Source organism: Hoplias malabaricus, chromosome 3 (assembly GCF_029633855.1).
Source record: "Hoplias malabaricus isolate fHopMal1 chromosome 3, fHopMal1.hap1, whole genome shotgun sequence".
NCBI classification, from domain to species: Eukaryota; Metazoa; Chordata; class Actinopteri; order Characiformes; family Erythrinidae; genus Hoplias; species Hoplias malabaricus.
This window is the reverse complement of record NC_089802.1, coordinates 33421794-33654009: the sequence shown is the minus strand read 5'-3', so window position 1 is coordinate 33654009 and position 232216 is coordinate 33421794. Positions and strand designations below refer to the sequence as shown.

General features: G+C 38.8%; 13 protein-coding genes and 1 pseudogene across 31 annotated transcripts; 8 read left to right on the top strand and 6 right to left on the bottom strand.

The window, feature by feature from the left end:
* Positions 1 to 8154: 8154 nt before the first annotated feature.
* adam8b (ADAM metallopeptidase domain 8b) lies at positions 8155 to 22516 on the bottom strand. 2 transcript variants are annotated; one of them, XM_066665600.1, is made up of 23 exons: positions 22382 to 22516; positions 21064 to 21167; positions 20797 to 20903; positions 20598 to 20676; positions 19525 to 19601; positions 19143 to 19317; positions 18161 to 18226; positions 17965 to 18036; positions 17696 to 17865; positions 17522 to 17603; positions 16810 to 16946; positions 16429 to 16609; positions 16128 to 16217; positions 13566 to 13761; positions 12417 to 12519; positions 11923 to 12094; positions 11749 to 11829; positions 10934 to 11018; positions 10716 to 10830; positions 10427 to 10601; positions 9688 to 9789; positions 9347 to 9418; positions 8155 to 8630 (listed from the first exon to the last, which is right to left on the bottom strand). In XM_066665600.1, the coding sequence occupies exons 1-23, from the start codon at positions 22431 to 22433 to the stop codon at positions 8574 to 8576; spliced, it is 2550 nt and encodes an 849-aa protein (XP_066521697.1). In that variant the 5' UTR covers positions 22434 to 22516; the 3' UTR covers positions 8155 to 8573. The 2 variants fall into 2 exon arrangements, with proteins under 2 accessions (XP_066521697.1, XP_066521698.1); XM_066665601.1 differs by lacking the exon at positions 22382 to 22516 and adding an exon at positions 21302 to 21434.
* Positions 22517 to 38067: 15551 nt separating this feature from the next.
* On the bottom strand, positions 38068 to 39276 carry LOC136691414 (neuropeptide FF receptor 1). Its single transcript, XM_066663976.1, has one exon. It carries the CDS (start codon positions 39274 to 39276, stop codon positions 38068 to 38070), a length of 1209 nt encoding a protein of 402 aa, XP_066520073.1.
* An 11903-nt stretch (positions 39277 to 51179) lies between these two features.
* Positions 51180 to 63995, top strand: tubgcp2 (tubulin gamma complex component 2). Of its 4 annotated transcripts, none has more exons than XM_066664715.1 (18): positions 51180 to 51242; positions 55369 to 55535; positions 55670 to 55798; positions 56008 to 56184; positions 56282 to 56441; positions 56955 to 57162; positions 58839 to 59038; positions 59132 to 59321; positions 59434 to 59579; positions 59690 to 59870; positions 60099 to 60279; positions 60510 to 60682; positions 60813 to 60941; positions 61355 to 61475; positions 61592 to 61735; positions 61897 to 62025; positions 62247 to 62410; positions 62846 to 63995. In XM_066664715.1, the coding sequence occupies exons 2-18, from the start codon at positions 55386 to 55388 to the stop codon at positions 62925 to 62927; spliced, it is 2664 nt and encodes an 887-aa protein (XP_066520812.1). In that variant the 5' UTR covers positions 51180 to 51242; positions 55369 to 55385; the 3' UTR covers positions 62928 to 63995. The 4 variants fall into 4 exon arrangements, with proteins under 4 accessions (XP_066520812.1, XP_066520813.1, XP_066520811.1 ...); XM_066664716.1 differs by having other exon boundaries at positions 51220 to 51234; XM_066664714.1 differs by lacking the exon at positions 51180 to 51242 and adding an exon at positions 54436 to 54530.
* A 789-nt stretch (positions 63996 to 64784) lies between these two features.
* myof (myoferlin) lies at positions 64785 to 104703 on the top strand. Its single transcript, XM_066663540.1, has 55 exons — positions 64785 to 64956; positions 65918 to 65973; positions 66482 to 66573; positions 73299 to 73404; positions 73857 to 73947; positions 74422 to 74549; positions 74703 to 74831; positions 75336 to 75398; positions 75590 to 75640; positions 75730 to 75760; positions 75869 to 75984; positions 76357 to 76483; positions 77664 to 77767; positions 77860 to 77928; positions 78624 to 78667; positions 79334 to 79416; positions 79954 to 79989; positions 81159 to 81283; positions 81511 to 81624; positions 81789 to 81966; positions 82758 to 82882; positions 83058 to 83167; positions 83322 to 83514; positions 83947 to 84102; positions 84338 to 84469; positions 84561 to 84724; positions 85022 to 85136; positions 85451 to 85553; positions 85680 to 85816; positions 86617 to 86787; positions 86906 to 87005; positions 87225 to 87302; positions 87400 to 87581; positions 89240 to 89398; positions 89649 to 89750; positions 90032 to 90193; positions 91971 to 92136; positions 93386 to 93456; positions 93591 to 93647; positions 94737 to 94745; positions 95079 to 95177; positions 95386 to 95514; positions 96291 to 96446; positions 97559 to 97650; positions 99018 to 99188; positions 99585 to 99733; positions 99828 to 99967; positions 100370 to 100458; positions 100542 to 100637; positions 100741 to 100882; positions 101566 to 101665; positions 101757 to 101950; positions 102126 to 102235; positions 102514 to 102661; positions 103126 to 104703. The coding sequence occupies exons 1-55, from the start codon at positions 64869 to 64871 to the stop codon at positions 103162 to 103164; spliced, it is 6177 nt and encodes a 2058-aa protein (XP_066519637.1). The 5' UTR covers positions 64785 to 64868; the 3' UTR covers positions 103165 to 104703.
* Positions 104704 to 105498: 795 nt separating this feature from the next.
* sun1a (Sad1 and UNC84 domain containing 1a) lies at positions 105499 to 133828 on the top strand. Of its 9 annotated transcripts, none has more exons than XM_066663042.1 (24): positions 107177 to 107545; positions 108879 to 108975; positions 116345 to 116542; positions 117723 to 117925; positions 118026 to 118052; positions 119004 to 119291; positions 119893 to 120015; positions 121259 to 121489; positions 122302 to 122382; positions 123932 to 124039; positions 124235 to 124333; positions 125660 to 125753; positions 126457 to 126515; positions 126665 to 126822; positions 127326 to 127592; positions 127710 to 127802; positions 127965 to 128008; positions 128100 to 128244; positions 128791 to 129057; positions 129134 to 129218; positions 130397 to 130512; positions 130624 to 130791; positions 132341 to 132433; positions 133081 to 133828. In XM_066663042.1, exons 2-24 carry the CDS (start codon positions 108881 to 108883, stop codon positions 133195 to 133197), a joined length of 3159 nt encoding a protein of 1052 aa, XP_066519139.1. In that variant the 5' UTR covers positions 107177 to 107545; positions 108879 to 108880; the 3' UTR covers positions 133198 to 133828. The 9 variants fall into 9 exon arrangements, with proteins under 9 accessions (XP_066519142.1, XP_066519139.1, XP_066519141.1 ...); XM_066663044.1 differs by having other exon boundaries at positions 107179 to 107545; positions 121259 to 121390; XM_066663045.1 differs by lacking the exons at positions 107177 to 107545; positions 108879 to 108975 and adding an exon at positions 105499 to 105643.
* A 2604-nt stretch (positions 133829 to 136432) lies between these two features.
* On the top strand, positions 136433 to 142629 carry rac1a (Rac family small GTPase 1a). The gene is made up of 6 exons (XM_066666624.1): positions 136433 to 136476; positions 138091 to 138162; positions 138319 to 138436; positions 138966 to 139028; positions 140080 to 140239; positions 141592 to 142629. The coding sequence occupies exons 1-6, from the start codon at positions 136442 to 136444 to the stop codon at positions 141720 to 141722; spliced, it is 579 nt and encodes a 192-aa protein (XP_066522721.1). The 5' UTR covers positions 136433 to 136441; the 3' UTR covers positions 141723 to 142629.
* On the bottom strand, positions 142616 to 148021 carry LOC136692898 (ketimine reductase mu-crystallin-like). Its single transcript, XM_066666623.1, has 8 exons — positions 147834 to 148021; positions 147603 to 147753; positions 146605 to 146667; positions 146411 to 146512; positions 145499 to 145682; positions 144829 to 144950; positions 144340 to 144424; positions 142616 to 142905 (listed from the first exon to the last, which is right to left on the bottom strand). The coding sequence occupies exons 1-8, from the start codon at positions 147998 to 148000 to the stop codon at positions 142841 to 142843; spliced, it is 939 nt and encodes a 312-aa protein (XP_066522720.1). The 5' UTR covers positions 148001 to 148021; the 3' UTR covers positions 142616 to 142840.
* Positions 148022 to 151392: 3371 nt separating this feature from the next.
* Positions 151393 to 158993, bottom strand: LOC136692103 (ketimine reductase mu-crystallin-like). Its single transcript, XM_066665209.1, has 8 exons — positions 158785 to 158993; positions 158555 to 158705; positions 155417 to 155479; positions 155228 to 155329; positions 154721 to 154904; positions 153473 to 153594; positions 152987 to 153071; positions 151393 to 151750 (listed from the first exon to the last, which is right to left on the bottom strand). The coding sequence occupies exons 1-8, from the start codon at positions 158949 to 158951 to the stop codon at positions 151686 to 151688; spliced, it is 939 nt and encodes a 312-aa protein (XP_066521306.1). The 5' UTR covers positions 158952 to 158993; the 3' UTR covers positions 151393 to 151685.
* A 3260-nt stretch (positions 158994 to 162253) lies between these two features.
* snu13b (SNU13 homolog, small nuclear ribonucleoprotein b (U4/U6.U5)) lies at positions 162254 to 164125 on the bottom strand. The gene is made up of 3 exons (XM_066666123.1): positions 163940 to 164125; positions 163485 to 163605; positions 162254 to 162648 (listed from the first exon to the last, which is right to left on the bottom strand). Exons 1-3 carry the CDS (start codon positions 163940 to 163942, stop codon positions 162386 to 162388), a joined length of 387 nt encoding a protein of 128 aa, XP_066522220.1. The 5' UTR covers positions 163943 to 164125; the 3' UTR covers positions 162254 to 162385.
* Positions 164126 to 165074: 949 nt separating this feature from the next.
* On the top strand, positions 165075 to 173247 carry uqcrc2b (ubiquinol-cytochrome c reductase core protein 2b). 2 transcript variants are annotated; one of them, XM_066664429.1, is made up of 14 exons: positions 165075 to 165241; positions 166360 to 166461; positions 168265 to 168414; positions 168512 to 168576; positions 169193 to 169249; positions 169338 to 169462; positions 169582 to 169679; positions 169755 to 169812; positions 170049 to 170144; positions 170860 to 171059; positions 171446 to 171526; positions 171659 to 171735; positions 172362 to 172515; positions 172947 to 173247. In XM_066664429.1, exons 1-14 carry the CDS (start codon positions 165209 to 165211, stop codon positions 173028 to 173030), a joined length of 1380 nt encoding a protein of 459 aa, XP_066520526.1. In that variant the 5' UTR covers positions 165075 to 165208; the 3' UTR covers positions 173031 to 173247. The 2 variants fall into 2 exon arrangements, with proteins under 2 accessions (XP_066520526.1, XP_066520527.1); XM_066664430.1 differs by lacking the exon at positions 166360 to 166461 and adding an exon at positions 166251 to 166325.
* A 1178-nt stretch (positions 173248 to 174425) lies between these two features.
* On the top strand, positions 174426 to 186277 carry LOC136692805 (uncharacterized protein C16orf52 homolog A-like). The gene is made up of 3 exons (XM_066666485.1): positions 174426 to 175054; positions 181979 to 182191; positions 182519 to 186277. The coding sequence occupies exons 1-3, from the start codon at positions 174949 to 174951 to the stop codon at positions 182701 to 182703; spliced, it is 504 nt and encodes a 167-aa protein (XP_066522582.1). The 5' UTR covers positions 174426 to 174948; the 3' UTR covers positions 182704 to 186277.
* An 11121-nt stretch (positions 186278 to 197398) lies between these two features.
* Positions 197399 to 197468, top strand: LOC136692999 (U6 spliceosomal RNA; annotated as a pseudogene).
* A 477-nt stretch (positions 197469 to 197945) lies between these two features.
* On the bottom strand, positions 197946 to 202770 carry LOC136692517 (uncharacterized). 3 transcript variants are annotated; one of them, XM_066665995.1, is made up of 12 exons: positions 202725 to 202770; positions 202587 to 202637; positions 202456 to 202485; positions 202176 to 202315; positions 201626 to 202089; positions 201211 to 201535; positions 200314 to 201109; positions 200011 to 200220; positions 199599 to 199900; positions 199259 to 199515; positions 198906 to 199154; positions 197946 to 198797 (listed from the first exon to the last, which is right to left on the bottom strand). In XM_066665995.1, the coding sequence occupies exons 4-12, from the start codon at positions 202293 to 202295 to the stop codon at positions 198152 to 198154; spliced, it is 3369 nt and encodes a 1122-aa protein (XP_066522092.1). In that variant the 5' UTR covers positions 202296 to 202315; positions 202456 to 202485; positions 202587 to 202637; positions 202725 to 202770; the 3' UTR covers positions 197946 to 198151. The 3 variants fall into 3 exon arrangements, with proteins under 3 accessions (XP_066522092.1, XP_066522094.1, XP_066522093.1); XM_066665997.1 differs by lacking the exons at positions 202587 to 202637; positions 202725 to 202770 and having other exon boundaries at positions 202456 to 202513; XM_066665996.1 differs by lacking the exons at positions 202587 to 202637; positions 202725 to 202770 and having other exon boundaries at positions 202176 to 202544.
* Positions 202771 to 211995: 9225 nt separating this feature from the next.
* Positions 211996 to 228656, top strand: eef2k (eukaryotic elongation factor 2 kinase). Of its 4 annotated transcripts, XR_010801893.1 has the most exons (21): positions 211996 to 212210; positions 213963 to 214254; positions 215023 to 215088; positions 216762 to 216862; positions 218994 to 219054; positions 219394 to 219431; positions 219969 to 220140; positions 220245 to 220394; positions 220967 to 221099; positions 221277 to 221404; positions 221701 to 221899; positions 222306 to 222361; positions 222471 to 222548; positions 222694 to 222750; positions 222943 to 223002; positions 223874 to 224008; positions 224262 to 224450; positions 224563 to 224687; positions 224900 to 225078; positions 225766 to 225929; positions 228032 to 228656. XR_010801893.1 is itself a non-coding variant. In XM_066664389.1 (20 exons), exons 2-20 carry the CDS (start codon positions 214012 to 214014, stop codon positions 225873 to 225875), a joined length of 2280 nt encoding a protein of 759 aa, XP_066520486.1. In that variant the 5' UTR covers positions 211996 to 212210; positions 213963 to 214011; the 3' UTR covers positions 225876 to 228656. The 4 variants fall into 4 exon arrangements, 3 of the variants coding, with proteins under 3 accessions (XP_066520486.1, XP_066520488.1, XP_066520487.1); XM_066664389.1 differs by having other exon boundaries at positions 225766 to 228656; XM_066664391.1 differs by lacking the exon at positions 215023 to 215088 and having other exon boundaries at positions 225766 to 228656.
* Positions 228657 to 232216: the final 3560 nt, after the last annotated feature.

Here is a 232216-nt window from a genome sequence, read left to right as displayed (position 1 = left end):
AATTTCCACCAAATTCCATGAATGTAAAACGATTCTTTAGATAAGGGATTTCCAAAAGAATCACCAGAATATCCCAGTTAAATAAAAGTGACTGTTCATAATCAGGATTATTTTTTTCCGTCCGTAGACCACTGTGGTCAGACCGCCTTGGTTCTTTGCAGTCCACTTAGAGGAAATTTGCAAAACTTTTATCCAGCACAAGAAAAAAAAGGTTCAGACAAAGAACATTATTAATGGTATATATAATCTTTCTACTGAGATGTTTTTTTTACATAGTCCAGACAAAAGTCAAAATAATAAGAAAAGAAAAAAGATTAAAGAAAGTATTATTGCTAAGAATAAGTATTATAAGACATTAAAATATGAATTAGTATTGTTCATTATTGTTTTGTTATTTTGATAATGTTTGTTATTGTTACCAACAATATAACAACATAAATATGATAAAAAGTAATTATATTAATATAACACATTTGGGAGTTTATGTGTTATGTTTTACAGTAGTAGCAACAGTACATCACAACAATTAAATAATAAAAATGTCATAACAGTCTGTCAATAATGCCATCAGAGTTTTTAGTACTGTTATTAGTAAGAGGCTACCAGTTCTTAAGTTCTTTAAGTTTCTACTTCTAGTTTATAGCACCATTTGTGTGTAATTTAAACCTAAATATTGTTGTGTTTTATTGTCATATATGTATGATCCGAATTACTTTTATAACACCTATCCCCATGAAATTTACCCCGAGTAACAAAGAATAAACCTCAGACAGCATAACTCTAGACCACAACCCAAAAAAATAAAATGTAAATAATTGATGATATCCAGCTTTTTAACAGTACTGAAAGAGTGTGAGTCTCTTTCTGTACATCAATCTTCTTTTTTTATATATTATTATGTAGGAACTTAATGACTGAACGAACAAATGAATGAATAAATGAATGAATAACTAACTAAATAAACAAGATACTACCAATAAATAAATAAATAAACGTGCTGTGCATTGAAATTCCCAAGAACCACGCTCTTCTCAAAGAGAAGATGTTAACAAGTGTAACTCTACCTTAAGGTGGTTCCCAAAGGCAGGTCTACAGATTCAAGTTCTGCGAAGACGTTGCCATAGATCTTGCCCTCTTTGAGGTCCTGCTGTGGGGGGTTCGGTGGGAGAGCCCTAGCTCTGCTGAGGTCCATGTCGAGGTCCACTTTTCTGTGTCGAGTGTGTTCAACACATGAGAGTAATAGCAGGACATTACATAGACTAAAACCAGAGTGAAAAGTGCAACCTTTGCAGAAGTGCACACCCTCGTGATCTGCAGTACTTTGAATCCTACAATGTAGACAAGACTGCTCTTTTGTTAAATATTTTTTTTTCAGGTTATGGCTTACGTCTCACTGTTTACGCTTAAAAAAAAAGAGTACAGTGTACCTTCATAGGTTCAACAGTGGTCCACTTACAATCCCTAAGTAAAGGCACAGGAGACAGACCCACATTGCACTTGATTTGAAGAACATTCTTCCTTCATTTCAAATAATTCATTATCTGTTTAAAATAAATAGCATTTGTCAGGCCTTTCTGTTCAGATAATACACCATTTATTTCCCAATATATCCAGGCACACACAGTTTGTATAATACCTACAGAAAAGCACAAAACTAATTGGAATGCAATGGAGCAGCTGCACATGAAGCCAAGGTGACAATGCCCAATGCCAAATATAGGCTAGAAGGGTACGAATCCCACCAGCATCTGGCTAAGGGGCAGTGAAACTTTATGGAACTGGAGCTCCATCCATTACCTTTGGGATTTATAAGAGTTTTTAACCTTGTTTTTAACGACTCTAAGAGTGCATCTTTGCTTATAAATGATGAAATTAATTACAGTAATGATAAAAGACTTCTCTATTATTATTCTCTAGATTCAGAGAATGTCATAAGACATGGTACACATTCTAAAACTGCTATGTCCAAGCTGACGTGGTTTTTCCTCAGGATTTCCTGAAAAAAAAAAGAACTTTTCAGCAGAAATGTGAACCAAGAGGATAAACACGTCCCTGAATCATATTTTCAGCCAGAATTTATTTTCTCACTTTTTGATTGAAGAAGAGAAAGGTTTTTTATAAGGATTTTCACAGTCAATTTAGGCCTCGCGAAAATATCACTGTGTCAGTCTTGCAGTTGAATCATTTGAATACCTTCAATACTGAAGACAGAAAATGTTCATGTTTATTTTTATTGAATTGTCTTAATTCTTTGTGTCTCATTACGATTTTCTGTAGTAATTATTTACATTTTTAGTTAAAGTCTAACTACATCCGTTTTTACTGAACAAAACCAAAGTGACAAAGCATCTTTACAGTGGAATTATTAAATGTGACATGCATTACATACCTCTTTCATTTGCCTCTCTCCCTGAGATTTAATTTTTAAATAAAGACTGGAATATATTATTAATAAAAAAACAAATAATTTAGTTGTTTATTATAAACTAAGGAATGTCTTAGGGTGTAGTTACTCATTAAGCAACAAAGAAGACATTTTGTCTTTTACTCTTCCAAGCTCAGTCAACACGTTATCCTTGTGGAAATTGATAGGCCTTTCAAAAGCAGGATTTTAAATCATACAAAAAAGTAGTAATAATACGAGACGTTCATGAAAGGACGTTGTTACTTGATACCCTAGACATCTGTTGCCACCAGATGGAGACACAGGCCTGATCCCAAGCTAAACAGCTCGATCATTATGCTTCAAATAACTTGAATTTATTTCCTCATTTATTCATTGTATTTTCTTTCATTTTGTTTGGACACTCTTTTTAAAATAAAATTACATCATGGATTTGGCTTAATGTGTAATAAACGTCATTTGTCAGCTTAGAGCTGTAGAGCTTAGAACTGAAGGGCAGGATTGTATCCCTCAAACTGGTTTGACAGAGCTACAGTTTTTTTATGAAGTACTTTTCTATGTGCTTATTTACTTACTGCAATATGCATTTTATAAATACATCAAACTACCATTGGGAATCCTTGTGGTACTTACCGATCCTGTTTGCTAACCACCATATGAGCTTAAAACACTGTAGGTAGCAGTGAAATTACAGCTTTAGGATCATTGTGATGCTTCTTTGACCTGTACTAGGGAGGCCCTGTCGTTAACTGTGGGTTCAGAACTGCACACACACACACACACACACACACACACACTTTTCCTCAGAGGACTGAATCATACAGACACATTGTCTTCCACTCTATAATCTTTTGTGAAAAAAGTCATGTCTTTTTTTTCCCCTCTGTGTCATCTAATTACAATGAATCACTTAAGTATTATAGCACAAGGGCTGTACTAAATTCTTAACTACACTCAAGTTCTTCAAATTCATTTGCTTAATACTGCAAATGAATTTAAATAGTCAGCCAAAACTTCCTGTTTCCCTTTTGTTAAAATATAACGTGACGCATTCCCTTAATCATCTATCACTAAGAAAAACATCAGAGATTACAGTAAAATGTTTCACACAAAAGGATGTGACTACAGGAGAAATGGCAAACAATGATCACTTTGTGTGGACCACAAAGAATATAAACAGTTTTTATTTAGTTTACTGTTCAAACAATGTATTTATATATTGTCCCAATGCACAGTGTGTTAGCAGTATTAGCCTAGTATTAGCAGATATTATTTAACAACATAACCCCTTCAGCCAGAAAGCTTGAACCAGCCTTTGGTTGGATCTTCCAGCAGGACAATGATCCAAAGCACACCTCAAAATCTATACAAAAATAAAATATAAAATCTATGGGACGTGCTGAAGAGAGGAGTCCAAAGGTGTGGACTTTTGGCCTGTGTTTTATTGTCTCATTAATGTTAGTTACAAATATTAAAGGAACACCTGGTAGTATTGTTACCTTAAAATTACAGCTTCAAAAGTATTGTTGTGCTCCTCTGACGTGTAATAAAGAGAATAGAGCCTCTGTAATTTCTGCTCTGGCCTCAGCACTTCAGGAACTGGATAGGCGGTTACAAATAATGAATGAATGAATGAATTACACTACGTAGCTGTAGGGGGAGCCCAGGAGCAAAAAATACAAAATCTTTCCGAGTGTTTATTTAAATGTAGGGCTACCAACACCATGCTTTATAAGGGTGAAAAACATTTCTGGCAGGCACTTTGCAGCACTTAACCCAATTTTGTTTCACGACCTGAAAGCAGTGCTAGATGACTGCATCTGCTGCATTTTCATTTCAGGTGATTCATTAGTCATATGACAAATACACAGGCAAAGATAAAATAATTCGCATCAGTAGACCAGCAGAGGCAAGCCCTGTTTAATGGTCTACCCACCTACCTGAATGAATGAGTGCTTTTAAGCAGATTTTCACACACCTTAATAACTGTTCTGCCTCTGAATCAACATGAGTCATAATATGCCTGACTCCTGCACATTACCTACCCCTCATGAACCTAAGGGCTGTGGAATGTTGATAGATAGAATAAGAGGCCTTGACAAGACAAAACCATAGCTTGATGAAGGACATAACCTTAGAAAACAGTAAATCTCAGGTAAGAGCAGGATGTCTCTGAGGTAGTTATCTGCACTGTGAAAAAAATAAATGCCTGCATTGTTCATCCCAATACTCTATGCACCTTTCCTCTGGGGAAGAGGATATGGTGTATATTTAAAATTCATTTAGGTACCTTAAAGACTGCATTTTACCTTTACACTTTTTTTATTTTCTTCTCTTGTTTGTAAGAGTCGATTATGATCTGGAATTGTCTGCACTCAGAGAGAGCAAAGCAGTGCTGAGACCTTACAAAAAGAACACTAATTGGAAAGGGTAGCCAAATTTTTGTCACAATATGCATGAAAAATATAATTTTTTTTATATTTAACTGTATTAAAACATCAATAATATCTGTATGGAAAAAAATATATATTTCATTCATTCATTGTCTGTAACCTTATCCAGTTCAGGGTCGCCGTGGGTCTAGAGCCTACGCAGAATCATTGGGTGCAAGGCAGGAACACACCCTGGAGGGGGCGCCAGTCCTTCACAGGGCAACACAGACATAAATTCACACCTACGGACACTTTTGAGTCGCCAATCCACCTACCAACGTGTGTTTTTGGACTGTGGGAGGAAACCGGAGCATCCGGAGGAAACCCACGTGGACATGGGGAGAACACACCAACTCCTCACAGACAGTCACCCGGAGCGGGAATCGAACCCACAACCTCCAGGTTCCTGGAGCTGTGTGACTGCGACACTACCTGCTGCACCACCGTGCCGCCCCTACAGACACTTTTGAGTCAGCAATCCACCTACCAACATGTGTTTTTAGACTGTGGGAGGAAACCCACGCAGACAAGGAGAAAACACCAAACTCCTCACAGACAATTACTGGAGCGGGACCTGAACACACAACCTCTAGGTCCCTGGAGCTGTGTGACTGCAACATTACCTGCGACATTTATATTGTTTTTAGATGTATTCGATTCTTTACACATACAAAATTAACAACCCTTGAACACAGCTATATTAAGACGCTATATCGTCACTTAAAAAGGATCTGTCTTAAAGCCATAAATTAAATACTGGTTCACCCCTCCCTTTTATGACTTGCATCTCTCATTCTCTAAGGAAATTCTCTGGGGGGAAGTTGTGTTGCATAATGTATTTCTGATGAAATAATGGTTTTGTTTCTTTGTAACAGGTCATCTGTACAGCAATATATCTTCATTCCTTACTGCCATTCCACTGTGTCCATGCTTTATGATTCAGATCACAGGGCTTGCTTATTAACTAAGCCGTATTAGAAATGTTAGAGGTGGGAAACACTAAAATGTGAAATGTGAGAGAGTTCCAGGGTGATCATTTAGAAATATTGCAATAAAGTCCTAATCATCGACGATTGTTCAATGTGGGTATTTTAATGGTTATTTCATCATCACTTAATCAAGGGCATTGTCAACAAATAGAAATTGTTGATACATCTAGGCTTAATGATTCCATCTGTAATAGCATGCTTTCCTAGTCTAGTGACAAACAGACCCAGTCCATGCTACTACCACCACCAAGTTTCATAGTTGAGATGAGGTGTTTTCCATGGGGTCTGGGATTGTCAAACCCCTACCTTGGGTTTAGTGTATTCTCCCAGTGTGTGCAAGGGTTTCCAGCATGTGTTCCAGTTTCCTCCTACAGCCCAAAAAAACACACTGGTAGGTGGATTGGCTACTCAGAAAGTGTCCACAGGTGTAAACGTGTGAATGTATGAAGCCCTGTATTTACTGGTGCTCTATCCAGTGTGTCCCGTGCAAGAGGAGCTGCTGTTAGTTATCAAGTAGCTTTCAATGTACATCCACAGTATCCATATTTAATCTCATACCATAGTTTTTTTTATACTGACTAAGTCCATACCTTCCTACAGTGGCCTGCTGCGTCACATCCTAAATTTCATGCAGGTCTGCTCTATTCTGCTTAATGCTGGTCTGCCTCTGCTGTTTCTGGTCACACAGCAGAACCATGATAGTTGACCAACATCCATCCATCACCTGTCATGTAACCGCTTATCCAATTTAGGGTCACGGGGGGTCCAGAGCCTACCTGGAATCATTGGGCGCAAGGCGGGAATACACCCTGGAGGGGACGCCAGTCCTTCACAGGGCAACACAGACACACACACTCACACCTACGGACACTTTCGAGTCGCCAATGTGTATTTTTGGACTGTGGGAGGAAACCGGAGCACCTGGAGGAAACCCACGCGGACACGGGGAGAACACACCAACTCCTCACAGACAGTGACCCGGAGCGGGAATCGAACCCACAACCTCCAGGCCCCTGGAGCTGTGTGACTGCGACACTACCTGCTGCGCCACCGTGCCGCCCTAGTTGACCAACATAGGAACAAAGGCTGTGTTTTTTCTGTGCTCCGCCCCTCCTCCACCATCTTAGTTAATGGCTTAATTTTTTAGTTGTTTTTTTCTCTTAGGAAAAGTGCAGGACCCTAATGGATATTTAATGTAATGCGATGATTATACTTGATTACAAGAACTGCACTTTAACAGCAAACTTCTGTAGAGCTAAGATGCGCTAAGTAATATGACTAATGGCTTAGAGTACATGCTAATGTTACGATAGCATCTACAGAATGAGTGCTTTAATTAGAAGCTGCAAAAGCTGATTCGGGGAGAAAAAAATACCTGTACATGACGCAGGTTCACTAGTCATGTATTAGTCATGCTGCTCAGTGCGATTAAATTTCATGAACCCTACTTCTCTATCATTAATAAAGTGCAGTGCACTTCAGTAGATTTAATTAATACTAGAGATGTGTAGCGTCCTATTCCCACTCAAGTTTAAGTACATGGATGAAATAATGACACCAAAAGTAAGAATACCTTCCTAAAAACGTGAGCAAAAGTACAATAGTTGAAACTCAAAATAACTTACTAACTACTTAGTAAACTGTAAATGCAGTAGAGCTTCTCACAACATCTAACATCTATTATCACAGGAACTGAGGTGTGTGGCACTCAATCAAAGGCTAAAGCACAGACGTCATTGGTGTGATCCAATCAAACAGCAACAACATGCAAAGAAATTGAACACAAAGAGGAAGAGAAAGAAGTTTAATGCTAATATGAAATAAACACAGAATATTAAAAAATACAAAGGTGTAAAGTGCACAAAGACTATAAATATTTTTCCACCTGAGTATGGATACTCAAAAACACAGAAGTGCAGGCTTGGTCTTTAAAGTGTTCCCTGAATGTACAGACAGTACTTTTGTAACAGCCTGAGGGCGCTGTGGTCCAAAGCAGCAATCAGAACAAATTTAGTAAGAATGTACCAAAAAAGACGCTTATTTCTGTACAGTGGTTGCAGGAACATGTAGCTGGTGAAGTCAACTTGAAATTTTAGCTTCTTTTTAAAAATGTCCCTGGTCTAATTTAAACATTTAAATTTGTGTGGAAATTTTGTGAGTTTATAAAACAACTTCTCAGTTTCAAAAGCAAAATTGTGCACTACAGGGCAGGAAAAATAACATTAACCAATAACATCATGTTGTTGATTTATATATATATATATATATATATATATATATATATATATATATATATATATATATATATATATATATATATATCATGTCATTTGATTGGGTATATATTATAATTGCATTATTATTACCCAGTTAACACTGCCATAACGTTCTGTTTGTTCATCTATATGAACGCCAGAAACTGAAATACTGATACAGGACTGTGTTGACTGCACCTTAATGAACATAATACAAATTTTCGTTCACTGTGATAACATGAAAAGAAAAAAGGGAGGTGACAGTAAAAATTGTCTGCGGCTTTTTGTATTTATAATATATAAGAATTCAAGTGTAACTGAGTCTAACAAAACCATATTTCAAGAATATTTCAGCATAATTCAGCCCTCTGAATTGGAGGACAAGCTCATAGACCCTTCTTCTGTGTCATCAAAGATACATTCCCGTGCTGTCATTACTCATGCTGAGCCTCAGAAGTCTACTTGCTGATTTACACGATGATTCCTCCTCGAGTCATCTTCTTGGCATGGTGGGAGGCCTCAGTGCAATTTTCACTTCATCTCCCACAGTCTGCAAAGCACAGATACATTTTTCACTTCAACTATTGCATTTAAGCCCTGGCTTTCTTCTGAATGTGGATTTTATTTACACAGGAGTAAATAAAGTTGAAGTACATGAGAATTATTCTGAAGAAATGTAGTATTTAAGATCCATGATATCACTGAAGTCTGTTTTATTTGAGAGTTTTCTGAGCTAAGTCTTCAAAAACTCACCCTTGTTACACTTAACATGTACAAGGGCATTTGTCTGTGGAAGTCTAGATGTTATGCCATTCGCACTGTATATTTCAAGCCACATTACCTACTGTAGATTTGTGCTAGGGTTTAATACAGTACAGAAATAAAATGATAAATTCAAGTTGGTTGCTGTACTCTCCAGTTGAGAAACACAGATCATGAATAGTAATTAAAATGAAGAGCATACGGGAACCCTGGATTATATACTTCCTCCCAAGGTTACGTAGTGTGGACTAGCAATGACAGAGGCTCTATTTGAATTTTGAAATGAGCTGTAATTTTAAGGTAAAATACTACCCAGTGTTACTTTAAAACACAAACTAAATCTTGCAGTTCAAGAATATTCAAATGGAAGTTAACAACATGGAAAATAACAACAGCATGCAGTAGAGAACTTCATAATTTGCCTTCTTCTAAAATGTAAATTAATTCTGTATTCTCAGTATTTCATCACCAGACTGGAATGTACTGTAAATTAGAAGGTCTGACCTGTTGCTTCCTCCATGATTCTGCAACAGCTGGCTTCACTGGAGGAATGGGTGGATGAAGTGGTCGGTTCACCTGCAGTTTTGCAGAACAATAATAAGTATTTATAGTGACTATACAGTCAAAAGCTTTTCCCTCAAAAATATTAATAACAATATCTTTTTTATTATTTAATAATTCCCGTACTGTGCCGCAATTAAACAAGACAAATAATATTCAGAAAAGCCCAATTATGACAAAACAAAATATTTTCTTACTCCTAACTTCGATCCTTCAATCTTAGTTTAAATCTGAAAAGCACACAGTATATATAAATGTGGATGTTAAATACTGATATGTAGCACCTGTTTTACTTCAGTGGGATGACAAGGCTTGGCTGGGGGTACAGGCTTCATCAGTGTGGGAGAAGAAATAGACTGTGGCTGTGGTTCGACTTTTTTAGGAGGCTGCAAAAAGGAATATGATCACAGTCTAACACCAGTTAAGTAAAACACAAATGTCTCTTGTTTTGTGTGACACATGTCTTTTTCATACATGCAGGGAACCTAGAAATGTTTTGGAAATTTACTCGGAGGAGCTGTTTGTGTGCCCTAGTAAAAGCGCTGGGTAATGTCTGAGTCAGTACATGTATAAACACAGCCGCTTATGTCCTGGGGAATTCACTGATTGCCTTGGCGCTGCCCCATGCCTAAAGCATGCAGCACATTTCTTTATCTGACACAGTCTGAATCTGTGAGCTACACATGTGAAAGGACAACTCCGGGAGAACTCTGGACCTGATACTCCAGAGTTCATAAGTGAAAGGGTCTAGAGACACAACGTTGGTTTGAATGTCCACCAATTATTCTAACCTGTGTTATTCAGAAAACATATAGTTTTATTGTACACTCAACCAAAAAATTTGATATTTAAATATTATTGCAATTATTGATTAATAAAACATAATGAAATACTAACAGTATTCTAATAAGTGAACATCCATTACTAAACATTGTAATGCACAAAAACTCTTTATTTACTGAATTTATGAATCATATAAAAAATAAATCATAAAACATAACATGCTTTAATTTAGCTTTTCACCTGTGGGGGTGGGCGTGTGGGGACGACTCGAACTGTTAAGGGGCTGCAGGAACGGGTTGCAGTCGACTCAACGAAAGTAGGCTCGCTGATCTGAGGACGATCCTTCGAACAGCTTCCATTTGCTCGAGGCTTCTCAAACAGAGGATTTAACTGCCCACCACCAGATTGGGTCTTACTAGAAACCAGAAATCAAACAAACAAGCATCTGTTTAATGCCACTCTGACCTTGACGGCCAACAATATAACCCTCGTGATAGACACTGAAACCAAAATGATCAGCTGAACTCACATTTTAGGAGTGGAGATATTGTTCTTGGTCTTTTTACAGTAAATCCAACTTGCAAATGCTGCAAAAAACAGCAGGACTATAACCACTACTGAAGCAGCAATGATTGTCCCATTTCCTGTGAAAAAAAAGCATTTTAGCTAAAAAAAAAAATCCACTGGACTGTGTTTAAAGAACATGCCAAAGTACACGAACTCTAGATGAACAGTGAGTCAGATTACCAGAAGGCAGATCAGCATATTTGATATCACAGTGTGGTGGAGCCCATCCAGGGTCACAGTGGCACTGCTTTTTGTGATTGCAAATCTGCGAGCACATACAGAAAATGGGTTAGGCTTGTAATATTGCAGCACTTATTCTGTTTTTTATCACTAGGGATGGCAACATGTCGAGCAAGGAAGAAAGTCAAACACTCACTGTCAATTTTATCAGCTCCACTTACTATACAGATGTACGTTGTAGTTTACAATTACAGCCTGTAAGTGTTTCCCTGCATAATTTGTTTGCCCCCTTTTACCCTGTCCTTCAGTGGTCAGGACCCCCACAGGGAAACCAGAGAGCAGATATGATTGTGCTGGTGGATAATTCTCAGCACAGCAGGGACACTGATGTGGCGGTGTTAGTGTGTGTTGCTCTTGTATGATTGGAAAAGTCCATCAACCATAAATGTCAAGCCAACAGCATCCGCTTGCCGCTCATAAAAGACTAGAAAATGTCTAACACAAGCTGTGCAGCAACACAATTGTGGAGACCCTGACCACTGAAGAACAGGGTGAGGGTGAAAGGGAGCTTACAACATAACAACAGATGGGCGAATGAGAACAGTCTGTAATTACAGAACTTCACCGATGCGACTATTGTACTTTTGCTCAAGTTTTTAGGAAGGTATTCTTACTTTTGGTGTCATTATTTCATCCATGTACCTAAAATATTTTCCAGTATCCATAAGTGCCATTGGTATATTGTCAAATACTATTGGTAATACTATGGTTCCATGCCTAGTTACCAAAGTGCTTTATTATATTAAGAGTCTCACCCCGCGTCCGTTGCATTTTGTTGAGCAGTCTTCAATAACACCATAAACTTTGACATCTTGGCACTTGTAATCAAAGCACACCTGTGGTATCCAGATAAAGAGGTAACCATATTTATATTGTAGAGCCATAAATAGCTGTATTACACACTAAACACAATATTCTGGATTTCTTACTTTGTTCAGTCCACATTTCGCTCCAGTGGGCACCATGCTCAGGTTATCTTCCTCAGATCGCTCCACTACAATGTTGCAGCTTTCACCGTTTTTTAGGTAGATGGTGGTTTTCAGGCCATTGATTGGGCGTATGTTTCCTCCAGTGCAGTATATACTTCCACAGTGCCTATCCCTGAAAAATATTATTCACATCACTCAGAATAGATTCAACAGATTTGTTGTTTATTATTCAATGTGATGCACTGTTCTACAAGTGGATTTTAAACTGCATTTACTTAAATTGATCTCATGAGGCAAACTAAACTTAATAACTTGACATTTAAACATACTGCAATTTACGATGCAGTATAATTTTATGTAAGTATGATGTTAAAATATGATAAAAACATCATACAAAGAAGTACAACTTCCAACTGGAGTACATGGAATATTCTGCTGAAATGTTCACAATCACCATTCAAAAATGTATTTAAAATTTATCTTATTATACTTACTCGGTTTTACAAGGCATGTAGCCATTTTTGGTTCTTCCACAATGGGAATCATTTCTCCCTAAGGTATTTTGGTAAAAGCAGGTATCTGAAGCTACCTTGGCATCTGTGAAAACAAAAATAACAGGTTCCCATTTTAATAAAAAGCGTAGAAGTTCCCAAACACTCACACACTGTTGAATCAATAAAGCAATACTGGTCTGTTTGAAAATGCACTATCGCTAAGCAAGAGAAGGTGATTTAAAAGTCTAAAATCAAAATGAACCGTTTTAAAATTTTACTTCATGTTTGGTCATATTTGCATGAGTTATATGTCATTAGTACGTCGCGAATTAGTGTGTGTTGCATTGTAAAATTGGATCAGACACAGCAGTCCTGCTAAAATGTTTTGTTTCTGCAGTTTGTGTCTGTCATCCTCAAGTCCTCCACAGGAGGCTGTTGGTTGGATATATCTGGTTGGTGGACTATTCTCAGTCCAGCAGTGACACAACTCTAGTAGCGATGCTGTGTCTGATCCACATGTACAAGCTAAACACACACTAATAAACCACCACCAGTGTTACCACAGCCCTGAGAATGATCTACCTGTAGGGGTCCTGACCATTAAAGAGCAAGGTGAATGCAGAACAACTGATAGACAACAGTGTGTAATCATAGAACTACGATGTGTTCCAGTGGTCAGTGGAGCTAAGAGAATTGACAGTGAGTGTAGACGTAATGGCTATTCTGTGCATGTCCCATTCAATTATTTCTTGCTGATATAGCCTCAGAATTGCATCACACTACAGAATAATAATCCTTTCTGAATAGTGATTTACACTGGCATATATATTTATGGTTTTATTTATCATAAAGTTTGCTCAGAAATGCAAAAAAGTTAATGATAGGACCTACTTGATAACATTTCTATTCTGGATGCCTTGAGCATCACCAGCACAAAAACAAGGCACAAAACAGGGTGTATAAAAAAGAGAAGCACTCAGCACTCAAAAACAGCTTGCAAAACACTTCTCCTGCATTGAACACCATAGGAAAAAGAACACTGCTCTGCAAAAACATGACGGAGATAAAGCTGAGTATAATTCATATCTACTCTCCACAGCAAGTTACTGCAGATAGGGTGAGCGAATAATGTTCTGTTCTGCAAGTTACCTTCACCCCACAGCCTCTGGCAGTGCTGGAGTTGAGTTGGGCATTGGCCGTTATAGCAGTAGCTGTCACCAGACCTGCAGGGAATTCCGTTCATTTCAAAACTCTCTTCTGGACACTTCTCTGTCAGCCCTGTACAGTACTCAGGGAGATCACATTCACTAGCAGACACCCTGCACACACTTCCAGCTGGTTTTATCTGGAAAGAATAAAAAATAAAAAGGGTTTTGAGAGTAAAGTCAGTAACATATATATACATATAGTACATATAGCATAGCACTACAATGCAATTAACAGATTTCTGAAGGAACAATTCCACAGATTTTATAACATTTCTGTGTAATTACATGGTTACAATGCAAATATATCATTTTCAGTTCTAAAGAAACCGACTCAGAAATGGGTAGTTTTGCTCCTGGGCTCCCACTACAATTGCAGGTTTTAATATCCTTTTAAAGCACTGTCCTGAATTCAAGGGTGGTTTCCAACCCTGCTACAGAAGTTACACAGTGCTGTTTCCACCATGCTGAGCTCAGAGTAACAACAACAGAGGCTATATTCTCCCTATTACAGGTTAGTGAAACATCCAAATGCATTTGAAGCTGTAACTTAAAAGTAAAAATACTACCTAGTGTTACTTTAAATGTGTACATTTCAATGTAATAATATTTGTTAAAAAATAATCATGTTGCGAAGAGTGTATTGGTATTTAAAAGTCTATCCTTTACCATACTTTGTGCAAACAATTTGTCAGTGAACTAAACTAGTAATATGGCATTCTACCATCATAAAATAAGTGGTGGTGGGACTTATGCTTGGTAACTGACTGCGGTTGATTTTTAAGTCACTAATTATACATTATGTGTTTATTTGTTATTTGTTTATTATGTGTGAGTTGTGTACTACAAAGGTATATTTCATTCAGACATCAAGTCTTTTACAGGCAAATTTTATTCTGAAAGAGATTATAAAATTACATTAATAGGTGTATTTTAAATCAAGTCTTTCCTATTATATATTATCACTAATATATTAATTTATTCATACATTTTGAATTCAAATAATCTCCTCATAGATTTCAGTATGACTCACCGTTTCCTGTTTTGAAACTAAACGACAAATAATATAATTCTAGTGAATTAATGGTCAGGTAGATGTGGTTGTTATCACCATCCGCATTTAGTACCAGCCCTATTGTTGCTTCCCTGACAGCAAGATGACACAATTTCCTTGTTACCGTTTGAAAATGCAACACCAGTTACATTGTAGAAATCAACAATGGCAAAACTCGACCATGTTGTAAATAACAGACTCTTCACAAACAGTTCCAGATTAAATGGTTGGCTTTGTTCAGTGTCCCAGAACACATCCAGCGACCCCTCCCTCCCTCCCACAGAGGACGTGTCCTTCAAATAGAAATATATCATTTCCTTCCACAGGACTGACTCAATACCCACTGTGAGAGACTGTGGCTTACTATTGGCACTTAAAGCACTGAAGAAACTGTATTTTCATTCCATTTTTATTTAAACACTCTTGCCACACATATATTTCACTGCAGAATCCGTGAAGGCTATTCCTGACTAGGCAAGTGCATGAGTGTACATACACACTTAACTGTTTTGGTAATGCTAACAACACTAGAGTTTAGTTATCAGACTGGAATCAGCATATTTTTACTCGCAAATCAGCACAATTAATATTAATATATTCTCTGTATTTTACGCAGTAATTCATGTGAAGCAGCTATAAGTGCCCATGCTGCTACTACTCTATGCTTTGTATGAAATACCTAGATTCCTCATCTTTTGATGAAGCACATGTATTGAATGTAATTTAGAGAAGATATCGATATATGATTTTACTTGAATCTCCAAAATAGCACATTACGGATACCCTGAAGGTGAATAAAAAGTTTTATGTATGTTCCTGAGACTAAGTTCCACATTATTTTTTTTCCTGCCCTTTTTATACACCCCAAAAACAGTTGAAAAATTATTTCTAGCATCACTTTTAGTACAATTTTAGCCAACAAAAGCATTATAATTTGTTTTCCATCCACAATATGTTTCCTTCTAGTGAACATACATTAACTTTTTTATTCAACTGGACCTTCAGGGCTTTCATAGTACATTTATATGAGAAGGAAAAACATTCTTCCAACTTTCAGTGGCAGTCTATGTAAAAAGATTTTATTCCTAGTCATCTTGGAATTTTTCTATTGGCCAAATTCATCATGAAATTTTCACAAAATGTGCAGGACGGATACCGTGTTCATATGATTTGACAAAAAAACGGAGATACATATTTTCCTTTGGATATTGACAATATGATAGTAGAAAACAGTGAATTTTATCTGATCTATCTTGAAAGACATAGCTGAGTGTTTCTTCATATGTCTAGTGTTTGTGCAGTTGGAGCAGGATGAACTGCTTTTCAGTGAAGGTCTTCCACTTATTCTATAGCTTAGAAAATAAGCCAATATTTAGCGATCTTCAAGGTTTAAATATTGATTCCAGGATCAAAAAAGAAAACGTGGTACTCTGCCCCCTGTGAAACATGTACCTGGCACTTCTCACAGCACTCTCCCTCGGCACACTGAGAACCTTCCGTAAAGGTGCAGGTTTTGGCATCACAGCAGGGGTTCTCACACTCCTGGAAAAGGAACAGGACACGTTACACAAGGCGAGTCATCATAAGTAAAACAGATGAGTTCTTCAAACAAATGCATTACTCACACTAACAACACACTGTTTTAATAGACTGCACTGCATCCACTGAGTGGGCAGCAGAAACATGCTGATTAATATGGAAACAGGTGTGTTAAGAGGAAGTTTGGTGGAAATGATGACTTGTCTGTGCCCACCTCAACACTTCCACAGTCACACTCCTCTCCAGGGTCCAGGAAAGCATTGCCACAGACGGGACCCCCGTACAGCTTGTCTGAGTGGGGGCGATTAAGCAGGCAGCTCGGGTTAGCGTTCTGCAGAAACACGCTCAGCTCATCCAGACTGCAGTCACTGAAGAGCTGCGGAAACTTTGAAGTGCTGGGTTTAGACGGAAAAAGACAAACGTCAGTATTGACTCACACTGGATTGGACAGCCGTTCTCAAACTGGGAACCTTAGTTTTTTTGGGGTCTTAACAGGGTACAAAAATTCAACAATTCTATTCAATCTATGTTAAATTAGAATTAAGATATTAAAGGGTAAGGTATTGTTTCTCTCTTCTGTAAAAGATAATCTCACCCCACGCGTTCAGTCATGATGCAGTTGGTGTCAAACTGTCCGCAGATGCAGTGTGATGCATCGTGGGACATGCCCATGTTGTGGCCCATCTCATGTGCAATAGTTGCAGCCAAACCTAGAGGGTTGCTGTTATGATCCTAAGGAGTAAAAGAACCAGCATAAGATTTTTATGCCTTACATTAAATTTCACATCTTTCACCTTGAATAAAAGTTAACCTAACTTGATTCAAATGCATACATCGTTATAACCATGTGTGATTAAAACATATTATAACAACATGGATCTTGAGTCTTCTCTTAGTGTAATTCATGTCTACAGCACTGTACTGAAATTAGTGAAGAGGGGAAGGGAGGGGTGTGGTTTTCTACCCTCCTCCAAAAGTTACATAGCGTGGTTTCTGCAGTGCTGAGCCCAGAGTAGCAGAGGCTCTACTCTCCCTACTACAGCTCAGTATCTCAAGGATTTTGAAGGTGTAATTTTAAGTTGAAAATATTAGATAGTGTTCCTTTAATGCTTTGTCTTTATTTTATTCACACAACACACTTTAGTCTTATGTTTTATATTAAAATTCAGCTAATAAACATGATTGTGCATTATAATGTGCAGAAAGTTTTCTGTATAGTACGTGTTCTGTTTTTTTAACTTAGAAAGTCTACAAAGTGTTATATTTGACCATACTTTGCACTTGTTCAACTGGTGTGAGGTAAATACCTGATTAACGCCCCCAGAGCCAACAGCACACATTGCAAATTTGTTCGCTAGCCCCACAGTTTCGCCCAAAAAATCAATACCACTAAATAGAAAAAAAAAAACAAAGAGAAAACTATAGAGCTGTATTCTTACACAGTCATTACTATGATATGAACCAGTATGTGTAATACTCACGTTACAAACTGTGCATTGTCGTGCTTGACTCGTTTTAGCAGGTTGTTACGACGCCACTGAATGAATCTAGTGAGAGTGTCGTCAGAACTCACACTGACCTGAATCTGGTTCTCAACGCTCCACACCTCCAAACCCACCAGCATCACACGGATATTATGTGGACGATACAGCTGAAGAAAAATCATTCATCAATATTCATACACCAGTTTTTGTACTATTATCTGTAGCTGTTTATTACACTCCATTCACAGGCAGAAGGGTAATGATACCTTATCAACATGATTTATAACCTGCAGCATCTTTTTTCTGACAGCTTCAATATTTGAGCCAAAATATTGGAACTGCAAACGAGAAACACAAAGAATATTTTAATTCACGTCTTGTTGATTTGACATAACAATAGAGAAAATTAAAGCCTTTTTTGGATTTCAAAATAATCACATTCAAATATTCAAATGTCCTTACCTCAGCATTGTCCACCACAAGAAAAAGTTCCACGTATCTCGGCGTGTTAAACGCAGACTTGCTCTTCTAAAAAAGATGAGGAAATTTTTTCGTTTTTCATTCATTCTTCACCTGCTTGCTCCAAATTATTCAAACAGCTGATGCAAGTGACCTTTCATGCTTCACTTATAAATGCCTTAAAATATGACTACATTTATAAAGGGTTTTAACTGGCTTAAAAACCTGTTTATTAAACGGCTTTTAATTATTTTGTCAACACCTTAAAAGTCATTGATAACCATTTGTAACACAGAGAAATACAGGGCAACAGTGACCTCTTTTTGCCTAATACTGAATGTATCAGGTAACTAAAGAATAAGCTAAAAACTTAAAAAGTATGTAAATTTAGTCATTTCACAAGTTAAGGAAACCCCCACATTATCATTAATGTATAAAAAAAGACACTGTCGGTGGTTAAATAATTAAAAACTCTACTTAAACATGTTCTGAAGCTGAGAGGCTGAATGTTGACTGATGGAGAAGACAAAGTAAGGTCAGTATTATGCAAAATCTGAGGTTTAACAATGTAGAATGATGTGGGGTCACCATTTGGCAAAAAACGTCACTGTTGCCCTTTCTATTTAGGTGCTATAAATAGTTATTAATGACTTTAAATGCATTAACAACTTAAACAACTTAAAATTATTTATGAACCTTTATAAGTATAGTCTTATACTGGTACCAAATATATATATATATATATCCCAAAAAAAATCAACTACAAGATACAAGAAAAGGATCGCAGTCTACAGTATGACCTTAAAGATAAATACAAAATAAATTAAAAATAATCTGAAATCAGTAACTCATTCTAAAAGTACATTTTAAGTGAGTCGTGTGCTAAAAAGCTTGTCCAACCTAACGTTAGTCAAACGTAGTTCCAATCTGTGGGCAGAGCACAGACAGGTCAATTCCGCTAATGGAGGAATGTGGAAATTTTTACCAAGCTACTGTGTTTGAAAAGGCCTGCCACTCTTGGTTCATTGTCATAAATGGTGAAAGATGACTCTCTTGAATTCATCTTCAGGTCTTCTTGCTTATAGAAGGCATGGTCTCCTTCGGTGCTGTCACTCAAGGGCTCAATCAGGTACAACTGCTGCTCAGCTCGAACAAATCCTCTGTAGAATCCAAGAGCACACAGAGAGACAGCTAATGTTGCTGTCATGTCCAGCAACAAGTTCTTACTTACGACTTCAGGGGTCGTTAGTACAATGTGATCTGTATGGTGGCTCAGGTACTACTTTGGTTTAAAACAGATTTACAATACAACTATCAGCAATCTATAAGAATAAGAAGCAAAATATTTTATGGCAAGAGAAAAATACCTCATTCCAGCACAGACTCCAACACTGATGGATGAGTCCTCCACACCAACGATGTGGCCATGATAATAGCAGTGGTCCTACATAACAGAACTCATTGTTATCAAAACCGCTATCTTGTAAACATACCACACAGAAAAACAGAAATATGATGACCTTAATGGTAAAACTAAGCGTTTAATCCCTTAATCTCTTAAGTGCTTAAAAGCCAAACCCTAAGGTCTATCTCTTGTGTCTACATTCTCAGTTGCTCTCTCTCTCCAAACTTAGTTCCATAGTAGTTATTTATCCCAAATATTTTGACACCAACCAGCAGTTGTAGCCAATACAATACACACTGTAAATATGTATGGGTATTTATCTGTCATGGATATGAACTACACATTTTTAATACTGAATATTTTTATATTGTGCTTCACATTCACAACTTCAAAGTGAACCAAATGTTGTACCTCTATATAATCAATGAACAATTTAGAATAATTGTATATTTTTATCTGTCACCATACTGGCTTATTTTATTATAAACTTAACTGAAATCTCTGATTATATACAACATTATGAATGGTGGTGTATGTTCCAAAGTACGACGGAGTTTTAGGGCCATGGCATTAAAAAATAATAATAAGATTCTGAGAATAATGTCAGAATTCTGAGAATAATCTCAGAATAATTTGCTGCACCTATACGAACCCATGGCATGTAGTTTCACAGGATACAATTAATGATCATGAAAATGACGGATCCAGAGCGAGTGGAACTCCGGGGTGCCCACGAGGCTCCATCTCATTACAGCTCAGACTTATGCATTGCAGTCAGGGGTTGTACTGACGGTGGTTAGTCGTCTATAGTAGTAGAGTCGACTGTATTCTCGGAATCATACAGACCTTTTTTACTCAATTATTCCGAGATTTTTCTCAGAATTCTGACTTTATTCTCTGGATCATATATATATATTTTTTTTTTTCAATGCCGGGGCCCTAAAACTCAGTCGACCAAAGTGATTAACAGAGTAATAATATTAAAGTATTCAGATCACTTGAAAGCATGCCAGTAATATGAACATATAATCTCACCTGAAGATTCAGAGATGTGCTTACAATTGATCCATCCTCTTCATAATATATTTCAGTGTAATTATGTCCAACCAGGTGTCTAAAAAGTAAGAAACACATCTAAAACACAGTATAATAATCTATAATGTAGTAGAATACAGTAGAACACCAGCCTAGCCATATAGAGTCACACAGTGTTAGACAATTTAAAGAGTTGTACCTGTTCTTATTTAAATGAATTGTGCGATTTGTTCCATTAAAAACCAGCTCATACTGAAGTTCCTCGGGATACTTTTCTTGGCTGTCTGATCTCACAGCAAATGGCTCCTAATGGATTAAATTCACTGTTATTTGGCAGATCTGATTAATTTGGTTGAGGAAAACACACAATTGATTGAATATATATTAGTTAAATGAATAGTAACATTAAAAGGAGCTGCTATAAAACCCTATAATTACTCTATTTAAGGGAGGATAAGTGATCCACCTGGTTAGAGATGCTCCTTCGGCTCCTGGAGCTCAGTTTCTGAAGTCTCACTACATTATATCGCTCCACGTGGCTTAATGTGTGGACACTCTCAGTGAAGCATCCTGCAATTACAAAAATCTGAGATGAAGCTTTTCGAAAAATATATACACTTCCTGGAACCTACTGAAACTTGTCATTTTATATACATCATGGATAAACATATAAGCCAAATGAATGATACTGAAGACAGGCCTACGTTCATTCATTATCTGTAATGAGGTGGGACTGGAGCCTACCCGGAATCACTGGATGCAAGGCGGGAACACACCCTGGAGGGGGCACCAGTCCCTCACAGAGTGACACACACACACACACACACATTCTCCCACACCTACGGACACTTTTGAGCCGCCAATCCACCTACCAATGTGGTTTTTTTGGACTATGGGAGGAAACCCGAGCACCCAGAGGAAACTGCGCCACCATGCCACCCCTAAATCTGTTTTATATATTCTATAATTCTGCACATCATTAAAACATCCAGAGCTCTTTAAGCAACCTTTTAAAATAGGTTTGTACAACACAAAACAGTGGGTAGTGTCGCAGTCACACAGCTCCAGGGACCTGGAGGTTGTGGGTTCCAGTCCTGCTCACGGTGAAGAGTTTGTGAAGAGTTTGGTGTGTTCTCCCTGTGTCCTTGTGGGTTTCCTCCGGGTGCTCCAGTTTCCTCCCACGGTCCAAAAACTTACGTTGGTAGGTGGATTGGTGACTCAAAAGTGTCCCTAGGTGTGAGTGTGTGTCATCCTGTGAAAACACACTATATTATACTATATTAGGATTGAACAATTTGGGGGAAATATTTAATTGCTTTTTTTTACCAATATCCTGACTGTGATTTACACTGCAAATAGTTTCTATAAATTAATCTGAAAATCTGACTTTCATTTAAATGCTGAGTATATTAGCATTGACTAAATATCCTTGTTTTTACTCCTCCTTTAAAAGTAAATAATAAGTGGGAGCACATTAAACATGTTTAAGAACGACTTAAAATATATATATTTTAAGGGTGTCAGCAGAAGAGCTCTGTAAAACATTTACCCGTCTTTATTTGCATAAAAAACGGAATGGCCTTTTTCCTCAGTTCTGTTTTTTTCTGTTCTGAAAGTTTTACTCTGTCTCAAAACTCCTACATAGCGTGTTTTTTTTATATATAAAAACAAGAACATCGCCCAACAAAGTTCAGTTTATGTGCTGAGAGATGGGGATATACTAGCTAAGAAGTTCCTGGTTTTGTTTGTGGTAGCTACTTTTGAGAATATAAATACGTACTTACCCCAGTCGTATAGACAGTGGAGTATAAGAGCCGCTATAGTAATGTACCGCATGTCTCTCTTTATTCCTCAGCGCTGACAGTTTACATGTTTTAACACTGCCCTGAGAGAAGAAAAGAAAGTGCGGAAGCCCCGCCCATGAACACAGTATGGGCGGGGTCCAATTACATATATGCTGATATCCCGTAAAAGACGTCACTTCTGTGACTCAAGATAAGATTTTAAAGGAGCCGTGTTTCCTAAAGTCTATTCCTAAAACAGGGATTCGATCAGACATTAAGTAGAAATTTGTAAAACAGCATGGTCCAGACTAAGAATTCTGCATTAGAAAAAACAAAACAAAACATTGAAACAATATTGAATTTGTTTTCACATACACTACATATCAGTGATCCAACGGTCATTTAATTAAAATAAAACGTTTATTACTTGAAATAATATCTTTTTACACCATCTTCAATTTGAAGGTAAGAAGGTGTTTTTTTTTTTTTTACTTTTCCTGTAAAAGTATGATTTTTTTAGATCCCCCCCCCCCCCTCCCATTGGATAGCAATGATATGCAACGAGTCCCTGTCTCTAAACCCACTTATTTTTTCTGCTTGTCAGAACCTCAGAAGCCCCTCCCCTCAAGTTGACAGGATTGGTTCCTTAGGTTTATGACATAAGAAACCCTGTAGGTTTACATCTGCCTGTTTCAAAGCAAAAATGCTCAGACATGGCAATGACAGCTTATTTTCACTAATGATATGCATTCTATTTTTTTTAATACACTTGTGAGCTTAGGATCTGGTGCTGGATGATTAGTTCCTTCACTCCAGAGAATACAGGTCCATTGTTTCACTTCGCAATGCTGGAGGTTATTGTGAGAGCTGGCCATTTAATTTCATGATTTCCAAGGAGATCCTTTTTGATGTACGTCAGACAGTTTTAGAAATACCAGCTGACGCTGCTCTTTGTTTGTGGTTTGAAGCTAGTTTTTTTTTCTGCTAAAGCTGTGTTATATTTAGAATCTCTATTGTGATTCATGTTACAAACACTAGAGGGCAGTCTGGTTCAGGTTTGTATTTTCCAAACTTTGTGGACAATAAGTGAATTCAGTTATTTTAATCTGAACCCATTGCTGACGTAGACGATCATACAGTTTGTGTAATCTCCATAGCAAGGCATGAAATGGAGCCAGATGCTCTGGAAGAGCTGCCCATGCGCCTAAATACACACTCAATGTTAATGTGAGCTAGCAGGGTATAAATCACACCAATGTGGAGATGTAGAGCAGTGGAAATTTGGGTATTTTTGTTCTACATAACTGGTCCAAAGTTCTGGACAGTGAAATGGGTCTTTACACAGAAATATGCACTACTTCATAGGGGTCTCTACAAACTTTTAGAGACCCAGAGGCAATTGTAGAGGCATGGGTTAAACTGTGCAAACACAAAATGAAATGGGTTGCTCTGTAGCAGCTGCACATGAGCTTAAAGTCACCAAGCCCAGGTCCAAGCATTTGCTAAAGAGGTGCAACAGTGGAACTATGTTGTGTAGTGTGATGGAGCTCCATCCAATACATTTGAGGTGAGTCAAAGTGTTGTTTATGACCCTCGGCTAATCATCCAACATCAGTTCCTGACTTCCTGACTAATGCTGTTGTGTTGTTGTGGATGCCATCAGTTCCTCAGAGCAGCGCTCTATCATCTAGTGTTAAGTCTTATCTAAAGAGTGGAGGGAAAACAAACTATCTTTCAGAAAGTACCTTCACTAACCTACTTGCATTTTGAAGCTATTCTAAAAGTTAACAGGCTATTCCACTCAAGAATCTGTCACTATGTAAATCCTCAAATCCTTCCCTGCTGACTCTCTGATTTATAATAAGCAGAATGTTGTCCAGCACCTCTGCCTGTTTCTGTAACGCCATGTCCTATGACAGTGGTCTGAGAAAGTCTTACAGCACATTTGGTGTTTCCTCAGATTATCAGAGTCTTCTGTGTGCCTGTGTCTGATGGCCAGAAAAGTATCAGAGGAGCACTGTGCCTTCTAGGGGAATCTCTAAGGGGAAAATCCAAGGCCTTGTGCCAAAGTGTCAAAGTGAAAGCCAAAGACCAGGCAGTGGAAAAGGGGTGTTATATATTCTGTCTATCCATGTACTAACACAAGTCAGGATATGTAGGTTTTTAAAAGCTATTCATAATGAACAGGTATGTTCAGGGATGTACCAGGGTTTTGTAAGATCCACCACTTTTTTCCCATTATCAGCATTCCATTAAAATCTTGGAGTTCTCCCTGTGTCCGAATAACTTTCTGATTTGTAGAATGGAAAGAATGGTTTATTTTACTGTCCCACATTTTTATCCAGCAAGGATAAACATAGCTCAGCATTCATTTGATGGACAGTCATTCATTTGACCTTCATTTGACCAGCGGAATGGTGGTCTCATTGTCTGCCTAATTTAAATAGCAAAGAAACAATTTGTGGCACTGAATTGTTTCTGTGACTGACAGGTGGAATTGGTTTCGTCTGACGACTTCATCTGTCTTCCTGCAGCTCTTCTGCACTTGTCCCTATTTATATTCCACAAAACTGAGTCGTTATCTCCAAAACAGAGCACATTTCCCCCCTGTGTAATGGTTAAAACATTCACTAAGAACTAAATTACTACATTTTAACTGATTCCCTAGTAGCTTTAAATATAATAGACTTGTAATCTAGTCTTAATAAATACTTATGGCACATTTTAAATAATGAGCTAGAGCAATGTTTCTTGTAAATATTACAGTATTAATTAAAATACTTAATCTTCCTTGCACAGGAATAAAATCATGCCAGTGAAAGTTACATGATCTTTACTTTATACAGTGGAAATATGTTTGCAGGGTTTGAAAATGGAGTTCATTCTTTTATTAATTGTAACCACTTATCCAGTTCAGGGTCGCAGTGCATGCCTGGAGCATACCTGGCGTTACTGGGCGCAAGGCAGGAACACATCCTGGCGGGGGCGCCAGTCTTTTACAGGGTGACTCACACATTCATTCACACTCACACCTATTGAGAATTTTGAGTCGTCAACACACCTCCCAACATGTGACTCCTCACAGACAGTCATTTAGTTTCATACAGAGCGGGGCTTGAACCCACAACCCCAGGACCCTCGAGCCGTGTGACAGCGACACTACCTGTTCTTAAAAATAACTACTCAGATGTGGGTCTTTTGATACATTGATTCATTCATTATCTGTAACCGCTTATCCAGTTCAGGGCCGCGGTGGGTCCAGAGCCTACCTGGAATCATTGGGCGCAAGGCAGGAATACATCTTCACCAGTCTCTAAGCGTTCCTTTCTCAACAATCTCTAGAAACCTGCACTGAGAATCATGGCAACAAAGAAGGCATTATTTAAATGATATAGTTTAGTGTTAGTGATTTCTATGCACACTATCCTAATCACACGTTTGTTTTATTTAATTAAAAAATGACTGTAATAATTAATAAATATTTTATTATTTTTATTTAGCTGCTGCTGAGGCTAAACTGGACTCGTTAGCATTCATATCATTTAAACACTGTGTATAACATTTAATAATAATGCACTTTTAAACATTTTTTCTTTGTACTGTTTTATTTGAATTGGCTAAAATACATCATATAAAAAAAATAATTCCTACAGGGAAGCTAACAATGTGATTAGCCTCAGTGTTAGCTTTAGCATTAGCTCATATGAAGAGGAAGTTTTATGGCTCTCCTCCATAAAAAACTAAATGTTTTAAAAAACAGAGAGAGAGAGAGAGAGAGAGAGAGAGAGAGAGAGAGAGAGAGAGAGAGAGAGACTGTGCAACTGTGTGTTTTTCTGGCTCTACAGACAGATAGTATCACTGTAGGAAATAGCTTTGTGTTTGTGTGGGTGCAAAATCTATTATTCCCTGTATACATAAGCCCTGTGTAAATCTTGGTAGATTTGTGGCGCTGAAACTGACTCTGTGTGTGTGGAATATATCTCCTGTGAAAGTGTGTTTTGCCATGCTAGATCAGAAAGAACCCAGAGCCCTGCAGTTTCATGTATACTATAGTGAACTGGGCTTGAATCAGAAATGTGCATATTTACTAGTATTACGGTGAGGAATACGTGCTGATATTTCTACATTAACTGCACAGGTTTCTCTCTGAAGTGTGTAATCTGCTTGTTTCTTTGTGGCCATGTGCAGTTACAGCAAGATGTAACTAAATGAGATGCCCTGAATCAACTGCACATGAGTCTAAAGTTAATATTATCAATATCAAACCTAAACTAGAAGGTTATGAAGTGCCCTAGGACTGGTTTGTGGAGCAGTTGAGATGTGTACCCTCCAGTTCAAAGTACACTGCTGAAAAAAATATTACATTCTTCAACTCAAGGATCTCCTCCAAATAGGAAGATTTTGTTGAAAAAATTACAGATATTATTATTGTTACTAAACACATGGCAGGGGGAGTTAGAGAATGTAATAGTAGTTGCAGTATATATATATATATATATATATATATATATATATATATATATATATATATATATATATATATATATATTCTATTTACATATATTCACATACTCATTGAACTCTTGAACTCTTAGGGTTATTAGAATATGAACTGTCAGTATTTAACTATTACTATTTTAACACTAACAGTAACAGCATTGAACTTAAGACAGCTTGGGAACCATTTTAAACTTTTTAAATTTTTCGGTGTTCATAATTAAAAATATATATATTTTCCACATCTGTAGCTGCCATATCTGGAATCTATGGTTAAACTGATAGTATAGAAAATAATATCAGAAAAAAAAGGAGGGTTTCCCACCCTCCTCAAAAATACATAGTGCAGTTTCTGCAGTGCTGAGCTCAGTGTGGTAACAACAGAGGCTCTATTCTCCCTCTTACACCTCAGTGTAGCATCAAAAAGACTTTGAAGCTGTAATTTTTTATTCATTGTCTGTAAGCGCTTATTCAGTGCTTATTCAGTTCAGGGTCGCTGAGGGTCCAGAGCCTACCCAGAATCACTGGGCACAAGGCAGGAATACATCCTGGAGTGGGCGCCAGTCCTTCACAGGGTGACACACACTCACACACTCACACCTATGGACACATTTGAGTGTCCAATTCACCTACCAACATGTGTTTTTGGACAATGGAAGGAAACCGAAGCACCCAGAGGAAACCCACGCGGACACAGGGAGAACACACAAAACTCCTTACAGACAGTCACCCAGAGGAAACCCACACGGACACAGAGAGAACACACCACGCTCCTCACAGACAGTCACCCGAAGGAAACCCACGCAGACACAGGGAGAACACACCACACTCCTTACAGATAGCCACTCTGAGCAGGACTCGAATCCCCAACCTCCAGGTCCCTGGAGCTGTGTGACTGCGACACTACCTGCCAGCACCACCGTGCTGCCCAGCTGCAATTTTACGATAAAAAAAAAACTATATAATGTTACTTTAAGGCTGAAGGGATTGAGTAGGGGTTATTACCGATGCACCAAGACAATGCAGCTATCAGAATCAAGGGACAGCACATGCGTATTTGTGAACAAGGTTCAGTTTCATGAATAAAATCTGAAGCACAGATGGAGACGTATGTGATATGGCGTGTAATTCCTCTCGCCATGTCTTTACTAATAATAACATACCACTTTGTCCACCAAGAACCTAAGGCCAAAATTAAGCTAAGTAAAAACAATTAACACTCAATTGACTAAGTACAGCACACAAGAAGACGCTGTACTTCATGCTCCAGGACAGAAAGATAAAACAGCAATTGTTCCCAGAACTATGGAAGGAAATTATAAAGCGAATGAGAAAATGAGTCTAAACCCAGAGGACTGAATAATGTTTGGTGGGTTCAGAATATTCGGAACATGGCTTTAATTATGTTTTTAATTAAATGCTTTTTCTCAGAACAGGAAATGAGCATGATAAAATGTACACTGCACGGCCAAAAAGATGTGGACAACAGTCCATGACACCTGGACATTATTCAGTATATTGCATGGGTAGAGGTACAGATTTTGAATGATTGGTTTTGGCATTACACCATTATCCCAGAGGTTTTAGATGTTGCTTCATCACTCCAGAGAACACAGATCCTCTGCTCAACCGTCCAACGCTTGTCATGAGGCACTGAGCCTTATAACCTTGGTTGCATGTGTGGTTAATGTGCATAAAAAATGACAAAGCCTGAAGCTAAAGAACATGCTAAAAGCTTTAGATGTCATAGCTCAAAAGCCTTCCATAAAGCCAAAGGTATTTCATTTGATTTCTTTTGACCCCCTGATAATAGTCAGTCACTGGTCAGTATCAGACAGCAGCTTATTTCTTTTAACCCCAATTTCACCCCAATTTAGCCACTGCCAATTACCTGCTAGCAAGGTGCCCCTTTATCACACAATCCTACAAAGCTAAGAAGCTGAAGACAAGGAAATGTTCTGAGACACAGATCTTGGTGAACTCTTTGTGTCTCTTTTGAGGAAAACACTATCTGTCTAGATCTGTTAAATCAGAAAAGCGGCATTTTCATTTTTTCAATCAACAAAAAGCAAGGCAGCACAGTAGGACAACGGGTAGGTGTACTTTGAGGTGAGTTTGGACTCAACCAATTGCCCAACATCAGTGCCTGAGGCCATCAAATCCTCACAGCAATGTTCCAACATGTAGAATAAAGTTTTTAGAAAAGTGTGGAGTAGAACGTTTGCAATCTAAGAAATCCATTTGAGTTGGGTACCCAAACTTTACATATAACAGCATATTTTAGCTTTCAAAACTGTGATCAGGTGACGATGCAGAGGAATCTCTGGAGAGGGACCACAGTCATCGGAGAATAGATCAATAAACTAGATTTATTATTTGGCCTTAATTAAAGGCCAAATGGATGTAAGCTCTGGGGAAATGAAAGGGTAAACCAGAAGAGATTAGAGAAGTGCATGACTATGTTCACGTTTATCTCTCAGACAATAAATGACCCCTGGGGTAAAGTTGGACTTGTATAGCGCCATTTGGACAGGATTAAAAATAATGACAATGGGAGTGGCTATGCATTGCTGACGCAATAAAAATGCCCCATACATTAATTTACCCTGCTTACATTTGGTGTCTAAAGGTGGTTTGTTTACACAGATTCTAGCTATTGAACTCTGCTATACATTAAGCTGTACCCATGCACACAGTTTACGTGACCCACAAAGACCCATAGAAAATCCTTGACCAACAGAATGGGACCTTGCCTTGCCTTGCCTAAGATCACCCCCAGTTTCTCCCAGTCTCACAATGCTTTTTACACTTTCACCTATGCAACATCATTAGACAGCTCAAAACACTTACCATTAAAATGGCAGATAACGTCCTCAGATGATTTAATATTGAAAGAGGGACTATCCCCATCAGGGAGAGAGAAAGATAGAGAGAGAGACAGAGACAGTGTTCAGTCAACCTATTCAGTATTGGAAGTCGTTATAGTAATTTTACTGATGTGTCTGTATGTACTATTACCCACATTTTTGTTCAGTACAGTTTAGTGTTTTGTTACCTTCATGTCTTGCCGTTGTGTTAAAGAAAACCACATTCATGTCTGCAACCTCTCTCTTCGCTGCCATCTTCCCACTGCAATTACACTCTGTTGGATGCCCCAGCCTCAGAAAAACAATCATTCATTGATTATCTGTAACCGCTTATCCAGTTCAGGGTCGCGGTGGGTCCGGAGCCTACCCAGAATCACTGGACGCAAGGCAGGAACACAACCTGGAGGGGGCGCTAGTTCTTCAGGAAAATATAAAACATTTTTGTAATTTTTAAAACATAAAACAAATTTATGATGTGACGTAAAACATTTTATGTGTTAATTTGGCCCAATATGTAAATTAACAGGGTGCACAAATTTTGCACATTGAATGTATGCTGCTTGGGCATGAATATAATTTTACATTATATTTGTCTAGGTCTGAAAGTGTTGCAACACAATCTCTTTTCAAATGGGTGTGATGCAGTGAAGAGGTAGATAAAAACAATAAAACAAATGGGATATAATTACATTCTTAATCAATCAATTAAAGTGTTTGTCATACTGTTTTCTTTGCACAGTGCCGTTCATTTCCTGAAGTCATTTGTGAAGAACAAATGTTTGTAGTTTTAATCTTGTTGTCTAAGTACATATTATCCAGTGTTGCTTTTTTTAATTGTTTTATGATTCACTTTATTATGCTTGTGTATTCCATTGCATCCTCACTCTCCAGTCTTGAGTCTCAACCAAGTATCTCTGTTATATATGATATAGCGAAAAGTTTGTGTATATGTGATCAACAAAAATGGATTCTTTTCTGAAATGAAAGACTTTATGGTACATGTTAGAACATGGCTCTGATGCTTTGATGGCCATTTCATGAGCATTAGTGAGGGACAGGTGTTGGATGATCATTCCATATGTATTGGAAGGGGCTCTATAACTAGAGAAAAGCAGTCACACTGCTTTTAAACACATCCTGGGGTGGGGCATATACCTCCTCCGACTGACACTTATGCTATGTTCCAACTGAAATGTCTGAATTTCTGAGTTCCAAGAAGGAAATTACAACTGGAACATCCCCACAAATGGGATTTCCTACTTAGAAAGTAGGGGGAGCCTCGCCAACCCCGAGTTCGAAATCCAAGATGGCTGCCTACACTCATTACATCAGTCGTACACACAGTACAGTCCAAATGCTGTATGTAGATGCATTTCCATGGTGTTTGGATATGTAAAATGTCACATAATGTGCTTTTATCCATTGTTAAAGCTAAAAATGCTAACTGGGAACAAACTAAAAATGCTAACCTGGGGCAAAGGGTTTTCTGTGTGATAAACTGGAACACAGTCATTCCCAGTTCTGATGTGTGACTTTCGAGGTAAATAGAATGAGGTAAATCTTCATTCATAAGATTAAAAATTACTAAGTAGTTACAATACTTTTGAGATTTTTACAGCCCTCTTAGTGCCTATTTGGTGCCCCCTGTAACCTCCCAATGGGCAATTGGCCCCATTTTGGAAAGTACTGGCATAATGGACCGCATAACCATGGCTGGTAACAGTTTCCTATAACCTGTCATTTTCCAGTGAAGAGCCATCTGGCAGTGCCTGGGAATTGTAGGCTTGAAGGAGATGGAGGGAGAGATAAAGTGGTGAAGATGTGTGGTATGACAGGAGATTTATTTGTTCAGAAGGCTTCACATTTCTGCCTCTGAGGAATCGGTGGGCAGCAGCATAAAAACCACATGTCCATGCTGAGCGTCCTCAGCAGAACCGTTAATCCCTGACTTAGCCGCACACTCCCCTGCCAGTTGGCCTGTGATTTCCTGACCATTTTGTTCCATTTTCGCTTCTTTCACTTTGCATCCCGGAGCTGATATCATATTCACAGCCATCTGCCGCTGAAATTAGCTGAATGTTAAACAAAAAAAGAATTGCTTTTGTTTACTTTTGTTTACAAATGTTTCAGAGCCACTTTATAAAACTTTGACCTAGATAAGCAATGACCACAAATGATCACAGCTTTTATTTTACATTGATTTACACTGAAAGTAAGAAAAATATTTTTTTTATCTATAAAGTTACTATTTTGGCGATACTCCTAGATATCGCACATTCAGAAGCATTTAGGAACCCCAGGAACTCAGAATCTATATGGCAGGCCACTGAAAGATACAGAGTGGAGTGAGTGCTGAGGTGCACAGTATGAAAAGGTAGCTAGCGCTCTGCTTTCACATAAACTGCAGAGTTCCAAACCTCCTCTGGCAAAAAACTGTGTGCTTGAATTTATGTTGCCAAGCCACTGCATGCAAGCCTTACATTACTCACTACAACTCCAAATGTTGGGTGCACACTGCCTCTGTATTCTGGAGCAGTGGAAACATGTTGTATGGATTGATGACTAATGCTACTTTATCTGCCAGTAATATCTGCTAACGATATTCATGGGTTGGCCTAGGCCCCATAGTTTCAGTGAAGAGAAACCTTAACCAAGACAATTTGGACAATTGTATGTTTCTAGCTTTGTGGTATTAGAGGAAAGCCCTTTTCTGTTCCAGCATGACTGTGCCCCAGTGCGCAAAGCAAGGTCCATAAAGGTATGATTGGGTGGGTTTGGTGTGGAACAATTTGACTGGCCGGCACAGAGCCCTGACCTCAACCCCATCTGTGAAGAGTGTGGTGTGTTCTCCCTGTGTCTGCGTGGGTTTCCTCCAGGTGACTGACTGAGGAGTGTGGTGTGTTCTCCCTGTGTCAGCGTGGGTTTCCTCCAGGTGACTGTCTGTGAGGAGTGTGGTGTGTTCTCCCTGTGTCTGCGTGGGTTTCCTCCAGGTGACTGACTGAGGAGTGTGGTGTGTTCTCCCTGTGTCAGCGTGGGTTTCCTCCAGGTGACTGTCTGTGAGGAGTGTGGTGTGTTCTCCCTGTGTCTGCGTGGGTTTCGTCCGGGTGACTGTCTGTGAGAAGTGTGGTGTGTTCTCCCTGTGTCTGCGTGGGTTTCCTCCAGGTGACTGTCTGTGAGGAGTGTGGTGTGTTCTCCCTGTGCCTGCGTGGGTTTCCTCCAGGTGACTGACTGAGGAGTGTGGTGTGTTCTCCCTGTGTCAGCGTGGGTTTCCTCCAGGTGACTGTCTGTGAGGAGTGTGGTGTGTTCTCCCTGTGTCTGCGTGGGTTTCGTCCGGGTGACTGTCTGTGAGAAGTGTGGTGTGTTCTCCCTGTGTCTGCGTGGGTTTCCTCCAGGTGACTGTCTGTGAGGAGTGTGGTGTGTTCTCCCTGTGCCTGCGTGGGTTTCCTCCAGGTGACTGTCTGTGAGGAGTGTGGTGTGTTCTCTCTGTGTCTGCGTGGGTTTCCTCTGGGTGACTGTCTGTGAGGAGTGTGGTGTGTTCTCCCTGTGTCTGCGTGGGTTTCCTCCAGGTGACTGACTATGAGGAGTGTGGTGTGTTCTCCCTGTGTCTGCGTGGGTTTCCTCTGGGTGACTGTCTGTGAGGAGTGTGGTGTGTTCTCCCTGTGTCTGCGTGGATTTCCTCCGGATGCTCTAGTTTCCTACCACAGTCCAAAAACACACATTGGTAGGTGGATTGGCTACTCAAAAGTGTCCGTAGGTGTGTGTATTGCCCTGTGAAGGACTGGCGCTCCCTCCAGGGTGTGTTCCCGCCTTGTGCCCAATGATTCCAGGTAGGCTCTGGACCCACTGTGACCCTGAACTGGATAAGGGTTACAGATAATGAATGAATGAATGAATTTAACATCTCTCTGAGTGCAACAGACTGAAAAAGATGCCAGCCCGTCACAGGGTGTAACACACTCACCCAGTCACTCACAATTGTGGACACTTTTGCACTGCCAGTCTAATTTGTTTTTGAACTGTAGGAGAAAACAGGAGCACCTGGAGGAAACCTGCCCAGACACGTGGAGAACGCATTCCATAAGCTCCTCCCAGACAGTGAATTGAGACAGGGCTTGAACCCACAACACCAGGACCCTGGAGCTTTTTTGCAGTGACACCACCTGTATCTATAACTAATCTTGCTCAAGCTTCTGTTTACAGCAGATCTATTCACTTGTACTGAGTGGGCTTAACATAATCACAACCAACATTTCTTAAAGCTAAAAGCCTCCCTCAAATAAACTGCAGCTGCTCAGGCTTTCTGTAACTCTGCTGGATTTGTGGGTTGTGAATCATATAAAACTATAAACAAAATATGTTCTTTTGAGATGCATATTTACTCTTATCTAGATATATTCACTTTTTGGAAATAGTAGACTTTGTGGACATTTGTTATTTCTTCTTATATGAAAGGCATTAATACAGATTTTGGTATACATTTTTGAAAACTTTGCACTATCACCCAGCTCCATATACATTAGAGTCAGGTCATAAATAAGGTACTGATGTTAGATGATTGGTTCTGAATCACAAACACCAATCCAACTCATCCCAAAGGGATCGTACAATACTCCATCACTCCAGAGAACACATTTCCACTGCTCCACTAACCAATAATGATTGTATAATCCTTTACCCCATTCGTAGTGTGGAACATACTCTTCAAAGCTTGTGTGCATCTTCTCCAGAGCATCCCTTTTTTCTGATTTTCATTCATCCCAAAGCTTTTTTTTTTTTTTGCAAATTATCTCCTCAATTATTAGTCCTCACTAATTGCACCCATGAGCTAAATCTCCCAAAGTGGCACACAGATGCTATACACCCTGGGTGGGTAAAGGCTGCCATGTGCTTTCTCTGAGATCTCCTTGTAAATTCAGATCAGTAGAGATTTTCGTTCCTAGATGCACCATCCAGCTCTTGCTGCCGTCTTTCATTGGCCACCAATCCAAGAAAAATTTGAACCTCCTCAACAAACCATGTTGTCACTTTTCAAGCTGCCATTGTCAGTTGGATAAAAACAAATGTGATCAATACTGCAGTTTGGAGATTTTATAAATGGCTAGTTTGTGCAGACAGTCTGCATTTCATTCTCTCTGGCCTATCTGTAACGGGACGGCTATCTACAGGGGAGACTCTGTGATAGGAGTCCTGGTAGAGTTTACCAGGAGGAAAGGCTCAAGTGCAGATAAGAGTGCTTTGCACACGGTGGGAATCGAACCGGGGTCGTTTGGGTGCAAAAGCAGTGAGTGTACCAGTTTACTATGTAGGAGATAGTGATGCTTATGACAGTATGTTTTAATCCTGGAGAGGAGACAAACTCCAAAAATAATATACAAAATTCTTAGGAACGAAAATCAAAGGGAACAAACTGACAAAATGGGATATCAAAAAGATGAAAAGAGGTAAAGAAAGAATAAAACTCAAACCAAAAATATAAATTTCAGAACGGGAATCGATCACCCGCGAGTAACAATTACGTGAGGAGCAACTAACAAACTAAAAGGTGAGAAAAGAGTAGAAGTTCCAACAAAAAGTTTCTTTTCTTTTTTAACCGACAAAGGAGAGTTCAAAAGGAAACAGAAAGAGCCCTTTTGGAGGAAAAATACCAAATTACCAGCGTGGTCTGGTTCAGAACAAACTTAAAGAAACTGAGAGAGCAGTGAGGAGGGCTTATGAAGTGTCAGCACCAGCTGTTCTCTCTTGGGCTGATTACTAGGCATCATGGAGTGTGGTCTCCCTCTGGAGGTGGGATGACCACGGTGCAGGCGGTCCCTTACACTATCGGCACTCAGCAAAGTTTACCCGTCACATTTAGTTTCCATTCGGCTCACTTGGAAACATGAACCAGCAGGGACTAAAAAAGACCTTGTTCCAGGTTCCCAGTTACATTTTCCTAATGGAAAAGCAAAAATCTGAGTAGAGCCGAGCTGAGCTGAGTAGATAACATGCAATGGAAAAATGTCATATGTAACTGTCGGGACCCTGTCGTATTCTGGTCTGGTTATGTGTTTCCTTTTATGTTTTGATGTCCATGTAGTCTGTTTCACTGCTGATCTCTCTTAGCCACACAAACCCTGCCTATGAGCTCACAGGTGCATCCTATTGCATTTAGTAATTTAAGCCTTATGTTTGTTTGAGTGTTTGATCGCCTGTTTGAATCTTTCCAAGTATGCTTTTAGCATTTAGGTTTGCTTAGTCCAATAATGTTAGCATTCAGAGAGGAGAACACCACATGTCCAGATCTGTCATATCAGCAGACAGATGCCTGTGCTGTTGACAGTGTTAACCCAATGATGGGTACAAATGTGGGCCATCCTATACCCACCCAGAGACCAAGGTTCTTTCTGGGACACCTGGCCTTGGATTGAGCAATGATAAAATCAGCACTTAATCTGCTGTGCCACTCTGGAGCCCCCTAGAGCATCCATTCTATTGTCAATGTTTTCTAGAAATTCAGTCATTAGAATGTGTGTCTGCACAAACACACTCTTTTACGATGTTATATCTATTTAATAGAAACACACATTTACACTCACAAACATTTCATGTTTCACTATACTAAATGTCAAAATACATTTTGAGGAATCACAACATTATTAAGCACAGGGACTCTGATATGAGAGCTTTGACCAGACTCAATTCCCTTAAAAACAATCATGAGCCAAACATTACATTTAAGAGCACCGACTACATCGGTTACCTCCAACCTTAGCAAAACTTGATATTTGGAAACTGTTGTATCTTACACCATTTAATGTAAATATGAAAATAAAAATCGTATTTACATCCTAAATAAATAAAGTGCTCTAATTCCCACTGCACCCATTTATCACAGTAAAATCCTTTTGAGTGAACATCGAAGTCAAGTTATCAACAGCTGTATGAACATATGAATCTCTTTTACTGTTTGATTTACTGTATTTCTACAAATTGCACAGAATATAAATAAACATCATAGTTATAATGTTAATCCCCCATGGAGACTTGGCAAATGCATCAAAAATAGTACATTTTTAAGCATTCCTAAAAGTAAAACAAAATGATCTCAGTCATCAGGCAGTGTATTCAGAACAATTCTATGTGATAACTTGAATAAAACTCTTTAGGCGTCTGGTTCCATCCAGGTTTTCTGTGCATTTCATCTCAAACCACTTTGAATGCTTTAATTAGAAGCTGCTCCAAACTGACAACAGGATGCCTGTTTCTATTGTCCGAAAAAAACAGTACTTTCTCATATTTCTCATAATTACGACTTAATGGCTCAGTAATGGTAGAGGTTACTTTATAGTAACCTCCAATTAAGACTTAGCATAATAGTGATCATTTTTTCACGGTTTTGAATGATGGCCATTGATAGTAACAAAAATTTGGGTTAGCTGGCATGCCAACACGATAGCTCGTTGATACCTATTTCGAATTGGTCCTTGCTAGCTAGTTACGTATGAAAATCAATACATATTTAACATATTTTTTTGTGTAACATGTTCAGAAATGTATGGGCGGACAGAGTAATTTTGACCAAATATAACAGAAACCAGGCACGGTGGCGCAGCAGGTAGGTGTCGCAGTCACACAGCTCCAGGGGCCTGGAGGTTGTGGGTTCGATTCCCGCTCCAGTTGACTGTCTCCGGTTTCCTCCCACAGTCCAAAAAACACACGTTGCAGGTGGATTGGTGACTCAAAAGTGTTAGTAGGTGTGAGTGAATGTGTGTGTGTCTGTGTTGCCCTGTGAAGGACAGGTGCCCCCTCCAGGGTGTATTCCCGCCTTGTGCCCAATGATTCCAGGTAGGCTCTGGACCTCCCATGACCCTGAATTGGATAAGCGCTTACAGATAATGAATGAATGAATGAATAACAGAAACCAATGAAGAGCCGTATGAGTCCTATGGTTTGATTCCGATAAGTGGATTTGAGAAAATAGTTTTTAAAAAAAAGAGTGAAAAAATTGAGTAAAACGTATTCACATGTGAAATGTACCCCACAACCATGTGGTGCTCCTATGAGTTTTGTCCGCTGCTTAAATGTTGGCCCAACGGTTAGATGCTCACCTCCAGACGTTACATACTGCAGTTTCCCCGCATATAGCAGTGACAGGGGTTCGATTCTTTTTATTACACGTCGATGAGTTTGTAATTGTACGTTTAAGATAAAAATACTACACACAGTTGTTTTAAACTCTTCAGACCTCTGGTTCCATTCACCACCACTGTGAACAGATTTATTAGTTCAACGCCCTCAGAGATTTGTTTACATCTCCTCAACCATTTTATAGGCTGCGGTGAGTCACACGTGGTCCAGTTCCTGCTGCTGTTTCCTTTCCTGCGAGCTGCTGACCTTTGTGAAGAGGCCGGACACTCTGTGCCTGTAGCTGGTGGTCAGTCTGCGCGCGGAGCGTCTGATCTCGCCCACGAAGCAGTAGCAGAGCGGGTTGAGCGCGGAGTTGCTGAGTCCGAGCCACTGAGCGAACGGCCGGCCCTGCAGCAGCCACTCGTGCTCCGCGCGCTCGGGCACGCGCCGCCTGTCCTCGGGCGCGTGGAAGTCCAGCCACATGTCCACGACGTACAGCGGCAGCCAAGAGAATGTGAAGAGCAACACGAGCGCCAGCACCATCTTGGCGATCCTCTTGCGCGTCTCCAGCAAGCGCGCGCCCGAGCGCGGGCAACCGAATCGCTCGTCAGCGCGCGCCTCTTCGCCGTCACCCTCGGTGTCGTGGCGCCCGGGCGCGCGCCACAGCTTGCGCGCCGTCAGCGAGCAGATGACAAGGTTGAAGAGCACGGGGAAGGCGTAGAGCGCGCAGAAGAGCAGGAAGTTGTAGCCGTGACGCAGCCGGGGCTCCGACCAGCTCTCCACGCACAGCGTAACGGGGCGCGCGCCGTCCGGCAGCTCGAGCGCGCGCGTCTCGTTGGCGAAGAGCAGCGGCGCGCACAGCACGGACGAGGCGGCCCACACCACAGCGATCACGGCCCCCGCGCGCGCTCCCGTGAAGGCACGACGCGCGCGCAGCGGACTGTGCACGCCGCAGTAACGGCTGAGGCTCAGCGCGCTCACGCTCAGCACGCTCGCGGCCACCGACACGGCCTGCACGAAGGGCACCGCGCGGCACAGGGGCTCGCCGAAAGGCCACGCGCGGTGCACGTGGTGGCCCAGGTTCGCCGGCATGCAAACGCACACAACCAGCGTGTCGCACGCGGCCAGGTTGGCCAGCAGGCGCCGCGTGGCCGAAGACGCACTCCTCATCCTCATCATCCGCAGTCGGCTGCTGCTCCTTCTCCGGACGAGCACCAGGAGCGCGGTGACGTTACCGGCCAGGCCGATGACGAAGGAGGCCACGTACATGAGCGCGAGGAGGACGGTGCCGGGCTCGCGCCCGGAGTACAGAACATCCACAGGAGGAGGAAGAGGAGGAGGAGGAAGAAGAGGAGGACTGGTGTTGAAACTGCTCTGGAGAGACGAATTTACAAAAGCTGTGGAGATGATGCCCGAGAAATTCATCCTCAGAGTTCAAAAACAGGCCCCAGTTATAACATTATGGAAGAAAAAAAAATCCCGGCTTTATAATTTCTTAATTAAAACGTAATGTCCTTAAAGTCCATAAACAAGCTGTAGTTTTAACATGGTTGTTACTTACTGAAATAAAATCCATCATTTCTTTATACCACCAGTCTCGTTCTAAGATCCAATGAAAAAACAAGTCACAGTTATAACACAGTTTATAAAAAATAAAGTCGTTGTTATAACATTACTAGGATGTGAATTCCGTCTCATGTCCTTGGAGTCCATTGAAAATGCACGTTGTGTTTATAACACATTTATAGAATACTTGGAGGAAGGTCTTGAAAGGTTCTTTATGGTTCGTGTTCTGAAAAAAAATCATACTTCTGTTACAGCACTGATTATAACACGTTGTAAACATACTGCTGTGAATCTTGTGTCATCACTACTCAACAAATATATCAGAGTACAAGTAAAAGTAACGGGAAATAGTCCGAAAAGTACGGAGGCATCAATAAATGAAACAAGTGCATACACATTCATTAATTTATTGTCTGTAAACGCTTTAGTTACTACCCACCTTTGTAGCTGACAAATGTAGATATGCTCTATTTTCTCTGCACTGTAATAAGCAACATGTAAAGTTCCCAGGGCGTATCAAGAATAAACAGAAATATATCCCCTGAGTGCTGCTCGTGTCCTCCGTACAGTTCCGTTTTTAATCGAATGAAAGTCTGAGAGTGTTTTCCTCGTTGTTCTCCTCAGACCCGCGCACTGAACGCTCCTAAGATTCACTGTTGAACCACACACAGCAGCGTCGTTTTCATCTTTACACCAACATTCACCCAAGCCCCGCACCCTTTTTTACGATTGGCTTCTATCTGTATCTGGGCGGAGCCTAAGGCCTAACGTTAGCGCTTTATACCTGCGTCTCTCAGTCCAGTAAACTAGCTTTAGCAAAATAAACATGCCAGCTCGCTTCATAAATGTTGTAAACAAATTGTTGTTAGAACTGTGTTGCACCATTTAGGTGAAATCACAAATTCAGATACAAAAAAAAATATTAGTTCAACAGTATGCTTTAGTGCACAGTGCTTAACTGTTTGCTGCTTTTCAAAACCCTCAGATCGGTTATAATTATTTACAGCCACATACGTTTTTGTAAATGCAATAAAAACAAGAAGCTGCTATTTGTTCATTCTTTTGCACCTTTATTTAAAGGCTACATTCACGATTGAAATAAAAAAAAAAACACTTTTTATAAAATTCCAAAGATGTTTCCTCACCATTTGCTAGCACTCCTCTCTGTCTGTGTGCTCAAAACTGGTCAAATGTGTTTACGATACCCCTGTGTCTGTAAATGAATAAATAAATTGTCTCAGTCAGTAGCAGAGACATCATGAGTTTTTTAGACAATGGAGAGAACTCCAAACGCTGAAAAGTATGACACGAAATGAGGATATTGCTCTATTCCTGCTACAGTTACAAACAAGTTTCTGTGGTAATTCAAACACTGAATTAAAAGTTACAGAAAAGTTAAACTTCAGCCACATACAAACAACTGTCAGTTTTTTCCCTCAAACACTTAAAAACACAGCACTTAGAACTGGATATATATATATATATATATATCCATCCATCCATCCATCCATATATATATATATATATATATATATATCCATCCATCCATCCATCCATTATCCACCGCTTATCCGGATCCGGGTCGCGGGGGAAGCAGTCGGAGCAAAGAAACCCAGACCTCCCTCTCCCCAGCCACTGCCTCCAGCTCCTCCGAGGGTATACCGAGGCGTTCCCAGGCCAGTCGAAACATGTAGTCTCTCCAGCGTGTTCTTGGTCTGCCCCAGGGCCTCCTCCCCGTTGGACATGCTCGGAACACCTCACCAGGAAGACGTCCAGGAGGCATCCGAACCAGATGCCCGCCCAACCAGATGACTTACTGCCAGCCATACGAACCAGACTCCTGCTCTGTTTATACAGGGACTGGATGGCTTGTAGCAAAGAGCCCAGTACCCCATACTCCCTGAGCACCCCCCACAGAATACCCCGAGAGACACAAAACACATGTAGACTGGTTGAGCAAACTCCCATGCCCCCTCCAGGATCCTAGCGAGGTTAAAGAGCTGGTCCTGTGTTCCACGACCGGGGCAGAATCCGCATTTTTCCTCCTGGATCCGAGGTTCAACTATCAGTCGGACTCTCTTCTCCAGTACCCCCGCATAGACCTTACCGGGGAGGCTGAGGAGTGTGATCCCCCTATAGTTGGAACACACCCACAACATCCAGAGCCTTGAGGAACCCAGGGCGAACTTCATCCACCCCCGGAGCCCTACCCCCAAGGAGTTTCCCTACCACCTCGGCCACCTCAGCCCCAGTGATAGACGAGCCACCCCGGGGTCCCCAAACTCTGCTTCCTCGGCGGAAGACGTGCTGGTGTATATATATATAATATGACCCCTTCAACACACTCCAAAAAACAGTTGGGTCAGAGACATGTTTACCACCTTGTTGCATCACCTTGCCTTTTTAATGACACCTTCGATAAGTCTGGGAACTGAAGATACTAATTGCTGCAAATTTGAATGTGGAAATTTTGCTCACTTTTGCTTGATAAAAAACTTAAGCTGCACAATAGTTGTTCCATAGGAGACCAATCTGGACACTATCTTTGTCTTTGAAACCACATTGTTATTCCACATGCAGTATGAAGCCTGGCTTTGTCTTGCTAAAATAACCATATACTTCCCAGGAAATGCCATTGCCTTGATTTCAGCCTACGTCTCCCTAAAATCCCTATATACACCTCATCATCAGTGCTAACTTCACACACACCATGACAGATGCCGGCTTTGGCCAGAGCCTTGTCAATCACCACAAAATGCAGAGCTCATTCAAATCCAGCACAACCCACCGCTTGTAAAATCTCTTACATTACAGCAGTTTTCACATTTATTTTTAGAGCTGTGTTAACAGGACAAAGAAAACAAAACTATAATAAAGATAAAAGACAATATAAACACCCAGTATAACACCTAAAACCAAACAGTGCTAAGACAGGAACACCTGGGGAGGGGCAGAAAGGTGTGATAACAGACAAGACACAGGTGCAAGGTGGAGATAAGTGTGGGCCTGTGAAAGAGCACTGATCACAGACACAAGGGAGAATATTAATAAGTACATTAACCAGAACATATTGGCAGGGCAGGAGTGGTTAAAACGAACTTAAAAACTTAAATCAGGCTTTAATCTTGTGCATTTATCAGCTGATGGGGACAAATATGAAACAGCCTGCCCCTCCAAAATATCAGCTTGTTATTACTCAGAATTTCCACCAACCTTCAGGATGCATAATCAGAAGTGGATTATCTTAGTCTTTAAACCTGAAAATCTAATTTTTCAACAGTTTCAGCGGCATTGTAGGAGGTGTGTAGGCATGTTTACAATAGAGTGGTTACATTCTTCATTTTGGCTGGAGGATACCTTTAATATTGTTTTGGTTTTAATACAACTAGGATTTTGGGATGGGCTTTGTTTGTATCCAGATATGGATAAACAGTATTACATAATGTATTTGCATTTTCAGTATGCTGTTTGCCTTTAAATTGGCTGCTACTATAGCATTTACTAACAGTTCTATTATTGTGTAGCATGTATCTAACAACAATATTTACAGCAATAATCAAACGATGACCTGTGCTGGAGATGTATACATCATATATATGTATATATTATATATGCAGATGAAGTGTCCAGGATTTTTTGCTACTCAGACGAATGTCATGGTGGTAAAATTACTTTGCAAATACCTTGTTGTCAATATCATTTGCAATTTAATTTTTTCACTCAAGCATGGGTCAACATTGATGAAAAAAATCTACAGGGTGGGCCATTTATAAGGATACACCTTAATAAAATGGCAATGGTTGGTGATATTAACTTCCTGTTAGTGGCACATTAGTATATGGGAGGGGGGAAATTTTTCAAGATGGGTGGTGACCATGGTGGCCATTTTGAAGTCTGCAATTTTGGATCCAACTTTTGTTTTTTCAATGGAAAAATGGAAGAGGGTCATGTGACACATCAAACTTATTGGGAATTTCACAAGAAAAACAACAGTGTGCTTGTTTTAGTGTGTTTAGTGTGTTTAGTGTGTTTTTAATAGTGTGTTTTAACGTAACTTTATTCTTTCATGAGTTATTTACAAGTTTGTCTTTGTTTACAGCCAATGCCGTCGCAGAGGTTAACACGTGAGGAGTGGGTAGAAATTGTGTTGATGTCTGGTGAATACAGTAACTGGGTCATTGCAGCAGATTTCAATGCAAGACACCCTACGAGACCACCCATATACTAATGTGCCACAAACAGGAAGTTAATATCACCAACCATTCCCATTTTATTAAGGTGTATCCATATAAATGGCCCACTCTGTACATCATATATAAGTATATATTATATATGCAGATGTAGTGTCCAGGTTTTTTTGCTACTCAGACCAGTGTCATGGTGGTAAAATTACTTTGCAAATATCTTTTTGTCAATATCATTTGCAATTTAATTTTTCACCCAAGCATGGGTCAACAGTGATGAAAAAAACCTTATAATTAAAAAAGCTGTCTGTCATGCTGACATTTCATGCTCAAAATGAAAAAGCTAGTTGGAAAAAGAGAACTCAAACTTATTTTTAGCTTCATGGACTGTGTAAGTGTCAAAGGTAAAACAAAAATGGAATAGTATTCAGCTTTTCATTTTTCAATGCAATTTGCTAGAAAGGACAAAATCATCATCATCACCATCATCATGGTTGGGACAAAATGAAAATGAAAAAATAGATGAATAAAAGTCATAGTCACAGTATAAGATTCTATTTTGAATGCGCTTTCAATGCCAAAATGAAAATGAAAAGTGTCACCTACAAATTATTTAGTATTCATTTCATATTTTGCCTTAATTTTCAGGCTAAACACTTTGTAAATATATGTTCATTAGGCCTATCCTCCCTACTCTCTACGTTCCTAATTCTTCTGAAGGAGTTTATGTCTGATGATACACAGTTAAATTAATAATAACAGAGGTTCACATTAACCAGAGATGTCACTATACCATATTTTCTTTACTGATAACAATATTGATAATAAAACCATGAGTAGTTGTGGTACTAATACCAATCCAGTAACATTCTTTAACCCTATTAAACCATTCTTCTCATGTGTCCCCTCTAAAGCCCCTTTACTTTTTACATTTACACTGCATAGGTTCACATTGGCTCAGTTAACTGGTGTGTTTTATCAGTTTTATAAGTGTGTTATACTTGCAAAGGCTCCTTTTACTATTGGAAGCACAAGGGCACACTAATGAGCTCATTCCAACTGCTCATCTGATGATTAGCTTTGTGAGATATACTTTTACATATCAAGTATATGCAGCAACAGGTTCAGGAAATTACACTATTAGCAGAGAAGGACAGATTAAACCGCAGGAACAGGTTTTTAGTCAGACCATTTAAGATGATCATCTAACATAGGCAATCATGAGAATTACTCTGTTATTTTACTATACCACAGGAAGAAATAACTACATTAACTACATTAATACTACAACACACAGTGTAAGAGTGGAGGTTTGTTACAGAATTGGGTGTAGTGCATCCTTAATGATTTCTACCTATAGTTTTTTCTCAAAGTCATAGCCAATTCCAGCTGTAAACTAGCTGTAAACCTGGCCTCAAAAGACAGGTGTATAATATTAATGGAAATGTCATCTGTCTTTGTTCGGAAATGTTATTTGGCCCAGTGATTTTTAAAAGTAGGTCAGCAGACTATAGTCCCCTTAAGAAGCTGTCTATCAGAAATATAATATGCGCCGGGACAGACTGGACTGGACACATCCAGCAAATGACCCAGCTCATACAGTCTCAACTGTTTTCTGACAGAGAACATTCATAAACAGGTATGGAAATTTTTTTTCTTTTTTTTTCTTTTTTTTTTAGTTTTCAAGTGTGTGAAAGTGATACTGCTGCTGCAGTGATGCTGTTGTATGTCAGTGTTGAAAATGTACACTCCTGTTTAGTATTCGATTTCTGTCTATGTAGAGATAATAATAACAATACTTCTACTGCTACTACTACTACTAATAATAATAATAATAATAATAATGAATTTTAAGTGTTCGATTCCCGCTCCGGGTGACTGTCTGTGAGGAGTGTGGTGTGTTCTCTCTGTGTCTGTGTGGGTTTCCTCCGGGTGACTGTCTGTGAGGAGTGTGGTGTGTTTTCCCTGTGTCGGCGTGGGTTTCCTCCGGGTGACTGTCTGTGAGGAGTGTGGTGTGTTCTCTCTGTGTCTGTGTGGGTTTCCTCTGGGTGACTGTCTGTGAGGAGTGTGGTGTGTTCTCTCTGTGTCTGCGTGGGTTTCCTCCGGGTGACTGTCTGTGAGGAGTGTGGTGTGTTTTCCCTGTGTCGGCGTGGGTTTCCTCCGGGTGACTGTCTGTGAGGAGTGTGGTGTGTTCTCTCTGTGTCTGCGTGGGTTTCCTCCGGGTGACTGTCTGTGAGGAGTGTGGTGTGTTCTCCCTGTGTCTGCGTGGGTTTCCTCCGGGTGACTGTCTGTGAAGAGTGTGGTGTGTTCTCTCTGTGTCTGCGTGGGTTTCCTCCGGGTGACTGTCTGTGAGGAGTGTGGTGTGTTTTCCCTGTGTCGGCGTGGGTTTCCTCCGGGTGACTGTCTGTGAGGAGTGTGGTGTGTTTTCCCTGTGTCGGCGTGGGTTTCCTCCGGGTGACTGTCTGTGAGGAGTGTGGTGTGTTCTCTCTGTGTCTGCGTGGGTTTCCTCCGGGTGACTATCTGTGAGGAGTGTGGTGTGTTCTTCCTGTGTCCACGTGGGTTTCCTCTGGGTGCTCCGGTTTCCTCCCAAAAACACGTTGGTAGGTGGATTGGCTACTCAAAATTGTCCGTAGGTGTGAGTGTGTGTGTGAATGTGTGAGTGTGTGTGTTGCCCTGTGAAGGACTGGTGCCCCCTCCAGGGTGTATTCCTCCCTTGCTCCCAATGATTCCAAGTAGGCCCTGGACCCACCGTGACCCTGAACTGGATAAGCGCTTACAGAGAATGAATGAATGAATGAATGAATGAATGAATGAATATTAAAATAGTGCTTGCAAAGTAAAAAATGTGTTGAAGGAAGAAGAAAAAAGAAAGTTAATAATATGAAGTTATGGAAGGAAAGATTGATGGAAGACGGGGAAAAATACCTCTGTAATCCCCTTATTTTCTGAAAAAATGTTGTATGTTTTTGCGCAGCAAGCTTGCTGAAATTTGGAACTGGAATTTCCTTCAGGATCAATAAAATGTTATTTCATCTAACAGTAACACTAAACTTATCCTGGGGACCACAAGAAGGAGAATTCCCCACAGTGTGGGTGTGATATAGAAAATGTGATATAATACACACTCCCTCTCTTTCCTCCCTCATGCTCTCTGTCTCTTTCTCTCTCTCTCTCTCTCTCTCTCTCTCTCTCTCTCTCTCTCTCTCTCTCTATCTTTGAATTTGCATGCCCACACTGTTCTTCATATCTCAGAACTCAGATATCTCAGAACAGAGTCTCTCTTCGGATTTGACAAACACAATACACTTTTATCAGACTCTGCTGTATGACTGCACACAGTGTGTGTGTGTGTGTGGTGGGGGGGGGGGGGGGTGTTGCTCCTCGCACTTATTTCCCACCAGATGGGACTGCTCAGAGCAAACATTTGACTCCCATCAATGTGAGTTAAATGTAACATACTGTTATCTATGTGCTTCATGCAGTTATAACACTGACTGTAATATCATTCATTTCCTGTCAAATAAGACTACTTCACTGGGTCAGCTAAAGCGCGAGTTGAGTGAGGAATCAAATGCAGTGGACCAACTAGGACAGGATTCTTGTTTGAAGCTTTTTTTAAATTTAATATTATAATTAAATTAATGTGCAGCATTTGATTTTAATTTTAGAAATAAAAGCAGAAAACTCATTACAAAGAAAATTACATGGAAACTGTATTTCCTGTATTTACTGGGTCTGCCTTCATAGCTTTCATTCTTAATTTTGTTTCGAGAGTTTATCAGAGGGTGTCTGTTAAAAGGGGAGAGGCTTAGATGGTGATGGAGATGCAGTCAGTATATTTTGTTGGAGTTGGGGTGGTGTTTGGGATCTGTACCTGTTCTAATTAATGCTCTTATAGTTCAATGAAATCAGAGCATGTATCCACTTTTGACCATAGAGTGCATAAAACTTTGGCATTCTCTAGGGTCAAGGAGTGCGTTTGGGATGACCTGGAGTGGTGTTCATCTTCCCCTAGGCTATTCATTCAACATAAGTAGGGTATCTGAAATCAGTAATGATCTTATTGTTGTCATCAAATTCTCACAGCAGTTCCAGCCCTTCCAGGAGAGTAATGGTAACACCTACATGAATGGGAGAGCAAACTAGCCTATTTCCTTTCAGAATAAATGGAAGAGCAACTTTGGAAAATAACAAAATAATAGGTAATGACATATGTGCAGCTGTAATATTTATTTTAAGCTTTACATGTCTCTGTGTCCTGTGAGGACAGTGTTCCACTGCAGCTGTGTCAGGCATATGTTTTGCTTATTTATAATCACTTCAGTAGATTAATGTCCCCGGCACACAGTCTCCTTATATTATCTCTCACTGTGTGTGTGTGTGTGTACAAGGACTATATCATGTTGTGTACTTCTATTCCCTAGTAAAACATCAGTTTTGAAGAGGTTAGGTTAGGTTTGGGCTAGGGCTATGCTAGGTGTTATGCTAGCATACTTAGCAGTGGACAGGGTGAGGGTAAGTCTTCAAACTGAAGAGATGTCTATGTAAAGGCCCCAAAATGCATGAAAATAAGTGTGTGTGTGTGTGTGTGTGTGTGTGTGAGAGAGAGAGAGAGAGAGAGAGAGAGAGAGAGAGTAGAGGGGGGGGGGTAAATCACCATCAGCTCTTTACCTCACACTTTTCCTCCATTAGCACTAACGCTCTGAGTGCATGTGTGCTAGCTACCGTTTTCTGATCCCTCAGCTCTGAGGCATTAATTCTCTATGGCTCTGATGTGATACATTTATTTTCAGAGATAAGAATACACATTTCTGCTATTTCAAACAACACAATCAAAGGCCTGTAATACGTGATATTATGCCATGGTCATCCCTGGGGTAACACTATAGTCCCAGTGCTAATCCATAGAAGCAAAAAATGTCTCCATTCAAGGAAGGATTTGGGAAAGGTGAAGAAGGACTTTTCAACATGTCAGCATGTGAAGATCAAGTGATAATTAGCACAGTGTTAATTGGCTTCAATGCCCTTTCTTAACTAGGTACATTAGCCTCATAACTCCAGTGATAAACTAAAAAAGTATCCGATATTTTGACTGATGAAGAAATTTAGTGCAAATAAAATATATATATTTTTTAACAAAATGTTTTTTTAGTAGAAACACTGAATTGTATACCATCATTAATGTATAATTTAGGACTTTTAAAGCCATTTGCTGAAAGAAATAATTTTATACACATTTTCTTAATCTGAGCTTCTTTAGCTTGACAATAACTGGGCTAAAAATTTATGGAAATGTGTCCATGTAAAATAAACATCTTGCCAACTGTATTCCTAAATCTACAGCAGGTGTAGATTAAATCTTCTAGAAAGACAAATATTAGAACTGTGAGCAATTTATTGCATTCAACGAAAAGAACATTCATAGTCTGGAAGCCAAAGGAAGCAACAACTGTATCGCTATATAGCAGGCTAATAATCCTTTCATACATGAATTTCTAGGAAAAGTATGAAGGTTAGAGCAGACTGCTAAGCACTTCATATTTTATGGCGGATCTGGATGAATAGTTTCAAGTGCTGTTTCAAGTGACAATTTTCTTGGACCTGTTTCCTTCAACTCTACTCAATAACTGAATATCAGAGGTGCAAATACAATATCAGGACAAGACAAGGATAAACTGAAACAGAGAGAGAGAGAGAGAGAGAGAGAGAGAGAGAGAGAGAACGAGAGAGAGAGAGAGAGAGAGAGAGAGAGAGAACTGCGGTAATTATCAGAGGAGCAGGTTAAAGCCCTGAAGCCCTAGAGTGCTCTTAAATGTCAAACTAAAATGAAGAGAAGGACAGGCAGCTTCAATTGTACAATGTTGAATCTAATAATATTACTCTCAACAGTCAATACTCATATAGTTGCCTGGAAATGTTTGTGTGCCCCAGTTATGCTACATATTTTGTTGATTTTCTAAGTGAAAGTAACACTTTCCCTTAAAGAACAAACTTCAAATACATTAACATTTAATTTTTATGTGTAGCGTTGTCACAGAATATTTAAATGGGAAGCATGTTTTCAGTTGTACTGGCTGTTAATCTACTGACAAGTGCTATGTGGTCACTAACACAGCAAACTCTCAGCCTCACACAGGAAGAGAGTGATCATAGGGACATAAGAGAACTTAATGGTGGATAAAACAAAAAGGTGGAAATAAGCATAAACACAACTACTAGAACACACACACACACACACAACCCACAGTGCATCCAAACAGCTGTATACAACTACAAACTCATAGAAAACCCATTGTAGCTTGAAATCCTCTTTGTTCCATACACACACAGCTCATTGCATAATCATCTGACTCCACATAATATTTACTTAGAAAACCAAAAAACATGTCTTTTGGCCAGGGGGGTTCATCAATTTACACATGCCTGCACATAACGGCCAACACACATATATGAAAATGTGTAACCAAGAGTTTTCCTATTCCAAAAGTAGACAACTGCTGATCTCAGTGGCCTCAGAGTAGGTATCAATACTCTATGGCAGAGTAGTTAAGTCTGGAAAAGGTTGTGCGAAATTGCATGGCATTAGCAGTCTTTGCAGGGTATTCATTTCCTGCATCATCCATCTTGGGCCTTCGCTATAGCACAGGGTTGAGTGATTTTTTTTTTTTTTTGATGCTCTGCAGACATCATCAGTTCTCCAAACTCCACCAGCCTGCCAGCACATTAATATATAAACCTGATAAATCTGCATTCTGTGCTGAAGCTTCCTTTTAGGGTTGCCTAAACTATGGATATTCATTAGGAGCATACCTGGGGTGTAAGTAGAATTAGAACACTGCAGTGTAGCTTATTACTACTTATTACTACTAAGAATTTAATTAACCAAACAATTGCTTATAAATAAAATTACAGGAACGAGTTTGCTAAAAAAAAATTAACATGCAAAGACAAGGGTATCAGTTGGAAGGTTGTTTTTATTCACTTCTATAACAGCTTTTAATTATATGTGTAGTATTTTTACCTTTAAATTTACAGCTTCAATGTCCTAGCAATAGTAATAGACCTGTAATAGGGTGAACAGAGCCTTGCTATTGCTCCAGCACTGCAGCAACTGCACTCTGTATCTTCTGGGGGAGAGTAGGACACACCCCCGTCCCTCCCCAATCCCTCTTGATTTCACAATTGTTCTGTAAAACTGACTCACGCTGTCCAACTCTAGAGGGAGCCCAGGAGCAAAATTACCAAATCTTACCTAGTGTTCTTTTAACTAGATTTGAATTTATATCTTAGATGTAGGAACATGAGTGAGTATTTGCTGAGTAATTGTGAGTATTTGATGGCATTCAACATTAATGAAGTTAGATGCTGAAATTGGATAATTTGTTCTTTCCAGAGAACATAGATGTTACAAACTCTGGGTGCACAATTGATGCAGCTTAAAGAATCTATATTCAATATTTAGGAGTATCTACAAATGTTTGGTTTTGTTTCAGTTTAAAAATTAAACACTGAAAACACAACAAAGCCAACTCAGTTCTTCCACCATTGCTTTTGTTTTTCAGGAGTAACTTATAGTCAGGGGCTAAGAAGATCAGCTCATTTGGGGGTATCACATAGGGTTTGGAATGGATTGGTGAGATGGTACTTCATTTTCTTCTTTTTTAATGCAGGTATTTCAGGCAGTGTGTCATTAATCATACAGAGCCGTGTCCCTGGAGGTGGTGTGATGCATTGTGCTTTGGGGACACATTTTACCCTGTTCTCTATTCACAGCTCAGCATTGACATGCAGCTCAAAGCTCTGGTTCACAATTACAACAGAGACTCCACCAGATCCATATTTACTTATTTTTCAGAACTTAACAGTTGTCAGCAAGAGCGAGTGCTTTCATGTTTGAATGCCTTTAGAAATGTCTCTACCATTTGAAAAACACATAAAAGCATTCATCCTTCAGCAACTTGTGACGCACCTCATTGGGCAGCTTTTAACTGCAGTCTATTTGATGTTCACTTAAAAATATCTGCAATTTTGAGTCATGGTAAAAATAAATAAATAAATAAAAAGTTGTACTTGTATGGACAGTACAAAGATTAAAATTACTGCTTGTAACTTTAGGATAGTTCATTCTATGACAAGTTCATAGTATAGAGTTAATAGTGTATTAATAGTGAAGGTTTTGAATTTGTGAAGATATTATTGCTGGTGATGTAGATTATAACCACTTGCAAATTGCAGCTGCGATAAAAATCGTTGGATGAAAATATTCATAAGCATGTGTTCATAGTATTAAGGCAGTTTGTTGTATTACGTGAGGTTGTAGTACAAAGAGAGGTCATACCTGCCCTCCATTCCCAGTATTTTGCTCTACTCCATAGCTTCACACTGCATCTCTGGCACCTGTCTTCCCCAAGTAGCAGCTCCTGGATATTTGATAGGACTGATTCAGCAGACATTAACTAAAGACCTCCATTACCTATACAGACTCCATGGCTGATTCAACCTGCAGTTTTAAATAACTCCTTCCAAGGTTTCCTTGCCACTGTTGCCTTTGCCTTGCTAACCTGAGGTTATTAATTTCAATTTTGTTTTAATTTTCAATTTCTGTAAAACTTTGTGTGTAAAAAAAAGCATTATAAATATAAATTTGACTTGAATTGACATATTACACAAAGGGTTCATGGCATATAGAACTTTTATAATAATGAATATTAATTAATAAATATTATGACTTTATTGCATACATTTCATCACATAAAACGATTCAAAAATTAGATGGCATTATAGTTTTTTAAATTAGAAGAAAGCAAGACTGCTCATCAAGGTGCTCTTGAGAAAACTTAGCATGTAGTGTTAAAATACATATTGACAGCCAGTGTCACTAAACAGGTTTGAAACAAAATGTATAATCGATTGGAAGAATGATAGCTACACTATACCAATAAGAGTCTTTGGGCATGACTCCAAGTGCTGCCATTGATTACATCAGCAATATGATTGAAACTGTAAATCAACCTTGATAAGAGCATCTGTGAAAAGCCATAAAATGCAAAGGACCTAACAGGCCTCTCAAATCACTAGGTGCTGACCAGAAAGCAAATAGACTATAGTAAGATGAAACAAGTAAATTTAGCTCTTATGCTGCCTGTGCTTTGACATGTTCTGTCTAGACATTATACTTATTTTAATTATTTACATTTTTAATTAGTTTGCTGCTGTTTTTTCCTCAAGCAATTTTTTCAGAAGGTTAATCCAATGACTTGTGCATCTTAAGACTAATTAACTACCCTGAATTCCAGAACTTTAAGGCTAGCACTTTTATCCAGTAATAATACATGGTAGGTTGTGATTTGCATAAAATATAGTTAGACATTTTAGTAGCTGTTTTAAAATCTCTTTTTCATTTTTATACACATAATCACACAATGAATTCTTTCTCTATAAAACTATAGCGTTTGGAGTATAAAAACTGTTTAGAGCACAAAGAGATTTGTAATAATTTCATCCAAATAAGAAGCACATAAATAAAATAATTAGCATGCACTGATGGCTGATATCCCCAAAAGGATCAGAAGCATCATTATCATTTTGTTGGCTTTAATTACAGATGACTGCCAGAGATAAAGCTCAGTATTATTCATTATGCTCTTTACTCTAACATTATCCAGTCTACTGGGAATAAACATATTTTTGTATTTATTGTTTCGTTAAATTCAGTGTTCTGAATGTAGACCAACAGGCCTAAAGCAGGAAGAAATATGAGGAGTTCTCTGAAGGGATCTGCTTATGTAATGTCTTTTCATTTCATTATCTGTCTGTTGCAAATGTAATTACTTTATTCATTGCCGTCTCATCCCCTAATTTTCCCTCTTCTTTATACACATCCGCTGGTCATTCTCCCAGCTGCATTCAGCAAGTTTGGCAACATTCAGTGAAATTACTAATTAGTTTCTCAAATATTTCTGTACAGTGACTGAGGTATAAACAAAGTCATTCAGAGTGGCTTCATTTGAAATGGTTTATTGTACAGAAACTTGAGTTAATAGAGATCACATATTATATAATCTGGGCAGCATGGAGGCACAGTAGGTAGTGTCGTTGTCACACAGCTCCAGGGCCTGGGGTTGTGGGTTCAAGCCTCGCTCTTGGTGGTTGTCTGACTCACACACAGTGACCCCAGGAGAGAGGCTCTAAAGCAGCTCTCCTGGTAAATAGCCAACATTATCAATTAATCAATATTTCTTTATGTAGCGCTTTTTATAACTGATGTTGTCACAAAGCAACTTAACAGATTTGGTATCATAACTATAATAAAGCGCCGTGTTAGCAAGCTGAAGGTGACTGTGGCAAGGCAAAACTCCCTTGAGGCTAGAGGAAGAAACCTTGGGAGGAACCAAGACTCACAAGTGGGACCCATCCTTCTGTGGTCAAACTACTGATAGAAATCACCAGTTAAGTAAGTCATAATGCTACAGTGTAGCTAGTAGAGAATTGATGTAAGAGTGATTAAAATAGATCAGTTCATGATATTTAATATCTGTATTAATAATCAGTCTTTGGTAATGTATTCAGGCAATGTACTCAAAGCCATTAATGTTCTGCTTGGGGGAGATTTTAGAATCAGACATCTGGTTACTATCACCACCACTGTGAATATTTCTGACTCTGTAAACTCTAAAACTGACGATTTTACATCAAATTAATCCCAATTACTTTATTTATATATTAACTATAAGATTTTTAGACGAGTTTACATTTCGACGTCTTTCTTTTTTTTAATAACCGTCACTTTTATATTACTTTTATTTTGTAATTCTCATAGTTTTGGCGGGTCCTTCTGAAAGAAAAAAATCCCACCCTAGAGTCTGACGTCACGTTAGCGATGCCAGTGTTGTTAGCGCATTAGCTGGATTCTCCTGCAGGTGCAGAAAGGTTTGCCCCACTATATTGTGTTTATTTGAATCCTGTTAGACGGTAGATGTACATTGAGTGTTTCAGCTGGTTGAAAAGTATGGCTTTCTTAAGGAGCCCGGTTGTCTTCATTGATTCTAGCCTCAGCTAACGGGCTATAGCTAGCGTTCCTATAGCCTGCAGTAATGTAACAGTAAATGGTCGATAAAAACACAACATTGCTGCGTTTGCTTCCTGCATACATATAAATTCAGAACAGCGTCCTGACGAACTCCCCTGCTGTTATACCTTCTTGAATTTGATTTAGCAAATTAAGCTACAGCGTCTTTTTACCGCATTTTATTCCTGTAATACATTTTATAAATTTATGTGAAGACAGAGTTGTCAATTTTTTTCCAGTCATGTCTTCTACTTTAATAAACCATTGGCGCCTGATAATGTTAACTGCTACGCTATTTAAGGTGAAACAGAAAGAATGTGAAACCACTTTCATCTTCAGCAATCACAAATGACACTGAGACAGCATACATTTAGAGGATTGAAGCATTGCTGGAAGGAGATTTTAGCAACTGGACCTCAAAATTTAATAGAGTACCCCTGGCATATAGCTACATCTAAGTCACCTTTAAAGCATTGGGGGATTTTATTTAATTTAAATGAATTCTAAATGTGTTTTTTTCTTCTGATGAACATAGATAAGTTTTTAGATTTTAGACATGAACTCTTGAACCCCTACAAAATTTGGTGCACAATTTCTATTTGGTTTACACAATAAATTTACCACAATTTAGCACATGCCACAAATCTAAATCTCTCCACTGTAATCATAGCAGTGTGTATTCTTTTGTTTCTACTGCAGGTGGTTGGTGCCAAATCATGAGCGAATTCAGGATCCATCACGATGTGAACGAGTTGCTCAGTCTCCTTCATGTACGCGGAGGGGATGGAGCTGAGGTCTACATTGATTTACTTCAGAAGAACAGGACCCCATATGTCACCACAACAGTTTCTGCACACAGTGCTAAGGTTGGTATTGAAAAGTTCAATAAGAGAAGCACACACTGTGATAGAAAGTAGGATTGGAGGTGAATAAATTGGCATGTTTTACAGACCCTCTTTTTTTAGGTTTTTTGTTTATATAATATGTTTGTTTTTTACAGGTTAAGATTGCAGAGCACTCTAAAACACCGGAGGACTTCTTAAGGAAATATGAAGAGCTGAAGTCGAAAAATGCACGCAACTTAGACCCCCTCATTTACCTTCTTTCAAAGCTCACTGAAGATAAAGAGGTGCCTTAATTTAATCTTCTTAGTTTTACTATACTCCTAAGGAATATTCAGTAGTGGATATTAAAGCTTTGTTTAATCTCGCCATGTTTTTGCAGTTGTAAAACCCTACAGACCCCATACACTTCTTTTATATTTAGATATGGTGAAATTCAGAATCATCCTTTAGTGGACAAAGAGCTGCCGACCTGATTAATGTGCTTTTTCCCCAGACCCTGAAATGTCTGCAACAGAACGCAAAGGAGAGATCAGAGATGTCGGCAAATGCGACATCAAGCAGCACGACATCTTTCAATATCCCCGCAACCAGCACAAAGATGTCAATGCAGGAGCTGGAGGAACTGCGGAAGAAGCTGGGGAATGTCACAGCCAGTTCGAATGTTCCCCAGGTATTTATGCGTTTACAAAGAAGCCATCTGTGGTCTCTGCAGAACATGCCTTATGCTGAGCTCTTCATACTAATCTCACAATGGTTTTCTTTTTCAGTCTGCTGAAGTTATTCGCAAGATGCTAAGAGACAGACACAACAAGAAAAACCCCACACAGCCCATCCCTGTGTTTCCAAACTGGGTGTATGACAGGCCTGCACTGATTGGAGATTTCATCACAAGTCCTACACCCCTGGGGGATCCTGTTGTGGCTATTGGTACATCAGGAACTAAATCATTGTCTGTGGACCTGAGTCTACAAATGCTTAGAGCAATTCGCTAACAAAAAACATGCATGCTGGTGTTTCTTAGTTCTCTTTTCTGCAAACAAAATGATAAAAACTGTATAGATGTATGCATTTTTGAAGTGATGATGACTATTTTTTCTTGTACTTCTCAGGGAAACTATATACTACACATTGTGAAACAAGATAAACCAAATAAGATACAAAAACATAGATTACATTTCCTTAGTAGTTACCCCATTATTGTGACAACTGGCTTGTGTTAGTGGTCTAAATATCTGTTGCCTTATAGGCTAAGCAAAATCTCAATTCAAAATGGGACCTAAATTTGGGGGTTCTGTAAACAATGAAATAATAATTTGAGATGTTCAAGATAAATGCTAGGTGCTGTCTGTATTCTGAATAGTCTTATCATCACTATGTTGCTTGTTGTTCTGTAATGTTGTTTGAGATATTCACAATCTATTATTACTTGGGGGTTTACAGGGACAATGCCATTGCCTGTCCAGGAGCAGGCCTTGGTTGAAGATCTGCTGTATGTACTGATTGGTGTGGATGGAAGAGACATCACAGCTCAGCCTGTGCTTGGCAGACAGAGTCGCTCTTTTATAGTAGACCCTTCTCTGGACATGTCTGTTAAGGAGCTTGTGAGCCGGATATTACCTGTGGCCTCCTGTTACTCCACTATCACACGGTTAGTCTGCCTTCTTTAGTAAGTACAAACCGGATTCCAAAAAAGTTAAGACACTAAACAAATTGTGAATAAAAACTGAGTGCAATGATGTGGAGTTGGCAAATGTCAATATTTTATTCGTAATAGAACATAGATGACAGATCAAAAGTTTAATCTGAGTAAATGTAACATTTTAAAGGAAAAATATGTTGATTCAAAATTCCACAGTGTCAACAAATCCCAAAAAAGTTGGGACAAGTAGCAATAAGTGGCTGGAAAAAGGAAATTGAGCATATAACAAACAGCTGGAAGACCAATTAACACTAATTAGGTCAATTGACAACATGATTGGGTATAAAAAGAGCTTCTCAGAGTGTCAGTGTCTCTCTGAAGCCAAGATGGTAAGAAGATCACCATTGTTGTGTAGAAAGACAGAATGCAATAGCAGAATGGTGTTACCCAGCATAAATTAGCGAAGACTCATAAGTTATCATCATCAACCGTGCATAACGTCATTAAAAGATTCAGAGAATCTGGAACAATCGCTGTGCGTAAGGGTCAAGGCCGTAAAACTCTACTGGATGCTCGTGATCTCCGGACCCTTAAATGTCACTGCACCTCAAACAGGAATGCCACTGTCAAGGAAATAACAGAATGGGCTCAGGAATACTTCCAGAAAGCATTGTCAGTGAACACAATCCACCGTGCCATTCGCCGTTGCCAGCTGAAACTCTACAGTGCAAAAGAGGAAGCCATTTCTAAGCAAGCTCCACAAGCTCAGACGTTTGCACTGGGCCAGGGGTCTTTTAAAATGGAGTGTGACAAAATGGAAGACTGTTCTGTGGTCAGATGAGTCACGATTTGAAGTTCTTTATGGAACACTGGGATGCCATGTCATCCGGACCAGAGAGGACAAGGAATAACCCAAGTTGTTATCAACGCTCCATTCAGAAGCCTGCATCACTGATGGTATGGGGTTGCATGAGTGCTTGTGGCATGGGCAGCTTGCATGTCTGGAAAGACACCATTAATGCAGAGAACTGTGTTCAGGTTCTAGAACAACATATGCTCCCATCTAGACGTCATCTCTTTCAGGGAAGACCCTGCATTTTTCAACAAGATAATGCCAGACCACATTCTGCAGCAATCACAACATCATGGCTACGTAGGAGAAGGATCCGGGTACTGAAATGGCAGCCTGCAGTCCAGATCTTTCACCTGTAGAGAACATTTGGCGCATCATAAAGAGGAAGGTGCGACGAAGAAGGCCCAAGACGATTGAACAGTTAGAGGCCTGTATTAGACATGAATGGAAGAGCATTCCTATTTCTAAACTTGAGAAACTGGTCTCCTCTGTCACACAGTGGTAAAAAATGGCCTTGTCCCAACTTTTTTGGGATTTGTTGATGCCATGAAATTTTGAAACAACATATTTTTCCCTCAAAATGATATTCTCTCAGTTTAAACTTTTGATCTGTGATTTGTGTTCTGTTCTGAATAAAATATTAGATGTTGGCACCTCCTACATCATTGCATTCAGTTTTTATTCACAATTTGTTTAGTGTCTCAACTTTTTTGGAATCCGGTTTGTACTTTAAGTCTCACATAATTAATACATGTCAATGTGTGTTTTTTTTTTTGACATGCTCTTTTTTCTGTATTATGTCTGATCTATATTGTTTTCAATGGCCTTACAGCTTCACTGAGGAGAGATCTTCCTTTGAGTATGGTCAGGTGAACCACGCCCTCACAGCTGCAATGAGGACATTGATGAAGGAGTATCTCATTCTGGTGACCCAGCTGGAACACCTGCACAGACAGGGCATGCTCTCGCTGCAGAAGCTCTGGTTCTACATCCAGCCGACCATGCGCACCATTGAAGTGCTGGCCTCCATTGGTATGCTTGATAATAAGGCAATTGAACCCAGTTTACCCTTACCTGAAAAACATAGCTCTTTGACAAATAATCTCATGTCCTCTCCTCATGCAGCTACGTCTGTGGAAAAAGGGGAATGCATGGGTGGCTCAACGTTAAGTCTGCTTCATGATCGCACTTTCAACTACACTGGGGACAGCCAGGCCCAAGAGCTGTGCCTCTATCTCACCAAAGCAGCCAGCGTTCCATACTTTGAAATCCTTGAGAAGTGGGTCTACCGGGGAATCATTAAAGATCCATATGGGTACAAAAATTTTGAGCATTATTTTGGTTTATTTTAATCCTTTTCTGCACCTTTAAAACTGCTCATTGTATTTGTTTTATTATATTATTTGACAATGCTCTTCTTCTGGTAGTGAATTCATGGTTGAAGAACATGAGCTTCAGAAGGAAAAGATCCAGGAGGACTACAACGATAAATACTGGGATCAGAGATATACCATTGTGCAGCACAAAATCCCATCTTTCCTTCAAAAAATGGCAGATAAAATACTCAGCACAGGTGAGACCTGCAATTCTTAAAGGAGCTAAGTTGCGCTATTAGTAAACGTGTATTTTCTCAGCTAATAGTTTTAATCAGAATCGTCATGGATATTTTATTCTCTTTCTTAGGGAAGTATTTGAACGTTGTGAGGGAATGTGGACGTGATGTCACCTGTCCAGATGCAAAGGAGGTTCTCTACACTCTGAAAGAGAGAGCATACGTGGAGCAAATCGAAAAAGCCTATAACTACGCCAGTAAGGTCCTTCTGGACTTTCTGATGGAGGAAAAGGAATTAGTGTCACGACTGAGGTAAACAATCTTGATCTATTGTTAGTACGTCTATGGCCAGTGTCAGAAGCATGGATTAAGCCTTGTTTTGGACTGAATTTCAGTGCCAAAGATGAGTCACAATTAAAAATCCTTTTGCAGCTGAAGCTTAAGCCTAATGTTAATCTGTGAACTTATCCCTAGTTATTTCAGCTCAAACACAGACAGCTTTAGTTTTGTCTAAACTTTCTCTTTTTCGCTTGTGCTTAGGTCTATTAAGCATTACTTTTTAATGGACAAGGGAGACTTTTTTGTTCACTTCATGGACCTAACAGAGGAGGAGCTGAAGAAGCCTGTTGATGACATCATCCCTCCTCGGTTAGAGGCTTTGCTGGAGCTGGCTCTGAGAACGAGCACGGCCAACACAGACCCCTTCAAAGATGATTTAAAGGTGCCCTGCTTAAAGGATATTTGTCTCTGCCTTAAGATATGCCTAAACTCAATTTGTGTAATTTAATATCCCTTGCCGCGTCATAAGCTATTAGCTATAAATATATAGCTTCGCTATGCCATGGAAACAGTGTTTAAAATTCACAAAGTGTCATTAACAGTCTGTTTAACAGTTCATTTTGATACCTGTTGGAAGTAATAATGCTTGGAAATCTTCCTGTTTTTCTCCAGATCGACCTGATGCCCCATGATGTCATTACTCAGTTGTTGCGTGTTCTGGCTATAGAAACTAAGCAGGAAAAGGCCATCATCAATGCAGACCTCACTGACGTGGCTCTGAGTGGCCTGGAAGCTTTCTCTTTCGACTACATTGTGAAATGGCCGCTCTCACTTATTATCAATAGGTACAGTATATGGCTTTGTCATCTTTGTCCATCTAATATTGCGCTGTCTTTAAATATAATTGTGTGTGGCCTCCCTCATTTGAATATGAATAGAGTTGAGGATGCTTTTGTTTTTATTCTCTTCCCCCAGGAAAGCACTGACAAGATACCAGATGCTCTTCCGGCACATGTTTTACTGCAAACATGTCGAGAGGCTGCTATGCAATGTTTGGATCAGCAACAAGTCTGCTAAGCAGTACTCCTTACATAATGCCAAGTGGTGAGAAAGAAGTCTATCTTGGGCCTTTACAGAATGGCGCGAAATGATTATATAAATCAATTACAGCAAAATCCAATTTTATAAGATTGTCCGGGACACTGAGAACACTTTTAAAACAACAAACCACTGTATGGCATGAAAGATTACAGATTTAGGAGGATTACAGAGTCTGAACAATAACAATTCGTGTATATTAACTGATAGAGATGGCATATTTTCTATTTTGGGCTACTGTGGGTCTGTTTGCAGAAAAAAAAAATTCAGATATATTTGTTTCCTTTTTTAGTTCTTAAGTGTATTATTTGTCTATTCCTGTATATCATAAGATTATAATTCATCATGTACTAAAGTGTATAAAGTTTTAGTTTGTATCTGAATATATATTCTTGTTTTCTTCTATGTGTACAATGTAGGTTTGCTGGTGCCTTTGCTCTCAGGCAGCGCATGCTGAACTTTGTCCAGAACATCCAGTACTACATGATGTTTGAAGTCATGGAGCCCACATGGCACATCATGGAGAATAATCTGAAATCAGTGAGAACACGAGACATTAAATTCTGTTTATTATATTAATATTAGATGATGATTCTTCTTCGAGGTTGATTGAAGTAGAAAATGGTAATAGGTGGCTCATTTAATTGTTTTCGCAGGCCTCCAACATCGATGATGTGCTTTGTCATCACACAAGTTTCTTGGATAACTGTCTGAAAGACTGCATGCTGACCAACCCTGAGCTCCTGAAAATCTTCTCTAAGCTTATGTCTGTCTGTGTCATGTTCACCAACTGCATGCAGGTGTGTAAACAACGTACAGCAGGCCAAGGTCAGAAATGCATACAAGAATATATTTAAAATAAACTCCCTTTTGGAAGGGAGGTGCTGTTTTTGATCCTTGTGGTATTTTGAACAAACCAAGTCAGAGATTTTAATTTTTAATTGAGGTCGTTTTGTTGTAGCGGTTCACCCAGAGCATGAGGATGGACAGCGAGATGAACCGTTTAACTCTGGAACATGGAACAATGGAAGGCCCTCCCACTCAAAATGAGCGCACTGAGGAGGCTGAAAAGAAAAGGCTTACTTCTAAGGTAAGGACTACCTCATTGTGTTTCAAATAATTAGACCTAGACTATAGAGCTGGTTTGGAAGCTAGTAAAATGTCAGTATGCCTTATTATTATTATTATTTATATGGGTCCTGTCGGACAGATTAACAGAAAATGGTAATATTGCAGTTAATATTTACATTAAGTATAATATCTTGGTCAGAGAAGAGGAGTATTTATCCTACTCACTGTCCTCGTCTGCAGTTTTTAGCTGAGCATGTGGATTCACTGCAGTCTGACTCCAACATTGAGGCCACAATCAGTAAGTTTGACAGTAACTTCAGCACGTTGTTGTTGGATCTGCTTGACAAGCTGAGCATCTACAGCACCAACGACTGTGAACACAGCATGATCAACATCATCTACAGGTGAGTCAGCCCTTGAGAGTGATGGGAAATATTTTATAGTAAAAGAATTAGGGTGAGAATTAATTAAATACAATTTATCTCCTTGGTTAATCAACTCTGTGGTTTATCCTGCAATTCCAACAATAAACAGAGTATTCCCAAGTCATTAGCCAGCCACTGTTGGTGCTTTTTTCAATGAGCATTGCTGAGCAAAGAGGAATTAGCTGGAAACTGTAGATTGTGTAGGAATGTACAGAGGGGTTTTTTCCTAAATATTTTTTAGGGTCTTTAAATGTTTACTACGTTAATAAAAGATTTCTCATGTTTTATTGTAAGTGTATATATACAATTATTAATCTTAAAAATAATTACTGTACTTACTTGAATAGTTGAAGAGACCCTAAAAGTAATAAAATCAAATAAAAATCCATAAATCAAAGTTGTCCTTTTTCTCAGGTTGGACTTCAATGGTTTCTACACTGAGCGATTGGAGCGGATGGCTGTTGAAAGAAGTCAAAAGGCTGCTGCACAGCACTGAGGAGCTTTTAAAGTTCATGGACTTGATGATAACGACAATGATAATATTCACAAATACTATATACGAATTCAAAGATTTGTGAGAATTTTGTAAAACCCACTGTTCTCCTCTTTTTTTTTTTTTTTTTTTAAAACTGTACAGTAAAATTAATGCTGTGTAATTCTGTCTTTCCCCTGTGCAGCTGAAGTAGTTGTATTGTAACATAAGCAATTTACTTTGAGGAAAATATCATATAAATCTTAACTTTACCTCTTTCTATTTTTTTTTTCTAAATACATAATATTGTATTATTTAAGTGATATTCACTGTAAGGTAGAATATTGTGGCAATTGCTACTGAAGTAAATAAACTCTAGCTCCGTTTCTGCTCATCGATACAAGTTAAGGGCAAGGGGCAGGTTTTGGGATGTATATTAACTTTAAATGATCTGACTCTTATAGATTATAACTTCACTCCAATCTATAGTGAAGACTCCGATTTATGATTGTAACAAATCATATTCACAATGAAAAACTTGTATAATCTAGGTCAAATTTTAAGAGGCTAAAATGATTATCTCTGAGCTTGAATACAAAAGCCTAATCTGTATCAAGGAAATGGAAACATCTGAATAGACTAGTATAATAACATAGACTAACGTGTACCGTGCAGGAACCACTCTTCTGGTTAAGCCATGTAAAATTACACGTACCCAGTTAAGTCTCAGGAGTTTAACACAATAAACTAAATACAATTAATGAAGGAATCCAACATCAATCAAGAAAGAGATCATAAGAACAGGGGAGGGTCCCCCTCTTTGTATTCAGTGTTCACACCTCTATACACCTTGAGCAGTTTACCTTTTATGTTTCATGATGAGGTTAACCTCATCACATCGTTGTGTTTGCTAGGCCAAGGGTCAGCCTCATCACCTATCGACTATTTGAGTGTTTGTTAGTCCTAGGGTTAATCTAAAAGCCCCATGGAACCGCTCCTGCTGCCTTGCAGTTTTGGTTGGACGTCACAGCTTGACCTCCGCTGTAGCCGTACAGTACATAGAATCTTATTGTCTTTTGTGAACTCAATAAAAGCCTGTAAACATGCATTCTTTACCACTTTATTTTGACTACAAACCCCTCCCCCTTACAATACAGCAATGTATTGATTTGCTGTCAGGTGAAAAAATAGGAATAAACTGAAATAAAGTACTAAGCACACTTACTTTAAATTCTCTCAACGCTTTATAATAGAAGGTACCTTTTATGAATCGTAAGCACCTGGACAGTACTTGTCCTATTGAAGCAGACACAACTGTTTACTTTAGGATAGCAGTAAACCATGTCTACTGTTGTTAAACAAGTTCCACTATATATATAATTTTTTTATCTGTTTATTAAAATTTGATAAATCAGGTAAAATGTTTTGTAGTGAAGGGTTCATCAATACTCTATTATGAAATAAGAGAATTGTAGATATGCTGCTTCCATGTAGATTACCTCTGTGCTCTTGAAATGCATTAATGTGGACTTGAATGTTAATGTGACTCTGAAAACGTTGGTCACCAACAGAGGGCGCCACAGAGCCACCGATAAGGAGTGAAATTTGATCTACGTGTGTCGTTATTTATTAATTTACTTTTAATGCGATGCTCGTGGAACATATTAATCTCCTCTTATTTTGTAAATCTGAAATGTTTTTAAATGTGTTGATGTTTATTTTGTAATAAATTTAGACCCTGTGCAGGCCGCATTCCCTGTGTATTCCAGTGTGGAGGAGCAGTTAGTGCAGGTTGGCTGATTCTGTTTTAAAAAGGGGTGGAAATCCACACCCTCCCTTTCACTGCTAAATGAAACAGAAGTGCTCCACTTGGACTTACTTCAGCTGAGGAGAGAAACCTGGAGGATAAATCCCTGAACTCTTCAGTATGAGAACAGGGTAAAAAAGGAAAAAAAAAAATCAGTCATGTTGCGTGTTGTGGTTGAATGCGCTTCAGGACTTCCCAAAAAGAAGCTTGGAAGTCCGGACCCCATCACATCCATTGTGTTTAAAGGTAACTCATGTCAAATACTGTAAGAAAAAAATGGACTTTTCAGATTTGGAAGCCTGTAAAGCATGTCTCAGGGTGTATATCTAAACTTTGGGCACTTATGGGAATTTCAGAGGTGGTCAATCTGTATTGCCTTCTATTGACTGTATTGTGCATGTTGTCAGTTGTCAATTTTTATGGTAATAACGGTGTTGACTCATATATAGTACACATTTAGACTTTTTTATTTTATTTTTTTTTTTACTTTTTTTTTTTTTTTTTTTTTTTTTTTTGTAATGGAAGTATTATGTCACCTGTTTTGGGGCATAGAAATATCACCATGATCTTGTTGTATCTGTTAAGAGAAAGCTCTCTCCCTTAAAAAAATGTAATAATAGAAGCATCACTAGTCTTGCTTCAAATATTCTGGATGTGTATTCCCCTACTGTGAAATATCAGTACCAGTCATTTCTAATGGAAAGTAAACACATGGTTTCTGTTTGTGAGGTTTTTTTTTTTTTTTTTAATGAAATAGCATTTATTGGTTAAACAAGTGTAACCTACATTTAAGGCTAAATTGACAACTAAAACTACTTGATAATAATATATGCAGAAGAAAATAATGACTGTAATTCTAAGCTGTTTTTAGTTGATCTGGTGCTGGTCTGATGCTGGTTTTGTTGATCATCCTGTAGGGTAATGCTAGTTAGCAATTAGCATATCAGTTTCCAAAATAAAACAAGCAAATTTGACTGGTGACCAGATATATTTATCTATACTATACTAATTTATAGCAGTGGACACATTGAAAATTATGTATTTGGCAACTTAAATAAATACAAACCTAATCAAAATATTAGACTATATAGGAAATATAAACTATATTCAAATATTAAATATTTATCTGCTAAATCCTGTTGGGCCTGATTTGCAAGTTCTTAATGAAGACTTTTGCCAAATGTACATTTTATGTTCTTTTTTCTAGGGGAAGAAAAGAAAACACGCTCTGTTAACAGTGAAGTCAACCCTGTGTGGAAAGAGGTGAGCATAGCTTAAAAGTGCCATTTTGACAAAAGCCTAATTTTGGTACTTTTCCATAAAGCTCCCATGTGTTGTGTAGTCTAACAATGATGTCATCCAAGTTACAGGCTTTGTACTCTGTGCTAAATTGGTGAGAATTATGTTTCCATTGTATTTTTAAGCTACATTAGCCTCTTTATGATGTTATATTAGCTACTCATTGCAGTGGTGGAAAACACTGTAAAAGAAGCTAACTTGGGACACAAAACTTTAAACCTGTATATCTATGTACACAGCTGTTATCCTGGGAAATAAAAACCCTTCTAGATCAACAGATCTATGGGACTTTAACCAAATATTGAACTGAGGAATGTGGGATCCAAGGCAAAAAAAAATCACCACATCAGCTATTAAAAAAAATGAAACATGACAAATATCAAAAATAAAGATGCAACATCAATGTATTTTCAACAGCTAAATACTGAACAGATTTGTGAAATGTAATGTATTCTTTTTTTTCTTTCCCCAGACACTTGAATTTGATCTGAAAGGCTCTCCTCTCGATTCCTCCTCTTTTATTGATGTTATAGTAAAAGACTTTGAGACCATTGGAAAAGACAAGTAAGTCCCACACACTGGTGTTCATTTTTCAGTACTGGACAAACAGTGCTTCTTGTTTTTGTGGTGGTTTTGGAGCTGTTTTGGTGCCTAAATAATCAAATAAGCTAATGACGTTAGCTGCTTTAGCTGCAGTTTGGGCTGTCCTATTTTCTAAAGCCACTGAAGCTACTTTTGCGAACCTGAAGTATACAGAGGATTATTATTCTAAATTGAATAGCCTTCACAGGTTTACAGAGTTTATTTTTCTAAGAGAGAAGCTTATTAAACATTACTAAGATGTGTCATCAATGTGCAATGCGTAATGAAATTTAGCAGTTTTCTGCTACTGTAACACTGATGTGGTTGATACTTCATAGATGCTGAAGAAGGGTGTATCTTTTCCATTTGTAATCTAGGTGCATTTTCTAGTGCGCATTTACATTCTGAAGTTTTTAATATTTATCTTTGTCAATAGCATTTGATTATATCCCATGATGTCACAACCAGTATGCAGTGGCTTCCAATTTTGTACTTGGATATTACCTACTAACTTGTTTACGGTTTAAGTGTGTAAATCTGTGAAATGTCTGAGTGCAGGGTTTATTTACATTTTCAATAAGAATTGAGATTGCACTGTTCCAACAGCAAAGGTAAGCAGCCTTCATTTACCAGTATTTTTTCTCCTATTGAAGCATTCCATCATGGGATATCATATTGCAGCATTTAACACAATGCAATTGTACCATTTCTCCAATAAACAGAAACAAACTAAAATAAATTCTAAGAATATCCTTGACCACAGAATACCTCCAAAATGGCAGTAAAAATCAAGTTCTCCTCAGTTTTACATAATGGCTGCGTTCCTGCCTTGTACACAGTGATTCCAAATAGGCTCTGAACCCACCGCGACACTGACCTGAATACAGTAATTACAGACAATGGCTCTATAGGGCCACCATAATATTGCTGTTCTAATAATTAAATAATTCATTTATTCATTCATTATCTGTAACTGCTTATCCAGTTCAGGGTCGCGGTGGGTCCAATTTTCTGACACTTCACGTCAGAAGAGAAAGATTCTCAGCAATCATACCTTAATGTAGATGGGTATTAATGTTGAAAGGTATTAATATGGTTTTTGTACCATTTATGTGCCATATTTAATAGTTACAGTCTCTAATATTCTGAAAAGGCTTTCTGTGTCATACCGCTTTGTGCACTGTTGGACTATGTGTGTCCCTACAATTGGGGCATCTTAAAGTAGATGTGTAGGATATCTTCCTTCTGTATTGCTGTGTTTTTTAAAAACACCTGAACATTGGGAAACTGAAGGATTACTGAACAGACCCAGGTGTGTCTGAAAACTGCATTGTTGGCTCTGTGCAGTTGCTCCACACCCCCCTTCAAACCGCGTTCAGACTTGCTCATGAACATGTGAGCTGAAGAAAAACATTTGGCAACAGCGAATGAACAGCGAAGACATGTCATTGTAGTGACATGTCTTCATTATAATCCACCGTAGCTGCATTTGCACATGCAAATTGTGGTGCCCTGGTCATGCTGTTTTAAGACGATACTATAACTACAACTGCTGGCTACTGATAGCAGCTGAGTGCATTAAGAGAGGATAATAACTAGCCACACTCTATCCATTGAGGCAAGTTAGACTCTGTCTAAATATCATATGATAATGCGCATTCTGCAGACACATGCTATTCCATGGGGGGATTAATAACAAGATTCATTCTGAGCATCTGGTGTGGAAAAGGACTGCTCAGTCCAAACTTTTACACTCCACACTACTCCCAACATTAGACTCACAATGTTAACACTCAGAACACATTTGTTTACAGTCACTTAAAAGCCCAAGTTTGAAATGGTTCACAATTTAATCAAATAAACATTTTAATTTATATCGATTAAAGAAACACTAGGTAAGAACTGTATTTTTTTTACTCCTTTGTCTACCCTTTAGTGTCACTTATTTTTACAACGTTGTAATGAAATCTATGGGGAGGTTACATAGTGCGGTTTCTGCAGTGCTGAGCCCAGAGTTGTGACAACATATTTCAGGTCAGTAGAGCATCACAATTATGCTGAAGCTGTTATTGTTTAGGTAAAAAAATAATTTGTAGTGTTCTTTTAATTTTCTCATAATAAATAATCCAACATCTCTGTATGTGTTGCTGAGTATCTCTTAAATAAGTTTAAACAGGGCTTAAAATTCCTTAAGACCACCATTTTGTGGATCTCGGCAGTGCAGTATATTAGATAATAAATACATTCATTAAATGTGGAAAACTTGTGAATAATTTAAATGAGGTAAATCTCAAACAATCTTTTCCTCTGCGTAACGTCACTTACTCACTGAATATGTTTAAAGAGAACAGAGAAAGGGTTAACACCTTTAATAAAGCCTGAAATGTTTGGGCATGTAGGAAGAAGTGGTGAGGCACTCATTGCTGGTTTATGACTAGAAGAGAACTTTTTGTTCACCATGATGCCAGTGAACTGCAGAGGGTGGCTGAAGCGAACAATAAAGAATTGTTATATAAATGTTATATACGGGAAGTGTTTGTCCATCGAGTCAAACAGGGGGCAAACCACAGGGAAAAAAGAAAAGCTCCTGATAACGTTACAGGAACTGTGGCCAAAAACTGGTACATGAACATGGACCCCATAGTGTTTTATCTAAGTAAGGAGCTTGTCTTTGTTTCCTCTTTGCCAAACTATCCTTAACTGCATACACTTTCCTCAGTCAATCTATATGAACACCAAAAGTTCCACCCTGAGACTACACACTTCATGTGACTAATCCTGTTTCAGCTCAACACACACACACACACACACACACACACACACTAACAGTCTAAAGCAAACAGCAGCCTAGTTAACCTGAATTTTTAAGGCATACTGAACAAAGCAATGAGAACACATCCTAAGACATTGTAAAGGAGACATGCCAGTAACTTTGTCCGAGGAGTGGTGACATGATCTTATGTCACAATATCTGCAAAATGCATCTCAGAAGCATAAAATGCAAGGATCAGAGCTTACCTATGTCACCACATTTGCCTAATAGATTTCAATACTTTTACCTTTAAATGAACATTATGTAATATTTTCACTTTAAAAAAAGTACAGCTTCAAAATAACTGTGATTCTTCACTGACTGGGAGCAGGGAGAACCGAGCCTCTGTCATTGCTACTCTGGACTCAGCACTGCAGACACTGTACTGTGTAGCTTTCTAAGGAGGGTAGGATTAGCTGTGTGGCTTTTAGCATGCTAAACAATACATTAGCAAGATAAATGATCCAAATAACATCAATTGCTATGTAACGAGTTTGAAAAGAAAATCTTGTCCGAAAAAAAATCTTTTTTACATGGAAATGAAATATGTAAATGAAAATATGTCGGTGTCCACAAGAATTTGTGTTTAAGTGCCCAATTAGGAATCTCCTCAGAATATATGCCATGACCATGAACAAGGAAATCGAATGCTGTGAGGTGTTTGTGTTGGAGGGTGCAGTCATGACGTTTGCTTACTCTGAAATAGATCAGTGGTGGCTTGGGTTGGGCATAGCCAAAGTTATTATACTCAGACATACCAGTGTTATTGGCCTACAAAGTTATTATTTCCAAAAGCAAAAGTCAAATAAAATTCTTTATACCAGAATCCAGGCCATGTTGCAGAGAACATTTTCATAACGGTTACAGCAGTGTTTTTCCTGGAGATCTATCTATATTGTGCCATTTGTCCTTCCTCTGACACACCCTAGTCCGCTTCTGAAGGGTATTATCATTATTTAACCATGTGAATCAGGTGAATTATAACAACAAAAAACACAAAAGTGCACAATGCACATGGATCCGAGTCAATGGAGTATCTTAGGCTTAACGGAATATTTCAGCACTTGTCAACCTAGTAATATGCCTCAACTCTTACATATTCTCAGGTATGGATAGTTTTGATGATGGGTTTCCCTGTACTTCAAGACCCAGCAGCATAGGTTCTAGCACTATTTATCAGATAAGGCAAAAACAAAACATTCATGTAATGACCACTAGAGATGTATCAATATCTACAGTATATAATATACTGTGATTTTTTTCATTGTTCAATGGAGCTTAATAACACTAAGCCGAAGCACTGGATTTTGACAATATTCCCTTAACTATTCTTGCATTAGAATTATTTGTTTAGTTTTGAAAACTGTGCATTGGAGATTGTAATTGTATTAGTTGTTGGTTAAAACATTGTGGTGATCTCTCCCTGAGCAATATACATCAGGTTGTTCTTGTTCTGTAACGACCCTTCCCCCTATCAATCAGAATCATTTCTTTTTGTTCCTTCCACTGTGGACATAACCTTGGCAATTAATGTGCTCCTTTAAGCGGGGTGAATCTAATGGCCACAGTATCTGCTCTCACAGGAAGCATGTTCTAGCATTTACCTTCCTAAGACATTGTGTGATTGGTGAGTCTACTGAGTAGGCACTTTCATGTTTGCTTGGAGTTATATGAAAGGCAGTAGACTTAGAAATTGCTTTCAACCTGATTTAAAATCACACCCCACACCCCCCAACACAGCCCCAAAAAGGAAAAAGTACAGTGTACCTTTAAATGTTTTACTCAAGGATATGGAGAGTGGGGGTATATACAATGGCTGCCCTCCACATTCTTTGTTGTCCCCCGGGGTTTCAATCTGACTAGCAGCTAGCTTTCAGTTCAGCTGGCACATAGCTTTTTAACATTATGCCACTGTATATCAGATATTTAAAAGCACATCCTGATGATACTGTATAAATATTGGATCAAACTACACCAACAGTTTAATTAAAGTGTGTACTTAAGACAAACTGCCGTGTCTGTTTTCAGTGAGTGAAGAGCGATTAGCATAGCACAGTGTTTACCCCTCCGACACTCCCAGTCCACACAAATACACACAGACTGCCTAGCAAACATTTTTCTCTCCAAAAGAAAAAGAGAGTGAGGGAATATTTTGAAAGAGGTAAAGGTAAATGGTGAAGTCTGTGATTGTGGTGAACTGGAAGAGTGTGTGTTGTTTACATTGGGAGGAGGTTCCCCTTTAGCCTGACACATGAATAAAATCACAGAGCACACACAGGGCTTTTCTCTGCGAATGGTCAGCTCGCTTAAATTTCTCTGCTCTCTGTCATTCCACAGTTTATGAGAGTGCACTGAGAGTGCCAAATCTCAGCTCTTTCCCTTCATGTCCAGCCCTGCTGGGTGTTCCTCTCTACCTCATTAAACTGAGTCAGTGACAAACTGACCTTGGCTTTTCGGGCAACTTTTTTCTTGTGGGAGTTAAACAATGTACAACAGACTCAAAGAGACCAGAGAAATAACAGAACTGTGCAAAAAATTAGGATAATTGAGCAAACAACTCTCGATTCTGAATTCTGGATGCTCAGGGATGGGGTGAGCTGTGGCTCATTAGCAGTTACAAAAACAAGTGCTCAGACTGGTCATTTAAAATGGGTTGTTTACACATGGTCAGATTCTCAGGAAAACTGTGACTGTGGAGGTGTGTTTTACTGTCACTAAGATGGCTTTTGAAGTTCATTTTCATTGTCTGTACCTTTAGTGACAATAATGTACCTGTTCAGTTCCCTTTTTTCTGACAGTGTATGTCACCTTGCAGTAAATTAACTGATCAATTTCAAGTAAGTAAATTCTAAATCCAAATCTAAAATTAATTTGTACAGATTGATTTTGGTTTAAGTTCTTAAGCAGGACATCAGGACTGAAATTTAATATATTCATATTCCTTTTTAAAATATATTTATCTGTTTTATCCTAGTTTTCTCAGCTTTAATTAGTTAAAAAAACTGAGTGTTGGAGTAGAGGGGGCTTGAAAATATTCTTATCTAACAAAGGGGGCACAGCAGAAAAGGTTTGGGAGCCACTGAATTAATTGTCACCTTAGTAGGTCAAGGTAAGCACATGCTTCCTCCAAAACTTATGATGTCACACTGATTTTGGGGGAGCATCCTACCTACACAGAGAATGATGCCAATTGTGCACTCTTGTATTCCCAGCCTCAGATGGATGGTTGTCATCAAGTGGGTATTAAAAAGGTGGTGAACAACACTTAGGGCAGTACAGTGGTGCAGCGGGTAGTCGTGCAGTCACACAGCTCCATGGACCTGAAGGTTGTGGGTTCATGTCTGGCTCCGGGTGACTGTCTGTGAGGAGTGTATGGTGTGTTCTCCCTGTGGGTTTCCTCCGGGTGACTGTCTGTGAGGAGTGTGGTGTGTTCTCCCTGTTTCTGCATGGGTTTCCTCCGGGTGTCTGTCTGTGAGGAGTGTGGTGCATTCTCCCTGTTTCTGCGTGGGTTTCCTCCGGGTGACTGTCTGTGAGGAGTGTGGTGTGTTCTCCCTGTGTCTGCATGGCTTTCCTCCGGGTGACTGTCTGTGAGGAGTGTGGTGTGTTCTCCCTGTGGGTTTCCTCCGGGTGACTGTCTTTGAGGAGTGTGGTGTGTTCTCCCTATGTCTGCGTGGGTTTCCTCCGGGTGCTCCAGATTCCTCCCACGGTCCTCCTATTTATCCCCCTCTGCATTCAGAATTTGAAATAAAATAAAATAAAAAACACATTTGTACATGTGTATAGTTATTCAGCTGTGTTCTGCCATGGAATGACATGGTCAATATGGTTAAAAAGTAGCAGAATTATATTACACTTTAGATTTGCATCAAACAAACCCTTTAACATTGTGTTGCAGGTTGATTGGTTCAGCAAAAGTCTTTTTAAAGGATCTTGCAGCTGGACAACTGAAGTCGCTGTCATCAAAGAACCTCCCTTTAGCCAATGAAAGTGGACAGAACGTTGTAAGTGTGTCTTTCCAGTTTTGTTCTTATTTGGCATTTGGAAATTAGAGTTTTGAATGATAGAAAATTAGATCTGACTTCGCCCATGTCATTATTTAATTTAACACATATACATAGCAATAATATCTTTACAAAAGACAATAATAAGTAAAAGTTCTTTCATAAAACATTAGTAACACTTATAAATTTTACTGAAGCTGGAAGGTCCTTGTAATGCTACTGTGAAAATGTGTGAATAGAATGTGTCCAGAATGTCTCTTATCAAAAAGTGATGACTAACTTCCACTCATCAAACGTCCATAGCAAATATATTTTAATGCTGATAAAGAGTTTAAAAAATACATTTTATTGACAGTCTAAGGCTGGGTGGAGGAATTCAAGTAGCTTCGTATTTCAGTTTAGATTTATATTTATTTATTTCTAAAAGCTAAACTTTTGTGCACTGTTTGTAGGGCACTATTGACCTGGTGATTGGATATGAACCCCCAGCTAATGCTATTCCCAACCCAAATGACCAGCCAGATGGAGGGGCAGGGACTGCAGGTATGCACTCGTAAATTCTCTCAGGATTCAGCTCTGTATGTGGTTTTGTGAAACTGATTTTGCTGTGGAGTGCAGAGCTGAAGAATATTTCAGGAAGTGGTAAATATATGGATGTATCAGTAGGAAATCTAGCAAGTTTTTTTTTTTGTGCCCAACGCTGTGTTAATCCTCAGTGGAATGCGGTTATACAGGTTTCCAGTGATTTCTAGTTTTAAATTGGGCCAATTTGTTAATGTACCATTCGCAGCAGGGAGGGTTTTGTTGATTATAATTGCTTTAATCAAGCATTTGGAGAATTTGAAACCCCTAAGAATGACCCCTGAAAATGTATTTTGTTTTAATTGTAGAAAAATGTGGTCAGTCCAGATTGTTTTCCAATGCATTAAAGTTGTTATTTATCGTTAAATGTCCAGTGTAGACTTTCTGAAGGACAGTTTCTTTATCAATTTCCACTCTTACTTGTTGTTTGAGCAGGTGGTGGTGATGGAGGAGATGGAGAAGATGTTGCAGATGGCGGTGCACTGTCCCCCAATATGCAAAACCAGAGATTGTTTAGAACACGAAAACAACGGCCTTTATCTAATAAGCCTCAGGACTTCCAGGTGCAGTGGGTTTCGTATAATTCACATGGTTTAAAGTAATATATCTCAGACCTAACCACAATTAGAGTTAATTACAGTACTTCATAAATCCTTTATACACAATCATGTATGATATATATGAAATCCATGCTCTTTTTCTGGTTCCGAATCTAGATCCGGGTCCGGATAATCGAAGGTCGCCAGTTGCCAGGAAACAACATTAAGCCTGTGGTCAAAGTAAATGTGTGTGGAGAAACTCACAGAACTCGCATCAAGAGAGGAAATAACCCATTTTTTGATGAGGTATAACATTATTATTATTATTACTATTATTATTATTATTATTATTATTATTATTATTATTATTATTATTATCCCTAAGAAAACTGGGAAAATATATATGGCTCTTTCTTGGCTTATAAAGCCAGAAATAGATTTCAAGAATATATATACCATAAAATAAATGAAATTATCCACTTTAAAGGTGCACTAGGCAATTTCCCAAAGGGGCCTGTCTGTGTTATTGCAGTTCCCCGTTTTGGCCATAAGAGGTCACACATCCTTAATCCCTAACCATGCACTAGCACAATAGCCAAGACAATCCCCAGTGGTCAAACAGGCGACACAACACACAGCCACTCTGGACATGACTGCTGTTGCCATTGCTAAAATCTCTATTGACAGGTCACGTCCTTCATATTTCACAGTTCATTTGCAGTAGTTAGGAAATGAAATAAAATTGCAGAGTCCTTCTTATCAAAAATCATTGTTTAAAACTTATGATAATGGTCTTATAACTCTTTTCAGATGTTCTTTTTCAATGTCCACATGCTGCCCTCAGAGCTCTTCGATCAACATATCAGCATAAGGGTAAGCTACAGGCACTTTTTGTTCAGACTGTTGACCATTCAATATAATAAAGTTGTTGAAAATATATATTTTCTGATGGATAATCTATTCAAATATATTTGATTTGTGAATGATTCACATTGTCCTGTACTACCTCTTTATCTCTCTCTCTCATTGTCTTGCAATTTCTTTCCTTGTCTGTCTGTCTGCAGGTGTATAACTCATCATCCCTTAGGGCTGACTGTCTTATGGGAATGTTTAAGGTATTGTAATCTGTCATCAATTTGCATATTGCACATTTAGAGATGATGCACTACTGGTATTTTCATGTACTTCTTGCCTGTTTTCCAAGGTTGACACTGGCTACATCTACGATGAACCAGGTATGTTCCCGGAGTCCACTATAAAACTATTAACAACTTAATCTGCATAGTTTCCATATGTCTTGTAATGTTTTTTTGGTGTGTGTGTGTGGGTGTGTGTGCATACAGCTCACTGTGTGTTGAGGAAATGGCTGCTGCTAAATGATCCTGATGACTCAAGCTCGGGAGCGAAGGGCTACCTCAAAGTCAGCATGTTTATCGTGGGGACAGGGGATGATCCTCCGGTACCGTTTTTGTCCCATTCTGCCAGCACACTTCTTACTTAAAATCACATGTGATTATTGGACACAATATTTTTGATGTTCTTGTTGTTAATATTTATGAACCCACATATCTATTCTTCTTTTCTTTCCCCTAATATTAACTTAACGGATCTCACCCCTTAGAACTCATTAATTTTTATGACTGTCGTGTGCCTAGGGTTCAGAAATAGTTCCAGATGTGACTAGGTTCTAACTATACCAAAAAAAACATGAGCATACCCAATATATACATTTATTTATTATTGATATACATATTATTTGCATTATAAATAAATGCATTCAAGTATATCCTATGATCTTGCCCAGTGCCACATTGTTTGTTTCTTTGGCCAGGTGGAGAAAAGAGATCAAGATACTGACAATGATGACGTGGAGAGTAACCTGCTGCTGCCGGCTGGAGTTGCTCTGAGATGGGTCACCCTGCAGCTGAAAGTTTTCCGAGCTGAAGATATCCCCCAAAGTAAGACATCCACAGTTATTTAACCAGTATTTCTTTCTAAATTGCTCAGTGCTGTAGGTAAGTAGCTGTCTTTTGATCTCAAGGGTCCTATTGCTTGTATACAGCACTTAATGAAAATGAAGAAATTATCTTCACAAAATTGTCCTCTTTGTCAGGTACCTATAAAAATTGCCCTTCCAAACAGTTCTACCACTTCTTTAGGACCACGGCTAATTCCAGCTTGTTTAGATGAAGTTTCTTATTCCGATTTGACATTCCACATTAAATAGTGCAGCAACCGGGATTGACCGTCCACCTTGGGCACTAGGACAGAGTGCCAATCCATATCTGGGCATAAAGACAGCCATTCACATACCCAGGGACCTGGAGGTCATGGTTTCTAGTCCCACTCCGGGTCACTGTCTATGAGGAGTTTGGTGTGTTCTCCTCGTGTCTGCGTGGGTTTCCTCCGGGTGACTGTCTGTGAGGAGTGTGGTGTGTTCTCCCTGTGTCTGCGTGGGATTCCTCTGGGTGACTGTCTGTGAGGAGTGTGGTGTGTTCTCCCTGTGTCTGCGTGGGTTTCCTCCAGGTGTCTGTCTGTGAGGAGTGTGGTGTGTTCTCCCTGTGTCTGTGTGGATTTCCTCCAGGTGTCTGTCTGTGAGGAGTGTGGTGTGTTCTCCCTGTGTCTGCGTGGGATTCCTCCAGGTGACTGTCTGTGAGGAGTGTGGTGTGTTCTCCCTGTGTGGGTTTTCTCCAGTTGCTCTGGTTTCCTCCCACGGTCCAAAAACGTACATTGGTAGGTTGATGGGAAACTCAAAAGTGTCAGTGTGTGTGAGTGTTTGCATCACCCTGTGAAGGATTGGTGCCCCCTCCACGGTGTGTTTCTGCCTTGCGCCCAGTGATTCCGGACAGACTCCAGACCCACCATGACCCAGAACTGAATAAGCGGTTACAGATAATGAATGTAATGTAATAACCTTTTCTTATATTAAGCGATTTCTTACATTATCTTATATGTCTGAATGCACAAAACCAATTGCGGCAGACATAAACGAAGCTGCATGTGTGTGTTCTGCTTTATCCATGAAAGGAACCAAATATCAGTTATTTGGGTTTGTGTGAAGTCCTCCCTCATAGTTCACTGATAATTCTCTGCATTTTATTAGCATTCCATTCTGTAATATGTAAATTCTCCTTCCAGTGGATGACTCCATCGCCCAGTCTCTGAAAGCAGCATTTGGTGGAGAAAGTGATAAAAAGAATCTGGTGGATCCATTTCTCGAAGCCTGGTTTGCTGGCAGAAAGGTAATACATTCAGCTTAGTCACATTATTTAACATTTAAAACATTGCTATGGAACTGAGTTACATTACACTAATGGGTTTTCTCTCTCTTCAGCTGTGTACAAAAATAATTGAGAAGAATGCAAACCCTGAGTGGAACCAGTTGATCAATCTGCATGTAAAGGTAATATTAACATTAATTTCTTTAGCATGGCTTTAGAGTAATGTGCAAAAGGCAGATATGACACTTCATTTATTTCAGTTAATTATTTTCATTTACTCAGTTTCTGAAACAGATTTAAAGCTACAGAGAAAATAGCAACAGTGCAAGACCTAATGTCTTTCTAAAATGGTCTCAATTAGATAAACACTGCTGAAAGAGAGATGAGAAAGTTAAGCTCCAGCAGTGACAATAAGGGTGTTAAAAACTCCAGCAGCACTGCTGTGTCTGATCCACTCATACGAGCACAACACACACTAACACATCACCACAGAGCCAGTGTCAGTGTAGTGCTGAGAACAATCCAACACCTGAATCATACCTGCTCTGTGGTGTTCCTGTGTGGGTCCTGACCATCGAAGAATAGGGTGAAAGGGGCAACCAAAGTATGCAGAGCAACAAATGGACTACAGAATGCCCCTGTATTGTCAGGTGAACTTAGAAAATAGAGTGTAGGTGGAGGAAAAAGAGCTGGTCATAAAGTTATGGCTGATTGGTATAAGTTTTCTGGTTGTGTCTGATGCTGAGAAATTAATTAATATCTTGTACTTATGATGGGAAATTAAGTAAATGTAGTTCTCTAAATTTGCAAAGTACTATACATCTCATTCTTGTTGTATGTAAAAAAAATGAACCCAGATGTTTTTCTCTCTCCATAGTTTCCGTCCGTGTGTGAACGGCTCAAACTGACTGTGTTTGACTGGTGAGTTACTGCAGCAATTTTCTCACAACATTTTCATCTGCTCTTTACATTAATTTAATGTTAATAATTTTTTTTCAAATACATTTTATGGTTGTATGCAAATGTTTGGACACCATTGGTCACATTATATATTTTATTGGTTTTCTAAGTACAACAAAAGCAAACACATTTGCTTTTTTACATTTTAAAACACTGTATTGGCTACAATCAACATATTGTCGCTATTCCAAAGGAAAACATGTATTGCCATTTTTCTTGATTTTTAATTTACTACATTATTTGAACACAGCAGCTGTTCTTCACCTTGAGCACTGTACTCAAAGATTGTGTATAAGAAGAGCATGTTGGGCAGGTGCCTATGGTGGTAGAGGAGAAGGGAACAAAGCTCAATGGAATATCTTCGGGACTGTGTTGTGAAGTCTCCAAGGCAGTGTGTTATGAGGGAGTTTGGGCTGGTAATGGTCAGTGTTAGGTTTGGGAGTATCCCCAAGGACTGTATGAGTCAGAGCAGGGTCCCTCCCTCGCTCCCTCCCTCCACCGCAGAGCATTCCTCTGCTAAAGCCTGCCACAGTCCACAGAGAGAGCTGTGGAAAGTCTGAGCAGTTTAAACGTCATTTAAACCTCAGCGTGTCTCAATCCCTCCCTTTCACCCTCCCTCTCTCTTAGGGATCGCCTGACGAGGAACGATGCCGTCGGCACCACGTACTTGGACCTGACCAAAATAGCGTCCTCTGGTGGTGAAGTGGAAGGTATTTACTGCTGGATTGGGTTAAGAAACGTGCAATGTCCTGTTGTGTGCACAACATTTTTTGCACTTCCGGAAATAAGTCCTACGGTCCCTGCTGTTAACATGTTTGAGGAAAAATAAAAACTAAGACTTTTTTAATATTGTATATATTCGGTCTTATATTACCCCAGTAATATTTGCCGTTAAATTCTCTATTAAAGTTCCCTCAGTTGTATGGGTACGTATCTCCATTTCCAATCAGATAGTGTTAAGTAATCTGAAAATAGGAAAACATTGGCGCAAAATAATAAAAAAATAACATTCATCATTAATATGTAAAAATAGAGATATAAAATAGTATTATTATATTATGTTTTAGCGTGTAAATAAATGGTTCTATGTACTGTATTTCGTTCCGTTTTCATAGTTTTGATGTCATATCTTGAGATTTAAATACTATTAATTGTTTAAAAGTGCTATAATTTTCTGCTTAATGTACTGAACCAACTTCCTGTTTAATGTCCTAATGTTTTTCCCTCCTTTTTTTCTGCTGCACCAGAGGAACATCCTGCAAATGGGTTTCCAGAAACAAAAGGTTAAATAGGTTCACCTGCTGACAGTATCTCTGTAACCCTTTATGTGTTGCACATAATGATATACATTTCATTAAAACTGAAAGGCAAAACGAAATTATTTTTAGATGAACACCGCATGAATACAGTCATAACATATTTGTCCAAGATATTTTTATTTTTTAACAAAGAGGCTTTGTTGATATCTTAGATTTTTCAAATTCTGTTTCTATTATGATTATGATTACTGATGTACTTAAAGGGTTACAGTTATACTGTAATATACAGTACACCCATACTGTATATTACTGAATATTCTGGCTACCAGCATGCAAGCATGTTACACATATGATGAGTCATAGTGTGTTATTGGTCAAGTAGTCCTTAGTGCTTTGCATTCACTGCATTTTCTGTATCATTCCTTGTTGTCTGTTTGATTAACATAACAATTTCCACATCGTCCTTGCCATTTTCAGAAGTGTACAATAATGTAATGATAAAGCAAACACCTTCATTATTTTATAATAAAATAATATTACCATTAATGTGGCACTAACACCTCTGCACTGTGATAGAGCTCTGCCACCCTATGTAGAGGTTTGACAGAGGTATTGATTTTCACATGTGTACTGTATTATATATATCATTATTTGTTGAAAGGGCCCATGTGTGAACTGTGATGTATACAGTTTCTGTGTATGTTTAAGGTTAAAGCCTTTAAATGTCAGCAAGAGACAGTACAAATTGACTGTACCATACACTAAATTTGACCTACTACCTAAACCAATTATTAATTATTAATTATTATTAATATAATTAAGCATTACACGTACATCCTCAATTTCAGTTTTGCATCGACTGAGGAGTGAGTGCTTGAGAAGAAAAGTGTTTTTGAATATATGGGCCCTTTTTAATATTGTTACTAACTTTTTTAAATAGTTGATTGCATCTTTACACCATTGTCAGCTAACTCCCTTAACACTTAATCATCTTTGAACCTCTAATAAATCTGTGAACATTAATATTGTGCTTTAATTCAATAGTGCCTCAACTCCAGCTGTGCTGTTGTATTCTCGCTCTAACATCTCAGTCTAGACACTGTTCTCTGGAATGCAGCAACTCAGCTAACCCAATATCTGACAGTATTGTGAGAAGGCTCTTGGCATTAAAAAAATCTGTCTCCTTCTCGCAGGAGAGACGGGGGAATCAGAAGTTGGTTTCCTGCCTGCTTTTGGACCTAGCTATGTTAATCTGTATGGCAGTCCAAGGGAGTTCTCAGGCCTACCTGACCCCTACGAAGACCTTAACTTTGGAAAGGCAAGTTTGGGGAGACTGAATGTTTAAAGGGGTGTTACACTTAGAAAAAAATCAGTTCTATATTATGGTTAATACACAAGTTCTCACAAGAAATATCTTTCCACTCTGTGGCCATCTTGGTATCATAGCTAGGCAATTATTTCCACTTGTACATGACCAGGCTCCTGTCTTATACGTACAGTTTAAAATGTATTCACTTTTTTTATATTAATATGTCATTTTTACAGGGAGAAGGAGCAGCCTACCGTGGCAGAGTTCTCATTGAGCTTGCTACTAAACTTGATAGCAAGGCAGACAAAGACGTGGATGCGATATCAAATGATGATATCTTGGTTGCGCAGGTAAACTCTTTACCATTTATGAATCAGTCAGTGTAGATTCCATATATGAATGTATGGACTTGAGAGGGGATGATTTTAAAGTAAATGGGCCCTTGATGTTTTGTTCTCATGGTCTGTCTGGTATGTTGTATTTTTATGTTTCATTTGTGTTTCACGTCCTACAGAAATACCAGCGCAGGAGGAAGTACTGTCTGTGTGCTGTGTTCCACAGCGCCACCATGATACAGGTGCCTGGAGAGCCCATTCAGTTTGAAGTAAGCATTGGGAATTATGGAAATAAACTGGACTCCACATGCAAACCTCTGGCTTCTACCACCCAGTACAGCTGTGCAGTGTTCGACGGTGAGGCTCTAAATATACTGGCAATAAATAGGTGCACTGTAACTACAGGGTGGGCAATTTATATAGATACACCTTAATAAAATGGGAATGGTTGGTGATATTAACTTACTGTTTGTGGCACAGCATTTCTCCTGCAGTGTTGCTATCAGTGTGTGAAGAGTGGGAGAAGAGGGTTGCATTGACAATTCAACACAATGGGCAGCACTTTGAACACATTTTATAAGTGGTCAGAAACTTGTAAATAACTCATGAAAGAATAATGTTATGTTAAAACCAAACATATAATTGTTTTTCTTGTGAAATTCCCAATAAGTTTGATATGTCAAATGATCCTCTTTCCATTGAAAAAACAAAAGTTGGGTCCAAAATGGCTGACTTTAAAATGGCCACCATGGTCACCATCCATCTTGAAAAGCCCCCCCCCCTCCCATATACTAATGTGCCACAAACAGGAAGTTAATATCACCAAACATTCCCATTTTATTAAAGTGTATCGATATAAATGGCCCATCCTGTATATCACAGCATCAGAGCAGAGTCTAAATAGGGTTGGGCAATTATTAACCTTACATCTAGTTTTATTATTGTTATCTATTGGTTTTGTCTTTGTTCTGTGATTACCTGCTTACTACAACTTTGGTAAATTATAAAAGTACAATTTCAGCAAAATCGAAGATCCAGAATCTTTCTTAAATATCACAGTTTGCAGTTAAATAAATACGAACATTTATTTTGAACCTGCTGTGGTCCTTAATACGTGTCTTTAGTGACTCATTGGTGTTCTATCATAGGTAATCACTACTACTACTTGCCATGGGCTGTCACAAAGCCTGTTGTAGCCCTTACATCATTTTGGGAGGATATCAGCCATCGCCTAGATGCCGTTAATATCATTCTCTGCATTGCAAACCATTTGGTAAGCACATCAACAGTTAATTACATTTACATTGTTTTGGAAACACATTTACATAGTAATTAATAACCTGTATCACATTGCAGAGTGTAGATTAATGTAGTTAGAATTCACACATCAGTCTTCACACACAATATATATGAACTATTTTACATACTATTTTGCTTCCTAATTCCAGCAAACTAACATCACTGAGTTGAAGACAGCAGTGCAGGCTAAAGCCTCAGACACCAAAACAGCAGAGATCTGGCAAAAGCTTATTAGCCAACTGATGGAAGACTTCAGCAGGTGAGCATATTTTTATTTTATTACTTTTAACATTACTCTTACTTTTTAACATTACTGACACTTTACATTAATTTTCAAAAGTGCATTTGATTAATAATTAAATATTTATTTGTTTGTATAATCTACAAAAACATATACGCACCACTTTTAACAGTTTTCGACTTCCGGAGCTGGAGGCCAAGCCTAATCTCACAGCACTGGACTTCCAGATTAAGAAGCTGCGGGACAGTGCCCTGAAGAGCATCTTCACTGCAGCTGAGCGCTTGTTCCAGGAGCACATTGACCCTAAAGAGGGAATGGCCGTTGCTGAAGCGTGGCTAGACAAACTCAAACAACTTGCTGAGGAGGTTGGCATTATTTTTATTTTTAGCTTCTCACCACTCTGACTCATAATATCTTCCACTACTATTTCCTATGGGGAAAGCCTTCATGGTCTGTGCTGTTTTTTTTTCACTTACAGTTTAAAGTGGTATTACAAATGAAGCACTGTTTCATTTCAGATATCTATATCTATATTAAAGCTTTGAGCATTTGTTCATACCAATTCAGTCTGATATTGAAAACTTTTAAGAAAGAAGTCCTTCGCAGGGTGACACACACTCACACATTCACTCACACAGTCACACCTATAGACACTTTTTTAAGTCACCAATCCACCTACCAACGTCTGTTTTTGGATCATGGGAGAAAACCAGAGCACCTGGAAGAGCACAAAACATGCCATCTGTAATTCAAATGTATTAGATACATTTAACACATCTCATTGTGTATCTCCACAGCCCCAGAACAGCATGCCTGATGTGATTATCTGGATGCTGAGGGGAGAGAAGAGGGTTGCCTACACACGTATCCCTGCACATCTGGTTCTGTATTCATCCTACAGTGAGCAGGCCTGTGGTCAGTACTGTGGGAAAACCCAGAGCATCTTCCTGCAGGTATTGTTCTTATTAAAGCACATATAGCGAAGCAAGACTTCATTCTTTTAATTGGCTTCCAAGTCCTTTTTTTCATTCAAACCAACAGATTATTTGTAAGAAGATTTATATGGGGTAAAATATCTTTGTAAAAATGCTGTTCCCCAAATGGCAATTTCTGGGTTCGAGTAAAATAAATAAATCTCAGTAGATAAATCTATCTGCATGAGCTGTAACATGATGTTTTTCCATACAGTATCCCATGGACAAAAGCAAGGGATCCAAAATTCCAGCCCAAATCCGGGTGAATATGTGGCTGGGATTATCGACCCTCGAGCAGAAGTTCAACACTTATGCTGAGGGTTTATTCAGTGTCTCAGCAGAACTGGTAAAGTCCTTTTTCTTTACATTTTTGAAAGTTTATGTTGCCTTATAACCATCCTGTAATGGATTTGAAAAACCTTTGTGTTTCCTGACAGTATGAGAACCAGGCAAAGATGATGGGGAAATGGGGCACCACAGGTCTTTTGAATCGCCCCAAGTTCTCTGATGTTACTGGAAAAGTGAAGCTAAAGCAGGAGTATTTCTTGCCCCCTAAAGGCTGGCAGTGGGACGGGGACTGGGTGGTGGATCCAGAAAAAAGGTGAATGGCAGCGTGGCCATTGGCAAAGTTTGATCACACCAAGTCATTTGGCATTTGTAGATGTTCTAATGGTGCAATCTACAGAAATCCCTGAGAGAATGTTTTATTGTTTTATATTATTCCCAATATGTAAAGTTTAGCAACTGTAATTTTGCAATAAAATGTACACAACTGTGAGAACATGTTAATTAGTGTGATGATGGATGCCTAGACGTTTGCGCACACTTCTGTATGGCTCCCAAAATATAGCACACTTTATCTTGAGCCTAATTGCACTCTGCTTTGTTTATGTCTTAGTTTGTTAACAGAGGCTGATGCGGGACACAGTGAGTTTTTGGACGAGGTGTATGAGAATCAGGCTCGTTTTCCTGGGGGAGAATGGAAGGATGCGGCAGAACCTTATACAGATGTGGTGAGAACATTGATCACTGAACTATAGCACAGACAAAAACAAATTCTACTCGACAATGAAAAATAGACACTAATGAGGCTGAAGAGCAGTGTAGCAATAATATGACAAATAACATACTAAATGCTAGTTTTAGGGAGATTAACTCCTTTAATCCTTTGTTCTTAAATATAACATGACTTCAAGTCTGGCCCCAAACATCAAGAAATCCCCTTTTGTTCTCTGTTGTGTTATTATCTACAGAAATAATCAAATTGTTATATAACCAGCAAACGATTTAGAATATTGTAAGCATTATACTTGTCTGGGCTTTGCAGAATGGAGAGAAAGCCCGTCGACCTGAAGAGTTTGAGTGCCCTCCTGGATGGCAGTGGGTGGATGATTGGACCTTCGATGACAAAAGAGCCGTGGATGAGAGAGGTTGGCGTTCAACTTAAAGTTACAAAAGAGATTTGAGGGGGAAAATGTGAAAGTCTTGTTTCACATGTGGCTCGTCTTCAAAATCTCTGAATAAGTGTGTTAATTACTGCGAATAATTCATTCAAGGTTGGGAGTATGGCATCACCATTCCTCCAGACGATAAGCCCAAGTCCTGGGTGGCGGCTGAGAAGATGTACCACGTCCACCGTCGCAGGAGAAAGATCCGCAGGCGCACAAAGGTGGCTGGTAGCTCACCCACCGAGGTATGTGTATCTTGGCTTCTGTGTGTGTGTGTGTAATAATCCAATAATAGTAGATTAATCGGCTTTATTAAATCCTAATCTAAGTATTTTCCTCTTGAACCAGTTGATGTTAATCAGCTTGGATATATTTGTTGTCCTAAGTTCACTTCTTAATTTTGCCATGGAGTTGTGGCGCTAACAAAACCAACAAGTAATGGAAGCTTGTAACGACTAAGTAAATTACGCTGACTTAAGAAATCCCAGATGCACCTGCTTTATAACCTTCTGATAATGTATGAACTGTACATATACACTATCAGACACTTTATTAGGAACAATAATAATAATAAACAATAATAAATTTTCCACTCCTGCTGAGTCATGCAGTTACTCAATCAACCAAATGTCCCAAGCAATAATCATCCATCCATTTAAGACCAACCTAGTTTCCATTAAAAGATGAATCCTCAATCCTCTGAGGATAAATACTTTTTAAAGAATTAAAAAAACGTGTCCGTGTGGTTTGCCTCCGGGTGCTCCGGTTTTCTCCCACGGTCTAAAAACCACACGCTGGTAGGTGGATTGGCGACTCAAAAAGTGACCCTAGGTGTGAGGGTGTGAGTGAATGTGTGAGTGTGTGTCGCCCCCTCGTGTGAACAACTGGTTAAGTGGTTACAGATAATGAATGAATGAATGAATTATACCTAATATCTAGATCATTTTAAAACTTATTGGTACACCCATATTATATAGATGTCATATATAGACACTTCTCTTAAGTTCTATGTGTTTCACTCCTCTCTTGTTCTGTTTATTACCAGAAAAGAGACATAGGAGACCCAGATGGCTGGGAGTTCTCTTCTCTGGTTAGCTGGAAGTTCCACAGAAAGGAGCGATCCTCTGACAGTATACGCCGGCGACGCTGGACAAGGAAGATGGCTCCTGCTGATCAAGTTGGTGCATCAGCCATCTTTAAATTGGAAGGAGCACTGGTGAGCACTCATAAGAATCTTTACCTTACGCTAATGACTGCAGACTTCAGCCAATTCTGAAAAAGAGAAAGACAAGTCATTTTTGAAGGGGTTTTGTCTTTAATTATTTACCTAACAGGGAATTGATATGGAAGCAAAGGGTGATGAAAAAGGACAAAAAACAGATGCCACTAACTTGTTCGGAGCCAGCACACCCAATGTGTCCTGTACATTTGACCGTAAGTAACAAGAGTATTTATTCGTAAACCTGGATTTCTAAAGAACAAGAGCAAGATTTGATCAATACTTTCTCTCGAAATCTCCATTTCAAAGTATTGTGTACCAAACGATTAGAGTTGTATTTTTGATCATGGAATTAATTTAAAAATATCATTCAATTACATTTAAACATGTATTTAATTATTTAACTACATTTGAACATGTCATTTTCTTTGCAGGATGTTTTGAGTACCACCTACGGGTCTATGTTTACCAGGCTAAACACTTGACTGCCTTGGATAAAGACAGTTTCTCAGGTTAGTTTTACTGCTTTTCGGGTTCTTTTTAATTACAGATTAAATACAACACTATTTTCTAATTCTATTTTTGTTTTTATATTTGGTGTGATTACAGATCCATATGTACATGTGTCATTTTTACACATGAGCCAGACCACAGAAACTATCAAGTCTACCCTAAACCCAACGTGGGATCAAACACTCATATTCAACAGAGTAGAGATCTATGGAGACCCACAAGCAGTCGCCCGCAACCCACCCCGGATTGTGCTAGAGATTTTCGACAGTGACCAAGTGGTTGGTCTTCATCACTTTTTTTTGTCCTAAATGACTAGATTGATCTAGAGTGAATATGACAAATGCAGTTGATCTAAATACATTGTAATAGTCCTGTTCTAACACAACAGTATAGGTTTTATATTATTGAAAACCAAGTAAGCCGAACTATATATGATCCCTGTTCAAATGGAATTGAAATGAATTCTGTACTGTTTTAGTCTGGACTGGCGCTGGATAAGTACAATCTTTAAGTTAGTTAAATACGTTATTTAAAGTCATTTTGGACTATTTATCATTTCATTTCATTTCATTATCTGTAAGTGCTTATCCAGTTCAGGGTCGCGGTTTGTCCTGAGTCTACCTGGAATCACTGGGCACAAGGCAGGAATACACCCTGGAGGGGGCGCCAGTCCCTCACAGAGCGATATACACACACACACACACACACACACACACCTACGGACACTTTTTGAGTCGCCAAGCCACCTACCAACGTGTACTTTTAGACTGTGGGAGGAAACCGGAGCACCCGGAGGAAACCCACGTGGACACAGAGAGAACACACCAAACTCCTCACAGACAGTCACCCGGAAGAAACCCACGTGGACACAGAGAGAACACACCACACTCCTCACAGACAGTCACCCGGAGGAAACCCATGCAGACACAGGGAGAAAACACCACACTTCTCACAGACAGTCACCCGGAGGAAACCCATGCAGACACAGGGAGAACACACCACACTTCTCACAGACAGTCACCCGGAGGAAACCCACGCAGACACAGGGAGAACACACCACACTTCTCACAGACAGTCACCCGGAGGAAACCCATGCAGACACAGGGAGAACACACCACACTTCTCACAGACAGTCACCCGGAGGAAACCCATGCAGACACAGGGAGAACACACCACACTTCTCACAGACACTCACCTGGAGGAAACCCACACAGACACAGGGAGAACACGCCACACTCTTCACAGACAGTTACCGGAGGAAACGCACGCAGACACAGGGAGAACACACCACACTTCTCACAGACAGTCACCCAGAGGAAACCCACACAGACACAGGGAGAACACACCACACTCCTCACAGACAGTCACCTGGAGGAAACCCACACAGACACAGGGAGAACACACCACACTCCTCACAGACACTCACCTGGAGGAAACCCACACAGACACAGGGAGAACACGCCACACACTTCACAGACAGTTACCCGGAGGCAACCCACACAGACACAGGGAGAACACGCCACACTCTTCACAGACAGTTACCCGGAACGGGAATCGAACCCACAACCGTGCCGCCCTACCATTTATCATACATTGTGAAAATTTAAGCTAGCATTTTCAAAAAATATTAGAGTGTAAATTAGTGTACTGTAGTTAGTTGGCAGCCGTAGACTAATGGTTAGAGGCTGCCCTTGAGCAAGGCACCAGACACACAGTTGTCCGCTGGTGGATAACTGGCTGCCCGCCGCTCTGGATGTGTGTTCACAGCCCATAGTCCACTAGTGTGTGGATGTCTTCACTGCCACAGATGGGTTAAATGCAGAACACACATTTTGTTGTATGATGTAGTTACAAATTATTGCACATTTCAAAAGGTTACAATTTTTGTTCAGATACTGATACGCTGGTCTATGTTGTTTTTTCTTGTGTACTAAAGGGAAAAGATGAGCCTCTGGGAAGGAGTGAGTGTCTGCCTTTAGTAAAACTGAATCCATCCGTGGAGGGATCTCCTAAACTGCTGTGGTGCCCCATCATTCACAGGGAGAAACCTGCTGGATACATTCTGGTGTCTGCCGAGCTGATTTTGAGGAACAAGGTGGCTTTTATTCTGTTTTTTCCTCCCAATTTCATAAATCACACACTTTATCCATTTTCAAAGTGAATATAAACATATCTTCACAAGTTCAGCAAATAAACATGCCATTAAAATGTAAAGAGGTATTACCTTTGTAGAAGGTGTGTTAATTTGCTTTCACTTAGAAATCCACACATTAAGTTATTAGACCTCTCAAACCTATGCATATGACAGCATTATGTTCTAGTTCTGTTTCTTTCACTATCTGCAGGGCAGAGAGACTGAGCTTCCCATTATTCCCCCCAAAAGAGGGGACAAGCTCTACATGGTGCCTCAGGGGGTCCGTCCTGTGGTGCAACTCACAGCCATAGAGGTAAAATCAACTGAATATTTTAGAATTAAACATCTACAGCAATGTTTGTCGAGGGCAGCTGGTTTAATAATGTATGCAGAAATAAGATGACTGCCACCTGTAAATTTGCTCGTGTTTAATCACATCAGTATCTGATTAAAAAAACTGTCCTCATAATGATAATATAGTAACATTTTCTTAAATATAATTGCAGTGGTTTATAATCAGTAGAAACAGACCTCCCCAAAAAATTGCCTACATATTTATATGTCTTTTTTTAACTCTTGTTGTGATTTGTGCAGATTTTGGCCTGGGGTCTGCGCAACATGAAGACATATCAGTTGGCACCTGTGACTTCCCCCAACCTGGTGGTGGAGTGCGGAGAAGAGAGAATTCAGACTGCGGTCATCAAGAACATCAAGAAAAGCCCCAATTTTCCTGGAAACGTGCTCCTTATGAAAGTGGTAAGGAAACATCTCATTATACTATACAACCCGGATTCCAAAAAAGTTAAGACACTAAACAAATTGTGAATAAAAACTGAGTGCAATGATATGGAGTTGGCAAATGTCAATATTTTATTCGTAATAGAACATAGATGACAGATCAAAAGTTTAATCTGAGTAAATGTAGCATTTTAAAGGAAAAATATGTTGATTCAAAATTTCACAGTGTCAACAAATCCCAAAAAAGTTGGGACAAGTAGCAATAAGTGGCTGGAAAAAGGAAATTGAGCATATAACGAACAGCTGGAAGACCAAGTAACACTAATTAGGCCAATTGACAACATGATCGGGTGTAAAAAGAGCTTCTCAGAGTGTCAGTGTCTCTCTGAAGCCAAGATGGTAAGAGGATCACCAATTCCACCATTGTTGCGCAGAAAGGTAGTGCAGCAAAACCAGAATGGTGTTACCCAGCGTAAAATAGCAAAGACTTTTAAGTTATCATCATCAACCATGCATAACATCATCAAAAGATTCAGAGAATCTCGAACAGTTGCTGTGCGTAAGGGTCAAGGCCGTAAAACTCTACTGGATGCTCGTGATCTCCGGACCCTTAAATGTCACTGCACCTCAAACAGGAATGCCACTGTCAAGGAAATAACAGAATGGGCTCAGGAATACTTCCAGAAAGCATTGTCAGTGAACACAATCCACCGTGCCCTTCGCCGTTGCCAGCTGAAACTCTACAGTGCAAAAGAGGAAGCCATTTCTAAGCAAGCACTGGACCAGGGGTCTTTTAAAATGGAGTGTGGCAAAATGGAAGACTGTTCTGTGGTCAGATAAGTCACGATTTGAAGTTCTTTATGGAACACTGGTACGCCATGTCATCCGGACCAGAGAGGACAAGGATAACCCAAGTTGTTATCAACGCTCCGTTCAGAAGCCTGCATCACTGATGGTATGGGGTTGCATCAGTGCTTGTGGCATGGCCAGATTGCATGTCTGGAAAGACACCATTAATGCAGAGAACTGTGTTCAGGTTCTAGAACAACATATGCTCCCATCTAGACGTCATCTCTTTCAGGGAAGACCCTGCATTTTTCAACAAGATAATGCCAGACCACATTCTGCAGCAATCACAACATCATGGCTACGTAGGAGAAGGATCCGGGTACTGATATGGCCAGCCTGCAGTCCAGATCTTTCACCTGTAGAGAACATTTGGCGCATCATAAAGAGGAAGGTGCGACAAAGAAGGCCCAAGACGATTGAACAGTTAGAGGCCTGTATTAGACATGAATAGGAGAGCATTCCTATTTCTAAACTTGAGAAACTGGTCTCCTCTGTCCCCAGACATCTGTTGAGTGTTGTAAGAAGAAGGGGGGATGCCACACAGTGGTAAAAAATGGCCTTGTCCCAACTTTTTTGGGATTTGTTGATGCCATAAAATTTTGAAACAACATATTTTTCCCTTAAAATGATAAAATATTAGATGTTGGCACCTCCACATCTTTGCATTCAGTTTTTATTCACAATTTGTTTAGTGTCCCAACTTTTTTGGAATCCGGTTTGTATTTTGCAGGTCACAGTTTGATCTGTAATCAGTTAAACATCAATACATTTGCTCTCTTTCATTCTCTCATGTGAGTTTTATAAAAATATATATATTTTATAGAAAATATAAATAATTATAAATATTTCTGAATGTAAAATTCTGAATGTAAAAATTATACATATTCATTGAAAATGTTTAAAACATAGCAAAACATCAGTATATTATATGAATTTCTTCCTGAAGCTGCTACCCAAAGAGGAGATGTATACTCCTCCAATTGTACTGAAAGTTATTGATCACCGGCCTTTTGGGAGAAAGCCTGTAGTGGGGCAGTGCACCATTGACTCACTGGAGGAATATCGTTGTGACCCCTATGAAACAGTGGCTGAAATGGCCATGACTTCTAAAGGTGAGCTCCATTTCATCCACAATTATTTGATTCCCAACAGCGTATTTTTCAAGTCAAATGGTGCTTTTTATAGTTAGTTATTAAACGAGTGGGTAAAGTTTCCATATCTATACATATATATCAAAGCAAGTTAATCTAAAATTAATAATGTTCCTTAATTTAATGCTCTGAGTTTATATATTCTTTACATTGTGCAGAAATATCATAAACAGACCAAAAGACTGCCCAAACAGCGAGCATATATCGGTCCACTGCCGTAAAAAGGTTGGCACATCACTAACTGTAGACCACTCCGATTACTGTCCTGTGTATAGGATATAATTTTTAATCTCCTCAAACAGATTTTAAATTCACAAAGACTTTTATTCTGGAAAACAAACTAATACAAATCTTATATCAACAACTATGAGAGACATAATAATGAGTATACTTTCCTCCGGGTGCTCCAGTTTCCTCCCACAGTCCAAAAACCCACATTAGTAGGTGGATTGGCGACTCAAATGTGTCCATAGGTGTGAGTGTGTGAGTGAATGTGTGAGTGTGTGTTACCCTGTGAAGGACTGGCGCCCCCTCCAGATCTCCAGTGTTCCTGCCTTGTGGCCAGTGATTCCAAGTAGGCTCCAGACCCATCGTGACCCAGAACTGAATAAGTGGTTACTAATGAATGAATAATAAAGAATAATAACTTTGTAATCACTGGTGGTCTGTCCAGAAAACACTGTGCAAAACGCCACTGGACCTCTAACTTTGACCCACTGTTGACCAACCATGGTCCGCAATCTCCTTGCTATCATATGTGACTACATAAATATTTATGTGCACTATTAGTACAACATTGCTTCCACCTACTGGATGTATTTGGAACTGCAGTAATAAACCTGTCTAAAGTGAAGTTAATTATGCGATATTATTGTTCTTAGGGGTGGTTTTAGGAATGACTGTTCAGGTACAGAAACACCAGTGTGTATTTTATACATTTAAAATGCTGTTCAGATCAACCTTTGTTAGCTTTAACCAAGCATGCGCAGTTGCTAATGTGATATTTGAAAGTCCTTAGCTGCTGTATGCTAACAATGAGCAATGTATCACTATACAGAAGACTAGCTAAAAAAAAAAGCTAAATGCACCACGCAAGACCTAAAAGTGAATAATAAGGTTGATGGATGTTCTCTGAGTCAAGGTCATATTGTGTTGTGGGTTTGTGCTGTCATTCTCTTATATACTAAAAGAACCATTTTGCCCCACAAAGTTGCTTTGATGGCAGCTGTCCCTCAGGAGCTTCATATAAACATAGAGGAAAGGCCTCTCCTCGAGACACAGGTAAAGTATGCTTGAGCAAGTTTTGGCTTAATTAAAAATATTAACGATTTTTTTTAACCAGACACAGTTTATGTAGGTTCTAATGCATCCACATCTACAAACGATTTGTTCACTGTAAGCACTGTGACTTTCAGTTAATGTATGGCATGTCAGCAGCAGTTGGCAAAATGGTGCCGTCCATTCCACTCCGTGTATGTATCGAATAAATGTTGTTAGCAAGCTAAGTAGAAAGAAAATCAAAATTTTGCTTGAGTTTAAAGGGACACTCCGGCCAAGAGGAAAAAATGTAACCCAAATTAAAACAGTTACACAACTTCTAAAGTGATGCCACAGTCTCCAGTGTGTCTGGTATAAGACTAAAACCCTGTCTAGTGATTTATCTCAAAGGCTTTTTAACCAACAGTTCAGAAATAAGCTCAATTTAATTCTGCAAACAGACACATCAGGTTACCACAACTGTAAATATTGTAGTTGTTTTAACTGTTGTAACTATATATAAATGTAACCCCTTTTTTTTTTTCTTTTTCAGTGATTTATCTCAGTCATCATTTTAAACAGTCAGTCTAACGTTAGTTGGTTACATTTATCAATGCACAGATTAGTGGGTAATTGTCAGGATTGTTCAACATCATAATGATCCCCAATGGTTCAGTTTACATAATGTAGACTGGGACTGGATAGTTTTCAGTGAGTGAAAAAATGAAAAAATTAATAAATAAATCCTGCAACTGGAGGCTGAAGAATACAATAAAACATAACACAAGAAGTATCACTTTAACCTGGCCGGAATGCCCCTTTAATAAATTCCCTGATCCATAATTAGGAGAAATTGAAACACAGCTTCTTTTCACCCCAAAATTACACTGCTGGTTGAATAATAAATGGGATTAATCGCTCTAATCTATAACCGTTTTTTAAGTCAGTCTCCCTTGCCTTTGACACAATCTCCTGCTGATTTGTTGTACATGGGTTATATGAATTAATTCTTTAGTAATTTGTATTCTGCTCTGCTTAAAAAGCTCTGTCTGTCTTTACATATCCTCTCTGGTTGATCAAAACCTTGTATTTCTTTTTTTTTTTTTTTTTTTGAAAATGCCAGCATCCAGTGTGTGAACATTTTATGATTAAATGGACCATTACATCAAGTTACATTAAAGAACTTTTTTTTTCCGAGAGAGATGCAAGGTTTTGTTTAAAAAATAACAGTGTATATTGTAACAACTTTAAATTCTACTTTTAACACTGTCTTATTTTTCTGTTCATGGCATCCACCTCGACAGCAAGAGAAGGTAAGATATTTTGGCAGAGGTTATTTTATTGTTTAAAAAAAAAAGCCTACTCCTCTAGTTTTTTTCAAAAAAGAAAAACATAAGAAAATTAAAAGAAAAAAAAATGTGGCCTTTGAAATTTTATTTTTATTATTGTTGTTTTCATTCTATTAAAACATGAAGCTAACAATAACATACTGATAACAGTTGAATATAAGCCTTTGCCCTGTAGAAGATGTGTTAGCTTATTTTCACATAGAAATTCAACAAAACATGAAATTTGATAGAAGGAATGGCACAGGTTTTGCTGTACATATGGTGACAGTTTTGTTTGTTTGTTTGTTTTTCTTACAGGAGAAAGAGATAATTGATTGGTGGAGCAAGTTTTATGCTTCCACTGGTGAACATGAGAAATGTGGCCCATACCTTCAGAAAGGATATGACACCCTGAAAGTAAGCTCTCATTTGTGTACATTAAATATTTACCTTTGTTAAAGGAGTGGTTCATGTTTAAAACAGAATTAACTAAACCAGTATGTAACAAAATGAGATTACATATGACATAATTAACTTTTTAAATAAATATTTAGCCAGGAAAATAGAAGTCAATCACCTCCATGTTTTATTAAAATGTGCATATGTGCCCTGTGTGTTCCTTTAGGTGTTTAATTGTGAACTTGAAGATGTAGCTGAGTATAAAGGGCTTACAGATTTCTGTAACACTTACAAACTGTTCCGAGGCAAGAATGAGGATGGAGATGATGACCCTACTGTGGTTGGAGAATTCAAGGTAAAATTACTGTGTGCTTTTTTTTTGCCATTGTTTTCTCCAGGTAGGAAATTACAAACAATTGGCACTATTTTAAATACAACCAGGTCTCACTGAACATACCAATGTGCCCATGATTTCATAGTGATTTTTTAAAGTAGGTATTTTTGTGCATTAAATTACCTTGCAAGATTACTTTTTTCAATGTATTGTTTTTATAAATTCTTTTATATATGTAAACATTGAGTTTCATTTTGTTTATATTAGGTTTTGTTCATTTGTTACGTGAAAATATGTCAGCAAATCCTCTACAAAGAACAACTTCTACACATATTATTTCACAATTACGGCTTTTTTTTTTTGTTGGATTTGCTGCATTTTATTTTTGTTATGGTTAAAAAAACAAACTTTGTGCACAGAAATGGCGGAAATGAACCCGCATAACTAAATGTGATCCCTGTAGATGGTTCTCAGACTGTGGTACGCATACCACTGGTAGTATGTGAAGCAACAAGAGGCGGGACGACGAAAACATTTTTGAGAAATCCTTGAAAAGTCCTTGAAAAAAAATAGCAACAAAAACATTAAAAAATTCCCAAAGATTTTGCCTTATGCCCGAACAAAGGAAGAACCAGGGCTGCACATGTTTCTGTGGTAAGACTCATAGATGCTACGTGGAGGTTTTGGTTTGATAATGGGTGGTACTTGGTTTAAAATTTTGAGAACCACTGCTACAGACAATATATTCGCTTATTTTCACTTAAAAATTTAATGAAAATATATATCTTTGCTTTCAGGGTGCTTTTAAAGTCTATCCCCTGTCAGATGACCCAGCCGTACCCTCCCCTCCACGACAATTTAGAGAATTACCAGACAGTGGCCCACAGGAGTGTGTGGTCAGGATCTATGTGATCAGAGGGAATGACCTGCAGCCCAAAGACAACAATGGATTGGTACGTTTTTACCACAGTCTTTATCAATAGATCAACCACCGAATCAGCCAAGTTGCAAATGTGTTTGACCCTGGATTTTAGTTTTGTTTTATTTATTTATTTATATTTATTATTTTTTATTCATGACCTCACATAACAAAAACGAATGCATTTACATATATATCCAGCCAATCAAAACAGTGCTTACTGGCATGTTTATTCCTAAAAGCCATGTTTCCTAACAGAAACAGCCTGTTTAATATAAAATATTTAGTTGGAAAACACATATCCACTCTTTGTTTATATGTAAAAGATTATATTATTAAGAAATATTTTGAATTTGGCCCTTTTAATGGCTGTCAGAAGTAACGAGATTTAACAGCTGCTGATACTAAAGTGGACATACTGCTGTTTGTTTAGAATTCTAGATACCACAAATGAATACAGCGTGGCAGCTACTCAGAGCAAAGTAAAATATGGAATGACTCCTGAATATAGTACTTTGTGGCCTACAGTTTATAGATACCTGCTCATTAAGCATTTCTACAAAAATAAAGGATAGTAATAAAAACACCCCCTCCCCTTTGCTTCTATGGAAAGTCTGTATATTAGATGTTGGAATATTTCTTTGAGAATCTAATGGCATGTAGCTATGAGAGCATTAGTGAGGTCAGTTTAGCATCACAACCACAACTCCAACTCATCACAGAGGTCTTGAATAGAGCTGCATCGCTACCTAGAATGCAGGTCCACTGCTTCTTTGGCCTTACACCTTCTCAAGCCAAGGCACTGAGCATAGTATTTGTAAGCTCATGTGCAGCTGCTCCAGAGCATCAATTTTATGTTTATTGCATGCACAGCTGAATGTGTGCACCCAAAAGCAGCTGTGTTCATTGATTGTAAGAGGTGTCTACAAACTTACAAACATATATATAACAACATGTAGTGTAACATGAGTCCAAGACATGAAGAGGCCAAAGACCTCAGAGGATCTTGAGTTATTTTGGAGTCCTTCCACATGCACTGGGCCTGATGCCTGTGCTACATAAATCACAGCTCAGATTACGCTCACCTCGTTTCTATAGCACACACGTCTTTTGAACATGGCCTAAATGTATTTTCTCTCCATGTAGTGTGATCCATACATCAAGATTTCTCTGGGAAAGAAGATCATTGATGACCGAGACCATTATCTACCAAATACTATAAACCCAGTGTTTGGAAGGTAGTTTTTCCTCTTTTATTTTTTTTTAATTGTCAGACAGCGTTTCATCTTCTAATATAAACCAGTTTTAAAACTGATGCCAGCAACTCACTTTAAAAAAGTTGGGACATGGACAAAATAAGACTGAAAAGTTTTTAGAAATTTCATGCCATTCTGTTTTTAACTCTATAAAAGGTATAAAATAAGCAGAATAATAAATAAAGGCTCAGACTTTGCCCGTGATTAGCAAATATACCATTGCTCATCACTTTATGCCAAACTTCGTGAAAGAATTGTCAAAGAGTGCAAACATATAAGTTGTCAATACAAGATTGTAAAGGGTTTAGGTCTTTTATCATCTATCATATATTATTACAAAATATTACAAAATGATTCAGGAAATCTGGAGAAATACCAGTCCAAACAGGGTAAGACTTGACACCAGTGTTGAATGAGCATGACCCTCAAGACCTCAGATGAGAAACATTCCTGCTACCATGATAAATATAGCCACGTGAGCTTGAGAGCACTTGAAGAAACTGTCTGCCACTGAGACAACAGAGAGTCTGCCACTGCATCAAGAAATGCAACCTGAAATTTTATTACACAAGGAGGAAGCCACATATCAATTCTATGCTTTACCACTAAAGGGTTTTCTGGGCCCAAGCTCATCTCTGATGGTTCAAAAAGTCTTGTAAAGACTTGTGCTGTGGTCAGAAGAACCATGTTTAGCTTCTTTTTAAGAAAAATGGACATCATGTTTTCTGTGTTAGTGACAAAAGGGACCATCCTGATTAATAATGAGTGCAAAAGCCAACATCTCTCATGGTATGGAGATAAACAAGTGACCACAGAATAGTTGACTTGCATATGTGAGGAGTTTTCATTGATGTGGAGGCAAACATTGGGTTTTTAGAGAGACATATGCTGTCATTAAGATGACTTTTTTCCTGTGAAGTCCATGGTTATTTCAGCAAGATAAAGCTAGGCCTCATTCTGTACATGCTACAATAACATTGCTTCATAGACACAGATGACATGTGCTTGACTGGCCTTCCTGCAGTTCATATCTGTCTCCTATGGCACATCATGTAGAAGAGAATCTGACCAGGGACTGTTGAGAAGCTGAAGCCTTGTGCCAAGCCTAAATAGGCAATAATTCCTCTAGCAAAAGTTCCCAAATGATTAAACTGTGTAATTAAAAGGAAAGGTGATGTACCACAGTGGTAAACATGACTATGTCCCAAATTCTTTGAAGCATGTTGCATGCATTGGTGTATAAATGTGTTTATGTTTACAAAATACAACCAATTTGGTTAGTGATGAAACAATGACTTGCTACTTCTTTAAACACAATATTTACAATTTTTTTATTCTTTCACTTGCAGAATGTTTGAGCTGTCATGCTTCCTCCCTCAAGACAAAGACCTGAAGATCTCGGTTTATGACTTTGACCTGCTCACTCAAGACGAGAAAGTAGGAGAGACAGTGATTGACCTAGAGAACCGACTCCTCTCTCGCTTTGGCTCCCACTGCGGTCTGCCTGAGACTTACTGCATGTGAGAATCTTTTAACCCGAGGCTAAGAGACTCCAGTCCTGGACGATCACAAATCTGTAGCGAGATTTGAACACTATGAGGTGGTTTCTCAGACAGGGATTAAGCCTTGTCCTAGATGATGTCCTCCTTTTAATGGAAATTCCCAATTCAGAATGCTGAGCAGTCCAGGACTGGGCTTAATCCCAGCCTGGGAAACACTCCCTATGTTTTCTACGTGTAGTACTTTATGGATAAATCAGAAAGTACTGAATCTGAGTGTTAAAAGCAGCTGATCTCTACAGGCTGTGGCCCTCCGGAACAGTCTGACACCCCTGCTTTGATGCAGTCCCTTCTGCCAAATGTTATTTTGAGCTCTCCTGAATGAGGTCCCTGTCTAATATTTTATTCCTGAAATAGATCTGGGCCAAACCAATGGCGGGATCAGCTGAAGCCGTCCCAGATTCTTCAGAATCAGGCACGTCTGAAAGGTGTACCTCCTCCTAGAAGCGAAGACAATGGAAACACCTTAACATTCAATGGCAGGGAACATCGCCTCTCTGATTTTGGTGATTACAATTCAGTTTAAGTAATTAATGTATTTTTTAAGTCTGATGATTCTGGCATGACTTTGAAGTTATTAACCTGTTTATATATTTGTAGAGGCGAACAAAGAAATTCACCAGCATCTGGGTCCTGCCAGTGAGCGGATTGCATTGCACGTTCTCAGAACCCAGAGCATGGTCCCAGAACATGTGGAAACTAGAACACTCTACAGCACTTTCCAACCCACAATCTCTCAGGTGTGTAACTGAAATCAATTGCCATCACGGAAAAAAATCATTCTGGTGTTGATTGGCTCAGCTGTTTTAAAATATTCAAACATATGTCTGAACTTATATATATAATTCCATATAAACATGCTTGTTTATTTGTGCATTTATTAGTATTTGGGGGACTTTGCCTCACAATATTTCTTAAAGGAACATTTTGTATAAACAATTTAAAACAAAAATGCTATTAATATTAAGAGTTGTGATCATATTATATATTAGGTTTAGACCAGAATACACTTTTAGCTTGTTAATTAATGTACATATTAATTTTAAGTCTCAAAAATAGCATATTAATATACAAATTGAATGCTAATAATTCTATGAAGAATGGTAATCTTAGTTTATGTGTTTTGTTTGTCCTTTTTGTAGGGAAGTCTTCAAATGTGGGTTGATATTTTCCCTAAAAGTCTTGGACTACCTGGACCTCCTTTCGATATATCCCCACGCAAGGCTAAAAAGTGAGAATGGATCAGTGATATATTACTTTTAATATTTTTATCTGCTGCTCAAAAAGCTAATCCTTCTTCCATTCCTTCACCAGACATGTTCTGCGTGTGATCGTTTGGAACACCACTAACGTCATTCTGGATGAAACCAGCATCACTGGAGAAAATATGAGTGACATCTATGTGAAGGGGTATGTGAGAAGAAAAAAAAACACTACACATGGTGAATGTATAATCTGTAATTAAGAACCAGAGTTTAGGCTTTATTTATTTAACTTTGCTTATTATGCCCAGCTGGATGGCAGGCAAAGAGGAGGACAAGCAGAAGACTGATGTCCACTATAGGTCCCTTGATGGTGACGGAAATTTCAACTGGAGATTTACCTTTGAGTTTGATTACCTCCCTGCAGAGCAGTTGTGCCTGGTTTCTAAAAAGGTGAGGTCAATTGTTAGGAACATTGCATGTAGGAATTGGACTTATATGTAATAATGTTGTTCCTGTTTATTTCTGCTTCTACCATCATTAATGCAGATTACAAATGTGTAAAATATAGAAATTTGAATCAGATCCAACTCAGATAGCAGACAGATTTGGGCCTACTTATGGCATTGACAAGTGTTGTGTGGATGTGGGCCAAATATCATGAGCCAGGTTTGGGCCAAACATTCTATCTGGGAGCCCATTTTAATAGGTTTAATAATGCAGTAAATGCATTAAAAAAATCTTAATTACAATTCAGACTGTTTCTGCATATCGCTATTTAAATAAAGCTAATCAACTTTAGTGCATTCATTTTGCACTGTAGCTAATAGCCACAATGTTAGCATAGTGTAACCAGCATGCTTAAAACATCTCATACTTAGCTGAAACCAAGTTTAAGGCTAGTTTTAAAGAAAAGTCTCGATTTGATTTTTGGCAGCAAAGCAAAGCCTTATGTGTATATATATAATAGCACAACAATTCTCATTGACTAAAACAAAACTAGCATAACAAAGAAATCCTGCAATGCTGGAATAAACTAGCTCATTATTAATTCATGTTTGCCTTTTCTATACTGTATGTGAAGATGAATACTATCTGGTATTAAGAAATGCTGAGAACATGTGCTGTATATACAGGAACATTTCTGGAGCCTGGACAAAACGGAGTTCAGAATTCCACCACAGCTTATCATTCAGATATGGGACAATGATAAGTTCTCATTGGATGATTACCTTGGTAAGATGTCTTATGTAGTTATATGAGTTGTTATATAAGTTATTTTACTTGTCAATGTGGTACATTGAACCGACTTCATATTGTGAAACAGGGACTATTGAACTTGACCTGCATCATCTCCTCTCACCGGCCAAAACTCCTCAGAAATGCGACTTGCACATGTTGGAAACCATAAATAAATCATCACATCAGAAATTTGACCATTCTAAGTCCCTGTTTGCCCAGAAGGCAGTCAGAGGATGGTGGCCGTGCTACATTGAAAAAGAAGGGAAAAAGGAGCTTGGTGTATGTATATTTTAATTAAATGTATAGATTTCAGTTCCCTTTTGTAATTTGTTGCTTAGAGTGACCATGCAATAATTACCACATGTCCTAACTCTATTTATTGTGCCCATACAAGAAGTCTACTATAATAATACGTATGTACAGTCTTATGGACTATGTGCAATGCCATTTTAAGGGGAAAGTGGAGATGACACTGGAGATAGTGAATGAGAAGGAAGCAGACGAGAAACCAGCAGGAAAAGGCAGAGAAGAACCCAACATGAATCCCAAGCTGGATCCTCCAAAGTAATATTGTCATAATAGAACGTATTTTAATAAAATACATCATTATAGTCAGAACGGAAAGTTTGGAAAACACCTGCTGTTCTAAATATGTCAAAAGTTTCATGGTAAATGAACTAATTTAAATAGTCAACACAGCTTAGCATAAAACATATTATAATTATGAATTCTTTATTTTAAATTAACATTTTGAAGATACAAAGTTTGTTCTGAAAGTGTCCGTATGCATTCATGTCCTAATAGAAGATTTTCACAATTATCTCTTTTTTGCATCCTATTAGCCGACCTGAAACTTCATTCTTCTGGTTTACCAATCCATGCAAGACCATGAAGTTCATTGTTTGGCGGAGATTCAAGTGGATTTTCCTGGGCCTGATTCTGTTAATCTTAGTGCTGCTGTTCATTGGAATCCTTCTCTATTCATTACCGGTAATGTTGTTCGCTGAACTGGAAGTTCAGAATTTTCTAAGTCATTGGGTACTGTATTATATTCAAACCAAAGCACCTCATGGACTTAGCTTGTAAATATCAAACAAGGTGGGTCAAACGTCGCAGGACATCCTTTTATTTGAATACCCCAGCAAGTAATGGGTAAGGGGGGCCTGTCTTTTAAGTTATGTCCTGAACATGGCCGCCATCTTGAAAGCTTCAATATTGGATCAAGCGTTTTTCCAATGGGAAGTTGGTCATGTAGCATATCAAAGAAATAAAATAGTGTCCTGCAACTTTTGACTCACCCTGTATATTCAAATAACACATTCACATTTAACAGGCTGAGGATTTTCCACAAGAGGTAATATTAACATTAAATTGACTTTTGCTGCTTTCCATCAGTAACACTTTGTGTATTTTTTGTTTTAAACTGAATATTTGTTTCTGTTTTTCTCTTTCAGAACTACATTTCTATGAAAATCGTGAAGCCCCTTAAATGAGTTGGACAAGTGTTTCTCCTTATGTGGTGAAGGAAGAGCAACATGCCGAAAGAACACAGATTTTATATGTACTAAAGTATTTTAAAATGCCAGAGACAAAATGTAGTTTCTTGATATTTTTACCATTTAATGCAATCAGTTCAGATTGTTAAATCATGTATTATTCTGCTTAGTTTCCCTCTAATCTGTGTTGTCATCTTGCCATTGTTATATGACATTTTTCACATCAATAACCTTTGTATTGCCAAACAAATTTCACATAATGAGCCCCGCTCCAGGTGACTGTCTATGAGGAGTTTGTTGTGTTCTCTCTGTGTGGGTTTCTTCCGGGTGACTGTCTATCAGGAGTTTGTTGTGTTCTCTCTGTGTCTGCGTGGGTTTACTCCGGGTGCTCCGGTTTCCTCCCACAGTCCAAAAACACGTTGGTAGGTTGATTGACAGCTCAAAAATGTCCATAGGTGTGAGTGTGTGAGTGAATGTGTGAGTGCCGTGCCCTTGAAGGACTTGCGCCCCCTCCAGGGTGTGTTCCCGCCTTGCGCCCAGTGATTCCGGGTAGGCTCCGGACCCATCACGACCTGAACTGGATAAGCGGTTACAGGCAATGAATGAATAAATTAATTTTACATAATGGGACATGTATGCAATATACACTGTAGTTGCTAAGTTATATTCCAAATACTGTATTTTAACTGTGTATCTCTTCATGTTTTACCTTGAACGGGGATTAAGCTTAGTCCTGGATTAATGAGGATTCTGAAAGGTGATTCTTAAATGAAAGTGGACTAGGTTTAATCTCTTTTTGGGAAAATCTACCGTAAGTTTAATATATATATATATATATATATATATATATATATATATATATATATATATAATTCCAGTGTATTATGTACATATACATTTGGTAATGTTTTAAATCACTACATACATTAGGCTAAATTAAACACATTAAAGTGTCTACTGTGCTTTACAATTACCCACAAATTCCTTAACACATGAACACTGATTATTAAGAGGTATCAATATCGGACACCAATGTTGCTGCCTTGTATTAGATATTATAACGCATTTCCATTCTAATATTCACATTTCAATAAAATATTAATTTCACTATGTAAATAAATATTCAGGAACAAAAATGAATTTGAACAAATTGGCTCTCTCTGATAAGACAATGGGGACATGGTCAACACTACAGGGATCCATTTTAAACAATAATGGACTAATACTATGCATATTACTCATTTTTATTTTTAAAGTTATGCATGTCACTCAGTACTAGTAGCAGCCGAGAATTCAGTCACAAGAAAGGCACTACATATTTTTAATCAGGGTCATGTTTAATACGGTGCGTTTTAAATCTTATTTTTCCCTAATAAAACAAGTGTTGGGTCTCAGAAATAACACCCCTGTTTGCGGGTGTTGTATTAAAGAGCATACGTTGCATGTGTTTGGTCACATGTCCATACTGTATGTTCTTTACTATAAAGTCCCATCTGGTTAACGATTTAACTCCTGTAAGCTCATTTCTGTCTTTCAATGTTACATTTTGGAAATTAAATCCCCTACTGCCCTAGAGTTACTTTACCCATTTGTCTTATGCAATTAATTGCCATATTACAGCTTGATTGCTCTCTGCTAGTTGACATGACTTTTTCCCTAGGTTTATGACATAAACATTATAAACCTAGCTGGGCCATTCCATCCATTAAAGACGGTCTGTGGGACAGAGCAGTTTGAAACAATTATAAAAACCTGATTTTTTACTGGGGGTGTTTGCATCCAATGTGAACACATACGTACATTTCTGCACATAGTGCTCGTATAATCTCCAGAGAAAATTTATGAAATTTAAAATAAAAGGGATGGAGGTGAGCAGCTGCATATGAGTTTATGCTAAGCAAAAATGTATGTATCAAGCCCACCTGCCATATGCTGCAAAACAGTGGAATGATTTTCTTTGTAATGGCTGAGCTCCTTCCAGTACCTTCGGGGTGATTGCAAACTATAGCTACATCCAACATCAGTAATGAACCTGACTTCACGAATGTTCTCGAGGCTGCCTCACAGACAAGGCTCAAGCTTTCGAAGAAAAGTACAATTTATTAATGCTTTAAATGAATAAACTCACTATTAATGTCGTTTTATATTATATATATATATATATAAATTCGCGTTCAAATCTTCATATCGCCCTCTGCTGCGGGACCCACTGATTACAGGAAAAAAGGGCTGATCTCAAATTGACTGTACGCTCCATACGTACCAGATAGGGAATGAAATGACGGCTTCCTGACCCATACCGTGGTGTAGAAGTCAAATTTTCTATGACGTATATAGTGCACTGGGAAGGGATTAAAGTAGCCGTTTGAGACAAATCAGTCGTTGGTTAACTCCGATCTGGTAACGTTAACTAACCTGCTAATGATCACTTCGCCCAGAGAGTGGCTGCTGTTTCAGTTTGATAAAAAGTAGACAGGTAAGCTGGTTGTTTTGCACTTTATTTTGTAGTAAAATTAAAGTATGAAAGTAGTATAAAGCCGAAATGAAACGTGGTAGCGTTAGTTACTTTTTAGCTTCCATGAATATGAGACAAAGCATATTTATAAGATAGATTTTAAAAATAAACACTAGATGTCCGTTAATGAACAGGTAACGCTAATTGCCGACACTATGTTTCCAGTCACATGCAAACGAGATGTGTATGCATACATTTGTGCATTTGTAAACCGAATATGTTTAAGCTTTGTGCGAAATGAAATGTTTATTTCGTGGAGAAGACAAACACCGCCCCAGAGGTTTTAGAGCTGATATACGTTCACAGGAGTGTTGTTTGATAAACACATCATAATGTAGCTAGTGTTTTTAAATTCAGTGGAAATTAACAGCATATAATCAAGCTATGAGCAATTTATAAAAAAAAAACCTGTTTTGTTTCAGAGTAATAATAAATGCGTTGGAGCGACTTATTATGTTTAAAATGTCATTATTTAACTGTCTCATTATGTATCACTAGCTATTTTCTTAGGTTACCATTTGAGTTCGGTAGAGAAAGCCTGAGATTGAGAATAAGAATGACACTTTTGCATGATTTAAAAAAATGTTCATAAAGTACCAGCTCTGAACGTTATCTGCATGACGTTAACGTTATAAGCTTCAGATTTCCTGTTCCCCGTATTTAAACTAAATCTGGATTTGCACCATATCAATGTTAAATTGTGTACGTGTATGACAAGTATGTATGAGCCAAAATGCTGATCTGATTCTGTTTTAAAAGGCACCGTTTAAGAAGCTGTTCGGATCCATTTTGTATTTGGCGCGTCTCTTTCCGTTTTCAAATCCCTTCAGGATTTTCGTGTGAGGGTGCGTTCAAGAAGAGCCAGATTTCTTGGGCTGAATCCCAAATGGCGCTTTACCTCTAATTTAGTGCACTAGCGCTAGAGGAGTTGGGAAATACTGGCTCTTGGACACAGAAACTGTTTTGAATACGTTATAGAGTTGTGCACACGTTGCTAAATCCCAAAGATATATCTGTACGCCATATTATTATCCTGTTTACCTCCGAGTGCCTGTTCTTATGCCTTAATAGTTCCACCATGTAGGGAATATCTGTAGGGATTAGGGAGCCATTGGAGACTCAGCTTTTAAGATACAGCGAGTCTTTCAAGTGTTTCTCATTTTGCCTAACTTAACCACTCGCCTTGTTTATATTCTTGTCTGCAGGTTTAATGTCCATTTACATTTAATACATTTAACGGTTTTTGCGTTACTTCCAGGTTGAACAGAAACGACTGCTGTGGAGGCTGTATTGTGTTTCAAGTCAAGGCAGATTTATGCGGGCTGTAAATTTAAGTGTCAAGCAGGGTTTTGTAGCAGTTAGAGGGGGGAAAGCCAGCAGAACACGTACTTAAGGGGTAGTGTTAAGTCTCTGGTGGGTTTTTTTTTTTTTTTTTGGTGTATGTGGAACTTGGACTTGGTGTTGACTGGGGAATTGTGTTACTGTCTATTTAAGACAGGGGAGGCTCAGTGGCTGAAGTGTCTGCTCCTTTCTCTGCGCTGCTGAGAGGCCATTTTGCTGCGTGTGGTCTCAGTTCGGCGCGGATACTTTTGTGTCCTATTTTTTTTAAAATACGGACTTGGGGTTTTTTGTGTCGTTTCACTCACGCCCACTTCTCCGCACCTTAAACGTCATGAGATTTGTCAGATTGCGGCGCGAAGCCGATCTAGCTGCATAGTCCTTGTTATTCTTTCAGTTAATACAGGCTTGTTTTTGTCTTTTTCGCGATAGCTGGTTGTAAATTCACCCTAAAATTGAGGCTGCGACACTCTCGTGCCGTGATGACCCTGGCTACTCGCTTTTAAATAATAATAACAATAAAAGGTACGTTCCTTTTTATTTCTTCTCTCCTCTATGTGCGATATTTCTTGGATTGGGATTAACGTTGGAGGCAAGCATTTGTTATTGGTTATAGTCTCAGTGCTATTGAATGGTCTCAGACAAAGCTCCGCTGCGCACTGTTGTCATGTCTAAAATGTTGTAAACCATATCCAATTATATCTAATGGCCCAACGTCAAGACACTAGAACCAGTTATATTCAGCATAATTTACGTTTCATAATGACCTTGTAATACATTTGTTCACTCTTTGTTCATTTCGAGTTTTCATGTTTGAATTTAATGGCTCTGCTTATTTGTATCTAAGCATTTAAAGAGTAACATCAACGGTTTTCTCCAATTTTCTCTTTAAGTACTTGTTTACAATGTCAGCAAAGTAACTGGGATTAGTTTGGTGTGATGCTGCTTTCTTAAGAAATGAGGTGCATATGTATTGCATAATAATGGTGGTGGAAGGAACCAGACGTCTGAAGAGTTTTATCTTGGGAAAGATTAACACATTTAATTTGATTTTATCACTCAATCTTTTTTAAGCAGGCTGCTTGAGACACAGTTTTACAATAGTTTCAAGATGGTCTGTTGTTTAGGCCAAAGCCTGAAGTACATCAAGGGTATTCTAAGGCAAAGTAGTGCCCCAAAGATTTCAATTGCCAATATTTATGTTGCAGATATTGCGCCACCTGGGGGCTGTCTCACAAAATATTATTAATGAGTTAGCCAGATAGCTTAAGCCCAAAGTTGAGGATCGTCCGCTTGGAAAGTGTCTCAGCTCTTTTCCTATTAGACAGAATTGACTTTGAGTTTAAGTTATCTAGCTAAACAGTAATTCTGCTTTGCAAAATTCCACCCCCTACCCCCAGTTCCTATCTGACTCTGCAGTGCACCATTTCGCATCAAGCCATTCTTAATTACTTTGCATACTTTTCAGACATCAATGTGCATCTATTTAAAAATAAATAAACTCAAGGGAATTCTTTTTTAGGATGTAGTTTAGCTAGCAGGGAGTGTCTTGGCCTCAGGCCATGAGCAAATGAACAGCCGGTTTTTCAGCAAGGTTTTAAAACCAGCAATTTTCCCAGTGTCTATTACAATAACCCATTATTCATTGTAGTAGTAGAGTTTATATTCTTATGCAAATGGGCCATTTCAATGCACTGCATAGTAGGCCTATGTAGAAAATATCCAATGCAGGTTAAAGTGTAGATATTGCTGCGTCAGTAGCTCAACGTTTGAGTTGCCTCACTGGGTTACTGTTTTTCTGCGAAAAGACATTGCATTCTGTGTCAAGGGTAAACTCCCCCTGCCTTAATTCTTGCAGTAATGAGCCGAAGGGACACGATGGCCAATTCTAAAGTGTGCACACGTACCACTCAACAGCATGCTGCAGAAAATACGGGCTACACCTACTCTCTCAGGTGAGCGCACGATAGGTTCCTGTTTAGGATGCTTATTCATGTCTGGACTTCATCACAACACAAACCTGCATGTGTTCAGCCAGTCTGGCCCGGTTTAATTATTTAGGTGGAGGTGTCTGATATCGTAGTGGAGTGAACGTCTCTTTACAAATCCAAGGCATGGGTGTTGCTTAACTGTCGTCGTACCGTAGATAATTGCTGGGTGTGCTATTACCCCCTCAGGCACTTGCCTTCAGTTTTCTTAGCTTTGACTTAGTACATGAGTGGACATGGAGGAGTAAATGGTGTTAATGGTGGCTCAGGGAAGTGTGTTCAGAACTGGTCTGTAATTGTAGCCACTTTTCTGTATTCAGGACAACCCTCCGAAGCTGCCAAAATTGGTCGAGTGGACATGGAGGGCTTACTGTTTGGTGTTTATAGTAGTCACTTAAAATCCTGTTTTTGGGTGTGGCTCAGGGAAGAGTGTTCCAAACTAGCCTGCTAACTGTCCAAACTAACTGTAGCCATTTTTCCATATTGAGGAAAACTGCTTAAGAGCAGTGAAATGTGGTTTAGTTTTTGCATGGAGAGTCGAACCACTGGAGTGAGTAATCAAACCAGCATGTTACAAAACCTTTTTAGTTTAGAGGCGTGTTCCCCTTTCAGAAATGAAAACAGAAGTTACACATGAAAATCTATCTGTGCCTGAGTAAGTGTTTAAGGGTGTGTCTGGTGTGTGTTTGTATGTGTGTGTGTGTGCGTGCCACTGCCTGGTGAGTCACTGAGGCATGTCCTAGTGGCCACTTTTCTACTACAGACACTGTCAGTGTGATGTCCATTCAGACAGCACTTTGCAAAAGAGGCTGACTGAAAAATGTACTCCATGGCCATGTTTAAAAGGTCAAAGCAGAAAGAGGGGGGGGGGGGGGTGGACTTACTGTCTGTTTCAGACATTTCCCATACCTTAAATGTTCAGTCATAAGTTGGTTGCGCACTCTGTGAATTCCAAACACTCACTGACATTAATGCTGCATTCCATTTACCTCTTAATTCCGAGGTTGAATCAATGTCTTAGTTTCAATTTCTTCTTTTTATGTCTATTTCCTTGTCTCAGAAATTAATTCTTGAGCTCCACATCCTTTCAGATCCCTAGTGTTGTCTCATTGTGGAAGCACGCATATAAACATTTCCTTCCACATCCCCATTCACAGTATGGGATAAGGAGTCTTATCTACTCAGAAATGTTTCCTGAAAAATTATTACATTTTATTAAATTATTATTAAATTTCAATTTCAGTGGTTTTCTGATGGTTGTGGTTGTTATCTATTGACTACAAATGGAAATGTCAAAGCTAGCTAATATGGAGAGGCTAGTGCAATGTGTGTGTGGGAACAGAGTAAAGTGTTTGAGTGACACAGGCTCTGTTTGTGGTGTTGGTTTTTTTTTTTTTGGTTTTTTTTTGAGGCCAAAGGAATGACACTGTTCCTGTCACACATTTGACATTACACATTCCCTCTTTGCAGTGAATCAAAAATAGCCTAGGGGCTTCTTGTCTGCTTAGATTACAAAAGACAAGTTTTCTCACTTTTCTAGGTTGTTTAAGGGCTGTTTTTGCTGCAGGTGAACTTGTATACATAACCTGAAGCCTTATGTCAACCATGATATACTTCCAGTTCTAAAACCCAAGCTTGAAACAGATGTTAATGACTCCATATACATGCACATGATCACACAGTACACTGTTAGCAAATTTATGATTAACTCTATTCTGACTGTTAATTTAACATCGTATTGTTACTGCTTTTGAGTGAAAGGAACTTATGACAGTGTTTCTCAAAACATACCTGCTGTGACGATTGTGGTGGCAGAAAAATTGCAAGAATTATTTGATTAGGGAGTGCTTCAAATTCAGTGGATGTTTTTTGTGTTTTGTTGGGGAAGCTTTTATCACTAATAGCTTCTAATTATTGAACATAGAATATCTATCACTTTTGGGTTGAGAAACTAATGATTTCTAGGGTTTGGTTTCTTAAATGGCTTCCTTTTTTTAAATGCATGTTTCATCCTTTCTTAAACATGCATCCCTGCTATTCGTTTGACTTGTACTATTAAACTATTTAGTCAGTTAGTGGAAGCACTTCAGGTGTGCGGCTAGTGTGAGCTAATGGAATGACTGATGTTGAAACGGTACTAAAGGGGATTGGAATGGGTCAGGTGTTTTTGGACAGTCAATTGCGTTTGTCCAAAACACACTTTATTAAACCATTGTGATGTTCAATTATGCCGCACTCAGAATATTGGTGACACATTATACACACATTATCAAAAGTTAACACAGTAACTGGAATCATTGGAAAAATTATACGCTTGCAAAGAGGGGGAAATCACAGTCAAATACGGCTAAACAAAACAGGATTTTTTTTTTTTTCTCCCCCTGAACTGAATTTATTCAAAAAGTGCAATTGCACATAAAGACCCTGTTTATGGTGATGTAATCAGTTACTGCTTCTGTGATTTCTTTTGCCTTTTTTGTGTCGTATGGGATTGAGTAAACTTTTTAAATAAAAAAAGATAGTGGGTGGCATTTAAAATTTGAAACTAATTTGTGGTACTTGCGGTTCTGCTGTCTTTTGTGACAGCGGTTTTTATTCCGTGTTTTACACATTTGTTCAACATCTTCCTTTCAGTAACTCGGCCCATTGCCAGCTGATGGATCCAGTGCTGCTGCATTTCAAAACACTTTTGTAGGCCTTAATCTTTTATTAACACTTTCAAACTCAGCATGTATAAACTTGCTTTGGAGTGTCACGTCATTCACTATTTCCTCGTAGTTTCCCTACTCGAAAAACACACATCTCAGTTATGTATGTCACACTAGCAAGGAGAGTCCTCTGGATGGGTAAGCGAGTGTCTGTGTTTGTAAGAGGTTGAGAGCAATAGAATAAGGTGAAAGAAGCAATCACTTGCTGGCTGCTTTAAAAAACAAAAAACAGTTGAGTTAATTGAGAATTTTATTTTATACCTTGTAATATAAAGTTTCAGTAACCAAGAGGTTACTTATTTGTTCTTGGCAGTTTTTGTGGATTATTGTATTGTTCATATAGGTATTTGACTTAGATTGTATTGACCATAATTAAGCAGTTTATTGTGATATTAATTTTGGCTGTATCGTTCAGCCCTAACCTTAGTCTTTCTACATCCCACAGAGAACAAGCTGCAATTCAATACAATATATTCAGTATATCACCCACAGTGCCGTGCTATTTTGCTTCGTCATTTAAGGATCTGGCTGACTTCCTTCAGTGCAGCTCCTCAGTGCCGACCTGCTTTTATTGTTACTGATTCAGCTTTGACTCTGAATGGCTGTTAAAATCTTAAATGTGTTTCAATGTCTAATGCTCAGCTGTTGGGCAAAGTTAATGAAGCCACAGGAGGAAACTAGTCATGTTGCAGGTAGTGTTGAGGTTGTGGATTAAATCTCTGCCTTAGGTCAGGGTCTGTGAAGAGCTTGGTGTGTTCTCACTGCTTTCGCGTGGGTTACCTCTAGGTCCTCTGGTTCCACCCACAGTCCAAAAACAAATGTAGGTAGGTGGCTTGGCTATGCAAATGTGACTGCGTGAGTGTGATGCCTTGCTGCTCTCACTGTTCCCATAGCTGTTGTCTGTTTAACCAGTTCATGCTAAAGTTGGAGCATTTTGTACTATGGTTCCAGAGCCACCCTGCAGAGCTTGAGTAAAGATCTAAAGTAGCCTAAATGTGAACGTGCCTCAGGTTGCGCTGCTCACAACCTCAGAAAACAAACAGATGCCCTGTTTTATTTCCTTGCATTTTTTTAAAATATAAAAATCATATAATGGGACATTACACTTTTTCCCATTTCAAAACAAAAACGTACACAGAACCTCATGGTTTGCTGATCTTCGACCCCACATATTAATCAAAGACAATATTATTGAGTTTCTTTAGCTTGATGCACCCACGGACATGGAAATTTTTTTATTTTTTCAGGAGAGAACAAGCTTTTTCCGTCCCAGAGCCTATTGATTTTAGAATGCTACAGAAATTGACTTAAGACTCAAGGCAAGACTCCAAACTCTTAACTTTATAAAGCAGTGTCTTTTCTTGAAATCTGCAAGCGTGAAAAACAATATCACTGTGTATTTGTTGTCTGTAAGTTTGTACTTAAATATGCAATAGGTGTGTAATTGGTAGACATATATTTAAACTTAAATAGGTTTCTACATAATTTAGCAACACAGGCTGCTGTTAACTGACCAAAAAAACTTTTGCACAGCCCTAAATTTTGTCCCATTTTCAACACAGGGTTTTTGAATTCTAGTCAAAGCCAGTATATATATCTTGATAATGCCCAAAGGTCAGTGTGTTGTTTTTATGTTTATGGAAGGAGGGTAATAATGACACGGAGCAACTGAGGAATAGATAGAAAGAAATGGTCAGAGGTATAGTAAGTCCCTAGAGAGGGCGGTAAGGAGGGAGGGAGCAGGTTGAGTCATTAGATAGCGACTGTGTCTCCTACAGGAAGTGAACAGTGTAAAGCCCTGATTTCAAGTCGGCTGATGAGCTCTGTCGCTAGTGTGTGAGCAAGACCTTTGTGTGTTTGTGTACAGAGTACACAGTGATGTGTGTTTGCGGGTGCTTTCCGTGGCATGAGCCTTGACGACAGGTGGGATCTGGAGAGCTGGGGTTGGACTGTGCTGTGTGTAATGCTTTGCTTTCATTTCTTATAGAAATACTTGGTGGAATAGTGTGTTAGTCTAAAATTTGAGTTTTTTTTGTAAACAGAAAGACCTCACAGGCTTGAAAAGTAACTGTTTATCCTGCAACAGAACTAGAAGCTACCGTTTATGCTGTGCTTGCCAGTGGACTGTATTCAGCTGTCTCAAATGGCCTCTACAAACGTAGCAGCAGCCCTTTTGCAATGAGATCAGCTCCAAAGTTCAGGCACATGAATGCTGGGATTGTTTCCAGAGAGATGGCAGTTGGTGTGTTGTGTTTTTTTTTTTTTTTTTTTTTATTTCTCCCCGCCTCCCTCCTTCCTCTCTCTCTCGCTGAACATTCAGTCCTCTAGAATTATAGCCAGGCACAGTATGTGGAAAAGATCCCCACCCCATTTTGTAATTCTGTGTTATAACTCTGGCTGTTGGGGTGGGGGTGGTGCTCAGCGTATTCCCAGTTTGGTTTTCCTGTCGTTTTCATTGTTGTTCTTCTGCTGGGCCCATCCTGTACTGGAATACAGCTGCCATCTCTCTACTTAGCCTTTATTTAGAGAGATTAAGCTATTTCAAGCTACCTACTCTTTTATCCCCACATGCATATGGCATGTCTCAAACTAAGCTGATGCTAGAAATTTCTGATTTCAAGTTAGATTTGCTTTCATATTTATTGTTGACATATATTAGATCACATCACATTAAGCTTTTCTGATTTATATTGGGAATGTCATTAAAATTACAAGAATGTTCAGCTTCCTATTTCATGAAGTGGACATCATTAAACATAATTTAGAGCTGTGATGTTTTCTGTATACTGAAATGGAATTGTTGTATTCTTAGACTTCATACAATTTTATAGCTTGGCATTGTTTACATTTTCATTTGTTCTGACATAATATTCCAGATAAGCTTTGTTATGCATCTTGAGTTTTTATGTTTTGAGAAAATGTCTTAAAAGCCTTGGAATGCAATATCCCTACCACATCACCGCCTTAGATTTAAAGAAAGTTCTTTTGGAACCTACAAGTCTTTTTAAAAAAGTTGGAGCATAGACTCCATAGTGAGATATGCCATAAAGTTAATTAGTTTATTTTACATGGCTCCAGCGTTGGTGATACTTGTTTATTTTATATATTTTATTTTATTTTTATGCTTGTTAATTTTGTGAGTTCCATGCAATAACACTTTTGTGGGATCAATATTTACATAATTGAAAATCTTAGTAAGTCTTAAAGATGCACTGCAGTACTGTATTTTTAACCTATAATCTATGGCTTTGTTCAAATATATTCAACTGCTTATGCAGCCTATGTACATTGCAGTGTGACAAGAAATAGTCATGACTTATTTTACACCATAAATCAACTCAAATAACCCACCGCCCCTCAAATTCTTCTCCTTTGGAACTGCAACAGGGAGCTCATTTTCAACATGCTCAAGCATATATTGTACATATTTTTTGTCTGACATATGGCAAGAGTGTAGAGTTCAGGCAAAAGGTTTCAGCTGCTTTTCCAGCTGATGGATTTAACAGAATGTAATATTGTCAGTGTTTATTTCTTTAGCCTTTTAATATTGTTTACTCTGATGGAAGATACAGTGGTAACATTATGAAGATTTGCCATCTGTGTTGCAATACCAGCATTTTACAAGTGACCATTGTTTATCTGGGTAGCCTCTAGCATCGTGTTAGTTTTGTAGCACCCCTTTGTGAAATTGCAATGTTGTTGGCGCCAAGCTAGAAGTGTTGTATAATCATGCTTGATGCCAATTCTAGATTAAACACAGACATGTGAAGCACTTAACTGAGAGATGTTGTGTTTTTTATGTATTTATTTATTTAATATATATAATTTTTTTTTTTTTGCTGTATCACCCACCCATACATTGCTGTTAGCTTTTATATTTTCTGACACACATACAAGGTGAGCCCTTCAGACAGCAATGTATACATGCTAATGAATAGATACTTATACCAACACATGATGTACTTGTGGATGTAGACGATAAATTAGATGCTGTGTGCTATATACTCTGTCCAAGCACTTCATGTGTTTGCCTGAAATGTTTCTGAGGCACTACCTGTAATTGTGAATTTCCCTCAGCAACCACTACATAAACTTGAGAGTGAAGTTGCATAATAACAAAGCTAGAGCACAGAGAAGAGGCATTTGGCATTAAGCCTGTATTTCCTTGGATTTGTTCTGCTGGGCAATATTTAAAAGTCATATGGAACCACCGACTTGAGCATTACGTTTTAATACCTGCTCATTATATAGCCAAAGAGGAACTGCCATTCTTCACATGGACATACCATGTCTCAGTATTCTCTCTGCATGAGATTTTTTTTTTTTTGTTTTTGTTTTTTTTTGTTTTTTTTTTAAAAGAAGGAGGGGGTAATTTTATATATTAAAAAAAAGTGTGTAGTGTGATTATAGTTAATTCTTAGAACCTCTGGCCAACTGCATGCTTTGTAAAGTTATAACATAAAAAAAAGCCTTGTGCCCATTTTTGCTGTCGATTTTTAAATGTAGGATTAGTAGTGCATTGTCTGTGTGTCAGAATATTGTGGTACATATTATATACCAAGACTAAACTTTATCTACCTCTGTGACACAATAATTTGGTCTGTAAATAAATTTCTTCTGTCTCTCAGCTCCAGCTATTCTTCATCTGCTCTGGAATACGAGAAGGAGCACAAACTAGCTCCTGTTTACGAATCACCCAGGATGTCTCGTCGTAGTCTCCGGCTTAATGCCGGCACCGCTCTCTATCGGGATGAAAGCATATTGGACTCATCACACAACCGCAGCATCACCTACAACTCCGTAGGATCAGTTCACAAAGAGAAAAAGTGAGCAGCAGCTCTCTTACATTTTATTAAACAAAATGTAATTTTAGTCTTAATTTTTCTGCAGTAGTCACAGGGATCTTTTAGCATTTTATTTATGTGCAAAATGCCTAGGTAAATCATTCAAAATTTAACTGCAAAATGTATTGAAAATAAATCACAACAAAATAGACTTATGTGACTTCAAACACCAGGGTTTCCCACAGAACATCAATTAGTTAAGGTGGTGCCTTTCTTGACGGGGATGGGTGCATGGTGGTTGTGAATCACTTGTTTGTGACCGGGAAGGGCGGTTTGGGTGGACAATAGGGCAACAACCTTGTAACCTCCCCAATGCGCGCTTCAATCAATCAAAGCAATCAAGAAATCGAAGCTCAAGAAAAAAATTAAGTCATCGTTATGGGTGTCATACCAATCCACTGATATTTTGTGAATTATGTGCTCTGTGTGGTGTTTGAATGCTTTGAGGAACTTAAACGATGGGTTGAGTGTAGAGTCGACTCATTGAGTGAATCAGTTCACAAATCAGGTGCAAATCTAAATCAGTGATTCAAAACATTGTTTACAAGCATTGTTTTAGCACATGCTCTGACTTAGTCTGCACACAGCCACGGGGAAACTCAGAGACGACACACAGTTCACCTTAAATGCTGGATTATACTTAGGAATGCGTGTAAGTGACTGAAAACTGAGGAATAACGCATTAAAAGAGTCAGAGAATGTGCTTTGGAACTTTGAAGAATCTTATTATTGATTGTTTTCTACAATGGCTAGATTAACCATGGATCACTGGACATAGCAGAAAACCACATGCAAACTCATTGGAAGACTTCATAAGAAAGTGAACAAATTGCACAAAACGAATTGTAAGGGCGAGAGGAGGGGGTTTGACGATGTTGTCAAGGCGGCCACCCTAATTGTAAAGCACTGCGGGAAACCCTGAACACTGTATGACAAAATGGACAAAGGCATCGTATGACATGTTGTCATACCAGAATAAGCCTGGCTAGTATCTAAACATAACAATATGTTCTTGGGATCTAAATTTTGATTAGCACAGGTTTTTGGTTACCTGTCTCCTAAGCCTTTTAAATGTCTGTCTATAGCTCCAAATCCATGTGCCTATGCTTTAGATAATAAAAATGGGTTCATTTTCATCTCTCTCCATCTGTCTCTCTCTCAGAATATCAAAGAGCAGGAAATCCTTTCACTCCACAACTGGTTCAGGTTCATTGCTTCAGACACCAGTCAAGAACCAGTCGTCCTCTGTGCTATATGCTCACAACAGCAGCCTGCACAGCTGTGCACCCAGTGATGCCTCACTCCTGTCATCCCTGCTGGATGAGTCGTGCATACAGGAGCGTACTGTTGTCGACAGCTTCTGGGGTCAGTGCCTCAAACCGTACTCCCTCTGATGATATTGACCACTCTTCTGTTCCACACAGTTCTCAGTGATTGCATATTTCTTATGTTTCTTTAAATACAGGATTGGATGGGGATGGAGATCCCAAAGGTATGTTATATTTTATAAGATCCCATGAATGTTGTAAATAGAATTAAATGTTCATATGAACTTTAGATTTATTAGTATATTGCATATTAAGTTTTGAGTATTTATTAGTATATTGCATATTAAGTTTTGAGTATTCATATGTGGTTTTGATTGTTTTAATCCATGTACAAGCAGTTTACAGGGTCCACTCTATGTATTGAAATGCAAAAGTAAGCACCCAAAATATTAAATGGAGTGTACAATTTTTAGCTTTTAAAGCTAATTTAAGGTACAAATATGAGCACTTCCCATATGCCAAAGCCATGACGATGATTGTCATCAAAAAAAAGCAAGTTTGAGCCCTGGTGATGCCAGGGACATCTGTTGCTGTGGGCCTCAAGAGAGCATAATAGGCCTAATTATGGCACAAATCAAATCATGTAATCACCCCACGGTAGCTTTTGAAGTGTGGCAGAATGTGTTTTTACCTCTTTTAATGCAGGGTCAGTGCTTTTGTGATACCCGATGTGAAACAACAAGTCGGAAAATCAAGGTTTTGCTCATTATTATTAAGGTTTTGCCAAAGCTACAAAATATTCATGATATTTTCAGTGATTTTAAAATCAAGCTTAAGTTTCCAGTTCTTTCTCCAGTTATAAAGATGGGAGCCTGATCTTATATGACTGGAAATAACTGTCCAGGGCTATTGCAAATATGGCGACAAAGTGAACAGACTTTCCTATGTACTTTGATGTAATCACACTAGTCTAGATGGTCTGAGCAGCCAGAATAAATTTTGGTTGTACACAGTATGCCAGGTTAGGCATACTGAGGTCTAATAGTGTGGAGTTCAGGAAACAGAAAAGTCAGGAGCAGTTTAGACCTGGGGCGGAAAACCCTAGATGTAGATGCTACTGACCTTAAAATAAACGGATCTGTTTGACATTGAGCCTACGTTGTCACCTCCCTCAGACCAGACTCTTCAAATAGAACACAGCTTCTCTTCAGTGAACAATGGTGACATGGCCTCAGCTCAAACGCAGACATCCACCATGACCAGCAGCTACATCTGTAAAGACTGCACCTCCAGCCACTCTGCGACCAGAGATGTTCTTCCCGCCTACTCTTCCTCCAAACCCTGCTCCTCTTCCTCCTGCTCCTACTCCGCCTCCTCAGCCCTGCATCTTGATGCCAGAGACGGAGCCTCGTCTCCCTACACTACAGTCTACAGCAGAGAGAAGAGCCGCCGACACAAATCCGGTGAGAGAACTCATTCTTTGTGACTTGCAGCTCTCATCAGGATGTAGGTGTTTGTTTCATAGTTTGAGAATTTTTTTTTTTTTCTTCCATGACTTATTTAGTATATGCTTCCCTGTTCATAGAGCCCTCTGGGTTTAAATGTGGAGCAGTTGTGTCTTGTATTTATCCTTATGTATCTGCCCTGCATATAGTGGTGTTCTCCCTGATGGGTGATTCACAGGGCAGGATTTCCCTTGAAGTTACATCATTTAGACCAAAAGTGTTTTTCCAAAGGCAATACTTCTTATTGCTTCTCCATTTGCACCATCTTGGCATTTGGGTGAGGTTATCTGGCTTGCTGAGGATTTTTGCTGGCCCCCTGGGCTTTCTAGATTGATCAGGTATCAAGGACATGTTGGGTTGTGTTGTATTTAATTAATTATTGAATATATTAATTGCTTTTTAACTATATGAGATACCCATACAATGATTAGATTTATCAGTGCAGATTAAGAGGATGTGTTTTTTGATTAAGCTCCCATCATCATGGGTTTCACTGTTTATGCCATGTTTTTTGGATCATTTGAATGTATTTTAAAGTAGAAGTGTGGTTTATCTGTAGGTGTGCTGGGGTTACTCTCTGAGATCTGCCTGCATTACACCAGAAAAGCCGCTGCCTCTGTAGTGTGTGTATTTACACTGTTCATGCACAATGCCCTGTTGACCAGTCTTCGGCAGAGCAAAGGTACTGGCCTTACACCTGCTGCCTTTCTGTATTTACTACTTCATAGCAATGATGCCCTCTTTCTCTTCACTTAAACTATACATTGTGCTTCTGACTTTCTCGGCATGGATGATTTTTCTCTTTTTTAAGGACAAATTGTATTTAATGCTAAATAAGTTCACAGAAAACCTAGATGGTTATTGGAGTAGCAGCACAGAGCAATATTTGAGCATGTTGAGTTGGAGTGGGGGTTTGGCTATGTCTTTGTTAAATTGCCTTATTATACATCTGTGTTTATTTTCCCCTTAACGTTCATTTAGAGGACTAGACTATGAATTAGGTCTTATGCAGTGGGACTGTTCCCTTGTATACGAAATGTGTCTATTGTAGAGTTAATATGATAAGTTTTGCGGTTTTCATTGATATAACCACTGATGGGAATTGTCTTATCAGGACTTTATGCTGAGATTTATGTTGCTTGCAAATTAGCAAGAGAAGAGGGAACTCCCTAAGGCCTCAGATCACACTGACAGAAACTAACAACCTTCTTGAAGCCTTTCCGTTAGAACACCAGCTTTAATTTCTTTAGAGCCTCCTCTGCTGCTCTGTGTTCTGACAGTATTTACTTTCAGGTCTGTGCAAATGATTGGGCACAGATGTTTAAAGGAACACTATGTAATATTTATATCTTAAGATTATGGTTTCAAAATCGTTGTGACACTTCACTGACATGTAATAGATAGAACAAAGCCTCTGATGTTGCTTCTCTGGGCTCTGTATAGTTTTTGTAGGAGGGTAGGAAACCACCTCCACTCCTTCCCCCTCACCATTGATTTTAGTAAGGTGCTGTAAAATGAGTTATATTCATTTTTTAAATGAATAGTTGACATCCTTTGGAAAAAAAATAAAATTCAAGGTCTACTAACTTCACATTTTAATGCACATATACTGTTTACGTTTTGAGAATATGAAATGTGGCCTGTGCAAATATTTTACCATTTGCATTTTGTAATATTTTGAGTTTCTGTTTTATCTTCTCACAGTATGTTAAACTCAGCAAATAGAAACTGTGCACTAAAAATTATGTGAAAATTGATGCAAGTTTATTCCTGATAGAAAATCAACTCTGTCAAATATCATTTGGTCATCCAGGTTGTCTGAAGTTTTGATGTTGAAACCACTTATTTTGGAAATGGAAATGAAAATGCTTGCATTCACATGTCGGCTAATATTTGTATCTGTGTTAACCTCCCTCTTTCTGCAGCTCTGCTGTGGTCTGTGACAGACTGGTGTGTGAGTGTGTTCAGGAGAATTACCGGCTCCTCATCTACAGCTCTCACACTGCTGGCTCAGTCTGCTGGACTGAGGAAGGCTAGCAGTGTCAGTGCTAATGGAGGTACTAGTGGAAGCTTGAGTACTGCTGCTACTACCAGGGCTCAACCAATGTGGAAAATTTCACAATGGACCATTTTTCGAGGTTTAAAATTTCCGAAATGTATGTATGGCCAAAATGTGTAGACCACTGGTGGGTGGGTGTTGCACTAGTAGTAAAAATAGTCTTTGAATTTTCAGGGACTCTAATCTTTAGAGCCATCTACAAACAGTTAACTCCCATGACAGCTAGCTTTCTAATGAGTAAATGTGTCTTCCAGTGCCAGACCCTTTATATCATTTAGTTGTATAAGGCAAATTGTGCATGGGTTGGGCCCTAGTTTCTAGCCACCTGCTTGATTTTCTTGTTGTATCAAATACACAGGTTCATTAGGGGTGTCATATGGGACTAGGCACAGAATTTTAACTGTTTTAAATTTCTGCATCTAGGCCTCTGGATTATCTGCTCAATTCTTTCTTGGCTGTGATGACTGTCTTCTCTCTATCTTTTGTTATGATTGAACTGAAACCTTTCACTTGAGGAGCTGAAGTGTAGACATTTGTGCTTTTAGGAGAGGATTGCTAATTCCAATGTGAATCCACATGAATCTGTAGTTTCATACTGTCTTGTCATCTTTTAACCTGTAGCACATAGTACTGCAGTGTGTTTTGCTTGTTCGCTGCGATTTTCACTATCCATCACAGCTTTAACTCTTTCCTCTACCCTTTCTGCTACAGTGTCATTCTTACTGAGTTGGATGTATTGCACATAACCAAATGGGTGTCCCTCCTGTGTGAATTACCTTGGTTACATGCAAATTCTGCCTTTCTCTATCCACCTTTTCACATCCTGGGCTCTGGTCACAGAGATAAGATAAAGGCAGACAGAAATGAGAGTGATTTGATAAGTTCCTTTGCTGTTCTGGTTTTCTGCAGGTCATGCAGGTTACTGTGGAACCATGAATGTAAATGAACTGGTGATTCAGGAGGAACACCAAAATCTCAGTGGGCCTCTATGTAAGTAAAATTTATTACTATTCTTATGCCCACACACAGAGTGGACTTACAGTATGTATTAGTATTGTGATCTTTGACTGTGTTGAATTTCATTTACATTCATGGCATAAGGCTATATAGGCATTATAAGGTGCTCTTATAATGACATTGGAGTCTTGCCCAAGGACTCATATATTGGTCTAATGTCGTGTGATTTCTCAGACAGGGATTTGAACAGTAGTCTTGACAAATGGAGGGCAGGTTACCACTGCACTACACACAGACACCACCAATCTGGAATTATAGCATGCATTTAATGCCGAATGGGCAAAGTATTCCCACATTCATGGAATACATACAAATGAAACATAAGTTCATTATTGTTATTAATATTATTGTTTAGATGCTGCATGTAAGACTTAGCCTTTTGACTTGTTAGAAAGTTCAGAGTAACTGAAACAGTTAAAAGCATTTCCTGAGTTGCTCAAAACAAAAAGGGCTCATTTCTGCAATGAAAATGTAACCAATTTTGTTACCGCCCAGAACAAGCAGTGAACCTAGATAGTTTTGTATGTAGAAATGTTGATTATATGAGTTGAGTTAAATTTGGGGAATAGTTTTTGTTTGTTTGTTTATATATTTGTTTATTTTATATATATATATATTCCCAGACCTTGTTTCTGATCTCTGAACAAAAATTAAACATGCTGCACTGGAAAGGATTCTAGGAACATTTAGTTGCTTCTTACCAGAAATATCATTATTCCAGCACCAAAATGAATGTATTCAGCAACCATGCCTGCTTTATTTGTGGTGGTCTTGTGGTAGGCTTGTCCTCAAACACAGCAGACAAAGTATAATTCACTAATGTAAACAGAGAGAGCTGTAACCTTCAGTCAAGCTGAAATGTTATTCACAAACACACCTGTTCTTTATCTATGGCAGTTTTTAGTTACTTATTTATTATTTAATTTTTTTTTTAGCATTGCTGTGCTAAAGATATTCATTTTTCATGAGAGATTCCTGAGGTTTTTGGATATAAAATTGGCAAGAAAATGGAAGATCAAAGAAAAACAATGTGGGAAAAGGATTATTAAACACAAGTTCTTAGAAAATCTCCTAAAAATTGAAACCACTCAAAACCTGGTGAAACACACAAACTCTCACTTTTGAATAAACAGAGCGTAAAACTGAATGAGTGTGCAGGTGTATGTGTCCATCTTTCTAACTTGAAAGAGGAACTGAATTCAATAGATGGAAGCTGTGGCAAGGAAAAGGAAATGGATACCAAAAGAGAACATTTACGAATCAAAGAAATAAGGTGCCTAGCCACCACAAGAGTCCAGACCTCAGCTATGAATGTTTTTGGAATTACTAGGATTATAAGAAGCAGAATTACATAGTAAAACTTATTTATCAAAGATTCAATGATTTTTTTTTTTTTTTTTTTTTTTTCTGAAAGTTAAATAAATAAAATATTTCTTTTAAACACAGAACTGTCTATTTAATTAATTCTTAAATTAACCCCCCCCCTCATTTTCTGTTTTCCTCATCCCTGGGAACCTAACAGGTGACGACTGCAAAGGAAAGCAGAATGTGATGACTAGTGAAGTTCACACATGGTCATCCAGGGCTCAGCAGCTCTTAAGGCCTCTGTGGTTCCTTTTCATTTTCACAGGTTGTCCTGACCACAGTATTAATCATACACACATCTGTGGCTTAGTTTTAATGAATGCGTTGCATTGCAGCAGCATTCAGTTAAACTTTGTTAATATACATAGTCTCTGAGGTTGTATCTTCATTTGTTGTGGATGCAATCAATTCCGCAGTTATAAGTTTAACTAACTTTGTTTTCCCTATTGATGGCATCCAGGCAGCACTCTGCTAAAGGCAGGGCAGAAGCTTCTTTCAGCCGGCTACTTCATCACACGGAAAATACTGTCTGTTCTATATTTGGCTGCTATTTCACCAGGTTATTGCGATAGGACTTTTATCTTGCATGATGTTATCTATGCCAACAAGGTGCTAGGACACCGCCTTTCCTAACAGCTCGGCCTGTCTCTTACAGGAAATCCCATCTTCATAATAACTATACATAATTTAGTGGTACATATGTAATCAGTCATTAAGAGAGATTTGAATATAAAACGTGCGCATCTGAAATGCAGTTATTGTAGTCACTAGCGAACCTACTTTTGTTTATTATATGTAATCGAGTAAAGCCTGATTGGATTTTACATATATCTTAGAGACAACATGCATTTGGCCATGAGTCTTAGTTATCAGAGCATTTCACATTAAACCACACTGAATGACTGGTTACATCTGAAGGTTTAATTATGTATAAACTTTTGATATTTGTTGGAAGTCCCCTTTTAAAGTGAAGGTTTGGAAAGAGAAAATGTGCACACTTCTTAGGCAGTCTGTGATTTAGTCTAACAGTATGCACAGTGCCCATTGCTTGTTAGCTTCTTTGGCCTCAGCTTCAATGCAAAACTAAAGCACCAGTTGTAAACTATACAGTGGTGTTAAAAAAAAGTGCACATTTGTATTTTTGCCCAAACAACACTTTAAATATTACTGCTTGTTTTTGATGTTTTTCCTCTGTCCTCTTTACGGTGTGCAGTCTCTTTCAAAACAGCCAAATTCTTCAAGTCTTGACAAGCTTGTGCTCTTTGCTATTGGGAGGATGTTTTATGCTGGGCTTAGCTTGACTTGGCAGAGGGCCCACCTCAGGCTAATGAGATTTATTCCAGCTTAGTCGCTTCCTAGAAAGGGAGACGTTACTTTGTAGTTGTTTAGATAAAGCCACAATCTGTGAATGTAGGACAACCGTTCTAGGTCAGACTCTGACAGAGGGAAGTGTATTTTGGAACAGAATTGTGGCCAGAGCTATAAATTAAAGCAGAATATCTTAGAGTTTAAAAGCTCATTAAAGAAACTCAACTAAAAGCTCTACACTGCTTATTTAAATAGGTTCCTAAAGAACCCCCCCCCCCCCCCCCCCACTTCTCAAGTGTTTGTTTCACTGAAGCAAATGCAAATGAAATTGCAGAGTCAGAGCTAAATCTACGTTTTTGGTGCTTCTTCAGCAGTGCTCTTCTCCCTTCAGTTTTATGTGGGCGGTTGTGTGACTAACGCAGAAAATGAATTGCGGCTTCCTACTTCTTCCCTCAGCTGATTACTCACCCTAATCCCTGGCTGCAGCCCCTTTTTACTTCACTAGTCCATCGTCTAATCTTCTCCAAGGCCTGAATTCATTCATTTATTTATTTATTTATTTTTCTCCCCCGCGCAGGCAAAGCAGTGACAGGAGCATTCTGGTGGCTAGGAACAGCATGGTATCAGCTGGTCACGCTTATGTCACTGCTGAATGTCTTTTTCTTGACAAGGTGAGCTTCAAACAGTTTTTAAGACCCATTGGTCAGACGGCATGTTTTGGGGGATTTTCTAACACACTGTTAATAGTGAACATATTTGAAAGTGGTGGGGCACAGTTGCTATTTATTTGCTGGGTTTGGCATATTAGAGAAAAAATATAAGTTAATAATATGAAATTTGTCACCTTTTTCTTGGACCACATTTGTATTATGATGGAATTATTATTATTTATTTATTATAAATAATCTCAGCATGTGCAATTCTAAGTAAACAGTATTTGTTCATTGAAATATGCAAAGGTGTGTTCTCTGAGGAAACATACTTATTTTCACTTAGGTACATCATTTGACAATAAGCACAAAAACGTCATTAAACCTGTTTTATATTTTGTGGTGAATCAAACCAGGGGTCTTAACTGTCCAAACGGACCCATGAACCCTGCATGTCCACTGATCTTTTGTATGTGATGTCGATTATAGTAAACTTGGTGGTGTTTGGGTTTTTGTTGTGTCCCCACCCCTTATTTCGAGAAGGCTTTGCCTTAAAACACATTGCATTTTTCTTGGTGCCTTTTTTCTTGTAAACTATAATTATTTTAAATTATTATTATTTTTTTATTTATTTATTGCCATTATTTTCAGGCTTGTGTACTCTTGTAAAACACTATAGTTGTGTTGCAGCAAAATATATAACATACTTTATTTGTTCATCTAGGTGTTTGCCCTTATTGAAGAGACTTCTCCTGATACTACTTCCCTTCTTGCTGCTCTTCGGTATGTTGAGACTCATGCATGCTACTGATGAAAGCTCGCAGTATGTGTGTCAGAGGAAGAGGAGGGTTTTTGCATTTCGTTGCATTGCATTTTTTTTTACAGTTCTGAACGCATGAATCTATCTTAACCTTACATTCTATTTTGTTTAGCTCTGTGGTGTTGGGGTCCGTCCAGCTTCTGGGCCTATTTTCCTGCCGCAAACAAGACGACTTGGACGTCGGACTCCTTGTTCAGCTCCCCCATAGCTTCTATGGATGAAAATAGTGAACGTGAACTTCACAAGGGCCTGGCATACACACACTCTGAGGTACATGGAGATAACATCTTTCAATAGTTTAAAAAAAAAAAAAAAAAGTAAAGTATGCCTTCTGGCATCACTACATATTAAACATATCTTCTAGAGCCAGTGCCTACTTCCCATTTCACTACCTTTTTTTGGTGTCTAAATTTGCTGAGAGGTCATTACCATCTGACTCATCTCCCTTTTCAAACCCAAAAGTATATGATGGACAGATTTGTCTCCAAGCCGTATAAATATTTAAATTCTTCCTGATTGCAACACAATTTTTGTTCAGTCTGGGATTTAGGTTGCAAATTATTCCATGCATTGTACATGACAGCTACTATATGAGCTTAGTACATTATAGTGGTAAACAGAAGTTCATAGCCTTACAAAACATGCCTTACAAGAATATATTCATGTTAAATTCAGACTTCCCAAAATGAACTGAACAGATTGAACATTTCCTTAGTGACTACTTTTGCTGGGATTAAGAAACATTAATAAAACCGCTCCTCTGTTTTGAGTAGGACATGAGCGCAGCAGCTGCAGCACTCACTGAAAGGTTGGCACGGTTAGAGCAGAGCCTGACGCAGCTGTGGGACCGAGTATCAACATCTAGCAGCAAGGAAGAGAAGCGGCACACTGAGATTCTGGGACTCTACAGCTCTTTGAGGGACAAGCTGCATGCAGAAACAGACAGAGAGACCTTGAGTCAGTGGGTGAGCGCTCAGTTTGAGCAGAGGGTCAGTTTGCTGAAAGCAGAGATGGAGAAAGGGAAGCAGAATTTACAGCAGGTGAGCGAACACGGAAAACAATGCGGTATTTGTGCTGTTTAAGCCGGGAAAAGAGGGTAATGGTAATGTAGATTATCTTTAATTTCCCCTTTTTCTTTGGTTTGTTTTACCTTCCAGCATCAGGAAGAGTTTGATAAAAAGAATCAGAATCAAGAGTCCCGACTTGCTGAAGTTGAAGCTCTTCTTAAGAGTTTAGCACTTAAAACAGAGGTATTGTAAATTAAATATTTATTTTTTTTGACACCATTTGTCAAATATATATATATATTTTATTTTTTAAATATTTTTAAATATATATATATATTTTATTTTTTTATATATATATAATTATTTCTCTATGCCATGCCTAATTTATATATATTTCATTTCAAGGAGTTCCAGAGAAGACAAGTGGCTGAAACTCCACCCTCTGTCAGGTCAGTCCCGCAGTAAAGTCTTGCATCTGTTATAAAGTGTGAAATATTCCAGCAATGCTTCTGTTCACCATATGACCCCATTTCTTTTTAGTGTTGAAGTGGATGAAGCTTCCAGAGCAGTTTTGCTTGCAGAAGTGCACAGGCTGGAGGAGGCACTGGGCAGCATAAGAAGTGACCTACATGGGGTGATGAGCTGTAAGGGTAGATGTGAACAGCTGGACTCCCTTCATGACACAGTGAGTGACATGCTTATTGCTAATGAAACTTCCCCCTGCTTTATTACTGTAGTAATTCTTTTGTACTTTACTACTTTATTAATTATTTGCATACCAAAAGGTGAATTGCAGTAATTACTCAACAGTAGCATGCCTCCATATTTGTTTATTGGCTACTGTCACGCCAAAATGCTGCCTCACAGAAGTGAATTTCTTTTTCCACATTGCCATATTTTTTCCCATTCAAGTTAAATTACTGCACTCTATGGATCCTCTTGATTCTAAGAATTATGTTTACAGATTTTTTTGTGCTTTTGGAATAAAACCTTGAAGGAAACCAAGAACTGAGGAAAACACGCAAGCTCTAATACTGTCCTGATTTGTCTAAAGTGATGACTTTTTGTAGCTCTCATGTTTGCTGTCTGAAACAGTAGTTTTGACATTCTTGGATATGTTTGAGTTTTGTACTAGTCTCTGCATGTTGTTATTTTTCTGTCTTAAGCAACTACAGCATAGGTCTGGCCTAGTGAACTAAATTTCTTCTCCTTTTTTTTTTTCCCACTGCAGGTGTCTGCACAGGTAAGGCAGGAGCTGCGATCTCTGTTGTATGGCAGCGAACCACCAGAGGGAGCAGAGCTGCCTGACTCTTTGCTGCAATGGCTGTCCACTCAGTTTGTGAGCAGCTCAAACCTCCAAGCCTCACTAGCTGCCCTGGAGAGGAGCATTCTGGGTAATGTGTCCCTTCAGCTGGAGCAGATGCAGCAAAAGCCCTGTGCAGAGACCATCACTCCAGCTGTGCTGCAAACCGCTAGCCAGGCAGGAATATCCGAGGAGGTATAACTATTAAAGATCTAAAATTTCTTTGGAAATGTATCCAGCCTTCGCTTATTTGTGCCCTTTTTCTCAACAGAATGTGCAACTCATCGTGCAGAATGCTTTGAAGCTGTATTCTCAGGACCGCATTGGCCTTGTGGATTATGCTCTGGAGTCAGGAGGTATGGTATTGAAAGCTCGTTTGAAGATTCACACATACAAATGGTTTGAAAATTTCCCTGACTCTGTATATTGTGTTTTCATTTGAAATTCAAAGCAGACAAAACAAGAGAATTTGTGTATGTTCTGTAAAGCAAAATGATTTTAATATATTAAGGGAATTTATAAATCACTTGCTATTAGAGGCTATGACAAAATATATTTTATCAGCTTATTATTGGGCTTTATAAATCAAGTATAATGCAAGCATTATACATTGAAGGAGAATAACATTTCCATGGAGTAGTTTCTCAGCTGTTTAATTTTGTCAGGACAGAAAAGTTGAATAAAATAACTCAGAAAAACTATTATGAAAAATTATAAACAAATTAAGTTATAAGGTTTAGTTTGTGATTGAGCTGGACAATAATTCTATATCAATATACATTGCAATATAAAATATTTATTAAAAAAACGCTTTCAGTATTTCAATATACAGGGTGGGCCATATATGGATACACCTCAATAAAATGGGAATGGTTGGTGATATTAACTTCCTGTTTGTGGCACATTAGTATTTGAGACTGGGGAAACTTTTTAAGATGGGTGGTGACCATGGCGGCCATTTTGAAGTCGGCCATTTTTTATCCAACTTTTGTTTAATCAATGGGAAGAGGGTCGTGTGACACAACAAACTTATTGGGAATTTCACAAGAAAAACTGGTGTGCTTGTTTTACATAACTTTATTCTTTCATGGGATATTTACAAGTTCCTGACAACTTATAAAATGTGTTCAAAGTACTGCCCATTGTGTTGGATTGTCAATGTGAACCCTCTTCTCCCACTCTTCACACACTGATAGCAACACCGCAGGAGAAATGCTAGCACAGGCTTCCAGTATCCGTAGTTTCAGGTGCTGCATACCATAGTTTTTCTTGTGAAATTCCCAATAAGTTTGATATGTCATATGACTCTTCCCATTGGGAAAAACAAAAGTTGGATCCAAAATTGCCGACTTCAAAATGGCCGCCACCCATCTTGAAAAGTTTCCCCCCTCAGATATACTTAAGTGCCACAAACAGGAAGTTAATATCACCAACCAATTTTGCCCTATCATCCAGCACTAGTTTGTGATAGCGTTCTTTGCTTTGCACTACCATTTAAATTAACTTGTAAACTTGCATTGTCATGTGTCTCTAGGTGGAAGCATTCTAAGCACACGTTGTTCAGAGACGTATGAAACCAAGACTGCACTTATGAGTCTGTTTGGTCTGCCTCTTTGGTACTTCTCCCAGTCTCCCAGGGCTGTCATACAGGTGAGCACAGTTTCACTTGTAGTTAATTAACATTATCATACATCTGTTAACTTCATTAAGTATTTTCTGTCTTTGCTTTCTTTTAAAATTGTATACTCTCCCTCTCATCAGCCGGATGTTCATCCTGGTAACTGTTGGGCGTTTCGAGGCTCGCAAGGATATTTAGTGATCCGTCTGTCTGTGAAGATCGTGCCTACAGCTTTTTCTCTGGAGCATATCCCTAAAACCCTGTCACCTACAGGCAACATCAGCAGCGCACCACGCAACTTTACCGTATATGTAAGACATGGATTTTTTTAAAAAAAGAGCATATTTTACAATACGTCGTACTTGGGTGGATACTGTCATTATGGCCCAGATATGTAGCACAGGTTTGTTCGTGTGTACATTACATTTATTTTGAGGCTTTTCTGTAATACTACAGCTGAGCTTTGGGCTACCTGCTATGTATCTTGAAGCGACACATTTTTGTGGTGTGCTGTAGCCCTCAGCCGACTGCAGTAGTCATTGTTTCCTTTGTTTCTGTCCAAAGAATAAAGCGTTCTAAATTTTAGTTCCTAAATCCAGGGGATGCACTTTTTCTTGTGTAATATATGTATAATATTAGAGAGAATTTGCATGTGAATGAACATGTCAGGTGCAAAGTTGTTTTGCATATGGGGGATGGTTCAGTTTAGAGGTTTGGTCCGTTCAGATTAATATAGGACACATTTTAAAAAGAGGATCTAAACCGCAGAACACAAATAATACCACTTTTTAATTTACAGTGTGCATATATCATTGGGTGTGCTAGGCGATATGAGCGCGAATCAATATGACAGTTGTATATTTTATCACGATTACGATTAATGAAGTTATTTTGTTTTTGTATTTTTGACCTTCATAGTTCAGTGACGAGGCTTGTGCTGTAAATATGCTCCAGTGTTAAATATGGGCTATATTTCTAATGTTGCTGGGAGCTTATTCATCTCGTTTTTTGAGCACTGTTTGTTTGGTGTGTGGGGTGTTTTTGGCTTGTGTTACTGAAAGTGTTTTTTCCCAGCGTTTACATTTGGCATCTGTTTGTTCCGTGTTGTCTTAGTTATAGTCAAAACACAGCACGTCCACAACACAGACCCTGTGTGGGGTTTTATTTTTTTTTTTTTATTTTTTTTTTTTTGGTACTAGCTTCGCGAGTCACTTGGTCAGCCTCAACGTTTAGGTTGCTTCCGCATGGCCGATAGGGGCAGAATCATGTGACTACAGCTTGGTCGTGTGGTACTAAAGGGACAGTAAATGAACTCACAGTGGAGACATAACAGAAAAAAAAACATTGATATAATTAATGTATATAAGTTTATGTTGATTAGAAGTTCTGAATGTCAATTTCCATTAATTTTGGATCACTTGCCCAACCCTAGTCATTGGTGTCCATTTGTAATCAACAGTTGCCCATAAGAGTGCAGACTAATTGAATTGGAATAAAATCATATTACATTTATATTACCAAAAAAAATTGGCATTTGCAAAAAATATCTCCTCTCCCCTGTATCTGATGTGTGTATATACACACACACACACACACACACAAGGCATGGTATGTGGATATGTAAACAAATACTCTAATGTTCTATGCAGTATCCATTTGAGTTGGTTGTTATTGAGATGTTGTCATAAACAGACCTCTGAATAGGTTATGGATATACTGTGGCTGCTCATTTCCTGTTTTTATAAATAGCATTTTTATGTAGTGACACAGCTCACAAAAGGACGAAGGATTGTGTTAAATTTAAACTGCTAATGATGTGTTCAGATGAGTGAGTTGTCTCTTTGCTCTGTGCAAATATAGGGACTGGATGATGAACAGCAGGAGGAAGGGCGCATTCTCGGCCGATACGTTTACCAGGATGACGGTGAACCTCTCCAAACCTATCCAGTCACGGTGAGGGATCTATGCAGGCTTTTTGGCTCTTGAGTGATTTTTGGAGGCTTGAATAAATTGACTCAGCCGATGTAAACCATGATAGAGCCCTATGGCATATTTCAAAGCATATTTACACTTGGAAATGTCACGTGCCATTTACAGATGAGTCCAGATAAGATTTGCTTGCATTCACCTGGTCACAAAATGTATTTGTGAGGCAGAAATCTGATTTGCATCAGTGCTCTTTCCAACCGTAAATGCAAATCCAAGGGATTTTCTTCCTGAGGTGGACTTCATGATACTAGACCTGTGAGATATGTGTGTAAGCGTTTTATAGGACTGAAAGGGAAGCTCCCTGTATACTAAACTGAACTCCAGCCAATGCATTTGGGAGGACCTTTTAGTGCAATTTGCGATCCAGAGTCATCCATCATCAGTACCTGACCTATCTAATTTTCTCGTGGTTCTCATTAGATCTTCAAAGAAATGTATCGTAAAAATCCATTTGTGTAAAGACTACCCAGAAAAAAATAAAAGCTGTTACAGAGGCACACTATGAACCATATTGAATGTTTATTTATTTATTTATTTATTTATTTAATTTTTAAATGCATACCTGCTGTTTTATTTGTTCTGTACGGTTTATAATATTCTGCCTTTTTCAGGAGGAAAACCCCAAAGCCTACCAGATCATTGAGCTCAGAGTGCTGAGTAACTGGGGTCACCCGGAATATACCTGTCTCTACCGCTTCCGGGTGCATGGCAGTCCTGCACAGCAGTGATCAAAAACCTGGCTGGATCACTGCTTTTCAGTGTAAGACAGTTATTACACAGAGGAGACATTATGCCATAAGCCATACTTCCCTCCCTCCATCCATCCATCATCCATCCAGTCAAGTCTGGGGACAGTTAACACTACTGCATCCGAAACTCTTGTTTTGGCCTCTGCACTTTGTACTCCTGTATCTCCCGTACGAGACAGTTCACCCCTGTCTTGCACTTGGTTATGCTCCTCTTGTGTTCCGCCAACAACATGCACTCAGCAGAGCCACAGTAGGACTGCTCTGAACTGCACTCGAAAACGTTCAGTAAGTCGAACCTAAATATAAGGAACTAGAATGTATTTTAAAGTACTCTTTGTAAATGTTGTTAATAGTCTCTCTGCTTTAAGCACGGCTAATGATTTGCCTTTTTGTCCAATTCCCATGTAGTGTATTGAGTTTCAAGTACTCTGCAAACTAAGGCTGTTTATTAATCCCTATTTATTTTTTATGTATTTGAGTTGATCTTAGTCTAAACTTTGTATTGTGTATTTTTGTAAATACTTTTCAAAATTATTTTGTAATTATCAAGGGACCACAGGTTGGCTTTTGCAATGAAGCTATATTTTGGTTGTGTGGAATGTTCCAATAAAGAGTAATTTTTTTAGCTGTTTTGTCTGGGATGGATTCATTTGGTGCAGCTGTCTGAAATTCAGAGACTAAGTACATAAGAGCATGTTAGAAGCAGTGGAGCTTCACAGAAAAAAGTCAGTTCTTTACCACTGTATATTGCACATGCTGTAAATTGTTCTCTTTTCACTGGTTCAGACTGAGCAAATGTACTATTTTTATATGAGAAAATGTCTTTAGAGTTCATTCATTCATTATCTGTAACCGCTTATCCAGTTCAGGGTCACGGTGGGTCCAGAGTCTACCTGGAATCATTGGGTGCAAGACAGGAATACACCCTGGAGGGGGCGCCAGTCCTTTACAGGGCAACACAGACACACACACACATTCACTCACACCTACGGACACTTTTGAGTCGCCAATCCACCTACCAACGTGTGTTTTTGCACTGTCGGAGGAAACACACACACACAGAACTCACCACACTCCTCACAGACAGTCACCCGGAGGAAACCCACGGAGACACAAGGAGAACACAACAACCCCTCACAGACAGTAACCCGGAGCGGGAATCGAACCCACAACCTCCAGGCCCCTGGAGCTGTGTGACTGTGACGCTACCTGCTGCGACACTGTGCTGCCCTGTCTTTAGAGTTTTTACAATTTATTTTTTTCCTCCCTCTTCCATCCAGGTTTACATTGTTTTCATTATTCCTTTCTTTTTTAAACAATAAATGGGTTTAGTCCAAATGCTCTGGTGACACAGCCCTGCAGGTCCAAAAATAATTTAAGAGTTCCATTTACCTGCCTTCACAGTGGAACTCATTGGAAACAGACTGGGGGTTCTGGAAGTTGATACATTTCCAAACTCCTAATATTTTTAATGCAGTGGTTATCACTGCCTGATCCCTGAGAAATTATTTTATAATAGATTTAGTAATAGAAAGGTTTTTGGCAATCATAAAGGTGATGAAACCTAAAACTCAACATATAGGTTCACTGTTTGTGGAGGATAAAATGGTGTTTGTGTTGACTTGGCAACTCCTGGTTCCAAACACATGTAAAGATGTGTCTGAAAATAACTCTTCAATCAGCCAGTCCTCAACAAAACACTGAATCACTTTAAAAATACACCACTAAGTTATGTAAAGCATTTAGAAAGAAAAATCAGCCTAATTTTCCTTTTATTAATAGTTACCTCAAGTTTGTATTGGACGCATTGGAAAAGCTTCGTTTTTCTTCTCCACTGAGAACCTGCTGAAGGTTTTCTGACATGCAAGGGTTTTAAATCAAATAAAACAAATTTCATAATGTTGTGGAAAAGGGTGGTGTCCGTATGTGAGATGTGAAATCATATGTGAAGTCAAACTTGACTGTTGTCCCTCTCATCACAAAATTCTTGGAACTATGGAGTTACTGCAATACCAACCGTCGACAGTAGATGGTAGAAATCATGCACAAAAGAGGACACGACAAAATGTAGCACAAGATGAAATTGAGTTTTGGTATTTTCATAATAAACACAAACGTTGTGTATGAAAAAACTCTAGTCATTGTGTATTGTTGGTGATGGTCTTTATATATTGTACATTTCACTTGAGGTAAATTGGAAGAACTGCACTATTATGTTGGATATTTAATGGTGTGCACAGGCGATTATTGTACTTTTTACGAGTCCTGTGTGGTGTTTTCCAAATTTCAGAGGATCATGCCTGAAATAAGAAGTCAAAGCCACGGCCAAGCATTTCCACTTTGAAGCTAAAATGTTCCAAAGACAGTCTCTCACAGGCAATGATTTGTTCGTCAAAACACCTAAGGAATCAATCCTGTCAACTTGCACTGATGGCCTTTCAAGCTCCAGGGCCCACAGTGGGCACAACACTACAAGATGATTATGGGTTTGGGTGTTAATGAAACCAGTGGTAAATCTGGGAAAATACCTTTTTTCAGGGACTAATTTGCTTCACAGCACACAAAAATAGGATTAAATATGTTTCAGGCAAATCACTTCACTCTAAAACACTGTAAAACAACCCAGTATTGCCGGCCATTTATGGTAATACTGTTTTTTCACCTCATTTTTAAACATTTTCAATTGGAACATTTATCTAATATGCTTTTAATAGCTCTAAAGTACCTATAATGCAAACAGTTCTCTGTTCATCATTAAAAAATATAATGTTGAAGAAAGTTGAGTGTATGTAGATGTAATAGCAGACGACATAGAGAAAGTAAATGGAGAATTCCCATTTACCGTTCCCTGAAAGAGAGAACACCGTTCCAGTAGATGGCGGTGTTGATTTGATGGCATTGTTGAGAGAGGAGGGATTTTTCCTTGCTGAGAGGAGGGCAGTGATTGTAGCCCGATGACCGAGCTCAGATTTGGGTGTTGGCTGTTTGTTTAACCGAAAGTCAGCGAGTGCTGTGGAATGCGTTTTGTTTTCTGTATTTACGCGGTGTTTTCCCCCCACAGCTTGGTTTAATATTTAATTTTTTATTTCGTCCGCATCAGACTTTTCTTTGCGAATAAGACGAGGTAAACCCGGTTAACCGGCCGAAGGAGTCGCTTTATTTGTTGATTCACAGGCTCGATTCCTAAAGGCTGACTTTTGGAGCCTGAACCAGCGTCCCACAAATGCAGGCCATAAAGTGTGTGGTGGTCGGAGATGGGTGAGTTTTGTGTAGCTTTTTGTCAAGTTTTAAAGTCTTTCTTTACTTTACAAACTTCGTGGGTATATGTATTCTTCCTTCAGAATAGATTATTTTAACCAAGCTGAATGTGTCTTCTTGGAATTTTCCATTCCACCTTAAATGGGATCGTTTAAACTTGAACGAAAATTGTGTAGAGAACAAGTACACACTGTCGCTGTGTGACACTGTACCAGTGATAGAGATATTATTCCTCGCTGTGGTCGCTTGCTAAGCTAACGTCACAGACGCTCACGTTATGTGTCATTATGAGCTCTGTTAGTAATTATATTGAGCTTTAAGATAGTAGCAGTTAATATTTATCAAGTCCGTTCATTAACCGATATAACAATACCCACGTATTAAGCCGGTTAAGACATTTTGCTCTTAGTGAGATAGAAACCTTGTAAACTGAAAAAGTAGTTACCAAACGGTTTTTTCGTTATTTCTACCCACTTGCTAACTATAACGTTAGCTAAACTGACCTTTCTAAACATTGCCGGCGACAGTAGAGTAAACCTAGAGTACAAAAAAAACCCAACCACTTAAAAATATCCGACACGAGGCTTTTTCGAAACAGTTTACTTTAAAAACACAATAAAGTGAGCTAACACTTTCGCATTTCCAAGTTTTCCGCATTCCTTTATCCGTTTCCAGCCCCCACTGACCCTAACGGAGTCAGCCACTTAGCGATAACGACTACTGACTGAGGAACTTTTTTTTTTTTTTTTGCGTTGTCAATTTGTTAGTAGAGATGAGGTAAAATTTTAACACGCAGTTAGTGTGTTAAAAAGTTTCTTTAAATTCCCGCGTAGCTGTGACCATTTAAATAAAATTCAACCAGTTTTTCAGAATCTGCTCAGCCGCCTAATGCTTGGTGTAAATTCTACCTTTCTGAGTATTTTGATATGAAATGTTTAACTGTAGGGAAACATGACCCATTCCAGGAGCCACAGTGGCTACAACACTAAAGGTTTCTGGGGTTTTTTATGTGGTGTTGATAATGGGAAACCAGTAGTACATCTGAGAAAACAGTTCTTCTTCAGGGAGTATTTTGCCTTACAACATCTGTACAATTTTTTTAAGCAAATATCTGGCGAACGTTTATTTAGTTACAAACTGCTGTAAAAACAACGTCTCACATCCAGCATACCCAGCCATGTAATGTAAAACATTGTGGACAACTGTTTCCTATCAACACTCCTTTTAACAATTTTTTAATAGGAACATTCTCTAGAATTCTATTAATTACATCTTTGTTCAAGTCGTTCTCATTTGCAAAAATCTTAGGGAAATCAATAGAATACGACCATATCAAATTAATTTTGGCTAATAAATGAACTGATTGTATGAAAAGAGCATATATGGCAGCGTAAAAAAAAACTCTCAAACTGTAATTTATAGAGAAAGGGGGAAGCCATAACCACATATTAAAAAAAATCCTATTGAGTAGAGGTTTGACAGTATGAAATCATTATCAGGCAATGCCAGAAAAAATATGTATTCTCCAGGATTGATTAACATAATAGCATATAATTGAATGAAGGAAATATACAATTATTACTGGTATTAATTCATTGTCTTTTTCCTAAACAGGGCTGTGGGTAAAACATGCCTCCTCATCAGCTACACAACTAATGCTTTTCCTGGGGAGTACATCCCCACAGTGTAAGTGAATATCCTCAGCAGTTGCTCTTATGATTGTATAGTTATATTCTGAGAACTACCTACTATTTGGTCACCTAATTCTTTTATCTTTAAGCATGTTTGGATTGTTTTTTCCTTACTCAAGTTTGCACAGCTAATCAAGTTCTTTGTTTACAGGTTTGATAATTATTCTGCAAATGTGATGGTAGATGGGAAGCCAGTGAACCTGGGACTCTGGGATACAGCAGGGCAGGAAGACTACGACAGGCTTCGACCACTGTCCTATCCTCAAACGGTACAAATATAACAGCATACACTGCTTAAAAAAAGATGGGTAATATGAATTTTCATAATATATTTTGACCACTCATTATTCTCAGTGTTTAGAGTTCACTAGATTAAGCATGAAACTACAGTTTCTGTGGAATTCATTCAGACTTGTAAATAAAACGTTGCAGACGTTTAGAGTTAATCGCTTGTCAAACTCAGTACAGGGCTTCATTCATTGTGCAGGTTTTAATTGCTAAGGAAAATCTGTGGGTGTTTGTTGCACAGTACATAAAGTAGCTTATTGTCTTGTAACCACTACTTATTTGGGCACTGAGACTGAATGGTTCCTCTGTTTGCTATCAACTCTGTTTGTTATCCGTTTCTATTTTTATACCAGTTAAACAAGTGCAGTCAGTGTTCAAGCAAGAAGGAAAACAATGAGGAAAAAGGAAATATTGTTAATGATTGTTGATATACATGATGTTATTTAGCTTTCTCACTATTTATTTTTATTTTATTATTTTTTTTTTCTGTTCATATTTTCTATTTATTAGGATGTATTTTTGATTTGCTTCTCACTGGTGAGCCCTGCATCGTTTGAGAACGTTCGTGCCAAGGTAAGATACTTTCTTTTACGGTGCTTTCACACACACCTTGTTTGGTCCTGACCTTCTGACATTTCAGTTTGACTGAACAGTGAATATTATATAATATTAAATGTTTCAGTTGTGTGTGCTTTAAAATTCAGAGTTGCACGCACAAGGAAATATAAACCCCGAGATATCTAGTGTTTCAGAGAGGTGTTTTATGCTGTGTCTCAGTGTAGTAAACAAAAATTAAAGCTAAACTTTAAACAGCTGTGATTCCCACTGCGTTACTACTACTTTATTCCAAACCACAAACTAGCACACTGTATAGGGAATAAAAATTACTGCATCATTGTCAGAAGGGCACTTTGTAGTATCAAGTATGAGGAAACTTAGTCCAAATATGTGAAGACGACAGGTTGTAGGAATGTCATGGCAAATGGGAACGCAAAACGTATTGGATTGATACAATGTAACAAAACATGATTTGGATTTCCTTGTTTGAAAACTCTTGTCATCAAACACTAGAAGTCACCACGAAAGTAAAACTTTACAGTAAGACTTGTTCTTGCCTGATCAACTTCATCTGAGCTAAATGGAACATTTTTGCTGCTCATTCCCTTTAACAATAAAACGACCAGATAGCCTTGCCTGGTCTTACAGAACTCAACTTCCCTAAAATTGCATTAGATGTCTATAGCTAAGAAAGTAAAGTGCTGACAGTTCTAGACAGATGTCTCAATTTAACCAAAAAGGAAAGTGGACCCAGAATAAAACTGGGTTCTCAGAAGGAAGTGCTAACAGGCAAAAAAAATAAATATTGCACAATGTAGTAGGTTGAGTTTGTGTTAGAACAAAGCCTTTCATCCTCTGACATTTGTTTAAAGGATCAACGGTTAAAATTCAGTTCAGACACTCTGTTCTGTTTGTCTACTTTTATAATTGTGCAGGCTGAGTAAATGTTGACCAGCCACTGTGGAACCTTGATAAAGATGTTGTTTCAGAAATGAGCCAAATCATGTTTACTTTTCTTTGTTTTCTTTCATGTTAAAACTAAGACACATGTCCCTTTTCCCCCCAGTGGTATCCTGAAGTCAGACATCACTGCCCTAACACCCCAATCATTCTTGTTGGGACCAAGCTTGATTTAAGAGATGACAAGGATACGATTGAGAAGCTGAAGGAGAAGAAGCTCACTCCCATCACTTACCCTCAAGGCCTTGCTATGGCTAAAGAAATTGGTTAGTATTGATGCTGCAAAAATATCCTTCTATATTTGTGATCACATGTAAGCAACAAAACACTATAGAAATTGGGAAACAGATAACTACAATAATGCACACTTTCACATGCTCTAGTGATTCTTTACCAAAGTTTTGAAAAGAAAACTAAAAGGCCTAAAAGTCTCTTCTGCCCAGAAAGTTTCCTCAGTTTAAAGAAACAATACATAATATATTTACCTTAAAATTACAGCTTCAAAATTGCTGTGATGCTTCATGGACTAGTAATAGGGAGAATAGGGTCTCTGTCGTTGCTATTGAGTACTGTGTAATGTTTGGAGGAGACTTGGAAATCACCCAATGCCCATTGATTTCAGTATAGTGCACAAGAGCAAAAAACACATCTTACATAGTGTTCCATACAATTGAACTGTTCTTACTACTGAGGAGTTTATGAAATAATAAGGTACAAGTGTTATATGTCTTTTTAACCTAAACCTCTGATTATCATTTTGTACTTGGTCATACTCAAAGGAAACTTGTGTTGTAAGCAGTATTTTGTAAAAAAGAAAAATGCAGAATATCTGTTTTCATTAACTGTGGTACAGAAAGAAAATTCAAACCTGATAGGTCTTGCACTGAGTTCACATATGCCCCTTTCACACATGCAATTTTCCAATTTACCCTGAGGAGTTGTGTGTGTATATGTGCTATAATCGTCCCGGACATTACCCGGACTTTATCTTCCTCGCACCCTGGTAAAGACTCTGGGTGAAATCTGAGTCAGTGCATGTAAGAAAGGCACTGGAAATGATCCGGAGTTCTCCTGCACGCACTGCACAGGCACTGCGACACACCTAAAACACGTGTTTTATTTCCCACTGAGAGAGCACGCCTGACGCAGAAAATATGCTGTGTGTTGCATGTGTGAATGACTACTCTGGGACATCTCAGGTTATCTGGTTACATTACAGTCAATGTTACAAGCAAGTCAATATTTTGTGCCCTGGAGTAATGCTCCACGAAAGTCTTAATTTATCGTTGTTGCCATTCCGAAGTCTGCACCACGCTTATGTTAGAATCTCTAAAATACAATGTTCTCCTATCTGTAAATGAGCGTTCCTCAGAAATTGCTGCTTTAACACTGGTAATTAATTTGCTTTGACTGTAGTAGCCTACAATTTGTGTAGCTGGTGTCTGCTGAACAGTTTTGTAATTCAGAGGGTTGACTGCTGTTTATAACTGTGATAGAACACTTATTATTATAATATTTTTATGGCTCAGCTGTCAAAGGTTTTTTTTTTTTCTAGATTTGTAACTAATTGTGTTCTCTTATTCCAATAATCACTGACACTCTTTCTCTTATTGTGCAGGAGCTGTAAAGTATCTGGAGTGCTCAGCCTTAACTCAGCGTGGCCTTAAGACGGTGTTTGACGAAGCCATCCGGGCAGTCTTGTGTCCACCACCAGTCAAGAGGAGAAAGAGGAAGTGTGTGCTTCTCTGAAGTGACCGCTTGTAAAGAACCAGCTGCAATCTGAGCTCACCTGAAGAATCAGGAACGGTGGGGAGAATCGTTAGGGGTTCAAGACTCTAATCAATCATACCCATACAAATATGTCTCTCTCACACTCGTGTATTATATAATTAGACTTACTTCGGTATAACTGACTCTCTTAGGCTTCTAGAGTCTGTCTCAAAGAGATGGTGGATGGCTTTTCCCTAGTTAATACCTCCTCACCCTGAGAAATTCCTGCTGCCTTCTAATGTACTTTTTTCATGTTTATGTAAAGTTAAAAACACTCCCTTTGTCCCTTTTTTGTTGAGCCCATGTATTTTGTTTACACTGCTTTTTTATGTATAGAAAATGAAGAATTGCCAAAACCTAAACCTACCTGTAATGGCTTTTACATAAGTTGTGCACACTAAAGCGTTTTGTTTTAAGGGAACCCAGTAAGCAAGAACTAATTTCCTGAAACCCTGAAGGAAGACTTTGGAAGTTCTGAAGTGTAATTGATAAATGCTGTTGTCAGGCAGTTACTACGAATATCAGCAAAACAAATTAATTTGTTTCACTACTGTTTTACGATTTTTGCTATCTAATATCTGCTACATTGTCATAGTCACTCAAAGTTAGATTTTATTATTTGAACAGTATTGTACAGACTATAGTTTTACCAACAAACAGAATGAATGCAGATCTTTTGTAAGTACATAAATTCAGAGCTAAGCCAAATGGCAAGATTAAGGCATCCTAGATCACAAAATGGAATAGATTTCACTGTGTACTTGGTGTACAAATGAACTGAACAGTAATTCTGCAAAACCACTTCTTTTTACAAATAAATCACTTTGTCTAGGACAGTATAAAGACCATGTTGAATTTGTTTTACCGTATTTAATAGCGATTACACTGTTTAAACCATCAGTTTTATTCTTTGAGTGCTCTAAATTGAAATACTGATACTCTTAAGATGATTATCACCTCAAATTGTTTGAATAATCATTTCTGCAGTCACAGTTGATTTGTTAAATATTGTCCAGTAGTGTTTCATTACATACTTACTACATAGAAGTCTGAGAAGTCAAGAATATTTTTACTGAAAGCTGGTAAGTGTTTGATCTTCACTGGTTACTCTTCCACTTGTCAAACACAAGCTTAGCAGAGACAGCGTCTTGTATTCCCATTCCTGCAATAACCAAAAAAGTGCATTCTGCAGTTACACAAATGTAGCACCTGATGAGACACAAATTACAAAAATGATGGACATGCTGCTTGTTGCCTGAAACACTTATACAGAAGTAGAAATTAATAACAAAAGTGGAGGTATGTTTTGCCATGTTGTGTTAGTTTCAGAGGGTTTAAGAAGTAAAAATGGACTTCGGACATGACACTAGTTTAACCTTTATGTAACATACATACAGATCTGTCACAAGATTAAAACCACTTTCACTGAATTAAATAATATTGATTGTCTTGTTACAATGTCAAGGGGGTCACAGTCACACAGCTCCAGGGACCTAGAGTTGGGGGTTCAAGCACCGCTCCGTGTGACTGTCTGTGAGGAGTTTGGTGTGTTCTCCCCGTATCCACGTGGGTTTCCTCCAGGTGACTGTGAGGAGTGTGGTGTGTTCTCCCTGTGTCTGCATGGGTTTCCTCCGGGTGACTGACTGTGAGGAGTGTGGTGTGTTCTCCCTGTGTCTGCGTGGGTTTCCTCCGGGTGACTGACTGTGAGGAGTGTGGTGTTTTCTCCCTGTGTCTGCGTGGGTTTCCTCCGGGTGACTGACTGTGAGGAGTTTGGTGTGTTCTCCCCGTGTCCGCATGGGTTTCCTCCAGGTGACTGTGAGGAGTGTGGTGTGTTCTCCCTGTGTCTGCGTGGGTTTCCTCCGGGTGACTGGCTGTGAGGAGTGTGGTGTGTTCTCCCTGTGTCTGCGTGGGTTTCCCCCAGGTGCTCCGGTTTGTCCATTGGTTCAAAAACACACGTTGGTAGGTGGATTGGCTATGTAAGTGTCTATAAGTGTGAGTGTTTGTCGCCCTGTGAAGGACTGGTGTCACCGCCAGGGTGTGTTCCTGCCTTGTGCACAGAGATTTCCGGGTAGGTTCCAGACCCAGAATTGGATGGGCAGTTACAGACAACGAATGAATGAAATCAGTTCAGTTGATGTTGAAATCGGGAAAAACAAGCACATATTAGTATCCAGTTTAGGAGCCAGTTGTGCTTTCCAGGACTCATGACTGCTGATAAGGCTAACATCTAAACAGATACACCATTCTAGATCCCTTTTTGTGTAGATAGAAATAGAAAATGTGCTATTGTCCTTAAACCTGATTTTAAATGGCAAGCTAAATCGAGCTCCGCCATCTGGAGAAGGCTTAACCTTTTGACTGTCCTAGCTTTGAAGAGAGGTTTAAAAATTCCTCTTTGTCTCTAGGGAAAGCAACCAGGGTAAAATGAAAACAAATATCAAGAATATCAAAGAGCAAACACTGTTTAGAAATTAGTAGCAGTCTGCTTCTTACCACAGGAATTCAGTCTGATTTTGGGAAATTGCCATTTTTCCAACTACTACAATTTGAATTGATTCCAATCTTGTATCTTATGAGTAAGGAAAAAAAACACTACCCAAAGACTTAAACACTGTTGTCTTCTCACGGTGAGCAGGGGAAGTTCCATTTATAACGTCTCCAATTTCAGCAAACACTTCAGCCTTAAGAAATAGAAAACAATGATGTATGAATATCTCTTGTAATGGATTCCATTAATAACATCTAAGGAAAGTATTAGTCAAAGTGTTAGTGCAATGACACACACACACAAAAAAACTTCAGATCAGAGAACAACTGATTAGATTTAGTCACTAAACTGTACCCCAGACAGAATAATGTCGCCTGAGGAGTTATAAATGTATATCACTGGTGACTGATTCCATTAATACACCATTGATTTGATGTAATGACAGCAAAGGTCCATGTTAAATGTTTCTAAACAATAATATGGATGATAAAGCAAAGGTTCTCTGTGATTGAAGGGTTTATTTCAGGAAAACCAGTCAAAATGTTAGTGTATCTGCACAAAAAAAAAGATTAGATTAAATTAGTCACTAAACTGTACCCCAGACAGAATAATGTCGCCTGACTCCGCGGCAGCTCCCTCTCTGCTGTCAACGTAGATCACAGCGTTTTTCATCAAAACATCATCCAGTTCCCTCCAGTCAGGTCTGCATGCCCCCACCGCTTCCATTACAAACACAACACTCTGTTACATATCCATTGAAGAGGTGTGGTTTCCTTAATTTATGTTGTATAATAAAATTGTCACCACAAAAATAACAATAGAGGGGTATTAACTCCACAACTTTGGGCTGCAGTACTGGGAAACTATTCTCTGGAGTTGTGGAACTCTACCCAATAGCTAAATGTTTTTATCTTATTTGAAGCTGCTAATGCCCAGTCTGAGCATGCATTGTAGCTTTTGAAATGCAAAATTGTTCAAAAAGAAGTAAAATGTTAACAGAACAATGTTGTAACTGGAACTGGACACTTTAGGAAGGACAAAGATACTTTCTAGTTTTTTAGTAGATCTTTGGTTTTTGGTCAATAATAGTGTGTTTAGACTGGAGCTACGAAGCTAATAATGGTAGCTTTTAATGGAAGCTTTTGTACACATGCTAAATGCATGTTTAAAGGCCTTGGTGTTATAACTGTATAAACTGGATTGTTGAATACCATACACATTTAGATTAAAGACACATCTCAATCTATGTGAAATAGCTATAGTTTACCTGCAACATGTGCTCCAGGCTTAACCCACTCCCAAAACAGCACTGGTTCGCTTGATTTAGTGACAGTGATAATGATATCAGCTCCGTCAGCTGCTTCTTTAACAGAAGAACACACTTTGACAGGGCCCTGGATACTGGCTGCAAATCGCTTTGCCATTTCCATTCTCCTGCTCCATACACGGACCTGAAACAACATGGCAGCTCTGTACTAGATTTAAGGAGTGAAAAATTAAGAAATTAAGAAGAAAAACATTTTTTATACATTTTAATGGAAGACAAAGTGTTTTATTCTTGTAGCCAACATTTTATTTTTGAAATGGCTGTTTCCACAAAAAGTGAAAGGAAGCTAGTGTTTTTAAATTAGGTTAAAAAAAATCTTAACTGTAGTTCAGTTTATGTTAAATCTTATAATTCCTTTTGGGTCTGGTATTCATAATTATACATATTGTCACTGTCCAAATCAAAACATGTATCTCCAAAATAGCAATTTATACCTTCTGAAGGTATGTTTATATAAAATATGTATGCTTTTATTACAATATTTCGATCACATCCAATAAATCCACTGAACCATTGAACTATGTAATATTTTTAACTTAAAATTACAGCCTTACAAAATTATTATGATGATTCGCTGATCTGTAATAGGGAGGATAAAGCCTCGGTCATTGCTGCTCTGGACTAAATACTATGTAACCCTTGGAGGAGGGTAGGAATCCACCCCTTCCCATTGATTTCAGTACAATGCATTGAATAAAAACTACACTAGGGGGAGCCCCAGGAGCAAAACATTATAATCTTACCTAGTGCTGCTTCAATGTCAGCCAGTGGTTCATAATTCATATTCCTGGGATCACAATGTGGGGGAACAAAATCCTAATAGCTACACCATACCTCTGCTTCTTCTCTTACCTCTTTAAATGAAAAGAGCTGCATGAAGACTTCATAATGGCTAAATGCCTGGTGGCCAGACCCTAGGATGCACAGTATGTCTGACTGAGCTGGATTCAACAGCTAATGAAAGGAAAGTAAATGTTCAGTTAATAGTGTCTTATACTTTATAAGTCATCATATATCCGGAAAAAAAATATATATAAAGGACTTACTTTTGCAGATATGGCTGACATAGCTGCTGTCCTTTTATGTGTGATCTTTAAACCCCCCATAACCTGTCATGAATAATTGGGAAACAGAATTATAATCTTATTTAATCGTGGCGAGAAGACATTTATAGAACTTTATAAGCTAAACTTAAAAGTTGAGAACACTTTTCTGATTTTCCTAGCAGGAATACCTAAATGTGAAGTGTTTTAAGTATTTCCAAATTACAAGCTTTAGTGGAAAACAATCCATCCATTCATTATTTGTAACTGCTTATCCATTTCAGGGTCACGGTGGGTCCAGAGCCTACCTGGAATCATTGGGCACAAGGCAGGAACACACCCTGGAGGGGGCGCCGGTCCTTCACAGGGCAACACATACTCACACATTCATTCACAGACACTTTTGAGTCGCCAATCCACCTACAAACGTGTGTTTTTTGGACTGTGGGAGGAAACTGGAGCACCTGGAGGAAACCCACGCAGACACAGGGAGAACACACCACACTCCTCACAGACAGTCACCTGAAGCAGGAATCGAACCCACAACCTCCAGGTCCCTGGAGCTTTGTGACTGCGACACCTACCTGCTGCACCACCGTGCCGCCACGGTGAAAAACAATAGTAAAAGCAGATATTTATCATGAACGGGTGAAGTTAAAATGCTGTAGAACAAAGATTCAACCACAAGTAAATTTGCTACATGTGAAAACATAAGCTGTGTCTGAAATGGCTCCCTATCCAATATGACTCACTATACAGAGCACTATCATAGGGAATTGAATTCAGGAGGGTAGACGCTGTGGAATTATGGGTATCTGTACTCACTATTGTACGTTGGTTGTATCACTATATTTTCTGTGCATTTTGGACTGTTAGAAAATTGTTCTACAATGGCAGAACACCAAAATAGTGCACTATATAGTGAATAAGTCACAGCAGTAGACTTCCTTGCAGTGTACTGCAGATTTGTTTATAGTACAGAAAATATTTTTACAACTCACCGCACTGACATTGCCATATTCAGGGTCAAGTAGCAGCACAGTGGCTTGTGTCGAAGGCAAATTAAACACTGATTTACGTTTGTAGGAAGTCAATATCTTCGTACACAAAATGCCATCATAAGCCATGTATGCAGGCATCAGCACCAAAAATCTGTTCAAACAGGTTTAGATTTTCGTTAACGGCCCGTCTAACGAAGTTAAACTGAATTTAAAGTCAGAATTAGTATTTACCCATTGTGGTCTTGTATGGGCATCAAAGACCTCACAGGCTGAACAAGCTGTGAACTGTCGCGGAGAGAAAACTTTCCTAAAGCCACTTCTAACCGAGGGATTAAGTCTTCATAGCGGAGAAGACGTGAAACCACATCTTCACTGAGAAACACGGGCTGTCCAGCCATTGCTTTACCAAGTCCCCAGAGATGTAGTGCCCAAAGTCTATGTCCCTCAAATTTTTAAAAACAAGTGGGTGCAACTCAAATTGCTCAATATTCCCGCCTACAGAGTCCACAGAGATTTACTGGCGTTTGGTTTATTTATTTATTTTTCAAACTGTGTACTCTACAAATCAAATATATTTGTATAGCGCTTTTTTTGTACAACGGATTTTGTCACAAAGCAGCTGCACAGAATTCCAGTAAAGACCCAGTTTTGACATGAAATGTGAAAACGTTTAGAATGTTAAAGTCCCCCAGATGAGCGGGGGGAAGAAACCTTGGGAGGAACCAAGGCTCACACGGGGGGACCTATCCTCCTCTGGTCAAACTACAAGAGACATCCTTCACACGTAGATTAAACACTATTTAACATTATTCTGTTTATTAATAAACACAATTTAGGCCTTAAGGAAAAATGTTGCCTTTTTGCGACGTTGTGGTCTAGTCCTAAAATACGTGTTATACGTTGTCAACAAAATTTTTTTTTCTTTTTACCTAATGTAATATATTTCCTCATGTTTTACCGTAGAAACACTGGGCTATTATTTGTTATAACTACAACCAATTAAAGGAACACTAGGTAAAATGAGGTGTTTTGGCTCCTGGGCTCCCCCTGCATTTGCAGAGTGTAATTCACCTTTACAGCACTGTCCTGACATCAAGGGTCAAGTGGAGGAATTTCTATCCTCCTTCAGAAACTACATAATGCAGTTTCTACAGTGCTGAGCCCAATTTATCAAAGACAGATGCTCTATTTGCCTTATTACAGGTCAGTGAAGCGTTATAGTAATTTTATTAGTTAGAATACTACCTGATGTTCATTTCAAAGGTATTTATTGACCCAAACACTAATTCATATGCTCTGGGATTGTGTTCTGTTGTACAGTGGTTCAGGGGCCAGGTGATAGGTATCATCTCTTATCTTATTAATGCTCAATTTAATTCAGATCCATCGTTAATACTTTTAAATGATAATTGTAGTTAGGGTGACTTGAAAAATTGTCAGCTTTTGTTGGCATTTGAGATAGCAACAAAATAATAATAATAACAATTGGTTTAAAAATGGCTACTGCACCAAGGTTTCTCTATTACGCAGTGGTTTGTGTAGCTTTTGGATATTATTGATTTAGAAAGACCCTCAGCCAAATTAAATAGAGCAAAGGCCTCCATACAGCAGATGTGGTAAGAGGCCGCTTCAGTGGTTAGAGACCTGTTGAATTTTTACTATTATTGCCTTTTTTTGTGATTCATATAAATTTGACTTTGCATATCTTACGTACAAGTTTATTTTGTACACTGCAGAAACTATGGAAATAAGGGTAGGGGGAAAAGTAAACTACATGATAATTTAAATAAAAAATTGTTGGTCTTGAAATTGCTTTTCTTTTTTTCCCCAATTAGCAAAGCAAGCAGTGAATAGCAAAATAAATAAATAAATAAATAGTTATTATCATTTATTATCACTTACAGTGAAGCTATGAGCAGGATTTTAAGTAAATATGCTGAAATGTACTTTGTTTTTAAATAACTTTAAAGAACGTTTTTTAAATCAGTGTGTATTGTAGCAAACACTGTTTCCAAAATATACAATTGTACTTCAGCTTACACTCAATTAACTTATATCTCAGCTTATATCTAAATTAAAAATAAAAACTGTGAAAAATAAACACGTTTTCCCAAAATAATCCCTTTATTTTTATTTGTCATGTAAAGGTTATGCACCCAAATTCATTCATAAAATAGAGCAATGAATATATTATTATTATTATTATCACATATAAATATTGAAACCTTGTATAAATTATTTTTAGTCTGTTGTTAAATTGTTAATAATTTTTGTCTGTATGTTACTGTCAATAAAAATGTAAAAAAAATAACGTCGTGTGGTATCATGGAGTCAGACCTGCCCAAACACCCTAATCATTCTTGTTGAGACCAAGCTTAATTTAAGAGATGACAAGGGCACAACTGAGAAGCTAAAGGAGAAGAAGTTCACTCAAAGCAAGGCCTTTTACCCAAAAGGCCTTGCTATGGCTAACTGAAAACTAAAAGGCCTAAAAGTCTCTTCTGCCCAGAATGTTTCCTCAGTTTAAAGAAACACTACATAATATATTTACCTTAAAATTACAGCTTCAAAGTTGCTGTGATGCTTCACAGACTAATAATAGGGAGAAAAGTTTCTATCATTGCTATCATGTGCTCAGCTTTGCAGAAACTTCACTATGTCACATTTAAAGGAGACTTGGAAATCCCCCATTATAATTGGTTTCAGTACAGTGCTGTAAAAAATAAATTACACGAGGAGAGGCACAGGAGCAAAAAACCCAAATCTTACCTAGTGTTCCTTGAAAGTTACCTGTTCTTGCTACTGAGGAGCTTGTTATGAAATAATAAGGTACAGGTCTTTTTAACCTAGACTTCTGATTATCATTTTGTACTTGGTCACACTCAAAGGAAACTAATGTTGTAAGCAGTATTTTGTAAAAATAAAAATACAGAATGTCTGCTTTCATTAACTGTGGAACAGAAAGTGATTTCAATGTTCTGGAGATTACACAGAGGAGCCGTATGTGTAAACGCGACCACACGCAACAGTTGTCGCGGACATTACCCGGGCTTTATCCTCCTCGTGCCCTGGAAAATACAATCATTCAAAGTTAGATTTTACTATTTGAACAGTATTGTACAGACTGTAGTTTGACCAACAAATAAAATGTATGTATCTTTTGTAAGTACATAAGATCTGAGCTAAGCCAAATAATGGCAGTGCTCAAGATTAAGGAATCCTAGATCACAAAATTAAATAGAGTTCATTGAATTGTGTAATTGGTGTACTAATAAAAACTGAACAGTAATTCTGCAAAAACAGTTCTTTTTACAAATAAATCACTTTGTACTTGTCACATCCTGGCCCTGTCCTGTCTGTTTTTCCCACCATGGCTTTGATTGTTGTTGTTCCTGTCTCCGCCTTAGTCCTGTCTCATTATTGTCTCCAAGTGTTCCTCGTTTGTCTTGTCCTAATATACCCGTGATTTGAGTGCTCCTTTGTCTGGTGTTGTGTGCGCTGATGTATGTTTCTCAGTCTTTTTGTTTACATGTGTCCAGCCCAGTTCATGGCTCTTCCCTGTCTGTCTTTGTTTAGTTCATAGTTTAGTCTTGTCTAGTTTCCCCTGTATTTACCCATGTTTGTTTTGTTTGTAGTTTGCTTCCGTCATGTTTAATAAATTCCTTGCGTTTACGTCCATCTCCTCATCCCTGCGCAGCCATGAGAGTACTTCAGCAATTAACAACTCATCTCAATTAAAAATAAAAACAGTGGAAGTATTCCTTTCAAATAATGATGCTGTATAAACGTCTCTTTATTTTTGTTTGTCATATAAATGTTACACACCCAAATTCATTCATAATCAATAAATCACTTTGTCTTGCAGAGTATAAAAACAATGTTGGACGTGTTTTACTGTAATTAATAGCAATTACATTGTATAAACCATTCATTTTAAACTTAACATTAAGTGATTAATTTTATCTGAAATACTGAAAACAATTTTTGAAAAGTTTTAAGATGATTATCACCTCATATTATATAGTTAATTTGTTAAAAATTATTTTACTTTATTTTTACTGAAAGCTGGTAAATGTTTGATCTTCACTGGTTACTCTTCCACTTGTCAAACACAAGTTTAGCAGAGACAGCGTCTTGTATTCCCATTCCTGTAATAAAAAAGGATCAAGTGTTAAATTGAACAGCATTCTGCAGTCATCTGTACCTTATAAGACACAAACAAAATGTAAATGGAAATTTCATCAATCTGTACATAATTAGATCAGAACTGTTCATAGAGGTGAGGACAGGACTTAATGATGCCTGAAAGCTTTGTGAAAAGCTCATTACAAAGTTATTTCATAAAAGTATGAACATGCTGCTTTATGCTTGAAACTATTTTACAGAAGCAAAAATTAACTACAAAAGTGGAGATAAATCAATTTAATTAAATGGATTAAATAACTGTAATCTCCCTGTGTCTGCGTGGGTTTCCTCTGGGTGACTGTCTGTGAGGAGTGTGGTGTGTTCTCCCTGTGTCTGCATGGGTTTCCTCTGGGTGACTGTCTGTGAGGAGTGTGGTGTGTTCTCCCTGTGTCTGCGTGGGTTTCCTCCTGGTGACTGTCTGTGAGGAGTGCGGTGTGTTCTCCCTGTGTCTGCGTGGGTTTCCTCCAGTGACTGTCTGTGAGAAGTGTGGTGTGTTCTCCCTGTGTCTGTGTGGGTATCCTCTGGGTGCTCCAGTTTCCTCCCGTGGTCCAAAACGTTGGTAGATCGATTGGCTCAAAGGTGTGTAGTGTGTTTGTGTGAATGTGTGTGTGTGTGTTGCCCTGTGAAGGACTGGCGCCCCCTCCAGGGTGTATTCCCACTTTGCGCGCAATGATTCCAGGTAGGCTCTGGACCCACCATGACCCTGAACCGGATAAGCGGTTACAGATAATGAATGAATGAATGAATTGAAGAAATAACATTCTTTATCTTGTTGCACTGGTCAAGGGGGGGTTGGGTAGTAGGCAGCAAGTTGAAATCAGGAAAAATAGGCAAGCTAAGAAGCTGGTTTAGCTTTCCAGGACTCATGGCCTCAGATGACTGAGGCATCGCCTGGAACTGAACAACATTTGGTGATAAAGACACTGTCTAAACTGCTGCACCAATCTGGAACCCAGATTGGACTTATCCTTTCTAATGTTCTAGTTTTAAATAGATTTCTTAAAACTCTTTGTGTCTAGGGGAAGCAACCAGGGCAAATATCAAGAATATCAAAGAGCAAACACTGCTTAGAAATTAGTAGCAGTCTGCTTCTTACCACAGGAATTCAGTCTGATTTTGGGAAATTGTCATTTTTCCAACTACTACAATTTGAATTGATTCCAATCTTGTATCTTATGAGTAAGGAAAAAAAACACTACCCAAAGACTTAAACACTGTTGTCTTCTCACGGTGAGCAGGGGAAGTTCCATTTATAACGTCTCCAATTTCAGCAAACACTTCAGCCTTAAGAAATAGAAAACAATGATGTATGAATATCTCTTGTAATGGATTCCATTAATAACATCTAAGGAAAGTATTAGTCAAAGTGTTAATGCAATGACACACACACAAAAAAACTTCAGATCAGAGAACAACTGATTAGATTTAGTCACTAAACTGTACCCCAGACAGAATAATGTCGCCTGAGGAGTTATAAATGTATATCACTGGTGACTGATTCCATTAATACACCATTGATTTGATGTAATGACAGCAAAGGTCCATGTTAAATGTTTCTAAACAATAATATGGATGATAAAGCAAAGGTTCTCTGTGATTGAAGGGTTTATTTCAAGAAAACCAGTCAAAATGTTAGTGTATCTGCACAAAAAAAAGATTAGATTAAATTAGTCACTAAACTGTACCCCAGACAGAATAATGTCGCCTGACTCCGCGGCAGCTCCCTCTCTGCTGTCAACGTATATCACAGCGTTTTTCATCAAAACATCATCCAGTTCCCTCCAGTCAGGTCTGCATGCCCCCACCGCTTCCATTACAAACACAACACTCTGTTACATATCCATTGAAGAGGTGTGGTTTCCTTAATTTTACATTAAATAAAATAAAACTTGTCACCACAGCAAAGAACAAGCATAAAAAGGTATTAACACAACTTTGGCCTGCAGTACAATCCAAGAGCTCCTGGAGCTTTGACTTGAATGAACTGGTTGCTGTTCCATTCTCTCATGTAGAGCCTACCCATTGCAGTCAACGTTTTTAATGCACCAGGGTGGATCAAACTCAATTAAAACACCAATTTTTTAAATAGGTTTTGGGAGGGTTGGTTTAAACTTTTAGAGGGAAACTGAATTTGTAAATTCCTGGAAAACCTGAGCCATAAACAAAAGAGCTTAAACATAGTAGCTTAATTGTAGCTGCTAATGCCCAGTTTGAGTGTACACTGTAGTTTGGAATGCAAATTTGTTGTAGGTGTACATCTATCTGGACACTTTAGGAAAGAAAAATACCTTTCTAATATCTTACTAGAACATGTGATGAAATAATAACCTCTCAACGCATGGTTTATGTGAAAGCATCAATTTATCAGTAAAGCATCAATAAGACTGGAGCTATAAAGCTAATATTGCTAACTTGTAATGGAAGCTCTGTACACAAATTAGTCTTATTCAAACCGCATGCAAAAAGCCTTGGTATATTAATACTAATAAGTTCGATTTTTACATGACTTGACCATTACAATTAAACAAATAATACATCTCATTCATTATCTGTAACCACTTATCCAAGTCAGGGTGGCGGTGGGTCCAGAGCCTACCTGGAATCAATGGGCGCAAGGCAGGAATACACCCTGGAGGGGGCGCCAGTCCTTCACAGGGCAACACAGACACACACACATTCACTCACATACCTACGGACACTTTGGAGTCGCCAATCCACCTACCAACGTGTGTCTTTGGACTGTGGGAGGAAACCGGAGCACCCGGAGGAAACCCACGCGGACAACACACCAACTCCTCACAGACAGTCACCCGGAGCGGGAATCGAACCCACAACCTCCAGGTTCCTGGAGCTGTGTGACACTATCTGCTGCGCCACCGTGCCGCCCCATAATACATCTCAGTCTATGCTAAATAGCTAAATAGGTCTCTTGCCTGCAACATGTGCTCCAGGCTTAACCCACTCCCCAAGTAGCACTGGTTCACTTGCGTTAGTTACAGTGATAATGACATCTGCTCCGTCAGCTGCTTCTTTAACAGAAGAACACACTGTGACAGGGCCCTGGACACTGGCTGCAAATCGCTTTGCCATTTCAAGTCTTCTGCTCCATACACGGACCTTTAAAAAATATATATTTTATTATAAAAAAGCACCACAGCCCTGTACTTGGACCAAAAAAAAAGAGCTAAAAATCTTAAAACCAAATACAATATTAAAATAATGTAATAAAATTATAGTGAAGAAAATGAACTTTCTAATGTTCAACCCTTAGTTTCTGATATTAAAAAAAAAAAAAGTATGATTGCAGAATTGTTTTCTGATTCCAAGCCTTAATATCACCCAGTTGTATCATGTGTACACAATCTATGTTGCTGGGATCACAATATGGACACAAGTATTTACTCTGTAGTTTCTTCTGACCTGTGCTTTTTTCTTCTTACCTCTTTAAATGAAAAGAGATGCATGAAGGCTTCATAATGGCTGAAAGCTTGTTGGCCTGAACCTAGAATGCACAGTATTTCTGACTTAGCCGGTCCCAACAGCTAATGGAAAGAAAAGAGGTGCTGATTTAATAATGCCTTATATATGTCATCATATATTTGAAGACAACAGAATGTTAAAGGACTAACTTTGGCAGATATGGCTGACACAGCTGCTGTCCGTTTGTTTGTGATCTCTAAACCCCCCATAATCTGTCAAGAGAAAAGTCAAGGGTAATAAAAAAATATATATATCATATATATGCAAACTCTATATACTGTACCTTTAAACTAAGTGAAATACTTTAAAGGAGATAAGGTTAGTACTCAGGATTTATGCCCCAATACAGCAAATTCAATGGCCAGTTTTTCATTCATTCATTGTCTGTAACCGCTTATCCAGTGCAGGGTCGCTGTGGGTCCAGAGCCTACCTGGAATACACCTTCGGTTCGCCAATCCACCTTTTGGACTTTGGGAGTAAACCGGAGCACCCGGAGGAAACCCATGCAGACACAGAGAGAACACACTACACTGCTCACAGACAGTCACTTGGAGCGGGACTGGAACCCACAACCTCCAGGTCCCTGGAGCTGTGTGACTGCGACACTACCTGCTGCGTCAAGTTTACCTGATTCAAATTTACTGCCAAAGCTTTGAGAAGAATCAATCAGGAAGCAACCAGAAACCCATTGTTCTCCAGTGCTTGTCATACAAGTGTTATAAAATGTTGATCAAAGGAAAATATGGACATCTAGGCGAAACCAAATTCTGTGACATTCGAGTTCTGTGACCCTGCAGGCGCTGCTTCATGTCATTGCATAGGGGTCACAATTTCTCACTGCTGCCGTCAGAATTTGGGAATTTGGGGAATGTTTATATGGAGATTCAGTGGGGTCATAAATTCTGACGGCAGCTGTCACAAATTGTGACCCCTATGCCAAGCCTATGAAATAGCACCCTCTAGAGTAACAAAACCCTGACTCTGAAAACTTACATATCTCTATTACATATTTTAACTAGTAAAAACTTTAGGGAGATCTTGAATTCGTATTTTTACTAGTCAGAATTCAATTATGAATATAAAAATATAATTGCAGATATCTCTAATTGGGGTTTTTACTAGTAAAAATATAATTACGGATATGAAAGTGTTGGGATAAGGGGTTTGACCCAGGGAACTGGGTTGTTGGGCCTTTACCCAACTGCTGAGTAAAAGCAACTCCATGGTTGGGTTACAACATCCCAAGTTGGGTTATATATATGTAAATTATAAATGTAATACTCTTGTTCTTGTAATCCCCCCCCCCCCCCCCCCACACACACACAAAAAAACAAACAAACTCAACTATAGAAATATAAATGACATTAATTTTATTTCCTTTAAAGTAGCTTACAACATTTATTAAAACAAGTGAAAATGTTTTCAATTGTTATATAACAACATTAAATATTAATAATAACAATAATATCCTCTACAAATATGCAAGTCTGCATATTTTAGTGCAGAATTATTGTTGTTAATCTACTAAATTTAACATGATGGAAGAAAAGAACTATTCCATTTAAAAGTTTAGCAGTCATTTTTACATGGAATGATCAATTAGCAAACAAAATATATTTCTGCACTTCAATTTGCAAAGTGTGACCATACCAGTTCAGTTTTTAAAACAATAATTTGGAGGAATTACATTTAGTAAGCTTTAAGGAGAGTTGGCTTTTCCAAAGCAGGCTGATTCACAGCAAGAAAATGCCTTTAGTTCACTGTGCCACGCTCCTGTACCAAGATAAGGAGCTTCTTCTGTTTCCTCATGGACCCAGACACTGCTTCAAGAAAAAAAAGATCAGAGATCAGAGAAATACTAATGGCAGTTGTGTTACGGCTACTGTGCAGTTAATCTCTATAAAGAATTAACTTCTGAAATTAGAAACTGATATGGCTAACGTTAGAGTTAGTTTATTATTTTACTCACCAGTTTACACCAGAGAAAGCAGTTCAATCTTTTTCCGCAGCTGATGGATAAGCACAGGGAGTGTGAAGCTGCTGCAGTGTCTTCAGTCCAGTGATATCCTAAAGAGCAAATAATAATTAGGGGATGATTTTAAAAATATATATGTATAACATTTTTCAAGCTGTGAACTCTACTCTCAAAATGTATCAGCTATTTATAATAAATAGATACATGTAACATTATATAAATTGTAATTATTTATTAATATAATAGTTTGTCTTCTTTGTTACAAAAACTTGTGCACTGGTTTGGGCTCCGTTTCTCTCGCTCGTGCGCACAGTGGCTGAATATCAAATCGCTCACTTCTCCCCTAGTCCCCTGCGGTTTTGAAACACACATTACTCGCTCAAACTGTGTAGCCTATAATATTTCGGTTTGGGACTCAAACACATGCTCATACAGCACATTATTGATATAAACTGCACTGTTTGCGTGTAAACCCCAACATTTCTGCTCTGAAACAGTGCACTTCGGAGGGAACATAGAGTGAATTGGAACGCGCCCGCTGTCTGTCGACCGTGAGGTAACGGCTTCGACATAGTCGAACAAAGTGCTTTAAACACTTTAAATAAACACGACTTTCCAGAGAAACGTTATATGTATTTTTAGCTCTATAAATGCTTTTGTTTACTCCCCTCGCCCTAATTATTTCAGTTAAAACCTTGGTTTTGTTAGCGAGCTAGCACTTAAACTGTAATTTAGCTAATGGTTCGGCTACGTCACAGCGCCAAGACAAACCCAAAAGTAGTGTTTTTAGTCGAACATACCTCAATAAACGATAATTTATGACAGTTGCTCAGAAGCACTCACCTTAAATTTGTTACACAGCCGCTCTGTCTGTTGTCCTCCGGTGCTCACAGTCAAATTGAGAAACAGAGCGGGGGAATCACGACCAGATCCAATGCTGGGTTGAACACACAGTAATCCAGCATCTGGGCCACTTTAACCCAAACACGAGTTTATATATATTCAGAGATAAATAAATAACCCAACAAAACTATCCAACTCACTCAACCCAGCAGTTAGGTAGAAGAAACAACCTAACATTTTAGAGTGTAGTAAATACTACATTAGAGTGATCTTGAATTAAAGTTCTTACTAGTAAAAATGGAGTTAGGAATTGTACCGCTGGCGTCATTTTAAGATACGGCTTGCCATATGCCCCAGACTGTCAACAACACTCCCTGCTCGAGGAGAGGAGCCATACATTACCTATCCTAAGAATACGATTGTCTAAGCAATTTTACAGTTTAAAAATAATATATGTTTACAACTCACCGCAGTGACACTGCCATATTCAGGATCAAAGAGCAACACAGTAGCTTGAATTGAAGGTAAATTTGACCCTGGCTCCCGTCTGTAGCAAGCCAACATCTTTGTACACAAAATGCCTTCTAATGGCATGTATGCAGGCATCATCCCCAAAAATCTGTGCAGGATGAGAAATTGATTAATGGTCAGGCTAACGAGGTTATAGTAATTTAAAACATAGTAAGTAGTTTACATACCCATTGTGGTCTTGTACAGGCATCAAAGACCTCACAGGCTGAACAAGCTGTGAACTGTCGCGGAGAGAAAACTTTCCTAAAGCCACTTCTAACCGAGGGATCAAGTCTTCATAGCGGAGAAGACGTGAAACCACATCTTCACTGAGAAACACGGGCTGTCCAGCCATTGTCTGCTGGCGAAACTCTCAAAAACTGACCTTTCTTTTATAAAAAGCATGACCCAGTGGGTATCATTTTTATATTACACCCTAGTCCCTCCTACATGGCACATGTGACTTATGGAGGTTTGGAATATTTTCTATACCAGAGCACTGTAAGTATATACCATAGGGTGTTGTGTAAACAGCTGAGTCCCTGACCCACATAGCCGACTTTTTATAGGACATAACACCATTGCTTTTTAAAACAATGATTTCTTCAAAGACATATGTACACTTTAATACTTGTTAAACGTAAACGTAAAAAATCACAGAACTTAATGGTCTAAATGATGCAGTTTTGTTTTATTTGTTTTATTTGTTTTAGTTTTGTTTGTTTTACACATTTTTAAGACTCTTTATTAAAATCATAAGCATCTGTTACAGTCCAACTATTCATTCATTCATTATCTGTAACCGCTTATTCAGTTCAGGGTCACTGTGGGTCCAGAGCCTACCTGGAATCATTGGGCGCAAGGTGGGAATACACCCTGGAGGGGGCGCCAGTTATTCACAGGGCAACACACACACTCACACATTCACTCACACCTACAGTCACTTTTGAGTCACCAGTCCACCTACCAACGTGTATTTTTTGGACTGTGGGAGGAAACCCACGCGGACACAGGGAGAACACACCACACTCCTCACAGTCACCCGGAGGAAACCCATGCAGACACAGGGAGAACACACCACACTCCTCACAGACAGTCACTCGGAGCGAGACTCGAACCCACAACCTCCAGGTCCCTGGAGCTGTGTGACTGCGCCAGCCCACCAGTCCAACTATATTAATTGATATTATGATTTAGTATGTGGCACGGTGGCTCAGCAGGTAGTGTCGCAGTCACACAGCTCCAGGGACCTGGAGGTTGTGGGTTTGATTCCTGCTCCGGGTGACAGTTGGTGTGTTCTCCCCGTATCTGCGTGAGTTTCCTCCCACAGTCCAAAAACACACGTTGGTAGGTGGATTGGCTACTCAAAAGTGACCGTGAGTGTGTGTGTTGCCCTGTGAAGGACTGGCACTCCAGGGTGTATTCCCGCCTTGCGCCCAATGATTCCAGGTTGGCTCTGGACCCACTGTGACCGTGAACTGGATAAGCGCTTACAGATAATGGATGGATTTAGTATTTGTTTTACTATTATAAATGACCTGGATGCAAATACAAATAGCAGTATTAATGTATATAAAAAACATTGAAAAGATTTCTAAAAATATAAATGAACTCATTCATGTTTTCAGGTGTATACCCTGGACAGAGTGCTAGTCACTCACAAGAAAAAAAAAATATAAAATGCTTGCCAGCTATGCGTAGTTCATTTTATAAATAGACATGTATATAAAACAGGTTATGAACATATAAAACTGAATTACCTCCCCAGCTAGCAAGGAACATTCCCACAACTTGCTAACCTTTCCTAAAGGTTCCAATAAAGCAGTTTTAAAATGTTTAAGTTAATATTTAAGAAATGTTTTCATTATGTTTGTCATTTCAAATAATGTTCCTATAATGTTGAATGTTAACTAAGACAAAATGTTTTTTTTTTCTGCAACATTTAGAGAATGTTTTGAAGATGTTATCAGGGCCACAGATTATGTTACCTGATAATAAAGGAAGAATATTCTCTCAACAGCATTTGTAAAATGTATTATGAATATACATTTATCATAAAATGTTCCTGTAATGTGATAACAACGGTAGAACATTTGGCCTACAAGATTCTAAGGATGTTCTAAGGTAACAAACTACACAATGTTCTTTAATAAAACGTTCACACAATGTTATTAAGCGAAAGGAAAAACTTTCTCAACGCAACACTCAAAAGGTTTTATGGACGTTATTGGGGCCTGTGGCAACATCGTTTTTTATAAAACATTCCCATAACACAATATTTCAGAAATTTTTTTCAGTTTCAAAATACTTTGGGGATGTGGTAACATCTGAGTTATACTAGAAAACAATATTAGGAATACATTCAGAATACAGAAATTAAGCATATTCACACTAACTTCTTATATTTATTATTCACTGCCTGAGTCTAGACACTATTGTTTTAACAACAAATTAATAAATTGTTACCACAAAACATTTGTATGTTTTAAAGCACAGTCTGGGAACATACAAAAATGTTCCAACTGAAAATGTTTTAATAATGCAATGACAATGTTCTGCCAATGTTCTCACCAAACATTTTTAGAATGTTTTTGGGGAACGCCATCTTACCCTTGTGAAGAACATTCTAGGAACAAAAAAAATGTTATCCTTCCATTAAGAAAAACATTCTGGTTTATTTTAAAAAAAACTAAACTTCCCATTAATTATCTTAATGCAACATTACATGTGATGTTTTGATATTTCTAGATGGATCAGTGCAGAGGCTGAATTAAATTGTATCTACAAAATACAAGGGCTTATGCTTTTCTGAGCAAGTCTCATAACATGCTCACTAAGTTATAGTAGTAACAAGTTGTTATTGTAGTAAAAATATTGTACTAATGCTGTAATTCCTCATAGGAATTCAACCCATTACAAAAAATAATGGCTTCTTATCATCTAAAAATCCCATTAAACTTACAAGAGTATCCAGAGTTTTATACTTAATGCTGAAAGAAAGAGTCATTAAAAGAGTTTATCAGACTGAGTTTTGAGTCTCAGCACAAAAACATCACTTTAAAATGGGTCTTTGTAACATGATCAGAACTGTTACCTTGCAAAAGACTATCTGCTACTTGCTGTTAATGTTAAAGAATGATTTAGGGCGTGCATCTCCAACAGTGTGCTTTCAGATGAACTTCTGTGATTAAAAATCCTTTCAACTGTTAAACTGTGACTTAGACATTGTGTAGTACAGGGTGTCTGGGAAACATTACACAAAGCAGTATCTCACATTAACTAGGTAAGACCAAAGTTGAGGTCTGCCCTATAATATTATCCCCCATGTACTTTTCAAATTGAACAAGCTTGTCATATTTTTTGGCTATACTAAGAAAAACTACTTTGTGGATCATACCCCTGGCTACTCATGTAACCTCCATTTAATTTAATAGTTTTGATTTTTTACATTTCTTTAGAAGTGTATTTCAACTACTGTGACTTTGTTTATATGTTTAATTTGTTATTGGTTCTGCTTCTGGATACCATGTAGCATTCTACCTACATTAGCAACATGCCTGAAATAAGTATTATTGTAAATAATTTCAGAAAAAGTATATCAAATCATTTATTGTAGCAAACAGTATCCAAAACAAACAAGGCTTAGTTTAGCTCACTTGATTTATCACAAAAAATGCCCCTTTTGCATTTTAAAGTTAAAAACCCTTATGATTTCTGTACAAAGAGTACAGAAATAAAATACAATAAAAAAAAAAAAAAACAGAATATCTGGATAGAAAAAAAAAAAGCTCAGACCAAAAGTCTTTCAATAGCCATCTGCAAGGACTGAATTTGAGGTTTCAGTTGTGATCCTTCCTTAATGGTGACAGAGGTGGCGATGACTGGTCTCGACACCCCACACGCTCGTCCAAGGGCCTGCTTAGACCTCACAAAGACGTATGGCACATTCTTGTCCTCACACAGCAGTGGAAGGTGAAGAATAATCTCCAGTGGTTCAGCATCTGCAGCCATAACAATGAACTCAGAAATCCCACGGTTCAGAGTTTTAGTAGCTGTGAAAGATACAAAAGGAGAGAGAGAAAACACAACACCATTAAACTCAGAGGCAGTCAACACCACATACAACATATTAAGGCTGACATTTTATTTTATTTTTTGCGTTTTTATATATTTCAGTCAAATGTATTTTACAGGTGCTTTTTTACCCCTCTTTGTATTAAACAGACTAATTGTGTGGCTTCAACAGTTGGGGAAAAATGGGCTCTTCTGGTTGGCTATGTTGTATGGTGTAGGCACAGTGGCGCAGCAGATAGTGTCGCAGTCACACAGTTCCAGGGACTTGGAGGTTGAGAGTTCAAGACTGAGGAGTTTGATTTGTTTTCCCTGTGTCTGCATGGGTTTCCTCTGGGTATTCCAGTTTCCTCCCACAGTCGAAAAGCACATGTTGGTAGGTGGATTGGTGACTCAAAAGTGTCCGTAGGTGTAAATGTATAAGTGAATGTGTGGGTGTGTCACCCTGCGAAGGACAGGCGCCCCATGCAGGGGTTTTTCCTTCCTTGCAACCAGTGATTCCGGGTGGTCTCCGAACCCTGAACTGGATAAGTGGTTTCAGGCAATGAATTTAACAATAAAAAAAAAAACATATGGCTTATGTGCTTCAAAATGAACTGTTTCCATTTTCAAATTTTTGTGAGCAAAATCATGTGTACATGTGCATATAAGGTGTGGGTAGGTGAGATTGTATGTTTTCAAATTTCATCAAAATCTTAAAAGGTATGTCTTACTGGAGCTTTAGACGTGACTCTGATCAAACCAACACATATCTTCCATAAGAATACATGTATTCTCCCCTATAAATGGACAAGTTTTTAATGAGACAAATTCTTACCCTCATTAGCTCCTTTCCTAAGCTGTTTGTAGTTTGATGCCTGCTGCACAAGATCCAGGATAGTTTTGGTTAATGTGGCATCGGCCAAAGGGTAGGCCTTGGGATTAACTTCAGCTTCAGTCTGTGATTAAAAATAGTTAGAGACAAACCACAGTGACCAAAGGCTAAAGTTATTTACATTATTTAATATGCCATTTTCTCAACACTAACGTTATGTTTAGTAAACAAAGGCCACATTCGGATTTATATATCCTCAAGGTTTTAGCTACAAAGTTGTAATCATTATGTGAACTCACACTGATGGATATCGCGTACATGGCATAAATAATCACATGTGCATACAGTAAACAATTTTAACCATTTAACTCGTTATTTGTGTTATACAATATGGTACCTTTAGACACGAGGCCAGACATACTTTCTTTAAAGCTGGCTTTACTGCTTTGAATACTCACCATGATTTCAAGTAGTCCTCTCGGCGAGTGCTTCACGGAGGATAAAAAGTTCCGAGACTAAATTTAGACTAAAATGTAAATGGAAATAAATTTAATCACAGATCGCAAAGTAGTGAGTAGTAGCTTTAAGTTAAACCTGCTAAACTAACGTTACCGCCGCTTACAACACGTGTTCGTAAGTGGCAACGCGCATGCGCACACGCATACTCAAGCACCAAAGCAGTGACGTAACAAAGGTACAAAAAGAGGGGACAGCGCTCCATTTGCTCCTTAACTCACTACATAGTGCACTACGTAGGAACTGATAAGTTGTACCACATTTTCCCCTGCCTTAGAATGCGTTCCTACGCCTAATTGTCCATCACCTGCTTAACATTATTAAATTGTTTGCATGCCTTAATTTTATGGTATCAATACAATTAAATTTTGATAGTTATTCGTTAGAATTAACACAGCTCCAGGGACCTGGAGGTTGTGGGTTCAAGTCCTGCTCCGGGTGACTGTCTGTGAGGAGTGTGGTGTGTTCTCCCTGTGTCTGTGTGGGTTTCCTCCGGGTGACTGTCTGTGAGGAGTGTGGTGTGTTCTCCCTGTGTCTGCGTGGGTTTCCTCCGGGTGCTCCGGTATCCACCCACAGTTCAAAAACACACGTTGGTAGATGGATTGGCGACTCAAAAGTGTCCATAGGTGTGAGTGTGTGAGTGAATGTGTGAGTGTGTGAGTGTGTGTGTGTTGCCCTGTGAAGGACTGGCGGCCCCTCCAGGGTGTATTCCCACCTTGCCCCCAATGAATTCAGGTAGGCTCTGGACCCACCGTGACCCTGAACTGGATAAGCGCTTACAGATAATGAATGAATGAATGGTTAAAATTAGAAAAAGAAAAGGAATTAATTTGGAATTGTAGAAATTGTAAATGCAGATGTAAATCTGACCCTTGATTTTCGGACAGTGCAATAAAACTGAATTACACTCTGCCATGGTAGGCAGAGCCCAGGAGCAAAAACATAAAATTTTATATAAAAAAGAATATAATAAAAAAAATTATCGATTTTGTTCTGTATCTCTTAGAAAAACTACTACAGAGAAAAATCCAATTTAAGCAGGAGTGTTCAATCTATTTTCCAGTAGTCTCTAGCTCCCCTCCAGCAGAGAGCAGTGTCCGGGAAAGGTGCTCTGTTTTGGGGAAAGAAAAGAGGAGCGTTTGCTCTGGTGTAGGACGTCCAGGTCAGACATATTTCTCCGTGGTCTGTGCTGAAGGAGAGAGAGGGAGAACATGAAAGGGCTTCGGGGAATCAGTCATTTGTCGGTGAGGAGCCCTTTTTATAAACGTGCTTTTGGAGAACGAGTTCTGACTGATATATGTCAGAAAACCCCCAATGAACCTCACTGTAGGAGAATAAAATTAGCAAAGTTAGCTTCTTATGTGAATCTTCCTTTCCACCTTAAATGATGTAGAGGGTAAACGTAACTGCTGCACTGTTTAAGGTGGAACGGGCAATTGGAGTAAGAAGACAAATTCCCTAAGATTTGGCATCTACTGTGACTTTCTTATGGGCTGTACTGGTAATTAATATACTAAAATATAACAGTTTGCAAAGATATGTTTATGCAAGGTTTGTTTCTATCTATTTTGTCTTTAATATTCAAGGCTAATGTAGAGATAGAGGAGGTCATGAAAGAAATATTGAAGTTCTTTTAATTTAATGTATTCTACCTTCAGTTGACGGCAAACTCACTTAGTTTAATAACTGTTTCCTTCAGTTTTCACAAATAAATATTGATTTGGCTTGAGAGAGACTGTTGTTAAAACAAGAGTATGGGAAACTAATTCTGAGGAATTGTTTTAACCCTGTAAATATATAGTTCCTTTCTCAGAGACTCAGTAGTAATGCAATAGAAACCAAAACAAAGTTGTTGAGAGTGACTTGATGTGAGATTTTTGACTGTAGAAATATTTAAACAGATTTCTTTACGGTGATGGTGAGTGAAAACAGGGCTTCCTTTGCGGAGTATGTTTAGGAGACAGATGTTTAGATGTCTATTAGGGTTTTGCTGTTTTCCCCATGTCTGCCTCGCTTTGCTTTGGGTGCTTTGGTATTAGATATCCACGTTGGCCTAAAATTTACTGCATCCTGATTAGACATTTTAACATAAATGATAAATAAGGGATGATCATGTATGGAATATGGTTATATAAGGATTATTCGGCCATAAAGCTTGGCTATCTTTCTCTCTTCTTGTACATTTAAATGCTGTTTTAGTGCTGAGGCATAACACCGGCATGGTGCCGCATCTTCCTTTTTTCTAATTTGCAGAGGAGGCTTTATGCAGCGCAGGCTGCCCGTAAGGAGGTCGCGGAGCCACTAAGGTTTCAGCCGCAGGAGGTGCAGGTCAGTGGGTGTTGACTTTTCTTTCTTTCCACAGAGACGAGCCTATGCGGCCAAAGGAAGCCTCCCACCCTTGAGTGAGCCTCTGTCGGGCCTTAAGGTTTCTTCGGATGCCTTCCACACATACCAGGATGTACATGTATGTCTGTCTGTGTAGGAATGTGTTGTGTGTCTTTAGTTTTATATGTAAAGCTAAACATTTATCTTAAGGGAACCCTCTGGCCAATACAAATATGTATTTTATACATATTTAAACAAATGCTAGTACTAGTAGTTTTTACAGGAGTGTGTATCTGATGTCAGCATGTGATTAGTTCAGTGGGTAGCAGGAAAAAATATTTTATTTATTTATTTTTTAATTAAATGACAAATACATTTTTTGCCACTGTATTGTTAATATAATCACACTACTATCACCTACATTGCTTATATGTAATGCTTATGCATTAACTAGCTCCTCATTGGCATTTTCATTTCCATCTGAAATGATTGACCTTGGGTGGCGCGGTGGAGCAGCACACATCTCCAGGGACTTGGAGGTTGTGGGTTCAAGTCCCACTCTGGGTGACTGTCTGTGAGGAGTTTAGTGTGTTCTCCCTAGGGCTGGACAATTGATCAAAAATTTATCAAAATCGACATTCAGAACTTCTAATCGACATAATCTTGTCTATATTGATTATTTTTATTCTGTTATGCCCCCATGGTGTGTTCATGTACTGCACCTTTAAAACCACGCTACCAAGCAGTAGTTACGTGACTCTGCCCCTATCTGTCACATGGAAGCAACCTAAACGCCAAGGCCAACCAAGCGAATCGAGTAGCTCATACCAAACAAAAACAGTGTCTGTGATTTGTACTTGTTGTGTTTAACTATAATTAAGACGACACTGAACAAAAAGAAATCAAATGTAAACGCTGAAAATAAAAGAGAGGAACAAGCTTCCAGCAACATTTGAAAAAAATACCCCATATTTAATACTGGAGCATATTTACTGTACAAGACTTGTCAGTGAAATATGAGGGTCAAAAAATGCAAAAACAAAATAATCATTCATTAATCGTAATCGTAGTAAAATATTAAATTATTTGTGATATTGATTTGTGCTCATATCGCACAACACTAGTTATCCCCGTGTCTGTGTGGGTTTCCTCTGGGTGCTTCAGTTTCCTCCAACAGTCCAAAAACATACACCACCTGGGTGTGTTCCTGCCTTGTGCCCAATGATTCCGTGTAGGCTACAGACCCATCGCGACCCTGAATTGGAAAAGCGGTTCCAGATGAATGAATGAATGAATGATTGACCTTGTTACACTGGCTAATTCTTAATGTCTTCCACTTCATAACAGACCACATTTACCTTCTTTATTATTGAGTTCCTATTAATAATAATGCAGTATTTTTTGCAGAACTCATGCATTGGGATTTTTCACAGATTTTTCCAAATTTAGCATTTATTTCTGTACTACACTTTTTTTGGAATGAAAACTGTGAGAAAATCACCTGGTCATGTTCATCTACTGTCATATATACAGATATATCTTATTCCAATAGGATCAGATATAAACATTAGATGTTTTGTAGTAATATAACATTATCCCACTTGCCCGGGTAAAACAAATTCTTTTCAAATAGGTCGTAAGTTTGTATATGTTTGATCCAGAAGAGCAAACTGATTGCTTCAACTTCCTGTAAGTGGTCAGAACTATCCAAAAAAAATCACATACAATACAATTTCATCTTGTAAACAAACCCGATGAAGCATGTCTGAGCTGGACCAAGACCACCTCTTTTGCGCTGACCAGGTTTTGGTGCTTTGTTCTGGACTGTGGTCTGAGGCAATTTCACACCTGCTATTTAAAAAATTTGAATTCAGAAGGTCTGGACTAGTAGGTGTGAAAACACCCTAAATCAGCTCCTGCTAATTGTTACATATTCTTTCAGGTAACCAAACTGCCCAGCGGTTTGGTGATTGCCTCTTTGGAGAATTACTCTCCTGCCTCTCGTATTGGTGTGCTTGTGAGAGCTGGCAGTCGCTATGAGACACTGGACAGCCTTGGTGTCACCCACTTGCTTAGACTGGCAAGTGGCCTGGTAAGTAGCAGTGAGGATGGTAATTGAACATGCCTTGAATGTTCTTGAGTGTGATCACACTTTTTACATTCATTTGTTCACATTCTGCTTTTTACAGACCACCAAAGGCGCCTCTGCTTTCAGGATCTGCCGTGGAATTGAAGCCGTGGGAGGAAGCCTAGGGTTTGTGTGTTGTTTTATCAGTCGACTGAGCTTGTTATGAAGCTTATAAATGGTGTGGTGTCTGTTTTGCCTTATTTAAATGGGACATTCATTCATATTTAACATTTCTGGATAGTTAAATGTTTAAGGTGTAAATAATGTCATTCTTTTTTGTGAAACACTTCATTTCGAAGAAGCTTTGTGTCCATATTATTTAATATTTCTGTAGACTCTCACACAGAATAAGACTTATGAATGGTTATGAATAAGCTGCCTAAAGCTTGAGGCCATGGCTATCCATAGGCTCACATTGTTTCCTAAATTATACATGCAGGAGCATGCTGAAGGAACTTTTGTAACATTTAAAAAGTATTTCAACAATTTCAGATTTACTAGTCATTTATATAGTGCATATAATTGCTGTATTTTCATAGACCCTTGTTCAAATCACTGGAAAAATTGCTTGCATTTATTAGATTGTCTTAAACATAATCAAGAACTCTCCATTTTTGTTCATCTTCTTTGTGAGACCAGGTTAAAACCGGCCAACCACATTTTCAAGAGAAGGTTTGTGCTTGTTGAGGGATGCTGTGTCAGTGTGCTCTCCCCTTATACTGTTGTATTTTTTTCTGTACAGTGTCACTTCAACAAGGGAAACCATGTTGTACACTGTGGACTGTTTGAGGGATCATATGTAAGTATGATGTGGATGATTGTATGTGAGTGTGTACATTTTTTTTTTCTCTCCCCATTGAGGTTTTGTATTATTCGTTTGATTGCAGTGACACAGTTATGGAATATCTGATCAATGTGACCACTGCACCTGAGTTTCGTCCATGGGAACTGTCTGAACTCACTCCCAGGTTGAAGCTGGACAATACTATCGCACGCCAGAGCCCTCAAATTGGTGTGTTCATTAGCATAAGATATTTTTTTCTGAAATAAAAGGATGCATGGATTCTCTTCATTGTTTGCCATATTGATATAAGGGTAAACACCTAATTTTACCCCTCTGATTCCCAAAAGGTGTGCTGGAGAATCTGCATTCTGTTGCTTACAAGAATGCCCTCTCTAACTCCCTGTACTGTCCAGATTACATGGTGGGCAAAATCACCACAGACCAGGTAAGACCAAAAGCCAAAATGCATGCAGTGTATAGTAATTTGGTAGTACTTCACAGTTTGTCTTATTTTTTACAGATGCACACCTTTGTTCAAAACAATTTTACAAGTGGACGAATGGCTCTTGTTGGTATTGGTATGTTACTACATTGTATATTTTTACACGGCAGTAAGCTAGACTCGTTTTTTTATTTTTATTTTTTTATGTGAGACCAAGTCAAAAATTCAGTGATGGAGTATTTCAAATTGTCATCAATGTCATGTTTGTTGTTAATCAGTTAAGTGTGGCTGTGGTTCTTTTTTTTTCTGTAAATACAGGTTGCTGATTGTGTTGTTGAAAATCTGACTCTGCCCTTTTCTACCACTGGACAGGTGTGGACCATGCAGTTCTTAAGCAAGTAGGAGAGCAGTTCCTTAACATTCGTAGCGGAACGGGCACTGTTGGATCGAAAGCTGTGTACCATGGAGGTAATATATTATCAACAAGGACACTTGGGCTGTGTCTCAAAGCCTAGCCTGCAGCCTCAGTAACACAGACCTCAAAAAACTGAGCCAATATGTCTCTCAAATGGTATGGTCTATATAGTCTGCATGGCGATGTCAACAGTCAAAAGTTCAACATGAAACTAGGTTTTCCTTGCAGAAATGGAGGAGCAATTTTCATGACAAGCTTCTATCCTAAGGCTTTGGTTTCCACTGAGTTTAATGTATTTTTCTTAGGTGACATGTGTACATAGAATTGAGGAGAAGTGAAGGACGTACAAAGACTGTATCTCTTGGCTGTAAACATGCAGCTTCTGTGATGCGATGTATAAGAAATGCTAGGCTGCAACACAGGCTTTGAGAAACAGCCCTAACACCATTGATATTAAGCACTGAACTGACACCTCATTTGGAGCAGTCTGTCAAATGCTTATAAGTATGTGAGTAAATGAATTACAAATTCAGTGACGTGATTTACATTTGAAAACAGAAGATTTTCACTTTTCTGTACTAATGCAGTGCAGGTTTTGTTAATTGTGATTTAGTATAATCTCACTCCAATAAATAATTGCCATATTTTATAGTCCGCTGTATGTCTTTAGTCATTGTGTAGATGTGTTCTAAGTAAGATAATACAATAACAATTTAGATTAAATTGTGTGATATATATGTATAACCAGGGTGGCATGTGTTTGTGTAGGTGAGATGCGCAATCAGACAGGAGACAGTTTAGTGCATGCAGCTGTTGTGGCTGAGAGCACAGCCGCCAGCTCAGCTGAGGCTATGGCTTTCAGTGTCCTGCAGCACGTGCTGGGGACAGGATTACGGGTCAAGAGAGGATCCAATGCCATCACCAAACTAGACCAGGCCATCTCCAAGGTCACAGCTCAGCCTTTTGATGTAAGTGAATGTTTAGCTCTTTTTCATATTGTCAAAGAAATTTCTTGAATGAACGATCATGCTTTTGATAATTGACTTTAATTAAAATATATATATATATATAAAATGGACTTTTGTATGGTGCATATAATGCATGTTTATATATAATATCATTTTCTGAGAGACACAAAAGAGACTGAGAATCTATGACACATCAGATCATATCTACCTGATTTTTGTCATGAAATCTGTCTTCTTTGTGTCTCTCAAACAGTTTTGGATAGTCTCATCTTATTATAATATGTCATATGATTGCTACCACATTAATCCTTTCATCGTGCAGTAAGCTTAACAAGGCACATTTGTGGTTGCTTATGGAACCAGTGATGTTTTCCTCTCATCTATAGGCCTCTGCATTCAACACAAATTACTCTGACTCAGGTTTGTTTGGAGTCTACACCATCTCACAGGCTGATGCAACTAGAGACGTAAGTCAGTTTAATTTTATTTTGCTGATGGCATGAAAAAGGCTGATCTAGACCTTACTCACTAGTTAAAATGGTGGTAAGCATTTGTGGCAAGCTATAGCTTACATTTCCTCCTATGCCTCTGTTCCTCAGGTGATCAAAGCTGCTTTTGGCCAAGTCAGTGCTGTTGCACAAGGGAATCTTGCTGCTTCTGACCTCAGCAAAGCCAAGTGAGAGATCACCTTTTTGATATTCATTTGCCTAGTTTGTATTTTCCCTCACTTTAAAGCACTGAAATACCAGAAGGCAATGATTAAAAACTACATTTGCATGCACACTAATGGTTTAATATCAGTTCAGGATTTAGTCTGAAAAAACATGGTTCAATCTGCAAACACTAACCAAGGTTTTTTCAATTTACCTGACCTAAATATAGCCTGATTAAATTAAGTTTCAGGTTTGAATTGCACAGATACTTGACATAACTTTAGGCATATAATGAATTATATGCTGACTCTACTGCCTATTTCTTTACAATTGTTAGTTCTTTCTGTATCTCTACTGGGACAATGGCTTAATTATACCAAAAAGAAACAGAGTAATCCGAGGATTTGCAGTTTTAGAGGCAAAATTGATGGAATCATCTACATAAATAAACGTGTTATTCATGAAGGTGGCATACAATGATGTCCATGTAAAAAGGAATATAAATTACACTTTTATACAAGTCATGTTATTGTCATTGATTGGTCCATTTGTTTAAGTAGTTAAACGCTTAGCTAGGCTGCTGTGTTTAGGCAAACACAGTTAATGAGAAATTCTCATAATCTGTGAACTTTTTTTTTGGTCTGTCTAGAACCCAGTTAAATTCTGAGTATCTGATGTCTATTGAAAACTCAGAAGGCCTGTTTGAAGCTATTGGGACACAAGCACTGACTGAGGGCACCTACCTTTCCCCAGAAGCGATTTCTCAAAAAATTGATGCTGTGTCTTCAGCTGATGTCATCAATGTAAGTCACTGCTAAGAAGTTAATTTGATAAAGGATGTTACTATAGTTCATGTCGTTCATTAGCGTTAGAATTACTTTATTGGCCACTGTGCTTGCATTTAGAGGAATCTGTTCTCTGCATTTAACCCGATATGTACAGTGAAACACAGGTTTACACACAAACTAGTGAATACTAGGGGACAGTGAGCACACATGCCCGGAGCAGTGGGCGGCCCTAGCCACGGCGCCCGGGGAGCAGTTGGGGGTTGGGTACCACCTCTGGGGAGCGAACCAGCAACCTTCTGGTTACAAGCTCATTTCCCTAACCACCAGGCCATGGCTGTCCCCATTGATTTTTATTGGTTTTATATATATATATATTTAAAAATCTGTTGCATAATTAAAAAAGAAATAAATACATTGTCCTCCATCTGTTTTATTTTTTTCCTCAGGCGGCCAAGAAGTTCATGTCTGGCAAGAAGTCAATGGCTTCCAGTGGACATCTGATTAACACACCTTTTCTGGATGAAATCTGATGGACCACCAGTGCTCTTCTAAATTAATTTATCGGCAGATCCTGCCTGAATCTTCTTTGAAAGACGATATAAGTAATGATCATACCTTCTCTTCTAGTACACGTCATGTCCAGAATAATAAAATTCAGTATTGAAATCATATTTTATAGAGTGAAGAATCATGAAATAGAAATAAGACTTCACCATTGTCCATCTGAAATGTATAGCACTTGTAAACTAATAAAGTGTATTTGTTTCAAAAAAGGTGTAAGATATTTTATATCACAGACATTTACTTTGCTGTTTGATCGATACAGTGCAATATTAAGACTCTTTCTTTACATATTTCCAGTGAACTCCGTTAACACTGGACGTTTCTTGTTTGAATTCACATAACTGAAATAAACAGAAAACCAACATCATATTGGGAGTTAATAAATATAGGTGCTGTTCTTGGTTTAATGCCTGATCATGATAAATGGGGTCTTTGAGAAGACATATCTATTTAACAGTATTTATTATCTGAAATATTACTGACCACGTCATGCTTTAGTGCAACTGCTCCAAAGTGCTTCCTTTCATGTTTTTCTTTGGAGACTTTAAAACCTACCTCCATGTTTGGATATATTCCTGCAGTGGAGTTACTGAAGGTGTCTAACAATATTTGGTTATACAACATATACAGTAACTTGTCGTAAAGATGTACAGTTATTTTGAGAGTATAGATCCTTATCACCATACTTAAAATACATGTATAATTAAAAAGAACATGTTTAATTGTTGAATGCAATTATTGTACCTGTAGTTTGTGCCAACATATCTCAACAACACTTCATCCTGATCAGGGACTTGATGTGCCTCAAGCTTACACAGAATCTTGCACTATGCACAAACACATCTTTCCCAGGGCTCCAACCCATCAAAGGGTGTCACACACTCTCCCAGCAAAAAAACACACTCATCTGTGGACAAGTTTGCACAGCCAATCCATGTACCAGTTGCTTGGAGTGCGAGAGGAAACTGGAGTACCTGGAGGAAACCAATACAGACACAGGGAGAACAAATCACTCTTCAAAAAACTCCTCTCAGACAGTGACCCAAGACAGGTATGGAGCCCACAATGAACAGGACCCTGGAGCTGTGTGAAAATAACACTACCATATCTAAACTGAGTATTGTGAAAAAGCATTGTGATGAGATTTTTTTTCTGTATTGCTTACCACTAATCCACACCCCTGTCCTTAGCTGTAAAACTCAGTCACAAACTGTCCTCTCAGTGAAAGAAGACGTCATTGATGACGTCGGTACACACGGGCAACACAATATTTATTTTTATTTCTTTGACGAAATCACGTTTATTTTTTTCTAGGGAGGGGATCTCGCGAGAGTTGGATTCGCTCTGACGCGCATGTAATGTATCTATGTTTTGAGAGGAGCGTGTTGGAGAGGGGCGTCTCGCCGAGAAATGCTTTAGTTTGTTTAACAATGGACAAACCGATAAGCTCATAGAGGATTTATTAGACACCGAGGGTATTTACGGTAGTATAAACCCGCTTTTGTTACACCGGAGGAACTGTTTTCGTGGGCGTCAGGGCGGCGGAGCCCTTTATGCAACAGCATTGGTCATTTTCCTCGTTTTTTCCCTCAGCATTTTTTTATATGGATTAAGGAAGGCACTGATAACCAGAATTCTTCATTACAACGAGCTTCAGTCGGTTAACTCCGTCTATTAAAACACTAATTAATGCCAAAGTGAGTTCGAAATCTCTGTTTACTGAACTGATTTGATTTCTACACGATGTTGCTGGTATGGTGAACTAAACAGAAACCCATGAGTCTCCCCCAAGAAGAAGGGGGAGAGAAAGTTGTATCTCCTCAGAGCACTAGCTACTGGAGGAGATAGTTGACTTCCACAGCTGCCTTGTGGGAATTATGGAAAATGGATAAACTCACCATAATTTCAGGATGTTTATTCCTCGCTGCGGATATCTTTGCGATTGCCAGCGTCGCAAACCCAGACTGGATCAACACTGGAGGAGCAGAAGGTAATAATCTTTAATAACAATAAAACATATAATCATGTAAACCGTTTTTAAGTTAGGGGAAAATTCGATTTAATTCTTTCCCCATTTCAGATAATTAGCACATTTCAGTTTATCTTTCTTTGTCACAGAATTAATAAACTGTCAAATTTAAAGGGGCATTCTGACTTAAAACTAAAAATAAAATTATTATTTGTTTTATTATTTTATACTATGAAGTGCAGTATTACATCCTTCAGCCTTTTCATTTTGACACAATTCATGCTTGTGTTTTCATTCAATCACTAGCTACATAAAGTAAAATACCCAGTATATATTGCATATAAATATACATTACACAGCCATTTGAAATCCCTGTGGTGCCAGTTTGTTCTGAATATATGCATGCACTCTCATGTAGTGGCTAATAAATATATACATAATCAGTTATCTAATCATAGTATTATAATAACTGTTTTCTGGCTGTATTCAATGGCTCCTCCCACCTCCAAGATATGTCACCAGAAGTGCGATCCTAATCTTTAAACCAGAAAACTGTCTCTAGACACAGTTACTGAATAACTGAAGGATGCAGGTAGACATGTTGACAGCAGAAGATGTATAGGTTAATTTATTTATTTTGACACAAGTACCTCTCATAAAGGGAGTGGTTGATTATGTATATGTCAGGTTAAGCTATCCTGTTCTAATATTTAGGCTACTTTTAAAATGTGGCATAATGTAAAAAATGGCTTAATAGGGGTGTCTTAAGGTGTATTTAATTAAGTATATTTTGTTCTTTTATTTTATTTATATTTTGTTAGTCTTCTTCCTCACAAAACTTGTCCTCACTGGTGGTAAACAATTTATATCTTCTACTGTGTGTTAACATTTGACTCCTCAGCTGCATATTGATTTTACGAAACCCTGGTAAACATACATAAGTGACAATTGAGAGCATCTTGTGTTTGTAAATAAAGCTCTGTACTGGCCATCAAGTTGCATCATCTGCATTGTCCACAGCTCAGCGGTGAAGTAAATCAGTCACTGAAGAGAAAGGGGAGGGCCTTTGCTGAGAATGTTATGAAATGACCTCCTGTCTTCTGCACAGTTCCAGTGTCATACATAGGCTCTGATTAATTTACCGGGCTTTGTAATTAGCTTTCAAACAAAACTAAAAAACAACAATGATTTACATTCATTTTAAAGATATTTTTAATCCTCACATTTTCACTAATGCTTCCAAACTCCAGCAGAAGCAGCAACAGAGCAGGCCTTCTCTCATCTTTAAGGTCAGGTCCCGAACATTTTAGGGTTCCATCCCATCTCCAACATAAACCCCACTGCTGTTTGCTCAGAGATAAATGCATACAATTTTTAAAATTATATCTCCCTTAAATAATCAAATATGTTTATTGTACAGTGACACCGTCCAACAGATGTGCAGAATAATACGGTATAAACAATCTTGGATGTGCTTCTGTGGCTTGTTTTTCAGGAGCGGTATACTTTGGAGTTCTTGTTCAAGTACAGTGATAAGAAAAAGGAATGCCTTTATAAGCACAAAGTCTGCAGCACAGGCCGTGAACAATATGGTGACACATATGTGTGTGTGAGAGAGAGAGAGAGAGAGAGAGAGAGAGAGAGAGAGAGAGAGAGAGAGAGAGAGAGAGAGAGAGAGAGAGAGAGAGAACAGTTGTAAAATCAAAACACGTGCCACACTCTGAATTAAACAGTGAAATGGCACTGTAAATATGTTTTAACATATGTAAACCTAAAAGCTAAATACTAATGATTGATGGTTAAAGCTTAATAATTCTCTAACAATAAAAGCAATCACATTTTATTCAAGCATTTAGGACCCATTTTGTAGAAATTTCGCTGAGCAGCTCTTGCTCAGGATTTGGTGTTGTAAACACATGACCAGGCTTTACGTGTTGTCCATATTAGGAAGGCACCTTTGTAACTGTACCTGCAGGCACAGATAATGTAATGAATGTTGATATACCCTTAAAATATTTGGCATGTGCATTACACAGTTTGGACCCTGCTAGAGTTGACACTCTGCAACTTTTCTATCTTCAGTACACTGTCATTGAATTATTATCTGTCAATTCTGATACCAAACAAGCTGCTAATCTCTGAAAAATCAGATCAAATTGAAGCACTTCATTAGTGATGAGCATCTTATTATTCAGACATTCTACTACATCACCGAAAGAAACGCACACCCAATACAGTGTGAATAGGCGCTATTTCAGAGATTTGTTACACAGTTTTTTCCCCTCCAAAATCAAAGGCAACAAAGTTTTTAAACCGTTTTAAGCCGATGTGACATCTGTCAGTAACCATTAAATGACTTTTAGATAAGGTCCAGTCAAGGATCCTGTTTGGTGGAATTGTTTATATTGCATCACCAGTGATGAGTGCTTTTCTGTAACAGGAAACCTTGTTTCTGAAGAGAGCATGTACATTACTTTACAGACGCTGTGTCTTCTACTCTTATCATAGTTGATCCAATTGCTGTTACTTTGAACATCAGGAAACAATAACTCATTGCCCAACATAGCACCAATTAGCCCAGCTCTATCAGGCTGAGGCAAATAATAAATATTTTTAAAGCAAGAGGCTCAGAACAAAGCAGGAGGCTCTCTGTTACTCCATACCTCATCACTGTATTCAGTTGGCTCAACAGGAGCACTAATTAGGACTTAGACTCACTATCCAGGCCCTGTAAACACTGTGCTTCTCAGTTGGACTTGTTCCTGTCAGGGCAGTCTTAGTAAATATGAATCTGATCTTGGGGGTGGTAGTGGTTATTATTTGGCTATTATTTGAATAATGCCAGTAAAAAGCAGATACCAGATGTGACTGAAACCCAAAACCAACTGCAGTGTATAGTTCTTTAAAAGATTCCCTTAATCCAGTGAATTTATTTTTATAAAATATTAGTTTCAGACAAAGATTTGAAACTCCTTAGATTTGGGAGGCTCTGAAGCAGCTATACATCTTATGATCACCATGTCCAATGCTCAGTAGTGGACTGTGGAGCTATTGAACTCTGTTCCCTGGAGTGTTGGACCACAGTGCAATACTTTGGGGGTGATTTTGGAGCATATTTTTGTAATCCAGAACTAATCATCCAACATCACTACCTGACTTCAGTAACACTAAATGCTATCAGTTTCTCACAGAAATATTTAGTTCTTATTTAAAGCTTTTTTAGAAAAGTAGAAGCTATTACTACATCAAAGGCAGTAGTAAAAACAAAAATAAATCTCAGTGAATAGCCTTCATATCTGAAGAACGGCAGGATGAGCAGGCGTCCACAATCTCTTGGCCATGTATTGTATTTGGTGAGCATTTGTCAGTATTGTGGATTCATATAAAATATTCTGTTCATATTAAAACTCTTATAGGAGATTAGATTCCAGTTCTAAGTATTTGAAACATCAATTTCTCTCAGGTCCAAGCTCAGTTTCAGCGTGATGAGTAGCCTCTAGGTTTTATATCAGTATCATGATATGGACACCTGAAATCTCAGTGCGACACCTCTTTTACGTGTCAAGAAATGTATGATCCTAGCCCTAATGTCAACCTTACAGCTGCTTCAAAGATCAGTTGCACAGAGATTAGCTGTCGTTAGATTCTGTACAATATAAACAAGTATAATTTTATGTTTTCCGAGGTTTAATTTTTGTTGAATTTATCGTTCTGAATTGACAGGTGTGTGCTAATGTAAACCAGTTTAATGACATATGTACATCTTATGTTTATCCATTTGTTTTGAAACATTGAATGCAACATGAGGGTCAGTTATGGAGTTTGGATAAGACAGCAATGATATGTAAGACAGCTTTCCTGTACTCAGTGTCCTTTTACTCTGTCTACAACAAATATGTAGGGAAGGAATGGGATATCCTGTACAGCCAGTAAACAACACCCTCCATGTGCAACAAATTCCTTTGACCATTATTTACAAATTAATAAATTCTAAGGATCATTATAATAAACTCCTAGCACCAGATGGATTAAGCCTAGCCTTGGACCACATAGCATGTCTCTAATAAAAGAAAATGTAGTCCAAAAGTAGGATTATTTCCTGTTAGGGAAACCGAGCTGTAATTTTATTAAAGTCATGTACTTAACTATGCTTTTAAACTCTCACATTATATTCAGTTAAATCCTGATGTATCACAGTGTTGCCTGACTTTTTTTTTTCTCCATGTAATCTGTTTTTCATTAAAAGAAACTTTGCTTGAGATACAGCATAGCAGTAGGATAAAGCAGAAGGGGGAGTTTCTCACAGAAGGGATCTGGTGCAATGCTCTGAAACGATATGTCATTGCCTCAGTAATTCCTTAATATATTAATTCATTCATTTTCTGTAATCACTTAATCCTGTTCAAGGTCATGATTGGTCCAGAGTCTACCCTGTATTTCTGGGGACAAGACAGGGACACATTTGAACAGGGCGCCTATCCATCACAGGTCCTTGTATCAGTTATTTATTACATAACTCACATACATGCCCTTTCACTCAATTGAACGCTTTCCTCCTGTGTCTCTAGGGACTTGTCTCATGTGTCCAATTTTATTGCTCTTCCTAGTCATTCTATCTTACTAGGCTGACCAAATATGATTTTGCAGTGTCCTTTGAACTGTTTTTTGAAAGGTTAAAGACTATTGAAGTACTGAGTCAGACAGGCAGAACAAGCTCCAATTAGTGTGAGACTACAGAAGAGAGAAAATACAAAGACTTAATTCAAGCCCATGTGGTTACTATGAATAAAACAACTGAACTTGATTTGTGCAGAGATTTATTATCTGCAGTGGGGGGAAAAACACGACTTAAAAAGATAGGCATTCCCTTTGGGCCAAAACACCTTGTACGATGATCATTTCTGCAAGCACACCTATGGTATTTTTAAAAATATATTAGTACTAGTGTAACATTGTTATTTTGGCTTTGATTAGAATGTTATAAAAGACATTCAATGATGATATTATGAATTGTGTTTGGTCAGTGTTGAAACAAACTCTGAGCCTTAATTATTGAAATAATAGGAAAATGCCAACAAAATTGATCAAATTTAAGACAGATGTACCAAATGAATCCTGGTTTAGAGCAAATTTCTGAAACATGACTGATATACAATATATGAAAAATGAAAATATGTTTGGTTAATTTCATTAACTCATTATATTGGTAATTATTGTAATTTGTTTAAAATTCACAGTGGCCTTCTCTGAAATTGTGGAAGGTCCTCAGGGTTCTCCTCGGATGTTCTGCACATTATAAAGTTAAAATAATTGTTAAAAATGTGCTGGTATGGTTTATCCCGTGGTCTGCAGATATCCATCAGAACACCAAAACGCTGCTTGGTTTTTTTTTTTTTCTGTCAGAGGATGTTTGGGTTCAGCCATTGCATGCCCTTTTCCCTGGGGTTCCTGTCGTTGGCCTTTTGCCACAGGCGCTTGTTCTGGGGGTCCGTTCCCATACCAACTCTCAGGCATGGACATCTTTGTTAAGTCCCGGGGGAGCTAGGGCAGGAAGTCTAATTTCAAATGGGAAGTTTTAAAACCTCAGCCATGTGAAGCCTTACAAAGTCCAGACACTTTGCCCCCATGTTGGGGATTTTGTGGAGAAATGTTGATGCTTCTATGTGTGCTTCAGGCTAGTGTGAGTCACACAGCCAGAGTAAAACTTAAAATTAAATTCACTTCTTTTTTCTCATACTCAAAAAGTGACACCAGTGCATTGCTAGAGAAACATAACAAAGATATATAGAACATATACCATGTTCATTTGATCATTAATGGGGTATACAAAGATGGGCGCTAAATATATGAGGTCAGTGCAGAAGTTTCTGGTGTTCAGTTGGGTTGAGATCTGCTGATTGCAAAGTTCATAGCATACGGTTTATTCAAACCATTATTAAAACAGTTATTAATCTCTTCTGTGACCCCTATTTAATAAAAATACCTTTGCATTATTTTACAGTGACAAGTCAGTATAAAGCTCCTCCACATCATGAGAGGCATGAGGCCTTACTGCAACTACACTGCTATATGAATTCTTCAGTTATATTAATCTATATTATATCTGTTATTTCTATGATGCAAATGGTAAATTTGCCAGTGTTGGTGCTCTCTAATCTTACTGTTGGTTGGATGTTGCTTTCATACTCATATTTACGTTATGGTGTCCTGGCCTGTCCTCCTCCCAACACTCAGTGTAATGCTAGCAGGCGTGGAGTTAACTTGCATAACATAATTGGCAGTTAGTGTTCTCCCCCAAGCATGTTGAGCTCCAGTGATGTTTCATTGGCACCAATTTAAAAAAACAAAAAAAGAAAAAAAGGTGGTAGCTTGGTAGCATTGTATAAATGAGTAAGACCTATGTTATTCATTCATTATCTGTAACCGCTTATCCAGTTCAGGGTCGCGGTGGGTCCAGAGTCTACCTGGAATCATTGGGTGCAAGGCGGGAATACACCCTGGAGGTGGCTCCAGTCCTTCACAGGGCAATGCAGACACACACACACATTCACTCACACACTCACACTTACGGACACTTTTAAGTCGCCAATCCACCAACTTGTGTTTTTGGACTGTGGGAGGAAACCGGAGCACCCGGAGGAAACCCACACAGACACAGGGAGAACACACCACACTCCTCACAGACAGTCACCTGGAGGAAACCCACGCAGACACAGGGAGAACACACCACACTCCTCACAGACAATCACTCGGAGGAAACCCATGCGGACACGGGGAGAACACACAAACTTCACCCGGACGGGACTTGAACCCACAACCTCCAGGAGCTTGTGACTGCGACACTAACTGCTGCGCCACCGTGCCACCCACCTATGTTATTATTGATAAAAATCAACAACAATAAATACAGTAAACAAACATGTATTTTATGTTCTTTGAATGCAGGAGCTTTGACGATGGGGCTTGTTCGTCAGTGCCAGACTATTCACGGACGAGAAAAGATATGTATGCCCCCGCGTCTTCCTCCAGAATGGGTCACTACTCTCTTCTTCATCATCATGGGTATCATCTCACTCTCTGTAACCTGTGCCCTTCTGCTGCTGTCGCACTGGCATCAAGAAACAACCAAGTACGCTCGCTGGATCGCTTTCACCGGAAGTGAGTAGCAGTTATGGAATCGTTTGGCTTGGTGGGCAATATGGTAAAAACGTAGCAGGATACTGAAGGATATTTGCACAATATTATGATACAAAGATAATGCAATAGTGCCACAATTAAAACACTGAGTACAAGAAATGTATTTAGTATTTCACATACTGTATTGGACTAAATTCAAAACCAGTTATGTTCTCTTTGTAATATATTGTGGAGTTGGAGTGTTCTTCATATACTGACAATATCTAGAGTGTAATCAGAGAGGCATATTTTTTTTTTTTTTATCACAATATGCTGTTTCTAATTAACATCTCCTTTGCTGTGTTACAGTGGTCTTCTTTTGCATGGCTGCTCTCATTTTTCCAACTGGGTTTTACATCAATGAAGTTGGAGGACAGCCTTATAAACTACCTAACAACATAGTTGTGGGATCGTCATACGTACTTTTTGTTTTATCAATATTTTTCACTATTGTCGGACTGCTGTTTGCTGGGAAAGTTTGCTTGCCTGGCTGACAAACCTTCACTTAGGGTGTGCTTCATTCAGAGATGTTGATGTCTTTTTTCAGTGACAAGATGATGTGCTCAGAAGGACAAATGTTCAGAATCTGATGAGACCTGTTGAAGATGCCACAGCCTGCCCGTTTAATAACTGCATATATATTTCTCTGAAGAACCTGTCAACTGATATAAAGATTTTTTTTCCGCTGGGACGACTTTTGGACCAAGCCTTGATACAGGACAGCCAATTACCGCAGGGATCATTTAAAAGTATCAGTCCTGAAGCCGCAAAAAAATATCTGTTTTGTTGTAAACAGAGTGTTGTAAAGGTTTGTTGGGAAATGGTCTTGTAAAAGTAAATTATGGACGTTTTTGGTTAACAGTCAAACATATGAAGTTCAGAGGAAATAAAGCACAACAACAATGCAGGATATAGGCCCTTTAAATATTTAAAGTGTTTAAAAACTTCTTCACACAGCGATCCCTTTTTCTTTGATTAACCGACAGTGGATCGAACAAGGAACCCTTGGGTGGCACCTGTGTGTTTTTGGGAGTGCAAGTACACATGGTAAAATGTGAAAGATTTGTTTCCAGACTTTTGCAAAGGTTAGGTTTGAGGCCAGTATTCACTTAGGGATTTACTGAGTATATTTGTATAATTTTGTATAATTTTTTTTTTATTATATAGTCCATGTGTCTGGTGCATACAGTAAGTTGGAATTCATAGGAATGGGCACGTTAAAGGCTAAAACATATGCCTAAACATTCTGTATATTTCAGTTGTCATGTATACAGATGTATACAGAGTCATTGAGAGTGCTTTGTTGTAAAATTGTTGATTGCATAAAAAACATTCTGGCTTTTTACATTTTTTTTATTGTTAATATTATTATTATTGACAATAGTAAAAATGTCAAAGTCTACAGAACAATCATTTAACAAACCATTTTATTTACTGTCTACAACCACCAGTGGTCACAACAACTATTTTCCTGAACCCACTCTCAGTGATATGTTTAGATTCATTAAACATCTATATCTAAATATTTCTTTAATTAGTATTGTTTTGTGTATATCCAAAAGCCCCAGTGTGAAAAATGTAATTATGAAAAACCAAAACATGAAGATTTTGACGTTCATGTATGTATTTTTTTTTGTGGCCAGCTGGTATAAGAGGAGATGTCTTATTGTTTTGTTGTTTTATTGATCTGTTGATGAATTTGTATATTTAGGCATATGTGAATTTACACACTACCAGTTGACTTACAGAATCGCTTACACACTGTACAAACTTTTCATGTGTTTGTTCTAATTAATTTCATATATCTGCCAGATTTTTGTCAAGGGATGCAATATACAGAAACTTTTCATACAATATATTTTAACTGTTCACATATATTTGTGGACAAAAATATCAAAACAAAACAAACAAAAACAGTATTCTGATAACAACAATTGCCATATATTTGATTCCAATGCCTTATTTAAATCCCCATTTAGTTAAACGTATGCAAAGATCATTCTGAATGTTTATGCTTAAATAGCAATCTCAATTCCTAATCACTATAATCAGTTCTGCTTTAAAGTGGTCCTGATATCCTTGAGGAATTCACTTTTAACAGCTGATTTTGAGATCATTTAACAAGCAGACTGGTGATTGTTTTTAGAAGAGTGTTTCAAACTTGCCAGCACTACACCTTTGGGGTTCATCATACACTTACTATTCATCTGCTGTCTTTTTTTTTTCTTGGTTTATATTTGTTGCTAATACACATGATCTTTCAGGATTTGTAGAAATGCACCGATACTGATTGTAAAATAATTTTGTTAAGAGTTTGCCATATTCAGGATAACAGAGAGGATGTTACAGCACATAGCATAGTCTTATTTCCTGCAGTTTTATAACTAGTTTAGAAAGCACTGTGTTGTGCATTGTATTTTGGATTGCCATGGTAAGTTGTTCATGCTTATTTTATTTTTTCTAATGACTCTCTAGATTGAAATTCAGAATTTGATGTTCTCTGGATGCGAATTTTCCAAAGAATCCAATTTTTTTTCAGATCTAAATGTTCTTTGTAAATTATGTATTGTGGCATTAGAAAAATACTTATTTATGTAAAGCCTTTCTTTTGAGTGTTAGCGTATAAGCAGAGGGGAAACCAATACTTCTCGGACAGCTGAGAATATGCTTGTTCCTGCTGTACTTGAAAAGTCGTTGCAAGCAAAGATACCAATGCTAGCCACCTCCTCAAAGACGAAATCTCAGTCTGTTATTTATAGCCTATCTCCTGTGCCACTTTCAGTTTTATCCATCTCTTTGCGAGCTTCATCCCTGTATGAATCCATCTCTTGTTTCCTTAGCAACGGCCAGTATTTAGAAAAAAACGTGAGAGAGTTGTCTTTTTGTAAGATCGGTTGATCAGCAGTATTTAAAAGGGTTTTTATTTTCCTTGTAGAGGAAAATAAACATTTTTATAGCTAGAGGGGTTACTAATGTGAATTGACTGAATGAAGCTGAGAGAAATAAACTGAGGTGAAACTGCAGACAGCAATGATTGTCTTGTTTACTTTCTGATAAGAATGCCTACAATTTGCACATGTACAAGTTGTCAGTGTTTATTTGGTGGTGTATCAATAGCTGAGTAAACATCAGTGACCTTTTATTCCTGATTAATATACAGAAATCACAACGTCAGTGCTATTTCTGTTCTAGATGGATGTTCTAAATGGATGTTTGGACAGAGGTATTGATAGACCACCAAGTGGTATTTTGGGTACAACAGTAGCCAAGGAATATGAGAGGAAATGGATATACAGGGTTATTCCACCTAATTACAAACTCTGTATACACTCAGCATGTTCTGTATAATTAACAATAACACATTTCAGTCAGCCATTCATGTGGAAGCCCCTCGGTTCATAAAATGATGCACACTGTGGTCAAAAGCATTCAGTAAATGTTCCCATCGAAAAACAGAATGTGTAACAATGTGACTTTGACCAAAGTGTAGTTGGTACCAGATGGAGTGGTCTGAATTTTTCCCAAGAGTTCTTACAAGACAAAAAAAATCACATCCAGTGAGTTGCAGTTTGACAAAAACTATCAGAAGACAATGGCTGTAATTGTTCAAGCAGACAGGAAGACTACAGATGCCCAAATAAACACTGTACAACAGATGTGAACTGCAAAGATCACAACCTGAGGTGGATGGGCTACAACAGCGGAAAAACCAAATCTGCTTCCACCACTCCCATCAGCCAAGAACAGGAAACTGAGGATATAGATTCAGCCAGAATACATCACTGAGGACGGAATAACAGCATGAATCAGTGTGTCAATTGTTCAAGTTAGTGATGGTTTTAATCTAGGGAACATTTTATTTTGGCCCCGTTTATACATATTAAGCATTGCTTTAATATCCTTGTTCAAGACCCAGTGCATACCCTTCTGGTCCTGATTGAATAGCACATAGGCATTATTGCCTAATTAATAGAAGTTACTGAATAATAAACCTGCAGGTTAATGAGTTTATAATACCAGAACGAATACCAGAACTGGCTAATTCAGATTTGTGAAGCCCCTCAAATAAAAGCTGAATAACAATATCAGAAAACCTGGTGAAATTTATGTTAATTTTGGTCATGTATAATTTTGGAAGATGCATTTAAATTAAACCTATAACATTTAGTAAAATAGGGACATATTACCTTATAAAAATAGTTTTATGTTCAGTATATATTACCATATTTTGTAGACACCACCTTAAAATTAATAACCTCACCTACTTTAAGGTTCACCCATTTTTGACACAATAAACTCCACAGAGAAAAATACAAAATGGGCCTCTGAAGCAGCTGCACATGAGCCTACAGGCACAATGGCCTCTATTAAGTGCTAGCTACAGCAAAACTTACCAATTTTTTTATCAAATTAAGTTTAAATTCAACCCAAAATAACGTTTTATATTAGTTGTGTTGAGGTATTTAATTTGTAGGATTGGTTCATTTCAAACAGATGGAATTAGTAATTTTTGATCAAATAAAACAAACAAAACAAATCCAAAACATTATTTTAAATGTGGGTCACATAATTTTGATTGCAACTGTGTAACCCCAGGGGGATGTGGAGCAGTGGAAGGGCTCTTCTGGGATGGAGCTCCATCCAATACATTTAGGGTGAGCTGGAGTGATGTTTGTGATCCAGAAATAATCACCTTACTAGAGTAGATGTTTCTAGAATTTTTACGTCAGCAAATGGATAGATGGACAGGTTTCTATATGCCTTTGTCCATAAGATTTAGACGAAGTTACCACACAGTGGCGCTAAACCTGTTATACGTTGTACAAAAAAAGCTGAAGAGTAAAAAACAAACAGGAACTTTTCACAGTTGCTTTGGGTGTTAATGTTGCGTGTCTCATGAATCCGTTACAAATCCTGGAAATTATAGAGAATTAAATAGAAAAACAACTTGGCAGCGGTGGGATTCGAACCCACGCCATCGAAATGACTGGAGCCTAAATCCAGCGCCTTAGACCACTCGGCCACGCTACCGCAATATTGCTGTTCCTGAATTTGCTCTTAAAAACTAAATAAAAATAATTAAAAGCACCATTAAATTACCGTTTTATAATTAATTCCCTTCTTATCTCTCAGCTGTATTTGGACAACATTTCCAATTCGCACTGTTCGGTCTGATATACGGTTTTTTATCGGTTGCATGTTGTACTAGTTTGTACGGTTTAACGGATTTTGTCAAGTCTGGTTACCCGCCATATGTCGTATGTGTTACAAATAGCCCAACACACAGCCAACGACATGGGGGGGCAATCATAGCAACCAATTAACAGCACTGTCGCAAACACCTGGAACAGTATAGCAAAAGGTTAGCGACAAAGGCTTCTTAAGCAGGAGGCCAGTGAAATTTGCACACGAGATCGTGCAGGTTTTTGACAACAGCACAGTGGATTGTGGCTATTCGTTATAGCGCTACATTATAGTGGTCGAGAAGGGCAAAACAAATTTACAAAAATGAAAACACATTTGCCATGCTCCCATCCCGAGACGTTTTGCTAACGGACAAAAGACTTAAAGAGAGTTTATTGTCTGCACAGTAAGGAACAGGTTCCGTGTACAATGAAATTCTTTCTTTGCTCCTCACCAAGAATGCCAAATGGAAGAGAAAATACAGTGAATAACTACATAACTAATAAAGTGCAAAGTTCACTGAGATATATACATAAGTGAACGGTAAAGTGAACGAGTGCTACAATCACAAACAGCAATAAGTAGAAACAATAGTTTGTGTGACAGTAAAAGACAGAGGCATGTGAACATGTTGACAGTAAAGTGCAGGGTTATTTCTGAGGAGTTCAGGAGTCTGAGGGCAGTGGGGAAGAAAGAGTTCTTTAACCTAGTGGTCTTGCATTTGACACTTCTGTACCTCCAGCCAAAAGAGGGTAAAAGTGTGAACAGTCCATGCTGGGGGTGGATGGGGTCCTGCGGACTCTCTGGTGGTAGATGCTTTGCAGAGAGGGTAGTGGAGTCCTGGTGACCTTCTCAGCAGGCTTCACCACTCTTTGCAAGCGTTTTTGGTCCATCACAGTCATGCTGCCGTACCACACGGTGATACAGCTGGTCAGGAGGCTCTTGATGACACAGCTATAAAAATTTCTGAGGATTCTGAGTGACATCCCAAATTTTCTCAGCCTCCTCAGGCAATGCAACTGCTGCTGAGCCTTTTTGACCAGCTGCATGGTGCTCAATGTCCATGTAAAGTCCTCACTGATGTGGACGCCCAGGTATTTAAAGTTGCTCACCCTCTTTACTTCAAGCTCCAGAATGAACAGTGGCTGATGAGGTCTTTTCTTTTTCCTCATATCCACTATCAGCTCCTTCGTCTTGTCTGTTTTGAGGGTGAGGTTGTTATCCTCACACCATGCTACCAGCCCGGTCACCTCCCTCCTGTAGGCCTCTTCATCTCCATCAGTGATGCGTCCTATCACTGCAGTGTCATCTGCGAACTTGAGGATGATGTTGTCCTTGTGATAGGCGACACAGTCATGGGTGAACAGGGTGTAGAGGATTTAGCTGAGCAGTGTAGGTGGTGATACTGGCTGAAGTCCTGTTGCCAACCCTGACGGACTGGGGCCTGCCAGTCAGGAAGTCCAAAAACTAGTGGCAGAGGATGGGGTGCAGGCCGAGTGTGGACAGTTTGTGAGGGATGACCGTGTTAAAGACGGAACTATAGTCCACAAAGAGCATCCTGAGGAGTCTTTGTTTTCCAGGTGAGAAAGAGAATAGTGGAGGGCAACAGCGATGCAATCCAAGGTGGATCTGTTGGCACGGTAGGCGTACTGCAGGGGGTCCAGTGTATCCGGTATACTGCGCTGGATGTGGGTCAGCACCACTCTCTCAAAGCACTTCATAATGATCGGAGTGAGTGCCACTGGCCTGTAGTCATTTTACCAGCCCACTTTTACAAACACTTTTACAAATGGCCAAAACACTTTTATCAGCCCAAAACACTTTTATTAGCCCTAAACACTTTTACAAACAGCCAAAACGTTTAACAGCCCAAAACACATTTACTAGACCAAAACACTTTTACTAGCCCAAAACACTTTTATCAGCCATAAACACTTTTACAAATGGCCAAAAAAACATTTACCAGCTTGAAGCAATTTTACAAACAGCCAAAACACTTTTACCAGGTCAAAAGACTTTTACAAGCCCAAAACATATTTACAAACGGCCAAAACATTGTTAGCAGCCCAAAACACATTTACAAACAGATGCGAAGTGGTACAATACACAGAAACTCCTGCTAACATTGGTCAGTCAAGCTGCTTTGTGGGGAAGAAGTGAATGGAGTTTTGGGATGGTAATTTCAAACCATGTTTTTTCTATTTTGTGGGAGTCATATGTGGCACACTTTTGTGTTTCATGTGGGAATTCTTTAGAATTTTTAAAAGAGCAGAAAGAAGAAGGAGATGCACAGGTGATAGTTAAACCACCTGTAAATGTTACCGAAAATAAGTGGACTGTTAATGCTAGCTATAGACAAATCATTCTTTGAAATTACCCTCCCAAACTCCATTCACTTCTTCCCCATGAATCAGTTTGACTGACAAACATCAGCAAGATTTCCTGCATACTGTACCTACCCTTTCCATCTGATTTATAGTTTGTAAATGTGTTTTGGCTGTCTGTCTGAGTGTTTTGGCAGTTTGTAAAATTGGTCTGGGCCGGTAAATGTTTATGTTTTAGGTTTTATATTTTTATATTTGCAAATTTGTTTTGCCTACCCAGAATCATTGGACGCAAAGCAGGACATCACTCACAAGGTCACTCACACCTGTAGATTTACATATTAACATTTAGGGCATTTAGCAGGCACTCTTATCCAGAGTAAAATGTGATTAGTTGTGTAATCAGAAAATATATTTACCTAATTTGCATAGACTAGGATTCAAAAGATACCTCAAACATAGCTGCCAAAAAAAGTCTATGGATACACAAAGCTCATATACACATAAAGTACATATACAACAGTATAAATTGATAGATTGCATAGCCAGTCCACCAGCATGGGTTTTTGAACAGTGGGAGGAACTCTCTCCCCTTGGACACATCAAATTCCCCACAGACATTGACCCAAGGAGGGGACTGAACACACATCCTGAAGCTGAGACACGAATGTATGATGATATTAGATGTAATTTTCAGAGCAACGTAGATTATATAAAATTTATAAACATTTAATCAATTAAACACAAGGGCTTGGCTTATAGTATTCAAGATGGAGTAGACAGTGAGCAGGTGGTCTTTCCAAGTGTCCCTTTGGAGTCTCCAAAGACCCCAAGCTCTCCATAATGAATATTATTACTTTTACTGCAGAAATCTATATGCCAACACCTTGCAATGTTTTTCTTTACCTTTCCTGAGAAACTATTCTTAAGCACCTCTCCAAGTGGCCTTTTACCCTCACCAAAGAAAAAAATTGTTTTGCTGTATTTTATTCTGGGCGGCACGGTGGCGCAGCAGGTAGTGTCGCAGTCACACAGCTCCAGGGACCTACTCAGGGTGACTGTCTGTGAGGAGTGTGGTGTATTCTCCCTGTGTGTACGTGGGTTTCCTCCGGGTGACTGTCTGTGAGGAGTGTGGTGTGTTCTCCCTGTGTGTGCATGGGTTTCCTCCGGGTGACTGTCTGTGAGAAGTGTGGTGTGTTCTCCCTGTGTGTGCATGGGTTTCCTCCGGGTGACTGTCTGTGAGGAGTGTGGTGTGTTCTCCCCGTGTCCACATGGGTTTCCTCCGGGTGACTGTCTGTGAGGAGTGTGGTGTGTTCTCCCTGTGTCTGCGTGGGTTTCCTCCGGGTGACTGTCTGTGAGGAGTGTGGTGTGTTCTCCCTGTGTCTGCGTGGGTTTCCTCCGGGTGACTGTCTGTGAGGAGTGTGGTGTATTCTCCCTGTGTGTGCGTGGGTTTCCTCCGGGTGACTGTCTGTGAGGAGTGTGGTGTGTTCTCCCCGTGTCCACATGGGTTTCCTCCGGGTGACTGTCTGTGAGGAGTGTGGTGTGTTCTCCCTGTGTCTGCGTGGGTTTCCTCCGGGTGACTGTCTGTGAGGAGTGTGGTGTGTTCTCCCTGTGTCTGCGTGGGTTTCCTCCGGGTGCTCCGGTTTCCTCCCACAGTCCAAAACACACGTTGGTAGTTGGATTGGCGACTCAAAAGTGTCCGTATGTGTGAGTGTTGCCCTGTGAAGGACTGGCGCCCCCTCCAGGGTGTGTTCCCGCCTTGCGCGCGATGATTCCAGGTAGGCTCTGGACCCACCTCGACCCTGAACTGGATAAGCGCTTACAGATAATGGATGGATGGATGTATTTTATTCTGATGTGCCTAGTTTCATTCTGTTGTTTACACTTGTTTCTGATCCAGTACAGTGCTTTTTTAAATGCCAGATATATGAGGGCAGGAGCTTCACTCTGATTGGCTGTATAACGAGGCAAATTTCTTCAACCCCTTCCAGCGTTTAAATGGATTAAATTTGGTCTTGTTTTGAAGGGCACAGCCTAAGATTAGCGCTGGTATGTTTGTGTGAGTCGCTTGTGGACACTTCAGGCTTCGTGACGCAGCCGTTTTATTTATTTTTTTCCTGAGGAATAATGTTTGGAATAACATTTTCTTTCGGTTTAAAGTTCGTATATTTTCATAGCAACTTTCCTGGCGAGGTATGTTTCGACTAAAAATACTTAGTTTTCGAGTGCAATTATATATACAATTACAAATTGAGCGATAAAACACTTTCCGCTTTAATTTGGTACTTTGTCTTTATTGGACCTGTGATATTTAAGACATACTGACGGATGAAACAGTGAATGTTTTACTGCTCGCCGTCGAGCGGTGTGTTACTTTGTGGTAACGTTAAATGTTTTCTCAACAACCACTTTCAGGATGACGACGAACACGGGGGCTATGCATGTACTATCTGTTGCCCGTGTGCTTTATTTTAACAAGGTAGTTCTCACAAATGCGTTGTCCATTTTGTTTGTCCTTTCTGTTTTGTAAAACCGAAGTGGGCCCAAACTTGAAATAGGACGGTTCTTCTATGACAAGCTGTTTTAACATTAAACCGTTTGATTGAATTTACTTTAAAGATATCTGCAGTTAATTAATGCGTACGTTAAACTTTTAAACTTACATTTCAGATATCTACAATTAAATTATGACTTGTCAAAATGTAAATTAGTGATATCTTACATTTTGTTCTGACTAGTCATAATTCCAATTAAAGATATGTTAAATTCCCTCCTTATTAAATCAAATTTATTTGTATAATGCTTTTGGCAACAGTTGTTGTCACAAAGCAGCTTCAATGAATGACTAAATTGTAGATATCTGAAATTAAATATTAATTTGCTTCAGTACATGGGGATCTGTTACATCATGGCAGTGATTAGGTATAATGGCTAGATGTACAATCTATGGCAAGCCATTTTATCATTAAATTGTGCAACTGGATTTACATTACAGAAATCTGCAATTAATTTATGGCTGGACACAAATATCAATTAAGATATCTCTAATGGGGTGGTGCAGCAGGTAGTGTTGCAGTCACACAGCTCCAGGGACCTGGAGGTTGTGGGTTCGATTCCTGCTCTGGGTGACTGTCTGTGGTTTGTTCTCCCTGTGGGTTTCTTTGGGTTTCTTCCCTGTGGGTTTCTTCCCTGTGGGTTTCTGCCCGGGTTTCTTCCGGGTGACTGTCTGTGAGGAGTTTGGTGTGTTCTCCCTGTGTCCGCGTGGGTTTCCTCCCACAGTCCAAAAACACATGTTGGTAGGTGGATTGCAGACTTAAAAGTGTCTATAGGTGTGTGTGTGTGTGTGTGTGTGTGTGTCACCCTGTGAAGGACTAGCGCCTCCTCCAGGGTGTATTGCTGCCTTGTGCCCAATGATTCCAGGTAGGCGCTGGACTCACCGTGACCCTGAACTGCTTACAGATAATGGATGGATAGATATTTTGACTAGTGTAAATGATGTCAAATTTACCATTGAGTTCAATGGAAGCTTCAATTCAAGATATCTGAAATAAATGATTGACTATCTTAAATTTTCATTTCAGATATCTACAATTAAATTATGTCAATTAAGTCAAAAAGTACATTAAAAATTGCCTTTTGTTCTGACTAGTCATAATTCCAATTAAAGATATATTGAATTTCCTCCTTATTAAATATATCATAAATATATTTTAAGATATCTAAAACTAAATTGTAGATAACTGAAAATAAATTCTAGATATCTTGAATGAAATTAATGACTAGTCAAAACTAAGTTAGAGATATCCAAATTTGTATTTTAGACTAGTCAGAATTCCTTTTAAAATATCTTCAAATATTTTACAGACATCTTGAACTTATTCGTCTTTTGTATTTCTGATATCTTAAATGATCATGCTGACTAGTCAGAATGTGATTGTAGATATCTTAAATTATTATTCAAACTAATCAAAACATAGCCGACTTACATAGCCCATTTTTGTGCCATGTAAACGTTGCCAAGTCTTCATATTACAGGGAACTTTAAAAAAAAAAGTCACTTACAAATATTGGTAGTTGCTTTTTTGAACTTGTTTCTAAAATGTACTTTTGGGTTTTTAGTTTCTTCCCTACGTTGTATTTTTTTCTGTATCTCCCCCAGTAAATGAATAAAACTTATGAACATTTCTCACTGGTGGAGCATCAGCTGGTATTATTATGATAAGTTTTGATGTAGGAGGGAAAACGCAAACTGCAACTAATATTTGTAAGTGAAAAATAAGCCCAGAATCGGTTCAAATGAACACACCTGACAACTGTGAGAGGACATGGGAACTAATGCATGCAATGACTAGAATTCAGGTTTCTAAATCTTGTCTTTTTGATTAGTCTAATTCTAATTTGAGATATTTTAAATACTAATTCAGGATTTGTGACTCATCAGATGAATTTGCTTTAAAAGACATTTTGACTAGCCAAAATATAATTGTAGATATCTTGAACTACTGTGCTTACTTGTCCGATTAAATCGTCATTCTGGCTTGTCAAAATATAATTGTTACTAGTCAAAACTTTGTTGTAGGTATCCAGTTTTTAATTAAAGATAGTCAGAGGAAAGCTATTTAATGTTAAAATGGCTTGCCATAACTGTACTGTCTGTTGGAGCTGCACCCACCTCCATCCAGTATAAATAAATATATATAAAAAAATCTTGCCCAGAATGGAGATGTTTTTGCTTTGATGCACAGGCATAAACAAAGACAATATTTCTGTTCTGTCAGCATTGTAAAACTCTATATGTGATAATGTAAGTTATAGTTTTAAACAGTATTTGCAAAGTTCATGGACAGATTTTGCTTTGTCATTGTTCAAAAAGGCTACTGAAAAGCACTGATACAACAAAAATGTTTTATCTGATTTACTACAGTTGAAAAGAATTTACAAGTGCATACTGGTCCCCTGGCCTCTGCATTCCTTGGCAACCCTACGCACACGGTGTATGTGGAGAGAAGGTGGTGAGTTTCCTGACGGTGAGTGTCATTTCAAGACAACAACAACAATAATAATAATAATAATAATAATAATACATACATACATACATACATACATCTTCTTTTCCGCTTTTCCATTTCAGGGTCGCGGTGATAATAATAATAATAATAAACATTAATTGAATACCTGTTACAATCTTTAAATAGCCACACTAAAAAACACTGCACTAGTAGAAATAGCATTATGCTAGCAGAGAACTATTGATGATTATTGATGAACGTAAATTATCTTGCTGAAAAAGCCAGTTAAAACACTGCACTAAGCAATAATTAGGGCAGACTGAATTGATGATTATTTTCTTTCCTGGCATTATGACTGACTGACTGTTTTAGATTCCTGCATATAATGAGTTAATAGTTGTTCACAACTCAGTTTGGTTTTTATGCTTGTAGATGGAAATTCAATTTAAAAAAAATTTTTTTTTTGTAAAGGCAGCAGCTCCTTTTGGCTTTGCTTAATGTGTATCTCAACAGAGATGGGAAATCAACATGATGACAAAATTTAAGCCAGACATGACCCATGACAATGTGGTGATAAAGCTCAAAACAATGTAATTCTATCTGCCATCAGAAATGTTATTCACTCCAATGTCTGTACTGATTTATACTTATGTCTATACAACATACACATAAACAAATCAGCTATAAAATTAAAATAACCTGCTTGTTGCACTCACATGGTGCTTTCAGGTGCTCACCATTAGAAAAACACAGTAACCAAGGGGCTAAACCAAGGGGCAGAGCTGGCTACAGACTACAGACTGATTACAGTCAACTAGAACTGCACAGTGCATATGTATGGTTAAATGGACAGTGATTTTAGGAACTGAGGTAATTTAATGCTATGGCAGGTAGACTCTATACAATATTTGCATTCATTCAGGTCAGGACTGACAATATTAAAAGCATTTCCCTATCTCTATTGTCATAATAGAATGTGTGCTGAGTGGGTTGTAAAAGCAGGATCTCTGGACGACTCCATTAATGTCAGTTTGAATGTGATTAGGAGTGGTTTGCTTGTGGTGACGTGACGCCCTCTGCCGTTTTTACATGGTATCTTGTAATCAGATATTTCTCGTAACTATGAGAGTTTTTTTATTTTCATTTTAACGGCATAAGACATCGTAATAAAATGTTGATTACATTTTATTTTTTATGAAAATATTTAAACGACATTACTGTTCTGCAGCAGTTAGCCGACTAGCCGAACCGCGTTAACAACTTTATACAGGAAAAATTCTCCTTCAGTGTTTGAGGGCGGCGGGAAATACGACATTATTCCTCCTTACCGCCACCTGCAGAAAGGAATCTTTTCATTATTGGAATTAGAATTAGAAATAAGCTTTCCTCTTTTCTGTTTGTGATCACCTCAAGTGAACATCAAAAATGATGTACTTGAATATAAAAAAATTAAAGCTGTTCTAAAAGCCTTATATTAAAACTAAGGCTGTGTCTCTGGTCCCTGATCCCTACGTAGTGCACATGCTAATAAAATGTGAATTATACACAAAACCCAGTGTAGTAAAATATCACAGTTCAGGTGTAAATTTCAGATATTGTGAACGTGAGTTCTGTAGAGTCAGATATCCCAGAATGCATTGCTCTTTTTTTCTGCCACTGAGACAGTGACTCATCAAGTACTCCAGTGTTCAAATTGCAGAATATACAACAGTAAACAACCAACACAGTGACACATTTTTCAAATTTAATAAAAAAAAATGTTTAAATTTGGGATTGTTAACCCTTTCTTAACCCCCAAATTTTTTTGAATGTGTGTTTTCTTAATTTTCAATACTTTAAATTGCCTCTGATTCAGATTTTTTTTGTAGAATAAATAGCAACCTAAAAGAAAATAATCTATTTTACAATGTAAATTTAGAAATGGACATTTGTGACTTATGTGTACCCATTTTTTGTTGTTATATTTGCTTGTGACTGAATAGTAATACAGAGCTAGCCCGTGATACACAAGACACTGTCTGTCTTAGGTCTCCTGAATGCCCAGGACCAGAGAATGTGTTAGGACTTGAAAGTCGTAAGATTAAAGAATAACCAAAGATGACATTATGGGTTGAATTTGAAACATTTAACATTTCCTTTTTGTTTGTATAGGGTCCTGGAGGCTTGTATTGTTCTGGGAACTCTTGTCTGAGTACACATTGCTCCTGCCACTTCCGGGTTACACAGACAACACTCGACAGTCTTTCTCAGAGGCTTTGGCGGCGTATACAACCATTCTTTGAGTCTTTTCTAGCTCTTTTCTAGGACAAAGGAGAGTGTGTGTCTTTGTTCCTTCTCCAGGCGAAGTGAGTGGGGGAGCAACTCAGCCGGAGTGGGGGTGGGTATGTGAAGAATGACCACAGGGTGATTACATCATGGAGAAGCAACCAGTCAGAGCCAGTCAAAGCCTTTTTCAGCATATGTCCCAGACTGCCCCTGGAGAAACTGCATCTGAACCAAATAAAGGTTAACAATTTAAGCCATTATGTCTTCTTTGGGATATCAGTGTAGGATAACTGTGTTAAAGATATCCCCACACAGATTTGTTTCCATGAAATATAAGAAAATTACCCCAGATGTAATACAAAATCTATGTACTGTTTATAAATGTGGGCAGTGGAGACAGCCTGTTCGTGCTTGCTACGGCAGCACATATACTAAAATTGGAACGATACAGAGAAGATTAGCATGGCCCCTGCGCAAAAGACCCCACCCAATGTTCTCTGCGGCCCCCCCGCGAAGGCCCGCGACCCGATCCGGCCCAAAGACGCCACCGTGGGTCTCTTGACCGGCCGAGGACACGCTCCAGGGCGTCGGACGTGAGAAAAAACCAAAGCAAAGGGTCCGCGGGGCACCGGCGGGCCCCACGTCCCCTCTGCTCTGCCGTTGCCCTCTTAAGAGGAGGAGCAACTCTGGACTAAGTAGCCATGTGGTGGGCTCTCAGTGGCCAAGGCAGACACCAATAGAACTGGGGCATTTTGAATTCGTAAACACTCCAACATGTGCTTTTTAGTGCATGTATAAACATTGTATGTTTTCAGTAGTATTAGTGTGAGCTTTGTCAATGGTAAAATACTATACATTTATTGAGCGACACGAGAAACGTTAATACATTTTAACTGGTTTATTTACAAGCTTATAAAAGTACTTTATGTTTTCCAAGTTTGTGAAAACGTTCGCAACAATTGCATATAAATAAGAAGGGCTCATTTATTTACAAAAGGTCTCATCACATCCTATATATAAGTACAGTATTGATAAGTACATATGCAGGTTAAGTAGCAAGTCTGAATTACACAGTGGATTGTGCGTGAAATTGTGTGTATAGAGATGTACGTGGATGTACTGCTGTTGCAAATACCAGCGTCCATGTGAAAAAAAAAAAGTCAGCGGTCCCCCTGCTCCTCTTGCTCAGCCAGCCACTCCTCTAACGTCTTTCCTTCAGCAGTGGCACAGAATGACCTGTTGCCTATCCTGCTATGTCCGAACTCCCTAGTCTTTGGTTGGCCACAGCTGGAGCATCTGTAGTGGGTTTGCTGGTGGAACTTGGCAGGAAGCGTGGAACAACCCTGATGTTTACTCAACGCTTCCGCTTCCTTCCGTCTCCTCCACTCTGTTGTCCTGCTCCACTTTCTCTCGGGCTGAGCTGGCTGGGTCGGCTGTACTGGCTGGGGAGGTCCTGGCATAAGGGTCGGCTGGAATGGCTGAGACGCCGGCTGAAGCAAGAGAAGTGCCGGCTGGTTCGTCAAAGGTGCCGAAGGCTGAAGGAACAGTACAGTTCCTCCGGAAGCCGGAGGCTGTGGCAGTTGCACCGGCGGAGCAGACGCAGGAGCTGCGGTAGCAGGCCGTCTTCGCTGTGCCGCTTGCCCCGACAGGTCCGGAGGAGTGGGGAAAGAAAAGGTCCTAGGGTACTCCTCCGGCACCTTCTCACTAGGCTGCGGCAACGGAACGGCAGCTGTGAGGCTCGGCTTGGGCAACGGAATCTCCATCGCCAACACCGTCTGCTCCTGTTTCTTCTGGATGCTGTTGTGCCTTTAAAAAAAAAAAAGAAAAAGAAAGAGAGAACAGTGTTATTCAGTGCTTGCTGGAAGAGAGCGTTCCTAGCATTGATGTTAATAAAAGTCGGCTTAAAAGTCTTACCACACAGAGAGGGTGCGCTGGTTGATCTCGTACAGCTGAAGCGACGTCGCCTGCACGAGACCTGGGCTGTTCAGTACCAGCCTCCTGATCCTGCCGTAGTCCTGCAGGATCGCAGCCCAGCGGTTCACCCTCGCTCCAGCGACCCTTCGGCCATGAGGGTGAACGTCACACAGCTCCAAGCAAATGGCCTCCACAAGGCGGCTTGCATCTGGCCACTGCGCAGGTCCCGTTCCTTCACCCAACAAGCAGCTGTTGGGAGAAACAGAATAATACAGAACACGTTATTAAACATAAATGTGCCAGCACAGATCACGCAGCATTAAATTCTTTGTCCAGGAGTATGATTAACCTACCGCTTTAAGCTCTCGACCCCGCTGGAGACCGTGGACTTTGCATGGCTGGCCTTAAAGCGTCCCTGAAGCAGCCGCTCCCTGTGCCTCGGCTGGTAAGAGACACGTTGCTTGTCGACGTCCGGCAGACGGTTCCAAAGGGCGACGATGTCGGCGACCTGCTTCTCAGAGAGACAGGCTTCGTCGCGCAAGTCCACCAGGTACCTGGCCAGCCTCACCACGCATTCGTATCCTGGCGCTCCGTCCGGCCCTCTGAAAACCTGACAAGACAGACGTTCAGGTTAATCGTGCTCCCTTTTCCATGTATGGTTAAACGCTCACATGTATAAAACAAAGCACTTACTTCTTCTGCTTCCGGTTCTTGAGAGGGGAGGACCGGGTCTGCGGAAGCGTCTTCTGACTTTGCGGGAGGAGATGCCGCAGCCTCGGCCTCAGCCACCTTCGGGACGGGATCATCCAATGACAGAGGGTCAACGGTGGGGTCATTGTCCACTCCGACATAGGACTCAGCTTCACCGAATCCTTCGTCCTCCCATTCCGACAGGTCGTCGGGGGTGCCGTCGGGGGCATCCGGGTCCCGGCCGATGTCGTCCCTCAGCTCTTTGCACTGCTGAGAGAAGAGGTACTCGACACCGATCAGCTCACCTGAAACGCAAACGATCACACAGCAGTTTAATAAGAGTGGCTATTTGTGCCGAATGAAAATAGATCGGCTATATGGTTACAGCACGATGATTCGCGTTCAAAAACGTTACCTGTGTACTCTCTGGGCTTGGTGTAGTCCTCCACCAGTTTACAGCCCAGCATCTCCTCACTGAGCTGGTTGAGCGCGTGCTGCATGTGGCCAGTGTAACACCGCAGCACCTGCTCCGACCGGTTCACGGCTGATGAAGCGCGGTCCTCGTTCCACCTCACCAGCCCTTCCAGGAGGTATGCCTGGAAGTTCTCGGCATTGGCAGAACTGCCTGTAGGGCAAAGAAAACATATGTAAAAATCACTCCACCATGAAGTCACATGCATACAATCACAAAGTGAAGAAGAAAAATAAAGAAACTCACCAGGAATGAAATGGCTGAGGTGAAGGTGGAACGACTCGAGGGATGTGGAACCACGCGCACAGCGGTACACGGGAAGAACGACCCCTCCCTTCGTCACCTGCCCCGTCTTGGTGTACAGTTGGATTCCAGGAGGATCTTGGATGCAATCGAGGTGTTGCCGTTGCGTGTCCCAAATGACATCCATCCGTTCCTTGTCCAACAGGGGGATGCCCATCGTGTCCTTCACGTCAGTAAAAGCCACCAGCAGCTGATCTATGAGCTGCTTGGTTTCCCGCGCCCCACGTGTGCGACGGCGACAGTGCCGAGCGAGCAGCTTTGCGCTCAGCTTGGCGGTGAGCTCGTCCTCTGTCGAGTGCGTGATGCCCTTCCCTTTCAGCTCCGTCTGAACGGCCTCTCGCAGACGAGCCACGTCCCCGGCATCCCACTCGAAAATGCAGGCAGACAGCTTCGCCATAAAGATGCCGTACAGCTGGTGGCTGTCCGTGGTGACTCCCACGGAGAATCTTCTCATCAGGTGCCACACGTCCAGTCTGACGACGAGCTCCTCCCACTCGTGGAACATGGCAGCCACTTTCGATCTCCCCGTTCTAGAGCAGCAGTCCCTGTCCACGTACATGAGCTTGGGCGGAGGGACTCCAGCGTCACGGTAGCGCCCCATCAGCCCCGCTGCCATGGGCAGCAGCCCGTCTCCCTCGTGGGACGTGAGCACAGACATGAGGACCTGCCCGAACTCATTCCCCACGTTGGTGGCCCAGGCCGCTGTCCCAGCGGCATCTCCAGCCAGCTTCTTTGTCACCTTGAACAAAAACAAAAACATACAGCGTCAGGGTACTGCGTCCACCCTAGCGCTTGGCTATACTTTAACACAATATAATGGATTTTAAAAAAATCTCTTACCTTCTTTGTTGAATCCATCTTTAAGACCGATCCAAAAACAGAGGTGATCCTGGCCTTCATCTCGCTGATCCTCGATCGGATGTCCTCTGCGTGGACAGTGAGGAGCCAGTGGGGCGAGGGAATAGGCAGCATCTGCGGCGGTGCCTCCAAACTCTGTGCCGCAGCACCAGGGACCCGGAACTTCTTGCACACCGCAAGGTAGCGCATCGTGTTGGTCATCCAGGTCTCGCTGTGCTGCTCCTTAAGCTTGTGGTACAGCGCAGTGACGCTGTTGCCGAGGGACCGCTCGCGCATCAGCCGGACCACTTTCACGTCACAGGACAACCTGTCAAACACATACACAAACGTTTAGATCAAGAAACTGGCTTCAGCGGCTGACGCACATTCGAAGAATAACTACTGTGTGCGTGCGTACCTGTACGTGAGAATGGCTGGAAACAACGCTCGGTGCGCAGGATCCAGCTGCTCCAAGACGTCCCGCGACCATCCCGCCACCTTCTTGTGACAGCGACGACACTCGAGGTACTCCGTGGCCAAGTAGTACCAGCCGTCCAAGTCGAGCACCCTCCTGACCGTCTTGTACAAGCCGCACGCCGTCAAGCGATGAGCAGCGCGAAGGCATTCGGGCTGCTGGCACGACAGCCTGAACGCCCACATACGGTAGGGCATCCAAATGCAGAAGGGCCGGGTGAAGAAGGCAGCGGGGGAAGCCGGAGGCTGGTGAAGGACAGGACGCGGAGGAGGAGGAAACCACCACATCCGGAGTTGCTCGGTTAGAACAGCTCTCCCTGCAGCATCCCTCTTGAACATGGCACGGCTGATCCACTCGTGCTGCTCCTTTGGAAGGTGATGTTTCCAGCTCACTGGAAGCACAGGACCCTACAGAAGACATGACCGTCAGTATGTGTTCACGAGTACATTCTTATAAACATAAGCAAAACAATTTGCGGGCACAGTGATCTCACCTCGGAAGACGCACGGGGTGCATCCCTCTTCTGAGCGGCTATCCTCGGCGAACGACTCGGGGTCACTGGTTGGGGAGGCGTCATTGCGGCACTCTGCCTCGCGCGGGCAGGGGAGGTCATCGGGACGGGTGATTGAGGGGCTGATGAAAGAGAAGCATAAACAAGTAAGCAGACCGTCAAAAACCACCAGGACATACTACTACTACTACTCGGACAGGACGTGCACAGTGACAAACTAAAGTCTCCAGTACTACAGTGTTCGACGGGCCACGCCACTTACCGTGACCCCTCCAGCATCACCTTTCGAGGTCTAGATAACACATGACATACAACAAAATGTTATCACACATTAACCGTGTTTCAAATGTATTGTTATTTACACAAAAGCATCAGAGTTTAGAGAGGACAAACCTGATGTCTCCATCGCCATGGCAGATGCCAGCACTTCCTCGTCTGTGGGTTCTGAAAAAGACAAATAATTAGCAATTAAAGCTGAGCTCACACTATAGAATGTGCTTGATGACCTGAACTAATGCTGTTAAAACTCACCTGAAGGGTGTGCAGACTCTCTGGGTGAAGACTCCGGAAGAGGGGTGGACGTTGCAGTGGCAGACTGAGAGGAAGGGGGCCCCTGCTGTGTCGGCTCAGCATCCCTCTTCTGTATGTATATCTGAAGAGCTTCCATCTTTGTCCCACGCCTGCATGACTGAACCCTAAGCCACTGGACATAACTGTCAAAAAATAAAAAAACAATTACAATTAATTAATTTCTTACTGCTTCTAATAGTAAAACCAACATGAACACACCCTACGTACTCATATAGAACATGTAAATGAAAATGTGCTCTCACCTCCTTTTCTCCTTGTCTTTGGACTCATAAAGTTCCTTGTATGTGTTTCCCTTGTGAGTTCCAAAGCCCACCAGACAGTCGTCCGCCTGCGTATCCCGTCCCTTACGTCGCTGAATGGCATGAGCAACCTCAGGGAAGGAGCTGGCGTACTGGAGCAGTGCGTCTTTGTTGCTCATCAGTGGAGTGTCGCATCTGTTTCCAGACTCGCGCTCCGTTTGGTGTCCAGAAAGGACCATGACTGCATAGCCCAGGTCATTCTCCAGCAGCCACTTGAAGGGTTTCCCCTGGTACCGGCCAAACTGAAGAGCACTCTGGCTGGCCAGCAGCTGGCTATCCCACGGATTTCCTCCTCCGGCCACCACTCTCCTCCTGGCCTCTGTCAAGACAGTCTTGGGGTTTTGGGCCTGGCGGGACGCACCAGATCCGACACCGGGCAAGCTCTCTCTCGCTGCCTGAACTGCTTCGGGTGTGGGTCGAAGGGTGACCTCACCGTCTGCCTCGAAGCGAAACACCGGTCGGGAATCCATTCTGTAAAAACAATATTTTAAGACAAAAATAAAAAGATCAGACCAACATTCAGACCCAGAGATCATCTTATTCAAATACAAAACAGTAGAGGGGCAGGGGGCTGAGGTGTTAAAACTCACAGCTGACCTAAATGTTTATAAGTACTATAAGCAATCAACTGAAAGCTCTACTTAATGTAACACATAACATGATGATAATAGCTGTGATGTGTTAATGGCAGCTGATAATGATGAATGACTCCCTCTGAATGGGTCCATAATGGCTTGTTAAGCATAACAATAGAAAGACAGGACAACATAAATTCATGCATTTAAGAGGCACACTGCAGAAAGAAAAAAAGGGATCATTTCTTTGTATTAAACTAATATTAAATTGGTAAACAGATCCACAAAACACATGATTACACACAGAGAAGAGGTTTAAAGAAGCTGGCATTAGTGGAAATGGTCTCTTTCATACAACTTGTCAATGTTTTGTACACCTAACACATACAATATTTTAAAACTATACATCTAATACATATGACTGACTATTTTAATACTAAACAACTAATGTTTTTTAAGCCTGATGCTTTTAATATAATATTTTAATCAGTAAACAACAACATCTAATGGGTTTTGTACACCTAACACTTATAATTGCTTATTTTATCACTAAACAACAACAAAAACAACTCAGATGTTTTGCCTACGTTATACTGATGAATAGTTTAACGTCTGGGATTCCAAGAAATATCATTTATTCACGTAAACACAATTGTAAACACTTGTTAAACACGTTTAACAAACCTACAACGAAATCTAACGTTACCAGAACACATTCCCTACAACAAACACTTACAGTTTTACTACATTTTATAAAATCGGTGTAATTTAATTGAGAAAAAGGAGATTATAAACATAAAACAGTGTTTACACAGGCCGTTTACTGAACGCTGCGCTGTATACAACGACACACGCACCAACAACGCTGCTACCTTAATCTTTAAACGCCAAACACAAATCGTAAAAGTCTTACTAAAGTCTAAGCAATGAACGAGAAGCAGCACTTACCTTTTAATCGTTGTCTGTTCGCTGTAGAACTGAGAAAAAGAGAACGAAGCGACTCGTTTTAGAGGAGCCATTGTAAGGCCCGCCCCCTGAAACATTCACAGCCGTCGGCCAATCAGGCGTTAGAACATCCCACAGTTTCGATGAGGAACCAGTATCACACAGCCGTCGGCCAATCAGTCGTTAGCACCTCCCACAGTTTCAATGTGTGGCCATTGTCAGACAGCCATCGGCGTTAACACATCCCACTGTTTCAATGACGCACTTTGTTTGCGTCTCCGGGCCAATCATTGAAGCAGGAATTGAAACAATTGAAACAGGCCAAGTTGAAACAGGCCAATGAGAAGCACTAGAGAGGCGGGAATTGTGAAACACTTAAGCGCGAAGATCGCTCGGTCAGAGGCGCAAGGATGACACGCAAAATCGTGAAGCGTTCCTCATTTTAACTTTTTGGACCACCCAGATCACCAAAATAGCATTTATTTACCTCTCAATACAAGAAAACTGCATTGGGCTCCTAAATCGCCTTTTTCTTCCGTTGTAATAATTTCACAAAACGCTAGGTGGCGCCATTGTATCTTAGACGTTGTCTCTCTTAGGTGTCCTGAATTCCCAGGACCTGAGAATAGGGCCGTCACGGATATCAACAAATATCTTTGACAAGGTACAGATTAAGCAAAGAAACACAACGCAGTTGTTATTACAATAAATAAATAAATAATAATAAAGTGAATATTCATCTTCAGGTATAAAAACAAACAACTATTAACTCATTATATACAGGTATCTGTAAAATATACAGTCACAACGTCTTAAAGAACATAAACATCAATTAAGTCTGTCCTAAATACTGCTTAATGCAGTGTTTAGTTTTTAATGCATTAACTTTTTTAGCTGCCATTTTCAGCAGGCTAACTTTACATTCATCAATAGTCATGTTTCCTCTGCTAGCAAAATGCTATTTCAACTAGTGCATCAGTGGTTTTCAATGTGGTTAATTAAAGATTGTAACAGATATTAAATTCTTTTTGTTTTTTGTCTTGAAATGACACTCACAGTCAGGAAACTCACCACCACCTGTCCACATACACCGTGTGCGTAGGGTTGTCAAGGAATACAGAGGCCGGTGGACCAGTACAAACTTGTAAAACATTTTCAACTGTAGTAAATCAGATAAACATTTGTTGTTAGACATTTATTAAGCCAGCTGCCTTCAGGACTGTCAGTAGCCTTTTGAACAATGGCAAAGAAGAATCTGTACATGTATTTTTCAAATACTCTTATACCAGCAGGGCCATCACTTAAGATGGCCCTGTGCATATTCTGTTAAGAATGCGATACAGACCCATAGCTAAGGGCGTCAAGGGAGCAACAACCCCAGAAAGAAAAAATTATCTGGTCCAGATCCCATCCATATGTATCACATGAACCGGAACGGATCCCTAAAACGGATCCAATGGACTGGATCTGGTCTGGATCCAGATTCTGGACTTGGAACTGAGCTAGGCAGGACATGACCCAGATCTTCATTGTTCCTGTGCTCCTCCAGTCCAAATACGGTCCAGATTCGTGGTCAGCCACCTCATCTGGATCAGATCTGGTCCAGCTCTGGCCCAGATCTGCAGCCTGGCATTTCAGACCTGTTACTTGTCTGGATGGAACCACATTTTCTCTGGCTGTTGTATTCTTTTTAAATCATATTTAATTAAAATTTCTACTAAATCTACTTAACTTTACATTACAATGTGGAAATATTGAATGTTTCACTTTTTTTTTAATTTAGTCAAAAACAAATTAAAAAAGCTAGATTTTATTAGGTTTTCAAAGATTTATTGACTGGGTTATAATTGTTCTGTGTTTAAGTACACCAGTTTCTCAGTCCTAACCCTGCAGTACCCACGCTCAGCATGTTTTAGAGTTTTCATTGTTCATTGTAACTCAGAATTTGATTAGATTGTTTGCACCACACATCATGCTTGTCAGAGAAAACACTAAAATATGCATAGGAGGGACCTGATAACCACATAAATACCCAAACACTTCACTAAGATATTGCTGTGACTGGAGAATTGCACAATTTTGTAAAACATGAAACAATAATTATTTAATTATGATTACCTTCAGTGACAATGCCATTCAGCATAAAAAACGCTGATTTTAAACACTTTATTACATTACAGCATTAAATGTGTAAAATAAAAACCTAGATCATTTGATGGGTGGTCTTGACATCTGGTTGCGTATTCAGGCATGACATGGCTTCAGCAAAAATACCTATAAAAAAAATGTATATGATAAAATGACCCCAAATCTCCATGAAAATCAAGATTCTTTAATCTTTTATAGCATCAAAAACACCAATACAACACCCTAAGAAATAATTAGATCAATTAGGATACAGTTAACTGGTCAGTCACACTTACAACATTGCAAAGTCACAATTGCAACACTGCCACCTACATTTACATTTGCAAATGAATAATTTTAGATCTCCCTGCAAAAGCAGATATTCATGTAGTCTTGTTTTTCCAGAATCTCTAGGGAGAGTCTAGTATCTTTCACTGGACAAAGAACCACCTACTATTGCAGGAAAAGAAAACTGACTGACATGCAAAAGGTCTACAATCACAAGTCTACTTTTGTGGCATAAAGTGTTGAATAAGGCAGTCCTTATGATTCACGATGGATCCGTAGCAGAGCAAGTACAAAACGATACACAGAAGTGAATAAATGTGGATGTAAAGAGAGCCCTTCAGAATGCAACTGGCAGACTCCTGACAGTGAGGTTAGATCAAGCACTGAAAGTATCAGACTACTCCTGGGTGAAGCGTCTGTGGTGGAGACAATCATTGATGCAAAATGCATGTATAACATCTCTTGAATCATTATGATAGCTATAAAATAAATGGTAAAATGATTAAAAAAATAAGTTAAATTGCATTTATTTATAAAATGGATAATATTTATAACAGTTCTGTAGTTTTACTCTGGAAATATTAATTCTACAATTTGAATGTTTTTAGACAATTGTCATTTTATTTAATAACTCATTTTATTTAATAACAGGATAGATTGACATTCTGCATGCTACATCAGAATATATTTATTAGAAGTGTTTTAAAGTGTTTTTTTGTGTAATGTATCATTGTAATTAAAAACTCAAACATTCTCCTGCTCTTTCGCCATTTTATGTTAACAGTTGAATAAGTACAACCCCTGGCAAATATTATGGAATCACCAGTCTCTGAGGATGTTCTTTCATTTGTTAACTTTTGTAGAAAAAAAGCAGATCACAGACATGACAAAATACTAAAGGCATTTCAAATGCCAACTTTCTAGCTGTAAGAAACACTAAATGAAATCAGGAAAAATAATTGGGGTAGACAGTAACAGTTAGATTTTTAGAACAAGCACAGGGAATAAATTATGAAATCACTCAAATTCTGAGGAAAAACTTATGGAATCACCCTCCAAATTTTCATTACAAACACTAACACCTGCATCAGATTAAAGCTGCTCGTTAGTATGCAGGTAAAAAGGAGTGATCACACATTGGAGAGCTGTTGCAACAAGTGGACTGACATGAATCATGGCTCCAACACCAGAGATGTCAATTGAAACAAAGGAGAGGATTATCAAACTCCTTAAAGAGGGTAAATCATCACGCAGTGTTGCACAAGATGTTGGTTGTTCACAGTCAGCTGTGTCTAAAACCTGGACCAAGTACAAACAACATGGGAAGGTGGTTAAAGGCAAGCATACTGGTAGACCAAGGAAGACATCAAAGCGTCAAGACAGAAAACTTAAAGCAATATGCCTTGAAAACAGAAAATGTACAAGAAAACAAATGAGGAACAAATGGGAGTCAACGTCTGTGACCGAACTGTAAGAAACCGCCTAAAGGAAATTGGATTTATATACAGAAAAGCTAAAAGAAAGCCTTCACTAACACCTAAACAGAAAAAAACAAGGTTACAATGGGCAAAGGAAAGGCAATCGTGGACTGTGGATGACTGGATGAAAGTCATATTCAGTGATGAATCTTGAATCTGCATTGGGCAAGGTGATGATGCTGGAACTTTTGTTTGGTGCCGTTCCAATTAGCTTTATGCAGACGACTGTCTGAAGAAAACATGCAAATTTCCACAGTCATTGATGATATGGGGCTGTATGTCAGGTAAAGGCACTGGGGAGATGGCTGTCATTACATCTTCAATAAATGCACATGTTTACATTGACATTTTGGACACGTTTCTTATCCCATCTATCGAAAGGATGTTTGGGAATGATGAAATCATTTTTCAAGATGATAATGCATCTTGCCATAGAGCAAAATCTGTGAAAATATTCCTTGAAAAAAGACACATAAAGTCAATGTCATGGCCTGCAAACAGTCCGGCTCTCAATCCAATTGAAAATCTGTGGTGGAAGTTAAAGAAAATGGTCCATGACAAGGCTCCAACCTGCAAAGCTGATCTGGCAACAGCAATCAGAGAAAGCTGGAGCCAGATTGATGAAGAGTAGTGTTTGTCACTCATTAAGTCAATGCAGAATGCATTCTTTTTTTGCATTCCACATCTTGTTTGCCACAACCTTGAAGCTATCTGTCTGTTATTCAAAGCAAAGGTGTCTGAAAAGTAAATATACAGACGCAAAACACATTAAAGTTGGTAAAAGAACTCTCTCAGTACTGTTTTGACATTGTATACATTCCCAACACTTTACATCAGAAACCACTATTTAACTCCACTTTTCTGGTGTACAGTTAGAGACTATAGCCCATCTGTTGATATGTGATAGTCTGTGATCGCCAGAATCAGTTTCTGATCACACAGCTACAACAGTCCAGATGTTCTTGATTGGAGGAACACTCTAAACCCGGCAGTGACATTGATGTATGTAAAAACTTCAGGAAAACCAGTGTGACTGATACATGTCTAACAATACCATAATGAAAACGACCATCAACAAGACCATGAAAACCATTCTAAACACTAGCATAAAACACCTTCTTGAACACCAACATCATAATCAACACCATCAACACCACCATCTTGTAAGTGTCACTGCTGTGCTGAGAATGGAGAACACATGGTGGTTTCTTTCTACTGTTGGAGGGGACGAGTGATGACAAAATAGAGACAAAGTATCTACAATCTACATGTACGGACAATATTCATTGGACAATAAAACTGAAACACCTGTCATTTTAGTGTGGGAGGTTTCATGGCTAAATTGGACCAGCCTGGTGGTCAATCTTCATTAATTGTACATTGCACCAGTAAGAGCAGAGTGTGAAGGTTCAATTAGCAGAGGGTAAAAGCACAGTTTTGCTCAAAATATTGCAATGCACACAACATTATGGGTGACATACCAGAGTTCAAACGAGGACAAATTGTTGGTGCACATCTGTGACCAAGACAGCAAGTCTTTGTGATGTATCAAGAGCCACGGTATCCAGGGTAATGTCAGCATACCCCCAAGAAGGACGAAACACATCCAACAGGATTAACTGTGGACGCAAGAGGAAGTTGTCTGAAAGGGATGTTTGGGTGCTAACCCGGATTGTACCCAAAAAACATAAAACCACGGCTGCCCAAATCACAGCAGAATTAAATGTGCACCTCAACTCTCCTGTTCCCAACAGAACTGTCCGTCGGGAGCTCCACACGGCTGGGCTGCTATAGCCAAACCTTGGGTCACTTATGCCAATGCCAAATGTCAGTTTCAATGGTGCAAGGAGCGCAAATTTTGGGCTGTGGACAATGTGAAACATGTATTGTTCTCTGATGAGTCCACCTTTACTGTTTTCCCCACATCTGGGAGAGTTACAGTGTGGGGAAGCCCCAAAGAAGCATACCACCCAGACTGTTGCATGCCCAGAGTGAAGCATGGGGGTGGATCAGTGATGGTTTGATGGAATATCATGGCATTCCCTTGGCCCAATACTTGTGCTAAATGGGCACGTCACTGCCAAGGACTACCGAACCATTCTGGAGGACCACGTGCATCCAATGGTTCAAACATTGTATTCTGAAGGCGGTGCCGTGTATCAGGATGACAATGCACCAAGACTGGTGAAAGATTGGTTTGATGAACATGAAAGTGAAGTTGAACATCTCCCATGGCCTGCACAGTCATCAGATCTAAATATTATTGAGCCACTTTGGGGTGTTTTGGAGGAGTGAGTCAGGAAACATTTTCCTCCACCAGCATCACGTAGTGACCTGGCCACTATCCTGCAAGAAGAATGGCTTAAAAATCCCTCTGACCACTGTGCAGGACTTGTATATATCATTCCCAAGACAAATTGACGCTGTATTGGCCGCAAAAGGAGGCCCTACACCAGACTAATAAATCTAAAACTATAATAAGTCTAAAACCAGGTGTTTCAGTTTCATTGTCCAACCCCTGTACCTGCTGTAATGGCCACAGCACCTGTAGTGTATAGTGGCTAAGGAAGGTCTTACAGTTGCTCTCAACATTACCTGCAGAAAGAGAAATTGACATATTAACATAAGGCTAACACCTTCAAGTTTTGTTTAAACTGATACTTCCTACTGGTTTATTCAAGCAAAAATATTCAGTTCACAATAACTGAAGGTATTGACCGAAAGTTTCTAAAGATATCACTAGTTCAGGTATACTTTTAGCCTTCCCCATACGGGGGGCATATCGTGAGGAATATTTAATTTTATAAAGTTTTCTTGAAGTGTGGACTACACAAGTGATAGCATATACTCACTGTTTAAAACATTTAAGTTAGGACGTGTAAATTCGAATATTTATAATTCGTATCACTCGACCACACGTGGGGCGCATTGATACACATTGTGGACAAAAGCTGCCGACGTCAGCTTCTTTCTGCAGCAGAGAACTGTCTTTCTAATGTGTTTAAACTCATTGTAAACTTTAAAACAGGATGGGGCGCTCTAATGAGTATCTGGAGAATAAATACAATAAATACAAGAGTTTCCGGCTCTAACGTCGATGCATGTGATCTTCTCCCGCTGCTGTGTCTGTGGGCGTGCTGCGTTTCGCTACGTGCGCTCCGTGTACTCAAAGCATGGCGGTGGTGGACGGGCTGTACTTTAAACCAGAAAAAAATAAAAAAGCAACCGCACTCACTGAGACCTCTGCTGGGTTCATAGGGACATAAACATGACACTGGGCTCCATGCAGAAAACCGGACACAGGGGTCTATATGCACTATGCCTTAGAGCTCACATTTCACATGTTACATAAACACATCCGCACGAACATAAAAGAGGACCATTAATGGTGATTTCTTTGTACGTTAATCTCCAGATGATTTACCCCCATAGAGGGCGCAAACAGCGCTCTGTGCTGAAGTCATTGCCCCTCCTCCTCTCCTGTCCACTCCTCTTCTGTCCTTTCTGTCAAAAACAGGGAGCTTCTGGTGGAAGGGGGACACGTTGCAGGCTTCGCTGGGACGAGAGCTGCCGTTTCAGGGATAGTCAGACTGGAGCTGAAATTTCCCTCAGAAAAACCAGCTCAAGTCCAACTGTGCAGAACTAAGGAAGAAGAGAATAAACTTCACCTGTGAACGGCATGTCATCCCCACAATAAATTAGCCTCCACGGAAGGTAATGTTTACGTTTGATAGCTGGTGTTTTTTTTGTTGACATGCGGTGGTGTTATGTGGATTAACATTTTTTTGGAGTTTAATTGCACAGAGTCCGTGGAGTTCAGTATTAAAGGGTAGTGACAATAGCTGCAACAGTCAAACCTTACTCCATTTTCCTAGCTCTGCATCAACGTTTGAAGAGCTTTCCAGAACAAACGTGAACGTTAGCTTAGAGAGGTAGCGACGGTTAGTGATGTTATTTAACGTCAGTCCTAATATGGCCATACTCTTTTAATTGGGAAGAAGTCCAGCTAGATATTCAGTTTGTTACACTCGCTAAATTTAGCTAACTTTGTTGGAAAAAATATAAATGATTTGAATTGTAAGTAAAGCACTCTTTGGAACATAAAAGCTAGCTAACAGTTGTGCGCACATGTTTTGGACCCAACCTTACCATGTTGATATGATTTACTTGATTTTTAAGTGTAAATTAAGCTTAAATCAGACATTTTTTTCCCTGCACATTTTGCTTTAAAATACAGGTCACCTTTTATGGTTCATGTACACCCAATTTCTCAGCTAATGAAAAAAGAGTCCCCTGTAGCATATTAAAAGAAGGACTGACAAAAAAAATAAAATATAAAGAAAGATAAATAATTTAAAAATCACAGTTTTACCTTTTTAATATTCTACACTCATTTCCTGCCTGAATTCTGAGCTTCACTGAGAATATAAGTTGTGGTTTTAAAATCAAAGTACGTAGTACCTCTGTGGCTCTGCATACTTTGTTAGCCACTTTTCACACTGCTTTTCAATCATCAGGACCTCCAGAAGATCACCATCTGGTATTGTTACAGACATTGTGGTAGTTTGTTAGTGTGTTTTGCACTTGTCCGAGTGAATCAGGCTGCTGGAGTTTGTAAACAACTCACGATTGGAGTGAAAAGGACTTGGACCAGCAACCAGAAATTTCTAGCCAACTTTGTCCTGTGGGTAGCGTCTTTTGACCACTGATAAAGGACTGGAAGATGACCAACACAAACTGTGGAACAACAGATTATCTACACTCACTGTCAGTGCACATACAGTGTGGACCAACAAGGTGGGCGTGTCCAGAGCAGTGACCAGTGAACTGGCAAAGTCTTTTAACACTTGAGCAGCACTGCTGTGTCTGACTCACTCTTATCAGCACAACACGCATTTAAATGGCATCAGAACATCAGAGACAAAACATTGCTGAGAATATTAAACCACCTAAATAATCCTGTCCAATGTTAGTTCTGTGGGGGGCCTGACCATTGGAGTACACAGTTAAAGGGGGCTAACAAAGTGTGCTGTAGAACTGAAAATGAACTGAATGTAGAACTGAAAAATTGACAGTGAATCCTGACATTTAGAGTATATATGTTTAAAATTTAGTATGCAAAATGCTTTTGTCATGACACATGCATAGTAATTATAGGGAGTAGGGAGCCTTTTGTAGTTTATCCCTAGCTGTCATAACTTGTTCTCATTGTTTAGGCAGAACTGCTAAGCTAAAGGAACTTCTTGAGTTATTTAGATGCATGCCAGCCAAGCTTAGATGGGAGCTTAAATATGAAGGAGTTATGTAACGTTTCAAATTGAAAAACAAAAGCTCACATTGAAAAACAAAAGCTTCCATGCCAAGTAAATTTGAGCCTCGTTGTATTTAATTTTCTGTTTGGATCAAAAGCAAATCATAAGTGTTTATTTTGATATGCTACTAAGTCGTTTCATGCATCCCTTTCAGCACTCCACAGTTTTGCATCTAACAAGCTGTAACTCATTTCACCCCCACCATGGCTGACGACGAACTTATGTTTAATATGGAGGAGGTGGGCAGCCTCAAAAGGAGCTCCGGTGATAGGAATGTGCACTTTGGAAGGGAAAATTCAGTTGATGATGATGATGAGGACTTCTACATCTGCCCCATCACCGATGACCCTGTTAGGCCCACTAAGGAAATCTGCAATTATCTGAAAAATATTGCCAACCAGAGACAGCTCTCAAATTCACTTCCCAAAAACTCATTCACTTACAAGGTGAGTGACCGTGCTGTTGTTATTGCATGCTCCATATATTGGGGTTCATATTTAAATGTTTCATTCTCAACAGGTCCATAAAATTTCATTTTAAATTGCTTGCATTATAGAAAATAGATTTACTTTTCCTTCTTTTGAATAACATTGAGTGTAAACATTATTTGTTTCAAAACTGGTCACTCTCTGATCTATACAGTGGGTATGTATAGATGGATGCATGATGGATGAAACATGGTGCTATTGCCACTAAATGTTCAGAGAATCATTTATGTGATAGTTTAAAATATTTTAACCTTTATAATACACTAAATTACTAGTGTTGTTAGCAGAACACCACTGCAGATTGTTATGGTTTGGCTTGTACATGCTTTCTGCCATATATGGAAAAGAAACCCTGCAGGAAACATATGGTTAGAGGGTGATCAGTTGCTGTTTCACTAAACTTCTTTCATAGAACAGGAAGCAATGACACAGTATTGTTTCTGTGGCTACGTTTAGACAAGCATTCAAGTGTTATTGAAACTTAACAAATCAGATGCATGTTGTGGCATATGGTGTCCTGTCCTTTAAATCATTTTGGATATTGATGGGATGCTCCTTTAGCACTCTTGTGCTGTGAAGGCTGCATGCATGCCAAACCTTTTGCCTTCTCTTTGGTCCACAAATGTTATTTGAGCATTAAAGTCTGCTGTCCGAACACAGCCACTGTGAAGTTAACGTCTCTAACGGTTCATTGTATCTACCACTCCCCTTTCCTTATCTATTCAGAACAAAAACGAAACACAGGGAGAGGTGCGATCGGTCAGGTTTGGTTCTTTAACTGAGAAAGGTCGGGTATGTTCAAAATTTTACATTTTAAACTTCTTGACCACCCTTTGCTATTTCTCTTTTTCTTTTCCCTTTCCTATTTAATCCATTCTTGCTGTGGCTTCCTATAGTCTTGTTATGCATGCCTTCACAATAGGAATCCACCTTCCCCCGCTCTCTGTGACCTCGTGTTCCTGCTCTGTGTTTCAGCAGCTGGCTTTCTGCAGGAAAATGCAATATTGAAATGAAATGAGTTGAAATGAAATGTGTTGACAAATTTTTCTTAGTAATAAATGTATAATGATTAGCTGCTTGTAGATTAACAACAGGAGACCTGCATTAATTAAAATGTTAAGATTTGAACAAAGTCAATCAGACTTTAATGTGAAGTGCTTTGTTCTAGAGAGGTTCTAGTAAGTGTTGTTCTCACAGTGATTGCAATAAGAAGAATCAAGTCAGTAAACATGCAGGTTCTCTTGTAGATATGAAATGTAAACAAAAGGACTGTATTTTCACTGTAGACATTGCTACCTTTGGTTCTTGTCACAACCACAGTGTATAATCTTCTAAATCCTTTTTGAAATGTTAGTGGAAATCCCCTTAAGATCAATAAGATCAAGGATTTGTAGCTTAGTAAGAGATGTTAAATGTCAGTGGCAACATTTTATCGGTTAATCTTGATCACATGGTTAAGTACCTTAAAAGGTATAAACATACGTTCACAAGTGATCTTGTGATTTCTGGATAGAGTTCTCTGTTTTTAGGAGATACATGTGTGTCTACACGTACTCGCTGTAGGGCCAAGACATTCCAAACTGCTAAATATAGGCTATTCCGCTACAGTATCTAAGGCATGCCTGCTATTTTATGATGTAGTGTTGCATACAAACGTCTAGCAGATTTTATTACCGGTGATGCTTGTACAAATCTACTTATATGATGCACCTTATAATGCGTCATGTATGCAACATAACACCAGTCACATGAGTCTTCCACTGTTGCACACTGTTTCTCTTACTGTCAAGCCAATGATTTATGCTTGTAATGGTGAGATCTTAAATGGGCCAGTCGGTAGTTCTCAGTATGTACAGTGCAGCAAGCTTCTGCCATTTCTTTTATATCCATATATATACAATGCGATGTATTTTATATTTAAAAATCTGGTTTGCTGAAAAAAAAAAGCTTATCTGCCAAGATGTATTTGGTGTGCACAGTTTGCTTTATTAATCTGCAGGGGAGCAACAACTCTACTATAAACATGTTATCCAAACATATTCTTTACGTTTTAGGTTTATTTGCCTCATAACTCCCATGTAAAATATATAAGGCAAACATCAATCTCAAAAAACGATCTTGGCAAATATGCTGCATTATATATTTCTTTGGACCATTGATTTAAGAAAACAAAACTAAAGTTTACTTTAGAGCTAGGATTGTGTTTAACTGTTTGGTCATTTTCAGGTTGATTTTAATTTTAACCATTGCATGGTCTTTGGGATTGTAATCTATTTCACTTGACACTTCCCATGCCCTTCCCTTTTTATCCAATTCTTGTCCCATTGTATTTGCTGTTTAAGCCTTTTCACTGGAAGGACATCCAACATCTGTATGGATATAATGATGTGGATTGTTTGGATGAGACATGGGGTTTCTGCAGGGAGTTTGAAAAAAAGTTTTCACTGTTTTTCTCTCTGCAATAGGCCACTTGGAAACATGCTATTGAAAAAGCAAAAGCAATGCCAGACCCCTGGGCTGAATTCCATTTGGAAGAGGTTGAGACTGAACCCTGCATTAGATACAGGTTTGTGGCTGAAGTTTTCTTTGCTTGCTAAGCATTACGTAACTTAAGAGGCTTTCCTGCTAACTATAAATGAAGTGCAACCAAAAGTCAAGAAAACGTTTGTAAGGAAAAAAGATGCTTATTCTATACTGAGGCAAAACATGAAGTCAAGGCATTCATCGGTGGACAGAACAGTCATGTTTTTTACTTGCTACAGTATAGAATGCATGTTGCACTTTTCCTTTGCTACATACCACCAGCAGCACTGGCCTCCATTTTAGGACCTAGCCAATATTGTATATTGAATATTTCTAAATATTCAATACATTGCTAAAACACTTGAAATAGGAATATATATTGATATTTGTCACTTTTAATGAATAAACAATTTATGCTACTAAGGGAAATATAGTCTTAAAGAAGTTAAAATATCATGCAGCATTTCAGGTTCTGATCTGCTCACACACTGCAACACACACTCACATGTCACCAATATGTCAGTGTCATTGCCATGCTGGGAAATTTCCACTGCCCAAATTATACTTGTTGAATGGCGGCAGTTGATGAATAGGTTGGAAAGGGCTAACACAATATACAGAGGCAACAATTTTGTGCTATCTGTATGATAAAGTGAATCTGATAAAATGGAAAACCAATGTAGGGATATAAAGGAGGTGGTGCTTAGGTGATAGCTGATCAGTGTATATCATCAAAAATATCTGCAAAAAATACCCAGTTAAATAAGATATTAATGGATTTTAAATTGTAATGAACATGTGGCTCATATGAATCTTATTATTATGTTTTTAATAAAGTCATGCACTTAGAGATTCAGAGTGTAAATAAATAGTCATATTAGCTATATCAAATGTTCCTTATTCCTGATAAGCATTAGTTTATTCATTCTGATATATATTATACACGTGAGTTAGGCGCTCTTATGTCCTTTTTTATGTGCTAAGTTTAAAAACAGCTGTAACTAAACTCCTGTCCAATCTTGATATACAACCAGTGAGCATGTGCCAGTGCCAATACATACGCAGTAGCAGGGGTGTGTGAGATCTTGATGGAATGCTCCACAAGGTACGAAGTGTTCTTGGTTGAGAAGCATGAGCGTGTGCTCACTTTTCTTGTGTAAATAAAGGCCATTTGCTGGCATGGCTTTGTCTATCAGGGTTTTTTTTTTATTTTCCCTGTTCTGAGTCCGTATCTTATGGAACGCTGCCTTTAAGAGCACAATTGCAGATTGTGTGATTCATTTTAAATCTAATCCCAGCTTGAAAGAATTTTGGCCAAACTAAGTCTATTAATAATTAATTTAAGACAACGGCTTGGGTAAAAACATGATTGTTACTGAAATAATTTGTTCAAAATTGGTATGAAATGGAGAGGAAAAAAAAGAAAAATTCAGATATAAACAAACATATCTTGGGTAGAGCTGAATTTCATGTCTTAGCTGTTAAAATGAATGCATTACTTGGAAAAGTGCAGGAACAAAGACAAGAAATAAGTACAAAGGGCCATGATTGCAGTTTTTTTCTGTATGATGAATAGGAGGATGTAAGCTGGCTTTTAGGGTCTTTGTTATTGCTGGACCATCCTGCAGGCCTGAGTCACTGGCTGACTGAATAATAACTATTTCCATCCGTCCATTCACCTATCTGTTCATTCATATCTAACTGAACAATGATGGGTACCATGCAGCAGTCAGTGTCTTTGCTGATCTTAACAGTGCTGCTGCTTTTCATCAGAGTCAGTTCCTTCTTCTTTTTTATGACTCTGTCACCACTAGCATTAGCTAACATCCCTCTAAATATTGCTTAGTAACAACGGGTTTACAGTGCACTCAGGTGTATATTCAGTGACTTATGTTGTACGTTAATCCTGTTATTGTGGTCACAGTTCTGTTTACATTTCCATCCGAAAAATAAAAATGCCCGATGTAATTAATGAAAATGAAATGATGCCCTAAACCGCAAATACTGGCCATTATTGAGCACAGGCAGTTGTACCTTCTTGCAAATGTAGCAGTGATGGTTAACAGCCAATATTTTTTGCACGTTTTGTAAATGCAAAAAGGGATTTAATAAATGTGCTTTATGTAAATGATGGGAGCGGTCAGTTTGACTAAACAAATTTGATCTTCCTCTAGGTACAATGCCATTACTGGCAAATGGGCACAGGACCAAGTGTATATTAAGATGTCCTCACAGGTATTCTGGCACTTTCACAATCATACATCTATGTTACATATACATATGTATATACATATGAAGCTATAGACAATTATTTCACTTTGAGGAACTTATGTGGTTATAGTCACTGCTTAAATTAAACTCACTTATTCATGTTCAGCTGCATTCGGTTGAATAAAAGCACTGTATTCATAGTTTTTGATAAGATCCTTCATATAAATTGCTGGCTTATTTTCCTGTACTTCCTGTTTGAAACATCAGAAATGTTAATCTAGAGATGCATATTGTGAAGATATTTTCATGATATGATATGCTGATTGTGTCTTTTAAGATAACTAAGCTTAATATCTTTTACAGCCCTTTGGGAAGGGAGCAATGAGAGAGTGCTACAGAACGTAAGTGGTGTAAAATTTCACTCTCGTGTGTATTCATGTTTTTCCCAAAACTGCATTCCACATGTTGCTGATCAGGTGATAACACTGCCCTTTGGGAGGTCTAGGTCACTTTTATTGTTAAAGTAGACCAAGTCGTCTTGGTCTACGTGAAGTGGCAACAGTCTGCAGTGTTTAAGAGCTCTAGGATATATATATATATATATATTTTTTTTTTGTTGTTGCATTTAATCATAAATTGACTTTTCAGAGTACCAAATTATAAATTGCTCTCGTCACTATTAGAAATGTGCTTTAATTTTTCACTTTGATACTAAAAAAATTCTATGTTAATATTTAATTAGTTGCCATTGTTTCATAACCCAGTTTTCATTCGTTCGCATTTGAAAAACTGCTCATCAGACAGAAGTGTAGTGACTTCTTTCAGGGTTTTTGGCTCATAGCTGGTGTTAAGATACTGTTAGAGTTCAGCTTCCTCATCTGTGGGTTTTTAAATGGCTAATCTGCAGATTATTGATAATACATGTCTTTCTTTTGCAGAAAGAAGTTGTCAAACTTCTCTCACAGCAGCAACTGGAAATCAGCCTCAAACTATGTGGCGAAGCGGTACATGGAGACTGTGGACCGAGACGTTTATTTTGAGGATGTCAGGTTACAGATGGAAGCTAAATTATGGGGAGAGGAGTTTAATCGCCACAGGCCTCCCAAACAGGTACTTCTTTCTTGTACTGAAAGTAGATGGTTGTCTTAGATCTGCTGAACATTTCTTTCCAGAAATGCAAATCTCTCTTGTGTTTGAACTCTTCTCGCTGACAGGTCGACATCATGCAGATGTGTGTTGTGGAAATGACTTCTCGTCCAGGGAAACCTCTTTACCACCTGGAGCACTACATTGAGGGGCAATACATTAAATACAACTCCAATTCTGGCTTTGTGCGGGATGATAACATACGACTCACACCCCAGGTATAGTTATTTAAAATGGACATTCAAAAACATCTCATTTTATACAGTTAGGATATGTCTTTCAGTCGTTCACTGAGTGAGTAGAATGGCCCTCCATCTTCCTCATCACTGAGTTTGATGCTAGCCAACATGGGTTTCTGTTAACTGATGCAACAGGATGTGCCTTTATTGTTGTTTTCCAAGCGTGTCCAGTAAGGTTGCATTAGCAGCGCTACACATGTCTCAGAGCACGTTTGCGCTCGCTATCACCCTCTCAGCTTGTTTGCACAATGTGATCAGTAGAGCTCATTGAGAAAGTGGAATTAACACTGAATGTTATTGAACGATGTAGAACACGCCAAGTAGTGCATTACAAAACACAGCAATACAATTTTTAATTAATTTAAAGAACAATATGTGGTATAATATTGGAACTAAGAACTTATAATAAGTCATTATTTGGTCTCCTGCACTTAGAGGAATTGTACAGGTTACATTCAGTCAGGTTGTGTGCTTGGAACTGAGTTAACTGTTGTATAAATATTTCTTAAGTACCCCAAGCTGACTTTGAAATGTGAATTCTGTGATCTAAGGCTTTCAGTCACTTCACGTTTGAGCGCTCTGGACACCAGCTTATAGTTGTGGATATACAGGGAGTTGGTGACCTCTACACAGACCCTCAGATCCATACAGAGAAGGGGACTGACTTTGGTGATGGCAACTTGGGTACTTATCTGCATCTTTTCCTAAAAAGATCTTGCATAACTTCCTGTTTTTTTTTTTTTTTTTGTGCATGCTCTGTTTCACAGAAATAGGTTTTGCACTCTCCTCTTTCTTTAGAACTTCTGAGTAAACATCCAGTTGGTATTCTCTGTTGTCTGAATAATCTTGTTTTTCTCTAAGGTGTACGTGGCATGGCTCTGTTTTTCCACTCTCACCTGTGTAACAAGATCTGCAAGAGTATGGGCCTCACTCCTTTTGACCTGGCTCCTGCAGAGAGCTCTCAGCTGGACTGTACCAACAAACTGCTGGTTAGTCTTGCATTGTTTAGTTTTGTACCAACAATTATATTAATTTCATGAAGACTAGGCGCAAAGAAATAGTCCATAATTGCCGACTGAGCTGAATAAGTGGTTACAGACATTGAATGAATTAATGCTGATTAAAAGAATTCATTCGGTTAAATTTCGTTCCAAATTATTAACATTTTTGAAAGCCATTGTTGAAATACACGTTTGATGCTACATTTTTGCCATGTTGTCCACACTTGGTTTTATATATCAAAATGAAGGGATCTGTTTTTTATTTTTGTTTTCTTGCTGAGCAGAAGTCTGCTAAGACCATGCTCCGGGGCTGTGAAGAGCAGTGTGGCTCTCCTAGGGTGCGAACTACCTCGCTCAGCCGCATGCCCCCTCTCCTGTCGCGCCTTTCAGAGACCTCTTCAGCTGATGACAACATCAGTGATGTAGACTCCATTCCCTGCTCACCTCTGAGCCTGGGCGCCTCCGTGGACCGTTCACCCAAGTGTAAAGACTCACAATGATTAATTTCAGTAGTACTACCATCAAGGGTACCTTGAGAACTGGTTTTAGAACCACTACTTTAGAGAACCCTTTTTGTAAAGGAATGTGACCTTGAATGAACTTTTCTAACAGTTTAAAGGACTTCTACTTTGTGTAAAGATTGAACCACTTCTCTAAAGATCCATCCACTGAAAATGACTTTAAGAAACAAAGAAACAAAAAAGTGATTATTCTATGGTATAGTTTCCCTAGCTGTCAATCTGGGAATGCTGTTTCACTTACTCTAACATACTTTATATAATTTAAATTTACAATTTAATATTTAGAAGTTTCCCAGTTTGGATAAATGCCTAATTTTAATGTATCTTGTTTGTTTTCTTTCTCTAAACATGTTTTTGTTTATTTACAGGTTGGTCATTCATGAATGAAATGAACGATACAGACAGAAGCAGCACGGATCAACATGTAAGGGAATATGTAGTAAAGTTGTTTGTTGTGATTAACATATTAGTAAAAGTTTACTATAATGTTATGAGGCATTGCAGCTGTAGCTGAAATTATTATTCATTCCCAGTCTTCAGAGAATGGAGGAGACAGCGGTTACCCCAGTGAAAGACGTAGTGAGGGAGACCTTGCTGAACACAATGAAAGGGTATTTACAAAAAACAATTAGATGTATATGTATGTGATTTTTGTTTTTAGCTAGGCTTTGTGGTCTTTTAATTGAATAAATCCATTTTATTTTTAATCAGATCTCTATATAATTATGTTTGTGACATTGATATATCCCCATGTAGGCTCGGCCGTCTTACAACAGACATTACTCTGAATCAGATGAAGACAGTGTTCGTCGGGTAAATATGGCTTTACTACATTTACCCATAACCCATTCATAACCATAATCACTTGACCCAACATACTGCCATTTACTTGTTTCTCATCTCTTTCTCATGCTGGTCATAGGTGTTTCTGTCTTAACTGATAACTGCATTACCAATAATTTCTAATTTTCATCAGTCTCAACCTCCTCTCACCTTCCTCAGCAGAAAGCCATGGTTAATGCCAGCAGGTTCTCAGTTACTGTAAACACTCCAGATTCTCCCACGGTGATTTCCTGCATGCACACTCCTATCATTTTTCTGCTACTATCTGCTATATATTCTGTTGGCGAATCAGTACTAAAAAGTTGGGTCCTCGTGATTGTTCCTCACCATTGCTTCCTTGCATGTTGGTAGAATGACGTGCTTCTTTCCAAAGATACTGCATAAAGACAGCTATCTTTTTGTTTGCTTTTTAGATTGATTGTGGAGGGATTATTTATAGTATTTGTGTGTTTTACTGCATGAAAATCTAGCCTTTTCTTATCTCTAGCTTTCTGAATTAATATATGACCATGTGACAAGTCCATCCGGGTCAAGGCACCAATATGTATAAACCCAATTCCGGCGGAATTAGAGTCGTGTTCACCAAAGATGTGTTAGAGATTTTGTGCAAAAGAAAAACACAACTTCAATCAGGATTATTGTTACATAATTTTCATCCATGCAGTTTAACTGACACATGACAAGAGCCCAGCAGCTGGGTTTAAACATAGTAGACAAGTAAATATACACACCAAATTAGGCACATGTCAAGAGGGGTCAAAGAGCAACATGTAAGAAGAATACACACAAAGATGCATACCTTACCATACATAAGCATATTGCTCTTCGTAACTTAGGTTCAGATCCATTTCATTTCTGTCTTTGAGAACTACCAGCTGCAGCTTCTTTTTAAACTATTGACAACACTGCATGTTCGAGTGCTGCATTATATTTGTAAGGCATTCAGGTTCAGTGCATTGTACAGCTTTGTGCCTTGACAGTATGGCCATCTTCAGCACTGCTACGAAACTCTGTTTATTGTAGATACATGAATACATACCTCTTTTTTTTTTTTTACAAGTTCAGTACAATATATTTGTGTTTTATCCTTCAGCTGACGGAGGAAAAATGGAGCTTCTTCCATTCCTCCCGGTCCCATGTTCACAGACCCTCCTGCGTGGCTGTAGAGGTGGAGAGACTAAACTCTCTGTTAATTGAAAAAAAGATTGGCAAATCCATTTTGGGAAAGGTACATTACTTGCCTCTTTCTTTTGACTGTCAAAATGAATCTTTGGTTAAAACATTCAGCTGGTTACTCTATGATTGTAATTTGCCCAAATACATTATTTATTTATTTATTTTTTACATTATTTGAATCCTTTGACTGCACAAGACAAAATATATTTGTTCCACATTCAGTGTAATTGGAATTACACCTTCAATTAAAGTGTTATGTTTTTTTTTTTTTCCTCTTCCCCCACTCTTTGCTTATGCATGATCAGGTTCATCTAGCCATGGTCCGGTACCATGAGGCATGTCGATTCTGTGAGAAAGATGCACCATGGGACCAGAATTCAGCTATGTATCATTTGGAAAGGGCGGCCATGTGTGGCGAGTTAGAAGCTATCGTAGCTCTTGGCCAGTGCTACCTGCAGCTGCCCCATCACATTCTATCAGAGATCGAACTGGAGGTACTTTCTTACTCTTTCTTCCCCATCAGAGCTAATTTATTTTTCTCTAACATCCATCACTATACTGTTCTCTGTGGTACTTACTGAAATGCTCCCCCATCTTTGGCAACAGGACAGTGAGGAGAACAAGAAGAAGGGCTTCCAATTGTTAATTCAGGCTGCTGAGGCAGGAGACAGACCCAGTATGATGTTAGTGGCCAGAGCCTTTGACACAGGATGCAGTCTCCCTCCTGACAGGTGTGAAAGAACTGGATTGCTTCTTTGAAATATAAAGAATTACAGATAAGCAGTGATCTCTACGTTATTTCACATGTACTGTACATTATAATAGGCATGTCTTAAATTTGGAATAGTATATAAGTTGTTTAGGGCCTGTATAACAACAATTTTCGATTTACTTGCGTCCTCATTGTACAATAATTATTCTTTAATGTGTTGTCAATGTTTAGAACTCAGGACTGGGAGGAAGCAGTGCACTGGTACGACTGTGTTCTGAATATGACGGACTATGACGAGGGTGGAGAATTTGACGGCATGCAAGATGAGCCGCGATACCTTCTTCTGGCCCGTGAGGCTGAGATGTATCAGGCGGGAGGATTCAACTTGGAGGCAGACCCTCAGAGAGCAGGTAAGCAGAATTCAGCTGATGAGTCAGCAGCATGTCTTTGTGTTAATTGCAGTGAGCCTACCCTCTAAGGCAACAATCGGATCCAAACAATGCTAATGAAACAGGATGAGAAAAACATTCTCTCTAATTGTCCAAAGTGTCCCAAGAGTCATGACAATATAATAACGCATGCTTTACTATAGATCTCTTAAACCCTACAATACTTCAAATACAGAGAACCATATCTATGTATTTGCTAATTGACTGCTTTTGGTGACAGTGACTGATCACAGTCTGTCCTTCACTGGATTTGTCAGTCACCACAGTTTTCCCTTGTAGATCTAAACCTACAAAAATGAATTAGTGATCTTTTCGTCTTGCAATCTTTATGCAAAATCAAGGTCAACTGCATATACTCAGTATTGTTATACATGTGTTCAACTGCTCCCAGACAGCATTTATGTCTGATTTTTGTAATTTTCTTTCTGTGAGTTGAACCTGTTGTTTTGACACTGTATTTTTCCAGTTTTCACAGTACTTTCAGCTAAAACTTATCCGATTTATATATTGTGCATTTTTATCCAGTATTCTTCCATGTTGTGATTACTAAATTTTTACCACCTTGTTTTTTAAAAATATATTTATTTTCTTGTCATGACAGAAGTACATTTTTGCCAGTAGGCTTCATTGTTATTCTTTCTATTGTAGGTGATCTGTTCACTGAAGCAGCAGATGCTGCAATGGAGGCAATGAAGGGGAGACTGGCTAATCAATACTACATGAAGGCTGAGGAGGCCTGGTCTGCAATGGAAGAGTGAAAGAGCTGGTTTGATCTCCCAAGACTGTTAAAAATTTCTATTTAACTATTTGGGGTATGTTTACATGGTCTTTTACAACACCTTTCGATATGCTGTGATGTCCTTTTTATATGTAGCTGCTGTAAATCAGCTGCACACAAATGCTTTTGTTGATAATAGGAATGTGTGTGTTATAGTTTAGTTAGAAGTCCACACCACTGCAAGCAAAAACGGAAGCAAAATATATCTCCACCAAAAGCACTTAAAAGATCAGCACTGTGATGGCAGGGGCATTGTTCACTCTGATGCTTGTTTCATTGTGTCAAGGTCCCAAAAAAAAAAAAAGATTTTTTTTTTCCTATGGTGAAAATGAATTAGTGTACTGTAATATCAGATTTAATTTAGGAATATAGCACAGTTTTACTGTATTTGTCTGTTACAAATGTTTGAGAAAATTCTTTGACATAAGAATTTGACATTTCCCTGAATTTTTAACTTGTTTTAGTATAGCTGCATGCTTTACTAATTTACCTAATGTTAATCTGAAGATTCTCCACAAGTAGGAGCTAGTAGTAAGTTGTGTTTTGTCTGCAACGCTAAAATGTTCAAATTGAATATATATGAATCAGAAATGTGTAACTATTCAAAATATGCCTTTTTCTTTGAACTACGTCTTGACTGAGTAGCTAAGTAAATAGCTAAGGAGTAGATAAGATGTCTACAATGTTACAAATTAGCTTTAACTGTTAAACTACAGAAATTAAAGAATATTTTACGTTGATAATTTTACAGTATGTTTTAGGCTAGAGCTGCAATAAGCAGTGTAAAGCTAAGTGTAAAAAAATGGTAAAATGGGAGTCTGGAAACCTGGTGCTAAGTATGATATTGAGGATATTTCACAAGCAGCACTTTTTACCTACCGAGATAATTAAACTAGTGTCAGAGGTGCCCAGTAATACAATAGGCAGGAAATACTGCTTTTGGACTATCATCCCTTGGTGGCATTCTTTATCTTGCTCCGTCAGACTGTACTTATTGATATATAACTGCCTGATAATTATTATATTATATTGATTATATTATGTTGGTAAAATAATTGTGTCTGACAAAAACAAAGATTGATACCAAAGCACTAAAGAAATAATGAATTAAATCAACTGGCAGTTCTATCTTTGATTGCTTTCGTTCAGTCACGATTTAACGTTAAATATTTTGCCCGGTTTTGCTTGACAGAGGTGTGACTTCTGACTTTTTGTTCATGAAAGCAGATGGTTGTACAAAAAATAATTAAAAAGAGAACTAAGGGGTGATTTTGATGTATGTGTAGAGTATAAATGTTTAAAGAACTGCAGTGCTGTGATGCAGAGAACCAAATCCACAGCATTGACCTCACGTAAAGGGGAATTCCACTGATTCCTTCAGCATAATTCAATGACTCAGGTGTCACTGAGAGGGATTTGATGTGATGGACTCAATTCTAAACAAACTGTGGTGATGAGAAACATACTTGAACAGTTTAATGCTTCTAAACTTGCCTATAAGACTTGAGGTAACGCTTTAGCCTTAATATTTTATGCTTTAGCCTTAATCTCATGCAGGGTAGGATAAGGCAAAATTTCACATTTGTTACTACATCATCATGGTGCGTTACACACAAAAACACTCTCATTTTGTTCACAACTCGGCCATTGAATTATGGATTTTTTTAAAGAATAAATGAAGTTCCCTTTCTTGCAATATAACATGAGAAGGAATGGGTTACAACAAATATTTTACGATGTCTTTTGCTTTTATAGAGCAGTATTGCATATAAGAAAAAACAGAGATAAAGTAACAAAGAAGAGTGGCTGTAAAATTGTTTCTAAGATATGTTTTTAATGTTGGCATTTTCTAAAGCCAGAAAAGTAATATGATTTTCATCCTTTCAGATTGTGTGGTGGGGATTGTTGTTTTATAAAATAACTTGTTTTGCTATAATGCCTAAAGCAGCTTTCACTTTTTAAGGTATCTCAAGCAGTTCAAGGACCATGACAATGGCATTAACCCACATAATTATGTGCAATGAAACAAATTTACAGGTTTACTTTAGAACAAAGCACCTAGTTGGGAGAATGGAAGGATATGTTTAACTTGCCTTTAAACACCTCATTTTACTTTCTGTCAATATGGTGCTGTAGCTCTAAGCTGAAGAATCTCTTGTGGTGATTTTTAAAAGCCATTTTCATACCTACTAATGGTGAGTACTTTTACACATAACTAAATATACATGGCATTTTGGAACAATATTTGGCTCAGTAGCACCTTTGTCTCTGAGTTGTTAGAAGCTTTAGATCTATAAGCTGTTTTATTTAAAATAGGAAAATCCTTGCATCCTTGCATAATTTGCACTATCCTCATAGCCAGTAGCAATAGGTTTACATTTATAAACATTTTACTTCTCAAACCTTAAACTCCCTGCTGGATATGCAAGAAAATGTTTGGAAACTAGCATCCTTTTTATTTTTATTTTTATCATTTCATTTTGCCAAATAAACCATCTATTAAAATTACATGGTTGCTCTGTTCATTGAATATGATTATTGCTTTTTGAAACTGATGAACTGATATTTTCTTACACCAACAATGGTGTAGTTCATTTTGCATGTGGGGAAAAAAGATTTAAAAAATGGCATGAACAAAAAAGTTTGAATTAATATGCTGCTGTACACATTTCCTTCTATTTACTGTATAAAATAAAATGAATGTAATTTTAATTAAATGCTCTCTGCAGTTATTTTACAATTTTTGAAATAAAGAGTTACTGAAGCCTCTATTGTGTGTCCATTACTAGTGCATACACTGTATTTGTACTCCGGTAAAGTTGGTTTCATATTCGCATATTCAGATTTCTTTCTTCAATAGCTCTCAAACGGTGCATGCAAATGACTTAATACTTGCAAAGTATTGTTTTTGGGATGCGAGACAAGCAACTACAACTCAGTTTATGTCAGAAATGTTTGCCATTTAAAAAACACGAAATATATTGTTTTCTATGGGCCATCTCCGCGAGAGCTAAGGGACCGTTTACAAACTACACTACACAGTAAAAACGAAGGTGACGAACCTCACACATGATGTATACTACATCTCCTACCTTGATAAATTTAACCATTACTGGCCCGTGGTGATACATTTTTCATTACAAATTTCAATAGATTTTGAACCTTTGATGATATTGTTTTTAAACAAATTGTATGTGATCAAGTGCCACCCACATGACATACTACACCTGTTATTTTGGTAAATTTAACTATTTCTGGCCCGTGGTGATACATTTTTCATTACAAATTTCAATAAATTTTGAACCTTTGATGACATTGTTTCAAAACAAGTTTTATTTGATAAAGTGCCACCCACATGATGTACTACACCTGTTATTTTGGTAAATTTAACTATTTCTGGCCCGTGGTGATACATTTTTCATTACAAATTTCAATAGATTTTGAACCATTGATGATATTGTTTCAAAACAAGTTGTATTTGATCAAGTGCCACCCACATGACATACTACACCTCTTATTTTGGTCAATTTAACAATTAATGGCCCATGATGATGCATTTTTGAGAATACATTTCAATAGCTTTTGAATGTTTATTGAAATTGCTCAGAAAGAACATGTAGCTGTTTGAATGAAGTAATGGTGGGGTAGGCAATAATTTGAGCAGCTTTTTTAACAGGTTTTAAAATATTTTTATTGACCAACTGTCAATATTTTGCAGAATGTAAGTATATACACACAAAACAACAGCAATAGTTATAATCCAAAAAAATTACTTTCAATGTAAAAATTAAGTTGTCTGACTCATGAGAGACATAACTTTTGCCAGAGGTGTACATACAGTAGGTGTATGCAAAATGTTGGTGTTTCCACAGGATTCATTTAAAGAAAGCTGGAGCAGACATTCCCAGAAACAGAGACTACCTTATGTAATGCATAACATGAGATGTGTTGCTACTTGTCTTGGACAATGTCCTAGATCCACAATGGCCCTTTACAGACAAACAGTCTCTGTTTCTGGGAATGTCTGCTCCAGCTTTCTTTAAATGAATCCTGTGGAAACACCAACATTTTGCATACACCTACTGTATGTACACCTCTGGCAAAAGTTATGTCTCTCATGAGTCAGACAACTTAATTTTTACATTGAAAGTAATTTTTTTGGATTATAACTATTGCTGTTGTTTTGTGTGTATATACTTACATTCTGCAAAATATTGACAGTTGGTCAATAAAAATATTTTAAAACCTGTTAAAAAAAGCTGCTCAAATTATTGCCTACCCCACCATTACTTCATTCAAACAGCTACATGTTCTTTCTGAGCAATTTCAATAAACATTCAAAAGCTATTGAAATGTATTCTCAAAAATGCATCATCATGGGCCATTAATTGTTAAATTGACCAAAATAAGAGGTGTAGTATGTCATGTGGGTGGCACTTGTTCAAATAAAGCTTGTTTAGAAACAATATCATAAAAGGTTAAAAAGCTATTGAAATTTATTTTCAAAAACCCATCACCACTGCCCAGCAATGGTTAAATTGACCAAAATAAAAGGTGTAGTATGTCATGTGGGTTGCACTTTATCAAATACAACTTGTTTTGAAACAATTTCATAAAAGGTTCAAAAGCTATTGAAATTTGTAATGAAAAATGTATCACCACGGGCCAGAAATAGTTAAATTTGCCAAAATAAGAGGTGTAGTACGTCATGTGGGTGGCACTTGATCAAATACAACTTGTTTTGAAACAATATCATCAAAGGTTCAAAATCTATTGAAATTTGTAATGAAAAATGTATCACCACGGGCCAGAAATAGTTAAACTTACCAAAATAACAGGTGTAGTACGTCATGTGGGTGGCACTTGATCAAATTCAACTTGTTTTGAAACAATATCATCAAAGGTTCAAAATCTATTGAAATTTGTAATGAAAAATGTATCACCACGGGCCAGAAATAGTTAAATTTACCAAAATAACAGGTGTAGTACGTCATGTGGGTGGCACTTGATCAAATACAACTTGTTTTGAAACAATATCATCAAAGGTTCAAAAGCTATTGAAATTTATAATGAAAAATGTATCACCACGGGCCAGTAAGGGTTAAATTTACCAAAATAACAGGTGTAGTACGTCATGTGGGTGGCACTTGATCAAATAAAACTTGTTTTGAAACAATATCATCAAAGGTTCAAAATCTATTGAAATTTGTAATGAAAAATGTATCACCACGGGCCAGAAATAGTTAAATTTACCAAAATAACAGGTGTAGTACGTCATGTGGGTGGCACTTTATCAAATACAACTTGTTTTGAAACAATATCATCAAAGGTTCAAAAGCTATTGAAATTTGTAATGAAAAATGTATCACCACGGGCCAGTAATGGTTAAATTTATCAAGGTAAGAGTTGTAGTATACATCATGTGTGAGGTTCGTCACCTTCGTTTTTACTGTGTAGTGTAGTTTGTAAACGGTCCCTTAGCTCTCGCGGAGATGGCGGCAGCCCATAGAAAACAATATATTTCGTGTTTTTTAAATGGCAAACATTTCTGACATAAACTGAGTTGTAGTTGCTTGTCTTGGATCCCAAAAACAATACTTTGCAAGTATTAAGTCATTTGCATGCACCGTTTGAGAGCTATTGAAGAAAGAAATCTGAATACGCGAATATGAAACCAACTTTACCGGAGTTGTATTTGTAAAGGCCAAGTTCTGATTTTGCATGTGTTCTGTATGAAATTCCTTTTATACTTGTAAATCTGAAGAGGAAAAGAGCAGGAGATAGTGGTGATGTGACATCTGCTTCACCTATGGCATTTCAAGACACAGTATTCTTGTAGCAACACTCAAAAAAACTGCCCCTATGGAGCTTCTCCTAAACGTTAGAGATTATGTACGAGTGAGTTACCTGGTGCTTGCATGTAATACAATGTGTCATTGATGCAAAGCTCTGCATAGTGCCTCTTGTGGAGCAATTCCTAAACATTCATATTGATGTAAGTGAAGACGGTTCCATTGGTGCTTTGTGTCTGTTAACAAGGAGACTGTTTTTGATGCAAAACACTAAATAATACCCACTTTCAGAGCAGTTGCTAAACGTGTGAGTGTCTAAAAGCCAGTTCCATGAGGTGCTTTGTATGTAAACACAGGGTGCACAGTTCAGCTCCCAGATATTTACTCAGTATTACCATGTTTGAAAATGTGCTTTCAATTTTGGTAAATGTCTCTTACTCTGTCATAGTTGAGACCAGGAAGCAGAAGTATGGTGCACAGCAGGGAAAATGTGAATAATGGGGATAATGACATTCTGAAAGCAGCTAAT

Excerpts from the sequence above, each read along its gene's own strand:
- adam8b (XM_066665600.1), bottom strand. The coding sequence starts at position 22,433 with ATGCGGTACATTACTATAGCGGCTCTTATACTCCACTGTCTATACGAC. Across the intron at positions 19,602-20,597 it reads GCACATCTCTGAATCTTCAG|GACCACTGCTATTATCATGG; the intron begins GTGAGATTATAT and ends TCTGTTATGTAG. Across the intron at positions 16,218-16,428 it reads GTGACTGTGGAAGTGTTGAG|GAGTGTGAGAACCCCTGCTG; the intron begins GTGGGCACAGAC and ends TTCCTTTTCCAG.
- LOC136692805 (XM_066666485.1), top strand. The coding sequence starts at position 174,949 with ATGGATAAACTCACCATAATTTCAGGATGTTTATTCCTCGCTGCGGAT. Across the intron at positions 175,055-181,978 it reads CAACACTGGAGGAGCAGAAG|GAGCTTTGACGATGGGGCTT; the intron begins GTAATAATCTTT and ends CTTTGAATGCAG. Across the intron at positions 182,192-182,518 it reads CTGGATCGCTTTCACCGGAA|TGGTCTTCTTTTGCATGGCT; the intron begins GTGAGTAGCAGT and ends GCTGTGTTACAG.
- LOC136692103 (XM_066665209.1), bottom strand. The coding sequence starts at position 158,951 with ATGGCTGGACAGCCCGTGTTTCTCAGTGAAGATGTGGTTTCACGTCTT. Across the intron at positions 155,480-158,554 it reads AATATGGCAGTGTCACTGCG|ATTATGGGGGGTTTAGAGAT; the intron begins GTGAGTTGTAAA and ends TTCTCTTGACAG. Across the intron at positions 155,330-155,416 it reads TGTCAGCCATATCTGCCAAA|CTGTTGGGACCGGCTAAGTC; the intron begins GTTAGTCCTTTA and ends TCTTTCCATTAG.
- LOC136692898 (XM_066666623.1), bottom strand. The coding sequence starts at position 148,000 with ATGGCTGGACAGCCCGTGTTTCTCAGTGAAGATGTGGTTTCACGTCTT. Across the intron at positions 147,754-147,833 it reads CCCATACAAGACCACAATGG|ATTTTTGGTGCTGATGCCTG; the intron begins GTAAATACTAAT and ends CTGTTTGAACAG. Across the intron at positions 145,683-146,410 it reads AGCTCTTTTCATTTAAAGAG|GTCCGTGTATGGAGCAGGAG; the intron begins GTAAGAGAAGAA and ends ATGTTGTTTCAG.
- rac1a (XM_066666624.1), top strand. The coding sequence starts at position 136,442 with ATGCAGGCCATAAAGTGTGTGGTGGTCGGAGATGG. Across the intron at positions 138,163-138,318 it reads GGGGAGTACATCCCCACAGT|GTTTGATAATTATTCTGCAA; the intron begins GTAAGTGAATAT and ends CTTTGTTTACAG. Across the intron at positions 140,240-141,591 it reads TGCTATGGCTAAAGAAATTG|GAGCTGTAAAGTATCTGGAG; the intron begins GTTAGTATTGAT and ends CTTATTGTGCAG.
- sun1a (XM_066663042.1), top strand. The coding sequence starts at position 108,881 with ATGAGCCGAAGGGACACGATGGCCAATTCTAAAGTGTGCACACGTACC. Across the intron at positions 128,245-128,790 it reads TGGACTCCCTTCATGACACA|GTGTCTGCACAGGTAAGGCA; the intron begins GTGAGTGACATG and ends TTCCCACTGCAG. Across the intron at positions 132,434-133,080 it reads TCCAAACCTATCCAGTCACG|GAGGAAAACCCCAAAGCCTA; the intron begins GTGAGGGATCTA and ends TGCCTTTTTCAG.
- LOC136692517 (XM_066665996.1), bottom strand. The coding sequence starts at position 202,370 with ATGTCCTGGTGGTTTTTGACGGTCTGCTTACTTGTTTATGCTTCTCTT. Across the intron at positions 199,516-199,598 it reads AAGAACCGGAAGCAGAAGAA|GTTTTCAGAGGGCCGGACGG; the intron begins GTAAGTGCTTTG and ends CTGTCTTGTCAG. Across the intron at positions 199,155-199,258 it reads GGGGTCGAGAGCTTAAAGCG|CTGCTTGTTGGGTGAAGGAA; the intron begins GTAGGTTAATCA and ends TTCTCCCAACAG.
- eef2k (XM_066664389.1), top strand. The coding sequence starts at position 214,012 with ATGGCTGACGACGAACTTATGTTTAATATGGAGGAGGTGGGCAGCCTC. Across the intron at positions 219,055-219,393 it reads ATATTAAGATGTCCTCACAG|CCCTTTGGGAAGGGAGCAAT; the intron begins GTATTCTGGCAC and ends TATCTTTTACAG. Across the intron at positions 224,009-224,261 it reads GCAAATCCATTTTGGGAAAG|GTTCATCTAGCCATGGTCCG; the intron begins GTACATTACTTG and ends ATGCATGATCAG.
- myof (XM_066663540.1), top strand. The coding sequence starts at position 64,869 with ATGTTGCGTGTTGTGGTTGAATGCGCTTCAGGACTTCCCAAAAAGAAG. Across the intron at positions 73,948-74,421 it reads TGGAGGGGCAGGGACTGCAG|GTGGTGGTGATGGAGGAGAT; the intron begins GTATGCACTCGT and ends TTGTTTGAGCAG. Across the intron at positions 74,550-74,702 it reads ATAAGCCTCAGGACTTCCAG|ATCCGGGTCCGGATAATCGA; the intron begins GTGCAGTGGGTT and ends TTCCGAATCTAG.
- tubgcp2 (XM_066664715.1), top strand. The coding sequence starts at position 55,386 with ATGAGCGAATTCAGGATCCATCACGATGTGAACGAGTTGCTCAGTCTC. Across the intron at positions 57,163-58,838 it reads TGTTACTCCACTATCACACG|CTTCACTGAGGAGAGATCTT; the intron begins GTTAGTCTGCCT and ends ATGGCCTTACAG. Across the intron at positions 59,322-59,433 it reads ATCATTAAAGATCCATATGG|TGAATTCATGGTTGAAGAAC; the intron begins GTACAAAAATTT and ends TTCTTCTGGTAG.
- uqcrc2b (XM_066664429.1), top strand. The coding sequence starts at position 165,209 with ATGAAAGGGCTTCGGGGAATCAGTCATTTGTCG. Across the intron at positions 169,250-169,337 it reads GACTGTTTGAGGGATCATAT|TGACACAGTTATGGAATATC; the intron begins GTAAGTATGATG and ends GTTTGATTGCAG. Across the intron at positions 171,060-171,445 it reads TCACAGCTCAGCCTTTTGAT|GCCTCTGCATTCAACACAAA; the intron begins GTAAGTGAATGT and ends TCTCATCTATAG.
- LOC136691414 (XM_066663976.1), bottom strand. The coding sequence starts at position 39,276 with ATGAATTTCTCGGGCATCATCTCCACAGCTTTTGTAAATTCGTCTCTC.
- snu13b (XM_066666123.1), bottom strand. Across the intron at positions 162,649-163,484 it reads TAGGAAAGGAGCTAATGAGG|CTACTAAAACTCTGAACCGT; the intron begins GTAAGAATTTGT and ends TATCTTTCACAG.